The sequence below is a fragment of the Anabrus simplex genome, chromosome 2 (genome assembly GCF_040414725.1).
Source record: "Anabrus simplex isolate iqAnaSimp1 chromosome 2, ASM4041472v1, whole genome shotgun sequence".
Taxonomy (NCBI): domain Eukaryota; kingdom Metazoa; phylum Arthropoda; class Insecta; order Orthoptera; family Tettigoniidae; genus Anabrus; species Anabrus simplex.
Genome location: NC_090266.1, coordinates 337,196,941 through 337,485,298, shown reverse-complemented (window position 1 = coordinate 337,485,298; position 288,358 = coordinate 337,196,941). Strand labels below are relative to the sequence as shown.

At 38.8% G+C, this 288,358-nt stretch overlaps 1 protein-coding gene across 1 annotated transcript; it reads right to left on the bottom strand.

Moving 5' to 3' along the window:
* Window positions 1–78,683: 78,683 nt before the first annotated feature.
* On the bottom strand, window positions 78,684–287,327 carry LOC136862808 (ERI1 exoribonuclease 3). The gene is made up of 5 exons (XM_067139068.2): window positions 287,054–287,327; window positions 226,508–226,636; window positions 195,221–195,421; window positions 150,007–150,103; window positions 78,684–79,377 (listed from the first exon to the last, which is right to left on the bottom strand). The coding sequence occupies exons 1-5, from the start codon at window positions 287,312–287,314 to the stop codon at window positions 79,286–79,288; spliced, it is 780 nt and encodes a 259-aa protein (XP_066995169.1). The 5' UTR covers window positions 287,315–287,327; the 3' UTR covers window positions 78,684–79,285.
* Between the last annotated feature and the right edge of the window lie 1,031 nt (window positions 287,328–288,358).

The following is a 288,358-nucleotide window of genomic DNA, read 5'->3' as shown; positions in this document are numbered from 1 at the left end:
ATTTATTTTGGTGTTAATCTCATAATTTTCCCATACTCGCAACAGGCGAAATAAATTATTTCTGCCCGGGCGTTTCGCGGGTTTTCTTCATTCATTGACCTTGGCACGTGTCAGTAGTCCGCGGATCTGACGCGGATTTGTCTCTAGGCTTAACTGCATTTATATTTACCCTGGGGGTTCTGTCTTCACGTATGGTTCAAGAATAATTTAGATTCTTTATTTCAGGATTTACTGTGTTGCCAAAATATCTCGTTACGAAGAATTCCTTGAATTTGAAAAATTGTTGAATATTCGAAGTCCACCGTAGTGATGGGACATTCGATTCATTTTACTGAATCGATTCATTTGATTCCGTTCACGTTACTGAATCGATACAGTGATCCGATTCACGGCTCATTGGTCACCGCTCCTACTGCATCTGTGTAGTATATGCTGGTAAGACAGCAGCAACAGCATTCAGTGCTCGCAGCTGCCATCTGGTCTTCATACTATGAACTCCTTTCTTAGAAAAAATGCTAGTTACTCTAATACATCGAAGGTTTCCGGCGACGCAGGGTGGGAAAGGTTAGGATTAGGAAGGTAGCAGCCATGGCCTGAATTAAGGTAGAGTCCCAGCATTTCCTGGTGTTAAAATGGGGAAACTACGGAAAACCATCTTAACGGCTGCCGACGGTGGGATTCGAACCCACCATCCCCCGAATGCAAGCTCATAGCCACGCGATATTAACCGCACGACAACTCGCTCAGTCATTTTTTTAAATATGTATTTTTCTACAGCTGAGGATTTTTTAAATCGTCATATTTTGTATAGGCTACCCGAGATGTACAGTAGCCCGCTGGTTTTCTGATTCAACATACTGTTATTGCGTCTGTCCACATATGATTGAAGTCTCGTGCAACGATGTGACATATGAACTGAGGAAATACTGAGCCGTTCTTCCCAATATAAAACAGGTACTTTTGAGTGGTCATGAGCATGACTCATAGTCATAGGGCAGGCTAGAGTCGAGTTTAATTGCCAAATGTCAACTAAGTTATAATACTAAGATTCATTAAACAAATAAATAGTATAACCTAATAGCCTAGCTACTTACTAGCTACTTCAGAATTATGTTGTGACTACCTTTTTAACACTGCAAATAAATCCATCTGTTATTTAAACCTCCCTGTAAGAAGAGGACAGTGAATGCAAATGGGTATTATTTTCAAATGAGCTGAGCTCGAGAGTCCATTATAGCATACGATTATTTCAGTGTAGCATACTCACTGTATGTCTCGCTGCAGTGAGCCGATAAGGAGCCGTGCGTATCATGTGTCTCACTGAGCCGGCTCGTTCACGATTCTTTCCGTGTGCCATGGCTCACTGTATGTCTCGCTGCAGCGGAAGCTCGGCTCTCCGCGTGTCCAGTGAGCCGATAAGGAGCCGTGTGTATCATGTGTCTCACTGAGCCGCGATCGTTCACGATTCTTTCGATGTGCCATGATTCACTGTCTCGCTGCAGCGGAAGCTCGGCTCTCCGCGTGTCCAGTGAACCGATAAGGAGCCGTGTGTATCATGTGTCTCACTGAGCCGCGCTCGTTCACGATTCTTTCGATGTGCCATGATTCACTGTCTCGCTGCAGCGGAAGCTCGGCTCCCCGTCAACGTCCAGTGAGTGCGCCACTCAGCACTGTCCGCTCGGAGTAAGCTGAATCGTGTGCCGTGAGCTCGCCGTTCCTGTGAATCGATTCACTCGGACACTTGAATGAATCGATACACTGCTTCGAATCATGCATTCAGTAGCCAACACTAGTCCACCGAAGTGTCACGGTATTTCACGAGCTTGTGGCTCGGCCCGACACGGGGCGCTCGCTCCCACGAGACAGCCAGACTCATGAAATGGCCGCCCTCAAACAAGTAACTTTTATTTGAAATAAATATTGAGAAAATAAAAAATAATTTTCTCATCGTAGAATTATGGGTTCAATACGGGCCACCTACTTTCACCGGATTTCAACAGATCATGAACCGGTACATCATCTCTGTCCACCACCTCCAGATACATGGTGTTGTATGTCCGGCGCTCCCTTCTCGCTCCGCCAGCCAGCTGCACGCGCGCCTGTGTATCATTCTGCTAGCTTCGACGCGCAGCCCTCAGTGCGCGTGCCTGACCATCGAGTGTACTATAAATAGGAGCTCCCTGCCTGCTCACTTGCCCACTTGCCCAGGTGTCCAGCTCCAGAATACACCCTACGTCGAGCACGGAGGCTACTCCTCTTGAAAATGTGCTTCGACCAGGTGGACTGAATTTCTGGCAGTACGAGGTTTCACCTCTGGTCACCGCTCCCTTACCTGTTTCCGCTGCCTATGTTCCGTAATTCTTTTACAAGCCATTTTCATTCCCTAAGTTATGCAAGCTCCCTTAGTTTCGCTAGGTGGAATTTCTTCAATCAATTGAACTTGCTTTTTAGGAATTCAGGCACTTCCACAAACAAGGACTCTCAAAGACATTAATGTTAGTGTGCCAGATAGTTCTCTACTATCAACGTGTCAATTCACAAAGACTATCTTTTCAAGATAGAAGTGTATATAAAGACTGTAAACCTGTACATATTGTATAAAGACAGACTTTTCTCAAGATTCAATATTCCTTTTTGCTTCAAAATAAATTTCAATTATTTGTGTAAATATCATAAAGTGAAGCAATAAAAGTTGTGTTTTGTAAATTTCAACCTTGGTTACAACACAACTCTATGGCGACGAGGTAAAAACGCAGCAACCTACAATTCTTCGACCCCAGTTGCCAACTCTATGGCGACGAGGTAAAAAAGCAACAAACTACACGTCATCAGCCCCAATCGCCAACTCTATAGCAACGAGGTAAACACGACACTACCATTCTACAGGCCCAGTTGTCCACTCTACGGCGACGTGCTAAACAACAACGACACTCCAACCAGTTCTGACACACAGCTTACCTTACTCTTTCTTGCACGCATCTCGCAATGGCTACTGCGGAACAACTCGCTACGGTCTTCCAAGCCTTACAGCAGCAACAACAACAGTTTATGCAACAACAACAGGCAGCATTAATTCAGGCTATTCAAGCTATTTCTGTCTCTACACAGCCATCAGCTATTCCTCCGTTCTCTGCTTTTGATCCGGCTAAGGAAGAATGGTCAGTTTATTTAGCCCGTTTACAACAGCATTTCATCTGCCATTCTGTCACAGATGATCAACGCCGCCGCGCACTATTTCTTAGTTCGGTTGGCAATGCTACGTGTGAATTACTACGTAAATTAAGTCCGGAAGAACACTTATCTGAGGTACCCTTCACGCAGCTCTTGGCCCGTCTCACGGAACACTATGCCAAAGCTCCTCACATAGTGGCTGCTCGCTATAAATTTTTTCAGAGCAGAAAGCAACCCCATCAGACACATACTGAATGGATAACTGAATTGCGTGGTCTAGCTAAACCCTGCCAGTTCATCTGCTCCAAGGACGGTTGTGGTTCATCCTACACTGATTCTCTCATTCGAGACATGATAATTTTACATACTCCTGAAGACAAAATACGTTTTGACGCTGTCAAGCAGAGTAACCCTTCTTTAGAAGACGTCCAGCGTATTGCTACGGTTTATGAGCTTACTACCAAGACTGCCGCAGCCATAGCTTCTCCACACGAAGTTGCACAAGTCTCGCCTCAGGCCCGCAAGTCCTCTGCTACAGTGAACCGTACGGATAAGGCGCTCTCCACCAAGCATTCTCGCCAGGTTCCCTCTCGTAATGCTACACGGAAGCCCAATTCTAAAAGCACCTCGAAACTCCTGCCTTCCTGCCGAGGTTGTTTCAAGCATCATGAACGTCGTGACTGTCGTTTTTTCAAAGCTACTTGTGAACGATGTCATAAACTTGGACACATTAAGACTGTCTGTCAAAGTTCGCTCCGCCCTGCTAAGACTACTGCAGCACGCCGGAAGCATATACAGCCCCGCCAAGACATGGAAGTTGATCAGATCAATCGTATTCTTCCCACAAAGGATTCTCACAAAATCATCATTCCTCTCTCATTCTCTGATCGATCTGTCGATTTTCAATTAGACACTGGATCACCTGTCTCTATTATTAACCTGACTACCTACCACAACTTAGGTTCACCTTCATGCTCTCCAGCTGACATCCAGCTCGTGACATTTAACAAGAAGAAAATTGACATCAAAGGTCAAATCAAGCTTCAGGCTAGTTATAAAGGAATTCAGAAGGCCATTCCTCTTCTCGTAGTTAACAACTACACTGCATCAAACATTATGGGCATGGATCTATTTAACTTATTTGGTTTCCAGATACATGACAACATTAACGTCGTATCTACATTGCATCCTACTTCTGACGTTACCGCTCTTCTAGCGCAGTTTCCTGAAGTCTTCGACTCTCAGCTCGGAACAGCCAAAGGCTATACAGCTCACATACAGCTGAAATCCGGAGCTAAGCCTCGCTTCCTCAAAGCTCGTCCAGTACCCCTAGCACTTCAAGACCAGGTCACGAAAGAATTAGAAAGATGGATACAAACTGGCATTGTTGTACCCGTTACTTCTAGTCAATGGGCTACTCCACTCGTGGTAATCAAGAAACCTGATGGTAATGTTCGACTTTGTGGCGATTTTCGATCTACAGTCAACGCACAACTCGACACAGATATCTTTCCTATTCCACGTCCAGAAGACTTATTCCGTCGTCTCTCTGGTGGACAATTCTTCTCTCGAGTTGATCTTAAAGAAGCATATCTCCAGCTACTTTTAGATGAAGAATCTAAGAAATTTCTCACACTCAACACTCCTCTCGGACTGCTCCAGCTCCAGCGGCTCCCATTTGGTGTTTCATCCTCAGCGGCTATTTTTCAGCGCTATTTGGCTCAACTCACCGCCTCCATTCCCGGTTGTGCTAACTACCTGGATGATATTATTGTTACTGGAAAAGATCATCAGGAACATCTAACCAATCTACGCCTCCTTCTCCAGAAATTGAAAGACAATGGCCTACGAGCGAATCTCGCTAAATGTACCTCCTTTCAGCCTCAAGTTCAATACCTAGGACATATACTTGATAAGCATGGAATTCGTCCTAGTACACAGAATGTCTCAGCGATAGTAAACATGCCAGCACCTCAGAACCTCAAGCAGCTTCAGTCCTTCATAGGCAAAGCGAACTATTATAATAAGTTCATTCCACGCTTCGCTACAGTGGCAGCTCCATTAAACGCTCTACGTAAAAAAGGTGTTAAGTTTCAGTGGACTCCGCAATGCCAACAGGCATGGAAAACAATCAACAACGCCTTAATTCAAGCTATACAACTCACTCATTTTCAGCCTGACAAGATCATCACGCTAGCTACTGACGCTTCAGACTACGGTGTCGGTGCCGTTCTCTCCCAGAAGGATCGTCATGGACAAGAACGCCCCATCGCCTTCGCTTCGAAAACACTTAATGACCATCAACGTCGATACTCACAGATAGAGAAAGAAGCTTTAGCCATCATCTTTGGTATTCGCCGTTTCAATGAATATCTCTATGGCAACCATTTCCTGATCATTACCGATCATAAGCCTCTCGTACACTTATTCCATCCTGGTAATAAGATCCCAGAGAATTCCCTCAGAAAGCTTCAAAGATGGTCCATGTTCCTTTCTGATTATTCCTATCAGATTGTATATCGAGCCACATCCCAGCATTATAATGCTGATGCCCTCTCCCGCTTACCCGTTGGTCCTGATACTGCCTTCGATTCTCAAGAATCTGAATGTCTTCAGTTGGACATAGAACTTGAAGATACTGTATCCAGTTTTCCTATTGATGCTACCTGCATAGCTAAAGCTACGGATAAGGACAGTACACTTGCTACAGTACGTACTTACATCCGCAACGGTTGGCCTCTTCAGAGCACACTTCCTGCCCACCTGGCACCTTATCATCGTATGCAGCATCGTCTCACGACTCGTGCCGGAGTTGTATTACTAGAAGCAGGCACCATCTTCCGAGTGGTTATCCCACTTAGCCTACAGAAACAAGTTCTCGAATTATTACACCAAAGCCATTGGGGTATCTCCAGAACAAAGCAACTCGCCCGTCAACACTGCTACTGGCCCGGTATTGATGCCGCCATCGAAAAGCTAATACGTCATTGTGAACAATGTCAAACGAATCAGAACGCCCCGTCTTCTGATCTTGCTTCATGGCCTCCTGCTACTACTCCATGGGAACGAGTTCACATCGATTTCGCAGGTCCTTTCCTCAATTCCATGTGGTTAATAGTCATCGATTCACTGTCAAACTTTCCATATGTAGTGGATATGCATTCGACTACTACAACCGAAGCTACCATTCGTGCTCTCCAGAAAATCTTTACTACAGAAGGTTTACCGCAAGTACTCATTTCGGACAACGGACCTCAATTTACAGCTACTGCTTTTCAGAACTTTTGTACACATAATGGCATTCGTCATATCCTAGCACCACCTTTTCACCCTCAATCTAATGGTGAAGCTGAACGCTTCGTACAAACATTTAAACGAAGTATGAAGAAAGCTGTCTCTTCAGGCTTAACTAAAGACCAAGCCTTGCTCCAACTCTTAAACAACTATAGAACTCTACCCGGCGCTGATAATATCACTCCTGCACAGAAGCTCCATGGACGACCTCACAGAACTTTACTTTCTCTGTTACAGCCTCTTCCGGCTCAGCATAAGACATCACCAACGAAGTTCTCCCTCAACGACAAGGTCTACACCAGGACATTCAAATCCAACCCACTCTGGATACCTGGAGTCATCTGCAGATCTTTGGGTCATCGTCTATACGAGATACAGACTACGGAGAAACGTATCTGCCGCCATCAAGACCAGATACGTCTGCGCTACCGCCCCTGTCCAGCTATTGATGCTATTGCTAAACCTGATAAATCTATTGCTGAACGCGCTTTAGATCATTTAATAACAATGGGTTCCTTTCAGGACGAGACAGCGCCACTTCGCCCAGTTCCAGCTCCGGACAATACAACAGCGTCATCAGCAGCTCCGCCCCAGCATCGCAGTCGCCGCCAGCGCCGCCGCCGTTTCACGCCGTACCGGCGTATTTAGGAGGGGAGGGTGTTGTATGTCCGGCGCTCCCTTCTCGCTCCGCCAGCCAGCTGCACGCGCGCCTGTGTATCATTCTGCTAGCTTCGACGCGCAGCCCTCAGTGCGCGTGCCTGACCATCGAGTGTACTATAAATAGGAGCTCCCTGCCTGCTCACTTGCCCACTTGCCCAGGTGTCCAGCTCCAGAATACACCCTACGTCGAGCACGGAGGCTACTCCTCTTGAAAATGTGCTTCGACCAGGTGGACTGAATTTCTGGCAGTACGAGGTTTCACCTCTGGTCACCGCTCCCTTACCTGTTTCCGCTGCCTATGTTCCGTAATTCTTTTACAAGCCATTTTCATTCCCTAAGTTATGCAAGCTCCCTTAGTTTCGCTAGGTGGAATTTCTTCAATCAATTGAACTTGCTTTTTAGGAATTCAGGCACTTCCACAAACAAGGACTCTCAAAGACATTAATGTTAGTGTGCCAGATAGTTCTCTACTATCAACGTGTCAATTCACAAAGACTATCTTTTCAAGATAGAAGTGTATATAAAGACTGTAAACCTGTACATATTGTATAAAGACAGACTTTTCTCAAGATTCAATATTCCTTTTTGCTTCAAAATAAATTTCAATTATTTGTGTAAATATCATAAAGTGAAGCAATAAAAGTTGTGTTTTGTAAATTTCAACCTTGGTTACAACACATGGTGTAAATATAGGAAGGCTGAGGCAGAGAGTACTCTCAACAATTTTCAGCAAAAAACATTCCATACCACTAGCTGTAATGGAAGCTATAAAGCCCATATACAGGGACCTAGCAAACCCTGAACTTTTAAAAAATGTCTTCATGGGAAAGCCCAAAATGTCAATGAAGCATTTAATAATATCATCTGGACCAGGGTTCCCAAGGATGTGTTTGTGGGACATAATACATTAAAGTTAGGGGTCTCAAATGCTGTAATAACATTCAATCATGGGAATTCAGGCAGACTTAAGGTTCTTGAAGAACTGGGAGTAGAAATAGGAAAGCATGCGGCATCTGGATTGAAAGTGCTTGACAGGTTAAGGGTGCAAAACGCAGAGATTGTGGCAAATCTGGCAACAACAGAAGCAAGAAAGAAGAAAAAAGGAGCAGATTAGCCAGCGAGGAGTCAGATGATGGTGCTGCATGCTTCTAATTGGTCTAGGAAAACGTATAGGGTAAGTTAAAGATACTTGCTGTTGTGGTCTTTTGCGGGTAGCCCTCGAAGTCTGTAGTGGGAATATTGAAGCACCCTGTATGCGTTGGGGTAGTGTGCCTGTCTTTTATCCAGGGACCTTGGATTTGATTTCACCTCATACAAGGATTTGAATTCTAATTATCACGTTAAAGAACTTCTGCGGGACAACATTCTGGCACCTAACCGTCTCCGACAACAGTAAAATTAGTTGGTGGGGCGTAAAACGAATAACATTGGTGTTAGTAATAGTAGTGGTAGTATGAGGAGGAGTAGTGGTAGTATGAGTAGGAGTAGTAGTAGGCTACTAGTTACGCTGAGCGGTCCGGACGGTAGAGCGCAGAATTTCTGAGCACATGTTGGTGGATTCGACCTCGGCTCAGTCTAGTGGTATTTTAAGGTGCTCGGATAAGCCAGCTTCGTGTCAGTTAATTTATTGGCACTTTAAAGAACTCCTGTGAGACAACATTCCGGCACTTTGGCGTCTCTGAGAACCGTATAAATAGTTATATGGGCGTATTATTATTATTATTATTATTATTATTATTATTATTATTATTATTATTATTATTACAGCGTTCTTAGCTCAGTGGTTTCGTTGCTGGCTTCCCACCCAGAAGATTGAGATTCAAATCCCGGTCGATCCTGGACAGAGGTTTTCATCTCGAAAGTCACATGGCGTCAGGAATTATCAATGAGCCTGGGTTGCTCTAGCGACGTCAGAAATTCCTGGAATAAGCAGAATAAAGTTTTGCCGACACCAAGTCACTGGAAAAATGCCAGAAAATATTTTATTATTATTATTATTATTATTATTATTATTATTATTATTATTATTATTATTATTAAAGAGCCTCCGTGGCTCAGGCGGCAGGGCGCCGGCCTCTCACCGTGGTTCAAATCCCGGTCACTCCATGTGAGATTTGTGCTGGACAAAGTGGAGGCGGGACAAGTTTTCTCCGGGCACTCCGGTTTTCCCTCTCATCTTTCATTCCAGCAACACTCTCCACTATCATTTCATTTCATCTGACAGTCATCAATCATTGCCGCAGAGGAGTGCGACAGGCCTCGGCAGCCGGCACAATTCCTATCCTCGCCGCAAGTTGGGGGCTTCATTCATCTCATCCCTGACCCGATCATTGACTGGAAAACAGGTTGTAGGTTGAGCAAAATGATATGATACGATGCGTTTACATAATAAATACGAACTGACTTCATGTCTAAATGTATTTGTACATATTAAACGAATATGTGGACATATTTGAAACAATTATAAAGCACAAAAAGAAAAATACAAATGAAGTTTCAGAACCTACGGTGAGTTGTGACTTGCTCTATTTTTACTCATTCACATAAAACAGTCAGTTAGTCAGTAATAGGTTAGCCACCGTCACCAGTTAGTGTTGCTTTACGAACAACTGTAGTTGTCGCTTTCCTCTTTTGATTGCAGACTGGCAGCGTGCTCTTGGAAGAAGTTCTCTTTGTCTTCCGACTTTTCCTTCTTATACAGAGAGCGCACATTCCTTCGACAGGAAGTGGCTTAGTTTTCTCCTCAGTTAAATCATCAATGATCTGCATTTAGGACCGTCGCCCAGGTGGCAGATTCCCTATCATTTTTTACCTCATATCTTAATGGCACAACCCACTTGATCTGCAGAAAAATTGTCAGTGTCGAACTCGCAAGAGAAGCCCTTGTAACCACATGGGGTTTCAAAAGTTCCTTCGCTAAGTTATTCAGGTAGACACGACGATCCATTAGAGTTCCTGTATTCGATTTGTAAACGATATAGCTGTATGTGGATCCTACATTCATTAGTGTGAAAAATAACTATAATAACGTATATAGCAAAAGTATAATACACAGAAATTAGCGCGAACGCGACTGGTCGCGTATGAAGCAAAATGTTCACTGTTGCCGGACGCTGATAATTTCTCCCTGGCTATCCCTTCCCAAAGTCACAGATGCACGTGTCAATGCATCCGTCCTTCTCACAAAACTCCTGTACGAAGGTATACCAGGGCTCAAGTTCGAAACTACATGCTGTATAAAAGACCAAAAGATTTTCAATGATAGTGAGCATTTTGCTCATATAGCGACCAGTGGCGGGTTAAACACTGTACCAAAGTATAGAGAGTGGACAACACCTATTCTGAAGTACTTTACATAATGCCACTAGAAAATTAAAGCCTCCAAAATTATATACCTAGCTAAATCTGCAACTGTCCCATCAGCAAGCATCCTTAAAACGAAACGGGAAGATGTCTGGATAAGAAACGGATTAGGGTATAACAGGATTTATTTTCATTTTCCCCATATAAAGGAAACTGGCAGTAATGGGAGAGGTGATTGTTGTTTATATGGGCAAAACTACACAGGATTATCAGAGGCTCTAAAGCTCAATCAACTTATAGACTACAATCCTCTGTGTGAAATGCATTTTTATGCTACCTGTTCCACTTCGCACGAACACAGAATGGTTTTCAGCAATTTTGAGAGAGGAAAGGGCTAAAAGCGAATAAATAAATAAATAAATAAATAAATAAATAAATAAATAAATAAATAAATAAATAAATAAATAAATAAAATTCAATCTTTCATTCAATCATTCAATCAATCATATCTATGGGGATAGGCGGATAGAGCTTGTATTATCTTTCTTTCTTTCTTTCTTTCCTTCTTTCTTTCTTTCTGACCGAGCAAGTGGCCGCGCTGTTTGGGTCACGTAGCTATCAGCTTACATTAGGGAGATAGTGGGTTCGACACCCACAGTCAGCACCTCTGAAGCTGGTTTTCCGTGGTTTCCCATTTTCACGCCAGGCAAATGCTGGGGCTGTTCCTTAATTAAGGCCACAGCCGCTTCCTTTCCACTACTAACCCTTTTCTACCCCATCGTCGCCGTGAGACCTATCCGCGTCGGTGCGACGTAAAGCAAAAATGAAGTCTCCCTTTCTGCCCTCTTATGAAATGCAATAACTACAGTGAGTTAAAACTAATGACTGTTGTCCAGCATTGTGATTAAAATCATGATTTACCACTAATTAACAGTAGAATTAAAGGGAAAATAACACGGCGAATGTGACATCAATTGAAATTTTAGGAAGCGGAAATAGTATACAGCATCCGCGAGTTTGCGACTTCATCCTTGGCAGCTAATTGAAAACGTGCATTAATGTAAAGTAACGAATTTACATCAAAATTTATTCTAAATATAGTTAACCTAAAGCTACTACGACCCCTTAAAATATGAGCCAAGGGAGTCAATGTAAATTTGACGGAAGACACTACTGAGAAGAGCAAATATATGTCACACTGATCTGTTTCTTGCTCTCGTGAACAGTAGGGAATTTCATACTCGTTAGTTGAACATGGTGCCGACCATATGAATTAAGATAATCACAAATACTCAGTGCCAAGCCAGAATAATTTACCAGACACAACTGAAATCCTCGACACGACCAAGAATTGAACCCGGAATCGTCTAAACCTCAATGCTGGCTGTTCTGCAATGGAACCGGAAATTATTATTATTATTATTATTATTATTATTATTATTATTATTATTATTATTATTATTAAATAAAATAAGTTCTCGGATTTGATTTAAAGATGGTTTGCAAAAAAATACATCCTCCTTCTCGCCGTGTGACTGAGTAAAGAATATTTGTAGCCCTTACAATTAACGGAAAAATCATTTCGCAAATGACAATAAGATCTAAAAAAAAAATACATGTGTCTGATGAACCGTGTCCCCTTCGAGCAATATTAGTAGGTCAGAGAGCGTGTCACTAAACAACCAATTATTTACAGCTGTCGCTGTCACCATCTCTTCCTAACAAGGAAGTAATATATTGCCTGTCTATAGAAGCTTACCATCTACTCAGGCATTATAATTTACTTCAGCACTTCAGACTTCTTGAGTATGGAGAATTAGAAATATTTCGTTCTTTTAATCAACAAATCACATGATTGACTTATTTTAACATCAAGGATACAAATTTACAAGCTCAACGGTGACAGCAATTTACATTTTATAGTTTCTTCATTTGGTGTTGCCTCATATTGAAAAGTCATGCCAATTGGTAGAGCTTCATTAACCATCTATATTTTGAATTTGACTTGCATAAATTCACAACATAACATTGCCCTGTATAGAGTTCATAAAGTCTTGGCAACCCTGCAACTCATACACCACACACGACGTTATTCTCCCCACAACAGTACACAGTTTCCCATATATGGCAGATGCCACCCACCCTCGTCACAGGTCCGCAGATCGCAACCCGAAAGACCTGCACTAGGCCTCTCCGGAATACGCCATTATTATTATTATTATTATTATTATTATTATTATTATTATTATTATTATTATTATTATTATTATTGTTCCGATTTCAGTGCTTAAAATAACAAAAATAAATTAAAACATTATTTATTTATTTATTTATTTATTTATTTATTTATTTATTTATTTATTTATTTATTTATTTATTTATTTATTTATTTATTTGACAATATGAAGCTACTCAGGCCTAAGCCTAATTGAGTTCCTTCTTGACACATCAGATTTAAATGATAATGCATCAAAACAAAATTAATAATAATATGAGGAAAAGAATCCTCGCCGCTAGATGGGGGCTTCATTCTTTCCATTCCTGACACGGTCGAATGACTGGGAACAGGCTGTGGATTTTCAAGAGGAAAAAGAAGAAAACGATTAATGAGAATAAGAACACAATTGAAGATTAATATTACAAACGAGAAACATAATAATATAGGCTACATCTTAGCCATAGAAAATTACGAAACAAATTAGAAAAAGAACAAAATACTTACGAGTACCCAGTATTCCAGCATAAAGGAATTCAATGCATGTATGTTCAGTCCTTATCTCGAAGGCTGGTTGGATCCTCAACAGCTCCACCGTTAGCTAATACAATACTGAAATTTAAAAGCAAATGCATAAAAATGAACAAAAATTTGATGAAAATATCTTTAAAAATTCCCTAACATATAGCGCAACATCAACGCAGTCGCTCAGAAATTCGCACAAAATTGACAAATTTCTTCCATTTTTTTCAAATAGTATGGCATAGTCATTACAAGGCAATTACATACAAATTCACAGATGAATATTTCTAATGCCTATACATATTTATATTTTATAATGTAGTAATTATTTATTTTCAATTAAATAGTACATAAATTAACATTCAAATATAGAACAGCAATAATAAATTATTACGATACCTAAACGTAATAACTACGCCCCCCCCCCCCCAAGGAAGAAATTGGCCTCATGGGCCCATTTATAACACAGCACTGCCACGGTGTAGCGGTAGCGTGTATGCATCTTACCCGAAGGCTCTGGGTTCGATTTCTGGTGGTTCACTTAGCCTCGTGAAATCAAATGTGGAGCAGGCTGATATGGGAGCCATTGGATACGGTCGTGGAAGCCAAGAAATACGGTCGACGACGTGGCACATCAATATCTGAAGCTAACGGTCGTCTTGGATGCCAAGGGCCTTCATGGCCTATGTGTTCCGTGGGATTTTTGCTTTTTTGTGGTGGGATGATTACTTCGGGTCTAGTAGGGGTAATCAGTCGTCTGATGTAATGTATTCAATACGTCAGCAATCTGTACATACAAAGGGAAAGTTTTGCAATACGCAAAAATGGTTGGCTGGACACCCCTGTTATGGTGAGGGATGAAAAGAGGGATGAAAACCGGTCTAGAAGACAGCAAGGTGCGACCTTCACACCAGTTGTTACCAAGCAGTGGGATTGCAAGCAAGTTAAGATGTCAGTGTGGTCTAAAGGTGAATATCGCGCAATTATCCGCTACAATTTTTCTCGTGGATTAACTGTTGACCAGTGCCTGAAGTAAATTACTCCTGTGCTGGGGAAAGACTGTCCAGATCGCACAACAATTTTCCGCTGGTACAAAGAGTTCCAGAGTGGAAATTTTGGGGTTGAAGACGATCCTCGTTCTGGGCGACCGTCTGAATCAGTGACTGAGGAAAACATTGAAGCTGTGAGGAAAATGTTGCAGCAAGAGAAGCGGTTGACATATCGGCAGGTAGAAGAGACCCTCTACATCCCTGCACCAGCTATTTATTCAATTCTACACGACCATCTCCATGTTAGAAAGGTTTGTTCCCTTTGGGTGCCCCATTCACTTTCAGAGGAATAAAAGGCACATCGAGGGAAATGGTGCCGAAAAATGCTAAAACAGTTTGAAAATGGGACTTCACGTAACGTCAATAGCGTCGTTACAGGTGACGAATCTTAGCTTTATTATTACGATGTCCCAACAAAATCCCAGAACAAGGTGTGGCTGTTTGAAGATGAGGGTACTCATGTGATTGTGCGAAAGTCATGGTCAGTGAATAAAAGTATGATTGCAGTATTCTTCACTAAACGGGGCATCCTGACTCGGGTTGTATTAGAAACACAAAGGATAGTTACTGCGAAGTGGTACAGTGAGACTTGTCTGCCTCAGGTCATCCAGGCTCTCAAGCAGCTCCGTCCAAGGTCACACCTCAACACTTGGTTCTTGCATCACGACAATGCTCCAGCATATCGTACTAATGTAACAATGGATTTTCTTGCCAGATCAGGGTTGACTGTTCTTCATCACCCTCCATACAGTCCTGATCTTGCCCCATGTGACTTCGCAATCTTCCAAGAAGTGAAGATGAAGCTAAAAGGGTGGCGTTTTGCATCCGACGAGAAGCTTTTGGCAGCATGGGATCAAGAGTGTGAAAATGTAACCGAAGAAAAGTGGCAGAGTTGGTTCAGTGACTGGTTTCGACGTATAGAGAAGTGTATTGAGTGTGGTGGAAATTATTTTGGAAAAGTCTAAAGCGTTACACTCACGTTGCAAAACTATCCTATACTGAAATTCAAGTTAAGAGCTTAGGAAAAGTATCCTTCCGCATGTGAGCACGTCCCCTGTTCCCCCTTCCCGTCTCGTCTTGGTTCTCCATCTCCGCCACAACCAGCTTATCATTAACGCCGTGCGTCCATCTGACAAGTACAGTACTTCATTCTGAAATAGTGAAGCATCAAACGAAATCACTGCCTTTCACATAGCTGTACTTTGATTACGTACCATACCTATTTATTCCGTTATTGACCATGTAAAACCTACAGATTACTGACGAATTCCGAGGCAAGAGAAGCAAGATTTATTTTTGTTTCATAATGCGATTTGTGTGACGCACATGGAGACTTACAACATACGTATACGATTCCGCTCTCGTGCAACGACTGTCAGTGGCAGTTTCTCATAGTTAAAAAAGCTGAAAAACCCACCGGTGAGTGGGATTGCAAAATGCAATGCTTCCAGGAATGTTGTAAATATTGTAGTCTCGTCATTCGGAAGGTAAAAACGAACTCATGATCCTCTCATGACAACATTTCTGTAGGTAGAGGGCGGTTGCGAATATAAAGTAAAGTACACTATTATTATTATTATTATTATTATTATTATTATTATTATTATTATTATTATTATCGAATACGCCAAAGATCCTATTCCCATACCGTGTTAAGGCCCTTCCTGTTTTATTTACGGCGAGTGCTGAGCTGACACATCGTTCTTTCCCTGGAGACTTGGATTTTCCATTCCAAGCGAACGGCTTAAACACTGTACACAGAAATGCCGATCAGCTGCGCGGACTTTTTCACGTCTTCCACAGTCCACAGTGGATTCTAATCTCGTAGGCTACTGTAAACGTTTAAAACAATTTGGTTTCGATTTTCTACTTTATTTTCCTCTACTTTTGTTACGTTTAAAATATTTCACAGGGAACTCAAGCGTCACGGCATCACACACGTCTTGCTCACAGCTGGCAGCCATTATGAATACTGAACAGTGAACACGCTGTTGCAGCCAGTATCGCCAACAGTTTTCTTAGATCCATCTTCAACGTCCCACCTATTATGCGAACTTATCAACAGTGGAATGAACTCGAACAAACTTACTAAGTACACAGTGCAATAAGATATCAATATCATATTAAATTATTATTATTTTGCTACATACATCACTGAGAACAATAACTATTCACAGCCATCTACGTATGATAAGAGTTGGTAACGAACCCGAATAACATACAACCTGTGATATATTTTCCATATTTATACAGGGCAAAAATTTTAATTCATCAAGTCAGTTCACCAGAATATCTAACCAAACTGAAGGAAGCTCCTGACTTCAGGAACAAGTAACAAACATAGGGAACTATTTGGCATTGCGGAAGCCTTTTCACCGACCAGAAGTCTGACTAACATCAAAGGGACCGCTAAGGTCTTAAGTTGACTCTCAGTATAGTACCCTTTGTAGAACAACACGGTCCAATCCAGACGAAAATAATTAATAACAGAAGACTTATTTGTTTTCATCCGTTCGTTTGCGATTCGCTAGTAAAACACTCTTTATTATGAGTGAATATTTTCACCGGGAACGCTCATAACGTAAAACAAACGGTTCTCTAAATTAGGCATAATGACACCACTTGCATCACATCCTTTGTACAGTCGTGTATTTCTTATGAATATTCTTACCGAAATTGATGTTACTTTTCAAAATTTCCTTAACAGTATACAGTACACTTCTCGGAGAAGAGATTTCCTTCATCCAGTGACCAAGTTGGTTACGCGGTACGGGTCACGTACCTGTAAACTTACATTCGGACCCGACCATTGGCATTCCTGAAGATAGTTATCCGTGGTTTCCCATTTTACACCAGGCAAATACCGGGCTTTACCTAAACCAACACCATGGCCACTATCTTCCCTTTTCTGGTAACCTACATTACCTTCCCACTGACAGCGAAAACCTAAGAGTGTTAAGGCCATGTTAAAACCCTAGAAAGAATAACATTTTCTAATATACATATAATAATAATATCGTATGGCTATTTATAGCCGAGTGCAGCCCTTGTAAGGCAAACCCTCCGACGAGGGTGGGCGTCATTTGCCATGTGTAGGTAACTGCGTGTTATTGTGGTGGAGGATAGTGTTATGTGTGGTGTGTGAGTGGCAGGGATGTTGGGGACAGCACAAATACCCAGCCCCGGAGCCACTGGAATTAACCAAGGAGGGTTAAAATCTCCGACCCGGCCGGGAATCGAACCAGGGACCCTCTGGACCAAAGGCCAGCACGCTAACCATTTAGCCATGGCGCCCGACAACATACATGCATACATACATACATACATACATACATACATACATACATACATACATACATACATACATACATACATACATACATACATACTGTACCAATCCAAATGGTATTTGGGCCGATGACCTTAGATGTTAGGCCCCTTTAAACAACAAGCATCATCCAAACGGTACCTTATGGGAACGAAATAATATTTGATTTAATTTATATTTATTCACGCAATACGCACGGACGAGCTAACAGCAAATAACCAGGCCGTCCAGTTGAAGCAAGCAGGCCGGAATTTGGTCCAGCAATCAAGGACACATTGGCTACGTCACAGCGGTACGCTAAGGCCGTGCGAGAAAACTGGAAAAGGGGGTGTCAGAATTCTAGAAAGATCCGTGTTTCAGTAAAAGGGAACAAATCACAGTTAAGCTGCAATCTCGCCCAATAATAACTCTATTCGGGAGATTACGTCACTTAACCATATGTAACGAGAGGTGTAAATTTAAGAAACTGAGCATGAACGAACATTCTTAAACAGTTTTTCATGATATAACTTCATTTCTCTGCTACACCTGGAACTTAGTATACGTCTACATAATCTTATGGACTTTGGCTTACCGAGGTCGATAGCTGCAGTCGCTTAAGTGCTGCCAGTATCCAGTAATCCGGAGATAGTGGGTTCGACCCCCACTGTCGGCAGCCCTCAAGATGGCTGTCCGTGGTTTCACATTTTCACACCAAGCAAATTCCGGGGCTGTACCTTAATTAAGGCCACGGCCGCTTCCTTCCACTTCCTAGGCCTTTCCTATCCCATAGTCGCCATAAGACATATCTGTGTCGGTGCGACGTAAAGCAAATAGCAAAAGAAAATGGACTTTGGATTTAAATGTCTTATGAGTTCGCATTCCAATTTCGAGGTAGAATTTCATTCTACAATTTCGTGTGGATTACTTCGTACAGAAGTAAACTTGGGAACATTTCGAGTCATCTAGAAGAAATTATTATTTCACGAGAGAACTCGTGAACCTGTCGAATACGAAGTGGATCAACATAAAAGATTAACACAGTGCGTAAGTTAGCTGGAGACAACTTCAAGTAGCTTATGAAAAGAGTTATGCAATTGTACGACATTGAATCAAGATATTAAATTCACCTGATGTTAGGTAGGAGTTATACGTATTGGATACTATTCCAAGGAGTCAGAGAATGAATGGAGCGTTAAATGTTGTACACCTTTGCGACAAGAAATGGACAAATTATTCATTTTTATTTTATTTTTATTTATTGTCTTGTTTTTAAATATACACTAAATAAATTATCTACAATTTAATATCTTAAGGTATAAATTAAATGTTTTAATTGTGTATAACAGTACAAAACTTGGTGGTGTAAATGCAAGTGGATTAATTTCTAATTTAAGTCTTAGTTTTCGCCTAACTACGAGAGCAAGGTCATTAGTCATGGATCGGCGAGGGAGGATCTCCACAAGAATTTCGTGGAATTATCGCCACAACTTCGCATTGCCTGACTTCGTGGGCATTATGTACGTCTATGCTGTAATTGTGTGAGCCTGCGCAATGGACTTGTACTATCCCACTTAACTGAGAGATGAGACCTGTCTTCACGTCTACACATCCCAGCTGAATCTGTCTGCATCGAAAAACAAGAGTATCAATTAAATACAATTTTTTTTCTTTTCTGTACATTTTCGTCAGATTGTATTCTGGATTAATTTATTTACTACTAGCTGATGTACCCGTGCTTCGGCACGGAATTCTAGGTTGTATACAGAATTGTAGGTTAGGTAGAGTACACGTTGTGAGCAAGACTGTATTAAATTGCATAGACCTTTCTGTTACCCTAGAAACGCGACGGATAAATCACCAAACGTCTTTTCTCATATGAAGACTGCGTTAGGGAATTTTCATTGTAATGGTAGGCCCGCTTGCCTACCACCATTAACAATCAGGTTGGGGTTTTCTCTATAATGGCAGACACTCCGTCTCCATCTGCATTTTTACATCCTCAGAAAGACTGTCTTAGTGGTCTTCCCAACTGAAATGAACATACTGTAGGTCATTAGAATGACGTCAGCAGGAATGGCGCGAGTAAATTCAATGATTTCACATGAAATACTCGATCAAATGAAAACCACACATGTTCTCACTTTTAACGAACAATACTACGCTGCCGATCTAACAGTCCAAAGTTCCAGAGCTGGAACCACCAGGCCTCAGACAGCCGTGATACGTGAACACTCTTAGTCTTTTTTTCCGGGAGGGGGTTCGAATAGTGAAGATTCCCAGGGTAAAAACTATGCCCTTTTAATAATCTGTTTCCTAGGAGTACCCAATGAGTCGGAAAATATCAATTCACTACACTGGCGGCGGAAAAATCTATCTGACTTGGAGAAAAATTATTCCTCCAAGCCAGAGGAGAAACCCCGTCTTCACTGCTAATTTTGAATAAAATGAATGTAGAATTTAATAAAAGTGAAGATGAAGAAGCCCTTTTTAAGAAACGGCTCTTTTCAGGGTTGAATTTTGAGTTACTTAGTGAATTGTGGTGCTATAATTTGGAATATGCCTAAATTGTAATTCTAGACCAGGTCATACTACTCCTACCAACTCCTACCACTATTACTACTACTACTACTACTACTAAGTGAAACTTTGCCTTAACAGTGCACACCGCTCATTCAAACCAGCACGTCAGAGTAGGGATCGAATAGCTGGAATACTATGATGAACCAGTGAGTTACGTACCAGCAGAACGGCATCAGAAAATGTATGAAACAGAGGAAAGTTCTTTAACTCCCCAACTATTTCCCGCCAATATTCCGTCAGGCTGTTATACTCGGTACGCAGCAGTAATCCCATCTATCCGAGTTGAGCGGCAACATAAGAGACAAAGAACATCACCACAAACAATGGTCAATGTAATGTTATTGTTGATCAATGTTATGCGCTTTCAATATTGTAGGCCTTCACATTTAGTTTTCTTCCGACTTTGAAATACCACTCTTATCATAGTCGGTACGGTGAAATTGAATAAAACATAAATGGTCGGATATTGTATTCTCTATAACTTGTTACGCAGTACTTTTCGATAGGACCAATAACATAGGTATTTAAAATTAAATTTTAGGTGCCTTCCCCTAAACTACAATTTCATACAGGGCGAATAAAATTGTTTATAAGTTAGATTGCAGTTTCTTATTCAACAACTCTATATACCGACTTTCATTAAATTCCGTTAACCCATTTTCTCGTGGCTCGGCGTTGATATGGACTTGGCAACAAAATGCAAATTCATGAATATCTGTGTTATCAAAGCCGGTATGGTAACAATGTATGACATAAATGATCGGAAATTTAATTCTATATAACTTTAGTTATGTAGTATTTATCGATAGGACCACTAATAATATACATATTTGAAAATTCAATTTTAGGCCTTCCCCTAAACTACGATTTCACTCAGCGTGAGTAAGATCATTTGTAGCCTAGATTGTAACGGCTCATCCCCCGTCTTCACATACCAATTTTCATTAAATTCTCTTCAGCCGTTTTCTCGTGATGCGTGTACATACAGACATACATACATACAGACAGACAGACAGACAGACAGACAGACAGACAGACAGACAGACAGACAGACAGACAGACAGAAATTACAGAAAAGTAAAAAGTGCATTTCCTTGTTACTATAGACTTGACCGATACAGAAATACCATTCTTTTCAAATTCTGAGCAATGTACAGACAAAACTCATATTTTATACATATATATATTTGATAAATTTGATCTTTCTCTCATCTTGGTGTTGGTTAATTAGAGAATGGATGTTACTAGTTCAATATTTGAATGTGTATGTGAATTATGATCTTCAAAGATTATCACTGGAATAGTCAGGCCCTAATAATAATATTTTCGGAAGCCCATTGACTTAAATTATAATATCGATTGAAGTTGAGACGTACCCTTACCATTTGAATCAGATCGTAACATTGATTTCATTCCTTGGCAGCCACGTGATATTTATTTCTTCTGAACACTTTCTCATGAGATAGGGAATAATAATCAGAAAATAAAGGTCAAGGAAAGTAGGACGCGATAATTAAACACAAGTTATTGAGAGTTAAATTAGGTTGTAAGGTGATAGTTGAAATGCCGAGGATGTCCAATTCCAATGAAATGATACTGAATGGAATCCATGGGGCGAATGGTGTGCATGAGTGGGCTAAATTGAATTGGATTGAATCATAGTCACGTTGTGACTACTAGGCTACACGTTGGTCATGTATGATGATAATAATAAAGTAATTTAAATGAACTCAACAACAATTAAAGAAGATTTGTATCCTATGATTAAGTATTGGATTCGCACGATTGAGGTTATGTTATTTGAATTTACCAATATTGTACGAGCTGATGACGGTGTGATTTGTGTCTGATACGTGATTTTTTCGTCTCATTCTTCGTTTTCATCCCTTACTAGGAGTTGCGTGTGTCGTCATTGTAGGGTCGTCTACATAATCTGAGGGCTCATAATCTAAAAATAACGAATCAATAATAATAATAATAATAATAATAATAATAATAATAATAATAATAATAATAATAATAATCCTTGATAGTAAATTAATTCCGTAATGAAAACTTTATCTGATATGATGGTGTGGTTGTGATGTTGTTTGAAATCTTGTGAACATAATTGTGTATTTATTCACATTTGGATTTTCGGAACACTGTACCTATTCACGTAGCGAGAGATTCTGATCATGTTGAACCCAGGACTATGATTTGTGGTGGATTATGCTCTAATATGTGCAACAAATGGTTTAATACAGTAGATACAATTTTGTTTGATGATGAACTGGATTGAATGTAATCGAGCGAGATCTCGGAAGGGAGGGAATAAATCAAGGAATCTGATACAAATATAATTTGATAAAAATGAAGGTTAGTAAACAATAGAGAAAGGGTCCTATAATTGGAAAATGTGATAGAGAATAGAGAGATAAATGTATTGTAATAAATTGAGCCACAGATTTCCAGTACCAGTTGACTTATTGATATGAGTGAGAGATAAAAATCTCGTATTAAAAATAAATTATACAACTAACATTAAAGGATGAGTGTATGGTTAAAATGCGACATAAATTGACCTTAGTATTAAACGATGCCTATAATTAGTTGAGAAGTAGAAATGATAACTTATGACATAAAAGGAACTTAACTGAGAAACTGAAAATGAACTTTGGTAACGGAATACTTTCTAAAATTGGGAGTAAAAGATAGGAAGGTTAATGTAGGCTACTAAATCAATTAAATCATTACATATTTGAATCGAATCTTTGTTCATAAAATATACAGTAGTATAGGTAAGAATTAGGACATAGAAATAGAAATAATAATCTAATTTCTTAAAGGGGGTAAACATAATTATGAGGAGGCAAATGTATTGAATTCCACATGTTTTAATGCATTACTGAATAATTGGGATTCTCGATTTCTCAGGAAATAAAGTGGCAATTGAAACAAAATAAGTTATATTGAGAGGTAACATTGTTAATTGAGAGATGGTAAGAATTTTTACTAATGTTGGAATTTTTGTTTGATTTACAGTCATTATAATTCGTCTTCGATGTCTGGTTGAAGAGTACACAGATAATAATTCATTTTTTGATTTATCTATAAATACCAGGGAAGTTCAAGAAGTTGAAAGTACTTGTAAATAATTTTTCTTCACATTTCAAGAGTAAACATTTCAACTTTTAATTCATGAGAATGATGTCAAATTTTCTTTCTATTCAATAAGTATCCACTTTAGTTTTATATGCGTGAATTTCTTGTGCTAGCCATCACTCATCCTGCCATCAATGCCCCTGCGAATTAAAATTTTATTAAATGTCCCGATACATCAAATTTTCGGCGTCTACGAACGTTCCACCCTTGGAACTCTCGTGTAGCCGGCTGAGCGATCCCGGAAAAGGGGACAATACATACACTCATACATATATACCGAACCAGGCACGTTGGTACAGTAATAATATCCACGTACACTGACTGACAGAGCAAATGCAACACCAAGAAGGAGTGGTTCGAAAGGGATGAAAATTGGGGAAAAAACAGAGACGGCACGGACGAATAATTGATGTTTATTTCAAACCGATATGCAGGTTACACAATGCGCACGGCATCGACTCAGTAGGATGTAGGACCACCGCGAGCGGCGATGCACGCAGAAACACGTCGAGGTACAGAGTCAATAAGAGTGCGGATGGTGTCCTGAGGGATGGTTCTCCATTCTCTGTCAACCATTTGCCACAGTTGGTCGTCCGTACGAGGCTGGGGCAGAGTTTGCAAACGGCGTCAATGAGATCCCACACGTGTTCGATTGGTGAGAGATCCGGAGAGTACGCTGGCCACGGAAGCATCTGTACACCTCGTAGAGCCTGTTGGGAGATGCGAGCAGTGTGTGGGCGGGCATTATCCTGCTGAAACAGAGCATTGGGCAGCCCCTGAAGGTACGGGAGTGCCACCGGCCGCAGCACATGCTGCACGTAGCGGTGGGCATTTAACGTGCCTTGAATACGCACTAGAGGTGACGTGGAATCATACGCAATAGCGCCCCAAACCATGATGCCGCGTTGTCTAGCGGTAGGGCGCTCCACAGTTACTGCCGGATTTGACCTTTCTCCACGCCGACGCCACACTCGTCTGCGGTGACTATCACTGACAGAACAGAAGCGTGACTCATCGGAGAACACGACGTTCCGCCATTCCCTCATCCAAGTCGCTCTAGCCCGGCACCATGCCAGGCGTGCACGTCTATGCTGTGGAGTCAATGGTAGTCTTCTGAGCGGACGCCGGGAGTGCAGGCCTCCTTCATCCAATCGACGGGAAATTGTTCTGGTCGATATTGGAACAGCCAGGGTGTCTTGCACATGCTGAAGAATGGCGGTTGACGTGGCGTGCGGGGCTGCCACCGCTTGGCGGCGGATGCGCCGATCCTCGCGTGCTGACGTCACTCGGGCTGCGCCTGGACCCCTCGCACGTGCCATATGTCCCTGCGCCAACCATCTTCACCACAGGCGCTGCACCGTGGACACATCCCTATGGGTATCGGCTGTGATTTGACGAAGCGACCAACCTGCCCTTCTCAGCCCGATCACCATACCCCTCGTAAAGTCGTCTGTCTGCTGGAAATGCCTCCGTTGACGGCGGCCTGGCATTCTTAGCTATACACGTGTCCTGTGGCACACGACAACACGTTCTACAATGACTGTCGGCTGAAAAATCACGGTACGAAGTGGGCCATTCGCCAACGCCGTGTCCCATTTATCGTTCGCTACGTGCGCAGCACAGCGGCGCATTTCACATCATGAGCATACCTCAGTGACGTCAGTCTACCCTGCAATTGGCATAAAGTTCTGACCACTCCTTCTTGGTGTTGCATTTGCTCTGTCAGTCAGTGTATTTTAAACCTAAAACTCGCGCCACGCGCCAACTGAGCGGCTAGCAGCTGCGAGCATGCTGTGTGTGACGTGGAGCGTGTGACGTAGGAACCTGCCTGGACTCGCCAAGGCTATGATAATATCAGCCGTCGAACATTCTAAACTTTCTATCATTAATAACTTTTTGGAATTACGATAAGAATATAATGACGTCATTATATTCGTCTCTTTAATATCTTCAATCCCACCAATTTTTGTTAAAATCCACCAAAGATTAAAGAAGATATTAAACGTAATAAAATAGCTGCAATTGCCACGATTCTGCTGTAAAAGGGAGCGGATTCTCAAAAAACATAGTCATATCCTACAGTCGAGACCCGACGGTCGGCTTGTGGAGATCAGCGTCGCGATGTATTACGAGAAGGGATTGAATTATTTCTACAGTGAATGAACCTAGACTCAGTAGCGGCACAGTAGAACATATATTTTCTTCAGTGTTGAACGATGCAAAGTGACTGAATTATTTCTACTCAGAATAGTGCAGTAGAACTTATATTTTCTTCCATATTAACGTTTAAGATGATTGAATATTTCTACAATTAGGGACAAGTGCATTAGCACTTGAATTTTTCCGATTGTTCATACTTCCATGTGATATAAATATTCTAGCAATTGATAAACTTAGAACAGTGCAGTAAGACTTGTGTTTCCGTCAGTGTTAAACGCCTTCAAGTGATTAAAACATTCCTGCAATTAGCAAATTCAGAACAGTGTAGTAAGGTTTGTACTTTCTTAGGTGTCAAACGCTTTAAGGTGATTGAAATATTTCTCCAGTTAATAAACTTAGACTCTGTAACAGTGTCATCGGACTTGTATTTTCTCGAGTGAAAAATATTTTCAAATGATCGAAACCTTTCTGCAGATAACAGACTTAGAACAGTGCAATAGGATTTTTGTTTATTCAGATGGAATTTGAATGTTAGGAGAGACTTTACGTGTGAATGAATCTAGAACTGTTAGTGAACAGAATTTATTTCCATTATCAAAGTATTTGCCAGCATTGTTATTCATGGTAGTGCGTGTGAACGAGGCTAAATTTTCTGACAAATTAAAGTGATTACCCTCAGTGTTGAATAAACAGAGTAAATTCTTGTAAACAGTCGCCAAGTCGTGGGACTCTATTCTCAGAAAACTTAAATGAACTATTTTGTGCCAAGTGTCACGTACTTTAAATTTGTTAGCGAGTTCTATTTCATTGACATTCGACCGCATGAAAGTCTATTCATTTATTTCTTAAGTGTCACAATTTGATTGCGTGTTCGATTCCATTAACATTAGACCACATAAAAGTTTACTTCTCTGTTTTCAAGTGACCAATTTAAGGGGGTTCGATTTCATTAACATTCTACCGCGTGAGAGCTAATATTCTACTCTTTCTAGTGAACTGTTTATTGGTGTTATAGCAACATTTTGTCCTCGAATTCATCATTTCTCTGTGCAGAAGATGCACCTCAGATCAACGCATCCAAAGGCTTAAGTACGTGTGTTCATGCCATTTTTCCAAGTAAGCAATTTCGACGTACCGAAATGCTAGACTTCCAAGACCTTCCAGACCTTCCAGACCTTCCAGACCTTCCAGACCTTCCAGAATTTATAGAACTTCTAGAGCTTCCACCGCTGGAGAAGTAATGGTTCCATGGTGCAGAGAGCTGATTCATGGTGGTACGAGAGGAGTAGCGCATCAACGCGGGACATCGCCAGCCACAGGACGGGGAAGGTCACACCCCATTAAGGTAATCGCCCACTGTAGGGAACCGCGCCGCGCCGCGCGGAACAAGCTTGTGGAACATTCCACGGGCCATTTTCCGAGACTTCGCCCATACAGCACACCTCACCGCGCCGCCTCTCTCCAGTTGGGAAAGTGCAGCTCACACAGAAATATGAGTTCCAGTTCCGAGGAGGACATATTATTTGCGGTTGCGATATTTGCAAATGAGGAAGAAGAAAAACGCGAAAGAAAAGTTTGGTTCCACAACATTTATGAGAAAAGGGAGAGTTTCACCATTTATTTCCTGATCCACTAAAGGACCGAAGTAAATTTTCCCACTGCTTTCGTATGTCCCAAGAAAAATTCTATGAACTATTGAACCTAGTTAAGCCGTGTGTTCCGAGTTCGACAGCTGCAGTCGCTTAAGTGCGGCCAGTATCTAGTGTTCGGGAGATAGTAGGTTCGAACCCCACTGTCGGCAGCCCTGAAAATGGTTTTCCGTGGTTTCCCATTTTCACACCAGGCAAATGCTGGGGCTGTACCTTAATTAAGGCCACGACCGCTTCCTTCCCACTCCTAGCCCTTTCCTGTCCCATCGTCGCCATAAGACCTATCTGTGTCGGTGCGACGTGAAGCAACTAGCAAATAAAAAAGCCGTGTGTAGAGCGAGAAAATAATATCACCTTTCGCCGAGAAAAGCGTACAGTGCACAATACCACTAACCGCGTGAAGGTACGAGAGTGCTGGCACTAGTCGAGGACTAACGAAGACTGCCGAAACGCCACGAAACCACATTCTTTCCGTTATTCCTTCCTTCTACCCTCGCCCGTACAAGCGCGCCGAAAGGAAAAAGTTCCGTTCCAGAAACCTGGGGGCTTCTGGTGCGGAAATTCCACAAGCTTGTTCCGCGCGGCGCGGCGCGGCTCCCTGCAGTGGGCGTTAAGCCATTTCATTTCACAAGAAGCAGACCACGGAAATTTCTTCTCGGCTGCGCTGCGCGGCGCGGCGCGGTGTAGTGGGCGATTACCTTTATTCGTCTGTACTGAGGTGATATAAACTTGAATTTCCTCAACAAATCAGACAGTTTGAAAAATTAACGAACTTCATTTAAAATAAACATCTCTCTCTCTCACACACTCTCTCTCTCTCTCTCTCTCTCTCTCTCTCTCTCTCTTACCACTCCACTTAATGTCCCGTACACGCCCTGCGTAAATCTCGTGCTCTTCAATCCTAAATTACGGGCATTTCCTGTTACAATACATACATGCATACATCACATATGTTCATTATACACTGTTATGCCTTTCAGCGTTCATTCTGAAAGCCTCTGTGAATTTAGGGCAAGGCCACACAGAAAGAGTTTTGAAGAAGCAAGCATTAACAAGAGGTTCTGAAACGTATTTTAAATCAACTTCTAGGGAAGATATTCTCTCTCCCTCTTGTCTGGTAATGGATCCTACGCCTCCTATCGCTGAATCCCTTTCTATGTTTTTGTCAAAAGCCAGTATTAGAATTTAAGATCCCATTCCCTATGTTTTGATCCGGTTATGCTTGTTTTTGCAGATAGCCGCCGTGATGGATCACACTGGCGTGAAGAGTAGAACCTTGTCTCTCTGTGTATTATAATTTCTAGTTGTTTCAGCACTTTAAACTTATATGCTACCTACGAGGAGCTGTCTGGCCGAGGCTGTAAAGGCGTGCTCGGTTCGCCCTAAAGGACGTGGGTTCGAATCCCCGTCAGGAAATCGTAACATTTAAGAAACGAGATTTCCACTTCCGGAGGTGCACATGGCCCTGAGTTCACTCATCCTACACCAAAAATGTGTACCAGGTTAATCCCTGGGGGCAAAGGCGACCGGGCGTAGAGCTAACCACTCAACCCCATCAAGTGCCGAGGTTACGGATAGTGGAAGGCTTTACCTTACACTCCTCCAAAGGGCCTTCATGGCCTGTACGGAGATGACTTTGCTTTTGCCTTTATACGCTACCTACGTATGATTTTAGTTCACGCCTCATATTTTCCGTTAACAATACGTAACATACTGCATGGATGTGGATCCACTCGATAAGATGATTAGTGGCTGGGTAAAATACGCAAGCGAAACCCAGTAAATGAAAGAAGAAGAAGCGGTTCTGAGCAGCTGAGCGAAAATAATTAATAACAGAAGACTTATTTGTTTTCATCCATTCGTTTGGGATTTGCTACTTCTTCCCGTCGTGAATGAATTTCATGAGTCCACTGTCTCTGACTTTCAGTCAGATCACTTCACAATGGAGAAACCTCGCTTAGCAACAACAATCTCGCAATCGTGATAGCACTGGTGGCGTATTGTCTGCTGCAATACTGCTTTCTGTGTGGCCTTAGCGTTAATACTGTAGGTGAAATTATCTACCTTCTCCTATCTTCTCTTAGGTTTCTTACCTAACATTACTTTATTATCATTGTAATGTTAAGCTAGTAGTAAGCTCAACCTATAGTACTGTATGCCGTAGTGTTAAGCGCTGAAAATAGTTAAGCTGTGTATGAAATTTTATACGATGATGCTGGATTTCTTCTTCTTATCTGTTTATCTTCCAGGGTTGGTTTTTCCCTCGGACTCGGGGAGGGATCCCACCACTACCGCCTGAAGGGCAGTGTCCTGGAGCTTCAGACTCTTGGTCGGGGATACAACTGGGGAGGATGACCAGTACCTCGCCCAGGCGGCCTCACCTGCTATGCTAAACAGGGGTCTTGCGGGGGGGGATGGGAAGATGGGAAAGGACAGACAAGGAAGAGGGAAGGAAGCGGCCGTGGCCTTAAGTTAGGTACCATCCCGGCATTTGCCTGGAGGAGAAGTGGGAAACCACGGAAAACCATTTCCAGCAAGGCTGAGATGGGAATCGAACCCACCTCTAATCAGTTGACCTCCCGAAGCTGAGTGGACCCCCTTCCAGCCCTCACACCACTTTTCAAATTTCGTGGCAGAACCGGGAATCGAACCCGGGCCTCCGGGGGTGGCAGCTAATCACACTAACCACTATACCACAGAGGCGGACTGATGCTGGATTTAGAATGTTAAACTAGTAGTATTTCTTGTACTATTTTCTTTCCATGGAACTGCTGGTCGTTGATGTTGATGTTGATGTTGATGTTGATGTTGATGTTGATGTTGATGTTGATGTTGTTGGGTAATTCTGTTAACTTGACTTTACTATTACACTACTGTAAGTGACCATGGCCACCCGGATATTTCCCGTTTGCGATGTATTTGTTAATAATAATAATAATAATAATAATAATAATAATAATAATAATAATAATAATGACATCAATTTAGTCTTGGAAAGGCTAATTTTCATATCATACGCATTGCAACTATTTTCAATTTCTAAGATACTGGACTGCGCGTTTTTAGCAAAGTCTGCCATTAAGACCAAATCGTCGTCATAGGCCAAACTGCTTACTACATTTCTACCTAACTGAATCTTTCCCTGCCACTTTATACCTTTCAGTAGAGGGTCCATGTAAAATATGAACAACACTTTTATCTAACATAAATATTGAACCTTCAAATCAAACCAAATTATCGGTTCACCGAGCGAGTTGGCCGTGCGGTTAGCGACGCGCAGCTGTGATCTTGCATCAGGGAAATAGTGGATTCGAACCCAACTGTCGGTATCCCTGAAGATGGTTTTCCAATTTCACACCAGGAAAATGCTGGGGTTGTACCTTAATTAAGACCACGGCCGCTACCTTCCCACTCCTAGCCCTTTACTCTCCCATCTTCGCTGCAAGACCAATCTGTATCGGTGCAACGAAAGCCAATTGTAATAAATAATAAAATTATCGGTTCGTTCTTTGAAATTGGTTTCTTTGCTAAGGCAAAGGGGTTTAGAGAGAGAACTTTGGAGCCGTTCTGATGTATTGTGTACCGTACGTCCGACGCTGGTTCATAGCAACGGCGCGGTGGTTGGCTGTAGCATGCACGATGCCTCTTGAAAAAAATAACCGAACTTTGAACATGACTCATTAAGTGGACTCCCTGCAGTCTAGTTAGCCTTGTCTCCTTCAAGGGTACTCACCTCCTCTATGAATGCAATGCTCCCAACGCCGTTTTCACTTATGGAAGCAATCCTGGTAGGCAATTTGGGGAATCGAGCTGAGTTCAATTTGCTCACGAATCAACAGCGATGTGTAAGCTGACGTGTTTTCGTAAAGTCTTAGGACTTGGAGATGATACCAATGATTCACTGTTTCACAGTCAGGTAGGAAATCGTGGTCCAGAACAGCGTTGTCAAAAAAGACCATGAACAACACTTTCACTTTTGTCCTCATTTGCCACACTTTCTTCGGTACCGTATGGGCGAATTTTTTCCACACCATTGTGATGACTGCACTTTCGTTTCGGTATAACGTACTACCCAGATGCAGGCTATGCGCCGATGTACGAGGGTCGATCGAATATAAACGGGATTTTTGTTCCTGAACATCAACAGTTGGTAGGACTGGCCCCACACTTCTGCTATGGTTAGGCGGGACTAGAGGCGGCAAACTATCGATAGTAATCGATAATTTCCGATATTATGAGCTCTACTATCGATAGTTGTCAAAATGTGGAACGAATCATAGCATTATGCCCGAAAATAGAACGTTAATAGAACAAAATCCACAAAATATCAGTAGAAAGCACAACTATTTCATGCTATGTAATTTCTGAAATTCACATCGGAATCACTCATAAATCTCTTCAGCGGCACGTCCGAGACATTCTCGGGCTGCACGCGCTTGCCCATAACGTGACCGGCCGAGAAATTCTCGTTCAGCTGCATTGTTCATTTTGCGATCGCCCGACATTTTTCTCGGGTATTGTAATATCTTTAGAAAAATATTTTACAGCATTCTCAACAGATGGCAGGAGAGTTTTCAGTTGCTTTAATGAAGTCTTTGACGTAAAATATGCCTTATCTTCTCTGGCCTACATACAGTCTGACAACGTATAAATCTCATTTTTTGTCCCGTATTGGCATCAGCTCAATTAAGATTAGGTTGAATGGAGAATCCCACCTTCCAAAATGCTAAATAGTCTTTCTGCCGGCACTGAACTCGCAGGTACGCAGAGATACTTAAATGCACACCTATGAATTGGAACAAACTCCTCACCAGTTAACTGCAAACAGCTGTACAATTTCTGTTAGCGCGAAAAATAAGCCCACACACACAACGCATCGCGCAAGTCGAGATCGACCTCACTGTATTGGACGTCTCCGAACTCCAGACTCTCCCCGTATTTTTTTGATCGGCCGGGTGGCACATCAGCTTTACTACTAGCTCCCAGCCGATCCCAATAAAGCAAGCGGTCGACACCAGCACCTGGAAGTCAGCCTCCCCGATATACCCTCCACTCATATCATGACCACCTTCACCACCACTCCTATACCCTGACCTCCACGCTCACCCACCCCCATCATTCTTTCACTACGATCGTATATTCCCATCCTTCACCAGTAATGTCCTCATCACCCCCTACGCAACCCACCTCTGAACGCCCCAGTCTTCTACATATTCCACCCCGCTACTTCAATCGCCAGCAAATCGACGACGCACCTGCTCCAACTACAGAAGCCGCCGCACCGCCACCATCGTCTCAACCGCCATCGTCGTCTCAACCCTCAATGTTTAGTTGTGTCATTCGCGGCGTTGCCACCACCATCACTGAATGCAAAGTCCTACATGAACTTCACGCAGGAGGCGTCCCAGCACGGCGGGCGTTCCGCGTTATGAACTCTTCTGGTGCCACCTCATTAGTACGCCTCCATCTACCGACGGAAGACGTAGTACTTCGCCTCATCTCCAGTGGAGCGCACATCTACAGACGCCATCACAAAGTGGAACATTCTCGCTCCCCTCCTCAACATTTCCCTAGACATCACCCCACCACTACACGTCGTCGCACCCGGCCAGCTCATCCTCCCTATCAACCTCGTTACCACGCTCGTCCACCCCATAACCCAATTCGTCTCTTCTTCCACACACCTCCGCATACAGATCTCCACAGACTCCTTACAACGTTACTATGTAATATCGTCGCCGCCCTACAACTCCTCAAACCTCCGCTTCACCCTGGCACTCTCGTCTAAACTACTCACCCTCCCTCACATCTCCCTTAATTTATTTACTTCCCTTTTCCCATCATTTTCCTCCATCACACCTCACTCTTGTCTTCACCTCTCCCGGCCCGAGAGAGCGCGTTACGCTGTAGGGGGCCCGCCCCACCCTTTGGGCGCGGAATGAAAACCAAAAACCAAAAATGAAATAAGCCGAGGTCGGTGGATGCAGAAAGGGTTTCGGCCCTTGGATTTCGTCCCTTAAGAGGCCACGGCTTGTCCGTGGTCCAACAGCTCTGTACTCTGACCGGCCAACCGAGGAGAGGAAAGTTGGCCACGGCTCTACCGCGGCTCTACGCCTCTGCATTCGGAAGACGGGCCTGGGGCACAGTGCCGGACTTCACTCCTGGTCCCACCCGTCGGCTGTCCTGAGAATGGTTTTCCGTGGTTTTCCTTTCTCCTGCACTAAGGCGAATGCCGGGACAGTTCGTAGTATAGGTCACGGCTGCCTACCCCTTCACCTTCTCCGCACATCTCCTTCACCGTAACAAATCTCCCGGCCTGAGAGACGGCGTCACCGTCTAAGAGGCCCGCCTCCCCCTTCAGGCGAGGAATGAAAACGTTTAGTAGTAGTAATAGTAGTAGTAATGAGCCAATGAGGGGGAAAAATCTATCGTTAACTATCGATAATAGGCAACTGACTATCGATTTATGACGATAGTGGTCGTTATCGATAACTGTCGATAGCTTTCCGCCTCTAGGCGGGACCGTTAGGAGTGGGGAGAGCGTGCTGTTTGATATTTACCGCCGTTTCGTCAGTAATGCTCATGATGTCGGAGCAACAGGTGCACCCCTCCACTGCGCAACGCATAATTATAAAATTGCTTGCTCGTGAAGGAATTACAGCAGCAGAAATTTGCCAGAGATTGACCGTTCGTTCGTTCGTTCGAGAACGTTTTCATTCCCCACCCTGAGGGGGTGGGGCGGGCCACCTGAAGGGTTACGCCCTTCCTCTGGCCGGGAGCTTGGGCGGGATTGGGGAGATTTGTGGAAAGTGGGAGATGGGAAAAGACGATGTGAAGAATGGGAGATGGAAAAGGAAAGGCCTCGTGGCTAAGGGGGATTTAGTATTATGATGATTTTTTTATTGTTTTAATTGTATTACAATACAAAGATTCAATATGAATGATACAGAGCATAGATATAGCCCAATGATTTATGAGAGTAGGCTAGGGAAGAGGCGTAAGGCGAAGGTATTATAGAATTAGGAGAAGTTCGTGAGGGAAGTAAGAAGAAGGCGGAGTAGATCAGGGGTTGGTGGAGTGGGGGAGGAATAGGGTGGCAGGAGTGGGACAGTAGGTGATCGAAGATGTAGACGAGGTGAGATAGAAGGAGGATCAGGCCGGGGACGACTGCGAGGTGTGTTCGGACGGTGCAGGGGTTGTGGCGGAGAATGCGAAAGCGATGAGGCGCTGGACGGCGGCTGAAGTGGGTAGTTGAATCCGCACCAGGAAAGTAGGTCCATCTGAGTTATAGATGCGGAAGGCGCGCTGGACAGGGATGTCTGCCTGGCGGAGGTCGTGGGCAAGGACGGCGTGCGCTACGTTGGGATCGACCCCTCGGATGACGCAGCTTTAGACAGATGGTGTTGAGTGCTGAGGTAGTCGTACCACATTCTCCGGAGAAGCGACGGTATGTCCCTCGGCAGATGGCTGCGTAGAAGGAGCGTGAAATGTTTGAGCAGCGATGGGAGGGAAGGGGAGAGATGCTTGCGAGAGGAAAAAAGGATGAGACATAGATTAGAAGCAGAGGTATGAGCGCCAGTGGTGGTGGTGGTGGTGGTAGTTAAAGTAGTGGTGGTGACAGATACGATAGGGAGTAGTAAGGGAAGCTGTAGAAAATGCGGTGGTGGTAGTAGGAGGAGAGGAAGGGGAGGAAGACACTGGTAAGCGGGATGATGGGGACTGAGGAGGTGTAATGTCAGCACTAGCAGCCAGTTCTTCGTCTGATTCAATCTCAGCTTGGATGTGAGCCGGTGTAGAAACCACAGAGTAGATGCGGTGATGGATGTGAGCGCCAGTTTTCTGGACTGAGAGACAGGCAGCGGCAGATGTGTAGTAGAGCAGGACCTCTGGTGCTGTATCGGTGCCTTGGTAGAGTCGTTGAACAACATAGACACCGGTCGAGAGAAGGGCTTCACAGATGTCCTCTTCCGGGATAGCGGGATCAATGTCCTGGATGATGCAAGTAGATAACATTGCTGGGGAGGGCCGTCAACCTACTTAGGGACAGCCAATATGCTATTTGGCCCGGCGAGGTGAGAGGTATAGTTGAGGCGTCACCCCGGCCGCACAAAAACATAGGATACGTGAGAGAATATCTGAGTCCACTTAAAAGGAGACTTCGACGAAAAGCCCCCACCCCCACCCCGATTGACTGCACAGTTCGGTGGTCAAACAATGTCAAGGACGCGTGTGTGTAAGGAGTGGCGGAGGAAAGGGGAAGCAGCACCAGTGAAAGCCAAGACTGGGCTGTCAGCTGGCAAGGTTCTTGCAACCGGTTTTTTTTTTCGGTCGGCGAGGCACTTTGCTGATTGATTTTTTACATGAGCGACGCACAATCAATGCTACTTATTACTGCGAGGTTATGAACAAGGCGAGGGTTGCATGTCGCCGCAAAAGACGAGACCAGCCGATTCGACAATGCGCGGCCCCGTACTGCAGCACTAACTGTCTCCAAGCTACAGGAAATGCAATGGACTACACTTGATCATCCTCCTTACAGCCCGGACTTATAGTCCTGCGATTTCCATTCGTTCGGAACGCTTAAAGAAGCTCTAAAAGGGCAACTATTTGAAGATGACGAGAGTGTGGAAGACTAGCTGGTGACACGACCCTGTTCTTTTTACGATGAGGGCATCAAAAAGCTATCTATTCGCTGGAACAAATGGATTTCCAAAGCACGAAACTATGTCAAAAAATAAATTGTAATTACCTTATGGTTTTCAATAAATGAATTTAAATAAAAAATAAAATCTCGTTTATACAGGAGCATAGCTTTATATTAGCCTATGCTGTGCAACACCAGCTACAGCTTTTCTTGTACACCCATATATTTTTAAATGTAGTCAGTGACATTTTTGTGACTGGGTCCAGATATTAATAATAATAATAATAATAATAATAATAATAATAATAATAATAATAATAATAATAATAATAATAATAATAATAATAATAAACTGAACATCCCTTCGGTTACCACGAGTCTGAAGAAATGCCGGTATATATGATTTTTGCCCTGAGAAGGACTTGTTAAAACTACCAGTGAATGTACTAACACAAATTCAAGTGCTACTAACCACTTGGGCAGGCTTTCGTCCATGTAACTTGGAGCGTAGAATGTAAGAGCAAAATCAGTCAAGCTACACAGTCAAAGCTACACTATCAAACTTTAAACGAAATTCACAGGATTTGATGTGGGTGATTCTCTCTTGAGGAGGTCAAAATACTCTAACACTATGACGCATTACATAAACATATGAGATTTGTTTCCATGACCTAATAGTGATTTCTGTTTAACAAGTAAAAGATATCTGAAATCTCACAGATAAAATGTTTCGAGTACGTACTATCCAATTTTTAATACTGCTAAAATAAGCCTTAGAAAAGCGTTTACTACAAGTATCTTCCATTACCACTGATCTGCATTAGGACTGTTGCCCAGATGGCAGATTCTCTATCACTTGTGTACCTAGTATTTTCTTAAATGATTATGATTATGAAGATGTTCGATACATCTCCCTTGGTAAATTATCCCAGTGTCTAATTCGTCTTCCTGTACATGAATATTTGTTTCAATTTGTCTTCTTTAATTCCAACTTTATTCTTCATATTATGGTTTCTTCCTACCTATAAAAGCTTCTCTCAAGCTTATTCATGAGCTGTTAACAGTAAGTGAGGTAGCGTGCGGCACTGGAGCAACCGCGATAACACACATATTGCTCTAACGGCGCAGCTAACTTGCTGCTCGTTAACAGACGTAAACATCTCGGACTTAGCCGGGAATTGAACCCGGAATACCTTTTTAGTGAGCTAAGCAGACTTTAAGTGTACGTAAAAATCCCTGACCTCAAACCGACTGTTAGGTGTACGTAAAAAAATCCCTGCCCTGGCTAGGAGTCAAACTCGGAGTTTTCGGGTAAGAGGAATTAACAGACGTAAACATTATTAATCCCTGTCTTGGCTGAGAATCGATAAGCTGGAGCTTATAGATAGTGCATTTTAAATGTTAGGCAAGGGATACCGTGTGTGTTTACATGTTGCCCAGGAATAGGCTGCTAATAGTCTCGTGCGTTGTTATCTGAGCTACAGGGAGTGTGTCCTTTTAAGTTAAGAGCGCCTTTTAGTCGCCTCTTACATCAGACAGAGGATACTGTGCCGTGCTTATAGATTTTAGTTATCTCTTACGTCAGGCAAGGGATACCGTGGAGCCTAGTGCGTTATCGCCTGAGCTACAAGGGGGGTGTTATTTTTAAGTTAAGAACGCCTTTTAGTCGCCTCTTACAACAAGCAAAGGATACTGTAAGTGCAGAGCTGATAGATTTTAGTTACCTCTTACGTCAGGCAAGGGATACCGTAGAGCCTAGTGCGCTGTCGTCTCAGCTACAGGGAAGGTGCACTTTGAAGTTAACAGCGCCTTTTAGTCGCCTTTTACAACAGGCAGACGATACTGTAAGTGTAGAGCTTATCGATTTTAGTTACTTGTTACGTCAGGCAAGGAATAATCCAAAAAAAACTCTCATAGTGAGCACTTACACCCCAATATGAATGTATCCCCAAAATGTCATTTCTTTATGTCCAGTAGTTTTGGCTCGGCGATGATGAATCAGTCAGTCAATCAGTCAGGACATGTTATTTTTTTATATATAGATAATTGTATATTTATTTCTTAAACAAAGCAGATCCAAATAATACACATACGTAGTGCCGCCACCCGCATGAACAGGACTCGTGTTGTGCAGGGGGGGGGGGAGGTGTAAGCTTCATAAATCACACAAACATATGTATTTTCTGTAATTAGACAGACAAAATATAAGAACATAAACATATATTTATGTGAAGTCATAATAGTTTCCATTTACTTATAAGGCTACATTCTTAAAATTCTTAGCAATTTCTTCACTCACCACTTAAAGTACTCACATAGGAAGCAGTCGAATGTTCTGTTCAGACAGCTGAGGTTGGAACTGGCGCTCTAACTGAGTTAGAACTTGTGTCTGTAGTGTGTATTCAGTTTGTATTTGGGTGTATGACGTAGAGTGCTGAGACGAGAAAGTAGTGTTAGTAAAATCTTAGCTTCTCATACTGTGTGATATAGTTAAGCTGCCCAATTTAGCTAAGAATAACGTTTCATTCATCAGTTTTTCAGCTAGTATCCTTTCCTGTTTTGGTCATTCTCACAATTTTATACCTACGAGTATATGTTTTCCACAGATATCAAAAAGATCGTCGCATTAAGGGCGTTTAAAATAATCGTTCACAGTTCTCAGTATGTCCTCGGTCAATGTGTTCGATTTTTTGTAGACCTGGACTGATAAGTTGTTGTCTATACTTTTCCTTAGAATAGTGGATTTGTGCGGATTCGGTAGCATCATCTTCCTCCCGCGCCTGGAGACCCGATCCGCTGAGGATCACCTGCTTCTGACCTGATCCACTGAGGATCGCTCGGCTACGTGTGCGGCATCCACCGAGGAAATTCGGCTACGTGTACGACTTTAGCCTCCCATCTTGGCTAAGTTTGGGAGTTTCACCCCACACCTTCGCTAAGTTTAAAAGCTTATCCTCATACCCTAGCTACGAGTGGGGCATAACTTCACACCCTGGTGAAGAGCGGGAGTTTAACCTTACACCCTGGCTAAGAGGGCGGGCTTATTCTCACCCTCAGGCTAAGAGTTCGGGCCTAACTTCACACTCAGGCTAAGAGTGGGGATTAACCTCACACCCTGCCTAAGAGTGGGGCTTAATCTCACACCCTGCTAAGAGTGTGGCCTTAACTTTACACCCTGGCTAATAGTGCAGTCTTAATCTCACACCCGGGGTAAGAGTGGGGAGCTTGAATTTACAACCTGGTATAAAATTACGGGCTTAACCTCACACACTACATAACCTAAAATAACCTAACCCAAACTAACCCAACCTGCCCTAACCTAACTTAACGCTAACTAAGAGTGCAGGCTTAATCTCACAACATGTTAACCTAAATGCCTGCTCTTCTTTCATCAGCTTGTTGTTGTTGGAGCTTTGCAACATTGCGGTCATCAGCCTAGTGTACTTACAATTATTTGTTTGATAACCTGCGTTATTGCAGTAGTGTGTTAAAATATACTCGTGTTAGGGTGGACGGTGAAAACTCCCTAAAGTAAAAATTCAATATCTCCCAAACTGTTAGTTGCAGAAAACTGATTATTACCTTAAAATTGATCAAGAATTATCCTCTAACCGGTGATAAAGATCAACTCAACCCCGACTATTTATTTCCAAACATTCGATGTAAAAATTACTTTTGCCGTTAAAAAAGTCGGAGGATTCTTCAAATGACGTTTAGAGTAAATAATTGGTTGAGGGTGAAAACAACGGTTAAATTAAAAATTCAATATCTCCTCAACCGTTAGTTGCGGGCAGAAGATGGTTGCTTAACCCAGGAGAACTCGCACTGATACTTTTTCGCCAGAACACGCGCGCGATCTTTTCGACCGCACAGAATCCATGGGCCATTATTTAATGCACAAATTATTTTTCCGGACACAATACACCGAAATGTCATATCATAGCTTTATTACACAAATGTATGTCCAATCAGCTGAGAAAATATTCTACAAGACACAAAATAAAGATATATTCATTTCAATTGACTACTTTGAACATCTGTCCGTCAGAACTTATGGCTACCGATGTTTAAAAATTGAACTCTGGAAATTTAAAATGCAAACAATAATAAACATTAAAGAATGAAAACCCACTCAAGTCCCAATGCACCAGTCATCAGTAATTTTCATCACCTATGGCTGCTTCTAAACAAATCTCGGAACTTAACACTGAGTGCAATGCAAGAAAACCGTTCAGAACTTGCCAGATCTCACAAATCCTGAAGAATTTAGTCATCATCCCCCTTCTCCTGTATGATTTCAACACTTTTCTCCGCGCACTGGACACATGATGGCCATGTGTGCTCTTTACATATGAAACGTGAACATGAAACGCATTTAGTTTTGGTTTTCCGATTCTTCTTTCTGTCACAATAAGCACAGCGGCCATTGTCTGTCTGATTTACAGTTTGGTGACGTTGGTCCTCTTTTTCAATACCCCAAATGCTACGCAAACGCATCTTTACATCAGGAGCAATGCAGTCATTCGATGCACGATGAATCATGTAACGATTTCGTAGCATCATTGAGAGCTCCCTCAAATATTTCCGGCGATTTATGCCACTTCTGTTAGGCCTGTCTCTAAAAATAATAAAACTGTTGATGGCAGCAATGTTCAAAAGCATGCAGAATAATGTTAGGGGCCGGCGATTGCTGATTCTAGAGACAGAGTATTCAGACTTCATCCTCTCTACAACATCAACGCCCCCTTTCGTGAGGTTATAAAAAGTAAGCATCTCGGCTTTGTTCGCATCTCCTGAATCTGGGTCTATGTTATCTCCTTCATGCATCGTAGAAAGAAAAATTACATTTTTGTTTTTTCCTGGTACATATGAGAGAAGTGTTTGCTGCCCTCTATACGCAAACAGGCGCTTTACGAGGCTTGGTTTGAACAAAAACTGGAGGAATTTGTGGTTTGTTTTTCTTCGTTATTCCCACGATTGTAAGATTGTGATCGTTGAGTAATGATTCGGCTAATGGTTCTGAGGTGTACCAATTGTCCATGGTAACATTGCGTCCAGACCCGGAAATTGGTTCCACTAGCCGCTCGACTACACTTTTGCCACTGTTGTCAACTTGATAAGTCCTTCCGGTTGTTTTCCTATATAAAATTCCATTTTATACGTATAAAATGTTCTGTCATCTACCATGGAAAATACTTTGATGCCGTATGTATCCGGCTTATTTGGATTATATTGCGTGAATGAGTAACGACCACGAAACCCCTGTAACATCTCATCAATTGTAAGATATTCACTAAGTGAATAATATTTCATGCATATGGTAACAAAATCCTCAAAGATCTTCCTAATGTGAGTTATTTTATCAACTATCACCCTATTACCTCGATCATTTATATCATCAAACCTGAGTGCACGTAAGATAAACTGGAATCGTGTTCTGGACATTGTTAGGCGAAAAGCTTCTACATCCGTCCCATCTGTAGCCCATAAGTCCTTCAAGTTCAAATGTCTTGATTTGACTACACCTGCCAAATAAAGGAGGCCAATCACAGCCTTGAGTTCTACAATATTTGTATTGGCAGCATTACGTGGCCGGCTATAGTTAGTCCGATTTTTGTCAATCCATACATTAGTATATGCTACAATTTCCTCCAGTACGCCGTCAGGAAAATACAACTGCCAGGCTTCTAATCAAGATTGGACATGTCTTGCCTCCCTTATTGCACCTGGTAAATGAGAAGGTTTCACTATATTCCGTTTTCTTTTACGGCCTGTTTTACACATTACATGAGCATCCCACTTTGTTTTATTATCCTTACCAAGCAGATGTGGTACTTGATCAGGCTCCACGCAATGATTGTCTATATCATCTTCAGATTCGCCTGACTCCTCACTTTCCGTATAATGTTCACTTTCATTCACTGAATGATTCTCGTCATCAGATGCTGTAGTGTCATCAAACGGTTCACAATCACTATCGTCATCTTCAAACAAATAGCGCCTTGTAGTACGCTGTTGTTGAAGAGCTCGGTTCACTGATTCTTCTTTTTCTACGCTTCGCAGAAGTTGATCAATTCTCCCTATTTCCTTCGGATTCATGTTTTCTAACACGAAACAAAACACTACACGCAGCAAGAACTATTAAGACTTGCAGTACGGAACATAAACAAAAGAACAACGCCAAACGCAAGGCCTCGCGCGCGGTGGAAAAGACCGCAACTTCTGTCGAGGTCAGAGTTTCTTCCTCCCGGCAACAATGGACAACAAATTTAGATTAACTGTTACTGCACTAGCGTTGTCTACTCTCCAGCGGAGGATAAGAGAAGCAAGAGCAAGACGAGATGTAAGTTCATTGCAGATTACAACTGAATAAATGAATGTGCGGCCGAAAAGACCGCGCGGCGAGGCCTCGCGGGCTAGTTGTGCTTCATCTTAAAACAATAACCACCACCATTAGTTGCAGAAAACTGATTTATAGCTTAAAATTTGTCCAAAATGATTCTCTGACCGGTGATATAGGTCAACTCATCCCCCAACTGTTTCTGTACGAAATTCTGGGGTAAAAAGAACGTTTAACGTTAGCAAAGTATATGATAACATGTTAAATGACGTTTAGAGTTAAAATACCTTGGGGATAGAAACATCCCTTAAATTAAAATGTTATTGTCTTCTTAACCGATGGTTTTAGAAAACTATTTGTGAGCTTAAAATATTTCTTTTTACACTCGCATAACATTTATGCTCTTCATCCGCATATATGCAAAACATAAGGGATAGCGATCCTTAGAAAATAATTAATTTTATATATAATATATGTCATGTTATGCACGCTCTTATAGGGCTGACTGGCGGTCGATGCTTGTATCTCTTAGCTAATTCTGTTAAGATGAGCAGCCGCTAATAAGCAACGGCTAATAACCAGGGGTTAAAGGTCAAAACGGCTAAAGGGATAGTGAGCAGTGGGTAACGAACAGGAGGGCTAATATGCAGGGGCTAAAGGGCTAATGAGCAGTGGTTAACGAGCAGGGGTTTAAGGGCTAAAGGGCAAAGACTAAAGGGCTATTGAGCAGCTGCTAAAGGGTTGAAGTGCTAATGAGCAAGACTAAAGGACAAAATTGTTAATGAGCAGGGAGCTAATGAGCAAATGAGATATAGGATAAATGAGTAAGGGTTAAAGGGCAAAACGGCTGAAGGGATAATGAGCCGAGGCTAAACGGCAAGAGGGCTAAATTGCACTAAAAGGCTAAAGGGTGAATATCTAAAGGGCCCTAATGGGCTAATGAGCCGGCGTTAAAATCTGGAACACTCAATTTCTGATTTTAACTTTAAAGCTTATTGTTTTGAACTCTAGAAACTTGTAGTGGCCGACAGCATTTTTATATCAATAAGAGATTAAGACGTTGTGTTCACAACCGAAAATAGTTCGCGCTACTTGCTTAATGAAAGAGGCTAAGACTTTCCTGATATACAGGCAACATTTCCGATGCATGTAACTATAACATAATCTTTTATGAAAAAATACCTGTTGCATGATGCGAAAAAGGAATTATACTGGTATAGCTGCATCATTGCTCTTATAAAACTAGGGAGGTGACGTCAGGGTAATACGTATACGTATCCCGCTGAGGGGCTCACAACTTTTAACATAGGACCTATTTGTTTTATCAGACTAAAGCTGGGGCAGCTGACGTATGGTTTACTAGACAAGATGGCTGCTGTACAGAATAGCACTAAAGTATAAAAGGGAACTCAAGTGCTTTAATAAGCTAAAGGGTTATTTAGGCCAATAGGCTAAACAAGGTTACGTATAGGTTAACGGATACGTATAGACTAAAGAATGGATAAAAAATGGTTGAAGAGCTTTCTCTGACTAGAAGTCTTGATTCTTTGTACTATCTTACTAGCTTCTACTAGTAGCTCAGGCGTGAAGATTTGCAAACTTTGCGAGCTTGCTATGATACCACTTGCTACACCGCTAGCTTTGAAAATTTGCTGACTGCAATCTCGCAAATCTAGAGGTAACCACGAACGGCATGCTTGGAATTCTCCGTGAGGGCTACCTAGTTGAGGTGGTAAGCTCGGTTCACGCAGATGTTCTGTAGTTTCACTCGCTTACTGAGTATACGTGCATCAACGACAAACGAGGGAAAGTATTTGTCACGACGTCCAACACACGTTACACATTATATTCATGAACAATGGCACAGAACTCACACGAAAACTTCACCTGTAATCCAAGAGGAACACTACAAAACTTCACTATATACCACTATACAAAATTCTTTTATTTCTCGCCTAGCTCTGTGTTCATGCTGGGCAACCTAAATATTTTTCTGCGGCTATCGGAAAACATTCTACACGTGCCATCGATGAATTGCTCAAAAACACTTTATACTGTAAATGCCAAAATCCAAAAAGTATATGAGGCGTCTAGTATCAAAACCGGCCAAGTCACAAAATTTACGAAAATGAGTTAAGGTTAAACATTTGAAGTAGAAGTATAACACTATCAGGTGAAACAAGAATATGCTTTAAAATCGTCCATGTCTTCATGTTATAGAGCACTGAAATCTCGGTCGTGCAACAGAATCGGCCAAGTCATGCAGCCAGTGAATTCAAAACCGGCCAAGTCAAGGAACGAGCGACAATCTATATGATGCAGCATCATTATCTGGAATCTTGTGTTGTTACATTAAGCAACAATGTGATAATATCAGTAGGCAAAATCGTTCCTTGTAATGTATATTCTTTGAAGTCATAATATTTTGCTTTTGTTCGTTTGCAACACTGATTTACGTATTTGCGGGCTTCTTACCGTCATTGGCGCCAAAGCAATCCCATTTCCGGTGTGCTCGTATTTTGTCATTATTGTATGCTGTAACGTGGATATTGTTCCGAGTGTTGAACTGAAAGATTTACTTTCATACCTTGTGAAATTGTACAAAATTGCAACAAAAACGGCCAAGTCAAAATTTAAATTAACAAAAAAGATGGGTTAATTATGAGTTAGATTTCTCAAAACAGCGGAACTTAAATATTAAGCCATTAAGGATATAACTGTGAAAAAAATATTTTCTGACCATCATTGCTTTGTCTCTACAGGTTTTTCGTCCGTATTGAAAAATATGCCTTGAGTGACTTGGCCGGTTTTGATACTAGACGCCTCATATATTCTTATTATTACAATTGAATGCATAAACTGGCTCTATTTTTATTAGCAAGACGATGTGCAAGTGGCTATACTGTTAACAGGTTGATATTTTTCTTTTAGTCTCTAGTTGGTGGCGCTGAACACTTCGAGTGTCCAGTATTAAAACTAACATCCCTTACCTAAGCTAACTGGCCTGTCATCGTAAATTTCTGTCGGGGGAGGGCGCACAGCCCCGCCCCGCTCCCGGGACAAGGAAGCTTCAAGTGCATGCGTCAACCAAGCTACTTAAATTTCGCGCCGGCAAGGAAATCAACTCGCTGCAGAAACAGAACTGCGATAATGCAAGCGAATTGTCGAGACAGCAGTACTTGGCCTGGCTTAGATGTTCGCAGTTTAAAATTTTTGTAAAAAACGTTCTAGGGATAATAATAAAATATAAATACAAAATTATTTACCCCAGCAACGCTGGGGTAGATGGGGTTCAGGCACGCCACTGTACATAATTGTTAATCTTTTTAAGAATTAATCCTTGATTAAGGCATTCGTTCAACATTCTATGATCAATTATATAATATGATTTCGATTTAAGTGTGTTCATTAATTTAATATTGTTTGGTTTATATCCCATGTTCTTATTAATTAAATCTTTTTGAAAAAGGGATAATTCATCATAATCGGGTTTATAATGTTCTGGCAGCATGGATAATTTTTAAATTTTTCGTGTACTTCTTCTGGAATATCTAAATCGACAATAAAAGTGTATCCATATTTATCATCATCTTTTAATTTTAATTTTTTCTTTAGTAAACTCATTACGTTTTAAAAGTATTAATTTCTGTATCAAAAAACTTAAGTTCTGTACCAAAAACTGGACAGCTTCATAACTGTTATAATTAAGACATTTTTCTATCGGTGGAAGTTGACTTGATGCATAACCATATAAAATTATTTGCATCTAAATATAAATATAACTTACATGTTCCTTACTATTATATATTCCTTTTCGATTGCTTTTTATTTACTTAATTTAATTTTCTTACATGTTTCTTCATCATAAAAATAACAATTATTTGCTATCGTGTTTCTATGTGGAATCATCGAAATTCCTCCTCTAATTCCTTTTTCGTAAATTTCATAAGTTTCTTTATTAGTAAATTCTACTTTTTGACTTGTTACTAGTAAAGAAGCAGCATCAGCTAAATTACGAGCAGAAATATAATAAACTGGATCTAATTTATAATTATTTGTAGCAAGCTTTTTCAATGATCAAAAACATCTTTTAATAATACAGTGCCGGTATTTAATTTTAAATATAAATCGTGATAATCCCCAAAATGTTTACAATTATAGTGTCCATATACCTCTATAGCAAATCTTAAATCTTATTCTTTTATATTTTTGTCATTAACAATAGAATACCAATCTTCTTTATTTATTGGGATTTCTTCAAATTTGGAATAATCATCAACCCAGTCATAGGGATAAATACATTTTCTCAAAACTTAATGAAGATCTTTCTTAAACTCTCTGGATATATTTTGAAACTTTTGTTATTAATTGGTTTACTTACTTTGTTATTACATTCCTTACAGTTAGCTGACAATTATAAAATATTTTAATTAATTGGTAATATAGTAATATTATTTATTTCTTGTTTCGTTTTACATTTTGAACCAAAAGTCATTTACTTCTGCTAAATTATTTACTGCTTTATCTAAACTAGTACTTATAGAGCGGAAAGAATCAATAAATCTTAATTCAATAACTATGTTTTACAAATCACATAGTTATTGACATTTTGGAATTAAATGTTTGACATTCAATTATTTTGTCATAGTCTCTTCTTTTGCATTTTATTGGAATATCATATTCTTGCTCATACGTATCGACAATAACATTTTAGAAAAAGTAATGCAATTTTCTTTTGTAATGGGAATAATTTCAATATCTGAATAATTTTCATTTAAATATTGTAAAAATAGTTATGAACCGTATTTTTAATTATGGATTATTATTGGAACAAATGTGGTTAATTTTTTATTTAAATTACATTCATTACAAGCCGCACCTCTATATAGTATTTTCCTGTTACACGATCATGATCTCTTTCATTTTTATAGTTTCTTTTTTATTATATTTTATGTCACATATACGGCAATTCTAAGCATTTATGTATTTATTTGTATCATTATCATCCTTCCAATCCATTATTAATTTCTTTCTACTAATTTCATTATAGTCTTTCGCAGGTTTAATTCATAATTGAACTGTTTCATAAATAAATCTGTGTTTTCGTTCCTAAATAATACATTGCAATTCAATTGAAAACTAAAACGATTTGGGACAAGTTCGTGGATATGTTTTTTCGATTCTGTTATTTTCTCAATTATTTTTTAAGAGAACATTCAAATTCAAGGCTGATAACAAACGGATGAAATTGTTCAGCACCATTAGATTCATATTGTCTAATATTAGCTTGATTTTTATGCCATTAGTTCAATAATTTTTGTGGACACAATTCTCAATATGTTCGTTTGATTTATATTCAGTATCGAATTTAGAATGACATTTCATACAAAAAACAAATGTTGATTTATTTTATGGATTTGACCACTCAGTAAAACAGATATATGTTTTATTCAACAATATAATGTTATATGCTAATAAATTTATCTGATTTTCCAATTTTTTATATTGAGAACTTGTATATTGTGACATTTTCCTCACATCGATTTGAAATAATAATCTTTGCTTCATGGAGAACATGATTTACATGTATAATAAACTTTGAAATACGACGGAATGACGATACGTAAATATAATAATTTATTAAAATGAAATGATTGATTATAAAACTTGAGGAAATGAAATATTTTAATTCACGTCATGATTTATGATATAATCGCCACATGGATAATTTTATTAAGGAAACTGAGTATGGAAACTCGATATCAAAGTATGACACGACTGAACATGTACAAATGCGGTAAGCTTGTACCAAATACGGTAGAGACAATACGCGACACTCTGCAAGATATCGAGGGACAGCGATTAAAGCTCTGTCTAGCGGAGTGACCTGGGAGTAACTGATTCTGTCATAAGAGCACGTGTATTTGTATGTGAAATTTTTGGCGTTATTTATAGGTTTGCATTAAGTTGACATAAGTAAGTAGTAGCGTGTGTCATTCCTTTATCTCCTCTCAGTATGAGTAGAAAGATATATGCTGTGTTTGGCTGCAATGACTATGAAGTGTAGAAGGATTCTCGGTCTTTCTTCCATTTCCCTCGTGACAAGAAAATCTAGGTAAATATTGTGTTTGCATAGATATTCTTCCAGTTACAAAGAGATTTCTGACCTGCACAATCCATATTTTAACTGGTTTAAAATATAATCTTATTTTATTGTATAGTGCAGCAGTTAACCTTCAATACCGATGTGTTGTTGTGAGTGTGATCTGTGGGTTTTGATTTAATTCAAGAAAATGCATATGCATATGTGTGTGGATGGTTGTGTTCCCATTTGGAATGCCGTAATGCGTTCTCAAGCACTGAAGGAAATATGAGCGATTTAAGAAATGTACATATTTTGTTGAAACAATATGACGATGCAAATTTGCTTTACCCTAATGTAATGGCAAATATTGCTTATGGGGAAATTTTGAATGTTCTTGAGGGTAAATTTATAGATTTTCTTTCTGTTAGTAGGCTTTACGTTAAAAGGAAAATTGTCCAGCTCTTAAATATAAATTCATTGAATCATGTGTGTAAGGAATGTGCCGATATTTTTATTGACAAGTGTATTAATGTGATAATACAATGCTTTTAAAATGAGAAAAAAGACAAATCTAGCCGTGAAAGTTCAGGTAGGAATTCTAAAGCTAAAAAAGTAATGCATAAATGAAAGATCAAGCCCCTTCACAGTAGTCCATTTCACGTCTTAGGTATGTGTCTAATTTCAATCTTTAAATAATAACCTGTTAAATAAATTTTCATTTATTTATCCAGAATTGCTTTAGCAACTTTGAAGTTAATATCACAGTAACACTTTCTTTCTAGACATAATTTATTTATCCATTTCCGTATATGCATTTCCATTGATATTTGAATTTAGCGCTAATTTTCAGGTCACGCCACTAGGAGCGCCACTTGCGAATTGTTTCCCATTTTTACAAGGCTAAATCCGGAAGCGTCACGTATTGTCTCTACTGTATTTGCTTATACTGCCCATTGTTGATACAACTCACTCTTGCCTTGGACGTGGAAAGGAACAGACGCAAAGGCTGAGCTTTGATACTTTTTATATATTTCTCGCCATGTTCCACGTTGAGATATCGTCACCGTTGCATACGACAGACGCGACCGGTAACTGTCGAACGGTCGGATTTATGGAATGTAACATTTAAATTGAATTACTAGCTGTGATAATTGCTGAAGTCGTACAACTTCTCGACCACGTGTGTATTTCATTCAAGTAACTCTTAATTTACATGTGCTTGAGTGTACTATTGTGTTGCAGTTCACGGTGTATTCGAAGGTACTCGAAGATGGGATAAACATGTGAGGCACCAGGACAACGCCAGGATGGATTATAATATATCACCGGATCCAGGTGGTGGCCGACTCATCATAAGTCCTTACTTCATTATTTTGTAGCTAGAACATTTTTTCACGTTTTATTTCAATTTAGTGTACGTATTTTCCTATTGTAATGAGCAGAACAGAAAAATTATTCGAAGTATGAGAATGGTATCGTGTCATCTAGCCTATATACGGTATATAAAATAAGAGTTTTGTCTGCACATTGCTCAGAATTTGAAAATAATGGCATTTCTGTATCGTTCGAGTCCACAGTAACAAGGAAATGCACGTTTTCCTTTTCCGTAATTTCTGTCTGTCTGTCTGTCTGCCTGTATGTATGTATGTACACGCATCACGAGAAAACGGCTGAAGAGAATTTAATGTAAATCGGTATGCAAAGTCGGGGAATGATCCTCTACAATCTAGGCTATAAATCATTTTATTCATACTGAGTGAAATGGTAGTTTAGGGGAACGCCCAAAATTTAATTCTCAAATATTTATATTATTAGTGGTCCTATCGATAAATACTACATAACTAAAGTTATATAGAATCAAATTTCCTATCATTTATGTCTTATACATTTTTACCGTACCGGCTATGATAACACATAACTTATATTCACGAATTTGTATTTTTGTTACAAAGTCCATATCAACGGCAAGCCACGAGAAAATGGGTTAACAGAATTTAAAGAAATTCGGTATGTAGAGTCGGGGAATAAGAAATTACAGTCCAAGCTATACACAATTTTATTCACCCTGGATGAAACTGTAGTTCAGCCAGACTGAATATTGTTGGTAAATGGCTGGGGAGTTAGAAATATTTCTTCTTTAGCATGCCCTTCCCCTGGTTCATACATTTTCTGATACTGCGATACGAAACACATCGGTTCATCATAGTATTCCAGATATTCGATCCCTACTCTGACGCGCTGTTTTGAATGAGCAGTGTGGAAACTTAAGGCAGAGGGCTCTTAGTAGTAGTAGTAGTAGTAGTAGTAGTAGTAGTAGTAGTAGTACCAGGTCTAGAATTACAATTTTAGCCTATTACGAATTATAGTACCACAATTCACTAAATAACTCAACATTCAACCCTGAAAAGAGCCATTTCAAGGAAAGCTTCTTCCCCTTCACTTTTATTAAGTTCTACATTAATTTTACTCCAAATCAGCAGTGAAGAGGGGTTTGTCCTCTGGCTTGGAGGAAAAGTTTGCCTCCAAAGCAGATAGATTTTTCTGCCGCCAGTGTAGTGAATTAAGATTTCCCGACTCATCGGGTACTCCTAGGAAACAGATTAGTAAAAGGGCATAGTTTTTGCCCTGGGACCCTCTACTATTCGACGCCCCCCCCCCCCCCCGCCACACGCCGAAAAAAGACGAAGAGTGTTCACGGATCACGGTTGTCTGCGGCTTGGTCATTCCAGCTCTGGAACTTTGGACTGTTAGATCGGCAGCGTAGAATCTACTGTTAGTGAAAAGTGAGAAAATGGGTGGTTTTTCATTTGATCGAGTATTTCATATGAAACCATTGCTTTAATCGCTCCATTCCTACTTACGTCATTGTAATGACCTATGTTCATTTCACTTGGGAAAACCACTATGATAATATATCTGAGGATGTAAAAAGGCAGGTGGAGAGTGAGCGTCTGCCATTATAATGAAAAATGCTCAACTCGATTCTGACTGGCAGTAGACAAGTGGGCCTACCCTCATAATGAAAACTCCCCAACTTGATTGTGACTGATAGTATGCAACAGTCTTCACATGAGAAAAGACTTATAGAGAAACCCCGTCGCGTTTCTGGGGTAATGTTAAGACCTATGCAATTTAATGTAATCTCACTCACAACGTGTGCACTACTTACGATAATTCTGTATACAGTGTAGAATTCCGTAGCGAAGCAAGGATACATCAGCTAGTCAAACGTAAATCAAGGTACTTATGATGTATATCTTCAATTAGTAATGTAAAGCCACGCGCAATGTTGATAATTTAATTAGATCTCGTTCAATATTTTGAATTTCTCGATGTTTGTCGTCAGTAAATATTAACTTCAGTGGTGTTAAATGGGTCAGGCAAATTAGGATCTTCGAAATAATAATTATGCATTGCGATATTAAACGATATTTGTACCAGCATTGCTCTGTAGAGTAGCAAATCTATTTCAAAGTTATGCAGCAGATTTATAGCAGGATTGTACGGTAATTATATTTACAGGAGAATCGAGAACAGTGTTCGCTACATATTATTGAGAATCTACGTATCATTGAGGATCTACATGTTATTGAATCTACGCGTTATTGTATCATTTTTGAAACAAAGCACGAAAGGGATTGATGAGTGTAAAATTTAAGAGATTTTTTAAACTTAAATTCAGAAAAACACGAATAACTCCAAGTCATACCTTTAATGATTTTTATGGGAGAAATTGTTTCTTTAGGAAATAATAACAATTGCAGAGTCTTAAAACTGCATAATTAACAGCGATTACATTAATTACTGTATTTTTCAAGAGTGTGAATCACTCTAATTTTCCAATGAATTATGTCAACGTTATCAGAGAGATTATCGGCGATTAAGGTAAAGAAAGTAATGTAGATGGTGTAAATATTGTTTAGCTAGAATCTCAAAATGGTAACCATGGTGAACCAACTTCAAATAAGGGAGAACTTTCATTTTTGGTTTTGTTAAAGAGATAGAAGCAATATCCAGCTTTCGAATAAGATTTGAACTCAGGATAAAGTTCGCCTTCTGTAATTTTTTATTTTTAAGCCAGCAGAAGGCTAATTTTGGTTTTGTTATTTCAGAGTAAATCTCTGACTCCGATGTGGAAGATAAAGATTATTTGCATTTTTGTAAATGAATTTAGTCTCGTGAGGAAAGTAAAATAACATCCAAGAGATATTTATTTGTTAAATAATTTTATTTATTTTGTGCTTATAGCAATAAATGCCAAGCCTTTGCTTTTAAATTGTTCTTTTCTTTATTGTCGTCAGTCCTTGTTCTTTAAATGTCTCCAAAATTAAGAGAGCCTGCTAACTAATGTAATGTAGATGGTGGAAATATTGTTTAGCTAGAATCTCAAAATGGTAACCATGGTGAACCAACTTCAGTTAAGCGATCTCTCATGCACTGGCTGAGCTTAACCAGGAAATGGGGGGCAATATTGATTTTTTCATCATTCAAATTTATAATGAAACTTATCTACGTTGAGCCGAAATGTTTCTTTACCAGCAGTGAAAAATTACAAACATAATGAAGATGAAATGGGAGTTACGACATGATAGGTTCCATGCATTGAAGATTTCTTTTAATTTGATGTACCTTTCCATTATATTAAAATTTTCACACTCGATTACTTATTAACATAATTTTTGTTAACAGCATTAGATGTGGCTTGAAATTCTGTACATGACTGGATATTCGCCTATTTCAACCGATAACATTCAGATTTATATACACATAGGCAAAATCAGCAAAAGCGACCATGAACATGAAAAAATACATCGGTGAACTGTAGGAAGAGATTCCTATGGCTTCGAACTAGTGTATGCGTGCAGTATAGTAATACAATGTATATACCGCATCTATTAGTAAGAAAATATGCAACGCTTATACAGGGTTTATTCAATGTATAACTATACAAGTGTTAAACAATGGCATAATGATTTTTTATTAGCAAGACTAGAAATATAGCCACCCATTCAATCACTCTTTATCTAGTTCAATTGCACTTATTTTTTCCACTAGTCTCCCATGATCCACCTTATCAAATGCCTTAGACAGGTCATTCACGATACAATCCATTTGACTTCCTGAATCCATATCTGCTGTTGGAATCCTACAAGTTGAGCTTCAGTGGAATAACCTTTCTTAAACCCAAACTGCCATCTATCAAACCAGTTATTAATTTTGCAAAATAACTAATATAATCAGAAAGAATGCTTTCCCAACGCTTACAAATTGATTGGCCTGCAATTTTCAGCTTTATGTCTATCACCCTTACCTTTATACTGTAACTTTTTGAATGATAATAATCAATAAAATCATGAATAAAAATATATAAATAAAATTACTCAAAAACTTAATAAAATTAATAAGCATAATTAACCGAAATGTCCGTAGTATGGGCGCCAGAGTTCACCAGAATGGATCCCTCGAATTTAGATATGAGCATGATAAACTTTATATCCCAGGGCGTGTACATAATGCTGCGTACTGGTACATCTGCTGCAGGCCTTACCTAACCTCCTGAAAACGACTAATTAGGTAGGAACTGCACCTAGGTTCATCAATAACACTGATTCTAAAATAGCTAACTATATTCTGAACAAATTCCGTGCATGAGCACCTCATCAACATACAACATTATACATATAATACACATACAAAATATTGCTGGAAGACTCCATATTTACAACAAAAATAATGAAAATCGTGGGAAAACGAAAGCGAGAACTATGTTACCATTTGTAGATAGTCCGATGAACAACGTACATGTATGAAGATAAATACCCTTCACTGTCTCTATATCAATTCGACTTACCGATTCTCATAATCGGCAGTTATCACATCACACAGATACTGTACCTTGTACTACTGTGTTCACATATTTGAACACTTGTTGTAAAGATATATACACACGTCTGTCGATCCTCAACATATAAATTTATGGAAAGTCTGAGATAGCTTTCACCAACATATAATGCTAAGCCGCCACAAGTGCTACAATACTTAATGCGCAAGCACTCTCCACAATCAGCCACTTTCCACGAACATAACACGACTACGCTCCACGAACGTTTGAAGTCCAGTCCATTGCAGCCGTGTCACTCCAGTACCGTGTATCAGCACCACTTCCTTCCCGTACCGTGCGTCAGTTGTAGTTGTAGTTCTCTTCCTTCTCGTTCCTTTACAATCACCTCTACCATGTCTCTTTACAATGTCTCTTACGATGTCTCCGGTTGCCGCCGTATCATCAACCTTTATAGACATCAACATCCCCCTCCTCTCAGATGATACGTCTGGATTGGTGCTTGCCCACCAATCATGAGTGAACCTCTTGTCAAGACCAAGCCCTGAACTACTTCTTCCTCCCAAGACAATAACGAACTCTGGGGTATATTCCATGAATCACCAAACTTTCCTAATACAACAACAAGCTCATCTCATCAGGCTGGGATATATACATGACTCATGAATTTTCCGACACAAGTACATCACAACAGACACTGGGGTAGCCATATGACTCATTCAAATTACCAGAGTTATTAAAGCAATGTTTTCCCACTCATGCAAAACAAATTACTCATACCTACATATGTGGATATCTTCCAGCTTACCAATATAAATGGCAAAATATACAAATGAAATAATAATAATAATAATAATAATAATAATAATAATAATAATAAATCGAATACTGACAATAATATCTCTAACTTCTACATATAATTCGGGGGTGTGATATATGTACTATCACATAACGCCCCCTTGGTGAATCGATGATATCACATATTATGATTCACCATAAAACAGAACTTCATACATAACCTTATAATGGCATAACTGAACACATAATTTACTGTAATAATGATATATACATTGCGTCTACTGCATTGTATTCGCACACACGAAATACAATTTGTCCAAACAATAATAATAATAATATGGCTATATACACACAACTCTGATTGTTTCATATAGCATTGAACACAATCCCTTCTTGCTACTGTACACATACATTAAAATTGATAATATATACATCCAAGGTGCAGATCCTATCTCTTATATCTGCGAAGGCTATAGATATTAAATGTCCCAAGAACCTTATTTTCAGCGGTTAGGAGCCTATAAGCACACTTGCCTATTCTACTGTCCACAGTATACGGACCCTGATACAATGAAAAAAAAAACTTATGCATAAACTTCACATTTACATCGATAAGCGAGGAATGCGTACCGCAATAAAAACTAACTACGTCTAGAATCCACTCTATCTCACACACAAGCATTCATCCCATCCAGTCACACAAGAATCATACAAGCTTTCATTCGGAACATTCATAGCAAAGAAATCCCAATTTCTGAAATGCGCGGGAATCTCACAACGTTTACTATTCCACAAAATCATAATTAATGCAAGCAAACAGGTCACATACTTTTTCACACATTCCACATCGATATCATACAGCATGTCGTTCACATCATTCACACATCTCTCAGACTTAAATAAAACGTTACACACTCGCTTGAAAAGACTTTCTTTCATCTCACGCACACTTCCATTCTCACACACGCTCACTCTATTACTGAAATTCTTACCATAATACACTTTGAAATTGCTGTCATTACTATTTAATGACCCAACAATTAATCCATCTTCACCACCTTCCATATCAGCTACTACTTGCACCACTTTCATGCCAACAACAATGCTACTTTCGACTCTCTTATCAGAAGTTTCATTAATCTCAAAGTCACCATTTTCACACATAATGGACCTAAGTTTACTCTCCTCACGTACACTTAAATCAACAAAAACATCCTCATGATGTATACTCCGTGAACACTCTTCACTTACTAAACAACATTCATCAACTTCACAAAAAACTTCACTTTCAATTTCAGAAACTTCCACAAGATTATCGATCGCAACACCGCTATTACCATCACCACTAGCACAAAGTAAGTCATTCGACACATCATTCTTACTTTCATCACGCCCCCTATTCTCAAAATCTAACTGAACACAAAACACATGGTCATACAATAATTCCTCTTTCACGTCTACCTCGTAACTTACCTGTTTCATCACGTGAATAGGAATTTCGGTATCGGACTGCCTATCTGACCCAACTAAGAAGTCCGATTCCGGTTTAAATTACTTGACGTGGACTGTTCACTATTATCATGTCTCGGCACTTGATCTGGCGGTCTTTGATCCGTATGCACCCTACTTTCTGATTCCCCTTGATTAGGTCTTCTGCCATAATATTCCTGGTGATTACCTCCTTGATTAGACTGTCTGTTTCCCCTTCCGGAATTACCACCCTGATTCCCTTGCCTAGAATGACTGAAATTTATTCTGATTATTCCTATCTCCCGCTACCTGATTACCTTGTCTCCCATTATCCCCGTAATTTCTACCTTCACTTTGCCTAGTCCTCCCCTGCCCTTCCAAAGCATCAAACCTCTCTAACAGCTGCTCTAATTCCTTAATCGTAACAATATTCTGCATACATGCAGCTAATCCGACCTTCTCAGGAAAATGCCTCAACATCTGGCGGACTGTATCTCTCTCCGATGCTAGACCTTCAATATTCTGGCTGATCAGAACATGCGCCAAGAAATACTCCGTCATAGATACACCTTCCTGAGGTTTATACTTGCCAAATAGCACGCGATCTCTTTCCCTTCCCTGAATAGCTTCACTCCAAAATTTAGAACTAAATTTCTCCCTAAATTCCTCCAAACTCGAAATACCCTGTCTGTAAACTTGAAACCAAGATCTCGCTTCTCCAACAAATGCAACATCCAATAGCTCATCAACCATACTCCAATCAATCAAACCATCGTCAAGATTCTTGGAAAACCGTTTCTCCACCGTTTTCAAGAATTCCATCGGATTAAACTGCCGACCATTAAACTTGGGTAATTCAGAGTCCTTCGTACAAGATACGTACCTATTACATATACTGCTACCTACTTGGATTTGACTGATCTCCTGCCTTAATTTCACATGACATGATTTAATTCCTTCTTCAACTACCATTCTGGCATTTCCTTCTACTGACTTGAGGTCATCTTTTACCGACTTAAGGTCTTTCTCCAATTTCTCATCCTTCTCATCTATACGCTTCGCTAAAACATTCTGATTGGTTTTAATTCTATCTATTTCTTCGACTTTATCTTCCACTATTTTTATTCTCTTATCACATTCCTTGCTGTTTTCAACAAATTCTTTCCTAACTACATTAAATCGGCCTTCAATTTTCTCAGTCAATTCCAAGCGTTGAGCTTCTATCTTATTGTTGACTTCCTGAATTTCCCTGCTTTGATGGTCAAACTTCTGGTTCAATTCATCTATTCTACCATTCACAGCACTACTTAAACTATCAATTTTACTGGACAATTCAACACTCACTAAATTTAACTCCTTACTTTGATTCTCAATCTTACTGGACAAATCCGTACTAACTGAATTTAATTCACTATTAATACTGTATATTTCATTACTTAAAAAACTCAGTTCACTCTTCAACTCTTTACTCTGACTATCAATCTTGCTAGACAATTCAACATTATTATTATCGATTTTACTGGACAATTCAACATTATTATTATCGATTTTACTGGACATTTCAACATTATTATTATCGATTTTACTGGAGAGTTCATCCTTTAACTCTTCATTCTTCCTATCCATTTTACTGGATAATTCATCACTCTTACTGGACAATACATCACTCTTACTGTTAAATTCACCTTTCAACTCTTTACTGAACTGATTAAATAGTGATTGAAGCATACTAAGAGTTAAGGTCGCCCCTTGATCCCCTACATTCTGAGTTTGAGACGGGTTACTCGGTTCCTCACCTATCGTTGTCAATTGATCTTTCCTACTATCAGCCATTTCGCTATTCTCACTTAAATTAGATAAACTCGATGTGGTGGAATTCTTTTGATTTCTCTTATCCTGATTCATAGTACCCACAACTTTAACAACCTCTCTACTTCTCAATTTTATAATACTGGACTCGCTAGAACATTTCTTCATACCCCAACATACAAATCACGTACATATAAAACACTTCACTGACATAGTTTGTAGAATTCCATCCACACCTGACAAGTGCACCTACGCTTATAAGCCTAACAGATGTACCAACCATTCAGCCACACGTTGGGAAGCCAATTGTAACTTTTTGAATGATAATAATCAATAAAATCATGAATAAAAATATATAAATAAAATTACTCAAAAACTTAATAAAATTAATAAGCATAATTAACCGAAATGTCCGTAGTATGGGCGCCAGAGTTCACCAGAATGGATCCCTCGAATTTAGATAAGAGCATGATAAACTTTATATCCCAGGGCGTGTACATAATGCTGCGTACTGGTACATCTGCTGCAGGCCTTACCTAACCTCCTGAAAACGACTAATTAGGTAGGAACTGCACCTAGGTTCATGAATAACACTGATTCTAAAATAGCTAACTATATTCTGAACAAATTCCGTGCATGAGCACCTCATCAACATACAACATTATACATATAATACACACATAAAATATTGCTGGAAGACTCCATATTTACAACAACAAAAATAATGAAAATCGTGGGAAAACGAAAGCGAGAACTATGTTACCATTTGTAGATAGTCCGATGAACAACGTACATGTATGAAGACAAATACCCTTCACTGTCTCTATATCAATTCGACTTACCGATTCTCATAATCGGCAGTTATCACATCACACAGATACTGTACCTTGTACTACTGTGTTCACATATTTGAACACTTGTTGTAAAGATATATACACACGTCTGTCGATCCTCAACATATAAATTTATGGAAAGTCTGAGATAGCTTTCACCAACATATAATGCTAAGCCGCCACAAGTGCTACAATACTTAATGCGCAAGCACTCTCCACAATCAGCCACTTTCCACGAACATAACACGACTACGCTCCACGAACGTTTGAAGTCCAGTCCATTGCAGCCGTGTCACTCCAGTACCGTGTATCAGCACCACTTCCTTCCCGTACCGTGCGTCAGTTGTAGTTGTAGTTATCTTCTTTCTCGTTCCTTTACAATCACCTCTACCATGTCTCTTTACAATGTCTCTTACGATGTCTCCGGTTGCCGCCGTATCATCAACCTTTATAGACATCAACATCCCCCTCCTCTCAGATGATACGTCTGGATTGGTGCTTGCCCACCAATCATGAGTGAACCTCTTGTCAAGACCAAGCCCTGAACTACTACTTCCTCCCAAGACAATAACGAACTCTGGGGTATATTCCATGAATCACCAAACTTTCCTAATACAACAACAAGCTCATCTCATCAGGCTGGGATATATACATGACTCATGAATTTCCCGACACAAGTACATCACAACAGACACTGGGGTAGCCATATGACTCATTCAAATTACCAGAGTTATTAAAGCAATGTTTTCCCACTCATGCAAAACAAATTACTCATACCTACATATGTGGATATCTTCCAGCTTACCAATATAAATGGCAAAATATACAAATGAAATACTGATAATAATAATAATAATAATAATAATAATAATAATAATAATAATAATAAATCGAATACTGACAATAATATCTCTAACTTCTACATATAATTCGGGGGTGTGATATATGTACTATCACAATCCACAGGGGCTACAATAACAACTCGCCATTCATTTGGTATAGCTCCTTCATACAAACAATAATCAAACAAGTACTTCAGATATGGTATTATATCCCAACTGATTGTCTTTAGTATATCCTCCAAAACGTTATCAATTCCAGTTGCTTTTCTAGTTTTCAATTTTTGTATTTTATTGTAAATGTCATTACCATAGGTAAATTTTAATACTTCTTTAGTATTAGTCACCTCCTCTAACTGGACATTATCCCTGTAACAAAACAATCTTTGCATACTGCTGTCTGAATACTTCTGCCTTTTGAAGATCCTCGCATACATACTCCCCTTGTTCATTAATGATTCCTGGAATGTCCTTCATGGAACCTATTTCTGCCTTAAAGTACCTATACATACCCCTCCATTTTTCACTAAAATGTGCATGACTGCCAATTATGCTTGCCATCACGTTATCCTTAGCTGACTTCTTTGCTAGATTCAATTTCCTAGTAAGTTCCTTCAATTTCTCCTTACTTGCACAGCCATTTCTAACTCCCTCTTTCCAGTCTGCACCTCCTTCTTATTCTCTTTATTTCTCTATAATAATAAGGTGGGTCTTTACCATTCCTTACCACCCTTAAATGTACAAACTTGTTTTCACGTTCCTCAACAATTTCACTAAACCCATCCCAGAGTCTCCTTACATTTTTATTTACTGTTTTCCACCGAACATAGTAACTTTTTTTTAAAACTCCCTCATGCCTGTTTTGTCAGCCATATGGTACTGCCTAATAGTCCTACTTTTAAGAGCTTCCTTTCTATCACATTTATTTTTAACTACGACACAAACAGCTTTGTGATCATTAATACCATCTATTGCTTCGGTTTCTCTATAGAGCAAATCTGGTTTTAGCAGCACCACGTCCACAATATTCATCCTTCTAGTGGGTTCCATCACTTTCTGAATCAGCTGTCTTTCCCATAGTAACTTATTTGCCATTTGTTGGTCATGTTTCCTGTCGTTCCCAATACCTTCCCAATTGACATTTGGTAAATTGAGATCTCCCACTACAATCACATTCCTTTCAGTATCGTTTCCCACATAGCTGATTACAGTATCTTATCAAATAATTCCGAATCAGCCTCAGCGCTACCCTTTCCCAGTCTGTACACTTCAAAGACATCAAGTTGCCTATTATCTTTGGAAATGAGTCTTACACTAGAATTTCATGTATGTCATGTTTAACTTTTTCGAAGCTTACAAATTCTTCTTTCAACAGAATGAATACTCCCCCTCCTACCATTCCTAGCCTATCTCTACGATACACACTCCAGTTCCGTGAGAACATTTCTGCATCCATTATATCACTTCTCAGCCATGATTCAACTCCTATTGCAATATCTGGTAAGTATATATCTATTAAATAACTTAATTCTATTCCTTTCTTTACAGTACTTCTACACTTCAACACTAACATTTTTATGTCAACCCTACTTGAATTGCAGATCCCTGTACCATTATCACCCCTCCCTAGACCACTCTGTTTTCCTGAATGTACCTCCCTATAACCCTCCTAAACAAATTGCCTAACTTATACTTAACCACTGTGGTTTAAGTGAAGATCATATGAGAGCAGATCCCTATCTCCTACCCACCCTTTAGGATCTAGAAATCTCACTCCCAGTTTCGTACTTACCCACTCCACAGTCTCACTTAAATCCCCAAATACCACTGGCGTATATTGAGGGCTACCAAGGGTATCAATTGAGAACGATAACAATCTAAAACACATTATAATGTAAGCATCTGACACGTTGTTCCATTTACAAAACTTCAAAGCAATGAGAAAAAAACGTTGCACGTATTTCTGAGAGCAAGGCATCAGAGAAAGATACTGCAGCCCAGACTCTGCGTCCCTCTCCCCTCGACCCACCTCGCGCGGCTTGCTGATGTATGCTCGATAGGTGCGGGGACCGGGGGGATAGGTATGCTAGGCTTCGGTCTATCAGATCGCCACTGTTTACTAACAGCCATGCGTTCCTCATTGTAGGCCAGTCTACTTCCTCACCTCATATTAATAGATAACAGAGTGCTGACATTTCACTCCCGTTACTTCTACAGTACATCCTTGTTGGAAGACACTGCAGGGCTTCTGTTATAGGACTAATACCGTTTTCTTTTTTAATAGGTAGATCTGATAAAATGAAATGTAATCTTTCAGGTGTAGTGTTCTCTTTTGTTAGTTGGAATCGAACCCACGATCTTGGGTCGACACCACCACTGATCTCCCGGGGAAGCTAATAAACCAGTGAACGATATGTACGACCAGTGGTAACGCTGCAAAATTAAAAATTTGTACGTAATAAATAATAATAATAATAAAAATAATAATAAAAATAATAATAATAATAATAATGGTGCATGGCATCTGTATAGGTTTGGTGGTGATCTAATGAAGATGAAATGAATGGCAGAGAAGTCATTAACACCCAGTCCCCAAGCCAGCGTAAATTACGGTACGAGGGGGTTGATTCTGAGAACTGAATCATGGCCATCGGACCAAAGGCAAGCATTCTATCCATTTAGCCACAAAGACGGACTTTAATTTGCGAAACCTTAGGCTACCATCTCCACTGATCTGGTATTGAGTATTGACAGTAGCAGAGGCCAGGACAGTAGCTTTTGAAACAGCCTTGACCACGCAGCAGGCTACTCCGTTGGCTATTGGTTGCAGCTGAAAACTCTTAAAAGGCTTGACATTCACTAAACCAACCATCAAAAAGGGGTAACCTAAGTCTAGTGGTAGCTCACGTCTTGGACTCAGCATATGCCACTGCCAAATACCTTCCCGTCAGTATCCCTCCTACACAGTATTTCACTGATAATCTCCACTTCCTTAAACTTCACCCCTGCTGCATTTACTAGATGCCACACATCCCCAACTATGTTGGTACTTATACCTGCTTGCCTTATGTTGTTGCTACCAACGTTAAACACTACCTTCTCCTTTCCCTCCTCCTCCTCCTCTTCTACTTTCGTCAACATCTGCCTCAACCTAATTCCTGGATAACACTCTACCCTGGTTTCTGTTCCTACACACACTTTCCCCATATGTCTAAAACAATGGAATCCCCCATGACCAGAGCCTCAACCCTTCCCACTTCATTTGATCCCCTCCCCTCCTGGTGAGCCCTATCTTTTCTGGCAGCTGCAGAAGCTCCCTTTCCTCCCTCCCATGACCCTTTTCCACCTGTCTTTTCCTATCCTCTACTCCACATTTCACTTTCCTACCTTTTCCCTTCCTCCCACTTCCACACTTCTCAGCAACAGTTCCCTGTTCATCTTCCCTCTGTTCTTCTACCTGCAGTGATTCATACCGATTTCTGACGAACATCTGTCTTGAATTCTGATCCTTAATAGAGCCCTTAGCCTGCAATCTCCTTTACCTTCAAATGTTAGACTACCTGTCTTTTACAGTTCCCCCTTTCCTTCCCATCCCTCTTTTACACCTACTTTATCCTGTACGGTCCATTGTTTGAGGGAGGCCTACCCTCCTCCCTGTCTTCTGAGACACTCCTAATTATCTCTCTCAAACACTCCAATTCCTCCCTAATACTCCTTAATGCCTGGCCACACCCACAGTTCCTACACTTGCACTCCCTAGACATTCTTTAGGGAAAAATAAAATAAATAAATAAAAACGAAAGGAAAGAAACATTGTCTAGGATAGCACACAGGAATCACATGACAATAAGGTAATATATTGCTACACTACTTGAGTCGTACGATATTTTTATTCTACAACACTCTAACAGGATAAAAACTGCAATTTATTACTGAATACCAAAAGGAATACACAAGGATTACACAATTCTAAACTGCAGTTAAGCCTGCCTTAATTACTATAACAGAATTCTACTAAGAGTGTTTCTACAGATACTTGTACAATACTCTCTTCTTCTTTATCAGTTTACCCTCCAGGGTCGGTTTTTCTCTGACTCAGCGAAGGATTGCACCTCTACCACCTCAAGGGCAGTGTCCTGGAGCGTGAGACTTTGAGTCAGGGAGTACAAATGGGAACCAGGATCAGTCTTGGCCCAGGCGGCCTCACCTGCTATGCTGAACAGGGGCCTTGTGGACGGATGGGAGGATTGGAAGGGACAGGCAAGGAAGAGAGAAGGAAGCGGCCGTGGCCTTAAGTTAGGTACCATCCTGGCATATGGCTGGAGGAGAAGTGGAAAACCACGGTAAATCACTTCGAGGATGGCTGAGGTGGGAATCGAATGCACCTCTACTCAGTTCAAATCTCTATAGAACGCTTTTCTGCCTTGTCAATACCTCCTTGCAGCATAGCAAAAAGTAGCAGCGCACCTAATAAGGTCATTGACAGCAGAGAGCAAGAACATATTTGTTTATTCGGACTAATGCAATAATATTTCGTTCATGGTTAAATTTGGCAACCAGTCGAACTGAAGAATTTGACGGTTATATAGTAGCTAGCATGGTCATCACGTAACCGGCAGCATAGTAGCAGCTCGCCCCATAAGGTCATTGACAGCAAGGAGGACATATTGTTTGGTTCAGACCAATGTTACATCACTTTAATTTGTGGATAAATGAGATGAAATGAAGAATTGGACGGGATTAAGAGGAGGAAATTCTAATTCATGTGACGTCTCGGAATTATAGCAGACTTAAAGAAAGAAGAAGAAGAGAGCAGAAAATATTTTAAGAGAGTGACTAACTTTATAGGTGTTGCTTATTATTTTACGAATTGGCTATTTATTATTTTATGATTTTAAGATAGTACTAACTTTATAGATGTTATTTATTATTTTATGAATTGAAACTATTTATTTTAAAGGGTTCTACTAAATGGCAAAGTAAATGTTAAATTTAGACATGAAGAAGCATTTTATTCTTTTTAAATGTAAATACGGTCATAAAATTAACATATAGCGATTAATTTAATAGATTTTATTATTTATAATTTAAAAATTCTAGTTTAAAGTCTGTAACAAATGACACAGTAAGTGAAAGATGAAACACAGAGAAATATTTTAACAATTTCAAGATTTATACATAATTGCTCTATTTGTACCAATGCACCAAGTCCAAAGATTAATTAATGTTTAGCACTGCTGAAGAAGAGAGTAGTTGGCTCTCGAAACATGTACGGCGGAAAAGTGTTCTATAGATATTTGAATATAAGTCAATAGGACCAACATGGTGAAAATAATCAATCCTCTACTCAGTTGACCTCCTGAGGCTGAGTGGACCCCGTTCCAACCCTCTTACCACTTTTCAAATTTCGTGGCAGAGCTGGGAATCGAACCCGGGCCACCGGAAGTGGCAGCTAATCACGCTAATCACTACACCACAGATGCAGGCACTTCTACTATACTACACAAATATTTTACAGTAATAGAATAAGCATGCTAATATCTAATAAGATACTAGCATAATTTTAAACTACATTCAGTCATATCCTAATTACAAGATGTTATTACTTATTACTAAACACAAACAGAAATTAAAATTGCAAGTTTGAAATTCACAAGAACTACTCAAGGATTATCAACAAAGCTAAATGCGTACACAGATTATTATTAGTGCTATTTTATTCTACTGTGCTCTAGTAGCTACATACGAAGAAAAAAAAACACACACACACAAAGATACACACGAATATAGCAGGCAAGATACTATCTAATATACTGTATCTACAATACAATTCTCAACTGAAATTTGCTTATATTATTTTTACACCTGGTGGATTACTATTATTTTCCCTACTATGCAGGACGGAGAATAAAATTGCCCTTAAATGCTGAAAAATAAGAGATTGTCTACAATAATTTCTAAAAAAACACCTTGGCAAAAGTATGCCGGGAATATTATTGGGATATAGAAATTAACTTATTAACTTTTACTCAATGAATAAACAAAGGTCAAAGTACAAAGTATGCCGGCGACTTAGAAATACAAATTATCGGAATACGGTAATCAGCTGATTCTTGTGTTTATTTACTCAACTGCCATATACTCTTTGATCTCGTACACATTTGATCATAGGACATGACAAATGTTAAGCAACATACAACTTAAATTTCCACGTAAAACTGGCAATACGAATCTTTCCAAAGATGAATCCTAAAATTTCTAAAAGAGAATAGTTGTCCGAAACACATTTTACACTATAGGAAATATATTCAGCGAATTACAACAGGCCTTTTTACTTAGAATACCACTCTTCTGATATAATGGATCCTATACTTCCCAAAACTAAGAGTGCGGAGACAGGTTCATTGTTTATTTCAATTTTGAGGAATGGCACAAATCCAATAGCATCAGAAACAATTTTCAAACATTCTCTAGAACATTCAACGATAACCTTAGATGGTATTTCTTCTTCAAAACAAAAAATAGGATAATATGATTTAACTTTGGCTGAGCCTAGAAACACTGACCGGAAAGAGGACTCAGCCGGAGAGGTTTACCAACTATAACAAATTACATTTCTCGGCTCTGGCTATTAACTGGGTCTTAGCCCACCAGAGATCGCTAGGAAATCAATGCCAGAGCCATCTAACTATCAGAGAAGAAAGTTTTAGAAAGTCTTTCAAGTTCTTAATCACTGTCAGATGGCCATAGTTGAGAAGGCGCAAAATTTTAAATAGCCGGGAAAGGTGTACCCCTGGTACAGATACGTTAATATTGATTATTACTATGTGCTTGTTTGGTGGATGAAGCCTTGCAATACATCATGGCTTTCATGGCATATAGCAAAACTTGTCCAAATGCACAAGAAATTATTAGTGAACTACACAGGCATTTTCAAAATAAATTACAAACAAACTCCTGAAAAAAAAAAAAAAAGATTAAAAAAAAAAGTAAAATAACTAAATTTGCAAAATGTTGCAACTTCAAAACATTTGTAAATTGTGCAAGACATTATAAACACTTATTTTGCATTTACCATAAATTGTTTAAGGATTTGTGAAAAACCTATTCATGAAAATCAGATGCTTTAGACATTAATGTCCACTACTGTGCAGGGAACACTTAAGGGACAGTTTTGAGTAGGTATCCAGATACTTTTGATTAGATAGTGTACATTCCCATGTTTTGGTCAGTCAGATACTCTCTTATTTTCTATTTTGGTAACATTCTACCAAAGAAACAGATGTCTATGCAAATATGGCAACTTTAATTGCACCTCTTTACATAATGGCCCATGGAGAGGCCTACTGTATCATCAATACAGCAACAGTAAAATTTAATTCAAACCTTAATTAAAACAATTGTGAATTACTTCCGAGGAAATGGAGCAAGGTCTTCATGAAACATCAAGCTTTCCAGCACTTTGTCTTGTTATCCATATCATAGACCCAAAAGGCTGTAACAATTTACTTTAGCTCGCACTGAGACAGATAGGTCTTATGGCAACGATGGAATAGGAAAGGGTTAGGAGTGGGAAAGAAGTGACCGTGCCCTTAATTAAGGTATAGCTCCAGCGTATGCTTAGTGTAAAAATAGGAAACCAGGGGAATCCATCTTCACAGTTGCCGACAGTGGGGTTCGAATCCACTCTCTCCTGAATGCAAGCTGCCAAAAGGCTATCATGTCCATATTCAAGTGGATCATTTAAAAATGTGCAACATTTAAGGTTTATCACAACAGCTAAATTAAATTACCTAGAAATTATTTCTAAGAATGTATTCTTGGCTATTCAAATTGAAGCAGCAAGAGAAGTCTTGGGTAAACCTTAAGACATTGACAGTAATACATGGTGAGGTTTGCTCAATGTGGAGTATGATGGACATTAATACTTTGCTGAGTAAATTCCTATTAGCACCTATCAAATGTTCTGATTCATATGCTGAAGAACAGAAAATAAGGGAAACTAAGGAAACAATCTCTTCTAATTTTTAAATGTTTTAATACACAGAGATCTTATAAATCATCTACAAAAGACCCTTCAGGTACAAGACATATAAATAAATTACATTAAAATGAAGATATCAAACAAGAAATTTATAAAATGAAATTGAAGGACTTAGTGAAAGAACCAGGTAGCTCCACATTCTGGCCAAGATGAGCTGTATATTAATCCCGAAAGAAAAATATCTTCATTTGGTGCAAGAATCTTGCAGTTGTAGATCGAAAGGGGCTGTCTGTCATGTGTTTGGTGGAACAAAGTGGTAGATCCTAGCTTCTTCACCGAATATTTTGCATGCTTCCTCCATCCATTTCCTCCTAAACAACTTCATTAGTACCCCCTTTCAATGAAAGCAGTCATATTTCACGACATGATGAAGTTAGTAACACAACATATTCATCTAACAAGTGGTTTTATTATATTTTAGTAAACAATGCCACCGGGTGACAATTTGAGCGAGGTGCTTGAAAGTATGCGCAAGCGATGTATACTGTATTTATAAACAAGTAGAACTTACTGCAAATTTCATTAAAAAAACCATTCGGTGGGCGATGTGGCGAGATCCGCGGCTACAACTCGCTTGCTCGGCGGGGAACACGGATATATCCGTCGATTCAAATTATATTTTTTTCTCAGTTGCCTGCCTGCAGAGGTTTATTTATTTTTCAGCAGCATATTCTGGATGAGTCTGGCCTCTAATGTGAATTTTTTCAACTACGTTCTCCCAATACCAATGTGTCATTCACGAGTTTATCATAAAGAATGCAACTTACATCCAGGCAAGAACGACCGAAAGGCCAATAGCCTCGCGCTGAAGCTTTAGCTCATTGCCTAATCATCCCTTGGATGTAATATTATTGCTGTAGGAGGGATTTCTAGAGATTATTATACTGAACAGACCTCTCTGATGACATTTTAGAACTGTAACCTGATTTATCATCCCCAGTCTTGTGTTCTTCCTTCACGACTGGAGTGTGTGTTTACCGCGAGTTACACAACATTTGTTATCGTACGCATCTATAATACAGGCACAATTCAGGATTTCCATCCAAACTGCAGAGATCTTTTCTGCTAAAACGTCTAAAAGGAATTACCGGCCCACACCGTTAGAGGAAGATTTTTTACTGGCCATGATAAACGAAATGTTTGAATTTAGTGGGGAGAGTAGTGATCATAATGAAGTAAGTTCTGCCGAAGGGGAATTCGTAACTGACAGGAACTTACCCGGAATAAGTACTGCAGGCTTGAATGTACAAGGTTTGGGCCCAGCTGATGCGAATGTTCAGCAGTCGTGAAAAAGACAACACGTGGTCAATTCCAGTTCAAGTAGCGATCATGACAGTGACAGCGATGACAATAATACTGATTACAATCCAACCAGTCAACTTATACTGAAAATGGACAAAGAAGGTCCCGCATTGATCTAAAATTCCATCTGATATAAAGGGAGGTTTTTTGGGGAAAACAAAAACGAGCAAAATATTTTAATTATTTTTTAATGACGAGATTTGCCAGAACATAGCTGAACAGACAAATGATACCCAGCAAGAAATCGCACATAAAACCAAGTTTAGTAAGATGAAACGAAGGAGTCGAGATCAAGATCGGGTCAGAACAAATATGGACGAAATAAATCATCTTATGGCCATACTGTTGCCACAGGGGATTGTACAGAAACCTAAAATAGGATATATATTTCTCGCAATAAATTGTTCACTACGCCTATATTCTATGAGCTGATAACACAGAAGAGAATTTTTCTCGCCAGGCTGAGCGGCCCAGACGGTTGAGGTGCTGGCCGGCCTTCTGACCCCAACTTGGCAGGTTCAATTCTGGCTCAGACCGGTGGTATTTGAAGGAACTCAAATACATCAGCCTCTTGTCAGTAGATTTACTAGCATGCAAAAGAAATCTAGCAGGACTAAATTTCGGCACCTCAGCGTTTCTGAAAGCCGTAAAAGTAGTTTGTGGAACGTAAAGCCAATAACATTATTATTATTATTATTATATTTTCCTCCACAGCATTTTACAAATCTCTGACAATGAGGCGAATAATGGACAAATTCTTCCCAAAATGTACAAGAAAAATCCAGTATTTGTCCCGCGTTTCGAAACGGAATCATACAAATTATGTGAAGCCGAGACAGTTTATATAACATGATCTGTTTCCGTGCGTATCATAATGAACAGCTGTAAAAGGCTGAATGAAAGAGATTCTGGCAGTAAATTCAGTATTGTTGCTGGAAAAATTACACTTTCTTTTGTGTGTGTGTGTTGTTGAAGGAATCAAGTATTTCCAATGATACAGTTTCCCTATCACAAAATTAACTAGAATGGAGCTAACTGGTTCTCTCACTAGCCCTTCTGTTAGAATAAGAGTAACTGCAAGGAGTATGATTTAAGACTTCTCACTTTCACTCGCACACCACGGAATTCCCCAAGCAAGCACCATATGGCTTGTTTCAAGCCTGGCATGATAAAAAGTCTTGACAATTGATGCGGGAGTTTGCTAGTAACTATTGGAGTTTTAGGTGTATTGTGAGGTAGTTATTGTGACAGTTAAGTACACTACTGCACAGAGAATATTTTTGGATCAAAACTAGTATTGAAATTTAGATGTAAATAAATACATTTTAAAACATATATAGTACTGATTAGGTCGGAATGTCATAAAACTCTGTAACTGTTAGTCACATAAATCTCTTCAGAAAGTAGTTCAGGGAATTGGTATTTCATATTTGTCAGCATGTACTGCAACAAAATTATTACATTTACATTTACGATCATTCAGTCCATAACATACAGCCTACAGATTTCATTGCAGGAATAAGATTTTGCAATTGGCTAATAGTGGCCACGATCGTATCGTGGATCCAAACTTTCTTTTTTATGAGTGACGAAGCATGGTTTCATTTCAGCGGATATGTCAATGCACAGAACAATAGGATCTGAGATACAAAGAAACCATGCATTTTATAGTTGAGACCTCTGCAAGATGTGAAGGTGGGTTTATGATGTACTATTAGTACCCAATGAATTATCGGCCCGATATTTTTTCAGGATACGATTACTTCCGACCGTTATATTCACAATATTCTCGAACCATATTTTGCTGAACTGACTAAAGAATATAAATATTTTCATCAAGATGGTGTGATGGCCCATACAGCGCATAGCTCTATGCGATGGTTGCAGGAAGTTTTCCTATGCCTCGGTACTTAGCGACGAAGTCTTAAATTACAGTCCCTGCACAATATCATGCTGCACATGTGAAACATAAATCAAAAAATAATATCCACAGAACATTAGAAATATGATGATATGTGTTCTAATCTATGATCTATAAAATTCATACATAATTTGTTTTAAACATTACTTTACACTAGGAACATAGAAATAAATGAAGTTGCCCTTACACTAAATCTACAGTATACATTTTCATCCAAGTGAGTAAACCAGTAACTTATACAGATACCGCCATAACTATTCATACACCTGTGTTGACAAACTGTGTGTAGCAATGAGACAGCTGCTATACGATACTTGTTGGAGCTAGAGTAATAGGACTGATGGTATTACAAAACAAACAAAACGTGTAGACAATCTCTGGTATTAAAGAATATCAGGAAACACAAAAAGCTATCGTGTCAGAAGTATTCGTACATGTACAATGTTTGTTGTGAATGAACTGAATGCAGTCTCTCTCCAGGTTTTCAAGACCTTGTTGGGCTTCCCTTCGCTTTAATGACACCTCGCACCGTGACATTGATTCAACAAGTTTTCTAGTTTCGTCATTGGAAATAGATGCCCATTTTTTCCTCCAAAGTCGTTACCATGGTAGCTTTGCTTGTAATTTGCCTTTTCCATATCCTGGTCTCCAAGATGCTTTACTAGATTAATATCAGGGGATTGTGGAAGGGCATGAAGCTGTTTTTAAACATTATACAACAGCCACAACCTTCTATTATGGGCGGTATGCTTGGAATCATTGTCTTGTTGGAACACAAAGTCATTTTGGAGGTTCATTTGTTCGGCACTGGTAGCCAGATTTGTTTCCAAAATGACAATATACATTTTGTGATCCATTATACCATCTATAATATGAAGCTTCCCTACTCCGTCAGGACTCGTGCATCCCCAAACCAGCACATCTCCACCCCCGTGTTTCACTGTGTGACACAGGTTTTTGGGCGTTAGCTCCCTATTCTTTTTCTGCTATACCATTTGTAGCCCATCTGACCCAAATGAGAAAATAACTTTATTCAGAAACACAGGTGGTGCGTCGACGTATTGTTTTGCAAAAGCGAAGCGTATCTCATGATTCGCTTAAAAAACATACAATTCCTTGCAAACAACTCGACCCTTGTACCCTCCGTGTTTAAAAGCAGGGCACACTGTGCTTTCAGATACTGCAAATACATTAATTTGATAGCTCTACCACTATCTTTGAAGCACTTAATTTTGCATCTATCTTAATCAAACCCATCACTTTACACTTGCCTCTGGCAGTCAGTTTGTTTGGATGTCCACTTCTTGGCATGTTTTGCACAGTGTTAGAAGGATAATCATCATCATCTGCAGTTTCCAGCTGTTGGCCGGGTCTGCTTGGAACATAAGCCTCTCTCTCTCCTCTTGTCTTCCCACCACTTCTCCCTAGTCACTCTTGCCCTGTCCTCAACTCTTCTGTGTACACACTCCACTCCTTTTATCCACCTGTCTCTTGATCTTCCTCTTGGTCGTTCCATTTCGTGCATCCTCCTCGGTATCCTTTCCTCTGTCATTCTTTTCATGTGTCCATACCATCTAAGTCTAGATGCCTCTATCCTATTCTGTAGTGGCTCTTCGTTTACTATATCTCGAACCTTCTCATTTCTCATTTTATCCAATCTTGTCACTCCTATCCTGCTTCTCAGAAATTTCATTTCACTTGCCAGTATGTTATTCACGGCTCTCTGCTTCATTACCCAAGTCTCAGCTGCGTACGTCAGAATAGGTATATAGTACATCCTGTATATCACCCTTTTGCTACTCTGAGGGACATCCTTGCTCCAAACCAGGCTTCTGACACTTTTCAGGAATGCTCCTGCTTGTCTTCCATGATTATTTCCTTATCATTTCTTCCACTTTCCTCTATGATACTTCCCAAATACTTGAAACTCTCTACCTTCCTAAGCTATTCACCTCCAAGCAATATCCCTCTCATAGGTCTCTCCTTTCTAGTTGTGATCACCACCTCGCTCTTTTGGGCATAAATTTAATTCCCTATTGTTCCACCTCATCTATCCAAGCATCTAACTGTTCCTGGATATCCTCTTCCTTTTCTCCCCAGAATAACAGGTCATCTGCAAACATCATCACTTTCATTTTTCCTTCTCGAATTTTTCTTGCCACTTTTGTCATTATCTCATCCATTGTTACTACGAAGATCAAAGGCAACAGAGCACTTTCTTGTTTTAATCCACCTTTTTGCTCAAACCAGCCTGTTCTCTCTCCTCCTACTTTCACACAACTGACACTCCCATTGTACATCTCCTTCACTCTTTTTACGGTCTGTTCCTCGATACCTTTTCTCTGTAAGGCTTCCCATACCTTGATTCTACACACACGGTCATAAGCTTTCTCAAAGTCCATGAAAGCCATCACAAGTTCCTTACCGCATTCGTAATGTCGCTCTTGTAGCTGTCTTACTGCGAATATAAGGTCTACTGTAGAACTTTCTGATCTGAAGCCATACTGTTCTTCTGGTAACTTTTCTTCCCCCCCCCCCTTTCTGATTCTATTCTCCAGAATCTTCTCAAACACCTTTGCACAGTGGCATATCAATGTGACTCCCCTATAGTTCTTAAACTCTTTTCTATTCCCCTTCTTGAAAATGGGTACGATTACCCCCTTCTTTCAATCTTCAGGGGTCTTCTTTTCCTTCCATACTACTTTCAATACACGATAAAGCCACTGTTTCCCAACCTCTCCTGCGGCCTTCACCATCTCAATACTCACTTCATCTAACCCTGGGGCTTTCCCTCCTTTCATCTTGTCCAGTGCTAGCTCCACTTCTGCCCATGTTAAGTCATTTTCTTTTTTCATATTTTTTACTTCCTCCCTGCTTCTACTTTCCTCCTCAGTGCATCTTTCTGGGTTTAGTAAATCTTCAAAATACTCCTTCCACATTCCTTTGAGTTTCTCCATTTCCTTTACTTCATTTCCATTTTTGTCCATCATTATAACATCATCCCTCATGCCTTTCCTCTTACTCTTGACCATTTCATACAGTACTTTTTATTTCCTTTGCTATCCTCTTCCATCCTGTTTGTCCACTTTTCCATCCACTTTTTCTTCTCCTCTGTTACAACCTTTTTAGCTTCTTCCTTTTTGGTCTTATAATCTTGTCTTGTCTCCATTGTCCTCTGTTGAATCCACACTCTGGAAGCTTTATTCTTCTCCCTAAATGCCGCTTTGACTGTCGTTCCACCATGGGGTCTGCTTGCATGTTTTCCTGGCACATGCAACATGGCGGTAAACAGTGATTTAGTTTTTTCTCCGAGTGGTGATATGTTCGGTGATAATATGTGTATGAAGTGCAATGGATCTATTTACGGAAGTAATGCTAGTCTTAATAGTCTTAATAGTCTTAATGCTTCTTATGAGTGCTTATTTAAGAATATGTTTGGTAGCGAAGTGTCGGATCCGGTAGACGATCTCGTTTCCGATAACCTCGCTTTGGACTCCTAGCATTTGAGGTTTAGAATAAGAGATCTGGAACTTGAACACTCATCCAACGATGAAATAATTAAAATGTTATCAACGGATCTAGAAAATGCTCTGCTGGAAGTGACGAACTTTAAACAAAATACTGTTGAAATGCCGAGACAATACGAAAATGAATTTAAAGAGGTTAAGTCGAAGAATGTCAGGCCTAACCGGAAACATGTTGCATTTAAAGATTCTGTAAATAGTAATTTAGTGGCACAAAACAGTTTTCAAGTGTTAGAATGTAATGATCATGAGGCATTCTTACAACATGATTCAGCTGCAGTGTCGAAAAGACAAAAAAAATCCCGTCGGCGACCGGTACATAAACAAGCCCGTACAGTAATAGTGGGGGACTCGATGATAAGAAATGTTGGACCCGAAGTTGAAGAGGGAATTGCGTACTGCTATCCAGGCATACGAGTGGGTCAACTTGCTGAACATGCAAACAGTGACAGTATTGAAGAAAATCCTGAAGCCCTGATAGTTCATATTGGCACAAATGTCCTTCATAATTTCTCAACACCTAGTGACATAATGGCCAAAACTGATAGGCTTATTACTGCGATAAAAAGGAGGTTTCCAGCAGCAAAGCTTTGTCTCAGTAGCGTTTTATATTGGCATGATGTTGATTATCGCTATATAGATGCTGTAAACTGCACTCTTGACTGGTTATGCCGTAATGGAGATGTCCTATTTGTCAATGGTAATAGTTGGCTTAAAGGTAGTGATTTTAGAAAAGATGGGCTACACCTTAACAGAAAAGGAACCTCTAAGTTTGGTAAACTTCTCAATAGAATATCTAGTAGAATGCTCTCAGGAAACTAATTAAGAAAATGAGGGGGGATGCTAATCCTAATGGCAAAAACTTAAGTGATACAGAAAATGATTTATAAAGTATAACTTATATCAGGAATACAATACACAATGTAGATAGGAAATCATTTCACAGAGATCAGATACACTGTACTAAGAAAGCACCAAAGACATCAATAAAAAGGTTAGTTGAACACTTTAGAGGATACTATCAAAATGTAAATGGACTTCGAAGCAAACTAACTGAACTTAAAATTTCTTCATATTTAGCTGACTATGACTTCATGGTATTAACCAAAACAAACTTAAATGATGAAATTAGTGATGTGGAACTCGGACTCGAAACGTATTCAGTTTTCAGATGTGATAGGTCTTCTTTAACGAGTATGAAGGCATCCCATGGGGGGAGGGGGGGGGGGGTAATGATCTGTATTAGCAAGAGGTTTAAACCTACTCTGATACTGTGCATTAACACAGTTGAACAGTTGTTTGTGTCCCTGACTTATTAACACCACAAAATGAATCATTGGTGCTGTATACATTCCACCCAAGTCTCCTGTCCAAAAATATTTTGAACACTGCAGTGCTGTTGAAAAAATTATGTCAAATCTTTACAACCATTTATTGCTCATTGTTGGTGACTACAATCTACCACATCTTAATTGGATAGTAAATGAAGAAACCTCTTCTGGCCTTATGTCAGTAGGTAACCACACTATGCAATCCAGTTTAGTTATAGATACTTTTTCTTATCTCTGTTTAAATCAGTTTAATGCTATCCCAAATTTTCTGAATCACTTTCTTGATTTGGTTTTCAGTAACTCCAGTTCCCTTGAAGTAAAATCTAGTAATGAAAGCATTGTACCCCTCGATAGACACCACCCAGCATTAGAGATTTCTTTACCTATAAATGAGCTATACAACTCCTTGGCTGCTGATAGTTTTTATTTTGACTTTTTAAATGGACTTACAATGGACTAAATTATTATCTGTCACAGTTCAGCTGGAAGGTGATGTTTCAAAATGTATTAATTGATAAAGCAGTAGAAACCTTCTATTCGGTACTACATTATGGCATGGAACTTTACATCCCTATACGGAATTTTAAGACTCCCAAATTCCCAAAGTGGTTTAATCATAAATTGAAGTCCCTGATTATTGAAAAGAAGAAAGCACACAAGCGATACAAAATATCAGGTCTCAATAGCGATTATCAGCATTTCTCGAAATTAAGAAATGAATGTAAGTCGGAATCTAATCTTGCTATACAATATATGTCACCAACTGTGAAGTATTACTTCCAATCCACAGAAATTCTGGCAATATCTAAGTTCTAAAAGGTCATGTAATAATATTCCTTCAACAATGCATCTTAATGAAGTTACAGCAGATACTGGAGATAATATTGTCAATCTTTTTGCTAACCACTTTTCATCTGTTTATTCTTCTGATCAGAATAGTAGCAGTATGTCATATGATTATCCTTTCTCTGTCAATCTATCAGTTATAAACATTAGTAAGGCAGAAATTTACAACAAACTGATATCTCTGGAATTAAAGAAAACTGTAGGACCTGATGGTATTTCAACTTACATGCTCAAGTACTGCTCATTTATTTTATGTGAAGCACTCTTTTATCTGTTCAACTTATCATTAAACCAAGGCCTTTTTCCAGTGGAATGGAAGAAAGGATTTGTTAGTCCAGTTTTCAAAAATGGTGATAAAACTGACATAAAACAATAGACCAGTTATAATTTCTTCTCATATTTCCAAAATTTTTGGCTCAATAATTCTTGACAAAATCACACCTCTCTTTAGAAACACCATCATTGATGAGCAACATGGATTCTTTTCAGGATGGTCAACCTGTAGCAATCTTCTTTTATTCTATCAGTTCCTCTTGGATGCAATAGAGAACCACTCCCAAGTGGACTGCATTTATACAGACTTCTCAAAAGCTTTTGACACTGTCGACCACGATATCTTGCTGCAAAAACTAACAGGCTACGGAATTAATGGGCCTCTCCTCTCATGGTTTGAATCATATCTTAAAAATCGCCTGCAGATTGTTAAAATAAGGAATCATTTTTCTGCACCTATTATTGTTACCAGTGGAGTTCCTCAAGGGTCTCACCTTGCACCCTTACTTTTTACTCTCTACATAAATGACATTAAAAATATACTTTAGAATTCTGAATTGCTTTTGTTTGCCGACGATGCAAAAAAATTTATGCAAATTAATTGTCCACTTGAGTGTTTAAAACTTGAAGATTTACATCATCTGGAAAAGTACTGTATTCAAAATGGGTTGAAACTTAATCATGAGAAATGTAAAATAACATCGTTTTACAAAAACAAGAAGAAAATATCATTTCAGTACAAATTTAGTAACAACATTCTAACTCCTGTTTCACAAGTTAATGACCTTGGTGTTTTATTCAGTTATAACCTATCGTTTAATGAACATATTGAAAATATTTATAAGAAAGCATTTCAAAGATTGGTTTGCATTACTAGATATTCTAGAGAATTTTCAAACTTAGCTACCTATCGATTGCTGTATGTGTCTATGGTACGCCCTATACTAGAATACTGTACACCTGTTTGGAACCCTTCTCATCAGACCTCTATCCATAGATTAGATTCAGTACAACATAAATTTCTTCGTTTATATTCATTTGGAGCAGGATTCTCATATGATAACGTTGATTATACATCCCTACAACAGTCCCTAAATACGCATAGCCTGTCACAACACCGTGAATTATTGGATCTCCAGTAAAGATTTACACTGATTGTGGAGTCTAAAAAGAAGCTTGCGCTCCACTTGACAGCTTTTTTTCCCCTCTTACGACTCATACTGACACTATTTTACAATGACACATACAAACACAGATGCAGTCGACCTCGGATTGAACAACTGCTTGTCGGACGAGTTTCCGCCGTATGGGAACTGGGCTTACAACCCTGTTTACAGAATGCTTTCATGTCTGTACGAATACTTATGACACGTAAGTTACGATCTTCATTTCCGTGTTGACATTTAACCAATAATGTAGAGTTTGAGGGATGTTCCACCATTCAACACATTGCAACAATTTATTAAATTATAAGAAGACCGATTTCGACTCCCATGGAGTCATCATCATCATCATCATCAGTTCTTGGTAAAAATTAAATTAAGGGAAAATCTGATAACAATCATCATAATGCAAGGATTTTTCGTTATGATGATTGTTATCAGATTTTCCCTTAATTTAATTTTTACCAAGAACTGATGATGACTCCATGGGAATCAAAACCGGTCTTCTTATAATTGAATATATTGTTGCAATGTGTTGAATGGTGGAACATCCCTGAAACTCTACATTATTACTTATGACATGACAGCAGTTTGTGTTTCTTGACATTATGTCTTTAATACTAGAGATTGTATACACATTTTGTTCAAATCTTACATGTATAAAAATAAAGGAATGTATTGTTTTGTAATACTATCAGTCCTATTACTCTAGTCCCAACAAGTATCATATTGCAGCTGACTCAATGCTACACACTGCTCATCAGCACAAGTGTACGAATACTTACAGTATTAACTGTATGCTGGGTTTTAAATCTCATCAATATTTTTATAAACAAATTCATATCAGATTATTATCAAATATTCCAAAGCATACAAGATATCTATTATGTAAAATTCTCAAAAATGTTTTATATTTACAGGTATATAAAATTTAATTGCAGGAAGGTCACTTCATGTGTAGAGAATGTATAAATATTTGAAAGACTATTGATTTAACCCTCTTCCACTCAGCGCACTGATCTATTCATTATTCATCAATTTCCCCTTATCCAGATGTTGCCAGGTCAAGTATGTCAGAGGGAGAATGTTAAGAGAATATTAGTTCAGAATTTCATGAAGTGGACATTCCTCAGTTTCTTCTTGTGTGGATTGAACTTTTAAGTGCTTTCACACAGGGGAAGTATAATTATTAGTTCGATGAAATACAACACCTCTGCGTGCTAATTCTTCCAATATCATACACGTGTTCAAGCAATCATCTGAAAAGAAAATACAAAGAGGAAAAGTTAGTGATACAGTCTTCCTTACAAACAAGTAGAATCTTTCACAAACTGAGATTCCAACAATAACATGAATTAAATATTACATTTATAATTTCTAAGCAACTAGAAATAGAACTAGGGCCGAATTCATAGTCAGCACTTATGCATAAGTGGAACCCTTAAGTAATAAGGGATCACTTATAATAAGTATTCACTTATGCGAGTTTACATTTCATAGACAGCACTTAAAAGAGCACACTCATTGATACAGTAAGTATCACTGGAGATGTGGCAATGCTGTATATTATACCCATGCTTCCTGGATCGTGTAGTTCTGGCTACCGAACTGTGGGATGATCTATTGCACTTTATCGAAGGACATCACACGACCGCGCACGACATTTTTGAGGCTAAAAGATTGTCTATATTGTATTTGCTTATCAGAATAGATAACTAAACCGCGAGCAGAGACGGCACCTGCAAGAACATGCACATAATATAGAACAAGCAGACCGACGCAGTTTCCCATCCGAATATGTATGACGTGGGAAAAACTTGTTGTGGACAATGCAAACAATGAAAATGCCCAGTCTAATTTTCTTCTTCATTTAATATGTTTATAGTTATCCAAGTACTCGAACATATACAAATATTCATCCGAATGTAGAATATCTAGCCTTACAACGCTTTTAATGATTTGACAAATATATCCGTAACCGTTATGTTGTAATAGGCCTAATTACTTCTCCAAAAAAAGTAAATAGTATGTTTTCATGTGCGATGCCATAATTTCAGAAACTTCTGATATAATCCGGCAAATGATTGGTTGATAACCTGATATAATTAGCACAAATCAACCTTAAAATAAATGGTGGTAGTGCAATACATTCATTTTTCTTATAACTTCTTTACTATTCCATAGGCCTACAGTCTTGATAACTTATCAACTGTTAACACGTTTCCAATTAATTAAGCAAAATACTGGTAATGATGATGGTGATGGTGATGATAATAATAATAATAATAATAATAATAATAATAATAATAATAATAATAATAATAATAATAATAATAATAATAACATGAAATTAAGAGGTGGCATAAAATATCAAAACAATATCTTCATTAATGGTGAGGTAGTGAGTCCTCCAGAGGTTATGTTCACTCTCTCAATCAAAGGAACAAGAATATTCATAATTCTCACTTTACTAAAACGAAACCTTCTTTAAATTGTTGGTCACATTACAATTCGACAGGATTTTCCATCTCTACTGTGTGCACGGAAAGCATGAAAGTGAATGAAATGCAACATATTCAAGCAAAATCATTATCCTCCATCTTGTTGCAACATAAGTGAGTCACTTAAGTGTGTGTGGGAGGTCCAGTTATAGCAATAAGTGGGACACTTAAGTAGGTAATATGAAATGAAACCTGGCTTATAAGGGGCACTTATACATAAGTGCTGTCTATGAATTTGGCCCTAAATCTCTGACCTAAGCTCATGGTGGCTTAAAATAAAATCCAGTCATTTAAATTATGAAGATTTCCCAGGTAATTCCTAAAATAAACTACAATGTGCATTCCATTAGTAATGCGACCACTTTTTTTCTGACACAACTGTACACCGCAGCGTGTTCTAACCTGCTGGGCTAGGTGGAGGATGGTGTTAGCTTCAAACGCTCTTTGTCTCATTCGGCAGCGAGCTGCCAGAAGGTCAGGACGTGCGTTTCCGTCAAGCCCGTTTTGAGTTCATGTAACACGGCACAATAGATCGTTCTGTACAGCAACGGTACGCTATCAAATTTTGCGTTAAACTTAGGAAGTCCGCCACCGAAACATTTCCATTACTTCAGCAGGCCTTTGGGACTGATTGTTTGTCCAAATCACAATTTTTCCGATGGCACAAGTCGTTCATGGAGGGCCGAGAGGAGATCACCGATGAACCTCGCAGTGGACAGCCATCAACCTCATGAGTCGACGAAAATGTGACGCGTGTGCGCGATTGTTTGAACTCTGACAGACGACTGAGCCTTCAATTGATTGCACAAACCCTAAACATGGCAAAAACAACAGTTTTACGCATTGTGACCGAAAAGGAGGGTCTCGCGCTGCCGAAACGACATCAAGGACACGTGGAAAGTTCATCACGACAACGCGCCGAGTGTCAACAACTTTCTGGCCAGGACTAACACCCCATTGGTTCCCCAGCCTCCTTACAGTCCTGACCTGGCTCCCGCTGACTTTTTTTTTTTGTTTCCTCGGTTAAAAGGAGTCATGAAAGGAAAACATTGGGACACGATTGAAAGAATCCAGGCGTATGTTACATCGGCTCTAAAGAACATTCTGGAAAAGGCCTTCCAGGATGCCTTCCAGGCATGGAAACACCGTCTCCAGAAGTGTATCGATGCAAGAGGGTGCTATTTTGAAGAATTTTTATTATTTGTACGAATATACTCAATAAATGAATTTTTATGAATTTGGTCGCATTATTTATAGAACGCACCTTGTATACATGTCCCGGTTCCTTCATAGACCTACAACTGAGTTTGCACAGAGTGAATGGCTTTAATGTAAGTGGATACAGAGATTTTGTAGATTAATTTTAATCTGAGAGTTGTCTAGTATTAGTGCAACGAGACATGCAACAGAGTAGATAATACTGAACAGTGATTTGTTAAAATAGCATTAGTTACAATTTTGGCTATCTTAATGTTCTGTAAATTGTGGAAGATATATTAGTAGATATATCTTGTTGTATTATAAGGGCAATATGCCCTCTATCTGTTAACCTATGAGAGAATTGTAATGATTCTGATATTTATCAGTCACTGACTGATGTAGTTTGAACTAAATACCAGTGGCAGTGTTAGTGAGGCAGTCATTTGTTTACAGTCTGTTGAGAGCTGCAGCAAAGCAACTACCCTCAATTTTTTCCTCCTAAGATAGTGTTCATAAGAAAATAAGTGAGAGGCAAAGTAGCAAAGGTGTTGTGGATGAAAGTAATCCACGTAAAAGAAACACAACCCAAGTGACTATGCTAGGAAGGAAGATTAAGATGACCAGAATTGAAGATTAAGCTTGTTTCAACCACAAAGGAACGAACATCCCATCCCAAACTCCTGGATTGTCTTGTGGGTAAGTAATAGAATAATTAATTTCCCTACATTGTAGTTCTATTGTAGAGTAGTTTTAATACGAGGGTTTCACTGTTACAAAATACAGTAAATTACAGGTTTTCAAACATAACCTCTGTTTTAGGTTTGGTCCTGTAGGTTATATGTGCGCATATTCTAACACCTAACCCGCTGGGTGGGGTATGTTTGCAGATGCAAAAAATGATGCTTCAAGAACATTGGCGATGCTAACTGCATTCATGTATTCACCAAGTTCCATGACATGGCAACTACGTATGAGCAGGATTTATTTCTCAAGAGTCTCATTGATATAGACAATATCAAACAAAGACATGCTAAGAAGAATCTCCAAGGATTAACTCAGCCTCATTAAAGCATCATTTGATAATAAGCAAATCATGTGAGAAAGTGTGTTTGCAGGGATTCATTTCTGTCTTTGATATACGTACCAAGAGAAATGGAAGGTTACGGGAACTTAAGTAAGCAGGGAAATCACCAGAGGACAAAAGAGGGAAGTTCGTTATTTCAGCCTTTCTCTTCCTACTAAAAATAAATTGATGGAACATATCAAGTCTTTCCCAGTACAAGTCACAATACTCAAGAGTACCAATATGTTACCTTTGTGTGAATCTAAACTTAAAATATAATGCACAAGTTATAACTGGAAACACAACATGATACAAAAGTGAGTCATTCCTTTTATAGTTAATTTTTTTGAAGAGAATTTCTACTGCAGATTCAGGAGGAACTGAAAAATAAATATAAAAGTACTCCATCTAAATGACATTGCTTAACACACTGTGGTTGCAGAATGAGTGATTCATAACCATGGACCCAGCAAATGTCATTCAACTTTGAAATTTGAACACTCCAAAGCAGCATCAGGTCAGGAAAATTTCTAGCTAGGGAAGTAAGGGCATCTGACATTACGGACTTCAAAGAGTAGTGGAAACATTATCTCTTTGTCATTTGATATTATGACAAACATTTCCTTATTGTAAGTGCCTGTTGAACTATTCACCTACGCCAAATAACTCTAATGTCTTCTGTATTAACAACATTAGGGCTAATATCAGCTTCTTGTATAAATCATGAAGGAGAAGATAGGAAAGGTGTGAGCGAAGTATGCTCTTTTCTGGATGATTATTTAAAACAGGCACTAGAAAAGTTTACAGAACTTCAAATATTTTCTGATAACTGCTCAGATCAAAATAAAAACCAGGCCTTGCAAGATATCTTCTTTTATTGACGGATTCAGGCAGATTTCACAAAATTGAACACTTTACCCTGTAGGAGGACAAAGCTTCCTAACCTGTGATAGGGATTTTGGTACTATTAAAAGGAGGTTGCAAAAAAAAAAAAAAATTTACAGAATATAAACCATTCATGAAGTCAATTAGCACTTGATAAGCAGCATCAGGTCAGGAAAATTTCTAGCTAGGGTAGTAAGGGCATCTGACATTACGGACTTCAAAGAGTAGTGGAAACATCACTATAAGAAACCAGCTGTTTCTGAAGAAACCAAGTAGAAAGACAAATGAGAAGAGGTAGTGTTTGGAATCAGTAGCCTCTATCATTTCATTCATAGCAATGACAAGAAAGGATACGCTGCAGCCCGCACACATATAAATGGCCTTACCTTGCGTTCCTTTTTTTCTGATTATCTTTCATCAAGGACCTATTATTTAAAATGGTTAGCTATCACTACCGCAGATGAAAAATTACCCTCATTTAAGGAACAAAATTTGCATCAAGAAGTAATGAAGTCCCACGACGACTTGGCTATGAACATGGACATTCTACGGTTTTCGATTTGGACAGTTATTAGTAGGATGTGTACCTGATCTTGTTATATTTTGTTATGTTTATTATATTTTATTATGAAAGTTTATGTTTGTTAAATAGTCTGTTGACAGTGCAAGTGAAATTTGCTCAGTGTAGCTGTATCTTGTGCTTCGTAACTAACTAACTAACTAACTAACTAACTAACTAACTAACTAACTAAATAAATAAATAAATAAAAAGTAAGTCTGTAAGGAATCCATTCAAATTCGAGGGACAACATTTTTCTGAAAAATGCAAACCACTTCTACCTCAGATCAATGAAGGCCCTCTGCAGTACGAACCAATTGATCCAAAATTGGCATCTGTTAAAGTGACTGCTTTCAAGAAGTAGGGATGGTTCCTTTTGGACTGATATTCATTCAAACTTATTCCAAAATGTGAAGAAACTTGTACTGTTTTTTACAACTATGTTTGAGTCAATGTACATTTGTGAAGCAGCCTTCTCCCACATGATGATTGTCTCCCAATAGCTGTGATATCACATGAACCTAAGTTTGCCAAGTTAGTAAGAGGTAAAAAGTTCCAGTTCTCACATTAGTTTGAAGATTCATTTATATGCATATTATGCAACTGTCTTCCTGTTAATACCACGTAAGTGAATAAAAGGCTACATATGCAAATATATAAGCGATGTCTTTGTAATCAATAAGTGTGTCCCACCTATCATAACTTTTGAAATAGGCCTGGCCTGACCTAGCAGTTAATTAAAAAAAAAATAATAATAATAATAATAATACTGGTTTTACGTTCCAATAACCACTGTTACGGTTTTCAGTGCCAGTAAAGCTACCAACATGAGGTTGACGTATTTGAGCACTTTCAAATACCACCGGACTGAGCCACGATTGGACTTGCCAGCTTAGGCATCGAAAGCCTGCGCTCTGTCTGAGCCACTCAGCCCAGCAGGAAGGTAAATCTAAAACAGGAAATTCACGTAGAGAGTGTTATCACTAAGTGTACAAGTCCTTACATTTCATGATTAGGTGCTGAAGGGAAGCAGTACCCAGGCGAAGGCTCTGGGCCATCTATCGCTTGCAAGGTCAATCCTGAATTATGGAGCAGCCGTATGAGGCCCATATAAAACAGGGCTCATCAATGAACTAGAGATGATAATGATTATGATAATAATAATAATAATAATAATAATAATAATAATAATAATATGGTCTCAGTTACCGTGTGCAAGCATTTTAATTTGATGCTATCAGACATCAGACTCATCAATTTTACTCTAGGTCTACTAGATGGCAGAGTAGATAGAATCTCACTTGGGCGGCATCTATGGCTGAGTTTTAGTTAATTTTGTCAGGTAAATACCAAATGAGTTACCAGAGATCTTTTACATGCTAACATCATACGACGTGGAGTGTTGAAAGGACATTCCTCCACACTTAAAACATCTGATTATCTCTGCCCGATTTGAACTCGCTACCTTGAGATACAGAGACCGACACACTACCAGTGACTTACAGAGGATGCTTAATGATCTATATATTTAAAATACTAGGCTGATTTTTGTTACATCGATTTTGAGAGACTGGCTGAACTGACTGACATTGTAAAGGATTCTGATGAAAGCTCTTGGCCTGTAGATGTGAAGAGTGTCTTTTAACACTAGGATTACCAAACATTCTTTCTACCTACTTTTACCGAAGCGGTCATTTTGACCGATAGTGGCAGGTATTCGTTTCTTGAGGATATTGATGTCTGAAAAAGGTTCAAATTTAGTATAAAACCATCATAGACCATAATTTAATTATCATGCACGACTTGTAAACACTATTATGAATAAATAAATAAATAAACAAATAAGTACACTAGTAAGGCAGAATGTTCTTACACACTTTACCTTTCATTGTATACATATCTGCATGAATGTCACTTTCTGCTTTTCAATTTATTTGTCGCACTGAACACACACATACACTTTTATTGGTCACCTTTGAAGTGAACTTAACAACAGATCAGTTGTTTTAGAGATTGCACACCTTTCAATTATCTTGTTCCCTTTGCACACTTCTTCCCTGATTGATGAAAAACTCAGCAAGACGCAATACTACGTGTTCACTTAGGGTCTGATCGGTGGGTCGCGTTTCATCTTTTCCAAGATAGAAAAACCGTTTACAACATACTTGACGTCCACACCCACAGCCAACCAAAATTTCATACCAAACTTTTCTGGTTTATTGGCCATATACTGCATAAATGGGCATCTAGCATTCGATGGAAAGAGCTGTTCATCCATGGTAATGTTCTCACTTGGTCTGAAGCAAGTAGTAGAATTAGATATAAATTTGTCCCGCACAACAGGTACAAGCGCCAATCCATCAATTTTCAGGTGATCCCTGCTGGTAGATTTGTCATCGAATCGAAGAAACCCCATGATATCCAGGAAACGGTTTTGAGCCACAGTTTGGGAGAAAATTCCAGGACCTCACTTCTGTGACCACAGATCGAGAACGTTCGTGTCAGCTCCATACGTTCCGCGTGCATATAAAATACCAATGACAGCGTCCAATTCTTCCAAAGAAAGTGTCCGTTCAGGATTGTTCAGAACTTCGCGGGATCCATCCGCAGTATATCATTCGATGTGGAGCTGCTTGGATTCGTCAATAAAAAGACGACAAGCTGTAGCGGCACAAGTTCCTTCAATGTGGCGTTTCGCATGTCCTGTGGGACCTCGGACTTCCCTCTGTATATTTTACTGTCCTCGACGGCCTGGCAGGCTTTGTAGATCAACAAGAGTCCGCACTGTTCCATCCAAAGCGACTTCTTCCTCGCCAACCGTCATATTATGACCACGGCCATATGTTGGCACACCACAGCGTATGCTCGGCCTTCTGTAGTTTATATCGTGCTACTTGCTACTAATTTCATTATCTTACATAGCGTTTCCTTCACCTGAAAAATGTAATACCAAACTTACTTACACTGTGCACAGAATTACATAAATAAAAAACGACTAACTTCAAATAGTCTTACCTTTGTCATCAGCTGCTTTGCTAGTGTGCGTGCATCGCCATTTGGCGGGTAGTTCCCTATCCTTTGAGGTCGAAGGCTGCTGTGTGATTTCATGTTCACGTGGAAATTCTGCAGGCTCGACGCAACTAGAATCACTATCCGAACTATTTCCATTTGCCAAGCTATACAGGTCTTCGCAATTATCGAGGTCTGGGGGAAATTATATGCTTATGCTTCAGAATTTCGGCATCCATTTGCAGACTACGCGAGAACATGCTTCTTCGAGGGAATTACAATCGGCAAATCTAGTTTGAATGTTTGTAACGAGTGAACACGACAATTGACTGCTCTTTGCGATTGCACACCTTTCATTACTGAACAAATACAGACTATATTTTCCTGTCAGTGTATTTGTATCATGTTTGAAAAGAGCCATCGGCTGTACCATCGCAGCACAACAATAAGTTCTATCCTATACTATGGTAATAAAGTACATTGTAACAGCTTGTTAGAGTGATATCCCGTTCTAAATGAATGCCACAAAAGTCTGATGGAGGAGCTACTGAAATACCGGTCAAAATGACCGCCCGGTAAAAGTAGGTATATGACCTCATAGCGCTAACTAGAAAGGAGTTACGGATTTTTGAAGCTATGTGCCGAAAAGTACACTAAATATCGTTAAAAGCCACTGAAGGGTTTGTATGTTCTAACCGTATAACGAGTGTGATAGAGAAAACAAAACTGAAAACGGTCATTTTGACCGCTGCGGTAAACCTAGTGTTAAAGCATAAAAAAGTCTTGCCATATATTTTTAAATTATTAAAGAAAAATGTAGCATTCTAATTTTCTAAAATGTTTGCCAGTATTTCAAGGCCACCTGGAATGTGGTAGCACTGAGGCACATGATGCGAGAGGGGAGGTGGAAGGGGGCAGGCATGCATGCACTATCTTCCTTGTCAGCTGTTCCAATTGGTGTGGTGTTGCAGTTACAGATAGTAGCTTAGTCGAGGAGAAGCTATTCGGCGCAATGTTACTGTCTCATTGTAGCTCTCCCTATATTTGCTAGCTTGAAATGATGTTTGTGAAATGTAAAAGTCCTTTTCTCCATGTCATAATTTTAATACTAAGGCTGTGAACTTCTTCCATTCTGGTAGTCAGGAAAGTGAGTCGATCCTCCGCATCATAATTTACTGTTATGGAAACTCGAAGGATTGTAATGTGCCAATTTTCAAACCTGATTTGGCTGACATTGTGTTCATAGCTAACCAGGAGCATCTTTCAATTATATTAATAAAATCCTTGACGTGCCCCAACAAAACAAAACAAAACCAACCAAAACAAAACAAATGTCAAGAATGCATTTTATATCGATGGTCCCATGCGCACGAAAAAAAAACAACCCATATGCTTAATTCAAAAGTGCTCTAATTTAGGGCTTCATGTTTTATTAGTAGCGTGAACAGGAATAGCCACCATTTTGCATCCCAACAGTCGATCAGTGCATGGTAAATTCAAAATAGGCAGAGCTCTATAATCCCTCAAGATGATTTAACTAATTCAGATAAAACACTTCCATTTTCTTTTAAGTGCCACCAATTTGGCAATTTTGTATCATGATCAATAAAGCTCACTCAAGGAGAAACACTAGAATGTGCAGGTTTCAGCCATGGGATGTGTTGCGATGTCATGAGTGCAAACTTTTGATGTACTTAAATTTGCAATACTGCCAAAAATGTAATTGTAGAAAGACTGATATATATATATATAAATCCTTCACTAAAATATTTACCCTATTGACTGTCATGTTTTGATGGGTTTTTGCAAGTAATATTGATTTACATCTCACTAACTACTCTTACGGTTCTCAGAAATACCAAAACTCTGAGTCCACAGAATTTCTTTTACATTCCAGTACATCTGAAGATACAAGGCTGGCACATCTGAGCACCATCAAATAACGTCACCCTGGGCCAGGATTAAAACTGCCATGGTTCAGAAGCCCAGCAAATTCTGCTGTACCAGTCACTCAGTCCAGTGAATCATAGAGAAACTTGGCTGGGAGATGCTGGAGGCAGGAAGGAAAAGAGCATGTTATATGCCAAGTACAGTGCTGCTGTCTCTAGTATATATGCCCTGCTCAGCCATACATGCCTCAGATGGTTGGGTCATGCCAGATGCATGGAATGAACAAATATAAAAAGTTTTATTGTACGGTGACTTACGTGAGGGTGCGAGGCCAAACAAAGACCATACCTTCACTTCAAAGACATATGCAAGAGAGGCTCATTCCAGACCGACATTGATCCTGTCTGTTGGGAGAATTTTGCTGATGATAAAGATGCCTGGTGGAAAGCTGTGCACAGTGGATTCAGATGGCAGAAAAGAAAAGAACCTATGAGCTGATTGCCAAGATGGCCAAGTGAAAGGAAAGTGAGATCACTACCAAGGCTCTCTGACGCTTTATCACTCAAACTGTTTAAGAGACTGCCATTCTAAAGTGGGACTTATCAGCTCAAAATACTGCCAAAACAGAATCAGAGTGCTGCACCATCATCCTGCGAGGACTGATATACGTCATTCATTCACTCTGCCTAGACAATAAGCCAGCTTGGGGAGAGATGAATAGTTTACCGGAAAAACCCTATTAAATAAGAAGGACTGATCAAGTAATGTAGAAGGTAGGCTGCAGAAGAAGATCTATAGCAAATATCAATTTGTAAATCAGGGAATTGATAATTCTTATGCATTAACTGCAGCAGTCTTAGAGCCTCTTCACAAAAATGTGAGAAGCTGTTGTATTTACAATTTTAAGTTAGTAGTAAGTCACTGCATTGCCTAATCTTGGTGAGACATAATATAATAGTGATCACAATCACAAAATTAATAGTGAAACTTTAGGAGACAACCTTCCTCCTACCGAATCTGAACCGTTATTTCCAATCTTTCCATTACTGGACGTAGGGATAGATAACATCACTTTGTGGAATAAGGTGGATGAGATGTAATTGCTATACTGCTGCCAGTGTGTGCTACAGATGACCACTCCATCTCTTTTCCACTATGCTTGACACTAGTGGCATTAATGCAAAAGGTTGTTCTGGGTGCAACCACAAAACAAATGAAGGAAATTCCTGAAAAGTTTGATGGAGCTTATGAAGCCCCATATGATTACAAGGGCGTGAGCACACTGCATTCATGCTGATTTACGGATCAGCATATAGAAGTGTCTCAAAGTTGAACAAGAACGATAAACACGCAGCCAGTTCAAACCAGAGACAGGGTGAAATGTGCCTTCTGCCCTAAAAGATAGAACAGCAAAACTACCTCAAGGTGTGAAGAAAGTTATGTACAAATCTACGTTGAACATGCTATAATGTTTTGTCATCCCGGCCAAGAAAAGTACAGAGAATGAGGCTCCATGGTGGTTCTGGTCCTACTTCAGCCTTGTTTTGTAGCATGCCCAGTGTAGGACAGGGTCAGATAAATATGTTAGAGTGACAGTTTCTTCATATATGCAAGTATATTCATTTTAATTTTCTTAACTCATTGCGGACCGTGGACGGCGTAAGACGTTCTAGCTTGCTCCTATGCTGCGGGCCGTGGACGGCTTAAGATGTCTAATGTTCCGCGTGAAGCAATGCTGTTTATATTCGTCATCTATGCATTCTTACACCTTAGTCACCATTACTGATTGTAGCAGGAAGTTGGTTGACCTTTTTGAGATAACTCTCGCGTTGAGTGGGCTCATGTTTATCTCAGCAGTTTTAGCTGGAAAATCTCAGAACTCCCTTGCGCGTCAAGTCGGTACTTGAGATTCCAATGCAGTGCGTGTCGTTCTTAGCGAGTGTAGTATAACGGCCTATAATACAAAGTTTCTTATGGAAGATTAATTATTAGATATTGTTCAAATGATTATGCTGGTGATGAACTTATTCCTGAAATAGACTCAGATAGTGAAAGTGACATAGGCCTGTAGAGAAAAGTGAAGTGACTGATACATATCATCCTAGTTATTGTCCACCTGTTCCACCACTTAGAGAGAATTCAGGTATAAACGTTCAAATAGAAAATAAGCAGGATATTTTGAGTTACATGAGTATTTTCATGAATGACGAATTTTATCAGTATGTGTGTGAGCAGACCAATCTATACGCGAGTCAAGTGATAAGTGCGGCGCCCCAGCCTTTCACAAAGAATTCGATCATGCAATCGTGGAAACCGATGAGTCCAAAATCCTGTATAAAAATGCACTGGACCGAAGACCTTGTTCTTCATACTCCGATATTTTCTAAAACAATGTTCCGAATACGCTTCCTTCATATTCTTTCATTTCTTCACTTAGGTGACAGTAATCATTATGCCGAAAATACAGATATTCTGTATAAAATTAGACGTATTTTGAAACCTGTCAGACCAGATATCACACCTTAAATATTTACTACAGGTAAGCACAAAGTATCATTTTTCTAACATTTATAGTTTAGGAGTAATTGTAAATTGTATTAAGTGATGCACGTCAAGAGGGCCGGGCATGAAAATGGCCGGTCCAGGCATTCAAGTGTCCCGCTCAGAAGCAGGTACTGAACGTGTTAATGAGTTATATAATCTTTTAGAGATACCTAATGTATTTCCTTGCATGTAAGAAAAAATCATTGTATTGTATGATATTTTATGCTCGACGATGCCGAAATATAAGTATTATATGCCAGAAAACTGAATCTTCATGAGGCTCATTATAGTTCAAGTTTCATTATGATACAGGTTCTTCACCAATCAGAGTTCAGATTTTCATTATTATACAACTGTTTGACCAATTAGGTAGCAATAGCAAATCAAACATGTTAGACACACATATTAACAACAATGCACCTTCTACTTTCCACAACCACACGGCACATTCCCGCAAATTCACTTCACCAACTGTACAATAAACAATTTGTATTTGAAATAAAGCTAGGTTTTGATAACCGTCTATCAAAGCTTTGAAAACATATGATATTATGAAGGTCTCTGATCCAGTCACGGAAAACCAATAACCCAGCACATGCACTCTGCGCCTGTTCAGTAAACTCAACTGTCAAGCAACATTCCGACAGAAATTTATGAATATTTAAAAAATAGAGTTATAATTATCGTCGAGCATAAACAATTGTATGGAAATTATAAAACTCGCTTTGCTCGTTTTATAAACATACTCGTGTCCTAATTATTGTCATTATAGGCTTGTTGCATAATGTACTACTATAAAGTTGAGCCTAATTCTTACTTCCCTTTATTATTCCCAACCAGTTAGCCTAAAAATAAATAAAAGAATCCATACAGAAAAACAAGAAATCGGGGGTGAGCGCTGTGCTCACATGTCGGCCGACATTGTGACTCCAATATACTTCGACCAACCGCGGGTTAAATGCAGATATCAGTAGTATATTCAAAGTAAATTGTCCTTAAACTTATCTAATGGTTAATATTTGCCATAAGGTAGTTTTGGCGACAGGAGTGTAGTAAAACTAATACATTTCACGAGAAAAAACGAGATGGGGAGACAGGCGGACAAGTAGCAACTCTCAATGCCAATGTTTATGAAACACAATCAATGAAAAACATGAAATTTTCAAGAATATCCAAGAAAGATAACAAGAATAGAGTATCCACAATTTAAGTAAGCAAGTATGGGCTTATCTATTAAGCACCATTATTTTTTATTATTTTTTTAAATGCTATCTGTTCGGGGCGTCGACCTAGGAAGATCTTTTGCTCCTTCTTGCAGCATATGTGAGGAACCTGCGTGTATTTTCTAAATGACGGAAGTGTAAAATGTTGAATGTGAGGAAAGGAACATTAAGGATGACACAAACACCCAATCCCCAGGCCAGGGATATTAATCATTTACAGTTAAAAACCCCTGACCTGGCTGGGAATCGAACCCGGGGCTGCCAGGTGACAGGTGGATGCGTTGCCCCCTACACCGCGGGGCCGGAATATTAAGCACCATACCATAACATGTAAATGCCCAACCCAGTACATGTCAGTAGCACAAAATATCAATAATAATATCATTTGCTTTACGTCCCACTAACTACCCGTCCCGCAGGAGTTCTTTCATGTGCCAGTAACTCTACTGACATGAGGCTGACGTATTTGAGCACCTTCAAATACCACCGGACTGAGCCAGGATCGAACCTACCAAGTTGGGGTCAGAAGGCCAGCACCTCAACCATCTGAGCCACTCAGCCCAGCACACAAAATATCATTAAATTCCACGTGTTAATTCATAATAAAGTCATTAACTAGAGCACAGTTGTACGTAAACTATCTTTGGGAAGTTATTGTACTAACAACCAATGCACGGTAAATTTCACAGTGGAAGCATGTATACAGGTTGGTAAAAAACATGAACCAGGTATATGATTGTTCAAGGGTTGGTCATACTGATAAATAATCGGTAAAAATAATCAGATATCTCATGCTGTTATTTTATCAGCTGCTGATGTTAGCCAATCAGATCATTTCAAAGGCGACTTCAGATGGGCTTTGCGATGCGGAGTTGCCAAATCTGCATGTGGCTTATGACCAGCTTGAAAGCGTCAATAGAAGAAATAAACTTCTCCATAGGAGGGACTTGAACAAGGACCTCCCTACTGATAGTCTCAGCCCATAGCAAGCACGTTATGGTGGCAATGGCTGAAACCCACGGTGTGTTAGTGTTTGAGGCTCATTTCTCGGCATGGCTCTCAAGCCTGACCAAGCCACATGCAGATTGAACCACACCGCCTCATAAAGCCCGTTTGAATTCACCTGCAAAGCGATCCAACTGGCTAACTTCAGCAGCTGATAAAAAGACAATGGCACGAGATATTGAAGTAATGTTTTCAAATTAGTTATCCCTATGACCAACGCTGTAGCGCTCATACTTTACAAATAAAAAGGTCTTATATTATTCTCCTTTTCAAAATCAATGCTCATATACTTGCTTAAAGTTGTTTCCAACCACCCTGTATAGAGATGACTCAAAGGGAGTTCAATATATAATACACATTTTTTTCTAAAAGCAGTTTGGTTTTACTGAGAATTCAAACACACCACATTATTTCCCAATCCTTTTGCTACAATATCCTATTTTTCACCTTAATCTCTGTTCATTGCTATGGCCTTAAGCCACCGTAATGTGCGGGCCTGTATGCCTTCATGGTACCTCTCGACTGGTAGATGTCTGAGCCAACGTCATGCTGGATTGATAACTTCCCCATCATCCATGTAGTGCTTCCCGTGGAGTGCATCATTCATTGGGCCAAACAAATGGAAGTCAGAACGGGCTGTAGGCAGGATGAGGAAGAACAGTCCACTGAAGTTTTGTAAGCTCCTGTCACGTGCACAGACTTGTGTGAGGTCTTGCATTGTCATGGAGAAGGAGAAGTTTGTTTGCATTTTTCTGGATACGAACACGCTGAAGCCGTTTCTTCAATTTCCTTAGAGTAGCACAACACACTTTAGAGTTGATCTTTTCACCACGAGGGAGGATATCGAACAGAATAACCCTTTAGAGTCCCAGAAGACCGTAGCCATAACCTTACCAGCTGAGGGTATGGTTTTTAACTTTTCCTTCGTGGGAGAGTTTGTGTGGCGCTACTCCATGAATTGCCATTTTGTTTTTGGTTCGAAAGGATGAATCCATGTTCCATCGCCTGTGACAATGTTTGACACAAAATTGTCACCTTCAGCCTCGTAACAAGCAAGGAATTCCACAGATGCTTCTTCTTTGCTCTTTATGGTCTTCCATTAAGTGTCGAGGAACCCAGTGGGAACAAAGCTTTGAACACTCCAAATGGTGCATAAGTGTGTCAGCACTACCAACAGAGACGTAGAGTTCAGCAGCGAGGTGTTTGACTATGATCTGTTGATCACCTCAATAACAGTGTCTGCATGTTCCAACTTTGCAGGTATCACTGCTGTGTGCAGCCAGCTGGCACGCGGGAGATCAGACAGGTTTGTTTGACCTTGTTGTGATGATGAAACACACCTCGCCCAATGACTCACTGTGCTTTCGTCCACAGAAACGTCTCCGTAGATCTTTTTCTTTTTGCTAGGGGCTTTACGTCGCACCGACACAGATAGGTCTTATGGCGACGATGGAATAGGAAAGGCCTAGGAGTTGGAAGGAAGCGGCCGTGGCCTTAATTAAGGTACAGCCCCAGCATTTGCCTGGTGTGAAAATGGGAAACCACGGAAAACCATCTTCAGGGCTGCCGATAGTGGGATTCGAACCTACTATCTCCCGGATGCAAGCTCACAGCCGCGCGCCTCTACGCGCATGGCCAACTCGCCCGGTCCGTAGATATTTTGCAAGCGACTAGGAATGTCTGTGATGCCCTGGTTATCCGCCACAAGAAACTCAATAACCGCTCTCTGTTTGGTACGCACCTCCGTCACGGACACAATTTTGAAAGCTAGTTATAGCACTGCCACCTATCGTAAATTAATGAAACTCTACAAGACGAAGTGGGAATGTTCTAAGATGTCCCAAACAAAATTCCAATTTTTTAAACCAAAATTGGACTAGAAATAAAATGTGTGGTATTATATATTGAATGCCCCTCGTATTTGTGTCAGGTTGCGCGGAAAGGGACCTAAAGTCTGATTTTTCATTTCTGAGATTTTTGTGGTCCTAAAACTGGGATAAGATACTGAGCAGTTTAAAAAAAAGAGCCCATACTTCTAGGTGCAATACTTCAGAGGATATTAATATGAGAAAAACACAATTATAGCTTTCACCAATTTTCTTACCAACTGTACAAAGTTTGCATGACACTGAGTGGCGAAGCCTTGAACAGTTGCGTAACTTACGTAAGAATACTCATACCTAGAGCAAGAAGTCAAAACATAGAAATGCAATTTTTAGATCCCGGGGATTTTGTTCAGCTCTGCTGTAAAACTTCCATTGACGACTTTGGGCCTCCCAAGAGGAGTCCAAGGATGGAATAAGACAAGGAGATTAAATGATAAAATAATTCAGAATATTAACAGACAATAAGTGTATTATAAATACCTAGACAATTGAAAGAATTTTTTTTTTTTTTTTAGTTATGAAATAGCATCATTTACAAAATTTACCACATGCCCATAATCACAAACTATGGCTATGACCCATTTTGTAACAAACAGCATTATTACAAACTTTCATGAGGTGCCCTTAACCTCGAATGAATTTAATGACAACTGCTTTCACAAGTTTGGGTCCATCAGATCAATCTACAAGAATCATCCTGTTAGAATTCATTCAAGTTTAAAAACTTCATTTTAAATCCGTACTGAACTAAGAATATAATGGGAACAAAATAGTAGGGTCCACCTATTCAATACAAAACAATGCTATAAGATTAATTATAACATTTAATTTAACATTTAACATTTAATTTTTCCTATCATGAAAAAGAATCTACTCGCTAGTCAACTCAACAAGTTAAAAGTTCAAGTTTATGAACCTTCTCAGCTTGCAGATCAACAATAATTACTTTATATTCGATAATATTATTTATAAACAGAATGGTCTAGCAATGGGGGCACTGGCCTCGGAGATTCTGGCTGAGATTTATTTAGATTTCTTGGAAAACATGGCTATATTTAACAATTTAAAGTTTTATATTATTCATTTCTGGGCCAGGTATGTGGACGATACATTCATAATTCTAGATGAATGCACAGTCTACCTTTGACAATCTTAACATTTTAGGCCAAGATATAAAATTTACCTTAGAATCGGAGACTAATAATCGGATAAAGTTTTTGGATTTAACAATCACTAGATCACTTTTCTCTTTCACATATAACATCAACAGAAAACCAACTCAAACGGCGAACACCATAAGGAATGATCCCTCCCAACCTCAAGCTCATAAAACTGCTACTTACAATAGCTTGGTTGACAGAGCATTTAGAATACATATGTAAAAAAAAGAATTTAAACAAAGAACTCAATTTAATTCATTCGATAGCTAAAGGCAATGGTTTCAAGGAAGCCTTTAACGAGAGAATAATTAACAAGTTTAGGCATTGCCCTAACACTACCCTACTGAGAAGTAAACCCAAAGCTGACGCTTTTTCAACCTTCACTTTTACTAACAAAATTTACATCACTAAAATTTTCAAGAAACATAATATGAAGATATGCTACAGAACTAGTAATGGAAGCATTGACATTCTTCACAACTCCACCTCAGTAAACAAGAGTAATGTTTTTCATAATTCCGGAGTATACAGATTCTGCTGTCAAGACTGCAGCAGTTCGTATCTAGGACGAACAGGAAGAAACTTCAGGATAGATACCCAGAACATGTCAACACCGTCAGATATAATAAGTTCCCAGCAATAGACCAGCATATGAAGGATTTTCAGCATAATTTTACTGATATCGAACAAGATTTTACTGTACTACAGGTTCTCAACAAAGGTCCTTTGCTTGACATCACTGAGAGTTGTTACATTCACCTAGACCAGCGATGGCGAACCTTTTCCAACCAGTATGCCATTTGAAGTCTAGTTTATTATTCCCAACTGTCTACTGAGCCACTTGTTATTTTCGTTTGCAATGGCCGCCTTCCCCACCACCACCGACTTCCATCTCTAATTCAAAATTGTGTTTCATAATACGTTATTAGTACTTACACATATACATTGTAAATAATACATTTTATTGCAACTTTCGTGGTCGTATTTTCCCAGTACCACAAAAATACTTAGTAGCCACGCCATTTATGTTAGGTTCATTTCTTGTCTTTGCTTGCTTGTTGTTTTAAGGGGCTTAACATTGAAGATCATCGGCCCACTTCTTGTCTTCAATAAAACACGAGAAGCACTTAGATCTGAAGCAAAATGGTTTCCACCTGTTGACTTCACAACGTTCATTATAGAAAACAGCTGCTCGCAAGCGTATGCTGACCCAAACAAGGTAACTAGCAAGTTTCTTCATGGCCGAAAACATTTGTGGCAGGCTGTTCCACTGTTTCTCCGATTTCTGAGAGAATATTCACCATCAACAGCACACTCAATTTTCACCATTGGTTCACCAAGGTGTACGAATTTGTTTACCCATGCACTGCTTTCTTGAAATTCAGTCAACTCCATTTCTAAATTGTTAATATCTAACCACTCAACAAACTGACATTAATATCACTCATTTGTGTAATATGAGGTTTTGAAATAAAGTGCGATATTTTCCCCAAATCTCGGAATTGGGATACTCTCTTTGCAACTATTTGCCTTACAAAATTGAAAGCAATAAACAGTTACTCACTAAGAATAATTACGCGATGCTGGCAACCACACGCATGCCAAACTTCATTAATCGACCGAGCAGATCAGCGAATGGCTCGTCCGCCGCGTATGATGTTTATTTCACTTGGCTTCCGAACCTATCAGTGTTGCAGTGTTGCCATAATACACGTCCGAATGGAAGTAGAATTTAGGTTTTCAGTATTTATTACTTAAACCTGAAACACTATGACGATACGATGCACGAGATATGTACAGTATAGTCTATAGTACAAGACATACATAAAAACATTAATATGTGCATGTGGTGTGCCACCAAAATCGTGTTCGCGTGTCACTACGTGACGCGTGGCATAGGCTCGCCATCCCTGACCTAGACCAATATTTCAATTCAGGCTTAAACTTCAACGACATTTCTGAAAAACCAAAAATATTATTTGATTTCTTGATTGCATTTTTGAGGAATAGTAAAATCTCCAATAGCAAATTAGTTTTTCAAAACATACATAATACGTTTTCACGCTATGCTCATTCACCGCATCATCCTACCGAATTGCCCTCTCCCTCCTTCCCCTCCCACCCTGTCACTACTCAAACTCCTCCCTATCTCCCCCCCGTCCCTACTTATGCTCCCATTCCTTCCTATCATTTCCCCTGCTTACCTTCTTTCCCTTCTCTTCCCTCCTACCACAACACACGGTATGTACTAGTCTCGGTGTCTTACGACTCTCAGTGTCTTCTCTATACATGTTTACACACACCGCCAGAGGCGAGTCTCATATTTACTTAAACTTCTAGGGCAGGATTTCTTCCTTTCCAATTTTTCTAACTTCTCCCCATTTTTCTTTTTGTTTCAGGTCCCACCTTGAACAGAGAATACCTTCTAGTACCCTGAAGCAAAATTGTGTCTTACTTTCACACGTTATGATAAAATTGATAACCCACAGCAGACCAACTCCAGCCGAGCTTTGTTAACAAGCGTTTTCAGTTAGAGAAGACATGTATTTCATCCTCGAAAATAGACGCAAGATATCTAATACTTTTCAAAACAGTTAACGAAAAGCAGAACTTGAAATATTCATATTCTTTTTAGATTTAAAAGTTTGTTACATTGTTTCAAGAAGGAACATTACATACATTTTAAAAACTGATATTCACTCAGTGCTTTGAAAATGGATCTTGACTGAAGTTCCTAATATTCTTCATAACTTCTTTTCACAAATCAAGACTCAGTGAAATTTCTTCAAGAGGACTTTCACACAGTACCATATAAGGCCATACTTAATTTAAAATGAAATGGTGTTATTTTTTTAGTAAAAAATGTTTAAGCTAGTGTTATAAGTAATGTTCCAGATCATGTTTTAATCATATCAATTTCAACCAATCATTTATAAGAGTATTGTACACTCATATGTATTATGCATTGTTTTGTACGTTTAAATATGTTACTGTCTGCTTTTAAAGTTTATGACCAAGCTCGATAGCTGCAGTCGCTTAAGTGCAGCCAGTATCCAGTATTCGGGAGATAGTGGGTTCGAACCCCACTGTCGGCAGTCCTGAAGATGGTTTTCCGTGGTTTCCATTTTCACACCAGGCAAATGCTGGGGCTGTACCTTAATTAAGGTCACGGACGCTTCCTTCCCACTCCTAGCCCTTTCCTGCCCCATCGTCGCAATAAGACCTGTCTGTGTCAGTGCGACGTAAAGCAACTTAAATAAAGTTTATGGCTGAAGATGACGCTGAACACGCATCGAATCCGGTCCCATTAATATGTGAATGTTATAATTAATCTTATGGCATTGTTTTGTATTGAATAGGTGGACCCTACTATTTTGTTCCCATTATATTCTGTTAGAGTTCAGTATCGACAAAGCTAACTATACAACATAACAAAAAAAAGAGGTTATACCAGTGTCGAACAGAAACTGAAATTTTTTTACAACCATGAACGGTTCTTCGTGTTTGAGAATGAAGAATAGGAAATTACAGATTAGACCTCAAAATATGCAATATAAGAATAAAGTACTAATGAAATTCAAAACTAAAATTTTAAATACCCTTTTCCCATGAATAGAGGCATAAATTTCCTTCCTTGGCTTAAATACACAAATGTAGTATTAATGAAACAACTTACATGACAGAACAGCAACATCATATAGATCTGGCAAGTTTGCCAAGACAGTAGATACAATCATGATTGAAGAAAATAAGAAAACTAGTAAACACCACTCTCTACATCACAGCCATGACAGATGCTAAGTCCTGTTAAACCAACCTATAGTTCAGTTATTATGAGTTTCGACTTGACGTTTGAGCGCTGCCTTTTGGCGGAGGGTAAGTGAATTAACCAACAGCCAATCATAGGCAGCCGATCACTCCGATAGAGAGCGTTAGACTCCAGTTCCAGTTAGCGGTGTTGTCGATTTCTTGTTTACTGTAACCACGTGCTATCAGCTGTGTGTTGTGTTGTGCTCAGTTCTTTTCGTGGTCTTTGTGTGTCTTTGTGTTAGGATGTTGTTCGTTTATATTTCGTAGTGTAGAGTTTATAAATGATTTGTTTAGTATTTTTAATAGTATAGCGCGTTATATTGTAGTGAATAGTGTGTAACAGGTGATCTAGTTTATATAGTAGCTTAGTTTAATATTTCGTTCGGTAGTAATATAGTAGGTTAATTTTAGGCGCTGTGTGAATTTGATATTTTGTCACGTCGACGCGTACGTCTAAGGATGAAGCTCCCAAGAGAAGAAAGCTCTTCGGACGCGGTACTCCACTAAAGAGATTGTTTGTAATGTTAGGGAGTCATTCTTGACAAAGCACCAACAATGGCAGCTAGAAAGAATGAGCTGATTAAGTGGGAGAAAGAGCACAATATTTCGGTTTGCGATGACATGGGGAAGGTGGATCTTATGCATGTCTTGAAACAAAACAGGCCCCAGTGCTTAGTTTATGTGGTGGATGAAATAGCCAGAAGGAACGGGCATAAAGTAGTTCACCTTCCACTATACCAATGCCATTTTAACACCTTATAACTGATTTGGGCCCAATTGAAGAATTATATAGCTGAGAATAACCGACTCTTCATAGTTTTGGAAGTTGAAAGACTTATTTTCAAAGCCGTAGGCCGCATAAGTGCAGAGGACTGGAGCAACGTTGTGAAACGCACAAAATCCGAGATGATTAAAGCTGTTAAATACTTTATCATCTCTGTAGGATCAAGCGAGAGTGAAACCTCAACATACGATGACAATGCCGATAGTGACTCAGAAATGAGTATATTCGCTTTGTAGGATTATTTCCTTCGTTACGGGAAACTGAATCTAAAAGCAACGCGAGATCTTCTACATGGTGAGTAGAAATTTAATTTAATTTTCTCACTTTTTATTTGTTCGAGCAATGACATTTTAATCTTGTAGCCTTATTCTAAAAGTGTTGTGTATTATTATTCATCTTATGTGAATCATGTATGTTGCTACAAAGAATAACTGATTATGGACTCATATTCCAGTATTTGCATTTCTGTCTCGTAAATCAGCTGTTTGTATTCGTAGCAGTTTGGCACCACCGTCTGACTTCCGGCTAACTGTCAAGTCGAAACTCATAAAAACAGGACTATAATGAAGTTGGATATATAGTGCCATGATGCAGGGAATATCAAGAAGCACACCACAGATTCACAACACTAGTTGGCAGTTCAGAACACGCGCTATGTCGAGCATGATAAGTAAACAGTTTGAAAGGCATCAAAATGTTGCAATACGAAGAAAGAGGATAAAAATGGAAGAATAGAAATTCAGAGATGCAAGGAATGGGCCCAGATCTTATGTCCCTCACATATCAAGTAAAGGCAAATTAGAAAACATGGTGAAGCAATAAGACTCAAAGACAGCCTAAATTTGAGGTACCGGATGAGTTGCCCGTGCGGATAGGGGCGCGCATCTGTAAGCTTGCATCTGCGAGATAGTGGGTTCAAACCCCACTGTCGGCAGCCCTGAAGATAGTTTTCCATGGTTTCCTATTTTCACACCAGGCAAACACTGGGGCTGTACTTAATGAAGGCTACGGCCACTTCCTTCCTATTCCTAAGCCTTTCCTATCCCATCATCACCGTAAGACCTATCTGTAATACCAATATAAATGGTCCGTTATTGGACATTATAAATTTTCCAGCTAGCTCATTCTTGGTTGCCAGCGTTTCGCCCTCGTGTGCTAGGGTGGGCTCATCAGTTGGTACCTAGCACACCTACCAATACGCTGGCTAGTGCATACCGTGGAGGCCACTGCGTAGGCTAACTGGAGCCACCGGCAGTGCCAATGCACTAAGACTTTGTCTCATCACTAAAAATTGATGCCAGCTTGGCCATCAGATGATATAGATGTTGATTCCCATAGGGAATCTGAAATATTTGTCCTGAATGAGCAAATTTATAATACCAATATAAATGGTCCGTTATTGGACATTATAAATTTTCCAGCTAGCTCATTCTTGGTTGCCAGCGTTTCGCCCTCGTGTGCTAGGGTGGGCTCATCAGTTGGTACCTAGCACACCTACCAATACGCTGGCTAGTGCATACCGTGGAGGCCACTGCGTAGGCTAACTGGAGCCACCGGCAGTGCCAATGCACTAAGAGACTTTGTCTCATCACTAAAAATTTGATGCCAGCTTGGCCATCAGATGATATAGATGTTGATTCCCATAGGGAATCTGAAATATTTGTCCTGAATGAGCAAATTTATAATACCAATATAAATGGTCCGTTATTGGACATTATAAATTTTCCAGCTAGCTCATTCTTGGTTGCCAGCGTTTCGCCCTCGTGTGCTAGGGTGGGCTCATCAGTTGGTACCTAGCACACCTACCAGTGGCCTCCACGGTATGCACTAGCCAGCGTATTGGTAGGTGTGCTAGGTACCAACTGATGAGCCCACCCTAGCACACGAGGGCGAAACGCTGGCAACCTAGAATGAGCTAGCTGGAAAATTTATAATGTCCAATAACGGACCATTTATATTGGTATTATAAATTTGCTCATTCAGGACAAATATTTCAGATTCCTTATGGGAATCAACATCTATATCAGACCTATCTGTGTCGGTGCGACATAAAGCAAATAGAAAAAAAAAATCTGAGGTGCGAGCTTCAAAAGGCTAGAGAAGAAAATTCTCACCCCCTACCCTTGAAGATTCATTCAGATTAAAAGCTGTCATGGTGGATGATAGTGCTGGAAAACAGCAACATGATGAAGGCTGAAGGACTACAGCTCTTTGGGGAAATGTGACATACCGGTAGGGGGGCAGAGGGAGGGAGGGAGAGAGAGAGAGAGAGAGAGAGAGAGAGAGAGAGAGAGAGACAGACAGACAGACAGACGGCGGGGCGGGGGTTGGAGAACGAGAGAAAGGGAGAGAGAGATTCTAGAAAAGAGTGGAATGAAGGTGATGACACAGGTAGTGTACATCACAAGGAGTACATGTGCGCAAGTAAAGACTGGGCCATGATGCAGTAAGTATGAAGGATGTTCCAGAAACATACGGTAAATATAGAAGGACAGTGGCAGACAGTAAGGATAATGCTACATGTATGTGTTTGCACTGTAATTATTATGTTGTACTACTTGAAATGAAATATTTTACACTATGTATTTTGTATATTTTGTGTGAACGTTTGAGTGACTATTTCTATTATGTTATGCTGCATTTTCGCCAAATTTTCATATGAATTTCTAGGTGATTGCCTTTAGTTATTATGTTGAACCATTCTTAAGAAATTTTTAACCATCTTAGTTTTTGTTTCTTGTTGTAAAGTATTTCTGTTTTATTCTTCAATTGTCATGAAATTCCTTGTTTTGATATAATTCTATAGGATTTTTTTTTTTTTTCATATAATTGTTTGCTGTGTTTGCTGCTGTTGTTTAAATTATGTTTTAATTTTGCTGCTATATTACTGACATTGAAAAGGCATATGGCAGTGTCCCCAGGACTAAAGTTTGGGACAGTCTGGTGCAAAAAGGAATTGGGCAGGGATTAATAAAAATGATCATGGCAATGTACAAGGAATGTTGTAGTTGCATGCAAACACAAGTTGGCAGGACAAGTTGGTTCAAAATCACTAATGGGCCGAAACAGGGAAGTGTTCTATCACTAATCCTGTTTACAACAGTAATGGATGATACCATGAAAACAGCAAAAGCAACATATGGAGGAAGAGAAATGAACATGTTCTTATTTGCGAATGATATTGTGACTTGGGGAGAAGACGGCATGAAGGTTCAAGAACAGTTGGATGTGGTGAATGGGAAGATCGAAGAATGTAGATTGAAAATAAGTGTAGAAAAGAGTAAAACTCTTGTTATGACTAGAGGGGAGAAGGAAGGGAAAGGTCAGATTAGACTTGCAGACAAGCCCCTGCAAGTAGTGGAGACGTTCAAATACCTGGGAACTGAATTAATGGAGACTGCTCGACTGGATGTTGAAATTAGTAAGAGGACTCAAGCTGGAAAATGTTTCTATCACAGTGTAAGAAAAATGTTATGGGACAAAGATGTGCCAATGGAAGCAAAGGAAACAATGTACAAGATGTATTACGTACCCATAACAACTTACGGAGCAGAAACTTGGACAATGACAAAGAAGGACTAGAGTCGAATACAGGCAACCGAAATGAAGTTCTTGAGGAGTATGATACAGAAGAGTAGAAGAGACAAAATAAGGAAAGAGAAAATCCGGGAAGAAATTAGAGTGGAAAAATGAATGATAGAATAGAGAAGAGCCAATTAAGATGGTTTGGGCACATAAAGCGAATGAGTGATGAAAAATGCCAAAAAGGTGATGTACATGCAAATGCAAGGAAGGAGAGGCCGCGGAAGACCGTGATTGAGATGGAAGGACACAATCCAACACAGTATTAGAGAAAGAAACCTGGATTGGGACACAGTGTTAGAGGAGGAGTGATGGAAAGACTGAAGAAAGTGGAGAGGGACCATATTTGTCCTTACCCAGCTACAGCTGGATAATGAGAAATTATGACGATGATGATGATGACTACGATGACTATGAAGGGCGTGCTATATTGTTTTACACTTTATTTTTTTCTACCCAAATGAAGTACATTACACATCAGTTGTTACGTCCACCTCCTGAACATAATCTCCTTGTAACTGTATGCACTTTTGCCATCGATGTGTCAGTCTCCCAGACCTTCCTGAAACCATCCTTTCAGAGTGCTGTGTATCCATGCCTTGACAGCTGTGTCCAGTTCTGCAAAATCTGCAAAACGGCGACCACAGAGAGGTTTATTCATGTTCCCGAACAGGTGATAATCACTTATTCGACATTTCTTTGGTGGTAGACTGCCCGTGTGCTTCCATTGCATCGATTGTTGTTTTGTTTGTGGCTCATGGTAATGGAGCCATGTCTCATCACCAGTCACAAGCTTAGCCATGATGTTGGCTGGATCTTGATCATGGCATTGCAAAAGTTCTCTGCACACGTCCACACGCCTCTGCTTTTCGTCTGCAGACAACAGTCTAGGCACCCACCTGGATGACACCTTCCCCAACTATAAGTGGCCGTGCACGATCCACTGCAGGGTGTTTCGGCTAATTCCCGTGGCTGCCGCCATTTCCGTAAATGTGATGCATTTGCTTCGTTGGATGGCCTGTTTGACCTGGACAATGTTGGCTGGTGTTGACACTGTCACATTCCTTCTAGAACTGGTTCCCTTGTCCACCGATGTGCGCGCTGTTTTCCAAACTTCCACCCAGTTTTAAACTGTTTTCCGTGATGGTGCATGTTCTCCACAGACTGCCACCAAGCACTGATAAATCTCTGCAGTGGTCACGCCTTAATTCTATAGGAACCAAGTCGTATAGTGCTGTCCCTGGCGGTTGCTTTCCATGTTGTCTGCTCCTACGCTGACAGTGTTGTTATGAAATGGCTATGACGAATGCATTCATTGGCCCCTGTGCATGTGCTGCTACCAAACGGTGGAACAAGACACTAGTTACACATCAACTTTAATAGTGAAATGTGAACCATAACCAGATGCACAAAAGATCAAGAGTAAAACAATATAGTATGCCCCTCGTACTATAATCAGGTGTTGTCACCAGGATATCTCCCAACATTATTATTATTATTATTATTATTATTATTATTATTATTTGTCTTGCCCATTCAAAGAGTGAGCTGGAACTTGTTAGTTGGTTCCACAGCTTTCAGCATCATCATCATCATCATCATTTCCGTTGTCCAGCTCCCGCTTAGTTGGAACGTTTACAGCACCTTTCCTTCTTCCTCTATCCAACCACAACTGTTCTTCCTTAACTGTGTTCCAATCCATGTTTCTTCTAATTATAGAATTCTTGATAGTTTTCAACCACCTTAGTCTGGGTCTGCCTTTTGCCCTCGCTCCTATCTGGGTCTTCAACATCTACTTCAGCTCCTTCCCTCTTCCATCCTCTGCACATGTCCAAACCATGTAAGTTTATCCCTCCCCATCCTGTCAAAATGCTTTTTTCACTCTGATCTCCTTCCTGACATCATTTCCTACTCTGTCCCTTCTTGTCTTTCCTATCACACTTCTTTAAATTTCATTTCCATGTCCTCGATTTTATTGTCCTGTCTTTTTGTTAGTGTCCAGGTCTCTGCTGCATATGTCAGTATTGGGCATTAGTACATCTTATATATCACCTCTTTACACTTCATTAGTACTTCCTCCTTCCACATCAGGTTCCTTACACTCTGGTACAATGCATTTCCCTGTTGAATGCTTTTAGTGAACTCCATGTCCAGCCCTGCATCCTGCATCAGTTTGCTTTCCATAATGTCAAGGTTTTTTCCCCCTTATTTTTATAATTCCTTTCCCTTCCCTTTCTCATCACTGTCGTACTCTCCACGCTGATTTTCATCCCATAATTTTCAATAATCTCACTCAACATGTCTAGCTGCCCTTGTACTTCCTTTCCGTTTGCTTCCCACACCACAATATCATCTGCAAACAACATACCTTCAGCTCCCTGTCCCCGTATTTTACCTTTGTCTCTTTCACAAATTTGTCCATAATGATTATGAATAACAGTAGTTATTTATTTATCGTATGATGAAAGGAGGAATATCAGCTATTTACAAATTATGTACAAAAATACAAACACATACACACACTCTCAAGTTCATAAAATTATTCACAATACTATGTCCAGATGGTTAATCCACTCAATGGCTTCTTGTGTTAGGTTGTGGAGATCCTTCATTGAGCCTCTAAACGCTCTGAGGGGACATTCGAGCACTATGTCATCCATGGTTTGCTGTTCTCCACAGCAGTCACAATGAGGAGAGGAATTCCCTCCTCACTTGTAGTATTGCTTCGCATCTTCCTTGGCCAGTCCTTATCCTATTCAGTACACACCACTGTCATCGAGGTGAATGAAAGCCTGCGGGCTGCTCCCAAGGAGTTTTAATTAAGTAATGATGTGTCAGGGAGTTTTGGCTCTGCCACTGATTGTTCCATGCATCTAGTATTTTGAAGCTATTCTCTTGCAGGATGATTGCTGTTTGCCACGATTGTTGTCTGGACTTTAAACACTGTGGTAATGATACTGGACAATCTGAATGTATTGGTAACAGTGGGTTGTTTTCAATTTTCTTCCATGTGTTCAGCAATGACTGAGATCTTCTTAGGGGTGGGGGTGGAATGATATTTGGAACCGATAGCCAGTGTGTGTTAGTAGATTGAATACATCCTGTGATGAGGCGCATTGCTTGATTGAGCTGCGTGTCAATTATTTTGGTGTGAGCACTGTTTAACCATGTAGAACAGCATTATTCTGCAACTGAGTACGAAAGAACCAGAGCTGTGTATCTAATGACTGATGCATTGGCACCCCAAGTGGTCCCTGTTAACTTCTGTAATATGTTGTTCCAGGTTTTAATTTTAGCTGCTGCATACTTGAGATGCATTTTGTATGTCAGTGATCTGTCCAGGGTCACCCCTAGGTATTTAGGGTTAATGCAGTATTGGAGAATCTCATCTCTGAAACTGACTGTAGGATTGTAATTTGCTTGTTTGTTCCGTAGATGGAAAGTTGATACAACTGTCTTTTGAGGATTTGGTCGAAGAGAACTGTCTTAAACAACTTCTCAGTCAAGGATTAAGGAGAAATAATACCCGAATAGGTCCTTCTCAGGACCCTCAAGTTCGTAAGATTGGACCATCAATAACAGTGGTGACAGCACATATCCTTTTCCACAGTCCAGTTTCATTCCTAGATCACTCTATCCCGCCTAATGTGCCTGGACACTGCTGCAAAATGTTTTGTACATTGCTTGTACATATTCTATCATTTGATTCTATCATCCTTTCTATTGCATTACTTTCCATACCTATTGTGATAGTACATATATCACACCCCCGAATTATATGTAGAAGTTAGAGATATTATTGTCAGTATTCGATTTATTATTATTATTATTATTATTATCAGTATTATTATTATTATTATCAGTATTTCATTTGTATGTTTTGTCATTTATATTGGTAAGCTGGAAGATATCCACATATGTAGGTATGAGTAATTTGTTTTGCACGAGTGGGAAAACATTGCTGTAATAACTCTGGTAATTTGAATGAGTCATCTGGCTACCCCAGTGTCTGTTATGATGTACTTGTGTCAGGAAATTCCATTACTCGTGTATATATCCCAGCCTGATAAGATAAGCTTGTTGTTGTACCAGGAAAGTTTGGTGATTCATGAAAACTCCCCAGAGTTTGTTATTGTCTTGGGAGGAAGAAGTAGTTCAGGGCTTGGTCTTAATTTGAGATCACTCATGATTGGCTGGCAAGCACCAATCCAGACGTCTCATCTGAGAGGAGGGGGATGTTGATGTCTATAAAGGTTGGTCATACGGCAGCAACCAGGATGATTGTAAGGGTGATTGTAGAGGTGATTGTAAAGGAACGAGAAGGAAGATAACTACAACTACAACTGACGCACTGTACGGGAAGGAAGTGGTGCTGATACACGGTACTGGATTGACATGGCTGCAATGGACTGGACTTCAAACGTTCGTGGAGCGTAGTCGTGTTATGTTTGTGGAGAGTGCTTGCGCATTAAGTATTGTAGCACTTGTGACGGCCTAGCATTATATGTTGGTGAAAGCTATCTCAGACTTTCCATAAATTTATATGTTGAGGATCGACAGACGTGTGTATATATCTTTACAAGTGTTAAAATATATGAACACAGTAGTACAAGGTACAGTATCTGTGTGAAGTGATAACTGCCGATTATGAGAATCGGTAAGTCGAATTGATATAGAGACAGTGAAGGGTATTTATCTTCATACATGTACATTGTTCATCGGACTATCTGCAAATGGTAGCTTAGTTCTCACTTTCGTTTTCCCACGGTTTTCATTATTGTTGTTGTTGTAAATATGGAGTCTTCCAGCAATATTTTATGTGTGTATTATATGTATAATGTTGTATGTTGATGAGGTGCTCATGCACGGAATTTGTTCAGAATATAGTTAGCTATTTTAGAATCAGTGTTATTGATGAACCTAGGTGCAGTTCCTACCTAATTAATCGTTTTCAGGAGGTTAGGTAAGGCCTGCAGCAGATGTACCAGTACGCAGCATTATGTACACGCCCTGGGATATAAAGTTTATCATGCTCTTATCTAAATTCGAGGGATCCATTCTGGTGAACTCTGGCGCCCATACTACGGACATTTCGGTTAATTATGCTTATTAATTTTATTAATTTTTTGAGTATTTTTATTCATGATTTTATTTATTTATTATTATTATTTATTATTATCATCAAAAAGTTACAATTGGCTTCCCAACGTGTGGCTGAATGATTGGTACATCTGTTAGGCTGATAAGCGTAGGTGCACTTGTCAGGTGTGGATGGAATTCTACAAACTATGTCAGTGAAGTGTTTTATATGTTTCATGTGTATTTTGGAGTATGAAGAAATGTTGTAGCGAGTCTAGTATTATAAAATTGAGAAGTAGAGAGGTTGTTAAAGTTGTTGATACCATGAATCAGGATAGGAGAAGTCAAAAGAATTCCACCACATTGAGTTTATCTAATTTAAGTGAGAGTAGCGAAATGGCTGATAGTAGGAAAGATCAATCGGCAACGATATGTGAGGAATCTAGTACCCCGTCTCAAACTCAGAATGTAGGGAATCAGGGGGAGGCTTCAATGCTCAGTATGCTTAAATCGCTACTTGATAGTCAGAGTAAAGAGTTGAAGAGTGAATTGAATTCGATTAACAGTAAAATCGATAATCAGAGTGTTGAATTGTCCAGTAAGATTGATAGTCAAAGTAAGGAGTTAAATTCAGTGAGTGTTGAATTGTCCAGTAAGATTGATAGTCAAAGTAAGGAGTTAAATTCAGTGAGTGTTGAATTGTCCAGTAAGATTGATGGTCAGAGTAAAGAGTTGAAGAGTGAATTGAGTTTTTTAAGCAATGAAATATACAGTATTAATAGTGAATTAAATTCAGTTAGTACGGAGCTGTCCAGTAAGATTGAGAAGCAGAGTGCAGAGTTAAATTTAGCTAGTGTTGAATTGTCTAGTAAAATTGATAGTTTAAGTATTGCTGTGAATGGTAGAATAGACAAATTAAACCAGAAGTTTGACCATCAAAGCAGGGAAATTCAGGAAGTCAACAATAAGGTAGAAGCTCAACGCTTGGAATTGACTGAGAAAATTGAATGCCGATTTAATGTAGTTAGGAAAGAATTTGTTGAAAACAGCAAGGAATGTGATAAAAGAATAAAAATAGTGGAAGATAAAGTCGAAGAAATAGACAGAATGAAAACCAGTCAGAATGTTTTAGTGAAGCGAATAGATGAGAAGAATGAGAAATTGGAGAAAGACCTTAAGTCAGTAAAAGATGACCTCAAGTCAGTAGAAGGAAATGCCAGAATGGTAGTGGAAGAAGGAATTAAATCATGTCATGTGAAATTAAGGCAGGAGATCAGTCAAATCCAATTAGGTAGCAGCATATGTAATAGGTACGTATCTTGTACGAAGGACTCTGAATTGCCCAAGTTTAATGGTCGGCAGTTTAATCCGATGGAATTCTTGAAAACAGTGGAGAAACGGTTTTCCAAGAATCTTGACGATGGTTTGATTGATTGGAGTATGGTTGATGAGCTGTTGGATGTTGCATTTGTTGGAGAAGCGAGATCCTGGTTTCAAGTTTATAGACAGGGTATTTCGAGTTTAGAGGAATTTAGGGAGAAATTTAGTTCTAAATTTTGGAGTGAAGCTATTCAGGGAAGGGAAAGAGATCGCGTGCTATTTGGCAAGTATAAACCTCAGGAAGGTGTATCTATGACGGAGTATTTCTTAGCGCATGTTCTGATCAGCCAGAATATTGAAGGTCTAGCATCGGAGAGAGATACAGTCCGCCAGATGTTGAGGCATTTTCCTGAGAAGGTCGGATTAGCTGCATGTATGCAGAATATTGTAACGATTAAAGAATTAGAGCAGCTGTTAGAGAGGTTTGATGCTTTGGAAGGGCAGGGGAGGACCAGGCAAAGTGAAGGTAGGAATTACGGGGATAATGGGAGACAAGGTAATCAGCTAGGGGGAGATAGGAATAATCAGAATTTCAGTCATTCTAGGCAAGGGAATCAGGGTGGTAATTCCGGAAGGGGAAACAGACAGTCTAATCAGGGAGTTAATCACCAGGTATATTATGGCAGAAGACCTAATCAAGGGGAATCAGAAAGTAGGGGGAGTACGGATCAAAGACCTCCAGATCAAGTGCAGAGACATGATAATAGTGAACAGTCCACGTCTAGTAATTTAAACCGGAATCGGACTTCTTAGTTGGGTCAGATAGGCAGTCCGATACCGAAATTCCTATTCACGTGATGAAACAGGTAAGTTACGAGGTAGACGTGAAAGAGGAATTATTGTATGACCATGTGTTTTGTGTTCAGGGAGATTTTGAGAATAGGGGGCGTGATGAAAGTAAGAAAGATGTGTCGGATGACTTACTTTGTACTAGTGGTGATGGTAATAGCGATGTTGCGATCGATAATCTTACAGAAGTTTCTGAAATTGTAAGTGAAATTTTTTGTGAAGTTGATGAAGGTTGTTTTGTGAGTGAAGAGTGTTCACGGAGTATACATCATGAGGATGTTTTTGTTGATTTAAGTGTACGTGAGGAGAGTAAAGTTAGGTCCATTATGTGTGAAAATGGTGACTTTGAGATTAATGAAACTTCTGATAAGAGAGTCGAAAGTAGCAGTGTTGTTGGCATGAAAGTGGTGCGAGTAGTAGCTGATATGGAAGGTGGTGAAGATGACTTGATTGTTGGGTCATTAAGTAGTAATGACAGCAATTTCGAAGTGTATTATGGTAAGAATTTCAGTAATAGAGTGAGCGTAAGTGAGAATGGAAGGGTGCGTGAGATGAAAGAAAGTCTTGTCAAGCGTGTGCGTAATGTTTTATTTAAGTCTGAGAGTTGTGTGAAAGATTTGAATGACTTGCTGAGTGATATCGATGTGGAATGTATGAAAAAGTATGTGATCTGTTTACTTGCATTAATTATGGTTTTGTGGAAGAGTAAACATAGTAAGATTCCCGAATATTTCAGAAAGAGGGATTTCTTGGTTATGAATGTTCCGAATGAAAGCTTGTATGATTCTTGTGTGACTGGATGGTATGAATGTTTGTGTGTGAGATAGAGTGGATTTTAGACGTAGTTAGATTTTATTGCGGTACGCATTTCTCGTCTATCGATGCCAATGTTAAGTTTATGTATAGTTTTTTCATTTATGTTAGGGTCCGTATACTGTGGACAGTAGAATAGGCAAGTGTGCTTATAGGCTCCTAACCGCTGAAAATAAGGTTCTTGGGACATTTAATATCTATAGCCTTCGCAGATATAAGAAATAGGATCTGCACCTTGGATGTGTATATTATCAATTATGAGTTATGTGTACAGTAGTAAGAAGGGATTGTGTTCAATGCTATATGAAACAATCAGAGTTGTGTGTATATAGCCATATTATTATTATTATTATTATTATTATTATTATTATTATTATTGTTTGGACAAATTGTATTTCGTGTGTGCGAATACAATGCAGTAGACGCAATGTATATATCATTATTACAGTAAATTATGTGTTCAGTTATGCCATTATAAGGTTATGTATGAAGTTCTGTTTTATGGTGAATCATAATATATGATATCATCGATTCACCAAGGGGGCGTTATGTGATAGTACATATATCACACCCCCGAATTATATGTAGAAGTTAGAGATATTATTGTCAGTATTCGATTTATTATTATTATTATTATTATTATTATTATTATTATTATTATTATTATTATCAGTATTATTATTATTATTATCAGTATTTCATTTGTATGTTTTGTCATTTATATTGGTAAGCTGGAAGATATCCACATATGTAGGTATGAGTAATTTGTTTTGCACGAGTGGGAAAACATTGCTGTAATAACTCTGGTAATTTGAATGAGTCATCTGGCTACCCCAGTGTCTGTTATGATGTACTTGTGTCAGGAAATTCCATTACTCGTGTATATATCCCAGCCTGATAAGATAAGCTTGTTGTTGTACCAGGAAAGTTTGGTGATTCATGAAAACTCCCCAGAGTTTGTTATTGTCTTGGGAGGAAGAAGTAGTTCAGGGCTTGGTCTTAATTTGAGATCACTCATGATTGGCTGGCAAGCACCAATCCAGACGTCTCATCTGAGAGGAGGGGGATGTTGATGTCTATAAAGGTTGGTCATACGGCAGCAACCAGGATGATTGTAAGGGTGATTGTAGAGGTGATTGTAAAGGAACGAGAAGGAAGATAACTACAACTACAACTGACGCACTGTACGGGAAGGAAGTGGTGCTGATACACGGTACTGGATTGACATGGCTGCAATGGACTGGACTTCAAACGTTCGTGGAGCGTAGTCGTGTTATGTTTGTGGAGAGTGCTTGCGCATTAAGTATTGTAGCACTTGTGACGGCCTAGCATTATATGTTGGTGAAAGCTATCTCAGACTTTCCATAAATTTATATGTTGAGGATCGACAGACGTGTGTATATATCTTTACAAGTGTTAAAATATGAACACAGTAGTACAAGGTACAGTATCTGTGTGAAGTGATAACTGCCGATTATGAGAATCGGTAAGTCGAATTGATATAGAGACAGTGAAGGGTATTTATCTTCATACATGTACATTGTTCATCGGACTATCTGCAAATGGTAGCTTAGTTCTCACTTTCGTTTTCCCACGGTTTTCATTATTGTTGTTGTTGTAAATATGGAGTCTTCCAGCAATATTTTATGTGTGTATTATATGTATAATGTTGTATGTTGATGAGGTGCTCATGCACGGAATTTGTTCAGAATATAGTTAGCTATTTTAGAATCAGTGTTATTGATGAACCTAGGTGCAGTTCCTACCTAATTAATCGTTTTCAGGAGGTTAGGTAAGGCCTGCAGCAGATGTACCAGTACGCAGCATTATGTACACGCCCTGGGATATAAAGTTTATCATGCTCTTATCTAAATTCGAGGGATCCATTCTGGTGAACTCTGGCGCCCATACTACGGACATTTCGGTTAATTATGCTTATTAATTTTATTAATTTTTTGAGTGTTTTTATTCATGATTTTATTTATTTATTATTATTATTTATTATTATCATCAAAAAGTTACACTATGCCCCGGGTACACAATCATAAGCCTTTTCTAAATCAAGGAATGCCTCACTAAGGCTAGGATTTTTATGCCCTATAAAATAAAAATGTACTTAGAACATGTACAGTAACGTCCGGCCCCGCAGTGTCCGCCTGTCACCCAGTGGCCCCGGATTCGATTCCTGGCCAGGTCAGGGGTTCTTAATTGTAAATGATTAATATCCCTGGTCTGGGAACTGGGTGTCTGTGTCGTCCTTAACGTTTCTTTCCTCGCATTCAACACACTACACTTCCGCATTTACACTTACACGCAGGTTCCTTTCATATGGTGAAAGTAGTGGCAAAAGATATACAGAGGTCGACGCCACAAACAATAAAAAAAAAACATACAATTATGACCTACTAATCTCAAACAAAATTACCTAAAAATTCTATTAAAACTGCAAACAACTTATCTGAATATCAGTTTCTTAAGGTAAATTCAAAATAGCACACCAAATAATACAATTTAGGAGAGATCAAATTTATTTAATGAAGTTACACAAATAAAAAATGTTATTCTATATGCAAGTGATAAAGGTACTTCTTTTCACTTCACTGGCAAATACCGACTGTTCATTTCATCAGTGTCTGACTAGTAGGCTGAATGGTCAGCGTACTGGCCTTCGGTTCAGGGGGTCCCAGGTTCGATTCCCGGTTGGGTCAGGGATTAATTCCAATGGCTCAGGGGCTGGGTGTGTGCGACATATTCAGCATTAGAAATCATCCTCGGTAGGGCCCTCATCTTCACAGACATGCAGATCGCCTAACAGGCTATCTATGAGAAAAAGAACCACACCATGCCTCTCCGGAGGCCATATGCCATTATTATTATTTCATCAGTCCTGAATTGGAAAGCACAATATTGGCCATTGCCTACTAACACAGCCTTGTATATTGAGAAGTTCCTTTCCACTTGTACAGATACTAGAGGAGCATACTTAAAGTGTTCTCACCCAACAGAACTTCTGCAATTGAAGACAATGGAGCAAACCCTTTGTTCTTGTTCAAAACAAGCATCAGTTTCTTCGCTACTTACTTCCCCACATTCCCATTCATAATTTTCTAAGTCTCTTGATGCTTTTTTCACAATCTTTTTCTGCCCCACTAATTTAACTCCAGATTTTTCTAAACAAATTATAGTACCTGGTAGGAATCCAAAATTTGATTTTATGTACAAAAGTTTTCCTGCAGGTTCACTGTCAGAAAGAAGTTCCTGCACAAGTTTTATTGAGGTCACATCACTACCATCACATATGTCAATGATTTTTTCACCATCTTTAGGTTCTCACAGTAATACTTGCATGCTTCTATCCAGGTCAAAACTGGGGAAGGAGGCAAAGTAACTTTCGGGTTCTCAGTGATGAATGTTTTAACTGGAGAAAGTGCCTTCCAGAAAACTTTCTTGATGCATCCTATTAGCCGGTCAACTTCAGCAAACTGCCTCCGTAACTCCTCCACAATTCAATGTAAAGTGTATGCTATGCACGTTACATGCACCATCTTCGAGTAAAGACTTTGAAGAGAATGAGCAGGATTTAGTATATAAAGTGCAGCATCGGTCAACAAGAAGAGTACACTGTCTGGCTGAAAGCCGTTGGGGTGTATTAAACCAAAAGACCTGTCGAAACGCTTAGCTAATAAATTGTTGAAAAATTTCCTTTCTTCAACTGTTCACAATTAATTAGGAACTGTTCTCCTGAACAATCTTCTTCCATTGTGTCTACCACAATATTGCCCATGTAACTGCCTAGTGACAGAAGTTTTTTAAGCTTCAACCTTTTAAATACAATTATGAGTTGTATAAGATATTATTTACATTTATTATTATTATTATTATTATTATTATTATTATTATTATTATTATTATTATTATTATTATTATTATTACTATTATTATTGTTATCTATATTATTACAACCTTAAAAAACTTATCTCTGTGATCTCAGTTCAATACGGAAACAAAAATGAAGTTTATATCTTTGAACAGCCTAGTGAGTCGGTACTTTCCTCCACACATACCCATTTCTGTTTTCCTGACACTTTTTGCCCAATTTCCAACTTAGGAATGGCCAGCCCCGCAGAGTAGGGGCAGCATGCCTGCCTCTCACCCTAAAGCTCCAAGTTCGATTCCGGGCCAGGCTGAGGATTTTACCTGGATCGGATGGCTGGTTCAAGGTCTACTCAGCCTACGAGATTACAATTGAGGAGCTATCTGACAGTAAAATGGCGACCCCAGTCTAGAAAGCCAAGAATAGCTGCTGAGAAGATCCGTCGTACTGCCACACCGACCATATGACATCTCACAATCTACAGGCCTTCAGGCTGAGCAACGGTCGCGTGGTAGGCCATGGCCCATTGGGGTTGTTGCGAAATGGGGTTTGGTTTGGTTTTCTAGGAAGGCGCATAACTTTGATATTTTACTTTGGTCAATGGAATATCTACACAAATGAATGCTTCGCAGAGTTCTTCAAAGAAAGGTGAACCTGAAGAAGAGCAAACTTCACCAAGTAACATTTGGTTTGCTGTCTTTTTACCTTCAAGCAACTGCAGACATCAATTTTTTTTTTTCTCTCTTTTCACATGTTCATCTATAGTAAACTTAATTTCGGCTGTAACTTATATATTGCATAACTTGCAGAAACGTATATTCCCATCCGTGTAGAAACTTTATCATAATAACAGGAAACAAAATTACTTAACTTATGTGCCATGTTTTACCTTACTTTATGCATGATGACCTCCCCCACGCATGGCACTACAGCCCTTGAAGGACCTTGGCCTACCAAACAACCGCTGCTCAGCCCGAAGGCCTGCAGATTACGAGGTGTTGTATGGTCAGCACGACAAATCCTCTCGGCCGTTATTCTTGGCTTTCGAGACCGGGGCCGCTATCTCACCATCAGGTAGCTCCTCAATTCTAATCACGTAGGCTGAGTGGACCTGGAACCAGCCCTCAAGGCCAGGTTAAATTCACTGACCTGGCCGGGAATCGAACCCGGGGCCTCCAGGTAAGAGGCAGGCATGCTACCCCTACAACACGGAGCCAGGATGCATGATGACCTACACACCACAATTCTTCATACTGTGTAAAAGACACCTACACTGCACCTGCTATTCAGAATAATAATAATAATAATAATAATAATAATAATAATAATAATAATAACAACAACAACAATAATTTCAATGGATTTACATCCCTCAGGGATGCCTGTCAACCCTAAGTGGCGGATAGGGAGCCTACAAAAATGTGGGATGGTGAAGATACCTCGGAAATGAACCCGCGGACCAACAGGCAGCCCTACTCCTGGGGGCTTTATAATACTGGGACACCCTCTCTCCCGGGGTCAAATATGGAGGGCCACAGCTCAGGGTTACGAGTGAAGTCCACAATGGTAGCAACGGTGGAGAAGCCGGAATTTGGAACAGTGTGGCTGGTGGAAGTGGCATCCCAGTACTCTCCATGTTAGGGGCGGCCTAAATTCCTGCTGTTAGTAGCTCTAAAATGCCTGACGCCAGGCTGTGGCAAAAAGCCAGTCGGTAACTCCGCCGCAACCCACGAATCATATCTACGTCAATTTTGTAGGATGATGCTAGGACGTCCCCCAGAAGGGACGTGCAATGGCCTCGCCTGACCGCCGCGACAAATGGACAAGGGCTACTGGTTCAAGGGCGGAACCTACTAAAGAAGCTAGCTAAACGCAAACAACATTTACACATCGCCACACTCAACATTGGGACTCTTAATGGACGCAGTCACGAACTAATAGCGATGCTGAAAAAAATGGAAAGTGGAGATTGCATGTGTGCAAGAAACACGCTGGAAAGGCCAGAAATCTTGTGACATCGAAGACGGCTATAAACTGATCTACCATGGTACATCCAACAGGAATGGTGTTGCCTTCATAATCTCTGCCAGCCTGCAAGACCGAGTTGCTGAGGTTCGGCAGTATTCAGACTGCCTTATGTGAACTACAATTGAAACTGTATCTTCACGGCTGTGTCTTCTCTGCATATGCACCACAATTTGGCCGTGGTGACCTAGAAAGGAACAGTTTTGGCACGCGCTCCAAGACAATGGTTTGGCGTGTCCTCCAGATGAGTTTCTACTTCTCTGGTGATCTTAATCGGCATCTGGGACACACCAAGGATGGTTATAGCTGCCACGGTGATAATGGCTACGGTATCTGAAATGATGATGGAACTCAAATTTTGGATTTTGCCGAGGCAAAAGACTTTGTTACTGGGAACACTTTTTTCAAAAAGCGCATCAACCACCTCATCTCCTACACTAGTCGTCACTATAGCATCTAAATTGACTTTATCCTTGTTTGACGCTGTAATCTCAGAGTAGTATTCAATATGAAGGTCATGCCATCTGACTGTGTAGCCCTTCAACATAAGCTGCTCAGAGCATACTTAAGAATCTGTAAACAACAGAGGTGGAGGGATAAATGCCCCCGAAAAGATCAAGTGGTGGAAGCAACACACGGATCACATTCTGCAAATCTGTCACTGCAACCGCCACAGCAACCTTGGGTACAACAAAACCTAGTTCCCACTGTATTGACAAGCAAGCATGGTTATGGACGGCCAAAGTCCAAGAGAAGATGCATGAAAAGAAGGCTTATAGAATCCGGATTTCACAAAAGACTCCAGAGAACAGGAAAAGAGATGTCATAGCCAAACGTGAGGCTAAGAAAGCTGTCGCTGGAGCTAGGCACTATAAAGACCTGTATGCAACACAGGATTCAAAAGAAGGAGAGAAAACTATCTTCCGGCTAGCACAAAAGGCAAAGATGGTGAACAATTACAGGACAAACAGGACCTCCTCAAACATTGGCAACAACACTTTTAAGAGATTTCCAACACTGAGTTCCTACATCCACCAATTCCAGATTAGTTATCCAACAGCAGGTCCTTTCTCACACATCACACCAGAGGAAGTCACCAATGCCATCAAGAGTATGAAGAACCAAAAAGTGCCAGGACCAGATGATCTTCCGGCAGACTTCTGGATTACATGTTACAAATTTCATATTTGGTCCGTATTGAAATGTACGTCAATTTAAGATATTACCAAAATTTTATTAGGATCAACCTATTCAATAGAATTTACAAAGTTAGGACTTGCATCCTATTAAACTAAAATTTGAAGGGACATGTTTCGCCCTTTAAAAGGGCATCATCAGCCTTATTACACTCGTACTCAAAGATAAAAATCAGGATCCTGATTGTCATAATAAAAAATATAAAATGAGAATATAAGATTAGAGTGAAATTATACAATGTGAGAAAGTGTTATGAGTTCTTAAATAAAAAGTTTATAATTAAAACTTCATTTAAAATGTTTGTGAAGAAAAAGTTGAAGTTGGTATGATAATACACTAGTAATTTTAAAATGATTTTATAAATTAGACAAACTAGGCCTTAACCACATGATAACAAGAAGGTCTATGGCTAAAGTTGCCTTATCAAAGTTCGAGTGAAATTCGGCTGGAAGCAACTTGATTTACATGTTGAAGAGAAGGCTAATGGAACTTAGTAGCCGCTTGAGATGACATTGAAACTTTCTTGTTGAAAAGTCGTAACATTTAACTGTAGTATGGCGCTATGTAGATTATAAAGTTGTATCTAAATAATCCATTAATCTTGTTATTTACGTAGTGGGTTCGCGGTCTCCGTAATTTTGTTGAAGGAGTTATAAAGAGTTCACAATTGAATGTTGCCGTATAGATCTTTGTTAACTCGTATGTATGTTTAGTCCTCAGCCCGAAGGCTGGTTGGATCCTCAACAGTTCCGCCATCAGCTGTCATAGATGGCCTAGGCATCACTGAAGAGGCGTACTAGGGAAATGAGGAGTGAGGTAGTTTCCCGTTGCTTTCCTCACCGAGCCAGAAGTTGCTATTACACATCAGTCTGCCAAGCCCACTGAAATGCATGCACCAACTGGCCCTATGAGCAATATTTTCACACCATTCATAGCAGGGACTGGCTGCAGAAGGAATGGCATTACTAGCATTACTCATACCTCAGTCACTTTCATTTTGTCAAAGCTAAGGATAAAGCTGAGACAGATCAATGAAAGTAACAAAATTGCTCTAGCCCATACCAGAAGACATAGTGCACTGTAAACACTAGGTCCTGCCAGCGTTGAAGGAGTTATAAAGAGTTCACAATTGAATGTTGCCGTATAGATCTTTGTTAACTCGTATACTGGTAGTTAAATGGAACATTTGGCAATATCTCAATACGTATCTCCAATAGAATGGAGCTCATTTCAGCTACACCGAGCTCGATAGCTGAAGTCGCTTAAGTGCGGCCAGTATCCAGTATTCGGGAGATAGTAGGTTCGAACCCCACTGTCGGCAGCCCTGAAAATGGTTTTCCGTGGTTTCCCATTTTCACACCAGGCAAATGCTGGGGCTGTACCTTAATTAAGGCCACGGCCGCTTCCTTCCCACTCCTAGCCCTTTCCCGTCCCATCGTCGCCAGAAGACCTATCTGTGTCGGTGCGACGTAAAGCAACCAGCAAAGCATTTCAGCTACATGTAGATTATAAATTAAACAATATCCTAAGTAGAAAACAAAAAACTTTGGACAAAAAGCTTGCATACTTAAAGGAAACTCAATTAAAATCATCCAACAGGAACGTAGAAATAATAAAAAGCAATTCACCTTTCAACAACTCACCAGTCATAGTTAACACGACAAAGACAAACTTTTCAGAACAGGAAATCGACCTACTGAACAAAGGTCTAAAACATAATTGGCCAAGCACACGAAAAGAAAATGACATGATCAACACTGTAGCAGAGATTGAATCCAACATTACCAAACTCCCTTCAGATTTGCAGAACGATACTAGATACGAAATAAAAAAGAAACTACCAACAGTCACCAAAGAATTAATTAAAACTTCTGACTTCAATCATACAAACGTAATAAAAAGTTTAAAAACTAAGATCAACGACAACAATATCATAGTAACTAAAGCGGACAAAGGAGGGACTACCGTATTATTAGATAAGAACGAATACATTACAAAAACAGAAAACTTTTTTGCAGATGGGACTTTTTCAATAGTTAATAAAGATCCTACCATCAGAATCCAGCAAAATTTAAAAACACTGATAAAGAATTCAACTTTTTTACTCAATGAACAAGAGCAACAAAAATTATTCACCATGAATCCTAATATTTCCATGGCCAGAGCTTTACCCAAACTACACAAAAAAGATACATCCATGCGTCCCATAATTAATTGCAAAAAAAGCCCAACTTACAAGACCTCAAAATACATCCACCATTTCCTTAAAAGACACTACACTTTTAACAACAAATCCCCTCTAAAGAACTCAGTTGATTTTTGCGATTTTTTAAAGAAATTTAACTTACTACCTAACCACATCATGTGCTCCTACGATATCATGAACATGTATTCTAACGTACCAACAAAACAAACGGTAAACATTATCAAGGACAACCTATCCAAACATAGCAATCTTAGCACCCCTGAAATAGACGAATTCATCAACATTCTAAACTTCGTACTAAAGAACAACTACTTCACTTTCAATGGCAAAATTTACCATGGCAATGCCCTTATCAGGCATCTTGGCAGGTATATACATGGACTCGTTAGAACACCATAAAATAACTTCAAAAATAAAAGGACTTAGCCTATGGCTCAGATACGTAGACGACACATTTGCAATAATCGACAGTAATCTCAACAATAGCAACGATATTTTAGATTTTTTAAACACCCTTGATCAAAATATCAAGTTTACCAAAGAGGACGAGATCAACAGATCCATTAACTTTTTAGACTTAACTATAACACGCGACAAGAACACATTCGATTTCCAAATTTACAGAACACCCACCCACACTCCAATAACAATCAAAAATTCATCTATCCACCCCAACTCCCATAAACAAGCTACTTTTTACAGTTTAATTTACAGAGCTTTAAAAATTCCACTATCACCTAAGAGTCTAAAAACAGAAATTCATTATATTAAAAACTTAGCAAAATTCAACGGTTTTAAAATAGAAATAATCAACCGAATAATTAATAAAATCAAATATAAACTAGCAACAAACCTCGTCCATGACAAACATAAAATATCTAAATTCGCCACTTTTACATACAATAATCCATGCATCTACCAAGCAACAAACCCTCTGAAAAAACAAAACATTAACATTGCCATTAAGACAACAAACACCAACAGCAGCCTGTTTTTTAACCACAATACACTTAACAAACAATAGTATTTACTCAAACTCAGGCATATATAGGCTCAAACGCACGCAATGTGAAAAATCATACATTGGGCAAACAGGCCGGAGCTTCCTTACTAGATATTAGGAGCACTATAATGCCAATAGACATAACAAATTTTCAGCCATGAGCTCTCATATGAAAGATACAGGTCATCATTTCACAACTATTGAACAGGACCTAACAATCATCAAAATAGTAGGCAAAGGAAAATTAATGAACGAATTAGAAAACATCTACATATATCTGGATCAACATTACAACAAAGACTTCAATCTCAATGATCCCGTCGAAATAAAAAATCCCTTATACGAGACTTTACCCAATTTATTACAATCTTTGAATCCAAATTTAAATAAAATCCTTAAAAATCTTAAACTAACTTCCAATAAAGATCCCAACTTCCCCTTAAAGGTAACTCCCTCCGTCTCCCCGCCCCCCCCTGATAATTTTCCACAGCCAACAGCCCGTAATCTCAACCCTCCGTCCACTTCCTCTTCTCCATTACACCCCTCTTCCTCAATTCCACATCTTCAACAGCCAATAGCGCACAAGCTCAATGCTCCGCCCATTTCCTTCCCTCCATCACACCCCCCCTCCCTCAGTTCCACACAGATACAACACATGACATTCAAATCTTACTCGTTCCAAGACCAAACAGACAACCAGTTCATACTGCAAAAATCGAGAATGTAAGTAATTGAATATATATCATTTCGCCTAATTAACTGTTTTTTTTTCCCCTCTAAACTTCATATCCTTTATTCTCTTTTCATTACAGATTTTTCACCATATATCCTTCAATAGTTAATCTATATTCAAAACTACAGCCAACAACAAGTAAGAATGTTCCCATTTAACTACCAGTATACGAGTTAACAAAGATCTATACGGCAACATTCAATTGTGAACTCTTTATAACTCCTTCAACAAAATTACGGAGACCGCGAACCCACTACGTAAATAACGAGATTAATGGATTATTTGGATACAACTTTATAATCTACATAGCGCCATACTACAGTTAAATGTTACGACTTTTCAACAAGAAAGTTTCAATGTCATCTCAAGCGGCTACTAAGTTCCATTAACCTTCTCTTCAACATGTAAATCAAGTTGCTTCCAGCCGAATTTCACTCGAACTTTGATAAGGCAACTTTAGCCATAGACCTTCTTGTTATCATGTGGTTAAGGCCTAGTTTGTCTAATTTATAAAATCATTTTAAAATTACTAGTGTATTATCATACTAACTTCAATTTTTTCTTCGCAAACATTTTAAATGAAGTTTTAATTATAAAATTTTTATTTAAGAACTCATAACAATTTCTCACATTGTATAATTTCACTCTAATCTTATATTCTCATTTTATATTTTTTATCATGACAATCAGGATCCTGATTTTTATCTTTGAGTATGAGTGTAATAAGGCTGATGATGCCCTTTTAAAGGGCGAAACATGTCCCTTCAAATTTTAGTTTAATAGGATGTAAGTCCTAACTTTGTAAATTCTATTGTATTGAATAGGTTGATCCTAATAAAATTTTGGTAATATCTTAAAGACTTCTGGAAGTTGCAGGAATTAAAAGAACCCTCAATCAACTGGCTGACCAACTTTTTTAATGCCATAGTTGACTCTGGCTCTGTTCCCAATGATTGGGCTATCTTTAAGCATAAGGGTGACCCAGCAGAATGTGGAAATTACCGTCCAATTTGCCTCCTGTCGCACACAATGAAGATTATTTTAGAGAATCCTCGATCAATGACTGCATGACATCGTCAGCATTAGTACCAACAAGTGCAGCTTCGTCAAGGGTGCTGCCAGAATGCTCAATGAAAAGCACTGAGAGAAACAACGGCCACTGTGTATTGCCTTCCTTGATCTTGAAAAGGCTTTCGACCGTGTTCCACATCGTGTGATCCGGTATGCACTTCGTGACCATGGTGTACCAGAAATGCTTATCAATTGGATCAAGAAGCTTTACACGAACACTGTAAGTAATGTACGTTGCGTTGTCGGCATCTCGGAGAGCTTCCCACTGAAAGTTGGTGTACACCATGGCTCCATATTGTCCCCATTGCTCTTTGTTCTCGTCATGGACACAATTACACGGGACCTGCAGAGGAGTGTCCCTTGAAACCTCTTATACGCAGATGATGTCGCACTTGCTGATACCAACAGAAGTGGACTGCAGCAGCAAGTTGAAGACTGGAACAGCCGTCTCTCACAATATGGTCTCAGACCGAACTAAAAGAAGAACAAATACCTGGAAACCATCCCAAGCAATGGCTCAATTAAAGCTGATGGAGAGATCTTAACGAAGACCGCAAGCTTCAGGTATCTACCTGTACGATCTTGCCTACAGACTGATGGTGGGATATGTCAGGAAATGCGAAGTAGGATAAAGGCAGCATGGATGAGATGGAGGGAAGTCACAGGCATACTCTGCAACAGAAGGATGCCACTTTATCTGAAGTCCAAAATATACCGCATGATAGTAGGTCCTGGTGCTTTATACGGTGTTGAATATTGACCAGCTGGCAAAGCTACAGAGGACCAATTACACACCATGGAAATTTGCATGCTCCGTTGGTCGAAGGGCATTACACTCCTGCATCATGTAAAAAATGACACCGTCCGCCAGCAAATGGGCATTGCACCTATCACTGAGAAGGCACTGGAAAAACGTCTCCAATGCTATCATCATGTCCTGCGTGCTATACCTGGAACAGTTGCCAATTTCCCTCACACCTTTGAAATTAATGGGCAACGACGATGCGGACGTCCAAAGCAGCGCTGACATGACACAGTGAATACTGATATGAAGACTCTGGACTTAGAGCACATGATGCCCAAGACCGTGCAAAATGGCGAGCCAAGATTAGAACAGCGGACCCTGCATCAGCGGAAAAATGTTAGGAAGAGGAAGGAGAAGAAGAACAATAATAAGAAGAAGATTGGCCTTCCCACTAAAATTTGTAGTTTTTGGAGACGCCGTGGTTCCAGAATTTAGTCCCGCGGGAGTTCTTTTACGTGACAGTAAATCTACGAGGCTACGTATTTGAGAAACTTCAAATACCAGCGGACTGAGCCAGTATCAAACCTGCCAAGTTGTGGTCAGAAGGTCAGCGCCTCAACCGCCTGAGCCACTCACCTGCTATTCAGAAGACATTCACAAACACAATGAGCTGGTAACAGGTTGTGTCCCATCTACTAAGGAATGCAGCTACCTGCTACTTGTGAAGTAAGTATAAGGGTTTCTTAGAAATTGTAACTATCTAGGCAAGTTCAATGTCAGTCCATAGGAGGGGAGGAAGTCAGTCTTTGTCTAGTTTCCTGGAACCAAAGTGTAATTTTAATTCTAGTACTGCTAAGAAACAGGCAAGTAACTGACTAAGAAATGAAACATAAATATTGGAAATGTTCCTTTGCTCTTGAAAACACCAAAAACATGCATGTATTTAAAAATGCATAAATATGCAATAAGATCTCCAGAAGTATTTTAAAATGCATAAAAATGCAATAAAAGCCATAAAAATACCCTATCCCACAAAATTTTAAAAAAAATCCAAAAATGTTCAAACAAACATGATTAGTTTAACTTTTTTTTTTTAATGTTGCGCCAACACCGATAGATCCTCCCAAAGGTATCACCACCTTGACAAAGGCAAAATACATTTTGCTGGGTGTTTGGAGGCTTGCATGTTCAAATTATCCTTGGAGCTATGCCGGCAGGCTCATACGCTCCTGGTAGGGCCACCCAAGTTGGACAGGTCTAAGGTGATTATCCAGACTAAGAGTGATATCCTGGTCCTCTACGTTGGGGTTTAGGCATAGGGTTAACTCCCCTACCTCGTAAAAAGATAGTTGTTACAGATACCTTAGGATTGTCTGAAGTAAATTCAGACAATTTGGAGATGACTTGGCAAGAAAAACGGTTAAAGAGAAGGAAAAGTTATATTGTCTTAGCAACTTGAAATGTGAGGACAGTGAAGAGACCCGGCAAGCTGAAGAAATTAATGAAAGAATTGGATAAATATGGAGTGAAGATAGCTAGTGGCTTTACATCACACCGACACAGATAGGTCTTATGGCGACAATGGGATAGGAAAGGCCTAGGAGTTGGAAGCGGCCATGGCCTTAATTAAGGTACAGCCCAAGCATTTGCCTGGTGTGAAAATGGGAAACCACTGAAAACAATCTTCAGGGCTGCCGACAGTGGGATTCGAACCCACTATCTCCCGGATGCAAGCTCACAGCCGCGCACCCCTAACCGCATGGCTAACTCACCCAGTAGTGAAGATAGCAGCACTGCAGGAACTAAGATGGAAGGGACAGGGGATGATAGTGTCTGGAAAACACTTCCTACTGTACAGTGGAGGAGAAAAAGGCAGTAACAGCACAGGATTTCTTAAACAAAAGTCTCCAAAGCAAAGCGTAATTAACACTAGAGCCTGGGCGAGTCAAGGTAGCATCCCTACCCTGTGCTGGCGCAATTTAAACTGTCAGGAAAAAAAATTGCAGTTTTGTCAGTTTTTGCAGTATAAATAAACAAATTTAGATACAAATTCTAGAAAAAGTGGACTATCACATGAAATCAATTCAAAAATGCGTATCTTCAGGATTGGAAATAAAATCAGGCAACAATATTGCTATATTCTGGTATCCTTGTTCATGCACTTGTATTTCTAATTCACTCAGAAAAGTCTGATAGATTTTAGTCACTGAATAAGAATTACACATTGTTATTCCCAATACCTAGCTTTGGTATGGTAAAACTTGAAACATTCTCCTATACAAAGACCTACGTCATATTTACGGCAATATATGGTCATCATTTTCTTCACAGCATGACCAGTGTTGTGTTTGGACTTGTTGTAGCAAACCTTGCACATACGCTGCTAGTGACCTTCCTTCCTCGTGCCCGCTGCAGTTATTCCGTGTGAAAAATAATCTCTATCTACTAGCCTTCCAGCAGATGGTGCTCTTGGTTCTTCAGAAATTTCAGCAGCACCACTACTCACCAAATCATCTGCCAAACATTCACAAAATTTCGATAGGGGAAAAAAGCAGGCATGTTCACAGGAGCAATATCTTGTTTCAATTGTGTTCCTGTGCTTCTCACTTCCCTTTTGTCTTTTTGCAACTGGTTCTTCTGGTGATGAGGGGCTTGTAGATTTTAATTTTCTTCTTCACAATCACTTTCATACAGATCAGAATTCAAATCGTTTACAAAAGTTCCATAATAATCTGTTAATTTATCTGTGGGCTTTATGCACGCGTAGGATTTCCTTTACTTGTACTGGGTCCGGGATCCATATCTCAATATACAGCATAAATTGACTACTTGAGAGACGACTGTAGACTGTTGACTCACTACACTTTCATTCTAAATGCGTGAAGTCATATAACCAATCATTAGAACACGCGCGCATAAATTTGAACTTATCGAACCAGAGCGTGCGAGGAGTACGTATGTCAGCAATTAGGTAAGATCCAGTTGAGCGCACATGGCTATGAAACTTTGTCCTAAAGTTGCACCACCAATCACTATCGATCAATAACACCACCTATCAATAGTAAATGAAAATGACAACACGTTAAAACAAAACCTAATTCAATAACATTAATAGCTTTCAAGTGACTGAATTTCAAATTTTGTGGTAGTAATATTAATAACAGCGGCACTCGAGCGTACACCGCGTGGTAGTAATATTACTACCGCCGGGCGCATAGTGTTAACTTTATTGCAATCAATGATAGGATGTGCTTTTTGAGACTTAGGGCAAAATTCTTCAATGTTACAGTGTTTTTTGTGAATGCCCCTATGGAGGAGGCAGAAAATGAGGAGAGAGATGCATTTTAAACCAAAGTGGAGAATACAGAAAGAAGTCAACAAAGTTCAAAGATATGACATTAAAATGATCCTAGGAGATCTAAATGCAAAGATTTGAAGAGAAGAGGTGTATAAACACATAGTAGGAAAAAAAAGCCTGCATGAAGTCTTTAATGATAATGGATTTAGGACAGAGTGGAAAACAGATGATAATCAAAGGGTCTTGGTATCCTCCTTGGAAAAACATAAGGAAGGAGACATGGATATCACCAGATGGAGTGACAAGAAACCAAATAGACCATGTTATTACACATAGGCGGCATACATCAGACATATCAGACAACATGGATGTCAGAAGCTGTAAAGGAGCTGATGCTGACTCAGACCACTATCTTGTTAGAATCAAGTACAGACAAAAAATAGACTTGGCGAGAACTGAAAAAGTAAGAAGAAAGGCAAAGCGCAATGTTTAGGGCCTTTAAAATGAGAAATTGCAAGAGAAATACAACAACAAAATAGCAGAATATCTCAAGAAAAAATAAATAAATAAGAGTTATGAGAGAAAGGAGAAGTGGCAAGTAAGTGGGAGATACTGAGAACAACTAACAGTGAAGTTGCAGATGATACTTCAGGGAAGAAGGAACATGTAAAGAGAGCAGAATGGTTTGATGAGGAATGCTTAACACTAATTTGAGAGAGGAATGAAGTTAGGAAAAGAATGCTTCAAAGAAGGACAACAGCGGAAGAGTACAGGGAGAAGCAGAGAACAGCAGATAAATATGCAGCCCGGGAAAAAAAAGCTTTTGAGAGAAAGAGAATCAAATAAATGGATGAAATAAAAGATAGAAATAAGGTATGAAAGTTCTATGAGAGAACAAAAGACCTTAAGAGAGGATTTCATCCAGGAGCGGTTTTCTTTAAGGACAACGATGGAAACCTCATCAGCGACAAAAACTAAATACTTGAAAGATGGCAGGAGTATTTTTACAAGTTACTCAATGGAAATAATGAGGATGATAAAGAAGAGGAAAACATCAATGACAATGGTGAAGAAAAATAAGGAGTCAGTACAGCAGCCAGATTTAGAAGAGGTCAAGATTGCAAGTAAAGCGTTAAAGAACAATATAAAGCCCCAGATGAAGATGGAATGGCGTAAGAGTCATTAATATATGGAGGAGAGAGAATAGAGAAGGCTGTGCATGAACTGATAAAGGAGGAAATGCCCAGAGATTGGACAGTGGGCATAATTTATCCAATACATAAGATCTAAATGCAAAGATTGGAAGAGAAGAGGTGTATAATCACACAGTAGGAAAAGAAAGCCTGCATGAAGTCTTTAATGATAATGGATTTAGGACAGAGTGGAAAACAGATGATAATCCAAGGGTCTTGGTATCCTCCTCAGAAAAACATAAGGAAGGAGACATGGATATCACCAGATGGAGTGACAAGAAACCAAGTATGTGGGAATTACTAAGGGATCACTTTGCTGGATGGAACTTACAAGGTTTTTGTTAAGATATTAGCCTCGCGACTGGAATTCTGGATGGAAAGAATACTAGATAATTACCAAACAGGCTTTAGGAAAAAACGCTCTGCACTGGAACCAGATATTTACACTCCCGGCCAAAAGTTTCCAGACAAAACATTTGTACCTGCACAAATATGTTTAATGGATTGTTTAATGACAGAATATATTACTGTAACCAAGTTTTGAAGGTTTTCGAGCAACGGCGACAGGTTTATGTTCGACGTTCAGCACTGGAAAAAATGCATCCTACTGTATAACACCGAAAGTGAAACATGGAGGGGGCTCTGTGATGGTTTTGTTTTTTTTCACATTCAGTGGAGTTGGTATACTGCACCAAATTCAAGGAACACTGGACAAAAACGGCTAGCATTCCATCCTATCTTGTTATGCTCTTCTACCTGGACAGCAACATGGGTTTGTCCTCCAACAAGACAATGACCCCAGACACGTCTCACTATTGCATGAATTATCCGAAAAGAGTGCCCTTCTTCATCGGAAAAGCTGTGGAACATCTTTCAGAATGCCTGGCAAAGTATACCTGCATCAGTTTAGAAAAACTTGTTCTGAGAATGCCACAAATAGTTAAAAGTGTACTTGCAGCAAAGCAGGGTTTCTTTGATGAGAAGAGAGTTTGACGTGTTCTGGTGATCTGTGGAAGTAAATGTGTACATACTGTCTATCTCTTGCTGAGACTTACTGTAAAAACGCAGTTTTATTGTAAAATAGTAGGTTTCTTTTTTTTTGCTATTTGTTTTACGTCGCGATTATTAGTTTTAGGATATATATTTGTCAATTCCTTGCATATGTGTTTCTTCTTTTAATCTCAGTTCATTCTCTAACAGTTCAATGCTTGTCCGGAAACTTTGGGCAAGCAGTGTATATTACAACAATTACTGGAGAAGTTTTATCACTATGACAAGCAGCTTCATCAGCTGTATGTCGATTTTAAACAGGCATATGACAGTCTGGATAGAGGTAAAATTTACAAACTTATGAGAGAATTTTGAATCTTAAGGAAATTGATTAGGTTGACAAATGACCTTGAAAACAACAGTATGCAGGGGGAGAGTGGAACATGATCAGTCAGAGGCATTTTTAGTGGAGAGAGGGCTGAAACAGGGAGATGTGCTCTCCACACTGCTCTTCAATTTAGCGCTGGAAAAGTCATTCGCCAACTACCCATCAATGCAGCATATGCTGACGATGTGACAATCATTGGAAGAAGTAAAAGAGTCCCTGAAGAGAACCATGCTTTGTTAAGACGAGAAAGCACAGGACCTAGGATTAGAAGTGAATATAAATAAAACAAAATACAGTATATGAAGATGAGAGATACAGAGGGAGCAAGAGGAAGGACCACAGTAAGATTACATGAGAAGGAATATCAAAGGGGTTACAACTGTCAAATATCCAGGCTCAATAACAACAGTGTACAATAAAACCTCTGCGGAAATACAGGAAAGGATAACAAGTGGGAACCAGTGCTTTCACGCCTTGCAAAATATGTTTAAATCGAGAAATGTTAACAGGATTATAAAAATAAAAATATACACAACTGTACTAAGACTTACTGCATAGTAATGTACGGCTCAGAATGCTGGATGATGACCACCAGAGAAGAACTGTGGCAGATATGGTGGGGAGGAAGATATCTGGAGCAGTTAAGAGATCAGGATGGAAGGAGAATGAGGACAAATGTAGAGCTGCAAGGATTGTTTGGCCAGCCAGATATTGTAGTTAAAATCAAGCACGGAAGAATTAGGTGGGCTGGTCACATCCGAAGAATGGAAGAAACCCGTACTGTCAAAAAGCTCTCTACAGGAAAACTTGAAGGAAGGAGGAGGAAAGGAAGGCCCAGTAAAAGATGGATTGAATATGTTAAGGACAACTTTAGAAAGATGGGAGGTAAATGCTGGAGAAGGAAAGCTGAAAACCAAGATGAATGGAGGCAGGTGATTAAGGAGGCCAAGGACCTACATGGACTGTAGCACTGACTAGTAAGTTACACGTTGCTTTATGTCACACCGACACAGACACAGATAGGTCTTATGGCGACAATGGCACAGGAAGGGCTATTAGTGGGAAGGAAGCGGCTATAGCCTTAATTAAGGTACAGCCCCAGCATTTGCCTAGTGTGTAAATGGGAAACCACAGAAAACCATCTTCAGGGCTGCCGACAGTGGGGTTCGAACCAACTATCTCCCGAATACTGGACACTTAAGCGACTGCAGCTATCAAGTTCGGTAGTAAGTAAGTAAGTAAGTAAGTAAGTAAGTAAGTAAGTAACACAGATAGGTCTTATGGGGATGATTGGATAGAAAAGCGCTAGGAGTGGGAAGGAAGTGGCCATGGCTTTAATTAAGGTACAGCTCCAGCATTTGCCTGGTGTGAAAATCGGAAACCACAGAAAACCATCTTTAGGGCTGCCGATGGTAGGGTTCCAACCCACTATCTCCTGAATGAAAGCTGATAGCTACGTGACCCAAACCATGTGGCCACTTGCTCGGTTTAACACCTTTTATTCTGAAATTGATTTATATTTAACTGATTAATAAACTGGGCTTGCCAGAGAAAAGATGCAAAGTCATCTAAATCCTAGCACTATTCATCAACACATCTCTTCCATATTCCCAATGTTTTTCTATTTAAATGCCCTGTACTGAAGATGGAGTCTAGTGTTGGTCTTCCATTTCAAAAGCCATACTGTTCTTCTTGTATATGTCCTTCCACTTTCCTTCTCATTCTCGTTTCTAGTACCCTTTCAGATATTTTTGCTACCTGAGACATGACTGCGACTCCTCACTAATTATCACACATCTTGTTCCCCTTCTTAAATATAGGTATTATTACTCCTTCACTCAAGCCATTTTTGTTTTCAAATCTAAATAGGCTATACACCCATTGTAGACATATAGGCCTCATTTCTTTTTATCATTTCCACACACAATTCATCCAATCCTGCTGCTTTTTCCCACTTTCATTCATTTAACAGCTGTTTCCACTTCCTCCATTGCAATTTCACTCTCAGGTTCTGTCTCTTCACACTCTCCCTTCTCACATTTAGGAGTTCAAAGTAATCCTTTCATCTTTTTCTTTTCTCCTCTGGTTGTGTCAATATCTCTCCTCCTTTTCCTTCCACCTGTTTTGAATAGACTTTCTTTTCTCTTCCTTCTAACAAGTCCAAGTCACTTCTAACTCTTGCATTAATTCTCCCCAGCTTTACTTATTTACATATTTACTACTTTCTTGAACTTTCTTTTCATTTCCTGAAACTTTTCTAATTTCTTCCATTTTATCCCTATTCCATAAATGGCATGATTTCTTATTTTTCACTGCTTACTTTACCCTCTCCTTCAACCATGGGTTCTTTTTATCTTTCACTCTTTCAGCTATTCTGCCACAAGCACACTCTGCACAGCTTACAAATGCCTTCTTGAACATGTCCCATTCCACTTCCACACTCTCCATCTCAGTTCTCCACGTGTTACTTTAATTCATTTTGGAATCATTCTGTTAATTCCATGTCTTTAAATTTCAATGCTTTTAATTTCTTCTCCCTTAATTCTTTTATTTTCACTCTTTTTTTCCTACTTTCACTTTTGCTACCACTATTCTCTGGTCTCCCTCAATGGCTGCTTCTGAGAAAGCTGTTAAATGTAACAATTGCCTACGATTTGTTCTGTCATCCTCTTATTCTCCCAAACTCTCTTCATGAATTTGGTATGTTGTTTCTTGTGTTCTTCTCACCATTTCTTAGCAGTTTTGTTTTCAAGTTTCTCCACAAATTTGTGTTTACTTACTAATCTCCCACAGGCTCTGCAAATTCTCATAATGTTTTCAGTAATGCTCATTTCTTGTAGGTCTTCCTTTACTTCTTCTAGCCAGTTTATCTTTGTATTCTGCTAGTTTAATACATCAAATAACCTTTTGGTGAGTATGCCATTGACGCACAGCTGTGATTTTACGATTATTAACAAGGCTGTGGATTTTGAAATGAAATATGATTCCTGTTACTTTCAAGTGCAGGTTTATTGAATATGAAAAGGAACAAGATTAATACAATGAATCCATCTGAACGAGTCGAGTGACCGGCGTGAACTGAACAAAAGATGGTTGCTCCTAACCAAAGAGAAAACACCAAAGAACACCGGGTGGCAGCACTAGAGGGCGGCTTGATTACAATTATATTTAACAAATATTTCTCTTGACAATAAGCATTTACTTCAAAAACAAATGAAAACACCACTTGAACATGATACTGAAAGAGTAAATACAATTTTAGGAAACATTAACATCATTTAACATTCATATAAAACCAGTAATGCATGAAATTCATTTAATGTGTGATGAAATAACCCTATTTGTCATTTAAAACTATTTGCTAGAAAATATTATTTCGAACTGTTAACCCTTTCAGACCGAGTACGCACAATTGTGCGGGTTCTTATTTTAGTTATCCCTGACCGTATTTGATGTTTTTTCGGCGCTACACCGGACTGCAGTAATTGTGCAGGACACGTGGCGTGTATTTCAATTGATTTTAGTATGCGCTTGACCGCCAGGGCGAAGGAAGAAGAGTTTAAAAAGCACAGTTGATCGGCGAGATGGCAGGAAGCAGTAGTGCCGAAAGTAAGCATTTATTTACTGCGTTTATATTAATCTAGAAGCTTTACTGAATACCGGAATATATTCAATGAAGTGTGTACTTTGGTTAGTGAACGTAAATTTTGAAGCTACACCATCGTACGTGATACGAGGTTTTGAATTTTGATACGCACAATTGTGTGGGTCCTGTTTTTCGGATGTTAGTTTTTATTTTGTAAAATAAACTATTAATATGTGTATTGAGGAGCATTTTAGTCAGTTCTTGACATACAAACAAAAATTCACACCTCCAGTTTTCTTTCAGGTCTGAAAGGGTTAAAATTGTTTCCGATGCCTCTTGAGCCAAAGGAGCAAGATGCCGAAGTGAAGGCCTAATTTCTTCATCCTCAGTTAAGACTTAATTATGAAATATTTGAATGAATGAGTGGAACATGTTTTTGAAGGAGAAAAATCTGCAGTGTGCATTGCCTAGAGTAATAACTGAATACCCCTGGGAAAATGGAAAAAGGAACCATATATCCTTATGCTGAGAGCAAGGGTATTAAATTATTTTAATACAGTATATAATAGTGAGTCACCCACAAGTCCAACCCCTCATCCATGTCATGGGAGATAGGCAATGGCATGAAGTACGGGATTGCCTGTAAGGACGAAGTATAATGGGGATGATATGCCCCGTGAATGGTACAGTAGCTGTGAAGGTCCTACAGGAACCATAAAAAGTGATCGTTAACAGGGCTCTGGTGAATATGCCATGTTAGGCGTAGTTGGCCAATGGTGGATTAAGCGTACTTTGAAAACAAGTACGAGTCTCAGGTAGAGTCAGTCTGAACCAAAGCCGGATATTAGGAAGTGCTGTCGCATTCAAGATTGTGACCAAGTCATCCTCTTGCATGTGGGCGAGTGAACCTCCAATTATTTCACAGTGAAAGAGTGTGACCAGATGAAAAAATGTTTAATTACCCATTGGTCCAAAATTTACGGCTTCAACTAACAGTTCAACATAACATTTGTTTTAGAAAGTGTGTGACCTGAAACATCATAATGATATATTTATGGATCATAGTCCAGATGTTTTCATATTTGTTGTTTATCATTTTTCACACCTTTTAATACCCTCATCTAATCATCAGAAACAGTAGATACAGCTTTTACTGTACCTGTATATTGTACCGGTTACGACCTGTACATGCCATATTTTTTGACAACTAATTGTACTTCATCACGCAAGACGTTCAGAGCGAACTTGGTTTGTTTACATTCGGAGGAGCGAGCAGGCGAGCCAGCGACAGCTGTGTGTGTGACGTAGCTGGAGGGACAATACAGACTACCCGCCTGACGCCACGTGTAGCCTGCATAGCCTGGTATGTTCTTGATATGAAGAACATTCACGAACATTCGATTGAAAATAATTCAAATCTTCTCTAATATTAATCGCAACGACTTGAGCGATACGCCATTTTGAAGAGGATAACATAAACGTCTCAAATTGCGAATCTCAAGGAAATCCGTCGAGGGATTCTCAAGATAATCAGCCTCAAAGAGATCACGTTATATGATGATGTAGGAGCCCCAAACTGAATATAAGCTGAGCTCACTAGACCCGATCAGACAGTCATAGCTGGGTGTCCAGCCTGACTCTCCATGCTGCAGTATTCGTCGAAGTGCTGACAGAGGCTATCTTCGAATATTCAAAGTCTTCATGTGGGACTTAAACTCTGACAGGCGTGTTGAACTTATTATTTGTGCATGTGTTAAAATACAAAAAGTAACGAAGTCTTTATGATGGACATTGAGTCTATTAGTCGAAGTTGAATATAGATTTTTTGCGCGAGTTGAAGATCAAATTATTCAAAGTTTTTGTAGTAGACTTGGATTATATCCGTCAAGTTGAACTTATAATCTGTGCGCGTATTGGAACTCTGATTATGACAAGTCGTGTATTGGACTTAGGTGACAACAGCTGAGTTGAACTTGTATTCTGTGCACATGTAGAAACTTCTCGATATAACCTACTTTCGTTCTTGAGGAACTGAGTTTATTACCATGTTACCTGTGTGAAACTTAGTCTCTGAATAAATATCATTAATTTCAGTGTGACACTACTACGTTATACTATTAACTGTGACATTTTTGTTAAATCTCAGTCAGCATAATTTCGTTAATAAACAAGGGTGTTTATGAAAGTGTTCGAACTTTCATATGAATGTTAATGCAAGTGATTGCCATAATCGTGTGCTACGACACCAAGGTTTCACTCCGAACTCAAACTGTGTTCTTTGTCCAATTCAAACAAAACTGTGTGTAAATTATTTGTGTGTGACTGACGGCAGTGTCTTTGATAAACTCTAGAGCAGTCATACATTTCTTTCAATGTCAAGTGCTCCTATATTTAGTGGAAAATTACCATAAACTGTGCCAAGTGCTTGAACAATTTTCCGTTTCATTATTTCTATTCATGAACTGTGCTTATTTTCTTCCAGTCTAGATGCTACCCACATCTTCATCTTTAGTGAACTTATAAATTCTATCTACAAGATTAAGAGTGAATTCGACGGCATATCCCAACCCTATTAATGAAACAGTGCTGTTAAACCAAACTGTCGGGGGACTGTGTAATTTTGGACACTCGTGTAAGTTATGTGACGAGTGATTACCCCACAACATCGTCGGAGAATGTCGGAGATCGTCCAGAATGTTGAAAGTTCGAGACTCAAACCCATATCAAACCGACCTGGGTGTTCCGGCCTTATCTCAACGTAATATTGGCAACTTCCAGAACGTGTTCAGCCTGGTGAACTGGGAGCACGGGTCATCAAAAGGCGATGTTGAAGACAGGGACTATCAACAGTAAGGTGATGTGCACTTTGAAATGCGTTTTCTGAATAAAAAACTATTTTTCAATCTAAATAAAAATTTTCTTGTAGATAGGACCCTGCCTCCTGTACCAAGCCCTAGCTCGAAATCACCCAGTATTGCCCTGAGAACTACTTCGTGCTAACTTTAAAATTAATTCATAAAGTTGGACTATTTTACTGGTACAATATATATGACTAATGCCCCAAAAAAAAAGCATTTCCATATCCCTGACTGATAGGTTTTATTTGCATATTCAATAGCGTTTTCTCGTTTAACATGTTCTCTTTCCTTGTCCTCTGCAGAAACGTCTTAATGAGATTTTACTGTATTGTACCCAAGTCAAATGATGTTAACAGAGAAGTTTAAGATACATTACCATATAGCAGCCATATTTCCACTAATTCACTTCAATCAAATTCTACGATGGCTCTGTATCATTCCACAATCGTGAAATCTTCTTCATCCATTTCCTTTCCTAGATTCTCTCTGGGTAGGTTAGTGTACCAAAGCCCTCCACCTTCTTCGATCTTTCTACCATTCCTCGTCTATAGAGTATCCAGAGTTAAGAAAAGACTACAGGCCTTATGGGCCTGCTGCCTTCCACTGTTGCCATACTCGCTCACTCACCACGGCTCGGACACTGCTTGTGAAATACAGTGATGACATAAAATTATACATCGCTTGGTACAAGCTGTTGCAAGACTAATAATAATAATAATAATAATAATAATAATAATAATAATAATAATAATAATAACAATAACAACAACATGCATGTCCAGAAACCAAAATGATTATGTCTTGTTTCTTATACCTGAGAAAGTTTCATGATCGTTGTTGCTTTAAGGGAGCGCAGTGCTGAGTCTATTAGCCCCCAGAAACATTTCACTATTAAGGCAAATACTGTGTGGTTGGGGTGTAAGGGGTAGGTTGTCCTCCTCAAATGTCAACCTCACCTGCACGTGGTGCACCCTGCTTTCGACTGACGAGGCTCTGGCGACTGACCGACTCCCGGGATAAGGAGTCCCCCTCTGCTATGCCAACGGCTCCCTATGAAGGCGGATGAGCTGGCAGAGGCTGGGGCACTCTCTTGCCCTTGAGGTGAGAAACCACCTCTAAAGGCGGAAGAACCATATATGGTCAACGGCATAGAAAGTCCTCAACGGCGGACCAGGCGTAGGGACAACTAAAACTTCCCTGGCGGCTGGGAAGGCGGACAAAGGCTGCAGCAGTCTTGGAGCCTCCAGTCGTCATAACTCTTATGCCACTGGGGACAGGTTCCGAGTCTGTCAAGAAATGTGCGATTGTTGATGTGCAGCAGCATTCCCACACTAAAAGATGTCACGCACAGGCGTCTTCTGAAGAACTCAGCACATACACTACAAGCCCTGCAGCGATCGGGGAGTTGTGACAGGAGCAGGATTGTGTAGTCTGGGAGCTCCTAGTGACGAACCGGCACGTAGGCGACGAATGTGTGATCACCGTTTTGCATGAGGAGAGGCTGTAAAGCAACTCATGTGCTGCATTCGTGACTGAGCAGGCCTATTCAGGAACCACTCTGCTCACCCTGAATGGGGAGGGGGCTATAAAAGGTGCCCTAAACATAGTCAGCCTCAACAAATCCTAGAGGGTATGCAATACTATCAGAGGGTACACCATACGCAGTCAAAAGAAAATAAAGATTAATTTTACAACCTGAAACATCCGTACTCTAATGGATAATGATACAGCTAATCGGCCAGAAAGGAGAACGGCTATCGTGGCTCGTGAACTAAAAAGATTTAACATCGATATTGCAGCACTGAGTGAAATTAGAAGGCCCGATGAAGGACAAATTAAAAAACAAGGAGGCGGATACACTTTCTTCTGGAAAGGTAAAAGCATTCATGAGCCCCGCATTCATGGTGTTGGTTTTGCCATTGCAAATGAACTTGTCCCTCACCTTGACGAACTTCCTTCTGGATTAAATGAAAGACTCATAAGCTTGCGCCTCAAGCTCACCAACAATCAACGAATTACAGTAATTAGTGCCTATGCTCCAACCCTCACTTGTGAAGAAGATGAAAAAGAAACATTCTAGTGCCAACTTGATACACTTCTAACAAGAATACCCCAAGCTGACAAAATCATTCTCTTAGGACACTTAAATGCGCGAGTTGGTAGAGACTCAACGCTATGGCCCAAAGTAATTGGAAGAGAGGGAGTAGGGAATTGCAACTCTAATGGAACCCTTCTGCTCACAAAGTGCTCAGAGCACAATCTAGTTATCACTAATACCCTCTTCAGACAAACGGATAAATTTACAACATCATGGCATCATCCATGGTCAAAACACTGGCATCTAATTGATTACATAATTGTACGCGCCCAAGACCAACGCGATGTATTAATCACAAAGGCTCTAACAAGTGCTGATGACTGCTGGACGGACCACCGACTTATACGGTCCACGATGACCCTTCACATCCACGAGCAGCAAAGGAAACAGAGGAAACTTACGAGACCTAAAATGAACACAGACCGTCTCAAAGATCATAGCACTAAAGTAAAATTTCAACAACTCCTAGGTGATAAACTGCCAGATGAATATCCTGAAAGCACTGAAGAACACTGCACGACACTGAAGACTGCAATACTATCAGCTGGTGAAGAATCGGTAGGACACCTTAGGATCAAACACCAAGACTGGTTTGATGAAAATGACCAAGAAATACAGACTCTAATAGACAGAAAGAGAGCAGCACACCAAGCTTGGCAGATCAATCCTAGTTCACTCTCTAAGAAACAAGAATATCAAGAAGCGAAAGCAGATGTTCAGAGGAAAACCCGTTTTCTGAAAAACGGTTGGTGGACGATGAAGTCTCACGAAATGCAACATCTAGCCGAAACTAACACTAGAGCTTTTCTTAGCATGATAAAAACCATACGTGGTCCAACAGCTCAAGGATTAAACCCTCTTAAATCTAGAGATGGTTCTACTCTTCTAAAAGACAGCAATTCCATTAATGCACGATAGAAAGAACATTTCCATGAACTGCTGAACAAGGATCCAGAGATCAACATAGCAGAAATCCTGAAAATCCCGCAAAAACCTACAAAATCTCACCTTGGCGAAATACCTTCTTTACAAGAAGTTGAAAATGCTATTAAACAGCTCAAAAATAATAAAGCTGCCAGATCAGATGGAATTCCTGCTGAATTTTTCAAGGAAGGTGGACGAATTCTTGCTGAACATACACTAATGCTCATAGTCAAAATATGGAACACTGAAACAATACCTCCTGATCTCGGAGATGCTCTGATAGTTACGATCTTCAAAAAAGGAGACAGAACTGACTGTGGTAACTACCGTGGAATTACCCTTCTGTCTATTGCTGGGAAAATACTCGCTCGAATTCTATCCAACCGCCTGATACCTCTCGCTGAAGACTGCTTACCTGAAACTCAGTGTGGATTTCGACCCAATCACAGCACAACAGATGTGATTTTCTGTGCTAGACAAATGCAGGAGAAATGCAAAGAACAACATCTACCATTGTACATGGCATTCATAGATCTTGCCAAAGCCTTTGACTCGGTTAAAAGAGATGCCATGTGGAATATCCTAGAAAGAATAGGCTGTCCTCAAAAGTACATAAATATTCTTAAGATGCTGCATGATAATATGAAGGGCATGGTTCTTGTCAACAATAACCCTGGGGAAAATTTTGATATCACTGCGGGCGTGAAGCAAGGTTGTGTGATAGCTCCCATTCTGTTCTCAATATTTGCTGGGACTATACTTCATCTTGTTGATGGGAAACTACCAAAAGGCATAGAAATCGAATACAGGACTGATGGAGGTTTATTCAATCTCAGTAGACTACGAGCCAAGACCAAACTTTCCACTACATCCATCATTGAACTTCAGTATGCTGATGACAATGTTGTTCTTGCAAACTCTGAACATGATTTACAAGCAATCTTAAATGCATTTGATGAAGCTTATACAAGTATTGGCCTAAGCCTTAACATCCAAGAGACTCAGATCCTTTACCAGCCTGCTCCCAACTCCATTTACGTATGCCCTACAATCACAGTCCAAGGCAAAGTTCTGAAGAACACAGAACAGTTCCCATACCTTGGCAGCCATCTCTCAGCAAATGCAAATCATGATGATGAGATTCAACACAGTCTCAAATGTGCTAGTATGGTTTTTGGTCGTCTTCAGGTAAGGGTCTTTGATAATCATAATATCAGCACTCAGACCAAGCTTTATGTGTACAAAGCTACAGTTATACCATCTCTTACATATGGATGTGAAACGTGGACTACCTACAGGAGGCACATACGATGCCTGGAAAAATACCATCAACGTTGCCTGAGAAGGATCCTGAGGGTGAAATGGCAAGATTGATGCACTAACATCAGTGTTCTGGAAGAAGTAAACTCCACTAGCATTGAGGCCATGATTATCAAGCACCAACTTCGCTGGACAGGCCACATCGTTCGCAATCCTGAATTCCGTCTCCCAAAACAAATTATGCACTCCCAGCTAAAGGATGGTCGTAGAAAACTTGGAAGACCACAAAAGCGTTACAAAGATGCACTAAAAACCAACATGGAAAAGTGTCAAATGAAAACTAACAACTGGGAAGCTACGGCACATAACCGCACGGTCTGGCGTTGCAATGTCTGGGAAGGAACTCAGCGCTTCCAGCAAGAAAGGCGGAGAACAGAAATTGACAAGCGCAATGCAAGAAGACAACGTCAGCTCATGAAGAAAAACCAAACTATACAGCCAGTACCTAACAGAACAAATGTGTCAAAAATGTGGAAAAATCTGCCGTTCTAGGACTGGCCTCTACAGTCACTTAAGATCTCACAAAAACTAAGTTCTTCAGGAAGACAATCATACTCGTTTATGAGGGATAGCCCATCACTGTGTGGTTACAACACACAAAGCTTACGGTGAGATCTCTCTATCTCGGTGATGTATCCTTCAGCTCACTTCAGATAAATTTACTCGTAAGTGACAACAGATGCAAGGGCTTCATGTTTATCACAAAATACGATAACTTAAATATTCTTCCGCAGCATAAAATAGCAGCCTTTGCTGGCAGGATCTAGTGTTTACAGTGCACTATGTCTTCTGGTATGGGCTAGAGCAATTTTGTTACTTTCATTGATCTGTCTCTGTCTTATCCTTGGCTTTGACAATATGAAAGTGACTGAGGTATGAGCGAAGCTAGTAATGCCATTCCTTCCGCAGCCAGTCCCCGCTATGAATGGTGTGAAAATGTTGCTCATAGGGTCGGTTGGTGCATGCATTTCAGTGGGCTTGGCAGACTGATATGTAATAGCAACTTCTGGCTCAGTGAGAAAAGCAACGGGAAACTACCTCACTCCTCATTTCCCTAGTACGCCTCTTCAGTGATGCCTAGGCCATCTATGACAGCTGATGGCAGAGCTGTTGAGGATCCAACCAGCCTTAGGGCTGAAGACTGAACATACAATAGCATAAAATAGAGAATGCTGAATGACCTATTCATATGATTTCTTAAAATCAGGTAGTTTGGGTTGCTGTTTACGGAAGTCAGGATTGTGTTCAGAGTTGGCGGTTCATCTCTAAAATAGAATTCATGAACAATGCACAGTATTCTACTTCTGACAAAATCACCGTATTTAAAGGGCCTGGAATTACTGCAAATTAACTTTTTCCCTACCCGCTTCTTGCTGGGACTCTGGAGTGGCCCTTCGCTGGATTCCTTCCTTATTTTGAAGACGGAAGACCTCGAAATTCCTAAACACTTTGTGGCTTCGTCTACTACCCAGCTTACACTTTGTCCTGGATCCATTGTTTTCAAATATAAACATGTATTAAGCACCATTTGCTGTTCCTTTCTCCTGACAACTTCACCACTTCTCCTTTTCACATGTTCAGCCATAATTTAAATGTATTACTCGCTGATTGATTATATAAAATACTAAACAGACAAAAACAACACATGATACAACCAAAAGCAATCCAATACACGAAAAACTAAACAATATATTTATAACAAAACACTATGCGCCCCAGAAAGACTCACTTCAATCTGCCAAATATCTCTCTTACATAAGCAATCACTGTAACAAGTGACACACGCAAAACGGGAAACATGTTGCACTGACTTCACCAACGACGGTTCACAGTAGTTAAGCTGAGTTATTACACGTGTTGACAACTGTACACACTTCCGCACTACACGCTGAAATGTGACGCGCAATGCGACAAGCATGGCCGGCTGTTCCGTGTACTGAACCGCATATGCAATGCTTGTTTCATAAGAAAAATTATAATTTTGATAGGAATTCATTATAATTCTCATATACATGTAGAACTCAAGTGCATAACACCAATAGAAGTAAAAGTCCGTAAGACCTGTAGTCTTTTCTTAACACTGGATGCTCTATAGTACTTTATTGCTTTCAATGCCTCTATCTGCAATACAGTCCAAAACAGCTCTTCAATCTCATTCTAGACCATCTCCTAGGCCTCTTCCCAGTCTCTGTATTCATGAATGTTCTCTTTAGTATTCTCTCTTGCAGCATTCTCATCATGTCTGTCAATTTTGTCCATAGCAAAATCCTTGGGACACCGTCATATGCATTTTCAATATCTAGAAACGTTACTACCATGTCCTTTCCATATTCCCAATACCTTTCCATTATTTCATAGGTTATAAACTTCATGGTTCTGATCCGTATTGAATTGTAAGTACAATATAATTATTAAATTAATGTAGTAATGGTCCACCTCCTTCTGTTTTGCATTGTGTTGTTCTGTTTCTCAGCCATCTTTTCCAAGCTGGTTTCTTCCTTTTAACTATATCTTTTACCCTGCCATTCCACCAGGGCATTTCTTGATCTTCCTTCCTGATACTCTTCCACAGGTCTTTTCTGCAGACTCCACCATGACTGTTTTAAAGTATATTCTTCTCTGACCCTCCCGATGTCTTCCTTAGATATACTTGTTTTATTGTGTGTCTGGAACTCTTCATTTATTTCTTCCTCCTGCAATTTCCACACTCTTAGCTTTCTCTGCCTAATATCAGTCATCTTTTGCATCTTTCCCATCTTTAACTTAGCTATCGCAACTCTGTGATCTCCTTCGAAAGATTCACTTGGGAGGGCTGTTACATCTACCAACATTTTCCTGTTACCTTTCTCGAAAAAATGTAATCTATCTGAGTTTTGATTTTGTTATCCTAACTATATCTTTTTATCTTCTTACTGTTTTTCTTTCGAAACCATGTGTTACCAATGATCAGCTCATTTCTTCTACAAAAGTCTACCAAAATATCTCCAGCCTTGTTTCTCTTCCCATATCCAAATGGACCTATAATCTCTTCATCTCCTTTTCTTTCCTGACCTACTTGGGCATTCATGTCTCCTATAATCACAACTTGTTTGTCCTGTATATGGCCTTCCAGATATTCAAGGTATTCCTCTAGATCTGTATCTGTACTTCCTGTTTGTGGAGCATACCTTCGAATTATATCTGTAACACCAGTTTTAAGTCTCAGTCTGACCTTAATCAACCTGTCATTTATGATTTCCACCAATTCTAGGTATTTCTTTAGGTCTTTTCTAATTATGAGACCTACACCATTTTTGGCTTCTCTTCCTCCACTGTAGTATAAGGTGTATCCTTTCTTTAGTTTCCTCTCACCTTTTCCTTTCCATTTGGTCACAATGATTCCCAGCAATCAATCAATCAATCAATCAATCAATCAATCAATCAATCAATCAATCAAGATCTGCATTCAGGGCAGTCACCCAGGTGGCAGATTCCCTATCTATGGTTTTCCTAGCCTTTTCTTATATGATCGCAAAGAAATTGGAAAATTATTGAACATTTCCCTTGGTAAGTTATTCCAATTCCCAACTCCCCTTCCAATAAATGAATATTTGCCCCAATTTGAACGCTTGAATTCCAACTTTATCACCATATTGTGATCTTTCCTACTTTTAAAGACACCACTCAAATTTATTCCTCTACTGATGTCCTCCCACGCCATCTCTCCACCGACAGCTCGGAACATACCACTTAGTTCAACAATGATAAAGGTGTTTTAATTTATTCCACCTATTCAATACTTATATTATCACGTATAGTTGTTACATAATTAAATTCTTAGTTACATGGGACATGTTTCGCCCTCAATTAAGGGCATCTTCAGCCTAAATACAATAATCGAAAATACAACTAAATTAAAAGTGGACGTTAAATACAATCATCAAAAATACAACTAAAATAAAAAGTGAAAGTTAAAAGTTTAGTCTGTTCTTAAAATTCAGAACAATAAAATTGTGAAAAATGATAAAATAAAAAGATGCTAATGGAAAACTGTCTTATGATTAAACTATAATCTTGTCAGAGACTAAAACTTCTATTAAAATTCGAATTAAAACAGTTCATATAAAATATTGGAAAATCAAAGTGGTAGTAATAAAAAGCCAACGACGTGAGGGCGTGTACACAAGCATAAACTTGATTGTCATGGATACAATCTTTTCAAGGCCGTTGATGAAATTCGTAGTAAGTAAGGCAGAAGCATCTATTGAAAAATTGTAAGAGGCCGTTAGCACCGGTAGGTAATAAAATGGCTGAATCCTTGCCAGAAAATGTCAACAGATGCAGAAATAAGTTTTATGTAAGTGGAAGTTGTTATTTCTTAACTACTGTTGAGTTGGTTGCTGCCCGTCTGTTGGCTCTAAGTCTGGTGTTATAACTGTTGTAACTGTTATAACACCAGACTTAGAGCCAACAGACGGGCAGCAACCAACTCAACAGTAGTTAAGAAATAACAACTTCCACTTACATAAAACTTATTTCTGCATCTGTTGACATTTTCTGGCAAGGATTCAGCCATTTTATTACCTACCGGTGCTAACGGCCTCTTACAATTTTTCAATAGATGCTTCTGCCTTACTTACTACGAATTTCATCAACGGCCTTGAAAAGATTGTATCCATGACAATCAAGTTTATGCTTGTGTACACGCCCTCATGTCGTTGGCTTTTTATTACTACCACTTTGATTTTCCAATATTTTATATGAACTGTTTTAATTCGAATTTTAATAGAAGTTTTAGTCTCTGACAAGATTATAGTTTAATCATAAGACAGTTTTCCATTAGCATCTTTTTATTTTATCATTTTTCACAATTTTATTGTTCTGAATTTTAAGAACAGACTAAACTTTTAACTTCCACTTTTTATTTTAGTTGTATTTTTGATGATTGTATTTAACGTCCACTTTTAATTTAGTTGTATTTTTGATTATTGTATTTAGGCTGAAGATGCCCTTAATTGAGGGCGAAACATGTCCCATGTAACTAAGAATTTAATTATGTAACAACTATACGTGATAATATAAGTATTGAATAGGTGGAATAAATTAAAACACCTTTATCATTGTTGAACTGTTAAATTTTCAATACGGACCTAAAATGAGGTTTATAACATGTAACATACCACTTAATCGAGCAGCTCGTCTCCTTTCTCCCAAGTCTTCCCAGCCCAAACTTTGCAACATTTTTGTAACACTACTCTTTTGTCGGAAATCACCCAGAACAAATAGAGCTGCTTTTCTTTGGATTTTTTCTAGTTCTTGAATCAAGTAATCCTGGTAAGGGTCCCATACACTGGAACCATACTCCAGTTAGGGTCTTACCAGAGACTTATATGCCTTCTCCTTTACATCCTTACTACAACTCCTAAATACCCTCATAACCATGTGCAGAGATCTGTACCCTTTATTGACAATCATATTTATGTGATTACCCCAATGAAGGTCTTTTCTTATATTAACACCTAGGTACTTACAATGATCCCCAAAAAGAACTTTCACCCCATCAACACAGTAATTAAAACTGAGAGGACTTTTCCTATCTGTGAAACTCACAACCTGACTTTTAACCCCGTTTATCATCATACCATTGCCCACCGTCCATCTCACAACACTATCGAGGTCACCCTACAGCTGCTCACAATCCTGTAACTTATTTATTACTCTGTACAGAATAACATCATCTGCAAACAGCTTTATCTCTGATTCCACTTCTTTACACATATCATTGATATATATAAGAAAACATAATGGTCCAATAATACTGCCTTGAGAAATTCCCCTCTTAATTATTACAGGGTCAGATAACGCTTCGCCTACTCTAATTCTCCGAGTTCTATTTTCTAGAAATATAGCCACCCATTCAGTCACTCTGTTTTCTAGTCCAATAGCACTCGTTTTTGCCAGTAGTCTCCCATGATCTAACCTATCAAATGCCTTAGATAGGTCAATCGCAATACAGTCCATTTGGCCTCCTGAATCCAGGATATCTGCTATATCTTGCTGAAATCCTACAAGTTGAGCTTCAGTGGAATAACCTTTCCTAAACCCAAACTGGCTTCTGTCAAACCAGTTATTAATTTTGCAAACATGTCTTAATACAATCAGAAAAAATGCTTTCCCAAAGCTTACATGCAATGCATGTCAAACTTACTGGCCTGTAATTTTCAGCTTTATGTCTATCACCCTTTCCTTTATACACAGGGGCTACTATAGCAACTTTCCATTCATTTGGTATAGCTCCTTCACCCAATCAATAATTAAATAAGTACTTCAGATATGGTACTATATCCCAACCCATTGCCTTTAGTATATCCCCAGAAATCTTATCAATTCCAGCTGCTTTTCTAGTTTTCAACTTTTGTATCTTTTGTATCTTTGTCAAAAATAAAATCTACATTTCTTCCACTTTCCCTGTTAGTATCACTACATTGATGGTTGCTATCTTGATGTATTTGGTTGCTGGTCGCCCATATATGCTTATGAATTCCCTCCCATAAAACAACAACCAAAAATATCTGATCACACTAACCTAACCAAAAAGCTTACTTTTACATGACTGATGATATCATGATCACACCCACAGGACCTCTATTTTTACATGTAATCCAGCCACAAAGATGTGACTTTTCATTTCAAAAATCCTGCATGCATTATCTGGGATCTGAACTGTGGTCACCAAGGTAAGAAGCCAGCAACGATGTCACTCAGCTATCATACTCCATCACCCTACCAAATATTTAATGACTGCAGATACATATTCAAACACATGAATTCACATGTAGGACTTACATGACAATATATTACTTCCACTCACTTATACCAGGACCCTCTTTCATTTCTCATGTTTGTTTCAGCAGCTCATAATGTTATTCATTTTACCCTTGAAACAGTATAAGTCAAATATGCATATAATAGCACTTGAATGGGAAAGGGAGAAAGTGGGTTCGAATCCCACAGTTGGCAGCCCTGAAGATGGTTTTCCGTGGTTACCCATTTTTACACCAGGCTGTTTCTTAATTAAGGCCACGGCCACTTCCTTCCAACTCCTAGGCCTTTTCTATCCCATCGTTGCCATAAGACCTACCTGTGTTGATGCGACGTAAAGCCACTAGCAAAAAAAGGGGTAGGGAAATGTTTCCATACAAGATTCAAATAAGTGGGTGAGTTGGTAGATTACCTACCTATTCCACTGTGTAGTCTACCTATATGAGGTAATCCTAGAATCTCCAACATGTGCATGAGATTCCTAGGAAAAATGCCTGTTGCGGTGAAGAAAATCTGAAATGTAAACATTTAAAAATATTACATATAATAAGTTGCTTCCATATCAAAAATACTGAAAATATGCAGGATTTATGATATTCAGCACAAAAATATAGAACTTTGAAGTTATATATTAAGAAAATCAAAATGGAAGAAACAAATAAATAACAAAACCAGCACATACTAAAAAAATGCAGAAGAGAATATCACAGTAAGGAGCTAGGTATTAGTTTACTTTCACACAACTTTAAAGTAAAGTAAAAGTAAAGTAAAGTAAAGTAAAGTAAAGTAAACAACAGTAAAGAAACTAACTAACCTAACCCCATGGCACTACAGCCCTGAAGGGCCTTGGCGTACCAAGCGACCACTGCTCAGCCCGAAGGCCTGCAGATTAAGAAGTGTCATGTGGCCAGCATGACGAATCCTCTCGGCCGCTATTCTTGGCTCTCTAGACCGGGGCCACTATCTCACCGTCAGATAGTTCCTCAATTCTAATCATGTAGGTTGAGTGGACCTTGAACCAACCCTCAAATCGAGGGAAAAATCCCTGACCTGGCTGGGAATCGAACCTGGGGCCTCCGGGTAAGAGGCAGGCATGCTACCCCTACACCACGGGGCCAGCCCAGTAAAGAAACTACAGTTTTAATTTCATATAAAAGGAATCAAATTAGGGAAAAGAAGTATGATCACCACACCTTTCTCATAAGGACTGAAAAAATTAAAAACCTACAACCTGTTTTCCAGTCACTGACCGGGTCAGGGATGGAATGAATGAAGCAGATATAGGCTATTAGTACGATGGGGTCGCCACTCCCAAAGTGATTTATTAATGAATGACAGATGCTATGGAGAATGGAGAATGGAGAGTGTTGCTGGAATGAAAGATGACAGGGAAAACCGAAGTACCCGGAGAAAAACCTGTCCCGCCTCCGCTTTGTCCAGCACAAATCTCACATGGAGTGACCGGGATTTGAACCACGGTATCCAGCGGTGAGAGGCCGACGCGCTGCCGTCTGAGCCACGGAGGCTTTTCTCATAAGGACTACAAAAGTTAATTATGTTTTTTTAAATTATGTTTTTGTTGTATAATACTGATTAGGTATTGTTAGCCAGTGCTTAGTTATGTATTTCTGATACTTAATTAATCATTATTTTGTTTCCGTTAAGAGCACAAGAACAGTGAATACCAATGTTCCCCATGTAGGGAAAGCTTAGATTCTATGTTTACATGTGAGGAAAACAGAGCATACATCTAGAATCCACAAGGAGAGTGAAAGGCATTTAAATACAGTTTTTATCCAATAGTAGAATTAAGTAAATAATAATAATAATAATAATAATAATAATAATAATAATAATAATAATAATAATAATAATAATAATAATAATAATAACAATAATAACAATAATAATAATAATCATAATAATAATAATAATAATAATAATAATTATCAGGAAATATTCATCAAATGAGAAAGACTACTAATGAGTAAACTGATTTTAAAGTACAGTAATACAATTACCAAACAAGCTGGCTACGTGGTTTGGGACACGTAGCTGTGAGCTGCCATTCAGGTGATAGTTGGTTCGAGCCCCACTGTCAGCAGCCTTGAAGATGGTTTCCTGTGGTTTCCCATTTTCACAACAGGCAAATGCTGGGACTACAAATTAACTAAGGCCACAGTTGCTTCCTTCCCAGTCCTAGCCTTTCCTATCCCATCATCACCACAAGGCCTGTCTGTGTAGTTGCGACATAAAACAAATAGGATAAAAAAAAAGGTAATACAATTTCTACAGTATGTGGCAACCATGTAGGTCAAGTATGCAATCTCAGCATACAGGTTTTCATATGAATACTGATATCTGCAAAGTAGTCTGCTCATACTAACCCATCATTCTTCTTACCAGGCCCACCTTTGTTATAGGCCTACAGAGCAAAGGTTATGATTGCTTTAAGAGACATCTTTTGTTTTTTTTTATTCTAAAGAGAATATGGAATTGTTAATTCTGGAACAATAACACTAGCCTGCAGTAATTTCCCAGTTTTGGTGACAATAGGTGGTTTATATGGAAAACTACAACAATTTCACCATAACAGGTACAGATTTTGTATAATTAAATATATTTTATACATATCTATGTTCAAGATTTAATGTAAATTTTTGGAAATTTGAAAACATTTGATCATGTTTCAAAATTTTTTGCCCAGCATCAAGATACGTGATCAACGCTAATATTAGTGTGTATAATTCAATGAAAAAACAGGAATGCTTTATAATGTACCATTTACAAGATATCAACAAAAACAATATTCTAAAATTCTTATATTATGCAAATTTACAGAAATATGAAGATAATTTTGTTGCATCAAAAAAAAAATTGCCAGTCAGAACTATTGGCAGAATACATAAGGGTATTATGACTTACTATCTGGAAAAAATTAGGGGTAAGACACCCCTAGCACCCCCCAGGTGAAAATAAATTACAAACTCAATTGGATTTATTGAATGCTTTGCAAACTTTAGAGTGTATTACATAATAACAAATAGAAAAAGCTTACCTATGCAGAGAATATTTTCGTGAATCGAAACACCCGTATCACCCTCAGTTCTGTATCTTTGGCCAACCATATGTTTGAAATTCTTGGGGGATAAGGTGATTTGACAACACAAGACCAACACAGTGAAGGGAAGTAATAAATCTGTCAGCACTGATAACACTGAAGGGAAGAATGCCAAAACATGTTAGCTCATTAAAAAAAAGTTGAGGAGAGACAGGATATACACAGTTCTTGGATAAATGTATCTTAGTGTAGTACCACCATAGTCTTTTAGTTGGATTTCTTTTCTCAGTGTTGTCAGAGTTTAATATTATCTGATTTTTTTAGTGTTCCTTAGTGTTAAGTATAGTGATATGTTAATATAATATGGCTTCAATCTCTGCAGCACCAGGAAGGCAGTGTGGGAACAACCCACATAATTTCTGTTATATATGTGATCCATAGTTGTTATGGAGGCAGAAACATATTATTACACCTTTATTAAGAATGTGCACCTTGCGAATTTCAAAGTTAAGCTTGGAGATCACGACAAACAGTGTGTGCTGCATACTATATGTAAACATATTTTGAAGGACTAAGACAGTGGTTTAGTGGAAAACAGAAATCTATGCAGTTTGGAATTCCCACAATTAGGCATGAACCAAAATATGATTGCTATTTCTGTCTGTGCAATATATCAGGTACAACAAAATTAATAAATCAAAAATAAAATATCCCAAAGGCTTAGAATCAACTATTAGGCCTGTGCGACACAGTCCAGATATTCCCTTTCCAGTGCCACAAAAGCAACTAGATGATGTGGAGCAATCAAGTTCATCTGAGTTTACAGAACGTTTTGAAGTGGATGAGGATTTCTCCCCACCCACTTCAGGAGACAAACCACAGCTTTTTACTCGGGCAGAGCTGAACGATTTTGTGTATAACTTACATCTTACCAAGGAAAAGAGTGAGATTACAAGATCGAGATTGAAGGAAAATAAAATGCTGGCACCAGGAGTGGTCTTTAGTTGGTACAGGAACCGAAAGGAAGAATTCTGTTAAGTTTTCAAAATGGAAAATCAGGTAGTTTATTGCTGTGATATATCAGGTTTAATTCTTCAGTTTGGTGGTGAAAATTATTATAGTAATGACTGGCATTTATTTATCTATGCATTGAAGAGAAGCCTGAAAGCCTTGTCACTTCATAGTAGAACCCAATTTCCTTTGATTCCTCAAAGAAACTTACGAAAATTTTCAGTTGATTCTAGAAAAATGAACTACCAGGAACATCAGCGGTTATTATTATTATTATTATTATTATTATTATTATTATTATTATTATTAACATATACATCACAATTGGGAAATATACCGGTGGCAACTGTTGCTTACGGTAATATAATAATGAAGCAAACGTAAAACTTGCTTAACATTACAACTCCGTCATATACAAATTCACACGTACCTTAAGTAATTCAACATTTTTACACTAACAATATTATCTACAGGTAATCACTATCTTGCTAGCCCAGCAAGCAGGTTATACAAAATTTCTTACCTTTTTGTCTCAATGGGATAGCAGAAGTAGAGATAAACACAGGGCAATGACAAAGTGGCCTAAGATGGAAAGTTTAACTCTTGGAGAGGAAAATGAAATTCATGCTAGTCTGGTTATCCTAAAAAATACTACTTCCCTCTTGCATATCAAACTTGGGATCATTAAGCAGTTTGTAAAAGCACTGGACAAATGTGGTATGTGCTTTGAATATTTAACATCTAAGTTATTAATTTCATTATACATCCGAATTGATGGTATAACAGTTGCAATTATAAACTGAGATTTCCCATCTAATTAATACTTAATATCTTTTAATGTATACATGCACATTAAAAATACATTAATACAGTTCCAGTTTCAATCTCCTAGAGGTCATCTTCAGCTGAAGAACATAAAAAGCATAAAACAACAAATACACCAATTTAATACATTACTTATTCTAAGATGACTTATTATGATTTTTGGTATTAATAATAAAATGTGCATGATGACATATTAAAAATAGTAATATTTCATGTCTATAATTCCCTTCACTTGCAGTGTTCATGTATTTTAAAATTTTTTAAATAATAGATCATCTTCCACTTTGAGGTGGGTCAGTTATAAATAATCCAATTATGCCGTACTGTGAATAAAATTGGTTAAAACATGTCCATTTCTTAATTATATAATTTAATGAAGTGGAGTTAAAATTGTATCATATTCTGAGGACATTGTTGGATGCGCTTGTGAACAGTTGGCTGTTGAGAGAGCTCTTGCATTATTGTAGTGATAAAGTAGTTAAAACCTATTGAAATTGTTTAAATTTTATATGTGTGTTCCATTTAGTGCTATTTATATATTGGTGTTAAGTGCTTGATGGTAGAAATTGGGAGTAGTGATATTTATTTGAATTTTATAACAAGTAATACATTTGATGTTCAGTAGATTAAGTTTTCTAGGTTAAGTACGCTAGCTAGGTGTACTTTGTTTGAATTTTAGGTTTAGGAAATACTTTAGATAATAATATTAACTTTTAAAACAATATTTTTAAATATCTGTAGGTTCGTTGGTATAATACTTACAAAGGCAGATTATCATAAGGAGTTGTAACTCATTGTAAATTCCACCACAACTTTTCCAATATTTCGTACAGATATCCGTTCAAACTATCATGAAAGTAATAATTTATTAAAGTAAATAACATGATTCGCCTGTAAACTTCGATTTAAAAAGAAGTTAAAGAGAATACACGGTAATTTCACTGGATAATTACGGTACCTAACAGTTTTTTGATTGTTGACGATTCTATTAGAATTGTTGACAATTGTTGCTACATGCACATGGTAGTTGTGTAAATAAATACTATATCACCTGATTAATATATTCTGATAATTTCTAGTCTTAGTTCCCTACATACTTTGTACCTTCCACCTTCGTTTATTCACCGAGTAAAAGTTAATAATCAAATTCCTATATCCCAATAATATTGCAGTTCAAGCCCCCAGCGTAGTTTTGACAGAAATTATTGTAGACAACCTCTTATTTTTCAGCATTTAAGGACACTTTTATTCTCTGTCCTGCGTAGTAGGGAAAGTAATAGTAATCCACCAGCGGTAAAAATTCATATAACCACATGTCAGCTGAGAATAGTAGTGTAAATACAGTATACTTAGATAGTACCGTATCTTGCCTGCTATATTCGTGTGTATCTTTCATGTGAACCTATTAGAGCATAGTACTAATAATAACCTGTCTAAGCATTTAGCTTTGTTCGTAATCTTTGAGTACAGTAGTTCTTGCAAATTTCAACCTTGCAATTTTCATTTTTGTTTGTGCTTACTAGTGACATACGGTACCGGTATTGTAATTAGGATACGTCGGAACGTAGTTTAAAGTTATTGTAGTGTACTGTACAGTAATATACGAGTAATACCTTATTAGAATTTGGCGTGCTTATTTTATTATTGTAAAATATTTGTGTAGTACCGGTATAGTAGAGGTATCCGTAGAAACTCTCTTACTAAAATTCTGTTGTTGTAATTAGGATAGGCTTAATTGCAGTTCAGATTTGTGTAATTCTTGTATATTCCTTTCAGTATTCAGTCATTAACAGCAGTTTTTATCCTGTTAGGATGTTGTAGGATAAAAATAGAGTTCGACTAAGTAGTATTGTAGTGTAGTCGTATATCAATTACCTTATTGTCATGTGATCTTTGAGTACTATCCCAGACAATATATCCTTCCGTTCATTTTTTTGCACATAAGTTATTTTATTTTTCCCTTTATTTTGATTTTTTTTCCCATAAAGAATGGCTAAGGAGTGCAAGTGTAGGGACTGTGGATGTGGCGAGGCATTGAGAGGTATGAGAGAGGAGTTTGAGAGTTTGAGGGAGATAATTAGGATTCTCACAGAAGACAGGAAGGAAGATAGGCCTCCCTCAAACAATGTACAGGTTACAGTAGGTGTACAAGAGGGAGAGGAAGGAAAGGGGGGAGTTGTATAAGACAGGTGGTCTAATGTTCCAAGGGGAAGGAGATTGCAGGCTAAGGGCTCTATTCAGGATCAGAATTCAGGACAGGTGTCTGTGCAAAATCAGTACGAGCCACTACAGGTAAAGCAACACAGGGAAGATGAGGAATTAGGAACTGTTGCTAAGATGTATCGAAGTAGGAGAAAGGGAAAAGGTAGGAAAGGGAAATATAGAGTAGAGGATAGGAAAAGACAGGTGGAACAGGGTCATGGGAAGGAGAAAAGGGAGGAGGAATTAGCTTCTGCAGCTATCAGGAAAGATAGGGCTGACCAGCAGGGGAGAGGATCAAATGAGGTGGGTAGGGTTGAGGCTCTGGTCATGGGGGATTCCATCGTTAGACATGTGGGGAAAGTGTGTGGAGGAAAGGGAACCAGGGTAGAGTGTTATCCAGGAATTAGGTTGAGGGAGATGTTGAGGAAAGTAGAAGAGAGGGAGGAGGGGAAGGAGAAGGTGGTGGTGTTTCACGTTGATACCAACAACGTAAGGCAAGCTGATATAAGTACCAACATAGTTAGGGATGTGTGGGATCTGGTAAATGCAGCATGGGTGAAGTTTAAGGAAGCGGAGATTGTCATCAGTGGAATTCTGTATAGGAGGGATACTGACTGGAAGGTGATTGGGGATTTAAATGAGACTATGGAGTGGGTATGTGGGAAACTGGGAGCGAAATTTCTAGATCCTAATGGGTGGGGAGGAGATAAGGATCTGCGCTCAGATGGCCTTCACTTAAACCGCAGTGGTACATATAAGTTAGGAAATTTGTTTAGAAGGGTTATAGGGAGGTACAATCAGGAAAACGGGGTGGTCAAGGGAGCGGTGATAAGGGAACAGTGAAATGGAAATCTAGTAGGGATGACATTAAAATGTTAGTGCACAACTGTAGAACTATTGCAAGTAAGGAATAGAATTAAGTAATTCAATAGATACATATTTACCAGATGTTGTAATAGGAGTTGAATCATGGCTGAGAAATGATATAATGGATGCTGAAATTTTCTCACGGAACTGGAGAGAGTATCGTAGAGATAGGATAGGAATGGTGGGAGGGGGAAAATTCACTCTGGTGAAAGATGAATTTGTAAGCTACGAAAAAGTTAAAGATGAAAAACATGAAATTCTAGGTGTAAGGCTCATTTTTAAAGATAATTGGCAACTTGATGTCTTTGGAGTGTACAGACCAGGAACGGGTAGCGCTGACACAGATTCAGAATTATTTGATAAGATAATCAGCTATGAGGGAAACGATATGGAAAGGAATGGGATCATAGCAGGGGATCTGAATTTACCAAATGTCAATTGGGAAGGAAATGCGAACGACAGGAAGCATGACCAACAAATGGCAAATAAGTTAATATGGGAAGGACAGCTGATTCAGAAAGTGATGGAACCAACCAGAGGGAAAAATATTTTGGATGTGGTGCTGATAAAACCAGATGAGCTCTATAGGGAAACTGAAGTAATAGATGGTATTAGTGATCATGAAGCTGTTTTTGTGGTAGTTAAAAATAAATGTGATAGAAAGGAAGGTCTTAAAAGTAGGACTGTTAGGCAGTACCATATGGCTGATAAAGCAGGTATGAGGCAGTTTCTAAAAAGTAACTATGATCGGTGGAAAACGGTAAATAAAAATGTAAACAGACTCTGGGATGGGTTTAAAGAAATTGTTGAGGAATGCGAAAACAGGTTTGTACCTTTAAGGGTGGTAAGGAATGGTAAAGTCCCACCTTATTATAATAGAGAAATAAAGAGACTAAGAAGGAGGTGCAGACTGGAAAGAAATAGAGTTAGAAATGGCTGTGGAAGTAAGGAGAAATTGAAGGAACTTACTAGAAAATTGAATCTAGCAAAGAAGGCAGCTAAGGATAACATGATGGCAAGCATAATTGGCAGTCATACAAATTTTAGTGAAAAATGGAAGGGTATGTATAGGTATTTTAAGTCAGAAACAGGTTCCAAGAAGGACATTCCAGGAATAATTAATGAACAAGGGGAGTGTGTATGTGAGGATCTTCAAAAGGCAGAAGTATTCAGTCAGCAGTATGTAAAGATTGTTGGTTACAAGGATAATGTCGAGATAGAGGAAGAGACTAAGGCCAATGAAGTAATAAAATTTACGTATGATAACAATGACATTTACAATAAGATACAAAAGTTGAAAACTAGAAAAGCGGCTGGAATTGATCAGATTTCTGGGGATATACTAAAGACAATGGGTTGGGATATAGTACCATATCTGAAGTACTTATTTGATTATTGTTTGGTTGAAAGAGCCCCTGTGTATAAAGGAAAGGGTAATAGCTACGGGCTTTACGTCGCACTGACACAGATAGGTCTTATGGCGACGATGGGATAGGAAAGGCCTAGGAGTTGGAAGGAAGCGGCCGTGGCCTTAATTAAGGTACAGCCCCAGCATTTGCCTGGTGTGAAAATGGGAAACCACGGAAAACCATTTTCAGGGCTGCCGATAGTGGGATTCGAACCTACTATCTCCCGGATGCAAGCTCACAGCCGCGCGCCTCTATGCGCACGGCCAACTCGCCCGGTGTTTGTGAAATTAATAACTGTTTTGATAGAAGGCAGTTCGGTTTTAGGAAAGGTTATTCCACTGAAGCTCAACTTGTGGAATTCCAGCAAGATATAGTAGATATCTTGGATTCAGGAGGTCAAATGGACTGTATTGCGATTGACCTGTCTAAAGCATTTGATAGGATGGATCATGGGAGACTACTGGCAAAAATGACTGCAATTGGACTAGACAAAAGAGTGACTGAAGGTGTTGCTATATTTCTAGAAAATAGATCTCAGCGAATTAGAATAGGCAAAGCTTTATCTGACCCTGTAATAATTAAGTGGGGAATTCCTCAAGGCAGTATTATTGGACCTTTATGTTTTCTTTTATATATCAATGATAGGTGTAAAGAAGTGGAATCAGAGATAAGGCTGTTTGCAGATGATGTTATTCTGTACAGAGTAACATATAAGTTACGAGATCGTGAGCGATTGCAGGGTGACCTCGATAGTGTTGTGAGATGGACGGTGGGCAATGGTATGTTGATAAACCGGGTTTAAATTCAGGTTGCGAGTTTCACAAATAGGAAAAGTCCTCTCAGTTTTTAATTACTGCGTTGATGGGGTGAAAGCTCCTTTTGGGGATCATTGTAAGTATCTAGGTGTTAATATAAGGAAAGATCTTTATTGGGGTAATCATAGACGGGATTGTAAATAAAGGGTACAGATCTCTGCACACGGTTATGAGGGTGTTTAGGGGTTGTATTAATGATGTAAAGGAGAGGGCAAATAAGTCTCTGGTAAGACCCCAAATAGAGTATGGTTCCATTGTATGGGACCTTCACTAGGATTACTTGATTCGAGAACTGGAAAAAATCCAAAGAAAAGCAGCTCGATTTGTTCTGGGTGATTTCCAACAAAAGAGTAGCGTTACAAATATGTTGCAAAGTTTGGGCTGGGAAGAACTGGGAGAAAGAAGACGAGCTGCTCGACTAAGTGGTATGTCACAGCAATTATAATAAGTATTTCTTATCCAACTACTCAATACAAATTACCTTTATTGGTATTTCCATTTTTATACAATTAATTCTTCTAAGGGACATGTTTCGTTCTTATAAAGAGCATCTTCAGCTATTAATTTAAATCTTAAAATGATGTTCGTGAACAGTTGTAAACATATTAAAAAGACAACTGTCAAAATTAAAATTACAATAGTCTAAAAATCTAATTACATCACATCTAAAAAACAACTCTAAAACACTTCAAAAACGTGATAATATGAACATTTAAAATTATCACAATGTCCATTCAAAACCTTGTGTCTGAAACTATTATTGAATCTTCATCTTAAAAACAGTAGTAAATGTTATTCTATAAAAACCGCACCAAGGTGAACATCATTCTTACGGAAAAACGAAAATTAAAATGCAACTTATGTGACATAGTATTTCCAGAATGTAAGTTAAAATAAAGTGCCCACAAGCTAAATTGTGAAAACACAATGATTCATATACCGGGAGGTACACCTCTACGCTGCACATTTAAACCTTGCGCCAATTAGAACTCCTCTACAGGAGAAACACTGAACATGGAACCAGACCTCCTTAAACTTTTACTCAGAAGATGTCACTACCTTAATTTTGTGATTGTGGAGTTTCCAGGACTCTGTGAATTTCAACTTTTGTTTTCCATTGATCAAGAAGTGTGGACATTCTCTCATAGATGTCACTGCTAAAAAACTATCATCATACACCCTGGTGCGAAGTGAAGGAACTTTTCTTGAAGAAATTTTGTATTTATAAGTTTTTTCTTTACTAAATTTCGTTCATTCATTTGTCGGTTGGTAATATTTATCTTTTCATTCCGCCAGTTTTGAATCCAGCCAATCGCTAATTTTTGTAATTAATTCCCGACGAATCCTGGATTTCTTCTTCAACTTTGAGTGTAAATTTTGTATGGTCCAATAAAATTGAGAGGGTGTAGCTTGATTATTCATGAAAGGTCTCAAACCTTCGCCGAGAGTTTATAAACTGCAGATTTTCACGTCTCTTGCCCATTTGATCAACATCTAAGTGTGTGTATGTGAAGCAGGAGGCGGGAGGTGCCTCTTTCATCAGGCAGCAGTTCTTCAGCAAGGTAATGGCCGTTTAAAATCTTTATTTCTTGCTAGCTCCGCAGTTTAACCCGAGGGATAGGTCCAAAACTTTAATATGTAACCTACTTCTCTAAAAAGGGGCTGCCTGGGCGAGGTGGTAAAGACATGCTCGGTTCACCCGGAAGGACGTGGACTCGAATCCCCGTCAGGAAGTCGTAAAATTTAAGAAACGAGATTTCCACTTCCGGAGGTGCATATGGCCCTGAGGTTCACTCAGCCTACCCCAAAAATGAGTACCAGGTTAATTCCTGGGGGCAAAGGCGGCCAGGCATAGAGCTAGCCACTCTACCCCATCACGTGCCGAGGTTAACAATGGTGGCAGCCTTTACCTTCCACTCCTCCAAGGGCCTTCATGGCCTGTACGGAGGTGACTTTGCTTTGCTTACTTTTCTAAAATGTAAGTTCTGCTGGCTAATGTGAAAATTTCATAAAATCTGTAACCGTAATTCGAGGATAGAGAGTGATTTACCCTCTCGAGCTCCCCTTCATATTGGTTTGAGGTGACTACGTTTTGTTAACTGGTTTTCTTCCTTTTTATGTCTTAAATTATTCTTATACGAGTCACCTCCATAGTTTGGAAATAGCCCCTGTTTCATCGGCCTAGTGCCTTTTAGGTTTTAAGAATGCATATTTAGCAGTGCAAGTACAAGCCTCCATTCAATTTGGTGTTTCGGGCCATTTACTTAACCTGTTCTTTTTCTGCTAAGGCCCAGTAGGTTGGGTACAAGATACCCCGGTTTCATTTTTGTAAGTTGTGCCTTGATGGCAAGTAATTGTAAAGTCTGATATTGCCTTGAATAGGCTTGAAAAACTGAGAGCGTATCAGCTCTTTTCAAGTGTGGTAACTGTGCCTCTGGGAGGCTTAATATTTGAAGTTGGGAGCAAGTGCTCCAGGGACTAGGGGTTTTCTGCCCTTGTGTAAAATAGTAATCTTTTGTAAGGTTGAGCTGAGAGCTCAGGAAATGTAAAGCGAGGGGCTGGAAGCCCGGATTACCAAACTGTCACTAAATTTTGGATGTACTTGCCTTGTATAAACTTTGTCATTGTACCTGGTATGTTACTGTTATCTCACCTAGTGAAAAGTTGTTAAAGTTTTGTTGTTGTTGTTGAGTGTTGAAATTCAAAAAAATATAACCTTTGTTAAAGTTTTAAATTAACTTTGATTTTGTACTTAGACCCATTCACTCCGGCACCTTCTTTCGCCTCTGCTGGTCCACCAAACCTCGGCAACAATCCATATTGCTTTAAACATAACAGGCAGGACATGGAACAAATGCAGGAGTCAAATGTGGGCTCTAGTTGAAAATAATGTTTAACTTGTTTACAAATGTAGGTCGTAAGCATGCGTCATGTTGCACAAATTTGCGAGGTATAGAACGTCGTACTTGACCTCCGACCAATTTTGTACAGATAGTGGTATCTGTAAAGAAGAAAGGGGGAAATTTAATATTGTGTCTGTTAGGTCATCAGCCCAGAGGCTGGTTGGATCCTCAAATAGCACCACCAAAGATTATGTGGTTATAAGGAAACCGCAAAAACCAATGGCAGCACTAAAATAAGGCGTACTAGGCAAGACGAGCAGTGAGGTAGTTTTGCCATTGCTTTCCTCACTGGGTCAGAAAGTGCTATTGCAGCATGACTGATCCTATGAGCAACACCTTTCATAACACTCAGATGCACTAGTCGCGTTCCGAATGTCATTACTCAGGACCACCCATACCGCAGCAGCTTCCATATTGTCACAGCCATGGATGAGACAGGGACTTCGGTGAAAGCTACACTTTACTCTGGCCTGTGCCAAGGGATGGATACAAAAGTACTGTATCCATCAACAAATGGCAGCAGGCAAAATTTAATATTATGACAAAATATAATAACACGCTCCCGTCACTCGCAAGAATGCCCCGCCTATACCGCCAATGACGTATAAGGGTCTGCCTATCTCCTCTCCCCTGCCAGATTCACCATTACCTTTTATCCCCTCTCCAAACGTTAAACAAACTCCTGTCATTCGTAAAAGAGCCCCTCCTATACCGCAATGATGCAGAAATATCCGCCCATCCCCTCTCCCACTCTAGGTTCTCCACCATCTCTATCACACAAATACAATACTAGGAGCTGAACTGGCAGACAAGTTAGCAACTCCAAATCAGCAGGAGATACCTATCATCTCAATATTAACAAGTAAGTTTCCTTTTAAATGTGATCAGTTAGGAAAGTCACACACACTCATAATATTAAATTTCCCCCTTTCTTCTTTACAGATTCCACTATCTGTACAAAATTGGTCGGAGGTCAAGTATGACCTTCTGGCTGTCTGTTAGGTCATCAGCCCAGAGGCTGGTTGGATCCTCAAATAGCACCACCAAAGGTTATGCGGTTATAAGGAAACCCCAAAAACCAATGCAGCACCAAAATGAGGCATACTAGGCAAGATGAGGAGTGAGGTAGTTTGCCAGGTTTTCCTCACTGGGTCAGAAAGTACTATTGCAGCACAACTGACCCTATGAGCAGCACCTTTCATAACACTCAGATGCAGCAGTCATGCTTCGAATGTCATTACTCAGCACTACCCATTCCCCAGTAACTTCCATATTGTCACAGCCAAGGATGTTGACTGGGACTTCGGTGGAAGCTACATTTTACTCTGGCCTGTGCCAAGAGATGGATGCGAAAGTACTGTATCCATCAAGAAATGACAGCAGGCAGTATGACCTTCTATACCTAGCAAATTTGCGTAACATGACGCATGCTTACGACCTACATTTGTAAATAAGTTAACTCTTTCCGGTCTAACTGTGAGCATAGCTCGCAGCGGCTGAAATTACGATCAGGCCGCGCTGCGAGCATAGCCCGTAATAAGCTTTGACAATTCACTATAAATCGAGAACGAACTATGCACGCGTTCTGGTGGTTACATCATGTTTCTTCATGTATTAGTTACAAGAGTATTTAATCAGATGGCAGTATTATATGTCTAAGTCAGAGAATTTACAATATTTTCGATCAACATGCATCAGTAGATGTTGTCACTCAGTGAGCTCTAAGACATGGCTTCTCGCTGCAAACATGCGCTTGACGAAAGTGATATTTTCGATATTTTATGATATATTATAAGTGTATGCGCAAATGAACATATTACTGACGTATGAATTCGAAACAACTTCTTACATTTCATTATGATTGGAGTTCGTTTTGCGGCCTAGCGCATGTTCCCGCGTATTTCAAATTTGCGTGTGAACACGTAAGATTGTCTACATATTAGTAAAGTTGTCTGTTTAGAAGACTGTATTTTCTCTTTCTCAGAAGTCTTTTGTGGTAAATGGAACAATATTTTTACATTTGAGTAAATTTTGACAAAATTTATCGATTAAAATAAAATTTTATGAGAGCTCCTATTTTCATGATTGTAATTATTACTATTATTATTGAAAAATTATTATTTTTAAATCATACTCGTTTTGAAATGCAATGCACATTTTATATTACCAAAATAGGGTAAATATAACAGTATTTCAGAAAACTGTACTTGCTTAGTTATCCGTCAAACATTTTTTCCATTCGCGAAAAAAGTATAATATATTAACAATTTTAAAATCTCAAGTGATAGCCGACAGAATACAAACAGCGTTTTTCAAAACTACATGCTCAAACAAGCACAAAGAAAAAATAATCTTGCAAATATCTCCTACAGGTACAGAGATATTATGTTTTAAATATCTTTAAAAATGCCCAGTCCAGAACATTTGTTAGAGAAATTAAGGCCCAAAATGGAATGGGTTAAACATTATTTTCAACTAGAGCCCACATTTTACTCCTGCATTCATTCTATGTCCTGCCTGTTATGTTTAAAGCAATATGTATCATTGTGTTTTCACAATTTAGCTTGTGGGCACTTTATTTTTAACTTACATTCTGGAAATACTACGTCACATAAGTTGCATTTTAATTTTCGTTTTTCCGTAAGAATGATGTTCACCTTGGTGCGGTTTTTATAGAATAACATTTACTACTGTTTTTAAGATGAAGATTCAATAATAGTTTCAGACACAAGGTTTTGAATGGACATTGTGATAATTTTAAATGTTCATATTATCACGTTTTTGAAGTGTTTTAAAGTTGTTTTTTAGATGTGATGTAATTAGATTTTTAGACTACTGTAATTTTAATTTTGACTATTGTCTTTTTAATATGTTTACAACTGTTCACGAACATCATTTTAAGATTTAAATTAATAGCTGAAGATACTCTTTATAAGAGCAAAACATGCCCCTTAGAAGAATTAATTGTTTAAAAATGTAAACACCAATAAAGGTGATTTGTATTGCATAGGTGGATAAGAAATACTTATTATAATTGCTGTGATCAACATCATTCAATACGGAACAAACATGAGGATAATGACCTGTAATAAGTGGTATGTTCCGAGCTGTCAGCGGAGAGATGACATGGAATGACATTAGTAGACGTAGACAAATAAGTTTGAGTGGCATCTTTAAAAGTAGGAAAGATCACAATATGAAGATAAAGTTGGAATTCAAGAGGACAAATTGGGGCAAATATCATTTATAGGAAGGGGAGTTAGGGATTGGAATAACTCATCAAGGGAGATGTTCAATAAATTTCCAATTCCTTTGAAATAATTTAAGAAAAAGCTAGAAAAACAACAGATAGGGAATCTGCCACCTGGGCAACTGCCCTAAATACAGATCAGTATTGAATGATTGATTGATTGATTGATTGATTGATTGATATGCGAGGGTTTGTTTAGGCTTTTTATTTTTTGTTGTTTTTGAAATAGCCAAAAATTACAAAAATGAAGTTCTTAATTTTGTGAATACACATAGAAAATAGCTAACGTATTCAAAAAGCAAGGTTTTAAAATAGCATTCAGGACAAGCACATTACAAAAATAAATTAGTAAATGCAATCTAAATAAAAAAGACCACTTCTCTAAATCAGGAATATATGAACTCAAATGCCAAGAACCAAATTGTAATGCCACATACATCAGCCAAACAAAACATAATTTCCCACACTAGGTACAAAGAGAACACAAACACAATTAGGCACACATTACACTGCCCACCACTTCACAGACATCAGCACAGGTCTTAAAATATTTAACAGAAAAAATAACTTAAAATTTTTAAATATAAAATGGTTATCAGATATTTACATTGCAAACATAACCAACCTAAATAACCTCAACAATCACACGCACCTAACAGATTCCCTACTCTTACCCTACTTAGTTAAATCGACCATCAGTAAAGGACAACAATTCAAACTCCATTAAATCACATACTTTATGAATTCACTATTTCCCATTAAAACATCCCCTAATATTTCTATAATTTCTATTATAATAATAATAATAATAATAATAATAATAATAATAATAATAATAATAAAAATAATTAGGACTCGGATGTTTAAGACCTAAAAATAGAACAGATAAGCAAGCAAATATTACCTCAAGAGTGACGAAATATGACGTAAAAATTACCAAATATGACTCGAAAATGATTAATCTAAATATGGCAATTTTAGAGTAAGTTATAAATCAAAACGGCAATTCCTTCAATACATATTTGTTAACTAAATTCTTTATTCTTACTTTCATATTAATTTTCTGAATAGACATGTTTAGCAGTTATTCACAGTCTATTGTCCTTCGTTTACTTATCAAGCATTTGTGAATACATAGGTACCTAAAAAAAAAAAAAACCACAACATGGCACTACAGCCCTTGAAGGGTCTTGGTCTACCAAGCGACCGCTGCTCAGCCTGAAGGCCTGCAGATTACGAGATGCTTGTGGTCAGCATGACAAATCCTTTTGGCCGTTACTCTTGACTTTCTAAACCGACATACGTACCTACAAAGTACCATTGCCTTTGTGATATGCAGGCCATACTGTAGTTCCTATGATGTCACGCAAAGAGGAGAACTGTTTCCTCCATCCGCGCTGTGCAATGCAAGGACATGATACGTCTGTACCTTGTAATTACGAATTATTCACAAATGTTATATTAATATAACAGGAGAACATTGTTCAGAAGGAAAATTGTGGAGGTGAAGGATCTGTTCATAGAGAAACCCAACAGAACAAGAAGGATTTTCTCGGATGAGGAACGAGCAAAAGTGAGCCAGAGAATGAAGGAGTATTGGCGCAAAAAGAAAGAACATCAACAGTCAAGGAAGTTGTGTAATCGTAACCCATAGGAGGTTGAAACAATCCTAAATAAATAAAATAATAACAGGAGAGATCATTAATATCTTTAATCGCATCATATCTCGTGAGTTAGGTTCATGTAATTTTAGGATAAGTAGGTTTGAAGTGTGATCCACGCGGTCAATGCTTGACGGTTTTACTCGTAAACATACCCAACAAATAATTATTAAGCATTAATAAAAATATAGATATATACCTCTATAAAGCCATAAATACAGTAGCTTTCTTAGGTTTTCTTGACACTTCTGGCATTATCCTTCGAAGAATTTCTTGACACCCTTTCTTCCACACAAATATTTGTATTTTTTGGTTAGGAATAGCCCATGTTTTCCTAAATATTAATAATTTGACTGAGAAGTTCCACACTTCTCACAATGTCAATACTTGCATGAATTTCTAAGCTAGCAGCTTCTAAACGAGTAATTGCACTCGATATAATTCCGAAGTTCGACTTAATATATGCCAGACTTTCTGACAAACTGTTGTAAAACAATTCCCGCACAATGTTGATAGAAGCTGAGTATTCCACTTGTATTAACTGCAGATGTGATACTGAGAAGCAGTTTTGCGAATACTAGTTAGCATTCGATAAGTTGAAGATGATTTTGCACAGCTACAGCTGTCGTCAAACCGCTGAATTATGACCGATATGACGTTTCTACGAAAATAGCTCAAAAATATGACCTTATGACAAAAATGGCCAAAATATGCATTTATATGACAATTTAAAATCACTTAATTGTGACGATAATCACCTGATTTGCACCAAAATCCAATCAGGCAAGAAAATACAAACAAAGAAAAAAATATGCCTTTTCCTAAATATCCAAGCCCTAATAATAATAATAATAATAATAATAATAATAATAATAATAATAATAATAATAATAATAATAATAATAATAATGGACTACAATCACAGTTATGCAAAAGTCTATGATGTCAAGAGGGCATGTCGTCACAAAAACCTTGAAAACCTTGATATTCACATTCACCGTAAGAGAGATTCCCCAATCTTCACAGTAATAAATTAAATCAAATATCAAGAAAGTACAATAATTCGAACTCCATTAAATTATATAATTCATTAATTCACTAACGACGAGAAGAAGACATTGAATGATAGGACACATCTTAAGATATAGAGGACGTGTTCAGTTAGTTTTTGAAGGAAGTGTAGGCGGTAGGAACGGTAGGGGTAGACCAAGGTATGAATATGACAAGCAGATTAGATCCGATAAAGGATGCAATAGTTACATAGAAATAAAAAGGTAAGCACAGGATAGGGTGGCACGGGAGCTGCATCAAACCAATCTATGGACTGATAACTGAAACAACAATTCACTAATGCTCATTTAACTTCCGCTAAATAACATAAAACATAATATATTATTATTATTATCATCATCATCAATAATAATGGTATTAACAATAATAGACTAAAATTACAATTCCCCAAAGGCCAATGACTACAACAGAGCATGACATCAAGGAAAGTTACACGTAAACAAGCCTTCTGGAACTGAAACGTCAATGACAGCGCATTGCACATCACACTCCTAGGTGGACCACTGAGGAGACGAGAACCACATAAGGAGTAATTCATTAACAAAAGTTCCAACAAACATTAGATGAGTTGACAGAGGTTTTAACATCAATACTTTTACACGTCTTAATAACATTAATCAATTCAAAAGAATATATGTATGCAATATAACAAAATAATGTGATCTGAAAGAATGTGGTGATGTTTTTTAAAGAGCAAAACATATCATTCTACAGTATTTTAAATTAAATCATTTCCTTTTCATGTATAATCCATTGTTAAATGTTTTCTTTTTCAGGTATTTTTAAAATTTAATTTAATCATAAATCATCATAAACTATGCATCCACTCAACAGACATCGACAAACTGAAGAACCTGACAGCTATAGATTAACGAAGTAAGAACTGAAAAAAAAAAAATGGTTTCCACTAAAACAAGACTGGTGTAAAAGCTAGCTACAGAGATATTCCTATTGGAAGATTTGAGAACTAGACTACAGCTCCCATCCAGAAAGCAGGAAATGGAACTCCTTCAGGAAAAACAATGGAAACTATCAGAAATTAATCTAAACTTTTACTAGACAGATGCTATGCTCAATTGAATCTGGAATGGACCAAATAATGACATGAGAAGTGCCTTGAACAGGTTGACAGTACACAGCTATTATACACAATGCATCCACTCGGGTTATCACGAGCCGTCTGTGCAATATGGTCGTTATGTGAAAGCCAATGTGAACATTATTACCATTTTAGCAAATAATAATTTTGTGTGGCTATTTCTAGCCAAGTGCAGCCCTTGTACGGCAGACCCTAGGATGAGGGTGGGCGGCAACTGCCATGTGTAGGTAACTGCGTGTTATTGTGGTGGAGGATAGTGTTGTGTGTGGTGTGTGAGTTGCAGGGATATTGGGGACAGCAAAAACACCCAGCCCCTGAGCCAATGGAATTAGCCAATGGAGGTTAAAATCCCCAACCCGGCCGGGAACCGAACCCGGGACCCTCTGAACCGAAGGCCAGTATGCTGACCATTCAGCCAACGAGTCGGACATTTTAGCAAATGTACCATGAGAACAAAACCTCTGCAGGAATACTATAAAATTTAATGCACATTTGTGCACTGTTTACTAAGAAAAATAAAATGAATGAAAATCAATACAATTTCAGATCATGAAAAGTTATCACAGTCAATTTTCATTGCGTGACGAGTGATTGAAAAATGGAACTATGAGGACAAGGCAGATGTGTACATTTTGAAGATCTAGGCAATACATGTAACTGAGTACCAGGGATATGATAGTGATATCCAAAGTTTACAATATCAAATGTAGCTTATTTCAGCCAATCAAATGGACTTATGTTTAAAATAAGATTTCAGTGAATGTTGCTAGTAGAATGAATTCTTGGTTCAATACTTACGGGACAGAGACTTGGCCGTAATCTTCCACCATAGGGAGCATAATAGACAAGTAACAATGTACTGGCTTCTCACCATTGCACTCATGATTCGAATCCCGGCCAAGCCATGATAATAGGAGAGATAAAATCCCATGTAAAGACAGACACTGTTGAAAACCTGCAGTGTGCAATGCTCATATTGGTTTAATAATATTGTTTTTATGTCTCAATAGCTACTTTGACGGTTTTTGGAGACACTGAGGTGCCAAAATTTTGCCCCGCAGGAGTTCTTTTACGTGCCAGCAAATCTACCGACACGAGGCTGACCTATTTAAGCACCTTCAAATACCACCGTACTGAGTCAGGATCGAACCTGCCAAGTTCGCGTTAGAAGGACAGTGCGTCAATCGTCTGAGCCACTCAGCCCTGCTTATATTGTTTTGATGTTTGTTCAGGTTTTTTTCTATTTGCTTTACGTCGCACCAACACAGATAGGTCTTATGGCGACGATGGGATAGGAATGGCCTAGGAATGGGAAGGAAGTGGCCGTGGCATTAATTAACGTACAGCCCCAACATTTGCCTGGTGTGAAAATGGGAAACCACGGAAAACCATCTTCAGGGCTGCCAACAGTGGGGTTTGAACTCGCTATCTCCCGATTACTGGATACTGGCTGCACTTAAGCAACTGCAGCTATCGAGCTTGGTGTTCGTTCAGTTAGTATAGGTCCTAATAAATGCTGGTGTAAAAGAAAACAGAGTAAGTTAGCAGTTAGCTGGAAAATTTATTATGTCCAATAACGGACCATTTATGTTGGTATTACGTAGTATGTTCCCGGCTTTCAGTGGAGAGATGGCATGGAATGACATCAGTAGATGAGTAAGTTTGTGTGGTGTCTTTAAAAGTAGGAAAGATCACAATATGAAGATAAAGTTGGAATTCAAGAGAACAAATTGGGGCAAATTTTCATTTACAGGAAGGGGAGTAAAGGATTGAAATAACTTACGAAAGGTTCAATAAATTCCCAATTTCTTTGCAATCACTCAAGAAAAGGCTAGGAAAACAACAGATAGGGAATCTGCCACCTGGGCAACTGCCCTAAATGCAGATCAGTAGTGACTGATTGATTGATTGATTGATTGATTGATTGATTGATTGAAGCCAAGAAAGGCATATTGTTAAGGAATTGCTGGCAGAACATAATACATTCCCAGCAGAGATCTGAGCAAATGTAGCACCAGGGGAGTGTACATGCACAATTGGGAATAGTCTTACTTGCAGCAGGGCTATGAACATGTCTGCTTTTGGACTGGTTTCCTCTTCTGTCACAACACTGTTGTGCACACTTCCTGGGGTGTACTGCAAGGATCACCTGGAAAGTCGAATGATACTCTGTTGGGTTTAGTGATAAGAGCAGGTATTGCCCTCATGCAAGTGACGGCCATTTACAATGAGCCATCGAACAAGTGAGAGTCATCTTCCAAATAGTATTCACCCTCGACATATGGGCCTGACTCTTGGCATCATGGTGTGGAGCATAATGAGCTACAATTACCATTCACCTCATTATTTTCATCTGAATGCTACGAACTGAATTCAGTAATTTTTTCTTTATTTTAATAACCTTCATTGAAGATAAATTTCTCATTAAAAGTTAATATGTTTGCCAGGTTGTTTCTGTAAGATCATTTGCCTTTCATGCTAATCAATCCAGGCTGAGTAGCTTAGGCAGCAGAGCACTGGCCTTCTGAGCTCAAATTGGCAGGTGTGATCCTGGCTCAGTCTGGTGGTACTGAAGGTGCTCCATATATCAGCCTCGTGTCGATAGATTTATCAGCACGTTAAAGAACTCCAGCAGGACAAAATACAGCATATCAGCATCTCTGAAAACCATAAATGTAGTCAGCGTGTTGTACAACCAATTACATCATCATCATCATCATCATCATCATCATCACACTGATTAAGAACTCTCATCAGTTTCACAGATGCCAGACTTGCTCAAAACAATTTCTGGCATGACAGAAGAATTTGTGCAGGTTGCAAGCAGGTTACACAGAGTTACACAAGTTTCTATTCTAATGGTTTAGGAACCAATTGGAATATTGGTTGTCTTAGCTGCTAAAATATGGGAGGTGGTTACTTTGAATAAGATGCCCACTCCAATCCCTTAGTAACTGATACCCAAGTCAACTTAGCACCACACTAAATAATTCCTCATGATTCATAAATTAGAATGTAACAGGAGCCCTAACAAATGCTATTTCAAGCAGTAACAAATAATGGGGCACAAATAATAATAATAATAATAATAATAATAATAATAATAATAATAATAATAATAATAATAATAATAATAATAATAATAATAATAATAATAATAATAATAATAATAATAATAATAATCATCATCATCATCATCATCATCCACTAAACTTTCTTTTTAGTGTGTTTTGTTTTGTTTATTCTTCTCTACCATTATGTAAAATGGTATTACCGTTAATACAGTATTAATTAATTAATAATAATAATAATAATAATAATAATAATAATAATAAATCCCACTAACTACTTTTATGGTTTTCAGAGACGCCAAGGTGCCGGAATTTAGTCCCACAGGAATTATTTTACGTACAAAGCATCGTGAGAGGTTACTGATAAGAAATCCTGGGCTTAAGTCCTAGCAAAAACAAGAATTTTTAAATTTTGGAATAATTTGGCAAAAAGTTTCTAACAACCTTGTGAGGACAAGTGGGATAAACGTAGAAGGATACAGTAAAAGACTGACCACCCTACCATTCATAAACTCCAATTCAGGACAGCTGTTGAGATACCCCCTCAGTTGCCCTAACAAGGTTTCAAACACTCAATCATGACCATGGGAGTGATTTGGCCCTGCAAGGGTCTTATAATGAATAAGTAATGAGACATTAATATTCTATCTTGAAGTAACTTGTCCTAAACACAATGATATAAGTATATCATCCTAATTTAGACATGCAACAGGTAGAGAAACATAAAACACTAAGTTTTTGCAGATAATCACAAATAATTCTTCTGGTACAGGGTTCAGAGTATGAAATGCCACACAAGAAACAAGGTGTTCCATAAATAAATTTTTAACATGCTTCAAATAAAATACTCAGAGATATATCAAATAAGAGATTCCAGATACCTCTCAAGTAACTCTGGGACGAACTTCTTAGTCTGTCCTACTTGAAGGTCAATCCAAAATGCATTACATCAGTCAAAACCTTGAAAAATCTGCTGTTGGAGTTCTTGAAATACAGAGATTAAATTTATACAAAATCCCAATTAAATACTCAAATATAAGCTTTTGATTAATATTTACTGTGAGTCACTGGATTCAAATGCTTATACTAAACTCCACCTACATTCATGAGCAACTGAACTAGTGAAGAAATATCTCTGTGCTCGGTTCAGCAAGTATAGTTTATTTATTTATATTTCTTGATACTTCCATGAAGGAATCATAGTTCAATCCATTGATTGGTCGGCTTGGTATGCAGACGCCTCGGAATGTCTGCGTCATTGTTGAGAATGTGTCTCAGGCTGCTTCAAGGCTTCGGACTCACCTCCAGCAAGTATAATAAGAGGGCGTGGCATGTAACAGCAAAGACATCAGACCTTGAACAAGCTGTTTTGAGTAATATCTGACTGCAGGATGGATAAGACACAACACTTCAGTGCATTTGATATTGGCCCGATTGTCGGCACCAGATATACAGGCCACTCCATCTCTGAAGTCGTGCATGCATTGAGCGTTTCAAGGGCCATTGTGAATGCGTGGTTTCAGACAAAACCACCACCACCATCAGGGTCAACTGTTGAGGTGTATCATGCATTGATGACAGGGGTCGCCATCGGCTAGTGCGGATTGTACGAGCAGATAGATGGACCACAGTGCAAAAGATAACTCATCAATAAAATGCTGAACAATGACGACTTGTGAGCACAGAATCATCTCCTTGCCATGGGGGTACAGAAACAAGTGACCCACAAGGGTACCTCTGCTCGACACCTGTCACGACGACTAGTGTACTCAAAGGAATACCACCATTGGATACTTGGAGCATGGAAAAAAGGTTGCCTAGAGAGATGAGTCGTGGTACCATTTAATGATGCTGATGATGATGCTTGTTGTTTAAAGGGGCCTAACATCGAGGTCATCGGCCCTTAATGGTAAGAAAAGAGACGAAATTTTATGACGAATTAAAAGTCCAAAATCCTCCATTGGCCAGAATTCAAAGCATGAGGATGAAGAATGAAGGGATGGATGGATTTGAATTTAAAATGATCAGTGGAACTGACCCACAGTGCCTTACATTCACAGAAGCTGGCACAAAACAATAGTATTCCAAGGGACTGCTGCTATAGCACGATGCTGAATCGATTATGCTTGTTGCAATTTATAATAATATACAAAATTTATTTTAACTCAACCTATTCACTTCAGTACAAGATGTTAACATATTAGTTAAATATCGTTAAAAATCGTTGAGACATGTTTCGCCCCTTCTGTGGGGCATCATCAGTCATATCAAATATCTCAAAATTCTACCAGACGTCTGGTTGGAAATTATAAAAATGTGTTGCATGACTGAATACATTAAAAAACATTTACAAGATCTTATCATTAACAAAATATCAAATTAATTAAAAAATGTTACACTAGTGAACACGTTAGTGAAATTTTCACTCAAAACAAGGCCATCATATGTACAGTATTGACATTAATGGTAGTTAAAGTCTTATTTGATGCTAAGTTCGAAGACGGCTTAAAATTTATATACAAATGTTTACAATGAATGCAGAATACATATAATTACAATTTACTGTACACGTATTTTACATTGTAAAATAATGTGGAAAAGCATTCCAAACTTGTATTAATTTCCATGAAAAGAAAGAAAAAATTTCTTTTGACCTCAATATTATGGTCCTGGTGCAGTCTAATCAGAGATGGCTTCAAGATGTGAAATTGTGTATGTGATTTATGACCAGCTCATGTATCAATGTTGCATTACGTCATAATTCAACTTGGATGTTTATGCTGACTAATTATATTTTAGACTCAATCAAAATAGTTCGTCGAAAATATCCATGGGCTAATCACCTCCGTTGGACACACTCTGTGAAGATGGAGTGCCTAGTGCATATGAACAACAGTTGATATTTGATTCAAAACGAACCGTGATGAAAAAAGTTAAAATAATGGCTTGAATGAGGGCAGTTGAAATGTCTTTAAATCTTCCCAATTGACTACTGTTTTAAAGTTTTTCCGTGTGTTTATGTTGTTGAAGTATGGGATTTCAGTTTTATTGGTATTCCCTGCGTGATGTTACTAATTACAAGTAGTCTCATATTTCTAATTTGATCATCCCTTGGTCACCCCTTTTAGACACCTCTTATGACAGGCAGGGGATACCGCAGGTGTATTCTACACGAGCGTCCCCCACCCGCAGGGGATGGTACTGTCCCCGTCAAATTTGGTCATTATTAGATTATTTACTACAGGTCTACATTGAAAGTTTTATTGTTCGCCAAGTGTTGGATTTATCATTTGGAAAGCTGTGTTAGTGCACCAGACTGTTTTTTTCCAATTCAGAGGGAGCGAGTATTGATCCGTCTTCGATTCAATGCAGGGGTTGATCACGTGACAGACTGGTTTCCAAAGTGAGAAGTACTTGTGTACCGACCAGTGGGCGAGCAGGTGACAAGCTTCTAGAATAGTCACAACCAATTACAAGAGACACTGTGAACCAATGCTCATCTTTAGAAGCGATGCACCCCCCGAGCTAAAACTATAAAACCTTGTGCTCGCATTATATCCTCCTCTTCTACCTCGGATTCCTGCTCATTCTGCGCTGTGCTGCCGACTACGTACTTGCTGTTCATCGGGACCACGTGGAAATTAATGCAGCCGCGTAGACAGAAATCTACTCTGCTAAGTGACTGCAGTTATTTACGATAAAGCTGTACGAAGTGTACTTTGAAATTAGAGGATCCAAGTTAAGTTCATTTCTCCACGAGAATATTAAACATTCCGACTGGTGTGTGCAAATTTTAATGCTTATTGTATTAGTTGCAGCTTAACATTACTGGCACGTGGCGAAGATTCAGCCAACGGATCATCATCAACCTCAAGATGGATTCTTCTTCTACAAGATTCAGCGTAATTTCATCATGAGACGTCTACTGCTGTATCTCCATGACCTGCTAAACATGTAAGGCATTTCTGGCTGGAGAAGGTGACCAACGGGAAATGCCGGAATGATGGGCCTCAATCAGGAATCGAACTTCAGCTAAAACCGAGTACCATTTTAACTGTCTGATATCTTTCTCATCTATGTAAAACTAGATTATCTTTCTTCCCTAGTTTTTGCAGTAGTTTGAGTTATTTCCATTTTCATTCTCAAGATGTCATGGTAGTTGAGTTACATGTGTGTGACTGGAATTTGAGACCTATTAGACTAGTTGTTGTAGTCGTTCTTTTGAATGAATTCTCAAATGCAGGATTTAGACATATAAAAATCACTGACCATGCGATAAACTTCACTTGCTTACGTGTGATATTTGAAAGATCGTGATATGGAGTTGTACTTAATTTTTGAGAAATAGTGTCGAATTGAGTGTCATCTAAGTTCACTTGCAATTCTTTAGGATTGTGTCATCTAATTTCACAACATTTCAGGACGACTGATAGACCTAATAATCACTAATAATAATAATAATAAATTCAAGTAGAAGACTGGGTTAAAAAAGTAATTTAATGGTTGTAAGCTGTAAATTGACTTAGAATATTCTCGTATATAATAACTGAAGTGCTCTGTTCATAATTGCACCTGGAATATTGGTGATCCTGCAGGATATTAATTAAATAATTTGTTGCTTGTGTCTTTGGAACACAGTGTGAATTATAATAAAGTGGAGCACGTGTTGAATGCATTTCATAACTGTAGGGAATAATAATAAAGTGATTAAGGCTCACGAACGCGATACCTGCAATTTATTAACCCATGTGATGGTGGTGATTATTGAATTCTATTAGAATCTTCAAGTTAATTTCTGAAATCTAGATGGATCTCCAGTGTTCTTTAAAGATTATTTCATTTCAAGTGATAACACTAATTCAATCACTAGCCACTAATTGAGTTATTGAGTTAATGTTACCGAACATGAGTTCATCTACCGAATCTTATTGACGCGACTATGTAAAAATAATTGATTAATTCATTATGGCAGGATTCGTTGTAAATATTGTGTACATAAAATACGTGTTACCCTTGCGTGAATGTGATGTGCGTGTTGTATAGTAAGGAATATTTTCACGTTTCCAATTGTTCATTGCGCTTTAATCCGGTCATGCATTCATCATGACACAAATTATTTCAGCGTTGATTTCCCACCATGATAATTTGTTTGGTGAACTTTAAGGAACAATTTGCTGAGAATAATGTCAAGTAAGACTAGATTTGAATTTAATTTTCATTTAGTGCTGATTTAGATGAAAGATAGTCTAGTTCATTTTCAGCAAAGGCAAGCGATTTATTAATAAGTCACACGTGGTTATAATAAATTCTCCAGTGCATTTATAATTAATTTTCCAGAGGATTTCTAATTAATTTCTAAAGCCTTAAATACTGTGCAAGTAGAAATTAAATGTCTACAAACAACATAATTAAGTTTGAACTAAGGAGGTAACGAGTAATAATTAATTAATTGATTTGACAAGTGTGTCATGATGAGAGTGAAGATCATCTAATGAAACACATTAATTTGTGAACACGATCATGTGATAATCAAAGTAAATGTTACTCAGATAACTTACTGAAAATTAATAATAATTAATTAATTACGACTTTGGAGTTGACTCAGATTTTCTAATAGAGTTTCCACTGATGTCATTAGCAAGTGTTACCTACCTTAAATAACGTAATTGATCATTGGCTAACAGTGACCACGTGTTAAAGTTTTAATAAATTAAATTGAAATAATAGACGAGATAGCTGCCAGCTGATTTCTTTTTGTAAATGCAATCATTAATTAATGGAGGCCCAGGTTATATTTTCATTTAACAATTTTTAAAGGCAGTAAAGGCCTAATCCTTCTGATGTTATTTGATTTCAGAGCCTAACCGTTGTCTGCAAGGAAGAAGATCATTTTTGTTATATATAATTTTAATACTGGAGGACAAGAAAACATGAAAGCACAAATGTATTCAACTTCAGCAAGGATATTTTGTTTGTTTTAATGAATGCTTATGTTAATAAATGTCAGAATGTTGCTTATAAAATTTATTTTTATGCTTGGTCATCACCCCTTTCCCTTAAATGCCTCTAGAAAATAGAAAGCCATGAACAAACAGTCCCCCTTGGGATCTCTCGCTCACTGGCTGGGCTTAGCTTGGCAATAACGGGAGCATTTAAATGGCTAATTCAGCGTGGGGCTCGATGATGGCTTAACCAGGTGCGGAACTCGATTTTGAGACTCTGGAAGTTTTGAGATTGCTTTACCTCGTGTAAGGCTTGATTTTGGAACTTTTCAGGTCTTGAAATGGTTTTCCAAGCTTAGGATGTGATCTTGTGCTGTCCAGTGTTTATGACATTGACAAGATCAGACAACCAATTAAGTTAGGCTGATTCTGATACATTTATTCGCCCAAATTCTTGTGGCTAACATAAGCACATGTTAATTATGTGGATTTTGTTTAGGATAAAATTCTTGCTGTTGATTAAGGATTTTGAATTAATTGCAATGATGAAGTTAACTTAAATTAGGCAGATATTTATAACCGATATTGGTAAAAATTAGAACTTTCATGGTGTCGATAAATCATTGCCTTTGCTGTTAGATGGGATCGATTCCTGACATTCCCGCATCCTGATCGGAATCCTTCTCTTGCCAGAGTAGCCATTTAATGAATCATTGTTATCATGGAGGACCTACAGTGAATGTTGTTAGAGATGGAGACGAGGTTGAATGAAAACCAGGCTAACTTAGAAAAGTCACTTAAGAACAGTCAACCTAAATTAGAGAAAGGACTCTTGTGATCTTAGCAATAGTCAGGCTAACCTAGGCAAAGGAATTAGCAATCTCAATGACAGCCAATCTAACTTAGACACGAGACTTAGTGATCTAAGTGACGCTCAGGTAAACTTAGAAAAATCACTTGGCAAGACTCTAGAAGAAAAACTCACTGATATTCAGCACCAAGCCAAGGAAGGTTTAGGAAAAATCTGTTCGGACATTAAACTCTTTAATGGCAGGTTAGCTGCAATGCAAAGCAAACTTGTAGTAGTCAAGAGTGACTTTGCGAACATGAAAAAGGAAGTGACAGAAAATATAACTAAATCGATGGCTGACATGTCGAACGAGTTCAGAGAACGATTAGCCAATGTTCAACAAGACATCCTGGTAGGGATAGATAAGTACAAGGGTGAAGATGAACGGTCATTTCAGAATATTGAGGACAAAATTGACGATAATGCCGAAGACCTCAAAGCGACTAGATTGGCATGGGCGAGAAAGTTTACCGGACTGAACGAAAATCTTAAGCAAGTCGAGAAGGACATCCTGGACGAAATAAAGACATCCCAGGCTGACAATTCAGAAGGGATGGACTACTTTTATGAATCGCTCGAGGATAGCCGAACTGAGATGAAGTCCATTAAAGCTACTCTGGTTAAGGAGATTCAAAAGGTCAAGGTTGACTCAAAAACCGATACCGACGGTATAAGGAAGGAGTATTCGGATGGAATCAAACAGTTGGTACACGACATGCATCTCCTGAAAATCCAGAGCGAAAACACTAGCAAGATAACCAACTCGCTGCTGGAAAAACAAGCATTATTGGAACAGCGCATAACTGGTACAACCCAGGCGTCGACCCCACTCGTAGCATTAGGACAGAGTGCTGCTAACCTGATTGACATATCTTTAGGACCGATGTTAAACACTTCACACATGAATACGACTGGTCAGACGCAATAGTCAACATTATCAGACTCCACGAAGACCAGCCGTGAAAGTTCAATAACGTCCGAGGCATAACACCGAAAAGCTTCATTAATGAACTGCAGGACTAGTTTCGCAATGCGAAAATCCCACCAGAAAGACAACTGCGAGTCACTGAAAGATTCCTGGAAAATTCAGTGCACGCCTGGTTTGTGGCATTCAGGTTTTCGTTTGACGATTTTGACGGATTCAAAAAGGCATTCCTGGAGAAATACTGGAATCGCGACGTACAGCACAACCTGAAGACAAAACTCTACGCCAGGAAGTATGCGTTGTCGATGCCTACCCAATACGCCGATTTCTTCGGGAGTCAATTATGCAAGCTCAGAGAACTAGATTCACCACCATCTGAGCTATGCTAGACTTGAGCGCTGTTTTATTACTAGAATAAATTCACCACTTTTGTATTTTTCTTCAATTTCCTTTACAGTTAATTTGTTCATTTTCCTGCTGGTTGCACCTCTAACTACAACGGAGCTGCCCTCGATGCAATACGTAGCTACACTAACATATAACGGCACATTCACGTTACACCGATAGCAAATTTCAGGTTCACTCTTGTCAAGTCCGACAGTCCGAACGGGTCCCAGCCAACCTGTCAGGCTTAGGGAAACCCAAGTTTTGGTTTGCTATGACTAGCGCGTTCAGTACGCGTGCACTCTTGCTTCGCTGACGCTCAAGCTAAGCTGCTTTGCTGGTTGCAGAGCAGCTTGGGGAAGGCAAGCCTGAAGTACAATTGTACACCTTTGCTTGAGATGTTCATTTGTTTCCAACATGGATCACTGAAGAAGCACTTAAAATACCAGCACTTGAAGAATCTTCTAGAACTCAGCTCAGCTGAAACAAGTATGAACAGAATGATGTTGATGGGAAAGAGTTGAGATGTTCATTTGTTTCCAACATGGCAGAAACAAACATGGAGGGGAAAAAATTAAAAATGAAAATTACAAAACAACAAAATATAAAAAGAAAAAATAAATAAACTATAAAAAGAAAAAGAAAAGAAAATTAAAAAAAGATAAATGGCTAAGGTGGGGCTGAGGGGTGTGGAATGGTGGGTGATTGCTGGAGGGAAAGAAGGGGCTTTAGAGTACTTAATTTCTTTTTATTGAAAATAGGAATTAATATATCAGATAAAGAGTTTGTTTTTTCAGATATTTCATTAAGGTTAAAATTGGGATTAAAGAACCGATCCAGGAGGATGAAACGATTCTCAAACCTTTAGCTTTTGTTTTACACTATTGTACCCTGATGAGATAGGCCCTAGTTTCATGATTTGGTTTTTTAGAAGATGAATACAGATATATAGGAATATTAAATGGAATACAGTGTCCGTTTTGTGTGAACGGGAGAATTTCAACATAGCCAGCCGTGATCGCGACAAGCCGTCGCCACAGTTAAGCTTGTCATTATGGGGAGAAGGTTTCCTGGTCAAAAGATAAGAGGATTAAAGCTAGAGCTCACAACAACAGAAGTAATGACTACGAGGAAGTGAAAGAGTATATATTTCGGACCAAGGGCGAGCAGATGTATCACCAATACCGAGAATATGACGTACCAGTTTTTCCACGCCCCGAGGCATTTGGTGTTGTCATGTTACAAGGAAGAGATTTCAAACTAACCGATGCGGTGTTGACCAATGGGAAAATTTATCATAGGCCCGCAGATAAACCAACATAAGAAAAACTCAGAGTGAACTCCAGTTAGCTTCTCCGATAACAATAATTAAATTATTCCAACCACATAATTGAATAGAGGGGATTTTTGTGATATCATTCCCATGTTGATTAATTGTAATCGTAATAAATTAAAGTAACGAATTCGTGGAAATGACCCACGCTATCTCGCCATTGGTCAGGATGAGCACGCCATCAGGGACGCCAAGTTAGCGCGCGAAAGGTGGAGGACAGGAATTAAGTGATATTTCCATGATCACCGCACGATATGAGTTCAGAATACGACACATGAATGTGTATCGCCAGTGTATTAAGTAGGATAAAGCAAGAGATCCAAATCCACCTACATATGCCGATTTAGGATAACCAACCCCCCTCCCCAGGAGATGACCGCGGATGACCCCGGCGGGAAACCATATCGTCCATAAAAGTCCAATAGTGGAACCTCACATCCCCCAGTCGTTTGAAGTCACCAGTTGTGACCGGTCGGACCTCACTCACTCAGTTCTTACCAGTCACCAGTCGTTATCGGTCACCAGTCGTGTCAGTCGTATGAAGTAGTTGAGACTCTGACACGTTGACTCTGTAAGTCAGTACCTCGGGACGCATTCGAAGTCAGTTAAAGCTGAAAGTGCGTGAGTTTAGGAGAATGAAGACGAACAGTGAGATTATCCATAGTACGAGTGTAAATAATCAGTACAACTGTATGTTAAATTTAATAAATGTCATGTGGTTAAATAATAAATAATTAACGGAACGCCGATAGTACCTTTGGAAGGCAGTGTGCGGAGCCTGAAGTAAATAGCTCAAGATAGACGGTGAATAACCATCCGAGCAGGGAACTATAGGAGCTAGGCGATTATCAAGACGGCTTAGAAATAAACCAGGAAGTGCCGGTTGAAGACGCGATACGCGCCGGTTCAAATGAATGACATTTCGTCGTAATGTGTCACGACGTGTGTTTCGGGCGTATATGAAGAGTATATTGTGCGAGTGTCAGGGGTCTAGGAGCACCTATAAGTGTTTTTTTTTGTTATTAGTATTCTTGTATAAAATAGTGTAATAAGGTGTTAATCATGGGTAGTCACCCAGAAGTGTTTTATTGTGTTAAATTTATATTGTGCGACATGATGGATGAGTAAATCACCATGGGGCCGTAAGGCCTATATCTCATCCGCTACGAGACAATGGAATTCTACATAGGAATGAGTACACAAATTTGATACTTGGGGATGTTATCGCGACTAAACGGGGTTCAGTGTAAATTAATTATGGTTACTTAACATGGTCCGCCTCCCGAGTCCATGATTTTATTTTTTTGTTAGACGGACGAACTAATTTATATTAACGTAATAATGGGTTAGATTAATTAATTTGAGTGTTTGTTTGTTGTATATACTGTAAATATGGGATATATTTCTTTCAATTAATGCATGCTGTTTGTAATACTTTGACGTAAGTTCATTTCAAGTGTTAAATTCCTTTTTTGGTGCTAACCCATTTATTTGATTTTCAATCACTGCGGTGATCATTTGTATTTTAATTAGGAATATTTTCTACCTGACAGCCAGATTATGAAAGAGCCAGAGTATGTAAGATTTGTGTTGCTTACGGAAGGTCATAAAAAAAGAAATAATAATCACGTTTGTGAGTTGGCAAAGGAAAGTAAATTAATAATAATAATAATAATAATAATAATAATAATAATAATAATAATAATAATAATAATAATAATAATAATAATAATATTTGTGCATTTGCAAGTTAAAGTATAATAATAATAATAATAATGACAGTGCTTCGTGAGTTGGCTAGTGCAAATAATAATAATAATAATAATAATAATAATAATAATAATAATAATAATAATAATAATAATCATACTCCAAGTGAATCTTGTCGTAAATCAATTGCTTAGTGCCAAAGTAGACTGAAATTGTAAAGGTTTATGCATTTAACCATAAATATCGCTAACGGTAGTGTAAATGTGAAATAATAATAATAATAATAATAATAATAATAATAATAATAATAATAATAATAATAATAATAATAATAATAAAAAATAAATATTTGAAGAAGAAGAAGAAGAAGAAGAATTTACTTTTTAAATATTTTGGACATAATGATGTTGGGAGTTGAAACGAAAATTTTGAGATTTTTAACTAATAATAATAATAAATAAAATATTTGAAGAAGGAGAAGAAGAATAACTAATGAAGCTACTTTTTTTATTTTTATTTTTTTGATGAGAATAATAAGAGCGAGAAGTTGAAGTATTATAGCGAGGATGATTACGGGTTACGATAATCACGATTTCCACTATTAACAATAAGGTTAATAATAATAATAATAATAATAATAATAATAATAATAATAATAATAATAATAATTTATGAGGAAGCTGATCATTATATTGTGCGGATAAATTACGAGGAAGAACGACCCTTCGTTTGAAACGTCGGCAAGGGTTGGCATATAATCATCCCGGATGACAAATGATAATAATCAAATATAGGATTATAATTGAAATTAATGATAATAATAAATTAATTGATGGTAATCACAGAATATGATAATGATCAGATAAAGAATGGTAATGATATTATTTAATAATCGTCGGAGGATATGATAGGGACAGTCGTCCTGTGTCGAACTGCTCAGAACCAGATGTTGGGTTTTCACGGGGATATTGTTAGCGGTAGATACGTAAATAACCCACGGACGGCACATGTCTTCATTGTCAGAGCATAGTAATGAACCTTTCCGTACGTCTTGTCGTATTGACAAGTGTAAATATTGAAATAGGCTTTGAGTTAATGAGCTCTACCTGGCATGTTTGTGAATCTGGAAATAATAGGCTAGAGTTTGTCCGTACTATAAATTCCCGTTTTTTCGAGACAATAACATTTCCACGATGGGTGTCCGGCTCACCAGAATGTACATACCGGAAGTGTCTCATGTCCAAACGGAACGAGGAGACGACAGTAAAAAGTTACTGTCGTGCCTTCATCTCTGAAAGAAGATCTCCAGCGGTGAAACGTCCACTCATACGGATGTGAATTCGATCCCAGTAACTAATTGGGGCGAATTCACCAGATGTTTTACACTACCAGAGTAGTGAGGTAAAATCCAAGTAGTATGTCATTTATTTTTCAGGATGAAAGTGTCCCAATGTAAAATTGTCATGTGTAGTATGCAAAATAAGTGAATAAATTGCTCCTCATTGCAATTTCAATAGGAAACAGTTTCCATATCTTTTTATTGTAGTTAGTCCAGTATGCCCATGGAATTTAAGTTGTCACTTCCCAGTCCTATGGTGGAGTCAAAAATTTGTATCCATGAATGAGTTATCCCCCTTAACCTTAATTTGCATGCCCCGTTCATCCCTGGGTTCATTTGATGCGCCGATATATAATTTGACTTTCTTTATATAAAATTTTTTTTATCGTTTTCGAACTGATCACCCCTGAGATAAATGCTAGTCTGGGACTCAGGAAGTGAGCGGGTGCACTATATTCCTCTTCAATACGGATTAATATGAAATTTATTACCTATGATATAAAAAGGAGTGTGTGTTACAAAATCTTAGAAGTTGAAAGACAGCACATAGGCTTTGGGAGAAAAGTAGTACAAGAAATCTGTACCTTTGTCATATATATGCACCCTATTTTTCAGGCCTACATTAAGGATAAAAATATGCATCTTATACACCAAAAACTACAGTAGATTCCTTTCCTGTATGTTTAAATCACCACACAGGGAAAACTGAGTAACTGAAAACCAACCAATAGATACTTTTGTAATGTCTTCAATAACACATAAGCCAAACAAGAAGTGTAATTAAGACAAGCCACACGCTAACCTCAACTAGTAAACCTAAAGAAAGAAACAGGCTGAAGTATCTGAATAATGTTTAAATTTCAAAAGGATATTTCAGCGTTTATGTATTATGGTATTAATAATAGTAATGTTATGACATGCTATGGAATAAAAAGCAACTGCAATGAATAGCAATGTTTTCTTACCATACAAAGTTATCCATTTCTGAAATGATGAATAACACACCTTTGTGATAGTACAGAGGTTTGAGTTAACTCATATGCTCCCAGTAGGTGTTGTTCTCATCTTGGGCTGTTAATTGCCTATTAAAGGTGTTCACAACAATAGTGTAGAGGTTAATATGCCCAGTTACAAATCAAGTACCACCGAGTGAGTTGACCATGCAGTTTGGGTCACGTAGCTGTGAGCTTCGAATCCCACCATGCATGGCCCTGAAGATGGTTTTCCGTAGTGTCCCATTTTCACACCAGGCAAATGCCAGGGGTTGTACCTTAATTAACACCATGGACGCTACCACCCCAATCCAATAACTTCCCCCTTCCTTGCATCACCGAAAACCTTTGATGTGTTAATACAATGTCAAAAAATCTAGCAAAAAATCAAGTACCAGGTACCACACAATTTAACCTCAATTGCATATGGAATTATTTTAAAAATTATTGTACATCTGTTGTTCAGGACTTTTAGGTTTGGAAAAGATTTGTTCACCTGAATACTGTTGATAGACTGATTTTCATAATGCAGGATCCCTCCTCCTTCCCCTCCATTAGTACTGGTTGATCACCATAAATCAATCAGCAAGAGCAGCAACAACAACAAAAAACAAAAAAACAAAATCAATTCCTTGAAGAACTTGCAAGGAGAGCCCATGGTTATGGGGTCACCAATTTCATTCAAACTTCAGGATGCTGATCTTCATAAAAAATAAACAGATACGTGTCCATGGGTTTGTTTTTCACAAGTTGCTTTATGTCGCACCGACACAGATGTCTAATAACCGACCATTTTTATTGGTATTACATAGGTCTTACAGCAACAATGGGATAGGAAGGGGATAGGAGTGGAAAGGAAGTGGCCGTCACATTAATTAAGGTAGCAATTAATCAATTGCCTGGTGTGAAAATGGGAAACCACGGAAAACCAACTTCAGGGCTGCCGACAGTGGGGTTCGAACCCACTATCTCCCGAATACTGGATACTGTAATAACGAAGTTTTTATTCTAATCCACCTGTTCAATACATTATAATGTTGTCACATTTAAAATAACTTCATTAATTGACAAGTTACTTGTGGGACATGTTTCACTCCCTTACAGAGCATCATCAGCCTGGTCTGAATCTCGAAGAACGGTTATGTTCGTAAACAATGACTCCAGAACTATTGAAACATTTTTTTACAAACTTAAATCTACTCTATTAGAATATCATAAAATACATAAACTTTGATCATGCCTTAATAACATGGGCTTAGTAGGAGATATACATTAAATTGTAGTAGAATGAGTTATTCTAAAATACTTAAAACAAGTAGCATGTTTAACATCTTTGAAATAGGTGAAATTCAATCTTAAAAACTAAATTTGAAAGTTTCTTTGTAATGAGATTTGGTAAAAAAGTTTTATATCCTTTAAGGATGGGACACAGTCGTTGACTGGACATTTTTCCCAACAGCTCAATTTCTTCTCAGGGTATCCGATTGTCAAGTAAAATCTGGAGATTTTACACTAGGTTTCGCTTTACGTGAGGTCGAAGAGAATGGCGATCCACGGTAAACTTATCTGCGGTCGTTTGATATAGACATAATATCAATTAATTATTTCTCCGAACTAAGGTACCAACGACGTGAGAACTCAATATATTCAAATTGGGTGAATACCCATTCGTTAATTCGCATATTTTATCAACTAACTTATCAACTATGTCAAGATGAAAGAATTCATAACACACCAAATTATAGAAAAGCACAATAATAGTATTTATTGAATAAACAGATACCCTATGAAATGTAATCTGATTTGGGTAGTATTTTTGTCTGGTATTATTTACAAGTAAAGTTCAGAGTCAGCACTGGCTCATAGAAAAAGAAAATAAATATAACGTCAAGTTATGTACATCAGTTCCATCATGAATTCAAAATCGGGTACAAATATTTACAATTCATCACTGGATTCCTACGGTCTTCCTTGAAATCAAGTCCTTGAGACGACACCAATATCATTATGTTGTTAGGATTGCTCAGTTGCATTATAAACCTAAGCTAAATAGATCTGAGTAGACGTACAGTTAATCTGAAGTGAATGTAAGATCAACACATAGATCTAAGCTTGAAAATAATTCTGAATTATAACTTCGAACTATATATCTCAATTATATTTGAATTATGAATAATATTTAAATTATACGTTGCAAATCATAAATCTGAACTCATTTATTTGTTCTTTCTTCAATGTTGCGCATGGCTAACGATTTACGGATTAAGGCATTTTCCCCCTAGCGCCTGTTAAATCTGGCTTCTAGCCTGTCATTTCCCTAACCATTACTCATTGAAAGAATGTAAATTCCAACAAACTCCATTTCAGGATAAATAAGCTATCTATCCAACTTCAACATAAGTTTTTGGTCGACATACACATGTATTTGAGGCTCAATATGCCCTCTCTCTGTTATTCCATAACATTTCTCGTTTAGGCAAGTTACTGAATTCTTATGCGCAGTCGTAATGTAAATAATACGTATTTGTACATGGGAATATATCACCGCATTTATGGGTATTCTGAATGCATTTGGTCAAGATCATCGTCATAAAACATATGATAATATTCTCGTAATTGGAACAAAGCATCTACAATTGACATATAATCCCGTCATAAATTCAATTCTACTTCAATGAATTCCATCCATACCTTGGTTTAGCTCATCTCCGCGGTGTGGTCAATTTCACGTACCTGTATCCTTTCACATAATTCCTTCCCTATAATAAGTGTGGCATGGCATATCCTAAGCTGCAGGCACTCCTTGGCCTCTACGTAATACATTAATAAATCTTCGCATTTCATATACAACAACATACTTCGTCGAGTTACCTCTATTGTAACCATATTTCCACATTCACTTAACATCTTAACTATCATAGCCTCCATAACAACATGTCGCGATTATCTTCACTTTACCATGTCAAAATGCCACAATTCCTTTCTCATAAACGCATTTTAATATCGCTATTTATCATAACCCTAAAGCTGAGTTCAATGCACTTATCACGAAGCAAAGAGTACGTGATTCTATGCATTCATTACCACCGCGCATACCAACGTGACGTAGACATATAGCATAACAAATATGAATTCATTGCAATTCCACAATGTGTCATTACTATCAGCTGTTATTAAAGACACTTCTTTCCACTTGTAGTTACTCACGAGTTATTCTGACCAAAATGCGGTGATGGATATATATATATATATATATATATATATATATATATATATATAACATACAAGAATCTTATTCCATACTGCTTAATCGTGTTACTATGGACTTAAATATCTCACACATCACTGTCATTATTCACTTGCACTTTAAATTCCACGGTTTCTATAACCAACTTATCGGCACATGCCAAAAGCACCTGTGTACGCGAACCAAAAACTATGTAATTAAATAATGTAAATGACTTAGCTCGCTTATCGTTACATCTGGTCCAGCTGTTCTGCCTCCACTCGGATGTAGTTGGCTCTGCGGTCAGGTCATGGGTTGGTCGCCTGGTAGGTCCTCGGCCTCCTCATCATGGGTTGCTCAACTGGTTTCCCATTGCCTTCCTCATCGTGGGTTGGTCTTCCGGTAAGGATGTACTGCTCCCCAGCTCGGTCCATCATGCGTATTTAGCAAGCCATCTTCATGCTACTTCTGTTAGCAACAAAAATGCAGATTTCAGAGCAGTAAATAGCCATGGTATGTTCCATTCGATGATAATTCCTCAATTATTATTTCCTTTGCTGCTCTCAGAGGTGAATTTAATTTCTATATCGGCTGCTTCCCGCAAATGTCGAAAAAATTGTTGTTCTTCTCTTGAAACTAAATTCAGATAGTCGTCTTCCCGTATGAGAATCTTTCTCCTAGATTTCACTTGCTTCTTCCTTGTGGAATGTAGCTCAGTTGCTGTCGAAATCCTCCCACGCGTATTTCGCCGTATCTTGCCTATTTTATATTTTTTTAACGGCTTTCTTTCGTCGGCTGGTGAATTACGTCGTTTCTTTACTACGACGATCCCTTTTTCTCAAGTACTTCTACTAAATTTTTCCGTCTTCTTCAAATTACTTAGCGCGTTTGCCAATTGCGTCTTCACCCTCCGATTAAAATTTTTAAGATTGAGTTTTTTAACAATCCGTTGTCTTCTATTTTTTTTTTTGTAAAAAAAATTCATTTGACAGTCCACTGTCCGTAGTGCCTTCAATATATGACCGTTCCATGACGTGTATGGCCTTCATATAATATCGCATTAGATATCTATTCCTTGCATCTTATAGATCAGACGGGCCATACCTTCGCTCGGCGCCATTTTGAAAGCTGTCTACGAGATGTAAATGGGCACAAGGATAAGAGTCTATAATGATTCAAAGATCTCGTCGATTTGATAATTGAACTTGTGACAGGATCAACCAAATCTGATTCTCGAAGAATGGTTACGTTTGTAAATAATGACTCAAAAATTATTAAACTATTATTTCATAAACTCAAACTTAATTTATTAGTGTGTCATAAAATCCAGAATCTTTGGCGACATGTCTTAATAAAAAAATCTAAATGACGAAATCGAGATAAGAAATCCTTTACACAAACAATTACCTAAACTTTTACAAACGCTTAATCTAGAAAAAAGCAGTTTTGCCAAAGTTTTCATCCCCAAAACAAATAATCATCATGGAACATTAAAGAACACAATCCCTCCCTGCGACCCTACTAGACATTCCCCTTCCAAAACCACAGCTACTAACAGTTCTCCTCCTACCCCTACTCCTTTCCCTCAACTCCTACCACCTCACTCATACAACACAAGGAGTAGACTCGGAACAGCAAACAGTCACCATACAACCTTATTTAACACCAAACTGTCAAACGACTGTTGGAGGGGTAAGTAAAGTTCGAGAAGTATGCAATTAACTAGCAACACAACTTCCGATTACTTACAAGATTCCTTTTCTTGTTACAGAATTACAACAAGATAAACTACTTAACAACTTTTAACCACGATCGTCGATTTACATCCCTTTCAATCATACCTTTTTAAATCTGCAATTTTAACGTATGGTTATCGACGTCAACAAGAGCTATTTATTCAAAAGCACTCGGCGTGGTCAAATGACAACAAGTGTTTAAATTTCATGAAGATCAATATTATCCTGTTACAAGTACAATTATCAAATCGACGAGATTTTTTAAATCTTTATAGACTCGTATCCTTAAGGGATATAAAAATTTCACCAGACCTCATTGCAAAGAAATTTTCAAATTTTTGTTCTTAAAATTGAATTTCAAATCTTTCCTATATATTAGACATGCTACTTGTTTTAAGTATTTTAGAACAACTCATTCTACCACAATTTTAATGTGTCTCTCCTACTGAACCCAAGTTATTAAGACATGTCACCAAAGATTCTGGATTTTATGATACTCCAGTAAATTAAGTCTGAGTGTATGAAATAATAGTTTAATAATTTTTGGGTCATTGTTTACAAACGTAACCATTCTTTGAGATTCAGATTTGGTTGATCCTGTCACAAGTTCAATTATCAAATCGACGAGATCTTTGAATCATTATAGACTCTTATCCTTAAAGGATATAAATCTTTTTTACTAAATCTCATTACAAAGAAACTTTCAAATTTAGTTCTTAAGATTGAATTTCACCTATTTCAAAGATGTTAAACATGCTACTTGTTTTAAGTATTTTAGAATAACTCATTCTACTACAATTTAATGTATATCTCCTACTAAGCCCATGTTATTAAGGCATGATCAAAGTTTATGTACACTGACTGACAGAGCAAATGCAACACCAAGAAGGAGTGGTTCGAAAGGGATGAAAGTTGGGAAAAAAACAGAGACGGTACGGACGAATAATTGATGTTTATTTCAAACCGATATGCAGGTTACACAATGCGCACGGCATCGACTCAGTAGGATGTAGGACCACCGCGAGCGGCGATGCACGCAGAAACACGTCGAGGAACAGAGTCAATAAGAGTGCGGATGGTGTCCTGAGGGATGGTTCTCCATTCTCTCTCAACCATTTGCCACAGTTGGTCGTCCGTACGAGGCTGGGGTAGAGTTTGCAAACGGCGTCCAATGAGATCCCACACGTGTTCGATTGGTGAGAGATCCGGAGAGTACGCTGGCCACGGAAGCATCTGTACACCTCGTAGAGCCTGTTGGGAGATGCGAGCAGTGTGTGGGCGGGCATTATCCTGCTGAAACAGAGCATTGGGCAGCCCCTGAAGGTACGGGAGTGCCACCGGCCGCAGCACATGCTGCACGTAGCGGTGGGCATTTAACGTGCCTTGAATACGCACTAGAGGTGACGTGGAATCATACGCAATAGTGCCCCAAACCATGATGCCGCGTTGTCTAGCGGTAGGGCGCTCCACAGTTACTGCCGGATTTGACCTTTCTCCACGTCGACGCCACACTCGTCTGCGGTGACTATCACTGACAGAACAGAAGCGTGACTCATCGGAGAACACGACGTTCCGCCATTCCCTCATCCAAGTCGCTCTAGCCCGGCACCATGCCAGGCGTGCACGTCTATGCTGTGGAGTCAATGGTAGTCTTCTGAGCGGACGCCGGGAGTGCAGGCCTCCTTCAACCAATCGACGGGAAATTGTTCTGGTCGATATTGGAACAGCCAGGGTGTCTTGCACATGCTGCAGAATGGCGGTTGACGTGGCGTGCGGGGCTGCCACCGCTTGGCGGCGGATGCGCCGATCCTCGCGTGCTGACGTCACTCGGACTGCGCCTGGACCCCTCGCACGTGCCACATGTCCCTGCGCCAACCATCTTCGCCACAGGCGCTGCACCGTGGACACATCCCTATGGGCATCGGCTGCGATTTGACGAAGCGACCAACCTGCCCTTCTCAGCCCGATCACCATACCCCTCGTAAAGTCGTCTGTCTGCTGGAAATGCCTCCGTTGACGGCGGCCTGGCATTCTTAGCTATACACGTGTCCTGTGGCACACGACACCACGTTCTACAATGACTGTCGGCTGAGAAATCACGGTACGAAGTGGGCCATTCGCCAACGCCGTGTCCCATTTATCGTTAGCTACGTGCGCAGCACAGCGGCGCATTTCACATCATGAGCATACCTCAGTGACGTCAGTCTACCCTGCAATTGGCATAAAGTTCTGACCACTCCTTCTTGGTGTTGCATTTGCTCTGTCAGTCAGTGTATTTTATGATATTCTAATAGAGTAGATTTAAGTTTGTAAAAAAATGTTTCAATAGTTCTGGAGTCATTGTTTACGAACATAACCATTCTTCGAGATTCAGACCAGGCTGATGAGGCTCTGTAAGGGAGTGAAACATGTCCCACAAATAACTTTTCAATTAATGAAGACATTTTAAATGTGACAACATTATAATATATTGAATAGGTGGATTAGAATAAAAACTTTGTTATTACAAATAACACATTTCAATACGGATTAAAACGTGAGATTAGTCACTTACTGGATACTGGCCGCACTTAAGCGATTGCAGCTATCGAGCTCGGTCCGAAGGTTTGTGCCATTGGCCCCCATTTAACGAGAGAATGACCCTTAAGATTTAACAGCCTTAATACCAGTTGGCAATATGCACGAGAGTATGAAGTACCACTGCTCAGCATCCTTGACTTCGGACATCCGAACAGGCAGCTCTTACTTGTACCTTTTCTTTCATCTGTCTTTTGTCTTTGTTCATGCGGACTAGGAAATGAGCAGATTAAGTAAATTTAGTGTGTGTGTGTGTGTGTGTGTGTGTGTGTGTGTGTCTCTCTCTCTCTCTCTCTCTCTCTCTCTCTCTCTCTCTCTCTCTCACTCTCTTTTGTAATGCTTTATTACAAAAGTCAGTGAAATTTAAGAAAACACTAAGGAATCGTGCTAGGAATTGTTTTGAGAAAGTTGTATTCACAATGTTAACTGTACATGTTTGCCATAGCTTTCCTTGTTAATTTCATACAGCACTTTTATTTGTCATAGAATAAATCAGTGAGATATAGCATACCTATACTGTATATGATCATCAGAGGCTGCCTGGCCAAGGTGGTAAAGGTGTGTTCGGTTCACCCGAAAGGACATGGTTTCGATTCCTCGTCAGAAAGTCTAAAAACTTAAGAAATGGGATTTCCACTTCTGAAGGTGCACATGGCCCTGAGGTTCACTTAGCCTATCCCAAAAATGAGTACCTACCAGGTTAATTTCTGTGGGCAAAGGCAGCCAGGTTTAGAGCTAAACACTCTATCCCATGAACTGCCCATGTTGTGGGCAGTGTAAACATTTACCTTCCACCACTCCAAGGGCCTTCATGGCCTGTACATAGAAGATTCTCACACATTTATAAGAACATGGGACACATTTTTATTTTCTAATTAGTAGAATATTATACTGCATATTCTGTAACCAAAATTAGTATTTGCCCATGAACACAAGTCAATTTAAAAGAAAGAAAGGGAAAAAAGAAAAGGTGAGACAGATGCTGGCACTCCTTGAACCTGAGACTACTGCACGGAAGTCAGAGATGCTGATCACTGAAGCAGCAATACTAGATGTGCTCGCACACTAAACATGCTCGATACTAAAGATGATATCCCATTCCAACTTGTTTAGCAAACTCAGCAAGTCAACAGCAATTCACTCCAAATCAAAATCAGTATGTGTGAAATATGAGTTGTGCAAAGAAAACAAAGGGCAAGTTTTCACTTGGATTCCTCTTTCCCCTTAATTTCCATTCCAGTTTTGCATCATAATCATCCATTTTAGATAATTCCAGAGGTTTTTAATAAACCTTCATACCTCAGCACTTGCCAGAGCTATGTCATGAACTACCCCTAAATTTGAAACAATATTTCTACACGAGTTACTCACCTTTTTGATATTTATCCAAGACTTCATCACAGCTGGGACTGGGTAATGAATCTGACTACATTGGTCTGGTAACATTACTTGCAAGTCCCAGTTACCACACGTCACAAATATAATCTTTTTGTCGATCAGACCTTCACGAATCAACCAATTCTCAAAATCCATAAGCACAGCCCTAAAGGGAGGCTGGTTAATCAACATCTCCTGTAACAATAATGGTAAAATTAATTGTGTTAAGTATATTTTGTAATGACTATAACTTACGTACTGGCCAGAAAAACTGTGGATCACTTTCTATAAAGTGAATCAGAAACAAATAAACACGAACATTCAGAGGCAGCTTCCATTTATGGAGGTTTTGCTAGGTAATAAACATGCATTTCACAGTTTTAGACATAATAGAGAAGTAAGAGATCATAAATGCCACTTCCCTAAGTGCTATGTGCTATTTTTTTTTATTGCACCCATAAGCAATAAAAGCTTTTGTGATACCAGAAGTTATTGACGGAATGTCAATATGTATTGTGGTTTTTTTTTATGGTTCATGGTGTGGGTTACTGTAGTCACATCCTAGTCCGTGAATCATGGGCAACGGATGAGTGGCCTAGTAAGTGGTCCTGAGAAACGGGATACCAGTTGTTACAGAATGGGAGTGGGCATATCGGACATATTCCGAGTCATGGCTCTCCATGTGCTCAGGCAGCTAGGACTATACAATCCACCGGTGGTACCTAACCCTTTAGTGGAGAGATCATCGCTTGGACTATCCGTAAGTAGAGTAGCATCCTGCTTCATGAATTTACTGAGCTCAGAACATTTTAAGCAAGCCTTGGACCCATGGGCGTAACAGAGTCCCACTCCCATTTCACAGGCGAGGGACTCCTTGGAAACAACTTGGCGAATGAAATGGAATTCGATGATGACAAGGATAGTACAGTGCTAATGGGTGATTTCAATGCGAGAGTTGGAAATAGAACTGAGGGATACGAAAGGGTGACTGGTAAATGTGGAGAAAATATGGAAGCTAATAAGAATGGGAAGCGTTTGCTGGACTTCTGTGCTAGTATGGGTTTAGCAGTTATGAATACATTTTTCAAGCATTAGGCTATTCACCGCTACACATGGGAGGCTAGGGGTAACAGATCCATAATAGATTATACATATTTTAATGGACTTCAAATTCAGGAAATCTTTTAGGAAATGTACAGGTTTTTTGGGGATTTTTCGATGAAACAGATCTGATCTGTAATGAACTAAGTATCTCTAAGCATACGATAGAGAAAGTGAAATCTGTGTGCAAACAAATAAGGGTAGGAAATCTCCAGGACGAGGAAATTAGACAGAAGTACATGGCTGTTATCAGTGAGAAGTTACGAACAGTGGACAGTAAGCAGGTTCAGGATTTAGAAAGAAAATGGATGGCATACAGGGATGCTGTAGTAGAAACAGCAAGGGAATGCCTAAGAACAACTGTGTGTAAAGATGGGAAAAAGCTAAATCCTCAAATTTTGCTCTATGGATGTATAATGTTGTCCTATTTCATGCATAAGAGTGCTCACAGCAGAAAATTTATGGTGCCTACTGTCATGAACATGTTCAATGTATCTGGCTGTGAAGCTTCGTCCTGTCTCTCCGGCATACGAACCCCACAACCAGCACAATTAAGTCTATAAATTCCCGAGTCTGTGTAATTGCCGTTCTTGGAATTGATGCTACTGTGATTGAAGAAATTAATTTTTCACCTTACTGTCATATATTAGGTTTCGTATTTATTCAATCGTAGTGAATAGGAACTTACTTTACAGTTATGAATATCTCTTACGATTGCTGGTCATTATTGAGTGCATTGTTTAACAAAGTGGTCCTCATACGATAGCATTTGTAGCATGTATGATATTTTAGAGGGACTGATTTGAAGGACTATAAGGCATGAGAATAAAAAGAGATTTTCTTAAATGACTGTATTAAGAACAATACGAAAATTGACTTACACTACAATTAGAAAATGAAAGTACAAATTACACTGATTATATTACAATATTTAGGAAAGAACATTTTTATCAGTCCTCCTCATTCATTTGCAGTAATAGATCACTGTGTTTGGAGTCGTAAGTGAAATGGCAACTGGCTTTTAGTGCTGGGAGTGACAGAGAACATGTTTGGCTCATCAGCTGCAAGTCTTTTTGATTTGACGCCCGTAGGCGACCTTTCACATCGTGATGAGGTGAAATAATTATGTAGACAACAGATGCACCCAGCCCCCGTGCCAGAGGAATAAACCAATGATGGTTAAAATTCCCCAACTCTGTCGGGAATTGAACCCGGGACCCCTGTGGCCTAAGGCCAACACACTAACCATTTAGCCATGGAACATGACAGAATTGTAAGTAATGTTTAGATACTCATCTTGTGTCATCTGCTAATCTCCTTGTTGGATATCACCGATCAGTCGTCACAAGTACACTCAGTTTTTGCAGCAACTCGCCCACAAATTTATTCACAAGATAACTACTGTCATGCCATGGCGTGTGGCCTTCCAGAGAGGCCTGGTGCAGGTCTTTTAACATACAGGCGACCTTGATTAATACCCTTGTATTATTTCTGATCTTCTTCCGGTTGAAGCCAACTCTTTTACAATACTTCTCAAACTGATACAACCTCCTTGGAAACCAATCCTTTCTCCTGACACAGATGATAATTTTGATATTGATGGAGTTGTTTTCTGAAGAATGTAAAATTCATGGAATGTGTGTTGAAATATTAAAAATCCGTTACACGCTTTTTCCCTTTCCATGTTTTTGCTGGTGTTACAAATTAATCTCGTGCTGTCTCTGTTCTATTTTTTTTTTTTTTTCTACTTGTTTAACGTCACATTAACACACTGAAGGTTACTGACAATGGGGGGATGGAAAAGGGCTAGGACTGGGAAGGTGGCAGCTGTGGCCTTACGGTACAGCCCCAACATTTGCCTCATGTGAAAATGAGAAACCACGGAAAACCATCTTCAGTGTTGCCGAAGGTGGAATTCAAACACACTACCTCCTGAAGCAAGCTCACAGGTGCGCGACTATAACTGCATGGCCAACTTGCTTGGTTAAAAGTCTCTTAACCGTTCTCTACAACACCTTTATTGCATCGGCTATTTTTTGTTGTACTTTCAACAACTCCTTTCTATACTGCTCTTGTATTTTATACTTTCTGCCCTCAGCTTCCTTACTCATAAAACTATGAGCTTGTTTGTGTTTTGCTTGTTGTTTAAAGGGGCCTAACATCTAGGTTATCGGCCAAAACTATGAACAACCTCTCGTGTTTCTCCTCATGCTGTCCAAACTTCAGTTTAGAATTTTCAGCGGCATAATTCACTTTGGGCATGAAGGGTAGGAATATGTACTGACAATGAACTGTACTTGCTCAGTCAAGTCCGTCACAAGAGACAGCCCCTTCTCTTCTCTTCCCACCCCTCTTCTGCATTTCACTAGTATACTAGCTGTCAATCAACATGCAACAGGTCCACCAGCAGGCCTTGCCTTATGTTTCAAGTGCCAAATTGATTTGAAGCAGTTATAAAGCATGTAATACAGCAATGACCAACAACAGTCACGAACAATGAAACTGATGCATCTCACGTTCCCTCCAGAATTAAAACTTGTTGCGTACAATTGAAGGAATGAAATTTTGGTGATACATTTATATAATAGTGTAGGTGCTCACTAAGGGAGGATTTTTGGATATTCCATTGCTAAGGGGTGAATTTTTTAAATGAGTGAAAAAAGGGGTTGAGTCCTCTTTATGAGGATACTTACATCTCAAAAACTGAAGATGTTACAGACATGAAAATTGGCATTTGGAATCTCCTTTAAAATTAAACACACATTGTTTTGTTTTTGTAAAATGTATTCAAGGGGGGTGAAAAGGAGCAAAAAATGAGTTGAATTCTTTTTATAAGGAAACTTTTATCTCAAAAACTGAAGAAGTTAAGGACGTGAACATTGGTGTTTAGAATCTCCTTTAAAAATAAACACAATTATTTTTCTGAAAATATACTTACGTGGGGGACATAAACTTGTTGAATTCCTTTTAGGGGGATATAATTATCTGAAAACTGAAGATGTTACAGACGTAGAAATAGGTATTTGGAATGTCCTTTAAAAGTAAAGAAACACTTTTTCTTTTCTCTTTCTCGACTTGAGGACTGTTTCTCACATGTACAGTTCTATGTTGCATGTTCCAGAGTTGGTTCTGTCAGTGGCCTGGTCATCATAACCCCAATTATTTTTGTTTTGTTTTTTTTGTTGCTATTTGCTTTACGTCGCACTGACACAGATAGGTCTTATGGCGACGATGGGATAGGAAAGGCCTAGGAGTTGGAAGGAAGCGGCCGTGGCCTTAATTACGGTACAGCCCCGGCATTTGCCTGGTGTGAAAATGGGAAACCACAGAAAACCATCTTCAAGGCTGCCAACAGTGGGACTCGAACCCACTATCTCCCGATTACTGGATACTGGCCGCACTTAAGCGACTGCAGCTATCGAGCTCGGTAACCCCAAAATGCAATACCACAAAAGTAGTTTACAAAGAGATTCTGGGGTACATGAAACTCAATTTTTATGTGAATCTTTATACTTTAGGGATTTTTAGATTGTGTCTTAGTGCAGTACAGAGCGAAGCCGCGGGTAACACCTAGTCTATTATACTGGAACTTGAAAAGAGGCACAGTGAGCCTTCACCATTTCCCATTTCCAGTCTTCTGGGTTGGGTTGTGAATCTGATGATGATGATGATGATGCTTCTTGTTTAAAGGGGCCTAACATCTAGGTCAATGGCCCCTAATGGTACAAAATGAGATGAAGTGAAATGACAAATTAAAAGCCCAAAAACATCCACTGACCACAATTCAAAACGTGAGGAATGAATGAATGGATGGATGGATATGAATTTAAAACGATCAGTGGAACCAACCTACAGTACCTCACATGCACAGAAGCTGGCGCAGAACAATAGTATAACTGACCAAGGGACTGCTTCTATAGCACAATACTGAATCGATGATACTTGTAGTTGAAAGGGGTCCAAAATCCAAGTCAGCGGCCCCTCACAATGGTACTTATCGCTAGGAAAGTAGAACCATGGTATTTGTCCTATTGCGGTACTAATCAAGAGTAGCGTAGACTTGCATATTCCACACATTATGGTACTACTCACAGGTAAAGAAATTCGCTCATGTATTACAGACCTATGCTGGTTTGCACATTGGGGTGCCATTTATAGGCAACGCACACGTATGGTGTTCATCACATAAGGGTACTTAACCACAGGGACTCTTACTATCTGGTGGTGTTCCTCATATAGTAGGTACTAATCATAGGCAAGCCAGAACCATGGGCTCCCTCAGCCCATGGTGTCGCTCATATAGTGCTACTAATAACAGGTACTGTAAAAGCCATCACACTCTCGTTTGCTACTAATCACAAACCTATTTGATACCCAACATAGTGGTACTACGCACAAGTAAATATCGACCCATGGTGTTCCCTGCGTGGTGATACTAATCACAAGTAGTTTCATGGTTCTAATTTGATCATCCCTTGGTCACCCCTTTTAGTTGCCTCTTACAACAGGCAGGGGATACTGTGGGTGAATTCTTTTTCTGCGTCCCCCACCCACAGGGAGTTGTGTGTTTGGTCCACGAGAGGAACTTTATTTCCCTCAAGTCCGCCGGCAAGCCGGTTAGGACCGCCCTATCCGCCACCTGGGACGCGCCATGTGCGAGTATCACCTCTCCCCCTGCAATGCCAGCGTAGTAGGTTCGTGGGGTTGTGAATCTAGGACGGCCACAGTTCTCTCTCTCCACCATTCCCTTCCTACCTCCAACATTTCTTCTACTTTTACTTCTCTTTTCCCTATACTCTCTGTCACCATATCCATCCAACTCTTTCTGATATGACTACGACCAAGACTACAGTGATGTCAACAGGGAAGAAGCATAAAAGAACTAAATGTCAGGCTGGAAATACAGAACTGAAGCATGTAGGTCATTTCATGTATATAAGATGTGTATTCTCCCAGGATGGTAGTATAGTGAGACTAACCAAGGTGCAGGAAAGCTAATGCAGTGAGCTTGCAGTTCCAATCAACTATTCTGTAAGAAAGAACTCTTAGATGAAAAAATCTTCACAACGATCTGTTTCTAGGCCAACTTTGCTGTATGGGAGTGAAAGCTGGGTGGACTCAGGATATCTCATTATTACGTTAGAAGCAACAGACATGAAAGTAGCAAGAATGATCGCTAGAATAAATAGATGGGAACAATGGCAGGAGGAGGATGCTTGTTTTAAAAACCTAACATCTAGTTCATCAGCCCCACAATGGCAGGAGGATATTCAGAATGAGGTGATAAAGACTAATTTAGGAATGACAACTGGCTTTACATCGCACCTATACATGTAGGTCTTATGGTGACGATGGGATAGGAAAGGCTAGGAGTAAAAGGAAGTGGCTGTGGCCTTAATTTGCCTGGTGTGAAAATGGGAAACCACAGAAAACCATCTTCAAGGCTACCGACAGTGGGGTTTTAACCCACTACCTCCCTAAAGCAAGGTCACAGCTGCGCACCCCTAACCACATGGCCAACTTGCTCTGATGTTAGGAATGAGCTCGACTGATGAAGCTATACACACAAACCAGCTTCAGTGGTGGGGTCATGTGAGACTGAATTGTTGAACTAAATGGGAGGATGTTCCCTCACTTCCGTATTTTAATATTTTATTTTTTATTTGTTTATTGACTTGAGCAGTGGCAAAGTTAGGGCTCGTGACCCTCTCTTACACTTAACCACATAATTAATTTACAGATAATACATATATAAAAGAAGTGTACTGTTCTGTTATAAAATCAAAGATGAGCTAAAAATTACATATCTGGACAACATATAATGAAGAAAGAAAGAAAGAAAGAAAGAAAGAAAGAAAGAAAGAAAGAAAGAAAGAAAGCAGAGTTCAACAAATAAAATAGAATAGAATAAAATCAATTTGGAGTGTAAAGATAAAAAGAAAGAGACAAAAGTCAATGAAGAAGTAAGACACAAACTGAAAAATATAAGCAATGCATAAAGAGACACCCCTCCCCCCTCCGTATGGCACCTAAAGCCCTGAAGGGCCTTATCCTACCAAGCGACCGCTGCTCAGCCCAAAGGCCTGCAAATTACGAGGTGTGGTCACCACGACAAATCCTCTCTGCTGTTAATCTTGGCTTTCTAGATCGGGGCCGCTATCTCACCGTCAGGTGCCTCCTCAATTCTAATCACGTAGGCTGAGTGGACCTCGAACCAGCCCTAAGGCCCAGGCAAAAATCCCTGACCTGGCCGGGAATCGAACCCGGGGCCTCCGGGTAAGAGGCAGGCACGCTACTCCTACACCACTGGGTCGGCTGCATAAAGAGAACACAATACATAATAAAGTAAATGGAAATATAAGTATGTTACAAGTTATAAATCTCATTTTCCAACCATACTGGAGTTCAGAGTATCAAATTATTATAATTAATGAACCACCTTTCCACCTTTCCAATACACAAAATCCTTATATTTAGGATTTTATGTATTGGAAAGGTGGTTCATTAATTATAATAATTTGATAATTTGATAAATATAAGTATGGCCATAAAAGTGATCTATGTACATGAATAAGAAGCTAAATATTATGTATATTTACACTATAATAATAATAATAATAATAATAATAATAATAATAATAATAATTGTACCGGGTGGTACACCTCAACTCTGCACATTTAAAAGAAGCTCCTTAAGGAACGCTATCTCTCATACTATCTTGATTAATAAATTTCATGATGTTCCGTATTGATATCTATAGTATGTCATAGAAAGAAAGAGATCCACCTTATCAATACTAAATTTAATAATGTTTTTTAACTTGCATATTGAAATGTACCATTGTCTTATGTTTCAGTTAATGTATTTTACACAGTATATATTTGAAGAGGTCATTCAATACAGGTTTTAATTACCTGGCATTTCATTTCTCAACGCAATCTCAAATTCAGATTCACATTATTTAATTTGACAAAGTTTATATAAAGTATACTACCCCATTTGAAATTGACACATACGCATGAAGAAAGAACAATACTTCATATTAATTTCACATAACGTATATGATTGTCTTATACCTTTCAACTTTTATATATTGAAGTGTGCTAATGTCTTCTTTGCATGAAATGTATTTTAAATAGCATATAATTGCAGGAGTCATTCAACAGAGGTTACAATTACCTAGCTTACTATTATTTCAAACGCATTTCACTTTGTTATTGTAATTTCAACTTCGAATTCACATTACTCATTTTGACAAAGTCTAAGCCTAAAAAAAGTATACTGTATAAGCACATGTGGTTACATTTAAGCATATTTAGTTGACTAAAAACAACGCAATATGAAAGCCCTTTTAAAGAACTATTACTAGTAAAATTTGAACGTTAATGCTATATTCAAGGTCAGGTGTAAACAACAAATTTTATCATGTGTTATAATTCTTTTAATGTATTAAAGATAAATATCCTCTAAACTTAGACGTAAGAAGCAGAATTTCACTTCTAGACATACTACCTAATGTCTATCAAACATGACGTGTTTATCTGTAAGATACAACTGTTAAAACATGTATTCTAATGTGTATGTAAATGACAGCTGAGGATGACTTGTGATAAGTCGAAACCGGTCCTGTTTTAAAAAACATTATTAAATTTAGTATTGATAAGGTGGATCTCTTTCTTTCTATGACATATCTCTCATACTAAACGTGAAATGGCTACTGCATGAAGTTGGGACATTAATCAGAAGATGTCACTCATAAATAACAGAGTAATGTGTTATTTTGAAGTTGCCTAAACTGACTGGATTTATTTGTTTTGGGCTTGTTTGCTTCAAGAATTTTGAACTTTTCTCCTTAGATGCCCTTATAAAAATGTGGTCATGCACTCTGGTGCACGTTGGAGGAACTAGTGATTTAATGAAGTTTTGTGTTATTATGCTTTCTCAACTAAATTAACTTTCATTTATTTTGTTATTTCAAGGTTTGCAATACTTCTTTCTCATTCTGCCAGCTTTTGAATCTGGCCAATCAGGAATTTTCTGTAATTATTTTTTTGCCAATAATTGGCTTTTTTTACCTTTCGAATTTGCCAATAATAATGAGAAGGTGTTTTTGGATTTAGTCCAGAACCCTCCCAAACAATCCCCCCGGGTATATAAGCTGCGGATTTTTCAAGCTATCTTGTCTTATTGCTCGTCTCTTACCAAGTATGTGTGCTTAGACAGGAAGCGGAGCGCCTCATTCTTCGCCAGGCAGTTCAACAGCCCAGGTAATGGCCACCAGCTTTATATTTCTGTAGCTACCTCCGCAGACTTAGATGAGGGGAAGGTTCTAATTTCTAACTATGTAACTACCTGTTTTCTAAAATGTAAACCTTCTTTCGGCTAATGTAAAATTTCATTAAAACTTAAATTGTAAATCGGGGATAGAGAGTGCGTTACCCTCTCGAGTTCCCCTTCAAGTTATCTTGAGGCGACTATTATTTTTTAACTGTTTCTCCTTTCTGTAAAGCATTAAAGTAACCTTTATTCTAATCACCTCAGTAGCTTGGGATTAGCCTGTGAATCATCGGACCGCGAGCCAAATTAGGGTTTTATACTTAAATTTCAATGAGCGCAAGTGTACGCCTCCACACATTTTGTGTTCAGGCCAGTAATTTAAACTGTTTTTCTTTTCCACAAAGGCCCAATAGTTTGGGTAATTGATACTCCTGTATACCAACTGTAAATTGCAAGTTGGGCCCAGAGAGGCCAGAAATTTGTAAGATTTTTTGGTGTAATGTTGCCTTGATTGGGCTGTAAGAAATTGGGAGTGCAGTCTCCTTTGTTGCATTCGGAGAGATTGTAAATTCTTTAAGGTTTTTGTGTAATATTGAGTGGGGCCTTTGGAAGGCCGTATTTGTAACTTTTGGAGCAAAGTGCTCTTGAATTGGGAGATTCTCTCCTTGTCCAACTAAGCGCAACTTTTGCGATGTTGTAAACTCGTAAATTTGGAGCTGGAAGCTCAGCACTTGTAAATTCCAAACTGCTATTTGTACCTGTAACCTTGTTATTTCACCTAGTGAAAAGTTTGTTAAGTTTGTGATTTGAAAAGAAATATAACCTTTATTTAAAGTTTTAAGTTAATCGTTGATATTGTAGATAGACCCATTCATCCTGCACCTTCATTTACTTCTCTACAATCCACAAAAACACAGTAACAATAATAATTAGGGCAAGGCATGTAATGACCAAGAAATAGCAAGAAAATGCAAAATTAAAAAATGCATTTATGACCTAAAAATGGTTAAAAATGACAAAATTTGAAAAAAATGACCAATAAATTATTCGTAAATCACTTATTTATTAATCCTTTAAGAAACAATTAGCTGATTTGAGAGAGAATTTTAATGGATGACAATATATTAAGTTTAAATTATTTTTGTTAGTAACAAAGTAAATACCAGTTTGCCACCCCCAGTGAAAATGATGAAATATTTTAGAACTGGCATATTCTTCAAATACTCTCCTAGCAAATAGGTGTCATTTAATTAACAAAGAATATTTAAGAAAACAAACTTCAGTGGCTGTTTACAATAAATTCCATTTGAAATGCACAATGAAAACTTTGTGTAGGTTCTCAAATTAAAACAATTTCCTATTGTCTGCAAGTAATGATTTGTACATGGAGAAGCTTCTCTCTACTTCAACTGAAACAATTGGTGCATTCTGAAAACAAGCAATATCTCCCGGATTCAATTCACAGTCGGTAAGAGAGAAATTTTCACCCGACAATGCTTTGCCAATAGAACACAAAGTTTTATACCCACACTTCTTTTGCAACACCTTATTCAATTTCACGGATACAACTTCATCCACTTTACCACACACACGATTCAGATCATTCACAACTTTATACACAATTTACAGCTGCTCCACTAGTGGCATTTGGTATTTTTCTAGAACACTTATTGCATTAGGAAGGGATCCGAAATTTGTTTTTATGTACGAAAGTTTAACTGCAATTTGTTTGTCAGCCAAGAGTTCCTGCACTGTTTTCATTGATCCAGACTCAGTTTTGTTGACGGAATTGACCACTTTCTTTACATCTTCAAAGTTCTCGCAGTAATAACAAGAAGCCTCAATCCATATTCCCCATCTAGTCAAAACAGGTGAAAAGGGCAAGGGAATTTCAGGAGCTTCTGTTTTGAATGCTAAAACTCTAGATGGGGCTTTTAAAACCACTTTCTTTATGCACCCAATTAACTTGTCAACTTCAGGAAAATTATGTCGTACCTCCTCCGCGGTCTGATGTAACGCATGGGCTACACATGTGACGTACCATTTTCGAGAGGAGCAATCGTAACAAATTTGCAGCCTTCACCATGTAGGGTGCTGCATCTGTTATTAAAAGCAGCACATTGTCATTCCAAATGCAATCAGGCCACAATAGCCTCAAAGACTGGTCAAACAGTTTGCTAATTGTTGAACAGTTAGCTTTATCCAATTGCTCACAATGTAGTAGAAATGGTTCTCCAGGACACCTACAATAACACTGGCTATATATCGTCCCATACTGTCTGTTGTTTCATCTATGCATACCCATATGTTTCCATCTCCTACCCTTATCCTTATTTCTTGCAATGTTTTGTCATAGCACCTTCCAACGTAGGTTCTTCTTAACGTTCTGGGATCTGGTATAGATTTTCCAGTCTCCTCTTCTAAGAATGTACGCAGCTTTGGATGGTTCAATTTGTTCAGTGGAATATCGGCACATAAAAATGCTGTACACAGTTTCTCACAAAACGGAGTAGTGTCTGGTGTAAGCCACGGTTTCTTTTATCTTCAAGTTGCTGCACACCGCATTTATGTTTTTCTCGCGACACACGTTGTTCAACTGTAAACTTCTTTTCTGCTGAAACTCACACATCACACACTTTGCAAAATATTATTTTCCCATCAGTGGAAAGAATATTTTCTCCATATTGTGTAACAAACTGCTTTAATTTAACAATTGCACTTCCTTTAACTTTGGGCATCTTACAGTACATGTCAACAAAGAACTCACTCGACTCTCAGTGCGCGGGCGACTGACTTCTTTCTTATCTAGCTGAAGATAAGGAGCAATGCCCAGCTTGGGCGAGTCCATTATGTGTCTTACATACAGGGGAAGCGGGTACTGCTTAGAGTATGTTTTCTTGGAAGTGTAATCAAGTTGAAAACTAGTGGCAGCAGGTTATGTTGCAAGTCTACTTTCTTTCTTGAGCAAGTTACTTGTCTAAGTTAAACATAATAGACAAGTATTGTAAACATAAATAATATTAATTAAATATCCAAATATAAGAAAATATAACACTTAACAGAAAACAATTAAAATGCCAAAAATGACCTAAAATTGTTCCATAAATGACTTATCTTATAAACTGCAAAAAATGCAAAAAAAAAAAAATATTAAAAATGCCCTAACAAATTGCCCTTATTTAATCAGTCAATTCATAAAACACACATATATATACTCAAACTATCTTTTGGCCTTCATACAAAAAAAAGATGCAAAATCATCAAATGCCTTGCAATAATAATAATAATAATAATAATAATAATAATAATAATAATAATAATAATCATAATAATCACATAACCTATGATACGTCATGATACACACAAAACTATCAGTGGTATTCAACAGGTAGTCTCTACATGCTGCCTTAAATTTTGATATTGAGTCTGAGATCCTGGGATTGAATTCCAAAGTCATGACCCAGCCTCAATGAAGTACAGTATCTATGGGAAGATCCACCCATTCAATTCAACATTTGACATAAAATAGCTACAGTCCGTATCGACAATTCCCTAAATCCGATAATAACTCTCAATTTCAATATCAGAGATCAACTAACTCAAGGACAATATAGATGTTAATTCCCATAGGGAACCTGAAATATTTGTCCCGAATGAGTAAATCTGATGGCTAGGCAGGCATCAATTTTTGAAAATGAGAAAGTCTCTCATAGTGTACTGGCACTGCTGGTGGCTCCAAGTAGCCTACGCAGTGGTTTCCAAGGTATGCACTAGCCATGCGTTTTGGTAAGTGTGCTATTTACCAACTGATGAGCACAAATTAGCACACTTGGACAAAACGCTGGCAACCAGGAATGAGTTAGCTGGAAAATTTATAATGTCCAATAATGGACCAACTATACTGGTACTATAAACTCAAGGATGTTCCCTCAGGTTAACTACTAAACAACAGTGCAATGAACTACAACAGCAAAATCGAAGTTCATAGCACCGCACCAAATATTACGCTTTTTAAAAATATAGGCTGAACATACAGTTCCAGTGTAACATTTTAATGACATTTTCATATTAATCTACTGTAATACCAAGACTAAATTTAATTCACATATCATTAGAACACTTTATGGACAATGACAGAAATGCGATATGTTTTCTATATTATTTTTCTATAGACTATTTTAATTAGTGCTATTTTATAGTTTATGAGTTTCATACATGTGTCTAGCCGAGGATGACCCAAATGAGAGCCGAAACTAGTACTAGTTATTTTAATGTATAAAATTGAGCCACAGGGCTAGTATTTTGTATTTTAATCTGAGACATGATTAAGACTGTTATTCAAATATATCTGAGTTTCTACTAAAATGAGGAACCAAGTGAACGACTTCATACAAGTGTATGCATCACAGACAGAGAAGAATGAGGTGGATATTGAGGAATTCCTGGAGAAAGTACAAAAGGAGATAACTGATGTGGACGTGATAATCATGGGAGACTTAAATGCACACGTGGGAAACAAAAGGCAAGGAAAAGAAGAAGTAAGCGGACTATATGGATACGGGAAAAGTAATGAAGAGAAACTAGTTGAGTCTTGTGAGAGGAATGGAATGACTGCGGGCAATATATAGTTTCGGAAGAAAAACAGCAGGAAAATTACAAGATATGACTGGGATAGAATAAAATCAGTAATTAATTACTTTCTCGTGGAAAGGACAAATCGCAGACAGTTGATGGATCTAACAGCTTTACCAGAAGAAGCATTCAATGCAGATCATACAGTTGTGATAACAAAACAGAGTGGGGAAAATGGGAAAATTAAAGGATAGGAATGTACAGGAAGAATTTCTGCAGAGACTTGAACAACATATTTCAGTTCCAGAAGTAGGAAATAGAGGATGAATGGTCCAACTTCAAAAGAGCATTTGTAAATGGGGCAGAGAAGGCCCATGGTAGAACATTGATGAGGGTGAAAGAAAACCGTTTTGGAATGAGGTGAGAGAAGCAGTGAAAGAAAAGTAGAAAGCATGGCAAGAATGGAATACATTAAAAAGAAGGAAGTAAAAGGAAGTATCTTGATAATAAAACGAAATGTATGAAATCGGTAAGAGAAGAAAAGTTGGGAAGAATTTACAGAAAAAAAATGGAAATATGGAGCTAGCAATAAAAGAATGTTGTATGGAATTCTACAAAGTAATAGGAAAGAAAGAGTTTATACAAAGCTGATGAAAGAGGAGGATGGAGAGATACTACATCCAGAAGGAATAAAGAGAAGATGGAAGGTTTATTTTGATAAACTGCTGAATGTGAGAAATTGTGCAGAGACAGTAGTAATATGGTATGACAACTCAACAGTAGAAGATAATATAACATCAGAGGTGGAATTAGCATTCCATAAAATGAAAATTGGGAAGGCATCAGGAATGGATGAAATTAGTGTGAAAGGGATGCTGGACCTGTTGGACTACAATGGGTGTACAGATTGTTAAAGTGCATATATGGAGACAGAAATGTATGCCAGCAGATTGGGAAAATGGAATAATACCAAATACCAGTCTTTAAAAGGGGACAAAAAAAGTGTGTGACAACTACAGAGGATCTCACTTAGTTTACAAAAGGAGAATGTATATTATTCCACCTATTCAATACAATCAGTACCACGTTATGTGGTTAATTAGACATAGAAAATCTAAATATTATGGGGACATGTTTTGCCCTTCTTTTATTGGGTATCATCAGCCATATTAATTTAATTTTAAAACAACATTGTTTAGAGAACAATGACATTTATAATTTGTAAAAATTGAACTATGATTTCTTATGATATTAACATTACAGAATAGTGGTTATAAAATATGATGTTGCTGTGAGCTTGCATCCGGGAGATAGTAGGTTCGAATCCCACTATCGGCAGCCCTGAAAATGGTTTTCCGTGGTTTCCCATTTTCACACCAGGCAAATGCTGGGGCTGTACCTTAATTAAGGCCACGGCCGCTTCCTTCCAACTCCTAGGCCTTTCCCATCCCATCGTCGCCATAAGACCTATCTGTGTCGGTGCGACGTAAAGCCCCTAGCAAAAAAAATAAATAAATAAATAAAAAATATGATGTTGGGACATGACATACACAACACATGCTAAAATCATTGTAAACAAATTTAAAATCTTGTCCAAAAGAAAATTTGTGTCAATATAAAGTTCTAAAAACGGCACATGTCTGGTACTGAAGTGGATCCTCTTTGTAAGAAAAGTCAGCATATACTTGTTGGGGCAGTTGTCAACATAAGTTTTCAATAGACTAAAATGGTTGAAAACTTGAGGGTGAATTTTGTATATATTTTGCGTTCCAGTGCTAAATAACTGGCTAAGAGAAAAGGCGAATGTTATAACGTTATCTTCATTAAGTTGATTGATTCAAAATATTATCTTGATATAACCATTGCAAACAGACGTTAATGTGCTGGTTGAGGCTGCTTTGAGACGAGTTCTTTCGAGTGTTTGACAGGTTAAATTTGATTATCACGTGAAAATGTAGTCCTTCTAGAAGATATGGAACATCGAGGAAAAGAATATGGTTATACTGCAAAAGAACAAAGAGACTAGTTTGACGTGTGTGTTTAAATCGTATGTTAATGTCCAAGAATTGTGTATTATGTAAAGTGGGTACATACTCATTTGCCGTATATATGTCTATCTTACTGTATTAGCAGCGTTGGTCTGTCTGGAGTTCCTACTTTGCGTGTTGTAACAATGCGATAGAGGAAGAGGGGCATGCTGAGGGGAAGCGGAGGTGGGTGGAACATTACATGTCGATGTTAATGTAGGAGGGGGATTGTTTGGAGGGGCAAGTGCAGGGTTAGTATTAGGTGAGATAAGAGGAGTTTTTGATTCAAAGAATTTAAATATTTGTGGGACTTGGTTTTGCTTTGAATTGACTGTTTTTAATAGCTTGGGCGTTAACGTATATAAGGGTCTTTTCACTTCAGTATCATCATTAAGGTTTCGATCTTTATTAAGTGTTTTGTCCAGAAAAATATATATTTTCTCTAATTCATTTAGAAGTTTACCTTTATGTATTCCTGATTATTATGAGATCCTTTTCTATTGAAGTAAAATGGTGACCTGTTTCCTTCATGTGCATGCTCATTGCTGAATATTTATTGTGCTTTTCCGCATTGAAGTGTTCCATGTATCTTATAAAGAAGATTCGTCCAGTCTGTCCAACATATGAAATTCCACACTGGGAACATGTTAACCTGTAGACTCCTGAGCCTGAATATTTATTGTTATTATTATTGATTTTATTATAATTGAAAAATATATTTTGTGTTGTGTTGGTTGTTCTAAAGGCTATGTTCATATTATATTTGTTGAAAGTGTTAGCAATTTGGTGGACAACTGGGTTACTATATGTAAAAGTGGCGTATTTAGTTCTTTTAGGTTTGTCTGGTATAAGGTTTGTGGATAACTTGTTTTTAATCTTATAAAGTAAGCGGTTTACTATTTTGATCTTATAACCATTAATTTTGGCACGATTCCTTATGTAATTTAATTCTGTTTTTAAGCTTGTAGGGGATAATGGGATTCTTAAAGCTCTATATATCAAACTATAAAAATATGCCTGTTTCTGAGAACCAGGGTTTAGTGAAGAATTATTTATGGTTACAGATGAGTGTGTAGGCTTTCTATGAATCTGAAACTCAAAGGTGTTATTAGTTCGGGTGACCTTTATGTCTAGGAAATTTAAGGAGCCTTTATCTTCATCTTCCTTAGTGAAATTTACGTTAGGGTTGATATTATTTAAGCTTTCTAATACTTCACTGCTATTGGTGACGTTCTTATCAGTTATTACGAACGTGTCATCCACGTACCTCAACCATAAACGAATCCCTTTAATATTTGTTCTGATTTTTGTGTGTTCAATAGTGTCCATGTAAATATCAGCTATGATGCCCGAAATTGGGTCACCCTACAAGTAACTAATCTCATTTTGGTCCGTATTGAAGATACAATAAGTAAAACATTTTCAAGATTAAAATTATTGTGTCCACCTTTACAATACAAAAGGTGGACACAATAATTTTAATCTTGAAAGTGTTTTACTTATTGGGTCACCCATCGCTAGGCCATTCTGTTTATAGATTTTCTTATTAAAAGTGAAATAGTTGTTGTCTAAAACAAAATTTAATAGTGTCATGAATTCATCGATCTCCATTTTACTGAGGCCACTATGTTTACAGATGTTATTATAGATGATGTTGATAGTGTCTCTGGTCAGGATGTTTGAGTACATGTTAATCACGTCAAAGGAGCACACTGTATGATAAGGTTGTAGGTTGAACTTATTTAGGATCTCACAAAAATCAATGGAATTCTTTAAAGGTTGCTTGTTATTAAATGTGTAATGTTTCTAAAGGAAGCCATGAATATACTCAGAAGCTTTATAGGTTGGACTGTTTCGGCAGTTGATGATTGGACGTATTGGGATGTCATTCTTATGTATTTTGAGAAGGGCTCTTGCTGTAGGGATATTGGGATTCATGTTTATGAGTTTTTGTTGATCTTGTTCGTTAAAAAGAAATGTAGATTTCTTTAGTAATGTCTTTAAATTACGTTGTATTTTTGCTATCGGGTCCTTATTAATGACCGTGTAACTATTACTATTTAAAAAATTTTCTGTTTTTTGAATATATGTTTATCTAGTAGAACTATTTAGTTACAATGATGTTTTCTATCTTGGTTTTCAAGTTTTGTATTAATGTGTGTTGATCAGGATCAAATTTAGTATTCAGACCTTCTGCTAATCTTGGAAGTTTTTTCTTTAATTCTGTTTTTATGTCGTTTTGTATTTCATAAGGCAGTTTGGAAACGTTGGTTTCTATTTCGGCTACTGTGTTTATGACGTCTACCTCTTTATTCTTGTCAGGCCAATTATACTTGGGACCCTTGTTCAAAAGCTCTCTCTCTTTATCTGAAAACTGTGAGTCTGTCAAATTTACTACTGTAGGAGTGTTGGTACGTAATGGATTTATCTTCTATTTGTCTGTATTTTGCTTAGAATGTTGTGTTTGAGATACTCTTAATTGCATTAGTTTTATTATCTAGTGTCGCCTGTTTCATATCCATCAAATGCGTCAAGTTGTTGTCTACATGTTGTTGGAACGATTTCCATTCTAATGGGACTAATTCTTGGGCTACTATTAAATGTGTTCTATATAACTAAGTTCAATTGGGCTTTCTTTTGGTACATTATTTTGATTTCATTCTTTAACCAGATGTCATTTACTCTATTTTGAACTCTGTGCATATTAATATTATTTCTTTGTGTTGATTTCAAGAATTTCGGGATCGATTTCAGTCTCAGACAGTTCTTTAAGAAATTTAATTTACATATTTTTGTTTTAAGATTCAGGAATCTAGTCAACTGATATCTTGCCTGGTTGGCTACTATATTACAAACCATCACTCATTTTTGTTCCATATTGAAAACAGCGATCTCAGTTTACAAAAGGAGTATACCTATTATTCCACCCATTCAATACAATCAGTACCACGTTATGTGGTTAATTAGACATAGAAAATCTGAATATTATGGGGACATGTTTTGCCCTTCTTTTATTAGGCATCATCAGCCATATTAATTTAATCTTAAAACAAACACTGTTTAGAGAACAATGACATTTATAATTCGTAAAAATTGAACTATGATTTCTCATGATATTAACATTATGGAATAGTGGTTATAAAATATGATGTTGGGACATGACATATACAGCACATGTTAAGATCATTGTAAACAAATTTAAAATCTTGTCCAAAAGAAAATTTATGTCAATATAAAGTTCTAAAAACAGCACATGTCTGGTACTGAAGTGGATCCTCTTCATAAGAAAAGTCAGCATATACTTGTTTTAGCTGGCAGTAGCTTTAAAATGCCCTTTGGGAGTGGCGAACCCATTGTAATAAAAGCCTGCATGATGGTTCTTGTGCTTGCTTGTTATTTTAAGGGGCCTAACATCGAAGAGTTCAGACAAGCTTAAGACAGGGAAGTGTGTTGTCTCCCTCACTCTTCATTTTCATCATGGATAGAATTCTACATAATGTCAAGGAGAAGATAATGGGCGAGCAAGTAAAGTCTATGTTCTTTGCTGATGACTTCGTAGTTTGGGGAGATAATGAAGTAGTACAGACACAAGTTGATTCATGGAATGAGGGGATAAGAAATTCTGGAATGAAGATTAGTAGGCCTACTGCGAAAAGCAAGAATTTGTCCAGGGGACAAATAACAATAGGAAATGAACCTTTTGAAGTAGTGAAAAAAATTTAATATGTGGGTAGCATGATGTCACAAGATGGAAATTTGGATGGAGAAACTGATTTAAAAATACAGCAGTCTGAATGTTTCTATGAGTGTGAGAGACACTGTATGGAATTAAGGTGTGCCAATGAAGTGGAAAAGGGTTTTATACTCATCCTATTATAAACCTATACTGACCTATGCTTCAGCAGTCTGGACGTTGACTAAGCGGAACCAATGTAAGATACAAGCAGCTGAAATGAGGTTCTTGAGGAGCATACAGGGAACGACAATACAAGACAGAATAAGAAATGAGGACAAGCGTGGGAGTGTATAAACTTCAAGAAAAGATTGATATAGCAAAGCTAAAATGGTTTGGACACATGATGAGAATGCCAGGAGAGAGAGTACCAAAGAGAACATTCATAGATACAGAAACTAACAAAGAGGACTAGGGGATGGCCTAGAATGAGATGGAGTTCTGTTGTGGACTGTATTGCAAATAGAGGTGTCGATAACAATAAAGTACTAGAAGAGTAATAGTGGAAAGATAGAGTAAGGTAGACGGCTTTTGTACACTACCCTACCCAGAGAGAATCTGGAAAGGGGAATGGATGAAGGAGAACAACGACATTTACAATAAGACACAAAAGTTGAAAACTAGAAAAGCGGCTGGAATAGATAAGACTTCTAGGGATATACTAAAGACAATGGGTTGAGATATAGTACCATATCTGAAGTACTTATTTGATTAATGTATACATGAAGGAGCGATACCAACTGAATGGAGAGTTGCTATAGTAGCCCCTGTGTATAAAGGGAAGGGTAAAAGACATAAAGCTGAAAATTACACGCCAGTCAGTTTGACATGCACTGCATTAAGCTTTGGAAAAGCATTATTTCTGATTATATTAGACATGTTTGCAAAATTAATAACTGGTTTGATAGAAGGCAGTTCAGGTTTACGAAAGGTTATTCCAATGAAGCTCAAGATGTAGCAGGTATTTTGGATTAAGGGGGTCAAATGGATTGTATCACGACTGACCTGTCTAAGGCATTTGATAGGGTGGATCATGGGAGACTACTGGAGGAAATGAGTGCAATAGGACTAGACAAAAGCGTGACTGAATGGGTGGCTGTATTTCTAAAAAATAGATCTCAGAGAATTAGAGTAGGCAAAGCTTTATCTGACCCTGTAAACTTAAGAGGGGAATTCCTCAAGGCACTATTATTGGACATTTAAGTTTTCTTATATATCACATGACTAAAATGATGGAATCAGAGATAAGGCTTTTGCGGATCATGTTATTCTGTACAGAGTAATAAATAAGTTACAAGATTGTGAGCAAATGCAAAATGACCTTGATAATGTTGGGAGATGGACAGTAGGCAATGGTATGATGATAAAGACAGAGTTAGATGTCAGGTTGTGAATTTCACAAATATGAAAAGTCCTCTCAGTTTTAATTACTGCGTTGATGGGGTGAAAGTTCCTTATGGGAATCATTGTAAGTACCTAGGTGTTAATACAAGGAAAGACTTTCATTGGGGTAATAACATAAATGGGATTGTAAATAAAGGGTGCAGGTCTTGGCATGTGGTTATGAGGGTGTTTAGGATGTAAAGGAATGTGCAATGTAAGTCTCTGGCAAGACCCCAAATAGAGTATGGTTCCAATGTATGGGACCTTCACTAGGATTACTTGATTAGAGAACTGGAAAAAATCCAAAGAAAAGCACTTTGATTTGTTCTGAGTGATTTCTGACAAAAGAGTAGCATTACCAAAATGTTGCAAAGTTTAGGCTGGGTAGACTTGGGAGAAAGGAGACAAGCTGCTCGATTAAGCGGTATGTTCCGAACTGTCAGTGGAGAGATGGCATGGAACGACATTAGTAGACGAATAAGTTTAAGTGGTGCCTTTAAAAGTAGGTAAGATCACAATATGAAGATAAAGTTGGAATTCAAATTCAATTGGGGCCAATATTCATTCATAGGAAGGGGTGTTATGGATTGGAATAACTTACCAAGGGAGATGTTCAATAAATTTCCAATTTCGTTGAAATAATTTCAGAAAAGGCTAGGAAAACAACAGATTGGGAATCTGCAACCTGGACGACTGCCCTAAATGCAGATCGGTAGTGACCAATTGACTGATACAAAAGAACTTAATGGCCAGTCATTTGTCTCTGTCAGTTGAGCAGTAGGCCTACCATACAGTGAACGTGAGTAAACCTAATCAGTTTTCATTTGAATTATGGTCTTGTGCCAACAACTTCCCTGCTACCGGCATGTTGTCATTCCAAATGACGTCATCTTCACTGCCATCTCGTCAGCCATGAATCGAGAGCTTTCGAGATCTCATCTTTTTTGAAATTTTACAAGTTTCGCTCCGAACTACAGAGTCCACACAGTGAAAATCCATTCCCAAATGGATTCTGGAGATGGTTTCTGATATTCCCAGTTGGTGTATGTGTAGCAGAAGCCACTCCTTCCGAATAAACCTGTGCTGTAGAAAACGTACCAAACAACCTGCTGATAACTAATGTATGTTGTACTTACGAATGTAATTGTAACCGAAACGTCCGTACTTTAATTCAGCGGAGAGCATGGGTTGACGCCAGGGCGTGTACGGTCCATGCTAGGAAAATCAGAGAGAGAAGGGTAGTAGAAAAAGTTCCTATTAAGTTGCACCTTGTGTTTATTCATGTTAGACAAATTATGTCACCTTTCACATACAAGCAGTAGGGGTTTAGAAAGTCCAGGCAGAGGTAGGGAGAGACGCCATTTCTCGGCGTCAGCGCCGGTGATGTCCCACATTGTCGTACTCCTTCCCCCCCTCACCCTGGAACTCATCTCAGCACCATAGTACCACATTATCCAACGGCGGTTGACGGCCCTTGAAGTTCTTTTGAGACTTGAACCCGGGAGTCTGACATCTGGTGATGTCAGCGTACAGCGTGGAATTATTAATTTAGACTTAATTCCACCGAGATCCCATAAAGGGAGTAAAGAAGTGTGTAGACTTCGCACAGAATGTCAGTAGGATCTGATATGACGCTTCTCTACCACACTCCACTGAACATTATTACACGACACTGTTCGTATAATCTACAAGTTCCACAGTTAATAAGGTTTAACGCAAATAATGTTAGTCATTCGATGCACTTATCGAAGAAATTCAAATTAATTCAGTATCACAGTTTATGACGAAAAGAAAGATTAGCACTGTTCAAAATATGAAATATTTGTCGTCCAATATCCTCGACGACGAAATTTAAGTTAATGGGATAATTTACGAAGTCTGGAACCTTCTGACCCTAAGGCTCAGTCTTACGAAATGAAATGAACACTGTTACTTTGGCATAGTCTAATGAAAGAAGCAAATTATATCACTGAGACACAGTCTTACATAACACTCGAAAACACGGTAAATGCTGTAACGAAGACACATTCTTACGAAAAGGAATTAAGTTCTTTCACTGAGGCACAGTCTTGTGAAATATTCTGAAGTACAGTTTTATGAGAACAATTACGCACAGTTTTGCAAATAAATTGTTACGAAGGCATAGTCATGTGAAAATAAGTTAAAGTGCTGTTCATGTGAAACAGTCCTGTGAAATAATTTAATACACAGTCTTTATGAACTGAAATGAATTACACAAGTCACTTCGCGATTGTTTGCTTGTAGAGAGAATGTCAATTATTTAAGCCCTTTCAGTTCGACACTTTACGAAACGAATTCTATTACTCATGTGTCACAGTTTATAAAAGTCAATCACTATCAACAACTTGGGGTCATTTATCACCTCATAGACCCCTTTAAACAACAAGCATCATTTATCACCTCCTATCTCACATGAAGTTAGAGTCCTAGGTTCCCACCTCTGACACTTAGAAATTTAAACTGCAACACTCGTACTTTGTAATACGTCTGTCATCACCACTCAGCCAGACAGGTTAACGATCTCGAATATAACTTTCCACAGCTGGCCTGCACGACATGGCAGCTGGGAATACATGAAAACACTGATTACTACTAGCCCAGCGGGCTCCGTTATATCTCTGTAGGCCGGACCATGTGGTTTCAAATTCATGAATTTTCCACCTTTAATTACTTGGCTATCCTGCCACCTATTTTTCCGAAACTTGGTACATTATCATTTGTAATAAGGGGCTACACAATGACGTGATTAAAATTTTTAAAGCACATTCCATTCTTGAGATATTGAAATAGAAATGGAAAGTTCTATAGTGACGTCACCTGGCCTTGGCTGGCTCTCTGCAGCGAGCGGTTGCATACCTTGCTCACACTTCCGCTGCCTGCGTGCACAGCGGTTTTTTCAAACTCTTTCAGACAGGTGTTAGAACAAGTTACGTTAGAAATACTTTGATGGAGAATGTCGTAATGGCATTCCAGTTTCATAATTCATAGTGACTGGAAGCATTCTTTGTATAACCGCTGCTGTTGAAAGTCAAACCTTTTTTTTTTTTTTTTTTTTTTTTTTTTTAATATATATATTTCATGCTTGTTCTCATTTATCACATCAGGATTCACCTAAACAGCTGTAAATGAGATAAGAGAGGCCGCAGTGTTTATGTTAGGTATGCTATCAAGTGCCCGCATAGTGCCAAAAGTTCCACGATGAGAACATTAAAAATAAATAACAGGATAGTTTGCTGCATTTATGGAGTCGGAGTAATGCATCTTTTTATCATAATGTTTAATTTAGTACGATCATTGTCTCCATTCTTTTTATTACAGCACAGTATGTTTTATTTGGTGTGAAAATCGTTAAATACGTTGGCGAGTAAAAAAGTCATTATGACAATTGTTTTTATCACGTTTTAAACCTAATTCTCTCCAAAAAAAATTATACTGGCCCGAGTTACGAGATATTAAGCGATCACTCTGTTAATGATCTCGCCAACTATATAAATAACTAAAGTAAACTCTTTTCCTTATCCCAAGGTGGTGCAGCTCTTTTTAGATAGGCGGCAGTAGAAGGGAGTTGCATGTACCATTTTTATCACATAACCTTCCTGCCATTCGTAAATCTCTGGCAATGCAGTACCGGGAATTGAACTCAGGCTCCTGAGAATGACAATTAATTGTGCTACTATTATGCTGGTGGACATTCTTAACTACAAAACACAGATGTATCGCATGACTTCGACGTATTTTCATTGCGTGGGTTGCAAGGACGAAACTATTCACAAATTTGTGTGATGTCATCAGAGCTGCAGTAATGCTTGTACCCACTTCGAAGCGGAGTTGTTGTTCTGACGAATTACGTGGGGGGGTCTTGCATGCAAGATTTTTTTTTTCATTTTCTTTATCTCAAAAAGCCAAGGGGGTCTCATACACGAGTAAATACAGTATACAATCAATGAATCACCACCAGACTAGGGGCGGGACAGGCTCAGTAGGAAGGAAATCCTTCTCGATATTCCCCATGGTGAGATCAACATATGAGGCAGCCATTGCAAGAAGTAGGCATGGAAGAAGTATAGGGCAAGGTATTGGGTTATCATGTGTTCAAGAAGTATTCCTTGGCTTAAACTAAAACATAAAAGTGATGAAACCAGTGTGTTCTAAACAGTTCATGAAATACTTAGCACAGTGTTCACTGAAAATCAAATAAATATACTTCTGTGTAAGAAGAAAAAAGTTAAATGGACAAGGGATTATCTAGCATTTTCTGAGAAATACAGTCACTCTTTGTCAGGGCTGTCTACACCGAAAAGGGACATCCTCCGAGGACATGAACTATGGAATCATTCAAGATGATTTTACATTTTGACCACTGCTGATTCATCCCTGAGCAGGAGAAAAATCTGTTCATTTTAGACAAGGCGAAAGTAAAATATGTAATGGAATATGATTATGAAGAAGATTAAGTTATCAGCCCACATTTGTATGTGCAAATAATGGTGGTTCGGGGACTTTTTGCACAGAGGAGTTTGCTTGTTTATGTTGGTTTTAATATTAAAATGTGATGTGACCTTTGAAATATTGTATTCACAGTTATAAAAAAGGAGAAGATAGGTTACAGAAAATTCACTACAGAGAAATGAGGGTAGCCATAACAGAGATCATGAATATTCAATAGCTCATAGTAAAATGCCCAAAAGCCGGCCTGAGTGGCTCAGATGGCTGAGGCGCTGGCCTTCTGACCCCAACTGGGCAGGTTTGATCCTGGCTCAGTCTGGTTGTATTTGAAGGTGCTCAAATACATCAGCCTTGTGTCAGTAGATTTTCTGGCACGTAAAAGAACTCATGTGGGGCTAAATTCCGGCACCTTGGCGTCGCCGAAAACCGTAAAAGTAGTTAGTGGGATGTAAAGCAAATACCATTATTATTAAAATGTCCAAAAAATGAAAAACTGAATGTTAAATTCTGAGCAGTTTGTAGTGAGGTACAGTATACACAGACAAACGATGATCATATTAAAAACATCTAAGTGAGCCCACTGCTATACTGGGGTGAACCGCTGGTAATTTCACGACTGAAAAGCCTAAGAGCTTAAATGTTTTTAATATTTGCAATCAATGAAATTGAATTATGGTTTCCTTCTGGGAACTTAATTTTAATGGTCGTATTATTTAGGAACTCATCATTTTAAATTTAACTATATGGAACATAAACTGTGCTATATCTTGTATTATATGTTACTTATCTCCTGTTCCTTTTTTACGTTTCACATTAAATTTTATATTTTGTTTACAGTTTCTTCTCTGTTCTAGCAAGTTAGCTATTGAAGAACTCCCAAACATGGTGTCTGTCGATCAACAGAACACTGTTATTAAAGCTGGTCCACATGCAACGACTTGTCTGCGCAAGTTCTATCGTTGCAGACAAGTTGTCATGTGTGGATCGGAAAACTGAGAACTGCGCCGAGATTGGAGTAGGAGTTTGAGGTTTGAGACCAAGTGCACAAATGTCTGTACCAGCCACAGACAAATCGTCTCATGTGGATGCCCCAGTTCGAACGTGGCCACAAATCTTGTTCATTTTGCCTAGTTTTTATGTATGAATATTATCAGACTAACGTATAACAATGGCAGGTCTTCGTCAATGTAGATGTGAATTTATTTCAGAGTTCACTGATTTATGCAAGAGCATTCTGTGCTTGTGGCATGTTAAATCAAAAGAATATAGCGTCCGGGACAAAAAAAAATCACGCCTATGACTTTTGGTGCTGGAGCACAAAGAGAGTGATCAAGCAGCAAACAGAGAAATGGTCACAAAAAAATTAATTCTCTCAGGACTGTCTACCAAAAACCACATGGAAAATTTTAAAAAATCAATTTGTTCAGGCGCTTGAGATGAAGTTTGTAAGTCAACCTTATGGTATTTCGATTTGTTCCAATTTTTAACTGATCATTAAACTCAGAATCTACAATTACCATGGATGAAGTTTAATTCACTGTTTCCCTGCAAGACAAACTGTGAAAAGTGTCCAGAGCAAAACTTTGTCCGCGATTATTTCCACAAAACTGAGTGGTAAAATTGTTGTTGAAAACTGTGCCATGTGGACACATTAAGTTTGCACATTAAGTTAAGATTTACACAGACATTTGCAAAGACAAGTGTTGCGTGTGGACTGGCCTTTGGGTACAATTTGTCAGTTTTATTCTTTTCCTTTCTTTTTTCCTCCCTCTTTGCTAGTTGCTATACGTCGCACCGACACAGATAGGTCTTATGGCGACGATGGCATAGGAAAGGCCTACGAGTTGGAAGGAAGCGACCGTGGCCTTAATTAAGGCCTGGTGTGAAAATGGGAAGTATAGATAAGAAAAGTGTTTTTCCACCAATCAATACACAATTTATTTTAAATAGATTAGACAATTCATTAGACAATTCACAAGTTGTTACTGTATTAGACATCCGGATGTCTAATGGGGGATGGAAATGTATACAATAGCATGTAATTAAATTATCAGTAGTCAAGGTAAAAAGTTACAATAAGTTAGAACATGAGTATGTAGGACATATTAAAACATATGGGTCATAATATAAAACACTTAAAAAGTTTTAACACATTAAAATTTGGTAAGTATAGGTAGACACTTGTTAAAAATTTTTAGTTCATGTTACATAGGTTCCATTCTTCTATCTTCTGTGGAGTTCCATTGCTTTTATGTTATGTTAGTTTTAGCTGTGTATGGTAATCTTCGAGAAATTTCTGAAGCTGGTATGCGTCATATTGATAAGGACCTTATTCCAATTTGTGATGTACTCTGGTAAGTTTTAATATAGTAAACAGCAGGTCTTGAGTTTGAATTAGAAGTAGTTGGTGGCAACACCTCTCTTGTCTATGTTTGTGGTTGTAGTCTGTAAAGATAAGGTAATATAAGTATACCGGTGGTGTGTGTATGAAGGAATGCCTGGTGTGTGTATGGAAAGAGTACTTACTTTAGTTGTTGTGGAAGTCTTGTGCCGATGTGTTTGAAGGCTTGTTGTGTTCTACTGTGAGTGCGTCTGGGGCTCATATTAGCTGTGGAGGGGGATGTAGGTGGAGGGGAAGAAGGAGTGGCCGTTGGGGAAGTAGGGGCGGGGTCGGGCTTGTGATTCGTTGGTTTGTTGGAGCGTGTGTTTACTATTTTGAGGTAATCATTCTTTAATGCCGGAATGGCTGTCAAAAATGATGCTGGTTTTATCAGTAATATCATTAATGTTATGATTGGAGTTAGCGTATTGGTCTAAAGAAATGTAGAAATCTTCGGTTATGTTGAGCAATGGGCCCTTGGAGTTTATGTTTAGTATCGTCATGTCGTTATTGATGTTTGTGAAACTGTGCTTGGATTCTTCTAAATGTTGGCCTATTGATGAGAAATGGTTATGTTTTACTGCATTTATATGTTCATTGTAGCGGATGGTGAAGTTTCTGCCTGTACGTCCTATGTAACTTGTGTCACAGTTGTTACATTTGATACGGTAGACACCTGATTGGTTGTATTTATTGTTATTATTGACTGTTTTAGTGTTATGTATAATGTTGGTACTATTGTGTGTGGTTTTAAATGCTATTTTCATGTTGTGCTTCTTGAAAATATTAGTTATAGTATATATATGGGTGTTGTTAAAGGTAAATAGCGCATAGTCTTTTTTGGGTTTGGTTGTTTTTGCTAATTTAGTTTTAGGTTGTGATTTTATTTTGTGAATGATTTTGTTGACCATTTCTTTGCTGTATCCGTTATGTTTATCTATGTCGTGGATTAACTTCAATTCATTGTTTTGGTCTTCTGACGTCATTGGGATGTTAAAAGCTCTATAAATCATACTATAATAGGCTGCTCTTTTTTGTGTATTGGGATGAATGGAGTCATTTTTTATGGTATTTGAGGTGTGTGTGGGTTTCCTGTAGATCTTGTAAGATAAGTGGTTGTCGTGTCTGGTTATTGTTAAGTCTAGGTAATTTAGTGTACGGTTATTTTCGGTTTCTTTGGTGAATTTAATTTGGGGATCTAGAGTGTTAAGTTTGTCTAGTATAGCTTGTGCGTCAGTGGATCTATTATCTAAAATTACGAAGATATCGTCAACAACCATAGACAAGAGAGGTGTTGCCACCAACTACTTCTAATTCAAACTCAAGACCTGCTGTTTACTATATTAAAACTTACCAGAGTACATCACAAATTGGAATAAGGTCCTTATCAATATGACGCATACCAGCTTCAGAAATTTCTCGAAGATCACCATACACAGCTAAAACTAACATAACATAAAAGCAATGGAACTCCACAGAAGATAGAAGAATGGAACCTATGTAAAATGAACTAAAAACTTTTAACAAGTGTCTACCTATACTTACCAAATTTTAATGTGTTAAAACTTTTTGAGTGTTTTATATTATGACCCATATGTTTTAATATGTCCTACATACTCATGTTCTAACTTATTGTAACTTTTTACCTTGACTACTGATATTTTAATTACATGCTATTGTATACATTTCCATCCCCCATTAGACATCCAGATGTCTAATACAGTAACAACTTGTGAATTGTCTAATGGTTGAAACAAATCATGTACTAGCTGATGATGGCCGTTAAAGAGCCGAAACCGGTACTAGTTTAATCTATTTAAAATAAATTGTGTATTGATTGGTGGAAAAACACTTTTCTTATCTATACTTTGAATCTGTCAATACGGAAAATGAAATTTATATATAATAAGTGAAAATAGGAAACCATGGAAAACCGGAAAACCATCTTCCAGGTTGCCGACAGTGGGATTCAAACCCACTATTCCCGGATGCAAGCTCACAGCCGCGTGCCCCTGACCGCACGGCCAACTCGCCCGGTTGTCAGATTTCTATTGCTGCCATAATATTAATTAATTGGGTATAATTCTTAGATAAAATGTTATAACTGGTTGAATGTTACGATTGTATATTGTTAGTATATACCTGTCACTTTCAATTCATAATTAGTACAGTGGCTTAAATAAATAATTGGCCATTGTTACTTGTGATTTCCTGTACTGTCACAGCAAGTTCCCACTCTGCTACACTCTCACTGTCTGTTAATGACATCACGCAACACTGCAGCGCTGATTCTGCAGGCCTTATGGGAACAAGGCAACCTGTCCTCTACTAGCCATGTTTCTGCACCGCCTCAACTCTAATGCCGTGTCCAACTACCCTCGCCTTCCTTGACAATGACCTGTATCTCCATGAAGGCAGAATCAATTCCTCTGTACACATCGAGCCCCTCAATCATCATCACTTCTTTCAAATATCATTGTACTGAATTGTTCTTTTGTACTGTGTTTTATATTAATACAAGAATACTCAAATATTCAATGTTTGAATTTAATTTTGTATTCCATGTTCTTTAAATCCCACAGTTGGTAGAATGACAATTTTTTTTTTTTTTTTTTAACCTTACTGACGTTCAATAATAATCTGACAAAATCGCTAATCCGGCATGGCTTTAGTCCAGAATGTGCCACATTAGAACACGCCTACTGTATCTGCAAAACACACAGCATGTATCTCAATGTTTCTATTCTCACCTGGCTCCATCAAACCACATTTGATGATTATTTCCCAGTTAGTGTCCTTAAATATTGGAGATTCAAAGCTGAATAACAACTGATGCTCAGGTCTAGGAAAGCACCCTTAACATCAGGTAATCACTCCTGTACTCCATTCTCTTCCCTCACCTATCTCTTCCCTGCCTCTGTTTTCCTCAAAACAGCTTTTAATTGTCAACAATGTTCACCACCATTCTTATTCTATCCTCCACCAATGAAGGCTGCAGCCAGAAAGTTTCGACCCATGTTACTCATTTATGTGTACTCTTATCCAATTGTGCTTACATAGTAAGTTGCTGCTCTCCATATCTTTCCTATAAATCTATATTTTGCTCCAGTTAGCTTTCTTACCTGAGTAATGGTACGACATTTAAAGTAACCTTACAATATTCATGTCATTCCAGTCTAAAATTCAATAGCAATGCAAGTTAAACTCCAATCCCTAACAGCATAATGTAAGGAACTGTGTGACTATACTTGACTACATGAATTACTGTTCAATATACCACTGGCAGTAGTGCACTTTCACAAAACATTAACTCAATATTTAACTACAAATGATTACGTACCTCCATTATTCCAGTTAACCGGGTGCAGAATGCCGAAGGCGGCCTGGTGGGCTGCACATATCTATGAAATAGACCTTCTCTTTTCATTGTCCTGGCATTAACCTTAATTACAGGGAACTCAATTATCTCCTATAAGAAAGATTGTATATTACAATTAATACAAACTGTAAAAAATCAAGAAAATCACACAGAAGTAAAGTACAGTAAAGAGCAAGAAACCTTTCATTAAGAATGGTCATCTTGAACCATCAGAGAATTGTTAAAATAGAGGCTATTGCATGAGGCAATAAATAGCAGTCATTGGTACACTGACATAATGCCATTTTCTCTCTCCCACTCACTCTACTATTCTCTACTTGGCACACTGATGGACGTAGTTTAATATGGTAGCAAATCAAATTAATGTGCATTGTATTTATTAATGGTTCATGTTCGTGGGTTACTGTAGTCACGTCCTAATTTGTGAACCATGGGCAACGGCTAAGTGGCCTAGAAAGTGGTCCTGAGAGTCGGGATACCAGTTGCTATGGAATGGGAGTGGGCATCTCGGACATATTCTGAGTCATGGCCCTCCTTGTGCTCAAGTGGCTAGGACTATACAAGTCACCAGTGGTACATAACCCGTTAGAGGAGAGATCCTCACTTGGACTATGTGCAAGTAGGGTAGCAACCTGCTTCATGAATTTACCGAGCTCAGAACATTTTAAGCAAGCCTCGGACCTATGGGAGTAACGGAGTCCCACTCCCATTTGAAAGGCGAGGGACTCCTTGGAAACAACTTGGCGAACGAAATGGAATTCGATCGGGAGATATCAATATTAACGGGGCTTATGGAAGAAAGAACGTAGAACTGGCTGAGTCAGCAAAGAGGATCCATCTGGATGTGCTAGGAGTAAGTGATATTCGAGTAAGGGGAGATAATGAGGAAGAGATGGATTATAAAGTGTACTTGACGGGTGTTAGATAGGTAAGGGCAGAGTATGGGGTAGGGCTCTTTATCAGGAATACCATTGCATGCAATATAGTTTCTGTTAGGCATGTAAATGAGCGAATGATGTGGGTAGATTTGTCAGTTGGAGGAATTAGGACAAGAATTGTGTCCGTGTATTCACCATGTGAGGGTGCAGATGAGGATGAAGTTGACAAGTTTTATGAAGCATTGAGTGACATCGTGGTCAGGGTCAACAGCAAGGATAGAAGAGTGCTAATGGGCGATTTCAATGCGAGAGTTGGCAATAGAACTCAAGGATACGAAAGGGTGATTGGTAAATGTGGGGAAGATATGGAAGCTAACGGGAATGGGAAGCGTTTACTGGACTTCGGTGCTAGTATGGGTTTAGCAGTTACGAATACATACATAGCCTTAGCTATTCACCGCTACACATGGGAGGCGAGCGGTACCAGATCCATAATAGACTATATCTTAACAGACTTTGAATTCAGGAAATCTGCTAGGAATGTACAAGCTTGTCGCGGATTTTTTTATGATACAGACCACTATCTGATCTGTAGTGAACTAAGTATCTCTAGGCCTAGGGTAGAGAAAGTGAAATCTGTCTGCAAACGAATAAGGGTAGAAAATCTCCAGGATGAGGAAATTAGGCAGAAGTACATGGATATGATTAGTGAGAAGTTTCAAACAGTATACAGTAAGCAGGTTCAGGATATGGAAAGTGAATGGGTGGCATACAGGGATGCTGTAGTAGAAACAGCAAGGGAATGCCTAGGAACAACTGCATGTAAAGATGGGAAAAGGCGAACATCTTGGTGGAATGATGAAGTGAGAGCAGCCTGTAAACGTAAAAAGAAGGCTTATCAGAAATGGCTCCAAACAAAGGCCGAGACAGACAGGGATTTGTTCGTAGTTGAAAGAAACAGAGCGAAACAAATAGTTGTTGAATCCCAAAGGAAGTCGTGGGAAGATTTTGGTAATAACCTGGAAAGGCTAGGCCAAGCAGCAGGGAAACCTTTCTGGACAGTAATAAAGAATCTTAGGAAGGGAGGGGAAAAGGAAATGAACAGTGTTTTGAGTAATTCAGATGAACTCATAATAGATCCCAGGGAATCACTGGAGAGGTGGAGGGAATTTTCGAACATCTTCTCAATGTAAAAGGAAATCATCCTGGTGGTGTTGCAAACAGCCAAGCTCATGGGGAGGAGGAAAATGATGTTTGTGAAATTATGCTTGAGGAAGTGGAAAGGATGGTAAATAAACTCCATTGTCAGGAATAGATGAAATTAGACCTGAAATGGTAAAGTATAGTGGGAAGGCAGGGATGAAATGGCTTCACAGAGTAGTAAAATTAGCGTGGAGTGTTGGTAAGGTACCTTCAGATTGGACAAAAGCAGTAATTGCACCTATCTATAAGCAAGGGAACAGGAAGGATTGCAACAACTATCGAGGTATCTCATTGATTAGTAAACCAGGCAAAGTATTCACTGGCATCTTGGAAGGGAGGGTGCGATCAGTCGTTGAGAGGAAGTTGGATGAAAACCAGAGTGGTTTCAGACCACAGAGAGGCTGTCAGGATCAGATTTTCGGTATGTGCCAGGTAATTGAAAAATGCTATGAGAGGAATAGGCAGTTGTGTTTTATGTTTCGTAGATCTAGAGAAAGGATATGACAGGGTACCGAGGGAAAAGATGTTCACTATACTGGGGGACTACGGAATTAAAGGTAGATTATTAAAATCAATCAAAGGCATTTATGTTGACAATTGGGCTTCAGTGAGAATTGAAGGTAGAATGAGTTCTTGGTTCAGGGTACTTACAGGGGTTAGACAAGGCTGTAATGTTTCACCTTTGCTGTTCGTAGTTTACATGCATCGTCTGCTGAAAGGTATAAAATGGCAGGGAGGGATTCAGTTAGGTGGAAATGTAGTAAGCAGTTTAGCCTATGCTGACGACTTGGTCTTAATGGCAGACTGTGCCGAAAGCCTGCAATGTAATATCTTGGAACTTGAAAATAGGTGCAATGAGTATGGTATGAAAATTAGCCTCTCGAAGACTAAATTGATGTCAGTAGGTTAGAAATTCAACAGAATTGAATGTCAAATTGGTGATACAAAGCTAGAATAGGTCGATAATTTCAAGTATTTAGGTTGTGTGTTCTCCCAGGATGGTAATATAGTAAGTAAGATTGAATCAAGGTGTAGTAAAGCTAATGCAGTGAGCTCGCAGTTGCGATCAGCAGTATTCTGTAAGAAGGAAGTCAGCTCCCAGACGAAACTATCTTTACATTGATCTGTTTTCAGACCAACTTTGCTTTACGGGAGCGAAAGCAGGGTGGACTCAGGATATCTTATTCATAAGTTAGAAGTAACAGACATGAAAGTAGCAAGAATGATTGCTCTTACAAACAGGTGGGAACAATGGCAGGAGGGTATTCAGAATGAAGAGATAAAGGCTAATTTAGGAATAAACTCTATGATGAAGCTATACGCATAAACCGGCTTCGGTGGTGGGGTCATGTTAGGCGAATGGAGGAGGATAGGTTACCTAGGAGAATAATGGACCTGCTATGGAGGGTAAGAGAAGTAGAGGGAGACCAAGACGACGATGGTTAGACTCGGTTTCTAACGATTTAAAGATAAGAGGTATAGAACTAAACGAGGCCACAACACTAGTTGCAAATCGAGGATTGTGGCGACGTTTAGTAAATTCTCAGAGGCTTGCAGACTGAACGCTGAAAGGCATAACAGTTTATAATGATAATGTATGTATTTATTTATTATGGTGTGAACCGTTAGTCACAAAATCTCCATGAGACTGTAGATTCTGGTTAGGTTCTGGTTCACTAGTAAGTACTGTTAGTCATTAGGTTAGGTTTGCACAACTGTAAATAATAAGATTAAGTGAGAGTTTGGTGAGGCTGCTATTAAGTATGAATGATTTTTTTCTTTTTTTTCCCCCCATACTGTGTTAACATCACATTGACTTGGTAATGGCTTTTGGTAACAATCGATTAGGAGTGGAAATGAAGCAGCTATGGCCTTAATTAAAGTTTAGCCCCAGCATTTGTCCGGTGTGAAAATGGGAACCAAGGAAAACCATCTAAGGGCTGCCATGAGTGGAGTTTGTAACACCACTATCTACCAAATGCAAGCTCAGAGTGATGTGACGCAACTCGCTTGGAGTAAGTATTAATGTCAGTAATAAAATCACTGGTTTGGTTCTGGTGCACCAGGAAGCACTGCATGCAACAAAAATCACGATCACTATCGCACTAATTCATTTACCAACCTCCATGCAGACAGGAGTGGGAGGTTATGCGCATTATTGTGTGTGTCAGTATACATGTGTGGGTGAAGGTGTTAACTGGCTTAAGATTTTTCACTTGACACTCATTGGCAAGATTTCATTGGTTTATTATGATGGTTGATTTTCATCAACAGTAAGTAGATTATAGCCCTTTCAGACCCTACCCACACATTTGTGTGGGTATGTTTCAACAGTTGGTACAATTCATTGCAGTGACCGAGAGCATTCTGAACAGTTTAGTTTTAAAGCATAGGTTTGTGCAAACTTTTGATATGCATTAATTGGTGCTGTGCTCCTGTGGAAGACCTATGAAGTACGTTGATTCTACTGGTTTTAGCGGTCATCATGGCAACCGGTGCATTATCAGGTAAGTCTGTTCATAACTACCTTATCTGGTTAGATATTGATATCAAACTGCATAATATGAAAACGAATACCATATTAGTATTTTTGATGCATAGATACAGCAATTATTTGTTTATTTTCCTGTAGAGCTTCACAAAATGTTACCCACACGTTTGTGTGGGCTGGGACTGAAGTGTGCTAACCTTATTCTTATAACTCAACTAACAAATGGCCCACAAAAAGGAATATATGGTATTATTTCCTTAATGTATGAATACAGATTACAGTGTAATTAAATAACTGCTATGTTTACAGCAATTATTTAACATACAGCATAGTGTTGTTTTAACATAACCTTTAAATTTCAGAAATATATTGTTCTTCATCTATCAAGAACCCAATGTACAGGTCAAAAATTTATTTTGACAGACATTTCACAACTATTCACCTTCTTGATGCCCTATGTGAGAAAGAAATCTATGGAAGTGGCACTATTATGATGAAAAGAGTGAAAAATAAAATATTTAAACCCGACCAAAAGATGGTAAAAGGTGAAGTTGAGGAGGTATGCCGATCAGATTATGGAATGTGTTTAATTTGATGGAAGGACTCGAAAGTAGTTGACCATGGCCTCAAATTTACATGGAGAAACCCCTCTTCATGAAGTAGAGAGATGAGACAAAAAGGAAAAGAAGTACATTAAAGTACCAATTCCAAATGCACAAAAAAAAATATAATGAAAAGATGGGCGGTGTCGATACCTGCGATCAGCTGTTGGAAGAGTACCTGAACCTTCTTTAAAACAAAGAAGTGGACACTGAAAACCACTAGTCGCCTTATTGATCTGGCGACCGTTAATGCGTGGATGGAGTACAGGAAAGATGCTGTATGCAATGGAGTTGCGAAGAAAAACATTCTTGATCTAATGAAATTTCGATTAGCCTTTGCTGAAATACTTATTGAATCAACAGACTTAGTGCCCTTTCAAGAGGAGGAAGAACAAGAAAGAGATCCACCAACAAGATGTGTGCACCACTCCCATGTGTGGACAAAAGGCTCGAAGGTTTTGAGCACTGGCCAGCTGTTGATGAACTGCCGACGGCGTGCACGAGTCGCATGACCAGCTGATCCAGACGAACCAGAGTTCGATGTACTAAGTGTAACATTTACCTTTGTCTAACAAGTAAGAATAAGTGTTTCAGGGAATTCCACAAGAAATGATATAGTAAGCGTAAGCATTTTTCACAAATATTTATTATTTTCTTCAAAATTTGGGGCAATTTCTCACTGATTGTATTGTGTATATTAGATAAAAAAAAACAAATTTGATGTGATAGGATGTGTATATTATATCTACCTTCAATCTCCTTCTAGAAAAAAAATATTTCATTGCTATATTGATATTAATAAATATAAAGTGAACTTTACAAACTTTACTAGTTCTCCACTAAAACGACTGAGTATAGACCCAGCCCACACAAATGTGTGGGTCATAAAAAACAACAATGGAATAAGATTTTTTTGCTGCAACAGTTTTTTTATGTTTCTGTGATCAATTGAGGTATTAAACAATGAAAATTGCAAAAAAAAACTCTCTCCGCTTAGTCTTGGGTCTGAAAGGGATAGAGGTCTGCACAGGCAGAGATTCTTAGATTTGTCTGGCCTGAACCGAACCTGAGAATAGATTACAGCCCATTTGTCCAAAATTTGATATGGAATAGGTCTAGTTTTTAAACAAACTCCTGTCTGCATGGAGGTTGGTAAATGAATAGTGCGATGGTTATCGTGATTTTTGTGGCATGCAGTGCTTCCTGATGCACCAGAACCAACCCAGTGATTTAAACAATTGGAAATGTTAATTTTATTATTAAATAATTAAAAATCCTGTGCAGAAAACATGGAAAGTAAAACACAAGTAATACATAACAATGTGCTCATGAAGTGTGTTATCATTAGAAATGAGGTATGAGGAAAAGCTTAGGCCAGCCACAGATGAGTAATCCATCAGTCCAATTGGCCCGGTGCCGATCAAACACCTGTCATGTTTAGAGAATCCTAGATGATTGGCGTGGCTTGGCAGGCACAGCTGGATTTCTGCCGATCAAAAATCCACTGCGCCGAGCCACCAAGCCATCAATTGGACTTCCCATGTGTGGGGAATCGCGGGTACGATTGGACTCGAGCCATCTGTTGACCTCACCGTGTGTGTGAAATGCCCGATCCAAATTGATGATGCTTGTTTAAAGGGGCCTAACATCTAGGTCAATAGTCCCTAATGGTACAAAATGAAACGAAATACAATAACAATTTAAAAGTACAAAATTAATCCACTGACCAGAATTCAAAACATGATGAAGAATGAATGGATGAATATGAATGTAAAACAATCAGTGGATCCAACCCGCAATGCCTCACCTTCCCAGAAACAATATTATTGACAAAGGGACTGCTTCCAAAGCACAATCCTGAATCGATGATGCTTGTTGTCTAAAGGAGTTCAATATCCATGTCAATGGTCCCTCATAATGGCACTTATCGCTAGTAAAGTAGAACCATGGTATTTCTCAAGTTGCAGTACTAATCAAAGGTAGTGTAAACTCACGGTGTTCCACACATTATAGTACTACTCACAAGCATTGTACATCGTACAGGTAACACAGACCTCTGGTGTTCTCACATAATGGCACCTCTCATAGACAACGCAAACCCATAGTGTTCCTCACATAAGTGTACTAATAACAGGCGCCGGTATTCCCATGGTGTTCCGCATATAGTGGGTACTAATCATAGGCAACGCCCAGACCCATGGTGTTTCTCACTTAATGGTACTAATCACGGGCAACGTAAGCCTGTGGTGTTCCAAATTTAGTGGTACTAATCATGGGCAACGTAAGCCTGTGATGTTCCAAATTTAGTGGTACTAATCACAGGTACTGGAAACCCACAGTGAACCACTCTCTGCTGCTACTAACCACAAAACTATTGAGTACCTAACAATGTGGTACTACTCGCAAGTAAAGACGACCTATGGTGTTCCCCGCGTGATGGTACTAATCACAAGTATTTTCATAGTTCTGATTCAATCATCCCTTGGTTGCCCCTTTTAGTCTCCTCTTACGACAGGCAGGGGATACCGTGGGTGTATTCTTTGTCTGCGTCCCCCTCCCACAGGGGGTAGACACAGAGAAAAGAGAAGAAAAAGAAGGGATCTGTCGCTTCGAAAAATGAAGTAACGGACGAAGAAAGGGAAGGGCCACGAAGGGCGTTTAAAGAACAAGAGTTGACCAAGGGAGGTCAGACAGGATAGATGAAAGTGAGGAGCCTGGCACAAGTGGAAGAAAGGCCAGGACTCTGCTAAGGGCCCCATGGTCACCAACACACGCTCCCAAGTTGAGAACCCCTGGGGCCCCTTTTAGTCGCCTCTTACGACAGGCAGGGAATACCGTGGGTGTATTCTTCATCTGCGTCCCCCACCCATAGGGGCCTGATCCAAATTGCTTTCAGTATTGAAAGAGACGCGTTGTCTTCAACACATCTCCCACAAAATGTCTGGTACTACTAGCGGGCGAGATTTCGTACTTGAGGTGACAGAGTTATCGCATCATCCTTGGCTTTGGCAAGTAACTCGTGCAGATTATCATGACAAAGTTAAATACAGTAACACTCTTGACCAACTTGTGCAATTATTTAAAACGAAAAATCCTGAAGCGAACCGGGAAACTGTGGTAAAGAAACTTGCTTCTATGCGGTGATCGTACAACAGAGAGCTGAGGAAGGTAAGAGCTGCAATTATTATTATTATTATTATTATTATTATTATTATTATTATCATTATTATTATTATTATTATTATTTACTGGTCGGCGCTACAGTCCATGTAGGTCCTTGGCCTCCTTAATCACCTGCCTCTATTCGTCCTGGTCCTCAGCTTTCCTTCTCCAGCATTTAACTCCCATCTTTCTAAGGTCATCCTCAACATCATCAATCCATCTCTTCCTGGGCCTTCCTCTCTTCCTTCTGGTTTTCCTATAAAGACTTTTTTGACAGTACTGGTTTCTGCCATTCTCTGAACATGACCCGCCCACCGAATTCTTCCCTGCTTAATTTTAACAACAATATCTGGCTGGCCAAACAATCCTTGCAGCTCTGCATTTGTCCTCATTCTCTATCCATCCCGATCTCTAACTGCTCAAAATACCTTTCTCACTATCTTCCTTTCTCACCGTAACAACCACTGTTCTTCTCTAGTAGTCATCACCCAGCATTCTGAGCCATACATCACTATAGGTCTTAGTACTGTTCTGTATATTTTTATTTTAGTATTCCTACAGACATTCTTGGATTTAAACATATTTTTCAAGGCGTAAAAGCATCGGTTCCCACTTGTTATCCTTTCTTGTATTTCCACAGAAGTTTTGTCATCTGCAGTTATTACTGAGCCTAGGTATTTGAAAGTTGTAACTCTCTGATATTCCTTCCCATGCATTCTCACTGTAGTCCTTTCTCTTGCTCCCTCTGTCTCTCCCATCTTCATATATTTTGTTTTATTTATATTCACTTCTAGCCCTAAGTTCCATGCTTTCTCTTCTAACAAAGTATAGTTCTCTTCAAGAGCTCTTTCGTTTCGTGCAATAATTGCCACATCATCAGCATATGCTATCACTTGTACTAATCTGTTCAGGATGGTTCCCACTGGGTTGATGGGTAGCTGGCGTATTACTTTTTCCAGTGGTAAATTGAATAGGAGTGTGGAGGGAACATCCCCCTCAGCCCCTTTTCAACTAAAAATGCCTCCGACAGATCCTGTTCCACTCTTACCTTGCATACTGTTTTTTTTTTCAAAGTCATTTCTGCCAACCTAACCAATTTCCTTGGGATTCAAAACTCTCTCTTAATTTTAAAAATTTGCCTCTATCTAAACTGTCGTATGCCTGTTTAAAATCAACATACAGCTGGTGCAGCTGCTTGTCATACTCACAAAACTTCTCCAGTAATTGTCTCAATATAAAAATCTGATCCAGTGTAGAGTGATTTTTTTCTAAAACCTGCTTGGTAATCTCCTAGGATCCTTTCCATCCATGGTTCCAGTCTTGAGGCTAATATCTTACTGAAAACCTTGTAAGTTCCATCCAGCAAAGTAATCCCTTGGTAATTTCCATATACTGCCTTACCTCCTTTCTTATGTATTGGACATATTATGCACAATGTCCAATCCTTGGGCATTTCCTCCTTCACCCAAACCTCCTTTATCAACTCATGAACAGCCTTCTCTCCTCCTCCCCCATACCTCAACAGTTCTGTCTCCATCCCATCTTCACCTGGGGCTTTGTTATTCTCTAATGCTTTAATTGCTATTCTGACCTCTTCTAAATCTGGCTGCTCTATTAACTCTTCATTCAATTCACCTTCTTTCCCATCATCACTGATGTTTTCCTCTTCTCTATCAACCTCATTATTTCCATTGAGTACCTTGTAAAAATACCCCTGCCATCTTTCGAGCACTTTGCTTTTGTCACCGATGAGGTTTCCATCTTCATCCTTAAAGAAAACAGCTCTTGGTTACACGTTACATTGCCAGGAGCATGGTGAATTGCGTTCACCATTGATTTTTCCTCGTCTTAGCAACTGGTTAACACGTACTAACTCTTACACGACTGATATTGTTACTCCTTATGCGCTTTATAATCCTTAGACATAATAATTACAACACAAATTACAAGTGACAGTACATACATATAAAAATAAAAGGTAAAAATGTTCATGGGTTGAAGACTGTAAATAAAAGTGAAACAGATGAATACTTAACTCATGAGAACTTAAAATGAAACACTTCTAACAATCTTCATTATTATTCTCACAGCTTACGCATCTAATGCATCTTTTAGAGTGTGTTTTACACACAAAGTTATAACACTGTGGTGACTTGATTTTGTTTCCGCTCACAGTGAATGCATCGTCCTCTCTTCCATGGCACTTTTATTTCTTCTGACGTTTCTTCCTGATGGTATGGGGATAACACTGCTCAGATATCCAGAGGCAGTGCTCCTATCTTAGCTAGTTCAACCAACCACTTATTCATGAGTTGAAACGAAAGATTCTTCAATCCTAGAGGTAGCCCTTGAAAAGCTAGTGGTACACCACATTGTTTCGCCTTTGCCAAAGAAAAAATTCCTCTCTAGTTTGTCGTATTCATAGCTATCAACTACGCCTACATCATCTTCTTGTTCTCTCTCAGTGTCATGATCAATGTCTGAATAATTTACCATTTCATCTTCACCATCAGAAAAATCACAAACTTCAGCTCCCTCAGATCCTTCCTCCTCATCAGATAATACCTGTAACAGCGTTTGTATGTCTTCATCCTTCACAAACTTCGCCCTACAATAGAAATAGGTAGTTACTTTTGTTTCCTCTATAGTCTACATTTTAAAATAATGAAACTCCAAGAACGTTTAAGGTACAATTTTACTTACATTTCCGGGCGCGTGGTAAAGACAGTTCACCAAATGACGGCACGTGCGAGTCAAGGTCGAATAGCGGGACATGTACAACTTCCTGAACAAATACCGCTACACGGAGAGTATCGATAAGACATCGCCGGAAGGTACTAGCAGCGCAACGGCTGTAGCTCTTAGGAACTAAAAACTACAAATGAAATATGCAGGTTGGTGAACGAAATTTACCAACGCGCCCGGTTTAGGGTTAAGATCTTTTGTTCTCTCATAAAACTTTCGTACCACGTTTCTCTTTCTCTCAAAAGCTCTCTTTTTGGATCTACATATCTTATCGGCTCTTCTCCTCTTCTCTCTGTACTCTTCCACTGCTTGCCTTGTCCTCCTCTTTTTTTTTTCTTTTTTGCGTTGCTTTACGTCGCACCGACACAGATAGGTCTTATGGCGACGATGGGACAGGGAAGGGCTAGGAGTGGGAATGAAGCGGCCGTGGCCTTAATTAAGGTACAGCCCCAGCATTTGCCTGGTGTGAAAATGGGAAACCACAGAAAACCATTTTCAGGGCTGCCGACAGTGGGGTTTGAACCTACTATCTCCCGAATACTGGCTACACTTAAGCGACTGCAGCTATCGAGCTCGGTTCTTTTTCTTTTTTTTTTTTAAGCAAACTTTTCCTAGCTTCATTCCTCTCTTGAATTAGTGTTAAGCATTCTTCATCAAACCATTCTGCTCTCTTTACATCTTCCTTCCTCCCCAAAGTATCATCTGCAACTTCACTGATAACTGTTCTCAGTATCTCCCACTTACTTTCCACTTCTCCTTTCTTATTTCCAAAGATTCTGCTATTTTCTTCTTGTATTTTTCTTGCAATCCCTCGTTTTTCAGACCCTCTACATTATGCTGCGTCTTCTTACTTTTTCCGTCCTTGCCAAGCCTATTTTTTCTCTGTATTTTATTCTTACATGACAATGGTCTGAATCAGCATCAGCACCTCTACAACTTCTAACACCCATGATGTCTGATGCATGCTGCCTATCTATGATAACATGGTCTATTTGATTTCTTGTTACACCATCTGGTGATATCCAGATCTCCTTTATATTCTTCTGCAGGTTCCAAGTACTTTTGATTATCACCTGCTTCCCACTCGCAAAGTCAATAAGTCTCAAACCATTATCAATACTGACTTCGTGCAAGCTTTCTTCCCTACTATGTGTTTATAAACCTCTTCTCTTACAATCTTTGCATTTAGATCTCCAAGGAACATTTTCACATCATGTCTTTGAACTTTATTAATTTCATCCTCCAATTTGGTGTAAAATGCATCTTTTTCCTCCTCTTCTGTAGGGGCATACACACAAAACATTGTAACATTGAAGAACTTTGCTCAAAGTCTCAAAGAGCACATCCTATCGTAGATTGCAGTAAAGTTGATCACGCTTTGCTTTACAGACTTTTGTATGAAGAATCCTGTGCCATTACTGCCTTCTTCTCCACTGTACATCAGGATATGTTGACCAGACATTATCATCCCTTGCCACTTCCATCTTAGCTCCTGCAATGCTGCTATTTTCACTCCATACTTATCCAGTTCATTCCTTAATTCCTTCAACTTGCCAGGTCTCTTTAATGTCCTTATATTCCACGTTGCTATTACACTATTTTTCTTTCTCTTAAGCCATGTTTCTCGCCGGGTCGTCACCAAGTTATCCGCCTTTCCTGTACTGACTTAAGGTATCCGTAACATTTGTCTTTTTACAAGGTAGGGGAGTTAACCCTACACCCAACCCCCAGACTGGAGGACCAGAGTATCACTCTTAGTCTGGGTCATCACCTTAGAACCGTCTGGCTCGGGTGGCCCTACCAGGAGCATGTGCTCCCGCCGGCATAGCCCTAAGGATCATTTGAACACGCAAGCCTCCAAACACCCGGCAAAATGTATTTTATTTTGCCTTCGTCAAGGTGGTGGTACCTTCAAGAGGTTATAATTATTATTATTATTATTATTATTATTATTATTATTATTATTATTGATATTCTTAAATATTAAACAAATATGTATGGTAGTATCTGTGTATATATAATACCACATTTTCTGCTGGCTACATAATATAAAAGAATGTTGTATTAAATTATATCTTACATTTGACTTTCAGGTAAAGGCATCTCAGACCACAGGAACAGAACCATCTAATGTACATGTTCCTAAACTCTGGTACTACGAAAAACTGAGCTTCCTAAAAGATCAAGACATACCACGAAGAAATAATTCGGTAACTTTGGTGTTGGATGATATGGCATTTGGGGAAGATGAGGAAAATTTAAGTGACTATAGTTGAGTAATACATTTTATTTGTAACATCTCATGCCAAACCATTCATAATCAACCACATCACCCAACATTAATTATTTTGAAACATTAAGTTCACAGATATAAAACAGGTCTTCTGCACAAGATGGAACAAAGTTAATGCACATATTATGTAAAATTGTGATTATCGTGGCATTTCATATTCTTTCATCTTGCCAAGGCACTTCACCATCATCAACGAAGTACTCTCTGAATAACCCTTGAACGACCTTCGCAGATGCAGGTGCATTCCACAATGCAGTAGTTTATAGCGGCGTCAGCATCTCGGCTGGTGACATCCCTTCTTCGAACTCCATTTCCTCCACAGTGTAAGTCGGGCAGGTTTTCCAAAGAATGTTGTGCAAGACACAACACGTCAATACTCCAACATCTATTCGATCCAACGATAAATTTATACTGCTATGAAAGATCTTGAAACGATTAGGCATGATCCCAAAAATATTTTCCGCGATTCTCCTAGCCCTCAATAAACGGTAGTTGTAAATTCTGTGACCCCTTTTTAATTTTTTCACCATAGGGCTCCAAATTTTGCTCCTCAAAGCAAACGCCCCATCCCCAATGAAAATATACGGTAAACTAGTCACACTGTCAGAACAAGGCTCTGGATGAGGGATGTTCAGCTGGCCCACGTTCAGTTTTTCAAAAAATTCAGTTTTTTCTATGCTCCACCATCTGATACCTGACCATTAGAGCCAACTTCACACCAAATAAATTCATAATCGGCATTAGCGCAAGCCATGAGTACAATGGAATGGAAATATATGTAGTTCCAAAAATAACAACCACTTCCAGGAGGGTGCTTCCGGTGAATCGCCCCACGGCAGTGGGGAAACTGCCATCGATCCTCAAATCAGCGGGCGATCGTTCTCCGTTCTTCTTCAGTACGAGGCATCGAAAAGAAAACGTGAACAATAAAACATTACAATGCGATGAATAAAATATAACGTATGTCATCAACTTTTGTTTCATTTCTTTTTTCAGAGTAATGATGGAAATTCAGAAGATAATGATGTTCACATGAGCACTGAAAATCCAAGTTCAGCATCATCCAGATCATCCCATTCTTTGAAGCAACCCCTTCCAAGAGTGGATCAAGTTTTAGACAAAATATCAAAACGAATGGACCAGGCTGTCACCATTCCCACACCAACTGAAAAAATACAGCAACCTCATGATGCGTTTGGGGAATATATTGCCAAAAAAATCATAAATGACGCTATTTTTTATGCTGAAGTGGGAGTGCTAAATGCCACTTCCAGAATCGTCACAGATAAAGGGCGTCTACCTGCCTCTTCCTCAGGAAGCCAGGACCCCATAATGAGGGCGTACTTCGATGCTGTTGAGCCATATCCATAAAGATTTCGACCTCTCATATGCAATAAATTCTTCTCTAGACTTTTCGAATTAATAGAACTGTTTCTTCTGCTTTGACCCGACTGTTATTCATTTCATATTTTTCTTGCATTTTTTCAGATTTTGCTTCATTATTTTTGTAAATAAATAAATGAATAAATAAATACATAAATAAAAGTAAGTCTCATATTACTGTATTATTTAGAAAATCATTTACCCTGTACACCACTTTATAACTGAACAACTACATTTTCGTAGGCGTACATATATTTTTGCTACTGAAATAGAAATTAACTTTTACCTACCTTCATGCATCCTTGCAGACATCTTAGAATCGCTCTACACATCTCTGGCATTATAGTCCCCAAAGTCTGAGGCGATATTGCAGTAACGAATTTCAGTTCCTCATAAGCACAACCCGAGCTAAGTACCGAAGAGTAGCAGTCAGTCTCTCGTGAGGACTGATAGCTTGTCTCGTATTTGTATTCCTTTTCTCAATCATGGACGTAGCCTTCTTCAGCAAGACATGATAAATTGGTTCATCCATTAAAGTAATTCCACCAATCTGAAGGCTCGAGTGAAAGCGATTGTACAGATTTACTAGAGTAAATTTCCTTCTTTTAGCCAACCATTCCTTTTGCCATATTTACTCCTCAGATTTGTCTTCAACTTAATACACACAGCCACAGCAGCGGCTGCTAAGGTGACGAATTCTTCCTCGTCCATTTTCAGAAAGCGTGAACTTCTGAAGCAGACAATCACGACAGCCTGGAGTTGGGCTCGGCGTGGAGCGTTCATATGTGCCTACCTAATTTTGACCGCTGCTCGATCTAAAATGGACTTGGGCAAAATGGGTCGCTCGTCTGTAGCCGGCTTTAGCTAGGGATAAGCCTTCAACAGAAAAAATCTGTTTTCAACATAGGAGGTTCAATCAGACATTAGTTTCGGTATGTCAACTGAGTGCCACGTGAGGCATCAGAAAGCAGTATGTGAAACAATAATCACAATCGCCATCACATTAATCCATTCACCAACCCCCAGTTACACAGGAGTGCATTTGTATGTATATGAATGTGTGCGAGTATTAACTGACATATGATATTTTACTTCTTATCACCTCAGTGGCAAGATTTTGTTGGTTTATTTTCCTAAACTGTACATAGCTTAGAGATCTGCATGGGCCGAGATTCAAAAGACGGATCAAATTACAGCTGGGCAATGAGAAAAGTGTTTTTAACACCACCTAGACAGAGCTTTTGAAATAGTTTCAATGAAATAATCATATTATAAGTAATGCCAGCATCCAGAGTAATTTTTTTTAAATTTGCTTTACATCGCACCAATACAGATAGGTTTTACTGAACGACAGGATAGGAAAGGACTAGAAGTGGGAAGGAAGCAGCCATGGCCTTAATTAAGGTACAGCCCTGGCATGTGCCTGGTGTGAAAACTGAAAACTGTGGAAAACCATGTCGTGATAGTAGTAAGAAAGAACACCATATGGCAAAGGCTACTTCCATTATGCCATATTAATACCAAGTGTTCCATAGCTATCATGAAACTCCTTGCCATAAAATAAAATATCACGATACACAATAATGGAAACAAAGAGAAAATGTATGAGGTTTGATTTCGGGAGTATATAATCAAACCCCCCAGGTATAAACCAAAGATGGTCAAAGCAGGAAGGCAGTGGAAGCTTGAGCAGGGACTGCTGGGCTAGCAGAGGTACAAAGTGGGAACAAAGGGAGAGGGGTACATATACGAGACCGAGTCAATAAATAAGTCGCAAACATGTGTGTGCCTTATACCATTTGAAATTACGCACGCAAGTTTTGCCAGCAGATGGCAGCATATGTACGCTTGTCGTACGACATCTCGCAGGCACTCAGTCAGTCAGAGGCTGTTAGTGTATAATGACAAATGTGTTGCATGACTGTACATGAGAAGAACAGCGTGCATTTGTGCATTTTTTGTGGGCCAAAGGACTGTCCACAGAAGAAGTGCATCGCGAAATGCAACCCGTCTATGGTGAAAACCGTTTCTCACGGAAAGCTGTGTTCAATTGGATCCAGAAGTTTAACCATGAAAGGAAAAGTATCAGAGATGAGGAGCATCCTGATCGTCCGGCGGAGGTGTCAACTGCAACCAAATTGCAGCGTGTGGATCAACTCATCCGTAATTACCGGCGTGTGATGATTGATGACATAGCACGTGCTGTAGACTGTTCACATGGAACCGCATGGAACATAGTTCATGAGCAGTTGCAGTTTCGTCACGTTTGTGCATGGTCGGTGCCCCACCAGTTGACTGAGCAACACAAACTTAACAGAATGGGTCTGTCCTTGCAGCATCTCACTTGGTACAAAGAGGAAGGAGAGGACTTCATGGCATGAATTGTTACGGGGGACGAGTGTTAGGTTCGCCACTTTCAACCCGAATCCAAACGATCGCCCGTGAAATGGAAGCATACCGCCTCCCAACAAGGAAAAAGTTCAAGACGATTCCATCGGCCCGCAAGGTTTGGCTCACCGTGTTTTGGGACATGCGGGCCGTCATTTTGATACAGATGATGCCGTAATCTATGAGGTTACACGTTGGCTGGGACAGCAACCAAAGGACTACTTTGTTGCTGGCTTTTAAGGACTTGTAAAGAGATGGGATAAGTGCCTGAATGTACAGGGTGAATATGTGGAAAAGTGAAATAAATGTCAGAGAGTTACTTTGATTATTTTTGCCTCAATTCAGTTTTGCGACTTATTTATTGACTCGCCCTCGTACAAAATATCAGGAACAACAGTCTAGATCCAACGTAAGTATACCAAGTTTATTTCCCTGATAATGAAATAAAAGGGAACGGTCCAGACAAGGGTGAAAAAGCCAGGAAATAGCACCAGAGATTTAACAATAACTCAGGTACAAATACATTTGGTTATCATAAGAACATCAACATGCTTTGCCCAATAAAACTTTATAATTACAATGTTGTTTAACAAGAAATTTCAATATGAACAATGCAGAAATATTTCCAGCGTAAATAAGAAAGCAGGACGATCAACATCCTTTCTGAAAAATAATAATATCTTCTCCCAAAACATCAACAAAGACTTCCCAACCATTTACATACTTGTTTACAATAGATCTTAAAGGGAAAATAGATACATATAGAGAATTTCAGATAACTTTCATCGATACCAAATAGAGGTTGAGGTTGATAGGAAACACAAACTGGAAACAGACGACAAAAATATAGATAAAGGATGGAAAAAATGACCTGAAACATGAGGTAATTGCGTTGTACCATCTTTATTGCGATACTCAGTTCACACTATAAGGGGGCGCTAGGCGCACTACACGAGGATAGCAATGAAGTTGATAGTTCAAACTGTTTTGCAAGGATGTCCAGAAATGACATTAAGTATTTCAGCTTCATATTAAATTTTCAATAAGATTCTACAAGGAACTGAAAGTAATAATCACTCACTTCCAGGGTGACTAAAAACACGATCCCAGTATAGATTAGTTACAAAGTGTGAAAAAAGTATTCAAACCGCTAGGTTTTACTCATCAAACAATAGTCCTGGGCACACAATATATATTTCACTGGAGACATACACCAGGACAGCAGTCCTCTCTCTCCAACAGCCAAAGAACGTCTCTCCAAGTGATGGCACAAGAACACACAAACGTGCACGAGCGTGAGAGTTTGAGAAAGGCAAAGGGGAGGTGATGACACAAAACACATGCACAGAACATGCTGGAAGATCATAGAAGTAGGGGGAGTGGCAGCAATCATCTGGCCGTCGGTGGAGCTAAATCAGCTGGCAATAACATTGCACTCGCTGTGGAGTGCAGAAGCAAGTCCAGCAAGAAGAAGTGAGATTTTATCTTTTGACGGATAAAGGTGGAGGTGAGGAAAAGTCCATGACCCAAACTGTGACCCACACACTCGGTTAAGAGTAAAAAGTTCCAATGGAAAATATGATAATATGGCTATTCTATCAAGACATATCTACATACAGTACTTGTAACGAGTTTCAGAAATTAATTTTAACTTACGGACCAAAAATATGCAGTTAGTAAAATTGTCTGTCTTTTTATCAAACCTGAGTCCAGCCCAAGCTCGACAAGCATTAGTGAATAAAATCCCAAACCCAGGCGGATCTCTAGAAGGGCTTTATGAAGCGGACAACAGAAATTTCCAAATGTGATATGCCAGTTTCTTCCTGGTCTTTGGGGAAGTCTTTTGTGTTGTACTGCTCTACTTCATCTAATTTCATTTCATTTTCTGCCTAAATTGATAACTTAAAAAACTAAGGATGGAAGCCACCACTTTTTCTAACATTATGGCAGCTGCTGGATTAGAGGAAACTGTTACATGACTGGGGATTTATATGACAATATGGAGTGGGTAAGTGGGAAACTGGGAGTGAGATTTCTACATTCTAATAGGCCTATGTGTGTAAGAGATGGGGAACTACGTTCCGACGGCCTTCACGTGAACTGCAATGATATGTTTAAGTTAGAGGGATTATTACACGAGTTATAGGAAAGTACATTCAGGGAAACTTGCTGGACTAGGGTGCGGCAAAGACAGTATACGGAGGTGGAAGCGCAGAAAGTTGGTATTTTTTTCTTTTCCTTTTTTTTTTTTGCTATTTACTTTACGTCACACCGACACAGATAGGTCTTATGGCGACGATGGGATAGGAAAGCACTAGGAGTGGGAAGGAAGCGGCCATGGCTCCAGCATTTGCCTGGTGTGAAAATGGGAAACCACGGAAAACAATCTTCAGGGCTGCCGACAGTGGGGCGCGAAACCCACTATTTCCCGGATGCAAGCTCACGGCTCCGCGACTAAATGCACAGCCAACTCAACCGGTCACTAAGTTGTTAATGATAACTTCAGAAGTATTGTACAGAAAGGAACAGACGTATATTTACCAGATATAGTAACGGGAGTTGAATCACGACTAAGAAGTGATATTATGGATGCAAAAATGTTCTCATGGAATTTGAGTGTTTACCACAGATGCAGGGTGAGAAAAAAAAAAGATGAAAAATACTACATTCTAGATGTAAGGCTCATCTCTAAAGATAGTTGGCATCTTTATGTTTTTCAGGTGTAGAGACTTCCAGAGTGTGGCGCTGGTGCTGATCCAGCATTAATTAAATGATAAATCAGCTACGTGGAGAATGACACAGAAAGGAACATTACTGTAGCGGGTAGGCTACCTAATGTTAACTGGGAAGGCAGCAAAAATGAGAAAATTTTAAATAAATCAATCTGAAAAGGACAGGATATTCTGAAACTGACAGACCCATCTACAGGGGGAAGTATTCTAGACATCATGCTGACAAAACCAGATGATCATGAAGGTGTTTTTACCATAATTAAAAATAAATAATTTATTAATGTGTCTACTGAGCAGCCATACCGATATTGGACAAGTTGATTGTAACCTGGCTTACATGTTCTTAACAATTAAGGTGTTATCTCACACAAGAAGTACAAATGGTGCCGCACTGTAAAATTGATTTTTAACAAGATTTTTATACACATGCTCTTCCTTTATTTATTTATTTCTGTTAATGAGGTTATATACAGCATACAAGATACTGATAAAGAAGAGAGTTTTAAATAATTTTAAAGCAGAAAACAGTTTTATTATTTACATTTAACAAATACAGATGGGAAGTTTTTCATTTGTAATCCAGTCGTGGGAATGTGGTTGATTTTTATTGGATGAAGAATGAATAATAACAGTTTTTGTATTACATTGTATCATGTGATTTTGATCACGTTCTCAAGATTGTTAAGAGATATTTTTTGCCAATGAAGAGAATGTACTGTGTTCTCAAAACATAAAATTATATAATATATAACAAACTGCTTATTTTTTTTTACAGTATTGACAAGGCAGACTCATATCAAATCTTGTTTTTCTTCAGTGCAGTGAAATTAAGTCAAAAATAAAGATCATAAAACTAGGACTATTAGACAATACCATATGGTTGATAAGAGAGGCATGGAGGGGTTTTTAAAAAGATAATTATGATCAGTGGAAAATGGTTTTAAAAAACTTAAACAAGGTATGTAATAGGTTTAAAGCAATTGTTGAGGAGTGTGAAATTAGGTACGTACCTTTAAAGGTGGTATGCAATTATGGTTGCCAGGTGTTCTGTATTATATGGGAATTCCAGTATTTGAAGGTCTTAAGTCCTGTTTTAACAGCATATGGGAAATCCCCCCCCCAATATTTAAACAGCTCACTTCTGCCATGGTTAAAACTATCTATTTAGCATTTAGGAATCCTGCATTTCAGTCCATTATTCTTCATCTAGCAATTCTGCACTACAATCGAAACTGTAGTCTGCAAGCGAACTGGCGGTGCCGAACTCAAGCACGGGACTCGCGGGAGTGAGAAACAGAGGCATATGGTTAATGTCATCGCAAAAATTAACAAAACCCTGCATTTTTAATGAAGCAATATTTGAGCTTCAAAGTAATAAACTTCCCACCGTTGAAACTTAGGATACAATGTCAAAATTGAGGTCCAAGTTAATTTGTAGGAAATATGATCATTTTTTTCAGTGGCGAAGTTAAGTCATTAATAGATCAACTCTTTCCATACCTTCAGAATAAAGTGAAATCTAACCTAAAGAGCTTTCACAATGCTGCAATAAACTATCTGAAAAAGGTGTATGAGATCAGTGATGTTAGTATTTTTAAGAAACTAGGGCCTTTGCGTTTGAAAGATGTTACATTTCTGGTTTTGAAGAAATTATTAATTTTTTTAAATTTACTGAAATTTGTCCAGCTTTTAATATGGATACCTTTTATGAATAATTTTCTTCCCATAACATTGAATTACAGGATGCTGGGCTGGACTTAGATATACCTGTATTGATAATGACCAGAGTTCTAATGTTGACTCAAAATGGATGATTTTTCTCTAAAGTTAATTTAGATGCTCTTCCTATTTTCTTTTACTATGTGCTTTATGTCGCACCAACACAGATAGGTCTTATGGTGACGATGGGATGGGAAAAGCCTAGGAATGGGAAGTGGCTGTGGCCTTAATGTACAGCCCCAGCATTTGCCCGGTGTGAAAATGGCAAACCGCAGAAAACCCACCTTCAGGGCTGCTGACAGTGGGGTTCGAACCCACTATCTCCTGAATGCAAGTTCACAGCTGTGCGCCCTTAACAGCTCAGCCAACTAGCCCAGTCAGATGCTGTTCCAAATATACTAATGTTGGTATCATGTTCTAAGTATACCTGGTTCGAATGCATATGCCGATTTTTAAAAGCAAATGAAATGATGAAATGGTGTATGGCTTCTAGTGCCGGCAGTGTCCGAGGACAAGTTCAGCATGCCAGGTGCAGGTCTTTTGAATTGATACCGGATGGAGACTTGCGCGTCGTGATGAGAATGAAATTATGATCAAGACGACACACACACCCAGCCCCCGTGCCAGCGGAATTAACCAATTATGTTTAAAATTCCCGACCCTGCTGGGGATGAAACCCGGGACCCCTGTGCCCAAGGCCAGTACGCTAACCATTTAGCCAAGGAGCAAGACAAATGGAATAATGAAAGGAATATATGTTCAGCAAATCTTTTTGAAATCAGACATTCAAGTCTCATTTAATTTTTATCATAGTTGTCAGAAATGTCATGACTTAATTAACCCTTTCACTCTGGCGTAGCGAGTAAGGAAGCATGACCATCTGAATGCGAACAGCAGTTGGGTAACCGAGCCCACTGTACAGGATACTTGTCTCGTTCCACTTTCCCGTCTGCAGCTGGCTCACGGCGTTAAGAGGACACAGAGTTTAAAAGAGTAGAATTCCGCTATAGCGAGTACGGCATACAACGAGAACTCCATTATAGCGACGACATTTTTCTGTCCCTTCAAAATTCCTATATTAAACTGTGTATCGTCCTTCGGTTACAGGGAGAACTCTATCACTGGCGCATCCGTTATTACGAGCGATTTTTTCCGTTACCGATATTTATGCACCCCAGCGATGATATTGCATGCGATCGATTACCTTCGGCATCGTTTCCTCGCTGTGTGCACTAGCGATTTCTCTCGTCGACATTCGAAGGCGATGTCGGAGTCGATTAGTAGGCCTAATATTCGTCGACAGTTATTCCGTAAAGAAATTTCGAAATGAAAGAGAACATATTTTCGTAATAAATGCGTAAATAACGTGTCCGATAACGGTTGTTAACTCGTTCAAATTAAGGCTGACCAAACGACCGCTTAATTTTGAGGCTAAATACTGCAATTAAGTAAGAATGGGATACACCTTGAGATATTGCAGAGTGCTTAATTGATTTCAGAGGTTAGTTTATATTTTGTCGCGGCTGGTTAAATTACGGAAAGGATATTATGAAAATTTATAGCGAGGAAGGTATAATTTCTCTACTGGCGCTTGAAGCGTGTTTCCATCATACGTATAGTACGGTTAAGTTAGGATACGTGACGCTGTTTGAATAAGAAAACTGAAACGTTTGCAACAAAATGCTATCGATCATCTTTGGTACGGTATAGTTTTCTTACTTTGTGCATTTGCGAGCTCTCTCGTTGACATCAAAGGCGATGTTGGAGTTTATTAGTAATACCCATTGACTGCTGTACTCTAAAGAAAATTTGAAATGAAAGAGGAAAACACGTTTTCGTAATAAATGCGTAAATAACGTGACCGATAGCAGTTGTTAACTCGTTAAAAATAAAGGCTAAGTAAACGATATCTTAATTTTAATGTTATATACGGAAATTAAGTAAGAATGTGATACACCTCAAGATATGGCAGAGTACATCACTGATTTCAGAGGATATTTCATATCTTCTCGCGTCTAGTTACGGCTATTTACATGTAAATTTTTCGCGAGGAGGTTATTTCTCTACATGCGTTTGAAATATGTTTTCATATACGGTTAGGTTAGGTGACGCTGTTTGAAGAAGAAAGCTGAGGTGTTTGCCACAGAAATCTCTGGAGTGATACCGTATTTCTCCGAATCCAACACTTTTTTTCCCCCTCAGAATCTCATGCGAAAACTCAGGGTTGTTGCATTCGCGGCCTAACAGCAAGTTAATGGATACCACTGGCAACTACCGCGGTAACAACGCTGCTTCTTTTCACACGCGCACAGAGCTCGTTGACAATAAACGACCGCCTCTTGACTACACATCGCTAGCCGCGACAACCGGTTGTACAGAGCCTGTGTGTTTCTCAAATCTGCAAAATGGCATCAAAGCATGCGACCCTTCGAATTCTTACAAAACCATGGCTACTCAGTGGCAGAGTCATAACGCGTCTACTGTACCTAACGCTTAAAAAAAATTAAGGTTTATAGACAGCAGGAATATTTTCGTGATGGATAGTCGTATTGTAAAGATACGTGGAAAAGGTATTGCCGGCAAATTTTCAACGGGTTCTAGTCGATATTATGATGCCAATTATAAGTTGATGTTTATTAAACACACGGAAATGTAGAATGATTGTGCAGCCGCAAGAAAATACGGCATAGGCCTAACCAAAGCCAATATTTGGCGTTAGCGTGAAGACGAAGAGCTAAAAAAGTGCGTACTGTACAAAAAATGCATTCAGTAGTCCGCAAGAAGGACGCTATAAAGAAGTCAAAGATGAAATTGTGAGGTATGTGCACGAAAAACGCAAGGGCGGAATGGCCATACCGTGGGGCAATAAACTCGTTCGTTGACTGTCAACGTTCGCGATTAGGCCAATACATCGCTAGCCGCTGAATTTGGCCGAACCCGACAAGCGAGACGTGCGTGTAGCGGCAGCCGGTTATATCTGACGCTGCGTAAAAGTAACAGTTTTATAGACAGCAAGAATAATTTCCTGATGGATCGTTGTATTGTAGAGACGCATGGAATAGGTATTGCCGGAAAATTTTCAACGAGTTATCTTCGGTATTATGATGCCAATGGTCATTAAACCCGCGGAAATAAATAACTGTGCAGCCGCCAAAAATAAAGAAATACGGCGTGACGAAAGTCAATGTTCGGCGTCTAAAAATGAGTAGGCCTACTGTAAGACAAGGCATCCATATGATTTTACAAACTTCTTTTCGAGCCTGATTAAAATTTTTTAAAGGAAAAAGTGGGGTTCATCTTGGATTCGGAGATATACGGTACTATATTTTTATTTTCAGAATGAAATTAAACATACACTTTCACGTAGTATCGGATTACGAAAAATAACAAGCAAGCCGTAGTGTGGATATCATCTACGGAAACGCAAGTTTTGAACAGACTGATTGCCGTTTCATACCGATTTTAAAGTGCAAGAAGGGTTTTCCGACAAAATCGGATATAACGACAATCCGTTATAACGAGTAAATTTTTCGCTGTTATGAATTCTCGCTATAACGGACTTCTACTGTACTTTATTTTTAATGTATATTTAGTCAAATGATTATTATCATATTTATAGCACTTTTTATTCAGTCAAGGTTTCCCATCCTCCTTTTAGATCCACGGCTTTGAACACGGCACTCTGAGTAATAGCATGTTTTGTTTCTTACTGTAAATTTTACCTTGAGTTCCCTTTATTTCAATTTTATTAATTACATAAACATTAAATTACAGTTTGTTTACCTACATTAATTTGCATACTTCATTTAACAATTACCTTAAAAGTCCTGGCAGACTTAAAAATTGTTTTGGTTTCTATTGTAAATATTATCTTTACTTACCTTTATTTCAATGTTGTTAATTACATATTATAATTTAACATAAACATTAATTACAAATTCCAAATTGTTTACCTACATTCATTTGCATGTCAATCAATCAATCAATCAATCAATCAATCAATCAATCAATCAATACTGATCTGCATCTAGGGCAGTCGCCCAGGTGGCAGATTCCCTATCTGTTGCTTTCCTAGCTTTTTCCTACATGATTTCAAAGAAATTGGAAATTTATTGAACATCTCCCCTGGTAAGTTATTCCAATCCCTAACTCCCCTTCCTATAAATGAATATTTGCCCCAGTTTGTCCTCTTGAATTCCAACTTTATCTTCATATTGTGATCTTTCCTACTTTTATAAACGCCATTTAAACTTATTCGTCTACTAATGTCATTCCACGCCATCTCTCCGCTGACAGCTCGGAACATACCACTTATTACAAGTGATGAAAATCATTTTTCGTCCGTATTGAAAGTTTCATAAACTGTATATAGGATAATATCTTTTGTTTATTTCCACCTATTCAATACATTACAAGAAGTTGGCATTTATTTTAAAACATTATTCAGATGAGACATGTTTCGCCTCTCACTTTGAGGCATCTTCAGTCATTATCAAAAACCTTATTATTTTACCAGGCATCTGGTTAAAGATATTCAAAAATGTGTTTGATGATTATAAGAGAGGTAAGATTTACGTTAGTTATAAACATGTACATGAAGTAACTAAAAATCCAATATATTGATAAAAACATATGTAGTTCTTTGTTGAATAGGACTTGTTTGATTCTACTATAGTAAGAGAAGGTGGCTTGAAGCCGTAGTCGTTAATAGATGTCTAATACATAGTGGAAGGCATAAAATATCAGTTCTATGAGAATATACATTATATTCAAATGATACTAAAAACTAGTGGATTCAAAGGTAGTACATATAAAATGTTCAATGAAATAACTATTGATCTAATAAAATGATCAACACATATGTAGTTCTTTGTTAATTAGGACATCGTAAGATTGTACGGCTTAAAGCCGTAGTCATTAATAGATGTCTAATACATAGTGGAAGGCATATGAAATCAGTTCAATGAGAATATATAATACAAATAATTGATACATAAAAACTGGTAGATTCATAAGAGGTACATTTAAAAATGAAGGCGTCATGTGACTATAAAAGACAGTTGATGGCTTAAAGCCGTAGTCAAGGTTTGAAATGTAGGTCAAATAACTGCTAAATATATGGTAAAAAGATATAAGTCAAAATATACAGCTTAGTATAAAAATATGAAGGAAAAACATTCCAATTGCTTGACAAAAGTTACTTGACGTTGGCATGCGTATGTCCGTGATATTTATTGGTCAACATTTCGTAGGTTATTTTAGATTTATTCGGCAAGATTGCGTTGACAAGAAGTTCACCAGATGTTTATAGTTGGCCTAATTTGTAAGAAGAAAGTTGCAGAGATGATGATGGGTGGAAATTCTCAACGTTGGTATGTTTTTTTTTTTTTTTTTTTTTTTTTTTTGTTTTTTTTTTTGACGTGAAGGTTGGAGAGCTGTTGTGTTCTTCTTTGATGACAATATATTTTATAAAACGTTGATTGTAAATAATTTATACTATTGAAGAGTATTATGGAAGTTTGATGAAGCTGTTGAATTATTGTTGTTATAGAACGGTTCTATGGCGTTGTAGGCCCATTTAACAAGCTGTGTGAGGTGCTATTAGGATATTAATGGTCACTAACGGTTTACATTTTTTGAATATCTTTAACCAGATGCCTGGTAAAATAATAAGGTTTTTGATAATGACTGAAGATGCCTCAAAGTGAGAGGCGAAACATGTCTCATTTGAATAATGTTTTAAAATAAATGCCAACTTCTTGTAATGTATTGAATAGGTGGAAATAAACAAAAGATATTATCCTATATACAGTTTACATACCACTTAGTCGAGCAGCTCTTCTTTCTCTCAGTTCTTCCCAACCCAAACATTGCAACATTTTTGTAACGCTACTCTTTTGTCGGAAATCACTCAGAACAAATCGAGCTGCTTTTCTTTGGATTTTTTCCAGTTCTTGAATCAGGTAATCCTGGTGAGGGTCCCATACACTGGAACCATACCCTAGTTGGGGTCTTACCAGAGACTTATATGCACTCTCCTTTACATCCTTACTACAACACCTAAACACCCTCATAACCATGTGCAGAGATCGGTACCCTTTATTTACAATCCCATTTATGTGATTACCCCAATGAAGATCTTTCCTTATATTAACACCTAGGTACTTACAATGATCCCCAAAAGGAACTTTCACCCCATCAACGCAGTAATTAAAAATGAGAGGACTTTTCCTATTTGTGAAACTCACAACCTGACTTTTAACCCCGTTTATCAACATACCATTGCCTGCTGTCCATCTCACAACATTTTTGAGGTCACGTTGCAGTTGCTCACAATCTTGTAACTTATTTATCACTCTAGAGAATAACATCATCCGCAAAAAGCCTTACCTCCGATTCCACTCCTTTACTCGTATCATTTATATATATAAGAAAACATAAAGGTCCGATAATACTGCCTTGAGGAATTCCCCTCTTAATTATTACAGGGTCAGATAAAGCTTCACCTACTCTAATTCTCTGAGATCTATTTTCTAGAAAAATAGCAACCCATTCAGTCACTCTTTTGTCTAGTCCAATTGCACTCATTTTTGTCAGTAGTCTCCCGTGATCCACCCTATCAAATGCTTTAGACAGGTCAATTGCGATACAGTCCATTTGACCTCCAGAATCCAAGATATCTGCTATATCTTGCTGAAATCCTACAAGTTGAGCTTCAGTGGAATAACCTTTCCTAAAACCGAATTGCCTTCTATCGAACCAGTTATTAATTTCACAAACATGTCTAATATAATCAGAAAGAATGCCTTCCCAAAGCTTACATACAATGCATGTCAAACTTACTGGCCTGTAATTTTCAGCTTTATGTCTATCACCCTTTCCTTTATGCACAGGGGCTACTATAGCAACTCTCCATTCATCTGGTATAGCTCCTCCGACCAAACAATAATCAAATAAGTACTTCAGATATGGTACTATATCCCAACCCATTGTCTTTAGTACATCCCCAGAAATCTGATCAATTCCAGCCGCTTTTCTAGTTTTCAACTTTTGTATCTTATTGTAAATGTCATTGTTATCATATGTAAATTTTATTACTTCTTTGGCCTTAGTCTCCTCCTCTACCTGGACATTATCCTTGTAACCAACAATCTTTACATACTGCTGACTGAATACCTCTGCCTTTTGAAGATCCTCACATACACACTCCCCTTGTTCATTAATTATTCCTGGAATGTCCTTCTTGGAACCTGTTTCTGCCTAAAATACCTATACATACCCTTCCATTTTTCACTAAAATTTGTATGACTGCCAATTATGCTTGCCATCATGTTATCCTTAGCTGCCTTCTTTGCTAGATTCAATCTTCTAGTAAGTTCCTTCCATTTCTCCTTACTTCCACAGCCATTTCTAATTCTATTTCTTTCCAGCCTGCACCTCCTTCTTAGTCTCTTTATTTCTCTATTATAATAAGGTGGGTCTTTACCATTCCTTATCACCCTTAAAGGTACAAACCTGTTTTCGCATTCCTCAACAATTTCTTTAAACCCATCCCAGAGTCTGTTTACATTTTTATTTACCGTTTTCCACCGATTATAGTTACTTTTTAGAAACTTCCTCATGCCTGCTTTATCAGCCATATGGTACTGCCTAACAGTCCTACTTTTAAGACCTTCCTTTCTATCAAATTTTTTTTTTAACTACCACAAAAACAGCTTCATGATCACTAATACCATCTATTACTTCAGTTTCCCTATAGAGCTCATTTGGTTTTATCAGCACGACATCCAGGATATTTTTCCCTCTGGTTGGTTCCATCACTTTCCGAATCAGCTGTCCTTCCCATATTAACTTATTTGCCATTTGTTGGTCATGCTTCCTGTCGTTGGCATTTCCTTCCCAATTTACATCTGGCAAATTCAGATCTCCCGCTACAATCACATTTCTTTCCACGTCGTTTCCCACATAGCTGACTATCCTATCAAATAATTCCGAATCTGCATCAGTGCTACCCTTTCCCGATCTGTACACTCCAAATATATCAAGTTGCCTATTATCTTTAGAAATGAGCCTTACACCTAGAATTTCATGTGTCTCATCTTTAACTTTTTCGTAGCTTACAAATTCTTCTTTCACCAGAATAAACACTCCCCCTCCCACCCTTCCTATCCTATCTCTACGATACACACTCCAGTTGATATAGATGTTGATTCCCACACGAGGGCGAAACGCTGGCAACCAAGGATGAGTTAACTGTATAATTTATAATGTATAATAACGGACCATTTATATTGGTATTACACACTCCAGTGCCGTGAGAAAATTTCTGCATCCATTATATCATTTCTCAGCCATGATTCAACTCCTATAACAATATCTGGTAAGTATATATCTATTAAATTACTTACTTCTATTCCTTTCTTTACAATACTTCTACAGTTCAACACTAACAATTTTATGTCATCCCTACTTGATTTCCAGTTCCCTGTTCCCTTATCACCGCTCCCTAGGCCATCCCGTTTCCCTATTACCCTTCCAAACAAATTTCCTAACATACGTACTACTGCGGTTTAAATGAAGGCCATCCGAGCGCAGATCCCTCTCTCCTACCCACCCATTAGGATCTAGAAATTTCACTCCCAGTTTCCCACATACCCACTCCATAGTCTCATTTAAATCCCCAATCACCCTCCAGTCAGTATCCCTTCTACACAGTATTCCACTAATAACAATCTCCGCTTTCTTAAATTTCACCCGTGCTGCATTTACCAGATCCCGCACATCTCCAACTATGTTGGTACTTATATCAGCTTGCCTTACGTTGTTGGTACCAACATGAAACACTACCACCTTCTCCTTCCCCTCCTCCCTCTCTTCTACTTTCCTCAACATCTGCCTCAACCTAATTCCTGGATAACATTCTACCCTGGTTCCCTTTCCTCCACACACTTTCCCCACCTGTCTAACGATGGAATCCCCCATGTCACAAACTAACAATTTTTTTTTAGAAGTTCTTCTGCATGTGGTAAGTTTGGAAGCAGGGAAAGATGGAGAATGTTACATTGCATTCCTTACAACACAGCTTCGTCTGCTTCCTCTTCTGCACTTTGCAGACAATACAAGTTGTGTACGTACTCCACTCATCAGGAAGATGAGATCCTGCTGTCAGAGTAGACGAAAGATAAGGCCTTTGAAAATTTCAGTGCAACTGAAAGTGAAGTCAATAAGCATTAACACTTGAGCACACAGGAGCAATGAGGCGCAAAGTGAGTAGGCCTAGCACAGCGGACACATTCCTTTCACCTTTAAATTGGTTACTCGTCATCTGGTGACCATAGCCGTAACTATAGACTCCCAAGTGGGCCACGAGAGACCTCCAAGGGCGAACATCCCCAGCAGTCTATCGTAGTGAAATGGAAAACAACCGAAAGACACGTGGCTTCTACAGCAGTCCACCAGCTATGAAGCACAGCTCCACCACGATTGCTACAGCATTCTACTGGGTACAGAGCACAGCTCCCTCCCGACTGCTACAGCAGTCGACCAGAGAGATTCAGTGTTATTGAAAAAAAAGGCAAAAAGTGAAGAAAAATATGACCCATGTTTTTATGTAGGAAATGAAACAGAAAAAATACTGCATTAAAGTTTGTGCCTGCAATTTAATTATGCAGTACTACAGTTCTTGAGCAAATTTTGTTATGTCATGTCGAAATGACCTGTCCCTTTTCGGTCGTTTTTTTTTTTTTTTTTTTTTTTTGCTATGGACCTTACGTCGCACCGACACAGATAGGTCTCATAGCGACGATGGGATAGGAAAGGCCTAGGAGTTGGAAGGAAGTGACCGTGGCCTTAAGGTACAGCCCCAGCTTTTGCCTGGTGTGAAAAGGTCGGCATTTAAAAACTTGGCAACTCTATACGGAATGGTAAAAAACCCACTTTACGATAACTGAGATTAAGGAGTATATGCAGGTTAGAAAGAAAGATAGTTCGGAATGGGTGTGGAAATAGGGATAGATTGAAGGAACTTACCAGGAAAGTGAATTAAGTAATTTAAAAAAGTCAGCTGAGAACACACAATGGGCAGTCGTATGAAATTTATATATACATATTCATTAGAAAGGACATAAAAAAGGCAGAAGTATTCAGTCAGCAGTATGTAAGGGTAGTTGAATATAAGGAAAATATCAAAGTAGAGGACATTACAAATAATGGCCAAGTACAATAAAATTCATAACTTATGAATAAAGTTATTTACAAAGAGATACAAAAGTTGAAAGCTAGAAAAGCAGCTAGGATTGATAAGATTTCTGGGGATACACTAAAGGCAATGGGTTGGGACAGTGTGTAGTACCTGGAATATATGTTTGATTACTGTTCACATGACAGATATAACAAAGGAATGGAGAGTTATTGTAGTAGGCTTGGCGTACAAGAAAAAAGGGTGATAAAAAGGGGATAAATACAGGCCAGTCAGCTTGACATGTGTTGTATGTACGCTCTGGAAAAGCATTCTTTCCAATTAATATAGACACGTTTGCAAAATTACTAATTTGACATAAGGCAGGGGTTTAGGAAAGATTATTCTAGTGAGGCTCAAATTGTAGGATTCCAGCAACATATACCACATATATTACATAAAGGAAGTCAAATGTACTGTATTGCTATTGACCTATCCAAGGCTATAGAGAGCATACATCACAGGAGACTGCTGATGAAAATTAGGGCTATTAAACTAGACAAAATAGTGGTTGAGTGAGTGGCTACATTTATAGGAGGTAGAACTCGGAGAATTAAAGTGAAGCATTATCTGATCCCGGAATGATAAAGAGTAGGGGGCGGGGGTCCTGCAGAGCAGTATTATTGGACCTTCATGTTTACTACTGTATATAAATTATATGAGTGAAGAACTGGAATCACAGCTAAGACTTCCTTCAGATTATGTTATAGTATACAGAGTAATAGATAAGTTACAGGATTGTGGGAGATGGCAAACAGATCTCAACGATGTTGTGAGATCGGCAGCAAACAAGACAATGATGAATGCAACAGAAAGTCAAGTTGTTTTACCAAGGGGTGAAGTCCTCTCATTTTTAATTACAGTGTTGGAGTGAAAGTACCTCACGGGGATCACTGCAAGGACTTAAGTTTTAATATAAGGAAAGATTTTCATTGGGGAAATCACATTAAACAAAGTCAACAAATCTTTTCATACGGTTATCAGAGTATTTAACCCCAAACTACTATGGTGGGGTCAAGGCAGACCCTTCGAGGTATTTTCCTAGTTTGTCGATAGGCTGTTCATCTGTTTGCCACGTGCCTTCATCTATTCTTAGTGCTGACCGTGGCCTTGGAGGGTGTAGTTAAGTTGTGAAGGTAGTGGTAACAATTGCGGTAAAATCGAGAGAAGGGGTCACACTTAACCCCACAACAGTAGTTTTGTTTCCCTTGTATTGTGATAGTACATATATCACACCCCCGAATTATATGTAGAAGTTTGAGATATTATTGTCAGTATTCGATTTATTATTATTATTATTATTATTATTATTATTATCAGTATTCCATTTGTATATTTTGCTATTTATATTTATAAGCTGGAAGATATCCACGTATGTAGGTATGAGTAATTTGTATTGCTTTAATAACTCTGGTAATTTGAATGAGTCATATGGCTACCCCAGTGTCTGTTGTGATGTACTTGTGTCGGGAAGTTCGTATGAGTCATGTATATATCCCAGCCTGATGAGATGAGCTTGTTGTACCAGGGAAATTTGATGATTCATGTAAAACTCCCCAGAGTTTGTTATTGTCTTGGGAGGAAGAAGTAGTTCAGGGCTTGGTCTTGACTAGGGTTCACTCATGATTGGTGGGCAAGCACCAATCAAGACGTCTCATCTGAGAGGAGGAGGATGTTGATGTCTATAAAGGTTGATGATACGGCGGCAACAGAGAGATTGTAAAAGACATTGTAAGGGTGATTGTAAAGGAACGAGAAGGAAGATAACTACAACTACAACTGACGCACTGTACTGGAAGGAAGTGGTGCTGATACACGGTACTGGAGTGACACGGCAGCAATGGACTGGACTTCAAACGTTCGTGGAGCGTAGTCTAGTTATGTTCGTGGAAAGTGACTGATTGTGGAGAGTGTTTGCGCATTAAGTATTGTAGCACTTGTGGTGGCCTAGCATTATATGCTGGTGAAAGCTATCTCAGACTTTCCATAATTTATGTTGAGGATCGACAGACGTGTGTATATATCTTTACAACAAGTGTTAAAATATGTGAACACAGTAGTACAAGGTACAGTATCTGTGTGATGTGATAACTGCCGATTATGAGAATCGGTAAGTCGAATTGATATAGAGACAGTGAAGGGTATTTATCTTCATACATGTACATTGTTCATCGGACTATCTACAAATGGTACCTTAGTTCTCGCTTTCGTTTTCCCACGATTTTCATTATTTTGTTGTTGTTGTAAATATGGAGTCTTCCAGCAATATTTTATGTGTGTATTATATGTATAATGTTGTATGTTGATGAGGTGCTCATGCACGGAATTTGTTAAGAATATAGTTAGCTATTTTAGAATCAGTGTTATTGATGAACCTAGGTGCAGTTCCTACCTAATTAGTCGTTTTCAGGAGGTTAGGTAAGGCCTGCAGCAGATGTACCAGTACGCAGCATTATGTACACGCCCTGGGATATACAGTTTATCATGCTCTTATCTAAATTCGAGGGATCCATTCTGGTGAACTCTGGCGCCCATACTACGGACATTTCGGTTAATTATGCTTATTAATTTTATTAAGTTTTTGAGTAATTTTATTTATATATTATTCATGATTTTATTTTATAGTATTCATAAAATAAAGTTACAATTGGCTTCCCAACGTGTGGCTGAATGATTGGTACATCTGTTAGGCTTATAAGCGTAGGTGCACTTGTCAGGTGTGGATGGAATTCTGAAAACTATGTCAGTGAAGTGTTTTATATGTACGTGATTTGTATGTTGGAGTATGAAGAAATGTTGTAGTGAGTCGAGTATTATAAAACTGAGAAATAGAGAGGTTGTTGAAGTTACTAGTACTATGAATCAGGACAAGAGAAGTCAAAAGAATTCCACCACACTGAGTTCATCTAATTTAAGTGAGAGTAGCAAAATGGCTGATAGTAGGAAGGATCTATTGGCAACGATAGGTGAGGAACCAAGTAACCCGTCTCAAACTCAGAATGTAGAGGTTGTTAAGGAAATGGTTCAAGGGGAGGCTTTAACTTTTAGTATGATTAAATCGCTATTTAATGAATTGTCTAGTAAAATCGATAATCAGAGTGTTGAATTAAACAGTAAGAGTGATGAATTGTCCAGTAAGATTGATAGTCAAAGTAAGGAGTTAAATTCAGTGAGTGTTGAATTGTCCAGTAAGATTGATGGTCAGAGTAAAGAGTTGAAAAGTGAATTGAGTTTTTTAAGCAATGAAATATACAGTATTAATAGTGAATTAAATTCAGTTAGTACGGAACTGTCCAGTAAGATTGATAATCAGAGTAAAGAGTTAAATTCAGTGAGTGTTGAACTGTATAGTAAAATTGATAGTTTAAGTATTGCTGTGAATGGTAGAATAGACAAATTAAACCAGAAGTTTGACCATCAAAGCAGGGAAATTCAGGAAGTCAACAATAAGGTAGAAGCTCAACGCCTGGAATTGACTGAGAAAATTGAATGCCGATTTAATGTAGTTAGGAAAGAATTTGTTGAAAACAGCAAGGAATGTGATAAAAGAATAAAAATAGTGGAAGATAAAGTCGAAGAAATAGACAGAATGAAAACCAGTCAGAATGTTTTAGTGAAGCGAATAGATGAGAAGAATGAGAAATTGGAGAAAGACCTTAAGTCGGTAAAAGATGACCTCAAGTCAGTAGAAGGAAATGCCAGAATGGTAGTGGAAGAAGGAATTAAATCATGTCATGTGAAATTAAGGCAGGAGATCAGTCAAATCCAATTAGGTAGCAGCATATGTAATAGGTACGTATCTTGTACGAAGGACTCTGAATTGCCCAAGTTTAATGGTCGGCAGTTTAATCCGATGGAATTCTTGAAAACGGTGGAGAAACGGTTTTCCAAGAATCTTGACGATGGTTTGATTGATTGGAGTATGGTTGATGAGCTGTTGGATGTTGCATTTGTTGGAGAAGCGAGATCTTGGTTTCAAGTTTATAGACAAGGTATTTCGAGTTTGGAGGAATTTAGGGAGAAATTTAGTTCTAAATTTTGGAGTGATGCTATTCAGGGAAGGGAAAGAGATCGCGTGCTATTTGGCAAATATAGACCTCAGGAAGGTGTATCTATGACGGAGTATTTCTTGGCGCATGTTCTGATCAGCCAGAATATTGCAGGTCTAGCATCGGAGAGAGATACAGTCCGCCAGATGTTGAGGCATTTTCCTGAGAAAGTCGGATTAGCTGCATGTATGCAGAATATTGTTACGATCAAGGAATTAGAGCAGCTGTTAGAGAGGTTTGATGCTTTGGAAGGGCAGGGGAGGACTAGGCAAAGTGAAGGTAGGAATTACGGGGATAATGGGAGACAAGGTAATCAGCTAGGGGGAGATAGGAATAATCAGAATTTCAGTCATTCTAGGCAAGGGAATCAGGGTGGTAATTCCGGAAGGGGAAACAGACACTCTAACCAAGGAGGTAATCACCAGGAATATTTTAGCAGAAGACCTAATCAAGGGGAATCAGAAAGTAGGGGGCGTACGGATCAAAGACCTCCAGATCAAGTGCCGAGACATGATAATAGTGAACAGTCCACGTCAAGTAATTTAAACCGGAATCGGACTTCTTAGTTGGGTCAGATAGGCAGTCCGATACCGAAATTCCTATTCACGCGATGAAACAGGTAAGTTACGAGGTAGACGTGAAAGAGGAATTATTGTATGACCCTGTGTTTTGTGTTCAGGGAGATTTTGAGAATAGGGGGCGTGATGAAAGTAAGAAAGATGTGTCGGATGTCTTACTTTGTGCTAGTGGTGATGGTAATAGCGGTGTTGCGATCGATAATATTGTGGAAGTTTCTGAAATTGAAAGTGAAGTTTTTTGTGAAGTTGATGAAGGTTGTTTTGTGAGTGAAGAGTTTTTACGGAGTATATATCATGAGGATGTTTTTGTTGATTTAAGTCTACGTGAGGAGAGTAAAGTTAGGCCCATTATGTGTGAAAATGGTGACTTTAAGATTAATGAAACTTCTGATAAGAGAGTCGAAAGTAGCAGTGTTACCGGGCGAGTTGGCCGTGCGCGTAGAGGCGCACGGCTGTGAGCTTGCATCCGGGAGATAGTAGGTTCGAATCCCACTATCGGCAGCCCTGAAGATGGTTTTCCGTGGTTTCCCATTTTCACACCAGGCAAATGCTGGGGCTGTACCTTAATTAAGGCTACGGCCGCTTCCTTCCAACTCCTAGGCCTTTCCTATCCCATCGTCGCCATAAGACCTATCTGTGTCGGTGCGACGTAAAGCCCCTAGCAAAAAAAAAAAAAAAAGAAGTAGTAGCAGTGTTGTTGGCATGAAAGTGGTGCAAGTAGGAGCTGATATGGAAGGTGGTGAAGATGGATTAATTGTTGGGTCATTAAGTGGTAATGACAGCAATTTCAAAGTGTATTATGGTAAGAATTTCAATAATAGAGTGAGCGTGTGTGAGAATGGAAGTGTGCGTGAGATGAAAGAAAGTCTATCTAAGCGAGTGTGTAATGTTTTATTTAATTCTGAGAATTGTGTGAATGATTTTAATGACATGTTGTATGATATCGAGGTGGAATGTGTGAAAAAGTATGTGATTTGTTTGCTTGCATTAATTATGAGTTTGTGGAAGAGTAAATATTGTGAGATTCCCGCGCATTTCAGAAATAGGGATTTCTTTGTTATGAATGTTCCGAATGAAAGTTTGTATGATTCTTGTGTGACTGGATGGGATGAATGTTTGTGTGTGAGATAGAGTGGATTCTAGACGTACTTAGATTTTAATGCGGTACGCATTCCTCGCTTATCGATGCCAATGTTAAGTTTATGTATAGTTTTTTCATTTATATTAGGGTCCGTGTACTGTGGACAGTAGAATAGGCAAGTGTGCTTATAGGCTCCTAACCGCTGAAAATAAGGTCCTTGGGACATTTAATATCTATAGCCTTCGCAGATATAAGAGATAGGGTCTGCACCTTGGATGTATATATTATCAATTTTAATCTATGTGTACAGTAGCAAGAAGGGATTGTATTCAATGGTATATGAAACAATCAGAGTTGTGTGTATAGAGCCTTATTATTATTATTATTATTGTTTGGACAAATTGTATTTCGTGTGTGCGAATACAATGCAGTAGACGCAATGTATATATCATTATTACAGTAAATTATGTGTTCAGTTATGTCATCATAAGGTTATGTAAGAAGTTCTGTTTTATGGTGAATCATAATATGTGATATCATCGATTCACCAAGGGGGCGTTATGTGATAGTACATATATCACACCCCCGAATTATATGTAGAAGTTTGAGATATTATTGTCAGTATTCGATTTATTATTATTATTATTATTATTATTATTATTATTATTATTATTATCAGTATTCCATTTGTATATTTTGCTATTTATATTTATAAGCTGGAAGATATCCACATATGTAGGTATGAGTAATTTGTTTTGCACGAGTGGGAAAACATTGCTTTAATAACTCTGGTAATTTGAATGAGTCATATGGCTACCCCAGTGTCTGTTGTGATGTACTTGTGTCGGGAAGTTCGTATGAGTCATGTATATATCCCAGCCTGATGAGATGAGCTTGTTGTTGTACCAGGGAAATTTGATGATTCATGTAAAACTCCCCAGAGTTTGTTATTGTCTTGGGAGGAAGAAGTAGTTCAGGGCTTGGTCTTGACTAGGGTTCACTCATGATTGGTGGGCAAGCACCAATCAAGACGTCTCATCTGAGAGGAGGAGGATGTTGATGTCTATAAAGGTTGATGATACGGCGGCAACAGAGAGATTGTAAAAGACATTGTAAGGGTGATTGTAAAGGAACGAGAAGGAAGATAACTACAACTACAACTGACGCACTGTACTGGAAGGAAGTGGTGCTGATACACGGTACTGGAGTGACACGGCAGCAATGGACTGGACTTCAAACGTTCGTGGAGCGTAGTCTAGTTATGTTCGTGGAAAGTGACTGATTGTGGAGAGTGCTTGCGCATTAAGTATTGTAGCACTTGTGGTGGCCTAGCATTATATGCTGGTGAAAGCTATCTCAGACTTTCCATAATTTATGTTGAGGATCGACAGACGTGTGTATATATCTTTACAACAAGTGTTAAAATATGTGAACACAATAGTACAAGGTACAGTATCTGTGTGATGTGATAACTGCCGATTATGAGAATCGGTAAGTCGAATTGATATAGAGACAGTGAAGGGTATTTATCTTCATACATGTACATTGTTCATCGGACTATCTACAAATGGTACCTTAGTTCTCGCTTTCGTTTTCCCACGATTTTCATTATTTTGTTGTTGTTGTAAATATGGAGTCTTCCAGCAATATTTTATGTGTGTATTATATGTATAATGTTGTATGTTGATGAGGTGCTCATGCACGGAATTTGTTAAGAATATAGTTAGCTATTTTAGAATCAGTGTTATTGATGAACCTAGGTGCAGTTCCTACCTAATTAGTCGTTTTCAGGAGGTTAGGTAAGGCCTGCAGCAGATGTACCAGTACGCAGCATTATGTACACGCCCTGGGATATACAGTTTATCATGCTCTTATCTAAATTCGAGGGATCCATTCTGGTGAACTCTGGCGCCCATACTACGGACATTTCGGTTAATTATGCTTATTAATTTTATTAAGTTTTTGAGTAATTTTATTTATATATTATTATTCATGATTTTATTTATCAGCAGTCATCAACTTATTACAGTATTTTGTGAACATTGTGTTTTATATGAAATCGTGTCCAGGCACTTATCGGACAAGGACATTGTAATCTATCTGCAACAATCAGATAGTGAAAAAGGTGACAGTGAATCAAAAGTAGTAAATTTTACAAATATCAGTGCAGAAGAAAGCAGGACTGCAAGTGCGTCTAAAACATGCCTGCCATTTTTTTGCGCTATTGTATATTGATGTCCTTATTATTCATTTATTGTAAGTTTGGTGTATTTACTCCAGTAATTGTGTACAGTTTAACTGTCATTACAAATCCTCTCTGTGTTCGGAGCAGATAAAGAAGAATGTTGATCTTGTTTTGAAAAATGTACATCTTTCACATTTTGTTTTGAAATTACATGGTGGTTCAAAAAATGTATTATTTTTGCTGTCTGTTCATAAATATGCACAGAGTGTTTGTAGTCAGTCTTTAAAAACTATGTACACTGTTGTCACAAACATCTGAAAATGGGGTCCTGGCTGACCGGACCCCACCATAGTAATTGTGTAGCCAAAACAACACTATAGTAGCTCAGGGTTAAGAGTTGTAGGACAGATGTAAAGGAGAGGACACAGGTCTCTAGTAAGATCCCAATTAGAGTATGGTTCCAGTGTACAGGAAACAACACCAGCGTTACTCGATACCAGAACTGGAAAATGAACCAAAGGAATGGTATTGAAGAGGTGGACCTTTCTTGTTTCCATTAGATTCCCAGTTCAATACGGAATTAACATGAAGTTTTTAAACTTGAAAGGAAAGCAGTACGATTTGCTCTGGTTGATTTCCAACAAAATAATACATAACAAATACATGTTCTTTATAGACAGTTACGCCTTTCAGCATTCAGCCTGCATGCCACTGTGAATTTACTAAACATCTCCACATTCCTCTATTGAATAGCTAGTTACAAATTTTGTAACTATCTCTGTAGCCTGCTTTAGCTCCATACGTGTTATCTTTAATCATTAGAAACTGAGTCAACCATAACCGTCTTTGTGTCACTCTACTTCTCCTATCATCCATGACCAAGTCGATTACTGTCCTGGGTAACCTATCCTCCCCCAATCGTATCACACTGCCCCAACTCAAAGTTGGTTTATGCATACTACAGATATTTTTTTTTTTACATCTCTCCAACATAGATCTCATGGCAGCAATGAGACAGGAAATGACTAGAAGTGAAAAGGAATCGACCCTGGCCTTTATTAAGGTAGAGCCCAAGCATTTTCCCGGTAAACTACGGAAAACCACCTTCAGGGCTGCCAACAGTGGGGTTCAAACCTCGCGAGCATTCTGTGCTGAATATTATGGGTCTAAGTGTTGCTTGTGAAAGAGGTCGTCATGTGTACTCCACTAGTCCGTTCCACTGTGTTCAGTATGGTCTCCATTACCTATCATTAGTACCGGGCGAGTTGGCCATGCAGTTAAGGGTGTGTGGCTGTGAGCTTGCATCCGGGAGATAGTGGGTTCAAATCCCACTGCTGGCAGTCTTGAAAATGGTTTTCCTTAGTTTCCCATTTTCACACCAGGCAAATGTTGGGGCTGTACCTTAATTAAGGTCACAGCCACTTCCAACTCCTAGGCCTTTCCTATCCCATCGTCGACATAAGACCTCTCTGCGTCGGTGCGACATAAAGCCACTAGCAAAAAAACCTATGATTAGTACCACTTTATGTGCAACACCATGGGTCTACATTGCCTGCGGTTAGTACTGCTGTGTGACAAACACCCCGCGTTTGGCTGACGCCCATGATTAGTACCACTATTTGAGGAAAACCATTGGTCTGCGTTGCCAGAGAGTAGTATTAGTATGTGAGGAACACCATGGGATTGTGTTGCCTTGTGTGTAATGCACCGTGGGTCTGCATTGCTGTGATTAGTACCACTATGTTAGCGACCCCATGAGTATACGTGACCTGTGATTAGTTCCACCAAGTGAGGAACACCATGGGAATATCGGCACCCATGATTGGTCCCACTATGTGAGGAACACCATGGGTTTGTGTTACCTGTTAGTGGTGCCATTGTGTGATGATGTACCATGGGTCTACATTACCTGTGATTAGTACCATCATGCAATAAATACCATGGGCCTATGTTGCCTGCGATTAGTACAACTACGGGAGGAACACCATGGTTCTACTTTACCAATGATTACTATTATGCGGGGCTGGTGACCTGTATTTTGGACTCTTTTAAATAATAAGTACTATCCCAGTAACTAAGGCATTGTGAATTGGTTCCACTGATATATTTTGTTTTATCTTTTTTTTTTGGGTCATTCATTCATTTTAGATTCTAGTTAGTGGATACATTTTTAAGTTTTAATTTTCATTCTGTTGCACCTCGTACCATTAGGGACTGATGACCTAGCTGTTAGGACCCTTTAAACAACAAACTCCATCATTTAAAGTATTTAGGATGTGTATACTCCCTGGATCATATTAAAGTAAGCAAGATTCAATCCAGGTGCAGCAGGGCTAATGCAGTAAGCTCACAGTTTCAATATTCTGTAAGAAAGAATGAAACTATCTTTACACTTGTCTGTTTTCAGATCAGCTTTCCTCTGCGGAAGTGAAAACTGGGCGGACTCTGGTTATCTTAGAAGTCACAGATGTGAAAGTAGCGAGAATGGTTGCTGGTACAAACAGGTGGAAACATTGTCAGGATGGTACTCAAAATGAGGAGATAAAGTCTAAGTTAGGAATGAACTCTGTTAATGAAGCTGTCACATTTTGGGGCATGTACCTGTCAGCTTGAGAAAAATAGAAGAGAAGGAGGAGGGGAAGGAGAAGGTGATAGTGTTTCACATTGGTACCAACAACTTAAGGCAAGCTGGTATAAGTACCAACATAGTTGATGTGTAAGCAAAGCAAAGTCACCTCCGTACAGGCCATGAAGGCCCTTGGAAGAGTGGAAGGTAAAGGCTTCCACCATTGTTAACCTCAGCACATGATGGGGTAGAGTGGTTAGTTCTACGCCCGGCCACCTTTGCTCCCAGGAATTAACCTGGTACTCATTTTTGGTGTAGGCTGAGTAAACCTCAGGGCCATATGCACCTCCGGAAGTGGAAATCTCGTTTCTTAAATTTTACGACTTCCTGGCGGGGATTCGAACCCACGTCCTTCCGGGCGAACCGAGCACGCCTTTACCGCCTCGGCCAGGCAGCCCCTATAGTTGATGTGTGGGATCTGGTAAATGCAACACGGGTGAAGTTTAAGCAAGTGGAGATTGTTATCGGTGGATACTGTGTAGGAGGGACATTAACTGGTGGGTGATTGGGGATTTAAATGAAACTATGGAGTGGGTATGTGAGAAACTGGGAGCGCTTCCTCAACATTCTCACGCTGCTATTTTTCACATAGGATTCACAGATATCAAGAAGTTAACAAAACTCAAAAGAGAAAGATTCTAACCCCGCAACATGTTCCCTGAAAATCTAATTATCAACAAACAGCTGCCGTCATTGTTGCCATTCACAATGCACCGTGTACTCAATGACCTTTCGTTTCGACTACACTGAATTTATGCATAAACATTACGACACCCAAACAAGTTTCCTTCCATGCCAGCCAAATTCACCGTTGCTTATGGAGCTATATTCACGAACCCGGGATTTCAACCAGACAGCTTCCAGTATGACTACTGCCTAATAGAACCTCATTTGGCAATCTTGAAAAAACGTTGGAATATTTTTCCTAGCATTCCAATAATTATGAACCGAGGTCAAACCACACTGCATATTACTGTGTAGTTGCCTTGTTAATGCTGCAATCATCAACCAACGGCAGAAATAATGTGATGCACACTGGTGCCAGACATTTTGTATCCTTTCTACCCAAACTTCTCCCTTGTAAATACGTATTATAAGCTTGTAATTTCCCAACTGTTCAATAGAATAACGTAAATATTTCAGTGTAGTTGCCCTGTCAAACTGTGATCGTCAACCAATGGGAGTAATTGTTATGAACATTGGTGCCAGACACTGTGTACCCTTTTTCTCCCCAAACTGCTTCCATGTAAACAGATATATATAAACTTTATAATTTCCCAAGATTTTCTAATAGAGTAGCGTCAATGATTCTTCAGACCACCACTGCTGGACAATGCTAAAATACCCTGTTTTACGCATTGCTGCCAACAACTGTGTCTATAAATAAGTTAATATAATCCCTTTAAACTCCATTTATTAATGAACATTGTTTTCTCAATGAACACTGTTTCTTAATGAAATTTTAGTAACAGTTAACAACATTTCTGATAATATAACATCAATGCTTCATATGGACCACTGCTGCTGGAAATTGTCAAATACCCTGTGGTCTTACCTATTAGTGCAAGTCACTTATCTTTCCCTTAAACTATCCCATGTTAATATGTTAAGTCATCCTTTGTAGGACATACCCTAACATTTTGACACTGTTATCCTTCACAGCTGATAATTTACAGCCAACGGCTGATCTATATCATCATTGAACATTGTTTTTCTCTTGAATTTCCCACTGTAATATGTCAATCTTATATCTTAGTTTTTAGAATTTAATTACAAATCAGGTACCTGATTTATGCCTTGAGGTAGTACTATGACTGATGATGCCCTCAAAGAAGGGCGAAACAGGTCTCATATGGAAATAATGATAAATTCCTAAATGTTTAAAATTTCTAATGTATTGAATAGGTGACATAATAAACTATTTAGCATCCTACATAATTATAGTATCTTCAATACGGGTCAATATCAATAAAGATATTTATCACTTGCAACTGGAGTGTGTATCGTACAGATAGGATAGGAATGGTGGGAGGCGCAGTATTCATTCTGGTTCAGATAGAATTTGTAAGCTATGAAAAAGTTAAAGATTTCAGACATGAAACTCTACGTGCAAGACTCATTTCTAAAGATAATAGGCAACTTGATGTCTTTGGAGTGTACAGACCGATAAGATAATCAGGTATGTGGGAAACGACATGGAAAGAAATAAGATTGTAGCGGGAGATCTGAATTTACCAAACGTCAATAGGGAAGGTAATGCGAACGACAGGAAGCATGACCAACAAATGGCAAATATACTAATATGGAAAGGACACCTGATTCAGAAAGTGACTGAACCAACTAGACGGAAAAATATCCTGGATGTGGTGCTGATAAAACCAAATGAGCTCTATAGAGAAACCGAAGTAACAGAAGGTATTAGTGATCATGAAGCTGTTTTGTCTTAGTTAAAAATAAATGCGATAGAAAGGAAGGCCTTAAAAGTAGGACTATTAGGCAGTACCATATGGCTGATAAAGCAGGTATGAGGGAGTTTTTAAAAAGGAACTATGATCAGTTTAAAATGGTAAATAAAAATGCAAACAGACTCTGGGATGGGTTTAAAGCAATTGTTGAGGAATGTGAAAATAGGTTTGTACCTTTAAAAGTGGTAAGGAATGGTAAAGACCCACCTTACTCTAATCGAGAACAAAGAGACTAAGGAAGAGGTGCAGATTGGAAAGAAATAGTTAGAAATGGCTGTGGAAGTAAGTAGAAATTGAAGGAACTTACTAGGACATTGAATCTAGTTAAAGAAGTCAGCTAAGGATAACATGATGGCAAGCGTAATTGGCAGTCATACAAATTTTAGTGAAATATGGAAGGGTACATATAGATACATTAAGGCAGAAACAAGTTCCAAGAAGGACATTCCATGAATCATTAATGAACAAGGGGAGTGTGTATGTGAGGATCTTCAAAAGGCAGAAGTATTCAGTCAGCAGTATGTAAAGATTGTTGGTTACAAGGATGATGTCCTGATAGACGAGGTGACCAATGTTACAGAAGTATTAAAATTTACATATGATAACAATGACATTCACAATAAGATAGAAAAGTTGAAAACTAGAAAATCAGCTGGAATTGATAAGATTTCTGGGAATATACTAAGCACAATGGGTTGGGATATAGTACCATATCTGAAGTACTTATTTGATTATTGTTTGCATGAAGGAGCTATACCAAATGAATGGAGAGTTGCTATAGTAGCCCATGTGTATAAAGGAGAAGGTGATAGACAAGAAGTTGAAAATTACAGGCCAGCCAGTTTGACATGCATCGCACGTATGCTTTGGGAAGGCATTCTTTCTGATTATATTAGACATGTTTGCAAAATTAATAAATGGTTCGATAGAAGGCAGTTTGGGTTTAGGAAAGGTTATTCCACTTAAGCTCAACTTGTAGGATTCCAGCAAGATATAGCAGATATCTTGAATTCATGAGGTCAAATGGACTGTATCGCAATTGACCTGTCTAAAGCATTTGATAGGGTAGACCATGGGAGACTACTGGCAAAAATGAGTGCAACTGGACTAGACAAAATAGTGACTGAATGGGTTGCTATACTTCTAGAAAATAGGTCTCAGCGTTAGAGTGGGCGAGGCTTTATCTGACCCTGTAATAATTAAGAGGGGAATTCCTCAATGCAGTATTATTGGACCTTTAGGTTTTCTATATACTGTATAAATGATATGAGTAAAGAAGTGGAATCAGAGATAAGACTATTTGTGGATGATGTTATTCTGTATTGAGTAATAGATAAGTTACAAGATTGTGAGCAACTGCAAAATGTCCTCAATAATGTTGCGAGATGGACAGCAGGCAACTCTCTTATGATAAACGTGGTTTAAAATCCGATTCATTGCTGAATGGTCAGCGTAGGTACTGGCCTTCGGTCCAGAGGATTTTGGGTTCGATTCCCGGCCGGGTCGGGGATTTTAATCTCTTCTGATTAATTCTTCTGGCTTGGGGACTGGGTGTATTTGTCCGTCCCAACACTCTCATCATCATATTCAGACAACATACCACACTACCAACCACCAAAAACACGCAATAGTGATTACATCCCTCCATATAGGGAGGGTGTCAGAAAGGGCATTCGGCCGCAAAACAGGGCCAAATCCACATGTTCGACGCAGTTTGCACCTACAACCCCACAGGTGTAGGAAAAAGCGGTAGCAAAAGAAGAAGAAATGGGGTTAAGTCAGGTTGTGAGTTTCACAAATTGGAAAAGTCCTCTGTTTTAATTACTGCGCTGATGAGGTAAAAGTTCCTTTTGGGAATCACTGTAAGTATCTAGGTGTTAATATAAGGAAAGATCTTCAATGGGGTAATCAGATAAATGGGATTGTAAATAAAGGGTACAGATCTCTGCACATGGTTATGAGGGTGTTTAGCGTTTGTAGTAAGGATATAGAAAGGGCATTTAAGTCTCTGGAAAGACCCCAACTAGTGTATGGTTTCAGTGTATGCGACCTTTACCAGGAGTACTTGATTCATGAACTGGAAAAAATCCGAAGAAAAGCAGCCCGAACTGTTCTGGGCGATTTCTGACAAAAGAGTAGCATTACAAAAATGTTTCAAAGTTTGGGCTGGGAAAACTTGGGAGAAAGAAGACTAGCTGCTCGACTAAGTGATATGCAATACCAATCGTAATGGTCCGTTATTGGACATTATAAATTTCCAGCTAACTCATTCCTGGTTGCCAGCATTTCACCCCAGTGTGCTAAGTTTACTATGGGAATCAACATCTATATCATCATAAGTGGTATGTTCCGAAATGTCAGCGGAGGAATGCAGCGGAATGACATTAGTAGATGAATAAGTTCGAGTGGTGTCTTTAGAAGTAGGAAAGATCACAATATGAAGATAAAGGTGGAATTGAAGAGGACAAATTGGGGAAAATATTTGTTTATAGGAAGGGAAGTTAGGGATTGGAATAACTTAACCAAGGGAGATGTTCAATAAATTTCCAATTTCATTGATATCATTTAAGAAAATTCTAGGAAACAGCAGATAGGGAATCTGCCACCTGGGCAACTGCCCTAAATCTAGATCAGTACTGACTGATTGGAAGGAGTGTTATCCTTTCTAAATTCATTGGCAGAAAAAGTAAAAGATAACTACAGAATAGACATGATCATAATAAACATGGAAAACAACCTTGAGGGATGTACCTTACTGAAGAAGTCATAGATCCAGTCATGAACGCTTATCTCATAAATGCCCAGTGTCACCTACAGATGCATAGGTTTTGTTTAAAACACCAGTCAATAACTGAAAGGTTTTATCGAGCTTCTTTTCACTCTTGAGTCACTGTTGAAACTCTCAAAAGGTATTATGTACGAATGTTGTCTTATAACATGTTGCAATTCATTGTGCAAACAATTTTTCTATGATTTCTACAAGTACTTGTGATCAATAGCCAACCACTTCACATTCTTCATCAAAGAACTTATAGAAATTTTAAACCTACACCGTTATTTTACATCTTGCAGATAATAGATGGGCAGTGATATATACTGCTGTCCGAGTCATTGGCTGAATGGTCAGTGTACTGGCCTTCCGTTCAGAGAGTCCCGGGTTCGATTCCCAGCCGGGTAGGGAATTTTAATCTTCACTGGTTAATTCCAATCCCTCAGGGGCTGGGTGTTTGTGCTGTCCCCAACATCCCTGCAACTCAGACACCACACACACAGCACTATCCTCCACCAAAACACGCAGGTGCCTATACATGACAGATGCCACCCACCCTCATTGGAGGGTCTACCTTACAAGGGCTGCACCCAGCTAGAAATAGCCACACGAAATTTTAAAATATACAGCTGTGCAAAACTTAAGGACGAGATAGATAAAGCAACATATCAACCACTCAGTGGAAATGAATGAAAGTGCGGTAACATGTTGCCAGATGTCTCCCACACGTGCATAGAAACCTGGCGTGAGGTCAGCGCGACTATAGTGCCAAAGGGGTCTGGCCCCACAGAGGCAGTTGAAGGAACGAGACAAGACAGTGTTGAGTCAATCGGCAAGCTGTTAATGGTACACTGTGGTGGTGGTGTTATTACAACATGGCTCGGAGACAACATTTGAATGACGTTCACACAGGGAAGAATCATCAGGAAACTGAAATAAGGACTAAGTATGATGAGTATAGCACAGGAGTATGGTATTGCTCACAGCATTGTTTCACGTGCATGGAGAGCATTCCATACCACAGGCACTACTGGCCGAAGGAGAGGAGGGGTCAACCACGGTCAGCTACAGCAGCAGATGACCGCTACATTGTGCAAAAGGCAAGAAGAGGGACACATCAAACAGCGGGTGCAATTGCAACCACATCTAAGGACTGCAAGGCACCCATCTCATGCTCCACAGTGGCACAGCAGCTGCATGGTGGTGGTCTGTTTGCCTGATGACCATTACGTTGTGTTCCGCCGACACCCGCACATCGGCGCAACCATTTGTGATGATGCCAAGAGCATCAAGTCTGGACTGACAAACAGTGGGGACGAGTACTCTTCTCAGATGAGAGCAGATTCAGTCTGAGCAGTGATTCTACATGTACCGTCATCTGGCGTGAGGTGGGAACACGTAATGCACCCAGGAACATTGTCGAACATGATCATTTTGGTGGTCCAAGTGTTATGGTGTGGTGAAGCATAACGTTACATGGGCATACCAACCTCCAAATCTTTGAACTGGGTACACTCACCTGTGAATGTTATTGTGACAGTATACTTCTTGCACATGTGCGTCTTTTCACAGGTGCATTCGGCCCCGACTTCATTTTTATGGATGACAATGCACGACCGCATTGAACAGCGCAGGTGGAGGAGCTCTTGGAACGAAAGGATATTCGGTGAATGTACTGGTCTGCCCATTCCCTCGACTTAAATCCCATCGAGCACAGATGGAACATGCTGGGCAGACGTATTGCAGCACATCCACATGCACTAACGACCATCCAGCAGTTGTCAACTGCACTGGTGGAGAAATGGAACACCCTACCACAAGAACTTACCAATCTTCTGGCCAGCATGGGAAGACATTGCAGAACATGCATCACTGTCCGTGGTGATCACACACCCGTTTTAGAACCATGTCCCTTCTTTTGTGATGTCCAAGGGACCATCATGAGTTGCAGTAATAGACAAGTAATTTATTGTCTTTGTATAAAAGTGTCATTTCTGTTCGTCTCATTGTATATTCCTTTCAGTTCCCTACCGTACCATACTGTAGCTGTTCTTCCTATGTATGATTCAAGTTTCATCGAACTATGTTACTTGAAGTCTCTAGGGCTGCTGAAGAAACGTTAGGAAGAAAGGAAAGATCAAGTCTGAATCAATGGATAATTCAGGAGATACTAGACCTCACACTAGAAGTACAAGAATGCAAAATTTTCCGAAGGGAGAAAAGAATAGAGGTGATTAAAAGAATGAAGTGAACAGAAAGTGCAGAACAACTAAGGAAGAATGCCTGAAAGTGAAGTGCAAGGATGTTGAAAGATGTATGGTCCAAGAAAGATAGATGCTGACTACAGGAAAATGCAGGAAACCTTTGGAGAAAGGAAATCTAGGTGTATGGATATTAAGAGCTCAGATGGGCAAGGCAGAAAAATGGCAGGAACATATCCAAGAGTTGTATCAAGGTAAAGACCTAGATCAGGGCCTCTCAGAGTGCATGCACCTGGTGCACTGTGCAAAAGACGACTTTGCTTGGTTGACCAGAGTGCAGACCCCCACTCCTCGATTTGGAGCAATAGCACTGTCTCTCTCTTTCCCCACGCCTGTCTCGATCGCTGTGCCTGTCTCCCTCTTCCTCACTTCCTCCGTAGCACTCCAAATCCGAGCTGAGTTGAGCCGAGCCCTAGCCGAGTTGCCCAGAGACGAAGCATTGGTCCAAGCCGAGCCGAATGGGACAGATGCACAGTGCACAGGAACTTTGCGCCTCAATTTGCACGCGTGAGATTTTGGGCGTTTGAGAGGCCCTGACCTAGATGATATGGTTCTGTAACAGGAAGAAGCTGTTGATACTGATGAAATGCAGTCTTTTCCATAGGACCTTTTTAATGGGCAAACCACCCTGCCGTGTTTACAGGCTGCCCAGCTAACACACCTAGATATGTGGTAAATACATAATACCAATACATATTTGAATCATTTGATGTTCCTAATTAAAATGTAAATACCGTAAAACTGTTTAATTAAATTATAAATGTCCATTATTGTCGCCATAATTGCAAGAATTACATCGGAGTTAGAATGTTTACGTAATGTCGTGGGCGAACGGCGTCTGGATTAGCATGGAATCGCATGCGAGCATTCGAATCCACATGACATAACAAACCCGTTTAGTATTGCACAGCAACAGAGTGGTAAGCCCTGGTGTTATACCATTATGAACAATCAGTTGAATACTAAATTTCCGAATACTCTGTGTTATGCCTTCGTGATAATAACACTAAAATATTGGGTCGATGCATAAGCTTGTGTGGTTCTTATTTTTTTTTTTTTTTTACTGTCACTGTCACACACTGTAACTCACAATCACTCAGTGATGTATTCACCTCCACTCTCTATGACCTTCTGCCAACATTCAGCTAGCAGTTGAATGCCTCGCCTGTAAAACTGTTTTGGTTTTGACTGGAAAAAATCTGTTAGCCGTTGGTCAAGATAAGCTTCGTCAGGAAACACTTGCCCCTGAATGCGGTTAGAAAGAAAGCGAAAAAGATAGAAATATGAGGGGGTAAGGTCAGGACTGTATGGAGGATGAGGAAGAGGTTCCCAGCCAAGTTCAGCAATCACACCTTTGGTCAATTGCGCTGCATGCAGACGAGCGTTATCATGGAGCAATAAGACTGGTTGTTGTCTGTCTTTTGTTGTCAATAGCAACGGCAAGCAGTCTTAGCTGGTCACTATACACAACAGAGGTAATCGATACGTTTTTCTGAAAAAGTTCATGGTGAATAATGCCATCTTTGTCCCACCAAACACATGAACATGATTTTCTGTGGATGGGCACTATCCTTGGCACGGCGAGTTGCTTTTTTGATGGGCTAAGCCACTCTTTCCTCTTCTTCATGTGTGACATACAGACACCATTTCTCGTCACCGGTGACAATGTTTGAAAGGAATGCTTCTTACCTATCACAAGCCAACCAGTGCCAGGCAAGCAATGACGAACAGATGTTTACTCGATTTTTGTTACTGTCACTTAGCACATGTGATACTCATATACCCAATTTCTGTACCTTACCCATCAAATGCAAATTGCATACAATAGTTTATATTAAAAAACTTGTGCCATTTCCTGCATTGTTTGACGAAGATTCTCATGAAGCAACTCATTCAAGTGATTTTCGTCAAAATCTGAAGGTCTTCCAGAACATGGATCATCAGACAAGTCAAACCGTCCTGCTCGAAAGCGGGAAAACCATTTTTGTGCTGTTCTTTCAGCAATTGCTTCATTCCCTACACTTTACAAACTGTTCTCGCAGCTCCTGCTGCACTGGATCCTCGGTTAAACTCAGAGTAAAATCTGTCGGAAATGCTCACTTTTCCCAACTTGACATTCCATATTTGTTTGTCTGAAATATACACAAATAATATGTTCACAATCAAGGAAACGTGCGTTTTACAACACACAAATTCCAAACACAGTTTTTAAAAATTGGAATAACGATAAGCAATCCATTCACGCTGCATTGTTGCCAACCCAAACGAATACCGCACAAACTTATGCATCAACCCTATAGTTAAGTTCTGCAGTTAATGTTTACCTGACTGATATTATTGTTAATGCCCTCAAAGGAATAAATTGAAATTTTATAACGTTCTTTTTGTACAAAATTATTCCCTGCCCGCCTAATCATTCCTGCCACCTGGCTGACGAAAATTTCTGGGGAGAACACTGAAATGGGTGACCCAATTTTGAGGTCAGAATTCATCACAGCTTTGAGAGACCTAAAGAGGAACAAGGCACTTAGAACTGATGACATTCCCACTGAATTACGGACAGCCTTAGGAGAAACTAGCACGGTGAAGTTATATCATTTAGTGTGCAAGATGTATGATACACAGGGTCTTTTTTCTTTTTTTTCTTTTTTGGGCTCGCTCCGTGTCAGGGGAACATGAACGGAAGGCAATAGCGCAGCCGGGCGACTCATCTGCTGTGGGATATATTGTTTTAAACATCTGTGGTATTGGTAGCGTGTTCAATGCGTTCGCTTTAAAATTGCGTCATTCCTGTAGGAATATTAAAGTAATTGTGTGTTTAACAAGTGATGTATACAGTAGAACAGCATGTATTCATTGTGTTGTGCTCTGTGAAGCATTCTTCTTATAGAGTGCCGCTTTTGATTCATTCGAAAATTTCCTGGCATCCTCCCTCCCCATAAGAGTACAATAAGTAAATTAGAAAAGAAATTCTGCACCACAGGGCCCATTCTTAACAAGAAATCACACAGGAGATGAACCATTGTAACGGAGGAAAAGCTTGACGAAATAGGAGCTCTCTTGGAAAGAATTCCAACAAAATCTCTGTCGCGTCTCGCCGTACAAAGCAAACAAAAAAAACTGTTAAAAGCAAAACCGTACAAACCCACCCCAGCCCAATATTTAAGAGGACCTGACAGTTTCTCTAGGGTTTAGTATTGTAACTGGTTGCTTCTGTCAGTTCACAATGGGTATGTTCACCCAGAACTTTTATTTTCTAGTGATGAAACATGGCTACACTTAAGTGGCTATTAGGTCAGTCAAAATCGACACACAAAAAATCACTAAAATCGCAAAACATGATGTATCCCTGATTTTTTTAGTATGTTGTTTGGACCCATTAGGGCTATGTATACCCAAGTTTGCAACTCTCAAAAAGTAATGGAAAAATGTTTATACACGAAAAACTGCAAAATATTAGGACTTGTTTCATATTCTGCTCTATATCCCCTAATCTGTGCATTTTTCATCAAAAGCTACTGTACACGTTTTTAAGAGCATTAAATTTGTGACAAATTAAGCCCAACCAGAGCTCTGTAGGTCAATTCGTTACCAAATTACAGCACTTTGAAAATAGGCCAGTTTTTCCAAAAATTGAAAATTTTAGTTTTAGACCTTCTTTGGACTGAAATGGTGTCGAAACCATTGATGCTACAAGTAGAACTTGTAGAATTTGTAGGCAATTTAATTAGCTTTAAATTAAGCGCAGAGCGGGGTCTTTAAGCCTCGTAGTTCTCTCAAAATCTCGAAAAACCCATAAAAGATAAAATCGCATTTTTCCAGAAATGTACCTCACCTCTTTTTTGTTGCATGAAGTGAGATTTAAACATGCAAAACATGTTATGATCATATAGGAGGTATGTAAGTTGAATAAATTGTAGGTAGGTACCAATATTATTAGTTAACAAGCTAACACGTGCAAAAAAATGGTAGAGTGGCAAGCGCCTTTGCCCTTCAGGATTGTAGCGGTTCTTTGTTGTGCATAGGCAGGTGCTCCTTGGTTCCCCTTTTCCAACCCTCTCTTGCATCGTAGAGGCCAGCTCAAGGACTCTTTGTCTTCACCCCCCTCTTTCACGCCACACTATCCGGTTTCTTATCTCCGAGCTCACAGTAGAGTTTTTGTTTCTCCTGTGAGTAGCTCGTATTTCAATATGTAAGACTGTGTTCAATTTATTTGTGAATTTTTTTTTTCTTGACGGACTTTTAGAACAAAAATAAAATGTTAAATAAAACACACAAAAATAAATTGCACGAGATACCTCTGACATGAAAAAACAAAGCCTGGTTCAATAACCATCCACCGTTCCCATCAATAGATAAACTCGTATCCATCAGCAGTGGCACTGTAGGTGGCCCCCCACATAAATTGCCACACTGCCCGAGAAGAAGGACTGAAAGGTGTGAACCAAATTATTGGAAAAACTTTTGGGAATGTTAGCTTCTCTAGGAAAGAAGAAGTCCTCTCTTTGGCAACGCCTACCACCTCTATCAAGATCCACAAGATGAGAGTCAATGTCGAGCCACTCACCATCTTCCAGCACATGTGTATCATGAAACAGTCAGACCTACAGTTGAAGGCCCACTTCACATACGAGCTAGCTCCATATCCAATGGCCCTATTTTCCGACGAAGGGATGCGTAAAGGCACAAAATCAGCTTTTTATGCTGCCCTCACTCAAGCCACAGAGAAAGTCGGTGAGCAGGCAAAAACATTTGCTTCGTCGATGAAGGATACCTTGTCCAAGTCGTGTGGCATCGGATTGATTCAGTACGGGCTATCACAGCAAGCTACATAAGCTACATATTTAACCACTTGGGGAGAAATGTGTGTGTGTAGTCTTCGACGGGTATCCTGAGGATGGCGCCCAAAAGAGCACCAAATTTGTAGAGCGGTCACGACGGTATTCTACAGCATCAGAGGAAATTGCGTTTGACGCATCAACCATCATCACAGTCCCCCAAGAGAAAGACTTCGAATGACAAAAACAAGGTTCGTCCATTGAGCATCTCTGTTCTGCTTTTGCTCTTGAGGGGATTGAGACAAAAATATCAAAAGATGCAGACCGCGATATCGTCGTGACTGCTCTGCAAAAAAGGACCTCCAATGACCACGTCATCATCTTTGGAAAGGAAGTGGATTTGCTCGTGCTCCTCTGCTGTCTTGGATCCACTAAAACAAACAAACGTTTACTTCCAGAAGAGTGGCAGATGTGAGATGGGTTGCGTCCAATTCTCCATCAGCTCATTCAACCAAGGGAAGTGTAGCTACCACCTGGATTTGAACTTTTCATACACGCATTTACTGGGTGCGGCACCACCTCTGCCCGCTTCTGGCAGGGGAAGATGAAAATGTGGGGCCACTTCAGACAAAATCAAGCCCTAATGGACCAAGCAAGAGTTTTCCTCCAGACAGATGCCACACACCAACAAGTCGCAGCAGCCGGTGACAAGTGCCTAGTTGCCCTATATGGAGGAGACGAAATGACAGACACCCTCAACGATGTACGCTTCTGTACTTTTGTGAAGACAGCAGCCAACGCCAAAGCGAATCTGGCCCGTTTGCCCCCAACCACAGGGGCTGCATTGTATCACTACTACCGCGCATACCACCAGGTGCAAAAGTGATTGGGGGTGGAGAAAGAGGTCACCGACTAGGGTTGGGAATTGACCTTGACTGGACTCATCCCCATTACCAGTTGGCAAGCACCTTCCCCCCCAGAGCTCCTAAAACTCCTCTCTTGCAAATGCAAGAAGGGGTGCAGAAGTGGCTGCACTTGCCTGGGGGGCTCAGGTGTTCTGTGATGTGTGCTACCTGCTCTGGGGAAACATGCCAGAACGCTGCCCTTATTATCATTGAAGAGGACGGCGATGGCGAGCCTTGAGACAACCCCGACGATCCACCAATACTGGAGTACCTACCTATAGGGGATGAAGACCTACCTATTGAGGAGAGCAATGAAAGTGACGGCCCAGGGCGACGAGTTTGACTATGTCTAATTTGATTAAGTTACTGTACTTTTGATCACTTATGTTTATATTACAATACATTTTGCCAGTTTTTTAATGATTACATGCCTTCATTTTCATTACCAAACCAAAAAACAAAAGATAGGAAAGGTTATGGAACATTTCTGGAAAAATGCGATGTTACCTTATACGGGTATTTTGAGATTTTGAGAGAACTACGAGGCTTACAGTCCCCGCTCCGTGCTTAATTTCAAGCTAATTAACTTGCCTACAAATTATATAATATACGTTCTACTCGTAGGATCAATGGTTTCGACTCAATTTAGATCCAAAGAAGGTCTAAAACTAAAATTTTCAATTTTTGGAAAACTGGCCTATTTTCAAAGCGCCGTAATTTGGTAACCAAGACCTACAGAGCTCCAGTTGGGCTTAATTTGTCAAAAATTCAATGCTCGTAAAAACATGTAGAGTAGCTTCAATGAAAAATGCATGTATTAGGAGATATAGAACAGAATATGAAACAAGTCCGAAAACTTCGCGGTTTTTCGTGTGTAAAAATTTTTTCACAACTTTTTGAGAGTTGCAAACTTGGGTATACATAGCCCTAATGTGTCCAAACAACATACTAGAAAATCAGAGATACATCACGTTTTGTTAATTTACTGTCGATTTTCACCGGCCTATATGCATATAGTCAAAATAATCGCTACTCGTGTGCAGAAAATCCCCACAAGCTGCATGTCCATCCACTTCATGATGTAAAGATAGGAGTTTGGTGCGCAATAAGTGCTCACAGAATTATAGGGCCAATATTTTTCCGTGAAACAATAAATGCTGATCGATATATAGACCTCATTCTCAGACTATTCTTTCAAGAGCTGACGGAAGAAGAAAGGAGTAATGGTTACTTCATGAAAGATAATGCAATGGCACACACTGCTATCGGTCTATGGAGGTAATACGGGAGATGTGGGGGATGCTGAAGGAAGAAGTGTATGTGAACAACCCTCACACAAGAGAAGAACTACAAGAGAACATTACACAAGTTATTTCGAACATCACACGGGCTGAGATTCGCCGAGTGTCTACAAACCTATTTACGAGGTGTCAGGCGCGTTTGACAGCTGAGAGACAACATTTTGAACATCAAATGTAATGCCAGGTAGGTTTTACACTAATATTTTCACTAGAAATGGATTTCTACAAGTGCAAATTGTCGTGAGTAGTGGGGAGGAAAAGTGTGCATTATACCGGCTAGCGACGGAGTATCTTGATTTATTAGTTTCATTTTCCGTATTGATAGTTCTCGTATATTATAGATAAGAAAGGATCCACCTTATCAATACAAGTTTTATTTATATAAGATTCTATTTACAGTACCGGTTTTGACTTTTTATACAGTCATCCTCAGCTGTACATTAGTACCTTCAAGTAAGTCAAAGTTAGTTAATATGCCTTGCCTAGTAGAAAAGTCATAATAATGGAGTGTGTCCAACGTTCAAATTGGGCATGTTTCAAAGTAAAAGCTGACTATATGTACAATCTAAAATGAGTGTGGGTGTGTCTTTTAGGCCTAAAACTCGTGTGGATTAACTTATTTTAAAAGTACAGGTACATAAACACTTTAAAATATATAGTACATGTTAAAATATGCAGTTCATGTTAAAATCCATTATGATGACTAGGAACACTTCATTAAAATGAGTAACACCTTGCGTTTGTTCATTGTCTTATTTTTATCCAATATGAATGGAGAATGTCCGTATTCACAGGCGGTGCTTTCTGGGGTTCTGCTGTATGTTAGGCTTATCCACTGGTTTGATTATTATGACTGTCACATATTTATAAAGTTTTTTTTCAATTTCTGGATACAGTACACTCAGTCCACGAAAAGCTCTACGATCACCACTACATGTTAATAGTACATTTTTCTTCGTTCTCCGATCGCCAATACACGACTCGTTCCTTCCGGTGGAACGATTTCCAATAATTTGGGCTTCACGAAATACTTTCAGTTCTCACTCGCAGTAAAAGATCGCAAACACTTTGTGGAATTCATGTTGATACTCCGAGAACGTGCGCGAGACTGACGCCAAGCGCGGAAGTAGGGTATACTGAGAGCGGAGAGAGCATTGTTGCCAAGCCGTGCCGGCGGTGATGCCCGATCTATGGACATTCGGAAAAATAAATTTCCCAAAATTTTAAATAAGAAAAAACAGTGTGGGTGATACTCGAGATTATACGGTATTTACAGAAGAATGGAAATACAAGCTGAACTGAGTTGGGAGAAGATCAATTTGACTTCAGAGAAAATGAAGGAATATGTGAAGTAATCCCGACTTTATATAATCTTAGCGGATCGAATTAACGACAAGTCCACATACATGGCATTCCTAGATCTTCAAAAGGCATTCAATAACGTTGATCGGACCAAGGTATTCAAGGTTCTGAAAGTGACTGGGATCAGGTAAGAAGAACAAAAAATTACCTACAATCTATATAAAAATCGGTCGGCAATGATAAGAATCGAGGGCTTTGAAAAAGGAGCAGCAACCCAGAAAGGAGTGAGGCAAGGCTGCAGTTTTCAATGAAATCAAAGAGGAATTTGGAAAGTGAATCACAATCCAAGGAGAGGGAATCAAAACCCTGAGATTTGCCAATGATATCATTTTATCTGACTCTGCAGGAGATCTGTATAAAATGCTGAATGTTATGGACAGTCTTGGGAAAGGAGTAAAAGATGAAAATAAACAAGTCCAAAACAAAAGTAAGTTAATGGACAGAAGGCGAATGAAGTTGGGTGATGCAGGAAATATTAAATTAGGAAATGAAGGCTTAAAGGAAGTAGATGAATATTGTTAACTGGGTAGTAAAATAACAATAGCAGAAGTAAGGAGCACATAAAATGCAGACTACCACAAGCAAGGAAGGCCTTTCTCTAAAAAAAAAAAAAAAAAAAAATTACTCACTTTGAACATTAATATAAGAATTAGGGAGGTGTTTTCGAAGACTTTCATATGGAGCGTGGCATTGTGTGGACAATAAGTAGCTCAGAAAGAAGGATGAATGGAGGCTTTTGAAATGTGGTGTTATAGAAGAATGATGAAGGTGAGATGGACAGATCAAATCACAAATGAAGAGATACTGAATCAAATTGGTGAGAGGAAATTGATTTGGTTGAATCTGACGAGAAGAAGGTACTACGATAGGCCATCTTAAGGCACCCAGGACTTGTTCAGTTGGATTTTGAAGGAAGTGTATGTATGAATATGACAAGCAGATCAGAGCAGATGTAGGATGCAGTAGTTACGTAGAAATGAAAAATCAGCACAAGATAAGGTTGGCATGTAGGGCTGCATCAAACCAGTCTATGGACTGATGACTCAAACAACACAAGGAAAAAGAGAACATATCTGATCCCAGTTCCCAAAGACGTACTGCTTTAGAGAGTAACCTGTGTAAGTTCTGACAAGACTGATCAAAGAGCACTAGACAAAAGAGATAGACCATATGATCCCAGAGGAACATTTTGGATTCTGGAGAGAAAGAAGTGAACTTATGCAGTTAATCTTTTGGATGACATACACAAGACTTGAAAAGTGCCAAGAGGAAAGTTACACTGTTTATTCATAGAGTAAAGAATATTCAGACCTACAAGTACTCCATCGAAGATTCCATTGCATCAAAAGACGACCTGATGCAGATGGTCAGGGTACTACAAGGAGATTACATTAACTCCCTCCCGTTCAACACTGCTATATTAGACATCAGACAATACAGCAGGCTATAAAGTTGACCACATTATATATGTATGCATATGATATGGTCCTTACCTCCACGAACACACACAACATCCAGCTTGCCCTCCATGCCTTGGCACTGTGGGCAGACAAAAATGGATTTTCAGGCGAATGAGAAAATCTTAAAAAATTACATTGAAAAAAGGAGGATAACTATAACTTAAAAAAAAAACAGTTTGAATGAGTGAATGCATTCAGATACCTCGGTATCACATTACAGACCACAAGCACCTGCTACATACTGCATCTGAAATGCAGAACAGCAGCAGCAGCAGCAGCAGCAGTAAAAGCCATAAAAATATAGAATTAAGATAAGACTGTCCCTACAAAGAACAACCGACTCTTTACAGCATAAAGATTATACCAATCCTAACTTACTGAATGGACCTAATCTTTCTGAAACAGACGACATGATCGAAAATGTGAAAGACTGCTACCAGAAAGCAGTCTTAGGCCTGTCGAGGTTTACACATTCAAGACTCTTCTACGACCTAACAAGAAGAGAACGGAAATATGGTCAGAATTTTATTCGATAAATCAGAGGATGGATAGGGGCTACCACCACAAAACAAGTTCAAGGGCATACATTTACAAATCGGACGAATCTTGCCACTCAGAGTGTAAAATACACCACATAACTTTGCGCCCACAAAGAAAGAATTTTACACAGAGTCATGTGACACCGACTATCTAGCGACAGTGACTAACATGCATTAAGTTAAATGCACTTCCGTACGCTATTCCGCATATAATCTCGGTAAAGGGCTACAATTTTCTTGATTTTAACCATAGTATTATTCAAGTATACATTGTCTTACAGAAACAAGCTCGGAGAAATGGAGATTAAACACACCTGCGGTATTATCTGGCGGCCCTCTTCACAAGTTGCCTCAAAATCTAGCACCAGAAAAAAATCATAGTTTTGATTATACAAAGGCATAACTGGCTGGTAACTTCGATGGGGTTGATTCACATACATCTTGCAACATTTGTCGATGTGTACCTGTAACAACGCTTTATGGTACACATGTAGCCTAGAATGACAGCTAACCAGATCTAAGCGCCACCCATGTAACGAAACAATACGTCCAAAAGCCAATCGTAACCCAAACATAGAATTCAGCGGTAATACGACCATCAAACAAATCAAAGATAAGCGCGAGGAGACTCTTTGACAAACGCAGAGAGATAAACGAATGTTAAGGCATGCCACTTTCTGAACTGAAATTCCCTTAGAGGGTACAAATCTGTGATCACATATCGATATGCATAAAACACAATATAAATAAAAAATTCTTAATTTATAACTTGTATACTTCTATTTTTTTGTTAACCGATAAATAATAAAACAAAAACGAAGTATACACGTTGCGAGCTAACTGTCTATTAACTTGTAACCAGTTAACGAGAGTGGGAGAATTTATGACAGGGGAAAAACAAGTTGTAGCCTAGGCTACACAAGTCTAGCGGTGGCGTCCACCAACCAAGAGTAAACGATCTACTTCCGCAGTTAGTACGGAACATCGGCGACTTGGACGTAAAGTCGCCATCTAAGTTACCTAAGGGTCGTATTCATGAACGAGACTTTGACTTCGACTTACGTAAGTTCACTTAGTTGAGTTTCGTGGAAGTCTGTTTCATAGACGCAACTTTTACAAAGTAGACTCTGGCGTAAGTAGACTTTGCTAAGTTACGAGGTGAAGAATTAGATATGAAGTTGGCAATGAAAACAATTGAAGAGCACTGTAGCATCTCCCATCACTCAATGTTTTTTCTTAATAAAGGGGCAGAAGAAGAAGAAATTCAGCTGTTTCCTGCGTTATAGATCGCGTTATAGACTCTAAACTCAATCCAATCCAGTTAATACAGTTAATTTTTATTTCTCGACGATAGATGGAAAGAAAAAATTGCCAGCCTTCAACAACTAGGCAAGGGAGGTGTTACTAGAACTAGTGAAAGAGAAGAAAAGAAAGATAGCCTATAGTTGAAATCGAAATCAATAAACTTCATCTCGTGGTTGACTATGCCCTGACAATTGAAACTAAAATTGCCTTTCCTATAACGGAAAACCTCAGCATGGTTGCCCCCTGGACTTATTATTGGTACATAGGCGCAATCAGTAGCTACAACCACTCCAGGGAAACGGGATCTTTCATAA

Coding starts and splice junctions, on each gene's coding strand:
- LOC136862808 (XM_067139068.2), bottom strand. CDS start 287,314: ATGTTTGGGTTACGATTGGCTTTTGGACGTATTGTTTCGTTACATGGG. Junction 195,422..226,507: donor GGTTAACTGGAATAATGGAG/GTACGTAATCAT, acceptor TTATTGTTACAG/GAGATGTTGATTAACCAGCC. Junction 79,378..150,006: donor TAGACTACACAGTGGAATAG/GTAGGTAATCTA, acceptor TTTTCTTTTCAG/ATGATTGCTTGAACACGTGT.